The sequence below is a fragment of the Muscardinus avellanarius genome, assembly GCF_963383645.1.
Source record: "Muscardinus avellanarius genome assembly, chromosome: 3".
NCBI classification, from domain to species: Eukaryota; Metazoa; Chordata; class Mammalia; order Rodentia; family Gliridae; genus Muscardinus; species Muscardinus avellanarius.
Genome location: NC_137788.1, coordinates 39,141,082 through 39,344,201, shown reverse-complemented (window position 1 = coordinate 39,344,201; position 203,120 = coordinate 39,141,082). Strand labels below are relative to the sequence as shown.

The 203,120-nt window shown below is 42.0% G+C and overlaps 1 protein-coding gene and 1 pseudogene across 4 annotated transcripts; one reads left to right on the top strand and one right to left on the bottom strand.

The window, feature by feature from the left end:
* Positions 1 to 6,497: 6,497 nt before the first annotated feature.
* Positions 6,498 to 187,758, bottom strand: MAST2 (microtubule associated serine/threonine kinase 2; the record flags this gene model as incomplete). 3 transcript variants are annotated; one of them, XM_080690730.1, is made up of 30 exons in its annotated part: positions 6,498 to 8,017; positions 8,300 to 8,493; positions 8,817 to 8,953; positions 10,490 to 10,612; positions 10,820 to 11,046; positions 12,078 to 12,272; positions 12,353 to 12,636; positions 12,848 to 13,002; positions 13,312 to 13,421; positions 13,594 to 13,716; positions 13,923 to 14,024; positions 14,563 to 14,728; positions 15,454 to 15,586; positions 18,412 to 18,550; positions 19,179 to 19,387; positions 19,830 to 19,915; positions 20,164 to 20,225; positions 21,463 to 21,595; positions 26,989 to 27,090; positions 36,055 to 36,264; positions 38,545 to 38,620; positions 40,170 to 40,324; positions 45,917 to 45,995; positions 48,452 to 48,472; positions 51,735 to 51,806; positions 63,381 to 63,476; positions 114,583 to 114,614; positions 161,626 to 161,768; positions 166,961 to 167,114; positions 187,597 to 187,758. In XM_080690730.1, the coding sequence occupies 30 exons, from the start codon at positions 187,756 to 187,758 to the stop codon at positions 6,498 to 6,500; spliced, it is 5,400 nt and encodes a 1,799-aa protein (XP_080546856.1). The 3 variants fall into 3 exon arrangements, with proteins under 3 accessions (XP_080546856.1, XP_080546857.1, XP_080546858.1); XM_080690731.1 differs by having other exon boundaries at positions 166,961 to 167,108; XM_080690732.1 differs by lacking the exon at positions 48,452 to 48,472 and having other exon boundaries at positions 166,961 to 167,108.
* On the top strand, positions 167,146 to 170,960 carry LOC308261005 (large ribosomal subunit protein eL27-like; annotated as a pseudogene). The gene is made up of 3 exons: positions 167,146 to 167,149; positions 170,285 to 170,648; positions 170,895 to 170,960. The product of its transcript is annotated as a large ribosomal subunit protein eL27-like (transcript).
* Positions 187,759 to 203,120: the final 15,362 nt, after the last annotated feature.

Below are 203,120 nucleotides of genomic sequence, written 5' to 3'. Positions count from 1 at the left end.
AAAAGAAAATCTTTTCTGATACAAAAATTATAGTGTGTTTGAATGTTTTAAATAAACCAAAATAGGACAGAAGACACAACTGTAGTGTTGAACAGTATGCCTGTAGCTTGCTGGGAAGACGTGGAGGTTGTGCAGGGAGAGCAGACACCATCTCACCATCTCCACTTGGGCTGGTTTGTGGAGAAGGGCTGCTGTTTTTCAGCCCTACATTCTTCCCCTTTACTCATTCTTGAACTCATTGTTTTGTGGGATCCAAGACCCAGGGATCATATGAGAATTTGGAAGGTATTTTTTCTGACCAGTTGCCATATGATTTACTTGATCATGAGCCAGAAGAAAGAGTGCAGGGACTAGTCTGCTAACTCTGGGCTGGTGTGTGGAGGGGCAGTATTACTCCATGGCTTGGCATTCAGATGAGTCTAGCTGTATCCTGCCCTGTGACCTGGGCTCCAAGATTCATTCTTTCTCTTAGCATATCAGCTGCAGTCTCACTGAGGTAGGGGCTAAGGAGACAGTCCAAGACCAGAGGGTTCATTATTCTCCTGGCTAGATAAGTCACAAACAGAGATAGCTTGGAGCTGCCTAGACACCAGTACAAGACCCATTTTTTTTCCAGCTGGAGCTTTCATCACATTAGTGCTGTGTCCACCTGGCCATGAATGCCAAACTGCCATGGTTCAGGCATGGATAGGCTGCCTATATCCTTTATCACTAACTTGGCCAAGGGTAAAGACTTCTTTACACCTCTATTCCTCCAAGATTTGATGGGACCTACCATATACTTTAGACCTCATAGGCTTTGAGGAATCTTTGAGAACCAATTTGGTATCTTCCACGGGTTTCCTCTTCTGGCTGCAAGGAACCAGCCCCATGCATTCTCTGAAGCCATTCCTGGTTTCTAGGATGATCTCTGCTGCCAGTTAAGATCCCAGAGTAGGCGTCTCTGAGGTTTCAATTACATCAGAAACCGGAGGGTCTAGAAGAGGACCTGCCTGGGCCCCTGCTGCCAACTGTTCAGCTTTACTATAGCTCCAGCCACTTGAGACAAACAACCTTGTTTCCTTATAAATTCCAGCATGTGACTTTGGTGCCCTGTTGTTACTTGTGAAAAACCTATTCTGTTGTCTTTGATGTAGTAAAAAAAAATCATGTAGTTTACATAAAAATATCTGATTCACAAGGAAGCCAACTGTATGTCTTGTGTTGGAACAATTCATAATGTAGTTCCTAGACCGCTTTTGCAAATTGTTCTTGTCACCAGATGTGTTCAGACATTGCTGTGCAGTTGTGGGGGAGGGCGGGGGGAAGGTGAAGGGAGACACTTTGTTTTTTACCTTCCCCAAGAGGGGATAGTCTGGCCAACTTGCTCCAGTAATGCAATAAAGACATTGCAATAAAGCACTGTTCTGTCTTTATGCTGGGGGGGGGGAGGAGGGAGGGAGAAGGTGGGGAAAGTGAGCACTGGGCTGGGGCGGGAAGGGGGCAAGAGCACTAGGTGACAGGAAGATCACGGTTTGTGCTCAGCCTCAGCTACTTAGGCCCTCTGCAACTCAAAGAATAAAAAATAGGCCTGGGGGTGTAGCTCAGAGATAGAATGTCCCTGGGTTTGATCCCCAGTACAGAAAAAAAAAAAAAAAAGCACTAGGATATTGAGGTCATTGAAACTCCTAAACTTTTCTAATCACCAAAAGAGAAGTCCTAAGCCTGAACTGGGGCTACAAGACACTCACTCTCCCTAAAGAGGAATTTGACATTAATGGGCATGATGTTGAGTCCTGTTCACCCAGAACAGGACGTGAACAAGACTCCGAAGGCTCAGATACTGAGGAAAGTGAATTTAATAGCCATTCTCTCCCCTACCCCACCTAATAAGCTGTTTATTGGTTCTCACCAGGTTGGCAAATGTGTATGTGGGTGTATTTTGCAGCATGGGGGATTGAACCCAGGGGCATTCTACCTCTGAACCACATCCCCAGCCCTATTTTATTATTTTGAAATAGTGTCTCACTAAACTGGGGAGGGCCTAAGTAGCTGAGGCTGGCTGTGAACCTACAATCCTGTCTCAGCCTCCCAAGTACAGGGATTACAAGTGTGTGCCACCACCCCCAGCCATCAGGTATTTCTGACCAGAAATAAAGTGTTTCTACATTCGATTCCCTTGTCATTCTCCTTCAAGGCACTTTGTTGAGGTTTTTATGTGTTGGAAACATAATCAGCAAATGTGACAATCTCTTTACATGGTATTTGTAGCTCTCAACTATGTCTCTTGGGCCTCACTGACACATGTACTCAATCCCAAGATCAGAGTGGGCAGGGGAACTGTTTAAACGACTGCCTGAATCCTTCCTCCCCACTCTAGCTACACCATACCTTTGAGGCTACTGCTATGTGGATGATCTCCCCTGTCCTAAATTTTTCACTTCTATACATGAGATGCTCAAAATTCCCATCTCCTACTCAGTCTTCTAAACTCTGCCTGTTATCTGGACATTGAGTGTTTGCCTCACGTGGCCCTTCAAACCATTTTACTGGAGAAAACACATGGTTGACTATGAATTCCCTTGCCTTCCCAGCACCAAACCTTGAAACCTTTCTGTATCCACATAACTCCTGGTCTTCCCACTTTTAATAACAACTAAAGCCTGGGGATTACAGGCCTGTGCAACCAGGCCTGGTTCCCAGGCTCAATGACCAATTCTTTTAAGATTGTTTCCCTATTGGCATTTCAACATGTTTGGTTATCTCTCCTACTTCCCCAACCCCTGCTCAGTTTCCATAACCTTTTCCATTTCCTGCCCTCTCCAAAGCCATTACTTGAAATCTACTCATTTTGATGTCTGTAGTAACCATCACTATTATTTTGCGTTGTCCACACTACAACTCATGAACAGTGTTTTCCTGTAACATCTCTATTCCGTTTAAGTCTTGTATTCCTCCAACCTCCTTGTTTATGCCTTTTTACCTGAGGTTTTTTTTTTTTTCTTTTTTTTTTTTTTTGCGGTACTGGCAATAGAACCCAGGGGCATTCTACTTCCGAGCTACATCTCCAGCCCTATTTTTTTTTTATTATTTTGAAACAGGTCTCACTGAGTTGCAAAAGGTTTCACTAAGTAGTAGTTGAGGCTGTCCGCAAATCGTGATCCTCCTGTCTCAGCCTCCCAACCGCTGGAATTATAAGTGTGTGCCACCATGCTCGGTTTACCTGAGTTTCATCTACATCCATGAATCCAATTAGCATTTCTAGGCCAGTTACATCTCTTTCTGCTGCCCAGACATAATCAGGACACTGAAATGTAGCACTGAATGCAGTGCCCCCACCTGACCCTGGTTCTCTTCCATTGTTTCATATTTCAGTGAATGGAAATTTAGTTCATATAACTATATAATCATCTGATTATATCAGATTAATAATTCATCTGGCCAGAAATGTAGTCATTAAGCCCGGTGTGGTGGCACATGCCACTAATTCCAGTACTTGGGAGGCTAAGTCAGGAGGATTGTAGGCTCAAATCCTGCCTAGGCAACCTAGTGAGATTTTTAGCACCTGAGACCCCGATTCAAAACAAAACATAAAAGCTGGGCGATAATTGTAATCCCAGCATTAGGGAGGCTGACACAGGAGGATTGGGATTTGTGCACAGCCTCAGCTACTTAGGCCCTTTGTAATAAGACCTTGTTTCAAAATAGAATAAAAAATAGGACTAGGGGTATAGCTCGAAGGTTGAATGCCCCTGGGTTCCATCCCCAGTACCCAAAAATAAATAAAATAAAGATGATCAGAGGTTGAAAGCCCTGGCTTCAATCACCAGTACCAAAAAGAATGTAGTCAATATCTTTAATAGCCTTCTGAGGCTAGATAAACCCTCACCAACCCTTATTTATTTTGCCTTGTAAATCTCAATCAAAGCATAACTTCTATGCTGGGCCTGGTGGCACACATTTGTAATCCTAGTACTTAGGAGGCTGAGACAAGAGGACTGCAGATTCAAGGACAGCCCTAGCAAGTAGTGAGACTCTTATCAACCTAGTGAGACCATTTCAAATAAAAATAAAATAGGCCTGGGGATGTAGCTCTAAGATAGAATGCCCCTGGACTTAATTCCCAGTACCAACCAAACAAAAAAGTCTTTAACTTTATTCCTTTACTACCAAGTCTAATACTAGACCTCCTTTTTCTCACTCATGCCCCCACAGTCTGTTTTCATTATAGCAACCAAAGTTATTTTTTCAAAATATAACCTGAACCTGCAAAAAATATTATAAATAACTTACAGCAGGGCATGGTTGCACACGCTTGTAATACCAATACTTGAGAGGCTGAGACAGGAGGATCACAGGTACAAGGACAGCCTCAGCAAGTAGTGAGACTCTCATCAATCTAGCAGACCCTATTTTAAAATAAAAAATAGTGCTGGGGGTATGACTCAAGAGGCACAATGTTTCTGGGTTCAATCCCCAGCACCCAAAATAAAAGTAACTTCCAGCTGTTTCAAGGGTGAATCACTGTGTGTATGTGCATGTGTGTGTGTGTGTAGGGGGGGTACTAGGGATTGAGCCCAGGGGCATTCTACCTCTGAGCTACACTCCCGGCCCTATTTTTTATTTTGAAACAAGGCCTCACTAAATTGCTGAGGCTGGCTGTGAACTTGGGGTCCTCCCGACTCAGCCTTCCAAGTACTAGGATTAGAGATGTGTACCACCATACCTGGATTCATTTCTCTTTTCATTGGCTCCATGCTTTCAACTAATCCCAACAATTTTAATCTCTTCCCTGACGGTTTCCAAATTTTTGTGTTAAGCTTCCCACAATTTTCTTTCCTCAGATTAGGGTTTTCCTTCTTTTGTAGCACTGGAGATGGACCAGAGGCATTCTACCTCTAAGCTATACCTGGGCCTAAGTTATGACACACTGTCCTTGAGCCTGCAGTTCTCCTGTCTTGTCTCTCAAGTACTGGGATGACAGACCGATTCTCCTCACTATTGCTATCCTAGTTCAGACCACTGTAATGGCTCACTGCATCTTTCTCTCTGGAATGTACACGTCTGCTCTATGCTGTGGCCAGAGATTACCCTAAAACATAAACCCAGTATCATTTCCCTTAAAGTTGCCTTTCAGAGTCCCCAGCTCTACTTGGGGTAGCTCAGCAGTGTCTCTCAAGGGTTCCCTGTGTACTTGCTCCCTCCCCCACACCCCTAGGAATGGCTATTCCCACAGAGCTCCAGGATCAGCTGCTTCCTCCTGTCCCTTTCTCTTCTTGTGGTACTGGGCTTCCCGCTAGATTCTAACCTTATACATGGTTACTCGCCCACCACAGCCATCTTCCTGCAATCTTCTGGGCAACAACCTTCAGCCAGTCTTCCAGATGCTCAGTGTCTACTGCCAATGAATAAGGCAGCTGAAATGTTACCACAGGCGGGCTCTGACATCATAGGCAGGGCACGCCCTCTGGTGGCCACCACCTTCCCTGTGTAGGACAAAGAGTTGCAGGGTGCAAGAGGAACCCAGCCAGTGGCTCAGGTGTTTTCCTGATTCCAGGCCTCCTGACCCTCTTTCAGATCTAGTGGTGGACTGTGGGGTGGTCAGTACACCTGTGCAAGACAGTTCTGCAAGTCTGGTGTCACCATGGAGGCACTCTTCTGGTCTGGGGACTCTGCCAGGCTGTGCCCCATGCCCTGTGATGCCACCTCCTGCACTTTGTTCCCATATATTTCCCCTCCCCATCCCTTTGCAGAATTCTGCACTACTCACCAAGTGTGGCTCTGCTGATTGCAAAACAGCAACATGCACGTCCAGTGCTTGGGACCAAATGACAAGAGTCCAGGAAGAGTTCACTGGCTAAACATTACTTTCTAGATGTCCTACAAAAAGCTCAAATGAAATACATCTAAGGTGAACACCCCCCTTCCTCATGTCTTTTCCTCTCCTCACTTACTGGCTAAGCAGCACTGTTACATGAATGCAAATGCTAGAGCGGAAACACCCAGCTTCTAATACTAGCTCAGTCTAAGGTGCACTACTGCACGTGGGAGAGCCCGGGTTTCCTTACCTGTAAAGTAGGAATATTACTGCATAGCCATCTTTACTTCTCTCTCACACACACAAATTCCAAACTCCTGGAGGACCATTCGATCCAAGCCTCACTCAACTTGCCACACTCAGTTCCACTCTGAAGCAATTTAGGCTCCTTGGACGAGCAGGTACACTGCACATGCTATGCTTCATTCTTTCCTAACCAACTCCCACACCCAGAAAGCTACTTCCTACCACCAGTTCTCCATGTTTGAACTCAGATGTCTCATGGTCCCTGGGAAGTGAAGCTGGATCAAGTGTCCCTCCCTTGAGGGTGGAAACTTTGTCACCACTGTATTCCCAACAGTAGCAGCAGCACAGGACCGTAAGTTTGATGTGTAATGACTGAAGAAAAGAAGCAAGCAAAGACAAGAGACTTTCCAGGAGCGTGTATTACACTGGTCTGAGTGCAAGTGGAAAACAATTGCTATGTTTGCTTTAAAATCTCCTCTGATGCCACTGCCAAGTCCTGATGATTTGGCTGGCTCCCCATCTCTTGGCCCCTCCAAAGCAGGCTGGGCCCGGGCTTCTGGGTGAGAGGGCAGCCTCTGCACGGAGCCTTCTGCCTCTTGTCACCGGAGGTATCAGGCACTTTGGTGATGCTCAGAGCTGGTTCCTCTTTCTCTTCTGCAGATTCAGACTCCCAAGGCCAGCTCTGGCTGGGAACCTCACAGGGTGGATAGGCCAGCCCAGGGGCAATGGGTGGCTGTGACTTCCCCTCCTGACTAGGAGACAGGTTCTTGGGGTGGGCTGGTGCTGTGGCTTCCAAGTCATGGGGGTTGGCTAGCCCACTTGCCGCTGTTGCCTTTTTGTTCGGGGTTGCCCTGTCTGAGTCTTCAGTAAGGAATGTCCAGGACCATGTGCCTGGCTTCCCAGAGGTGGGGGTGGCAGTGGAGTAAGTGGTGGGGACAAGTCCTGAAGAGCTGGGGCAAAGTGCTGTCAGTGTCTGTGTGTGGAGGTGCTGGCCCTTGCAGCAACCTCCTGGGGGGAGGGGATCTGTGGGGCCAGACTTACCTAGACTAGGGGCTGCTGAGGAAGTGCCAGGAGCCTCCTCAAAGGCTTGCAGACTCCTGAGTCTCCTCTGGGGGACACTAGCACCTTTTATTCTGGGAGGCCCTAATATGACCCCTGTCAACATGCCTGGGACGCCTGAACTCTGGTTCCTTGGGTCCCCAGGCAAGACTGTGTCCTCTTCCCTACCCTCTCCTCTGGTGGGTGGGTTCTGGCCCACTTCTGGGCTGGGTGCCACACTGGGCTCCTGTCCACCCTGGCTGTTCTCAGACTCCTCATCGGTGTCATCCTCTGAGGAGTCGACCTCACGGATGGCTTCTTGTTTCTGTAGTGACTCTCGTCGTTCAGCACGGTCCTGCCGGAGGGTGCCTAGGGCCCGTGAAGGAGTAGGCTGCAGCACCCCCTTCCCTGGCAGTGCCCCTTTCCCAGAGAGCACAGCCCTGGTCCCCATCACCTCCAGAGGGTTGGCCTCCCTGGCCGGCAGCTCCTTCTTCAGCTCACAGTGGGGCAGGTCAAGCCCGTGCTTATGAGGAGGAGTGCGCTTCTTGTCAGAAGCGGCCAGTGCGGCAGCCAATTTCTCAGCTGACTGTACCCTCTTAAGCAGTGGTGAGCGGGGTGGCTCTGCACTCTTGGGCCGTGAGAGTTGCCTGCCCAGGGGAGGTGACAGGTGAAGTTTGGTGGACAAAGCCTGGGCTCCATGGGCAGACAGGGGTGATGGGGAACGCTGTGGAGACGCTGTGGGTGGTGGTGGAGAAGGGGTGTGGGCCAGCGGCGACAGTGGGATGCTGCCTGCGGACTTGCGCCGTGGAGAGCGGTACTGGCGTTGGAGCTTGGGTGCTAGACCGTGGAGGGAGCTGGGCCGTGTGTGCCCAGAGCCGGCCGGGGAACTGGGCACGCTGGAGCTGGGGGAGCTGCTCTGTGATGAATTCCCTCCCACTTTGTTCGAACAGAGACACAAACAGACAAAGGTAGAGCAGTGTTAGCTGTGAGCAGTGACTAAGGGTCAAGGTAGGGCTTCCCCTGGAATGTGTTGGGATTCGCAATGTCCCCCACTGGTGACACAGTGCCCAGGATACAGAAACACAGCCTCCCTCTTCACATCAATTCCTCCCAATCCAAATGGATCTTTCAGTGACAGGCTGAAAGAGAAGAGGGGCAGGAAAGCAGAGGGCCCCTTCCCTACTTCCCAAGGGGTCACCTGCAGGGAGCCCTTTGTACCTGAGTGCGCAGTATCAGGGGTCACCCGGTATCCCTGAGTGGGAGATCTTGGAGAAAGGCTGTGGCTGTGTGTGGGAGAACCTGGCCCACTCTCCCCTGATGACAAGGAGCGGTTAAGGGATGAGAGGCTACGGCTGGTGTGCAGCAGGGAGGCCTGCTTGGTGATCTTCCGGAACAGGGAGCTTTTTTTTTTGCTGTAGGAGTAAGAGTCCAAGGCTGAGCTGGTACTCAGGGCTCAGCACACTCTTGGCCTGGGCCAAGGCACCAGCACATGCCAGCATCCAGGTGCTCAGGGCAGACCTCTGAGGCTGGCTTATCTTTTTTCTTTTTTTTTTGGGTGGTACTGGGGATGGAACCCTTCTGCCTCTGGGCTACACTCCCAGACCTATTTTATATTTTATTTGAAAACAGGGTCTCTTAAGCTAGCACAGCTGGCTTCGAACCTGCACGATCCTTCTGTCTCTGCCTCCCAAGTGCGGGGATTACAAGAGTGAGCCACCACACCCGGCTAGCTTACCTTTCTTGTCCATCCTTGCCCCGGTTCCGCTTGCTTCTTCGGGCCATCTTGGCCTTATAGCTGCCTTTCCGAGCTGGCCCCACTTTAATAGATGTGTTCTCCAGGGGAGTTGTTGAAATAGCCACCTTGTTTCCACTCTATGGGGCAGAGTAAATAGAAACTCTGAGTTAAAGCAATGGCTGTCATTTTTTTTTGGTACTGGGGACTGAATCCAGGGGTATTCTACCTTTGAGTTATACCCACCCCCTGGCCTTTAAACTGTGAAACAGGGTCTAAGTTGCTTAGGCTGGTCTCCAACATTCAACCCTCCCATCTCAGCCTCCCAAATACTAGGATTATAGACATGTGTGCCACCACACCCTCTTTTTGTGTATGTATGTGGTACAGGGGATTGAACCCAGAGGCATTCTACTTCCAAAGTATACCCTTAGCACTTTAGATTCTGAAACAGGGTCTCACTCTAAGGTTTTGTTTGTTTGGTTTTTGTGGTACTGGGGATTGAACCCAGGGGCATTCTACCTTCGAGCTATACCCTTAGTACTTTTAATTCTGAAACAGGTCTCACTAAGTTTTTTGTTGTTGTTTTGTGGTACTGGGGATTAAACCAGGGGCATTCTACCTCCGAACTACATACTCAGACCAATTTTATTTCTTATTTGGAAACAGGGTCCCACTAGGTTGCTGAGAGCCTCACTAAATTGTTGAGGCTATCCAACCTGTGATCCTCCAGTCTCAGCTTCCCAAGTACTAGGATTATAAGTGTGAACCATCATGCCTGGGTCCTTACTAAGTTTTTCTTTTTTTTTTTTGGCACTGGGGTTCCTGGTAACCCTTCTACCTCCGGGCTACACTTCCAGACCTATTTTATAATTTTTTATTTGGAAACAGGGTCTCTTAAGCCAGAGCAGCTGGCTTCGAACCTGCGTGATCCTCCTGTCTCTGCCTCCCAAGCATAGGTATTACAAGCGTGCGCCATCATGCCCAGCCCTTACTAAGTTTTTGAAGATGGTCTTTTCTTTTTTTGGTGGCACTGAGGATTGAACCTAGAGGCATTCTACTTCTCAGCTACACTCCCAGCCCCACTTTACTTTTATTTGGAAACAGTGTTTTGCTAGGTTGACGAGTCTTATTACTTGCTGAGGCTATCCTTGAACCTATGATCCTCCTGTCTCAGTTTCCTGAGTACTGGGATTACAAGCATGTGGCACCATGCCTGGCTTGAGGCTGGTCTTGAATCTGTGGTCCTCCTGTCTCAGCTGCCCGAAAAGTACTGGGATTTCAGGTGTGTGCCACCATCTTTAGCTATGGTCATTCTCTTGGCTCCTGCCCCTACACCTCGGCATGGCTGTAAGCAGAGCTCTGGCTTTTGCTCCTGCACCAATATGTCTGAATAAGACCCTTCTTCCTCCTCACAGATGAGGAAATGGCTTCCCCTGGTGGTGTCTCTGAGTGGCTTGGGATAGGAAGACAAGAGAAAAGGCTCCCCAGGCCTCACTGTGGTTCAGAAGGATCCCTGGGCTTGGTCAGTGAGGGTGCAGCCTTTTGGAGCTGACCCTCTGCTGTGCCACACCCAAGTCCCTGCACCTGTCCTCAGCACCAGATGCCTGTGTGCCAGCCCTCTCCTGCCTCCCCAGCCAGCCAGGACCACAGGAGGCAGCACTCTTTGCACTTACCCTCAGGATCAGCTCCACAACCTCTGTGTGCACCAGCCCGTGCACGGGTTCCCCGTTGACATGGGTGATGAGATCACCCTGACGAAGCCCTGCCTCGCTGGCTGGACCTCCATCCTCCACGTGCTGTCCCAAGAAGAGAACAGTCTTTAATCTGGAGCTTGAGCATGAAGTATGGGGTCTGGGCCTGCTCATTAAGCAATGACCCCTTCACCACCACCCTCTCACCCTTGTGGGCAGTGTGGCAGAGACTGAAGGAAAGACAAATAGGCTCCATGAGGGGAGAGTGGAAGATCAGTGAATTTGAAGACAAGCTTAGATGGCCAGACATACCCACACCATGTGGTGAACAGTGTAGACATCTGAGTCACCCATGTAGACACGAATGGCCCGTAAGGTGAAGCCATACTTCTTGCCAGCGCGGTGGATGATGATGGGAGGCCTTGAGCTGCCAAGGGCTGGCAAGAAGTCCCTGCTTGGAGAAGAGTCCCTGGATGATGGGTTGGACGACTGGGAGTGCGGGGACATGGGGCTGGCCAATGGAGAGCAGGTGTGGTGTTCTGCAGAAGAAGTCATGACTTAGCGGCTCAGAGCCCTTGGCCTGGCCATGTTCCCAGCTTGCCCCTGTCCAGCCTACTAATTCCAGCCCAGCTCTGTCATAGACAAGAAGAGTCCAGGAGACTCTTCTCTGTTACCCCTGACCCACACAGCACTCTCGTCTGCTCAGCGCTGCCCAGGCCACAGGTCTTGGTAATGAGGAATGGTAGTTAGCATTTATGTATACATCAGGGACTGAATAAACTCTTCAAACTTTTTTTTTTTGTGTGTGTGTGTGTGTGTGTGGTAACTGGAGATTAAACATATGGACATTCTACCTCCAAGCTACACCCTAAGCCTTTTAAAGGGGCATTCTACCTCTGAGCTACACCTCCAGCTCTATTTTTTATTCTTTATTTTGAAACAGGGTCTGAGTTGCAAAGGGTCTCACTAAGTAGCTGATGCTGTCCTCAAACCTCGATTCTCCTATCTCAGCCTCCCAAATGCTGGGATTACAAGCATGCAACACCACACTCAGCTCACCCCCAGCCTTTTTTTGTTTTGTTTTGTTTTTAAAAAAGGTCTTATTAGGTTGCTGAGAGTCTCACAAAGTTATTGAGGCTGGTCTCAAACCTATAATCCTCCTGTCTCAGCTTCCCAAGTACTGGGATTATAGGCATGTACTACAATGCCTGGCCTCTAAATACATATTTAAACATCACAATTATCCTTTGAACTAGTCACTAGTACTAGTAATATTCAAATTTTTTGATGAAGAACTTGAGGCTTAAAAAAGTTAAATGACTTGTTGAAGGTCAAGAGCCTTTAGTGATGAGACAGGATTTGAATGTTAGGTTTCTGCCTTAAAGCCTATCTACCCTTGGAGAACACACAGAATTAATGAACACCTGCATAGGCAGCAAGTTTCTTAACAAGAGGACACACAGTCTCCCAGATATCTGCTCCTCCACAGGTGTGCACACATACATACCTGCCTCACATGGAGCTCTGACACTGGCCTATAGGCTTTACCAACTAACTCCCCAGGCCTCACCTGTAGGAATGAGGAGGGAAAGGGCTGTAGCTGAGGCAGACTTGATCACTTTGTTGACAGGGCGAGTGGTGCGCTTCTCTATAGAGTCCCCAGAGAGAAGCCGGTGGCGGGCTCTGCGCACAGCCAGGTCACTGATGGCCTTGGCTGCGGTTCCCTCAGCCAGCTGTGGGGTCCCGTGGCCTTGGGTCTCCATGCCTGTGGGCCCAATGAATAATGAGGCCCATAGTGCAGCTGAGCCTCCCTCCCTTCCTGCAACATGTCCCGCCAAGCCACACCTGGACTGGCAGCACTGCTCTGGCCAAGGGGCTCCTCGTCCAGCTTCAGCCGCCGCTCCACTGAACGTTCAAGGACCGGCCCAGATGCCCCCTCTCTGGATGGGGGTGTCAGGAGCCATATGCCCTCCTGCTGCTGCCTCCTGGGGGTACTGCTGGCCTCCTCATGCCCCTCAGGGAAGCGAGGCACATCCAGGAGGCCTGAGCAACGGCGTCGCACCGTCATGGGAGGGCTTGAGTCACTCTCAGTGTGAGAGGACTCAGACACTGACAGCCGCTTCCGTAATCTATGAGATAGGAGGCCTGAAATGAGGTGACCCAGTGGTTTTCCTCCTCCCACTGAGGCACCCTCAAGGTACACAAGAGCTGCAATCATAGAATTTTTCTCCCCAGACATTCCTCCAGGATTGCCCCTGAGAATGCCAGCCAAACCACAAGCACAGTCTGTGACAACTGAGTAGTGGCTGTGCCGCCCACCCTGGAGCCCTCAGTGCTCACATCTCGGGGGAGCCGATCACCCAGCCCCGGTCTCGGCCCTTAAACCCTGCCAGGCTATCAGAGCGGTCTTCCTTCTCTTCGCTCAGGCTGCGCTTGGTTGGGGGTGGTGTCCGGCGTTCCTCTAGCAGTGAGAGCCGCTCCATGCTACTGTACACCTATGGGCACAGGGGACACTTGGATAGCCACCTCGTATGGGACAAATGATATCCCTGAAACCTAGGAACTGGAATGAATTGTTTTCCCAAGTTGAATATTTGGGGGAAACAGTTACTCTGTTGGGCTGACAGGCCTCACCCAAGCATTTCTGATGTCTAGGGTTGGAACAATTCTAGAAGTACCCGCTCTATGCAGCCCAACTCTTTGCTCTTCTTTTTCTGAAGTGGTCCTATCACTAACTCTCTGAGGCGAGTCCCTTGACCAGGCCTTTTCTCCCAACCCTTGAGCCCAGGCCTCCTCAGTCGCACCTTGCTGAACCGTGGAGAGCAGGAGGAGAACTGGCGGATCTCCAGGCAGCCATCCTCGCTCACTTCCTCCTCATCCTCCGAGTCCACATGGTGGTATCGCTCTGAGCGAGCTGGACCAGATACACAGAACAGTCCCCCTTCAGATCCCTGCTAGTAGTGTCCTTGCAAACCTACCAGAGCTCAGCAGGCTCTGAGAAGTTGCTCCCAGTGCCACACATGCATAAGCATGTCTGAACCAACAGGTAGGACCCATGCTCCACCTCATTCCACCAGGGGCCTTACTGTCAAAGTAGCTGGTATCATCCTCTGACTCCAGCTGAGGAATAAATTCAGCCTTCTGGCGAAGAAGTCCTGTCCAGTCTAGACCCGTGAAGAATGGGTGTTGCTTTACCTCATAGGCGCTACCTGTGAAGAGGGAGGGAAAGGAAAAGGGGTGGGTAAGCTACATGGAGTCCAGGCCAAACCTCAAGAAGGTAGGCCTGGAAGCCTCAGCTCAAGCACCTTCCTTCTCTGCCTGCAGAGAGCAGGGCAGAGTTTCAGGATCCAAGGGACTGTCCATACCTGAAACCCCCTTTGTAAAGTGTAAGAAGAGAAAGCAGGGCCTGACTCACCTGTGCCCAGTCTCTCCAGAGGGTTCTGGCGGAGCAGTTTGGAGGTGAGGTCCTGGGCATCTGGCGGCAGTGCATCATCACCTTCAGGCCACACAATCTCATCTGATGTTATTAAGGGTGAGGAGAAAGAATAAATTGGGTGTGTGTGTGTGGGGGGGAGAGGCAGAGGGTCTCAGGATATTTAAGAAAGGGAAAAATAAAAGGCCCTACCCAAAAACCCCTAAAGTCTTGTCTGGGACCCCAAGTCCTTAAGTTCTATGTTTTTCCTATCCTAGGGAAATCTCATACTCTCTGGATCATGGCTTGCATTTTGATTCTGAGTGGGCATTATAAAGTTCTAGCTCATCTTGCTTCATATGTTAAACACACTCAGAATGCCCTCTGACAGGACAGGCACATACACAATACAGAACACCATGTACACGCAGGAGCTCCCTGAACACAAACAGCATAACTCCTGGGGGACAAGGTACACATGTGCATATGCATGCACAAATACACTTGCACACCCCTAAGCTGCAAGCATATGAAACACACACTAGAATTCAGATGACCTCAAGAGTCTCACAGTGTGTACAACATAAATCTCATTTGTGGATCTGGATTTGTACTCCAACTGGGCCAGGGTAATGGTACCTACCACTGATCACTTGCCCAAAGAGCTCCTCCGGAGTATCTCCAAAGAAAGGGACACAACCCACCAGGAACTCATACAGGATTATGCCCATGGCCCACCAGTCCACTGGTTTCCCATAGCCCTGGCGCAGAATCACTTCAGGTGCTATGTACTCCGGCGTCCCGCACACCTGAGGAAAGAGAAGCCAGGCTGGCTCAGCATCCTGAGACAGCTCAGTGGCTAAATGGCTGGAGACATTCCTACCACTAGCACCTAAGAGTTTCTGAATAAGGACTTAGTTTACCTTAGTTAATAAACAGGTTTGACAGGAGCCCCAGGGAACCAGAGTTGGAACTCTTGGTGGGGTGAGTTTAAGTATTTCCTAATTAATCACAATGTCTAATTCTAGCCTGGAACTATCGCTTCTTGAGCTTACAATACCCCCTCCTTTTGGCATTTGGTCCCAAATTGGCTCTTGTCCCCCAGCGCAAAGAAGATAACTTACCAGTCACATCACTACTACAGAGACTTGTGAACATTATAACCTGAAATGTCAAACCAGGGAACATCCAGATGCTTCTCTAGGAAACTGGGCTGCAGCCCAATGGATATCTAGAGCTCTGTTCCAAGAACAAGAAGCCAAGGACAGCCTTGCCCTTGACTCAGGCTATAGGTTCACATGGAACTCTGCACTAACAGTTACATGATCTACTTTCTCCTGAGGGGAAAGATGATTTTGGATTTATATTCATATTATTTCTATGGGCTATCCTGTTTTCCAAATGTGCAATTTATGTCAATGCCTCCCTGAAACCAAAGGTAAAAAAGACAGGAGCTTTCAGTCCTGCAGACTGAAAGCTGCAGACCTTGTTCTGAAGTCTGGAATTCAACCCCAGGGTACCTATCCTTCCGTACCTGCTTGTCCAGGAACTCACGGGCATCTTTTTCAATGTGGCCCTCATACAAGTTGGTTGTCAGACTCATGAGACCAATTTTAGAAAGTCCAAAGTCAGTGAGTTTGATGTGCCCCATGGATGTAATCAGGAGGCTAGGAGACAACAAAAACAAAATCATGCAGTTATTTCATGGTTTTCCATGAGTATTAATTTCAGTACTTGCCAAGTTTTCTTTCTCAGGCCTCTATGGGGTTCTGTGGAACATAAGCAAGGAAATAGACAGCTGTGAAAAAACTGGCTTTGCAAGTACTGTCTTTGCACAAGAGCCTGCCCTGCCTTCCACCCCTCCCCCACAGGCCATGTCTATTTGTTGCCCCACCGGTGATCAAGTATCAGTCAGTGGAGAAAAAGACTTTCTTCCACAGGGCTGAGTTCAACTTGTCCTAAGGTGTTGCTCTGGCCATTTCTAGCTCCCTTTCCTCACTTGGGTGTCTCACAATTATCTGTTTCTGGGAGAGAGGGAAGGGGCACAAAATCTTGTTCCATGTCTATGGCCATCTTGGAAGGTTGGTTGGGAAAAACTAGAAATCAGATCCCTTTACATTTTTTTTTTTTTTTTGTGGTATTAAACACTGGGGCAGTCTACCTCCAAGCTATACTCCAAACCTTTTTATATTTTTGTTGAAACAGTCTCACTAGGTTGCTGAAAATCTTACTAAGTTGCTGAGGCTGGCCTTGAACCTTTGATCCTCCTGCCTCAGTCTCCCAAGTACTGGGATTACAAGTGTGGGCCACTATACCTGGCTCCCTTTACATCTGCTTGAGCTATTTCATTTTGTGCCAGAGGCTTCACTCTGCCACCTGGTTGATCCAATGACTCCCAAATCACTCTTTCTGGCCCTGACTTCTTGCGCTCCACACCCACTCAATTCAGACATCACAGCCTATCCAAAATAAAGGTGTGATTCCCAACTGGTTCTTCTTAGTGAAAAACAATAACTTCTGAAATCTACTGGGTTCTGTGATAAATGCTTTAAAAATATTCTTGGAACCAGGTGTGGTGGTGCACACTTAATAATCCCAGTACTTGGAAGGCTGTTATAGGATCGATGGTTCATGGCCAGCTTCAGCTACTTAGTGAGGCCCTCTGCAACTTAGTGAGACCTTGTTTCAAAATAAAGAATAAAAAATAGAGCTGGGGTGTAGCTTGGTGGTAGAATGCCCCTGGGTTCAATCTTTAGTACCATAAATAAATAAATAAATAAATAAATAAATAAATAAATATATTGGGTTGGGGTTGTAGCTCAATGTCAGAACACTTGTCTAGCATGCATGAGGCCCTGGGTTCAGTCTCTGGAGAATGAGTGCATACACACACACACACACACATACACACACATATGCACATAAGAATTAAATATTAAAAATAATAATTTGAGCTGGGCATGGTGGCACATGCTTGTAATCACCGGGCTTGGGAGGCTGAGACAGGAGGATCACACAGGTTCGAAGCCAGCCTCAGCTACTTATTAGTGAGGCTCTCAGCAACTTAGTGAGACCCTGTTTCCAAATAAAATATAAAAATAGGTCTGGGAGTATAGCTCAGAGGTAGAATGTCCCTGCGTTCAGTCCCCAGTACCACCAAAAAAAATAAAATAATAATAATTTGCCCCCTGAACAGTTTTCCAAAGTAACGAGCAAGCACTGGGTGTGGTGGCACATGCTTGTAATCCTAGTACTTGGGAGGCTGAGACAGGAGGGTCGCAGGCCAGCCTCAGCTACTTACTGAGGCCCTCTGCAACTTAGTGAGACCCTGTTTCAAAATAAAGAATAAAAAGTAGGGCTGGGGGCATAGCTCAGAGGTAGAATGTCCCTGTGTTCAGTCCCCAGTACTGTAAAAATAAAGTAATGAACACAGCAAAGGTAGGTTCATTATTTTCATTTAGAGAGGAGAAAATTTAATTAACAGATAAACTCAAGCATGAGGATCTATCTGAACTCAAGTTTGTCTAATGTCAAAGCTACTTTCTACTGTAGAGGCTTATCACCCTGTACAGTCCCAATCTAGCAAACTCTCAGGTATCTCAGCCTCCTGCTCCCTTGCTTCCCTTTCGACCCCGACCTCACCTGTTCCTTCCCACTGACCTACACTATCCCCTTCTCTCCCCACCCCTTCTGGTCTGGTACAGACATTGTTGTCTGTGGCCTGGTTTCTTGAAGTGGTCTCACTGTCTCTTTTCACTAGCCAATTGATTTTTCTAAACCTAAACCAAAATCTGAACCTGTCAGTCTATTATACTTTTGGTTAACAGGCCCTTCAAAGACTCTCTATGTGCTCCTTAAAAGGAAACCCAAACTTAGTTTATGCTGTGGCCTTTCCTCTCTAGCCTTCTTTTTCATTCCTCTCTGACTACCACCTAAGCTACAGCCATACATGATTTGTAGTTCCCTGATGGGTCATATTCTCTCGGACCTGTGTTATTTTTCCACATCCTGCCCTGCTGCTTTAGAAAACTCCTCTTACCTTTTTCCACATGACTAATGCACCCCCAAAAGGTAGTCTACACACACATATTATCTGTTTCCTGAACCAGAATTAAGTTCCACACTCCAGAAACTATATTTAAAACCCAGAATATAATGCTGGGCATATAGCAAGTGTCAGTAAATATCAGGACATCAGCCATCTATGAGATGTGCTGATTCTTTTTTGTTGTTGTTGTTTTTTTAATGCTTAGTGTCTTGAGGGGACCTCATCAGTGACTCTTTCATGTCACTGAAACCTTATGATGCTCCTGCCATCTCTAGTGGCAATGGTCTTTGCATATGGAGTGGTCATGAAACCTAGAAGGACATATACATGAGCCCTGTTTCCTAACAGCCATTCTAGGATAGATTCAAGTGTGCTGGGTTTTCCTCCATTTATCTAGAGACTCAATAAGGGGACCTTGAATCACGGACCCAGACTAGGGCATACTTGTCAGGCTTCAGGTCACGGTGCACGATGCCATAGTTGTGTAAATACTCCAGGGCCAGCACGGTTTCCGCAAAGTATAGACGCGCCATGTCCACAGGCAGGGCCCCAATATTCTTCAGCAGAGTGGCACAGTCTCCCCCTGTAAGAAGCCCAGACTATCATGAGGGATAGATCCAATTCCCAGCTCTAGTCAGCAATCAGGTTTGCAGCCCTGGCAGTTCCAAAGAAGATAGCCACATGAGTATCTGGCGCTGGAGACTATGATTCTAGCCTCTCTGCTGTTGGCAAGGGTGGGAGACAGAGTATGGAGGGGAGTGGGAAGTAAAGTGAACCTGTGGATGGCTGTCAGGCCCATTGTTTGGGCCAGGGAGGGAAGGCACCCAGGCCTCTGTATGATGGCTCACAGGGACAAGACACTAACTTTCCTTTCTTTCTAGATGTGACCCTCCCAGCACCCTCCTCAGGCTCTAAGGCTCTGCCACCTCTTTGCTCCTGTCTGATGCCAGCAGCAGAGCTGTGCAGACTTTGAGGAGTGGGCTCTATAGTAGCCGAGCTGCTGTCTCTCGCTGCACCCGACATGGGCAGCCTCATATGAGGCAGGGAGCTTTCTGCGCATGGTAGCCACATGGTCTCAGATTTAGCAGAAATCAGTACCAAAGAGGGGGGGCATGAAAGCTGGCTCTGAACTACTCCTACACAAAGCTGCTGGTCTGTTTAGGGCTAATTCTCAGGCTGCTCTCCACACCAGGCTACCTTTCCCCCAGTACCTTCAACATACTCCATCACCATGCACAAGTGGCGCTTGGTTTCAAAAGAGCAGAACATGCTGACCACAAAGGGGTTCTCAGCGAAAGTCAGTATGTCACGCTCCACAAAGGCCTGCTGGATCTGGTTCCGTAGGATCAGGTTCTGCTTGTTGATCTTCTTCATGGCAAAGCGCTGCCTGGTGGATTTGTGCCGCACCAAGAATACAGCCCTGGGAAACACAACCCAGCCCAGCCCCAAGGCTCTTATCCCCAGCTGTGTGTTCCACCACCCAAACCACCTCCTCACAACTTACAGATGCACAGAAAAAGAGAGCAGGGCTATACATATTAATGAAAGGGTTCTGGGCCTCTGGCCCATACGACTTAAATTTCCTGAAAGAATTATTCCTAAGGACATAGCTCAATGCTTCTTCCTTCAGGGAAAGAAGGAATCCTACCAAGAAGAGTGAGAATCTTATCTGAGAAAGGAACACTGCTCAGATGTCAGAGAAAACTGAACTCTTGTCTCTCCAGGAGGCTTCAGGGAAGGACGGAGAGAGTCCACCCTGAGACATCCACTGCCTACAAAATTGGGAATCATATACTTCCAAAAGGAAGAGACCAAGGGCTGACTCAGCTCCAGTCCTGGCCACACCCTGACCCTGACTTTACCCATAAGCGCCATTGCTAATTAGCTTAATGGTCTCAAAGTCCTCTTCAGAGGGTGTCTTCTTAGATGGCAGAGATGCTCCATGACCCTGGAAGATAAGGGGATAAAAAGGAGGCATCTCAGAGTTTGTATGCTGGGGATGCTGCACCAGAACCAGCTCAACTCTCAGCCCTGCTATAGCTTTCTGTCCATTTTTCCCATGGAGAAGCATGATTTCTCAGTGTTTACAGCCACCAAGCCCCATCCCTCCTTCAGATGTTCTCTTAAAGATAATTCATAGCCTTTTGCTTTGTGGGCTTAGGCTCCAGGATGGGGACAGGACCTCAGGGTCTTTACCTCGACAGAATCATCTGTCTCTGGAGTGTCAGGACTGTCATAGCTGCTTAACTGAGCCATTTCTAGAAACACATCAAAGACATAAAAGAGTGAGTAGCAATGTCAGGAATTGTAGCATTACTCTCAGGTCAAAACAGGTACATGAGGGGTAGGCATTAATGCTTTCTGTATCAACCTGGGATACAGATCCAGTTCTGTGTCTCTATCCTCAGTGCAGCCACAGATTTTGGGATCAGGAAACAAGTGAACTGCTTTGGTACCACTATTTCTAGAAGCTCAGTGTCATTCGTAAGGCCTAGTACATTCTATAAAAGCATCTCTCAAAAGAGACATTTTCTGGAAAACAGGGCCTAGGCCTGGGTTACCAGTTCCCATTCTACAGGTCAACAATGCTTTGTTGATAGGGCTGAGAAACAGAAGAAAGAGAAGCAGGACAGCTACAGACCAGGGCATGGAAGCCCATGGCTCATGCAGAGGCTGTGTGAAGCTCAGAGAGTGGCGATATCCTGTCACGACTGAATTGGGCCTGCCTCAAACAAAAGGACTTGAAGGCCAGAAGGAGAAGCAAGTATGTAGAGAACACAGAATTTTTTTTTTTTTTTTTTTTTTTGGGGTGTGTGTGTGTGTACTGGGCATTAAACCCAGGGGCATTCTACCTCCAAGCGACACCCCCCCCAGCTCTATTTTTTATTCTTTATTTTATTTTAAATCTTTTTTTTTGGGGGGGGGGTGGTACTGGGGGTGGAACCCAGAGGCTTTCTACTTCAGGCTATCCTCCCAGACCTATTTTATATTTTATTTGGAAACAGGGTCTCACTAAGTTGCTGAGGGCCTCACTAAGTAGCTGAGGCTGGCTTCGAACCTGTGTGATCCTCCTGTCTCAGCCTCCCAAGCGCGGAGATTACAAGCATGAGCTACCAAGCCTGGCTATTCTTTATTTTAAAACAGGGTCTCACTGAGTTGCAAAGGACCTAAGTAGCTGAGGCTGTCCGCAAACCATGATTCTCTGGTTTCAGCCTCCCAAATGCTGGGATTTCAAGCGTGCACCACACCTGGCAGACACAGCCATTTTTGAAAATGCAACTATGTCCCTTTATTGGTGGACTCATTAGATCTGAGGCTCTAAATCCAACCCAGCTGGACCCAAGGCAATCCAGGCTAGGACACAGCAGACAGATGTGAACAGCAATTTCAAAAAGGTTGTCTTATTACAGAGATCACAGGGGCCTCCTATAGTCCTGGCCCTCTGATGCCATGTCATGTCCACATTCAGACTACATCACCAGGCAGCACGCTTACCCTCTATGGGATCCCGTGTGAGGCCCAACTGGCTAATGATGTAGCGGGGGATGTCACATTTAATTCCATGTCCTTCTTTGGCGTGACCCTCAGCTGCTTCTAATAGGTGGTAGAACTCTTCAGGGTCAAACTCCTGAACCAAAGGAGAGAGGTAGTGATTGTTGAGAGATACAAGTGAGTGCTGCTGGTCTCTTTGGTTTATAGCATATAGCTGAGAAGGATCAGTAAGAGGCATTTTCTTTGTGATAACAGCCCTTGGTCCCCAGATATCCATAAACATTATTCAGCGATCACGGAAATGGGGACAAAGCTTTATTTTATAAATTACTCCAGTTACATGATAAGCATATGCGGCTGTTTTCACATCAGTAAGCACAAGATCTTCTGGTTTCTAGGGAGTGCAGCCTGTTCACTAGGTCCCAGCCTCCCATTGGTCAGATGACATTGTCAGGTATGCACAGGCACACACTCAACTGCAGCTCACAAGAGATGTGGTCACAGCCCTAGTGGTACATGCATACCTTCAAATATTTACAGAGAACATTCTGTGTGCAAGGGGCTGTGCTACCCCATCTCACTAACTGATTTAGAGGCTTCTGTTTTCCTGGCTCATCCTGCCCTCTCCTCTAATTCACCATTTATGTTGAGACCAAGGTAATCTTCCTTATGAAAAAATCTGATGGAATACTTATAAAAAATAAGTAAGAACCATACACTGGTACATGCAACATGTATATATCTCAAGAAACATGCTAAGGATATATATCCACATGGCAGAACACAGTTTCATTACACAAACTTTGAAAAGGCAAATAGATCCATAGAGAAAGACAGCATATAAGTGGTGTCTGAGAGTTGGGTGTGGTGGCGCACGCTTGTAATCCCAGTATTCGGGAGACTGAGACCGGAGGATTGCGGTTCATGGATAGCCTCAGCTACTTAGTGAGGCCCTCTGCAAATCAGTGACACCTGGTTTCAAAATAAAGAATAAAAAATAGAAGCTGGGTGTGGTGGTGCACGCTTGTAATTGCCACGCGTGGGAGGCTGAGACAGGAGGATCGCACAGGTTCGAAGCCAGCCTCAGCTGAGTGAGACTCTCAGAGAGCAACTTAGTGAGACCCTGCTTCCAAATAAAAAACTATAATACAGGTCTGAGAGTATAGCTCAGAAGTAGAAAGCCTCTGGGTTCCACCCGCAGTACCACACACACACACACAAAAAGAATAAAAAATAGGGCAGGGGGTGTAGCTTGGAGATCGAATGCCTCTGGGTTCCTCCCCCAGACCTGTAAAGAAAAAAAAAGTGTGCCTGAGAGCAGAGGGGTGAAGGGAATGACCACAAAGGGGTATGATGGAACTTTTTTTTTTTTTGGTGGTACTGGGAATGGAACCCTTCTGCCTCCAGGCTACACTCCCAGACCTATTTTATATTTTTATTTTGGAAACAGGGTCTCTTAAGCCAGCAAGACTGGGTTTGAACCTGCACGATCCTCCTGTCTCAGTCTCCCGAGCGCAGGGATTTTACAAGTGTGCGCCACCACGCCCAGCATGATGGAATTTTTTGAGGAGACAGAAATGGTCTCCAGCTCAATCATGCTGTGTGTTTGTTAAAATTCAATAAACTATGTACTTGAGCTGGGTGTGGTGGCACACGCTTGTAATCCCAGTAATTTGGAGGCTGAGACAGGAGGATCGCGCAGGTTTGAAGCCAGCCTCAGCTACTTAGTGAGGCTCTCAGCAACTTAGTAAGACCCTGTTTCCAAATAAAATACAAAATAGGTCTGGGAGTATAGCCTGGAGGTAGAAAGCCTCTGAGTTCCACCCCCAGCACCACAAAAACAACAACAACAACAAAAAAAAACTATGTACTCCAAAGGGATATATTTGATTCTATATAAGTTATGCCTTAATAAAGTTAAGAAAAAAGAAAAATTTGACAATGTCACATTCTTTTTTTTTTAATGTTTTTTTTTTAATTTTTATTTTATTGGTGCACTGTATTCATACATCATAGTGGGATACAAACTTTTGTAGTCATACATGCACACATCGCCCAGTCAGCCCCCACCAGATCCCCACCCCATTCTCTCCCCATCCCTCCCTCCCATGCTTGGCTTAGTGGTTGACATCTAGTATTATAGCAATTTATCCAAAATTAAAAATGATAATCTCACATAACAGTTTCATTTGTCTGATACCAAGCTTTTGATGACTTAAAGATAACATTTCAATATTTCTTTTTGCTTTCTTTCTTACCAGAGAATATTTTTTTCTTTTTTTTAGGTGAAACCATCATATATTTATTTTTCAGAAAAAAATCTATCCTGATATGGAATATGGACTCTAGATACCCAAAACAATCTCGAAGCAAAAACAAAGCTAGAAGATGTATATTTTCTGATTTCAAACCATATAAAGCTACAATAATTGAAACAGTGTAGTACTGTTCTAAAGGCAGATATATAGACCATTGGAGTTAAATACAAGCCTAGAGCTAACTTCTTCCCTATATTGTCAACTTATTTTTGACAAGGTTTCCACGAACATTTGGTGGTGGAAATAATAATCTTTTAACTAAATATTGTTGAAAAATAATAATTACATGGAAAAGAATAAAATTGGACCCTTACCTAATCCCACATACAAGTATTAACTCAAACTAGATAAAAGACCTAAATATAAATCTTAAGACTATAAACTTTTAGGAGAAAATCTGGGTCATAAAACCTCACAACATTGAAATTGGCAGTGATTTCTTGGATATGATTTCAATGGCACAGGCAACAGAAGAATATACAAACTCCCTAAAAAATAAAAGAAAATATTGTATATCCAAAGACAATGTAAACAGAGTTAAAAGTTACTAATAGAATTGGATAAAATATTTCCAAATGCTATATCTGAAGGTATATTAGTATTCCAACTATAAATCCTAAAAATTAACAACAATAAAAGCAAACAATACAATTTAGAGATAGGTAAAAGACTAACATAAATAATGAATCTCCACAGATAACCAATCTTAGTTGTCTGTTGGATGGAAACTCTTGTTTCTCTGGTTCTGGTGAGTGTTACCTATTTCTTCTTTGTAGTTAATCTCTTTGAGTATTTTCTCTAGCGCTGGTTTTGAAGACATAAATTCCTTCAGTTTCTGTTTGTCATGGAAGCTTCTTATTTCTCCATCTAATTTGATACAAAGTTTTGCTGGATAGGAAATTTTTGGCTGGAAGTTGTTTTCTTTCAGAGTTTGGAATATGTTACTCCAAGCCCTTCTGGCTCTCATGACTTGGTTTGGGAAGTCTGGAGTGATTCTAATTGGTTTGCCTCTGAATGTCACTTGGCCCTTTGTTTTTGTTGCCTTTAAGATTCTCTGCTTGGCTTCCACATTGGTAATTTTGACAATTATATGGCGTGGGGATCCTCTTCTCGGATCCTGTCTAAAGGGAGTTCTATAAGTTTCCTGGATCTGTGTATCAACCTCTTGCTCTATATTTGGAAAATTTTCTGCTATTACTTCCTTGAAGAGATTGTTGATCCCTTTGGTATCACTTTCTTTTCCCTCCTCTATTCCAATTATTCTTAGGTTAGCTCTCTTAAGATGGGCCCATATTTCTTCAATGTCAGATTCCTGCTGTTGGATATCTTTTTCTAGATTAGAAACTATGCATTCATTTTTGGATTGCTCATCTTCTAAGAGCGAGATTCTGTTCTCCATGTGGTCTAATCGGTTGTTTGTGCTTTGAATTGAGGCCTTTACTTCATTAATTGCATCCTTTATCTCTTTTTGGCTCTCTCTGAGTTCTTTTCGAAGCACCTCTATTATTTCTACAGTTATTTTCCTGATTTGATCTTCTAGAAATCTCTGATTTTCTGTTTTATCAGGTTCTGATGCTGTGGGGTTGTGCACATTCATTACTTCAGTGTTATTCCTCTTTCCCATGATTTCGGAGGTTTGTGCCTTCTCTGGGTTCTTCCCTTGGGTCACTATGGCTTCACTTAAGGTGCTCTGGATCTCGAGTCTGTATTATCTCAGACCCTACTACTCCTTTACTGGGTTGTATCACAGAGTCTCCGACCCAGGGAGTCGATAGAGGCTGCTTTAAACTATGGGGGGGTGCCAGGTTGCACGCTCTCCTATGGTGTGATATCTCTGCCACCACCACTCCCTCACTGGGTCAAGTCCCAGGAGGCACAATACTGGGATTTCTCCTCTGTGGCCCGCAATTTGACTCACTGTTCTTGAGTACGTAGATGTAGCTGTACTGGACTCGGTGAATTCACTGCTGCTGCCGCCGCCGGTGGCAATATGGCGCCGCTGCCACGCCCTCGGCCGTGAGGCTGGCGTATTTTTTCTTCTCTGGTTTTGATTTCCACTCTGAATCCCTGCAGCGTGTGCTGAGCTCAGCCACTGGGAGCTTTAAATGCTGTCTGCGCTGAAAGATCCCGCCTGGCTGTTCCGCATCGGCTCACCTCGGCTTGCTGTAGCCGTCCGCTGAGTTCGCCGCTGCCGCCGGCAGTATGGTGCTGCTGCCGCGTCCTCGGGCGCGTGTCTCCTCTGTGGCCCTGAGCTTTGTTCTCAGTCCGCTTTCTCTCTGGAGCCTGGTGGTTTTTTTGTTTTTCTGGTGATGGTGTTTTCTGGCTATGAAAGGCGCTCTTTTTGTGGTAATGGAGATTGGTTGTTAGCGGGACTCTTAAGCCCCGCTTTTCTCGGTCGCCATCTTCCCGGAAGTCCCACAATGTCACATTCTAACCTAAACTTTCCTGGTGGCTTCAATTGTTCCTAAGGTTAATGCAGACACTCCTGAGCTGAGAACGCCAACACATTCTGTGATCTTGCACAGCTGACCTGCCACTTCACCCCTTGCCCCTCCTTTAAATATATCCTGTGCTCCATCAAAAGTCTTACCCCATACCTCTTTCCTGGCAACTTACATTCATCTTTTCAGGTCCCAAGTCAAGCCTTACTCACAATCCCCAGGTAGCTTTCACTGCACAATATAAGGAAGCCCAAAGAACTTCCTTCACCAGGTACTGCTGCAGCTGGTACTAAGTTGTGATATCTTATAACATTAGAACTATTTATATATCCACATGTCCTATAATTTCTAAAATCACTAAAGAGGAGGCATCTTGAGATCAAGGACTCTGTTCAATTCATATCTGTAACTCCAGTGACTATAATGAAGTAGGGACTCAGCAAAGTGTAGCAAAGTGATTATACAAAGGACTCCACATGGGCAAATTAAGTTGGCCAATGTCCTTGGCTCCCAAGGCCCTGCTGTTCTAGTGCAGGCTCAGGGTGGGGGCAGGTCAGTTTAATACTTATCCCTGGTACACCTCTCAGGACCAATCATTTTTCCTCATAGGAACTTATTTAGTTCCCCCAGTGCTTTCAAAGAATATGTAAATAAAGACTTCAGTAACAGAGATGGTAGGGGGGGCTACCACAGTTTTTCTGTGGGCAGGATACTTCCTCAAGAGACCCCAAGCCTCATCTCCCCACCAACCTTTACCAGAGTCTACTCACCAGGCATTCCAGGAGGCGAGCTGGGCGAGCAATGACAATCATCAGCTTTTTTACCAGCTGTATCACAAAAGCCACCTCAGAGCTATCTGAGCGCTCATGAGCCTATGGAGAAGACAGAAGTCAAGTAACTATTGACCCAGAGTGGCTGGGCTAAGAAGGACCACACTGGGCAGAACTGACTATAGGGAGAAATAATCAGCAGTATAGAGAGCTCTGCAAAGAACTAAGAGAAAGCTAGTTGGTTTTGAGAGGGAACAAGGTGCTCATCAGGAAGCACTGAGCTTTTAGAATATTAACTGGCACTGAGGAATGTCACAAAAACACAGCTTTACCTCCATACCCCAGGTCAAAGGGTGACTCTTAATAGAGCCCTCACTGATGTCCACTTTGTACCTCAGACTGACTGTAAGAAATAGAAAGACCTCAAAGCTGGGGAGTGATAAGACTGAAGTATTTCAGAAAGATCAATGGCTACAGTGTAGAGACATACTAAAGAGGACAAGCCTACAAGTAGGGAAATCCACCAGCGAGAAAGTGTAGTAACGCCAATGAGAAAGGTGTAAGTCATGCCGGGCGTGGTGGCGCACGCCAGTAATCCTAGCATTCAGGAGCCTGAGACAGGAGGATCACGGTTTGTGGACAGCCTCAGCTACTACTTAGTGAGGAACTCTGCAACTCAGTGAGACCCTGTGTCAAAATAAAGAATAAAAAATAGGGCTGGGGGAGCTGGGAGTGGTGGCGCACACTTGTAATCCCTGCATTTGGGAGGCTAACACAGGAGGACCACAGTTCGTGGACAGCTTCAACTACTTAGTGAGGCCCTTTGCAACTTAGTGAGACCCTGTTTCCAAAATAAAGAATTAAAAATAGGGCTGGGGTGTAGCTCGGAGGCAGAATGCCCCTGGGTTCCATATCCAGTACCACAAAATAAGTAAGTAAATAAATAAATAAATAAATAAAAATAGGGCTGGGGGTTTGGCTCAGAGGCAGAATGCCCCTGGGGTTCCATCCCCATTACTGCAAAAAAAAAAAAAAAAAGAAAAAAAAAAGGTGTAAGTTAAGGGAGCAAGAATGGAGATAGGCCTGGTCGTGGTGCTGCACGCTTGTAATTCTCGTGCTTGGGAGGCCGAGACAAGAGGATCGCGCAGATTCGAAGTCAGCCTCAGCTGGCTTAAGAGACCCTGTTTCCAAATAAAAAATATAAAATAGGTCTGGAAGTATAGCCTGGAGGTAGAAGGCCCCTGGGTTCCATCCCCAGTACCACCAAAAAAAAAAAAAAAAAAAAAGAGAGAGGTAAGTGCAAGGCCTTGAAGGGTGGCAGAAGCAGGAAGAGAAGGTAACTCCAACTTCACTTTTAGGAAAATTTCATTTGATCTGCAAATGAGATGAAACAGCAAGCAGTTTAGATAAAGACAAAGAACATATTACATTTGGTTTTAGAGAAAGAACAGCTAGGCAGAAAAGACAAATGAGTTTGGGATGTGTGTAGTCTGAGGTCTCTATATGGATACTCACTTGGGCATCTGCCAGGCCCAAGAGTCGCTCCCCCACCTTCTTTTTTTTTTTTCCTGAGAACTGCTCAGGCTACTAGGAGCCACATTTATAACATGTGGCTATACATTCCCTCCTACCGCCAGTGGCTGACCAGTGTGGAATGCTTTCCTAGGAATTTAAACAAAGACAAGCCGGGTGTGGTAGCGGATGCTTGCAATCCCTGCACTTGGGAGGCAGAGACAGGAGGATCACACAAGTTCAAAGCCAGCCTCAGTTACTTAGTGAGGCTCTCAGCAACTTAGTGAGACCCTGTTTCCAAAAAAAGTTTAAAATAGGTCTGGGAGTATAGCCTGGAGCTAGAAAATCCCCTGGGTTCCATCTCCAGTACCACCAAAAAAACAAAAAGCAACAACAACAAAAAAAACAAACAAACAGATAAATGTGCTGAATGTGGAGGCATGCGCCTATAATCTCAGTACTTGGGAGGCTGAGACAGGAGGAATGCAGGTTTGCAGTCAACCTCAGCAACTCTGAGGCTTTCAGTAACTTAGCGAGACTGTTTCCAAAAAATAAAAATAAAATAGGGCTGGAGGTATAGTCCGGAGGTAGAAGGCCAGTGGGTTCAATCCCCAGTACTGCCAAAAAGTAAAAGAAAGAAAAATGGACTAAAAGATAATTGTTCATCAGTGTAGGAGAACTTCCCGGGTGAAAAAAAGAGGGCCATATCTTCTCTAGAATATACAGAAACAAAGAACAGATACCAGAGCTGAGGAAAGGAGAAGGAGCACTTCCAAGCTGTCAATTTCTGGTTTCTAGTGTTCGTTCCTTCTGAAGGCTTAGTGCATTTTTATTTTCAGTTCTCCAAGACCCACTCTCTTCATTCTTATCATTATTTTCCTTTACTGCTATAACTTGTCTGAGTCAGATTTCTATTACTTACAACCAAAGACTGAACCATATGGAGACGTCAAAGTGGAAAAATCTGGCAAGTGACAGTAGGAGTCTTTGGCTTGTGTATGAAAACTGAGAACCTGGGAGCAGGTGAGGCTCATCAGCATAGTGTGGAGAGAGGGAAAAAAAAGAGATCAGACACTCTAAATGGTGTCCTGTGAAACATTGGCATTTAAGAGGCGAACAGAGAACTTGTGAAGAGGTAACAAGACTGAAGAGAGCAATGAATTGACAATAAAAGTTCTAGAAGAGGTTTTCATTGTGTCCTGTAGATGAGGACTGAAAGAGGCCACAGGATTTGGCAACTGACCAATTAGTTAGTTCCTTGACTGCTTTTGTCTGAATAGTTTTAGTGGAATTTAAGGGAAGCTAAATGGCAGAAGACTGAGTAATGAACAGGTTATAAGGAAAGAAAAATAGCATGTGAAGACTTAAAAAACATATATATAGAATTCTGCTTGTTTGTTTTTGGTGGTACTGAGGATTGAACTCAGGGGCATTCTACTTCCGAGCTACATCCCCAGCCCAATTTTTTATTCTTTATTTTGAAACAGGGCCTAAGTAGATGAGGCTAACCTCAAAACTGTGATCCACTTGTTTCAGCCATCCAAGTACTGGGATTACAAGTGCACTCCACCACACTCAGCTAAATGTAGGTTTTTTATTTTATTTATTTATTTATTTATTTATTTATTTATTTATTTATTTTTTGTGGTACTGGGGATGGAACCCAGGGACATTCTATGTAGGTTTGAAATGAAAAAAGAGGCTGGGAAGTTGAGGAAATCCTGTTCATTCTTATAATAAGACTTAGGCAAAATATCAACTCTGTGAAGTCTCACATAAGTCTCCATGCCCTAACACACATGGACGCGCGCACGCACACACACACATGCACACACACACACACGAAGAGCAAGTGGTGACTGCTTCCTTCTCTGCTCTGCTGCCTACTCACAGCACTTGGACTATCATGTTGTCTTATCTGTCTCTACAGCTACAATGGAGGGCGTCACGGGGACAGAGGCCCTCTCTATACTATCTCCTCTATTTTCTTCTCTCACATGCTAAGCCTAGCACAGGGCCTGTTATATTGCAGAAGAAAAAGTCAGAAGTAGTCAGTTAGCTGGTCATGGTGGCACACACCTGTAATCCCAGTACCTGGGAGGGGGGGCCGGGATGTATGTAGCTCAGTGGCAAAATGCCTGCTTTGTAGGTGCAGCATGCTGGGTTTGATTACCAGTTCCAAAAGACCATAAAAAAAAAAAAAAAAAAAAAACAACCCTAAGTACCTGCGAGGATGAGACAGGAGGATCACAGGTTTAAGGACAGCCAGTAGTCAGACTCTCATCAACATAGTGAGATCCTGTCTCAAAATACAAAACAAAACAAAAAAACCAGAGCTTGGGGGGGGGGCGGTATAGGTTGTAGCTTGGAGACAGAATGCTCCTGAGTTCCCCCCAAAAAAAAAAAAAAAAAAAAGTGGTCAGTGGGTCAGTAAATATTTGCTGACTATGTGTTTGAATTTGATGTTGCTCGACTCTGGAATAAGACAAAACTAAGTTTGGGTTCTTAGATCTGCTTCTTTTTTTGTTTGTTTGTTTTGTTTTTTGCGGGTCTGGGGATGGAACCCAGGGGCATTTGACCTCCGAGCTACACCCCCTGCCCTATTTTTTATTCTTTATTTTGAAACTGGGTCTCACCGAGTTGCAGAGGGCCTAAGTAGCTGAGGCTGTCCACGAACCACGATCCTCTGGTCTCAGCCTCCCGAATGCTGGGATTACAAGCGTGCACCACCACACATGGCTTAGATCTGCTTCTTAAGAAATGAGTTACCTGGGTACCTTAGGCCTTATAAACCTCGGTTTTTTCACCTGTAAATTTAGGGCATAATAACAGTACTTTCCTTATAGGATTGTTATAAGGATTATGAGATAATACAGTGTCTACCATGTATTAAGTGCTTCATAAATGTTAGTCACTTTTATATTTATTTATTTATTTATTCATTTATTTATTCATTCATTTATTTATTTATGGTGGTACTGGGGTTCCTGGAAGCCCTTCTACCTCCAAGCTACACTCTCAGACCTATTTTATATTTTTATTTGGAAACAGGGTCTCTCCCTCCCTCTCTCTCTCTCTCTCTCTCTCTCTCTCTCTCTCTCTCTCTCTCTTTGGTGTTACTGGGGTTTCTGGAAACCCTTCTACCTCCAGGCTACACTCCCAGGCCTATTTTATACTTTTTACTTGCAAACAGGGTCTCAAGCCAGCGAGGCTGGCTTTGAACCTATGCGATCCTCCTGTCTCCGCCTCCCAAGAGCAGGGATTATAAGCGTGTGCCACCACACCCAGTGCATAAATTTCTTTTAATTTTTTTATTTTTATGTGGATCATATTGAAAATGGCATATATTCAAGACTGTGCATGGTGCCCTCTCCCCTTCCACTTCCCCTCCCCCCAACAATGAGTATCCAGTTTGACCGTACTACATTCATACTTTTACACATATTTGAATGTAGCTCCTCCATTAATCAACTTCAGCCTTCTTCCTCTCCTACCTGTCCATTCTAGCTTTGCTGAAGTTTCTCCTCCATTATCTGGAGTCCCTCTGGTATTCCTAATACTCCCTAGTTTGGGCATATTCTCTTTCAGTGCTTGGCTGATCTCACTTAAAATAATGTTCTCCAGGTCTTTCCATCTTCTTGCGAATATCATTTGCAAGTCATTTTTATTATTTTAAAAATATAGCTAGATTGGCATAGTGGCACACGCCTGTAATCCCAGTACTTGGAAGGGTGAGAGAGGAAGACTGCAGGTTTGACGTCATACTCAGCATTTTAGCAAGACTCTCAGCAATTTGGTGAGACCCTGTTTCAAAAAAAAAAAAAATAGCTTAGTGAAAGGATGTTCCTGGTTCAATCCTCAGTAGCAAAACAAACAAACAAACAAACAAACAAACAAAAAACCCCAAAAAACCTAGCTGGGTGCAAAGTCGGGAGTGGTGGTGCATGCTTGTAATCCCAACATTTGGGAGGCTGAGACAGGAGGATAGCGGTTTGCAGACAGCCTCAGCTACTTAGTGAGGTCTTTGCAACTCTGTGAGACCCTGTTTCAAAAATAAAGAATAAAAAATAGGGCTGGGAGTAGTATAGCTCGGAGGTGGAGTAGAATGCCCCTGGGTTCCATACCCAGTACGGCAAGGGGAAAAAAAAAAAGCTAGCTGGGTGCAATCACACATGCCTATAGTTCTAGTAATTGAGACAGAAGGATCAAAGGTTTTAGGCCAGCCTCAGCAAATCAGTAAGACACTGTTTTAAAATAAAGGTTGGATGTGGTTTGAAGCCAGCCTCAGCTACTTAGTGAACCCCTTGCAACTTAGTGAGACCCTGTTTCAAAATAAAGAATAAAAAATTGAACTGGGGGTGCAGCTCAGAGGTGAAATGCCCCTGGGTTCAATCTCCAGTACTGCAAAAAAAAAAAAAAAAAAAAAAAAAAAAAAAAAAAAAAAAAAAAAAAACCAAAAAAAAAAAAAAAAAAACAACAACAACAAAAAAAACCCACCCAGAAAAAATGGTTGCGGGTATAGCTCAGTACCCCTAGGTCCTTTTTTTTTGGTGGTACTGAAGGTACTGGGCTATACTCCCAGACCTATTTTCTATTTTATTTGGAAACCAGGGTCTCACTAAGTTGCTTAGAGCCTCACTAAGTAGCTAAGGCTGACTTTGAACCTGTGTGATGCTCCTGTCTCAGCCTCCTAAGTGCTGGGATTACAAGCATGCGCTACCACACCTGGCAGTACCCCTGGGTTCTATCCAACAGTACAGAAGGAAAAATAAAAAAATAAAAAATAAGTAAGACTGATCATGTCATTGTTCAATTCCACATCATTGAATGATGTCTGCCTTCATGATGAAAATCTAAGCATATCACAAGGCCCTTCATCCTCTGGCTCCCTGTCAATTTTTAAAAATTTACCAACTTTCCCCTGCAAGTATAATTCAACTCTACGTATGACAAACTACCTCATCTGCAAGTTCTGGAATGTGCCAAGTTCCTTTATACCTCTGAGAGGTTGTTTATACCTCTTCCCAGGCTTAGTGAACTGCTACCTAAATAAATGGAAGTGCCTGGCATAGTGGCACACACTTGTAATCCTAGTGCTTGGGAGGCTGAGACAGGAGGATCACACAGGTTCAAAGCCAGCCTCAGCTACTTAGTGACACTCTAAATAAATGGAAGTTAATCCATACCAAGCATTCCTGCAGTGTCTAACACATAACCAAGATAAATGTTATTTTTACTGTAAGTATGTAATGGTGGGTCTACAACTTTAGTCAACAGCAAATTCCCTGAGATGGCACTGAATTTTCCCCAGTGCATTCCAAGAGCCTAGCAAATCAGGGAGCAGAGGAACAAACTGGCCTCACATTCAGTGTTCTTCATACTGCACCAACAATGTCTTCTCTCAGGGGCAGTCAAGAGATAAATGACTGAGGTCTTTTGGGCAAGACTCTGTTTTTAGCATTTTAGAACAATCCTGGATAAAGAAGAAACTCTGTAACTGGGTGTAGTGGCACACGGCTGCAGTTTAGCTACTCATGAGGTTAAGGTGGGAGTATCACTTGAGCCCATGAATTTGAGATCAGCTGGGTGACACAGCAAGATCTTCTCTTGGGGTGGAAGGGGACTGGAGAGAAGGACATTTAGTAGTCATTCAGCAATCCCCTGATTTCCTAAATGTTTCTGGAGCATCCTATTCACTGCTGGAAAACTGGTAAATAATAATTCTTGAACAGAAAGAAAAACTGCTTTTCATGGGAATTTGGCTTTTTAAATTCATACAATGTTTGAATTTAAGTATTACTTTTGAAATCAGAGAAACACATTTTTATGGAAGGAAGTGCTTTTTCACCTATTTAATAAAAAATAAATAAATACATAAATACTTTCCTACTGCCCACTGAGCTAGGTATGTCTTTAAGGGTGCAGAGAACAACCTGCTTCCTGTTTTTTTTCCCCTTTCTTGTGGTATTGGGGATTGAACAGAGGGCCTTTCTATCTCCCAGCCCTTTTTTTTTTTTTTTTTCTTTTTAAATTTTGAAACAGTCTCACTAAGTTACCATGTACTGGCCTTAAAATCTGTGATCCTTGCCAGGCATGGTGGTGCACGCTTGTAATCCCCGCACTTGGGAGGCTCAGATAGGAGGATCATGCAGGTTCGAAGCCAGCCTCAGCTGGCTTGAAAGACCCTGTCTCCAAATAAAATATAAAATAGGTCTGGGCATGTAGCCCAGAGGTAGAAATCCCCTGGGTTTCATCCACAGTACCACAAAAAAACCCCAAAAAACTGTGATTCTCCCATCTCAGCCTCTTATGTATTGGGATTACAGGCATGCACTATGCACTATAATGCCTGACTTCAGTGTGGAGTTCTTGACTAAATTATACGCCAGTGATGTGAAGAGCCCTGGAAAAACAGTCATCTCCTCTCCTCCCAAACTATACTGATGGCATACCATGGGGCAACTATGATATGAGTGGAAGGCATCTGACCAGCAAAGAAAGCACTGGAGCATGAAGCAGTGGTTAAGAACTCAGTGTTCACTTTGGTCTTGGCCATCTCTGGAATACTTTTCCCTTTAGCTTCTCAGGGTTGTTGTTGTTGCTGGGGAGGACCCAGTCTCTAAACATAGAAATCCCTAAAAGAGAACTACTCCCATGTCAATGGAATGCTCACAAATAGATAAACCCACAAAGAAAGGCTTGGCCTTGCTTCCTATGTTGGACTGTTGGAAAGCTCTGCTTAAACCCATTTTTTTTTTTTCTCCTGGTCCTGGGGATGAAATCCAGGGGCCTGCTACCTCTGGGCTACACTCCCAGACCTATATTATTTGGAAACAGGGTCTCATTAAGTTGCTGAGAGCCTCACTAAGTAGCTGAAGCTGTCTTTGAACCTCTGCAATCCTCCTGTCTCAGCTTCCCAAGTACTGAGATTACAACCGTGCACCACCATGCCCGGCTCTAAATAAATTATTTCTAAGAGAGAGCTTGCCACATCTACTGGGGTCACTTTTTGTGTAACATATCTCTTATTCAAATACTTATGAGTATTAAAATGCTAGAGTCTCAGGCAGAGTAATACACGGATTTGGATTTAGAAAAAAATAGATTCAAGTTGGGCATGGTGGTGCACACCTGGAATCCCAGAACTTCAGAGGCTGAAACAGAAAATCACAGGTTTGTGGCCAGCCTCAGCAACTTAGTGAGACCCTCTACTACTTAGACCTTTACAACTTAGACCTTGTTTCAAAATGCATGCATGCGCACGCGCACGCGCGCGCGCACACACACACACACACACACACATATGAAAAGAGAAAAGAAAAAAGAATAGACTCACAGAACCAAGTTTCACTGATGCCATGTCAGCTTCTCACTGTGATACAGGGGGCTGGGGAAAATTTAAGTCCATCAGCACCACACTTGGTTCCTGCAAACTGTTATGGAGACCTGGTGGTGTGCAGAAGACTGAGAAGATTGAGGACCCACTAATTCTTGATCTCAGCCTGAGACTACGATGTTGAGGTTTTGCCATAGCCCCAGTACCAAGATACTCACATCTTGTAGAAGTTTCTCCAAATTCTCCTGAAGCTCATAGAAGTAGTGTGATGTAATGAGGCCATTCCGAGATTTATCCAGGCAGTCTCGAGCCATCTCTATCACCTGATGATGAATAAAGCTCAGGGCTCCATCTGCCAAGGGCAACACGCTGTCTGGAGTGTTGAAGGAAATGAACTCTGCTAGTCGCTCTTCCATCTGTGCGGTGGCCTAGAAATAAAAGCAAGAAAAGTGATGTTTCTCTTCCAGGCCTGGCTCAATTAGAGCTAAGCCTAAAGGACTAGGAAGAGCCAAGGATGGTGCTACATCTCAGAAACATGGAAAGATCACTTGCACTTGTCACAACGCCCCAGAACTGTGTCCACAGTCTCCCAAGTACTGGGATTACAAGTGTGCACCACTATACCTGGCTACTAGGTGGTGATTTCTGATTTCAAGTGTATGTTTAGACAAATGGACACATATGTATACATACACACATAAATAAATTCTGTGTGTGTGTATAAAGGTAAAGAGCATGCCAGAGAGTACAAGAAAGAGAATAGAAGCGAGGTAGAGGAGAAGAAAGGGAAGAAATCAGCATATTTTCTCTGGCAACAGTTCATCTTACATGAAGGACTGGAGACATGCCTATGGACACCAACATACAGTGCTAAAATGACAACACAAAACATGATTCATAAGGAGGAATTAACATGTTAAATACATGTATTAACACTATATATGCTGGGACTTCATTGTAAAGTACAATAAAACCATTTCTAAGCTGTGTGTTTTGCCCCTTCTCTCTTAATCTATAGTGCCCACCCCAAGGCCAGAAAGCACAGACCACAGATTAAACAGAGAAATAATAGTTATCACTTACTGACTGCTTTTTATGTCCTGAGCACTTTTAAGAGAGCTTAATGTTCATTAGTACTCACAAACTCCCTATGAAATAGATACTCTTATAATGAAGTCTAGGAAATAATCTATCCAGGGCCAGACAGCTATTAAACGGTAGGAGTAGGTTTGAACTCAGGCAGTCTGCTTCCACTGTATTTGCCAAGAAGGAAAAGCATGGCCAAGTGTGATGGTCTACACATGTAATCCCAGTACTCAGGAAGCTGAGACAGGAGGATTGCAGGTTCAAAGCCAGCCTCAGCAACTTAGTGAGACCCTGTTTACAAATTTAAAACATAAATAAAATAGGGCTAGGGGCATAGCTCAGAAATAGAATGTCCCTGGTTTCAATCCCCAGTGCATGCCACATACACACACACACACACTTACACACACACACACACACACACACACACACACACACACACACACAGAGGAGGGGGGTGAATAAGGTCTTTAAATTATCTCCCACAGCCATCACATGTATATAGGAGACTACACCTGGTTGTAGAGGTAGGACATCCCAGAAGAGCAGGAACCATACATTCTACTCCCCCAGATAGAGACAAACAGATTCAGGGAGGGCTGGATAAAGGATGGAGAATTAGGCTTGGAAACCTCAGTCTCCCCAGAGCTGGCTGTGCTCTGCAGAATCAGGGCCAAGTTAGAAAGCACAGCATATGATGTTCAAACACAAAAACAAATGGAAGGCAAGGCTCTAATTCAACAGACAAGGTTCCTGGATTTCACTAATAAGAATGAAAGCTATTTCTCAACCATCTCAGGATAGCAACCTACCTTTCTTCCTAACATTCTTCTGTTTGAAAATGTGAATACCAAGCCAGGCAGGGTGGCACATGCTTGTAATCACAGCGCTTGGGAGGCTGAGACAGGAGGATCGCATAGGTTCGAAGCCAGCCTCAGTTACTTAGTGAGGCTCTCAGCAACTTAGTGAGACCCTGTTTCCAAATAAAGTATAAAATGGGTCTGGGAGTATAGCCTGGAGGTACAAAAGCCCCTGGGTTCCACTCCCAGTACCACCAAAAAAAAAAAAAAAAAAAAAAAAGTGAATACCATTGTTGGTAAGCAACTCTGAATACTCTGTCTCCTATTCCATTGCTCCACCTGGCCTTTTTTCTGCCAGTCCAGCATCCTTCTGGCTGCATACTCTCTGGGGTCTAGTCAAAATGTTGCTTACGAATATCTGTACCACATGAAGTTGCTGCAGAAGGCAGATCATGTCATGGGGGGACCTTGACTCTTCCTGATGTGCATGGTGAGAAGTCAAGCTTCCAGTTCTTTTCTTCCTCTTTAAAACATGGTAGGATACCTTTTTGACATTTCTCTCTAGCCACCTATTCTTCCAGGGTTTGAAGAAACAGGCTCTGAAAGTATAGCTCCCAAACTCATAGTCCCTGCTGCCTCTTGCTTCTCACACAGTCTGGAAGCCTGGTGCCTGCATCTTCTTCCTCCTCTGGTACCTTTCTGTTCTTCTTGGTTATCTCTGGAGACAGCACTTCACTTTCTCACCTCACAGTATTCTTTCTGGGCCAGCTTGAGGCAGCCATCCATGGTGTATTACCTGTCTCCATTTAAATGGACCCTTACCTTGGGGAACCTTTCTTTGTACACATGATTCATCATTATTATTTCACTGTCGAAGGAAACTGGAGACCGTCCAGGACTGAATAAGAAAGAAAAAAACTGTGTTACTTTTCACTTAAAAAAATGATGCCATCAAGCCAGGCATGGTGGTGCATGCCTGTAATCCAAATACTTGGGAGGCCGAACAGGAGGATTGCAGGATCAAGGACAGCCTCAACAAGTAATGAGCCTCTCATCAACCTATTTATTTTAAATTAAAAATAATATAGGGCTAGGGGTGTAGTTCTGAGGTAGAATGCCCTTGGGTTCCATCTACAGTATCATTAAAAAAAAAAAAAAAAAAAAGTACCATCTTGTGCTAGGACCACCCTGCTCTAAGAAACTTGGCTACTTAAAGACTTCTGCCAGGGCCTGAAAAGACTGAGATAGAGTCTACCCCCAAGCTTATAGGTGGCTTCTCCACAGTAAGACCTCCCTAGAAAAAACTTTTAATTTGTACCTCTGGCCAGAGGGGTTTGATACAATCTAGCATGCTCTAAGAATCAAATAAAATCAACCAACTTCCCAAGCAATCAAAGGAAGACTATGCACCTATTTCCTTTTCCAAACAATCTGCAGACAATGGAGATAACTTGGGCTCTGACCTGGGGGTGAACAAAGCAATCCTGGTTTAATGTCCTAGTAAATAATCTCACTGGGTTGGGTTCAAAGCTTTCCCTCTCTGCTTTTCTCCCTGGAGTTGGCCCTGTTCTCTCTGCTAAACTGATGTACATGGCCAAGTATTTAAGAGGAATATGGTAGGACTTCCTGGGTGTTGATGTGGTCCATTTAATCTCAACTGGTCTAAAAGGTGCTCTGCACTCTGTGTAAGTTGCTGAGACTACCAAGATCTAGGTTTCTTCCGGGAAAGAAGAAGAGGCACTGGCATTCTAAATTGCATGGAATTCCCTTTTTTTAATTTTGAGACAGGGTCTCACTAAATTGCCAAGGCTGGTTTTGAACTTGTGATCTTCCTGCCTCAACCTCTCTAGTATCTGAGATTACAGGCACTTGCCACTCTGACTGGCTATGGATGAGCATCTAGTTCTGCTTTTTAATTGGGCTCCTTTCCCAAGTTAGCCACCTCTGTGGCTTTTCTAGCTGATCTACCTCATGCACCCTGGGTCATGATTCTATTACCAGATAACTATCAGAATTTATGATGCTTTTACTCTTTTACTGAATGCAGTCTGAAGGGGAAAAGGGAGAGATCACTTGACAGCATCTTCAGATAGTTCTTGAGGTAATGGGCTGGACTGAACCTGAAGCCAAAAAGGGACTGAACATCATCATTGGACTTGACTCACTGAAGTTGGCCAATATACTCTGCCAGGAGTTGAGAAACCATTGTCTATAGATCAAACTTGGCCTGCTACTGCTAACACATATTCTAAATAAAGCTTCTATGTTAGCTTGTGGCTGCTTTCATACTTTAACAGCAGGGTGAAGTAGGTGTGACAGAGATGTATGGCCTGTAAAGCCTAAAATATTTACAATCTTGACTCTTTACAGGTATTTGTTCTGACCAGTGTTATGCAAACAACCAAAGGTCCACAGGCATTGAGATAGTAGGTAAGAGCACTCCTTACCTGAGGCTGCGTGAGCGGGGTCGCATGGCTGGGGACTGTCGTCCCTCTTCATCAGGCACACTCTCTGTGCTGAAATGCTTCGTCAGAAAGTGGAGCTCATCAGGTGTAGGTTGGAAAGGCAACTGATGAAGCTTTTCTTGTGAGGAACACGATGACTAAAGAAAAAAATATTAAAAACACTATTAAAGACGTGTAGCTGGGCATAGTGGTGCACAATTGTAATCCCAGCATTTGGGAGGCTAAGACAGGAGGATAGCGGTTCGAGGACAGCTTCAGCTACTTAGTGAGGTTCTTCACAACTCAGTGAGACTCTGCTTCAAAAATAAATAAAGAGCTGGGCATGGTGGTGCACGCTTGTAATCCCAGCATTTGAGAGACTGTGACTGGAGGATCGTGGTTCATGGACAGCCTCAGCTACTTAGTGAGGCCCTCTGCAACTCAGTGAACATCCTTCTTTCCTGGCTCCCTGTAGCCTGGACTTGACATGACTCTGGTCACCATGAGGCCTTCAGAGTCCTCAGTGCTGATGAAGCTAAGAAATTAAGAGTTCTTTGGAAGCAATGCTAGAGCTGAACCCAGACCTTCAAAAGGTGTGAGGTCTCCCTAACACTCAGAAAGAGCTTCAGTGGCAAAAAGTAGATTATTTTGCATGGACTTTTTTTTGGCTTTCAGTGAAACCTCTGGCTAGTTGGAATGGTAAGTGATGAACAAATCATGCTTCCCAGCTCAGAAAATGTTCCAGGTATGCCCAACTGCAAGTGACAGTCCCACAAAAAGAAAATTATTTTTAAATCTAAACCTGATCAGGTATGGTGGCACATGCTTGTAATTCCAGTACTTGGGAAGCTGAAACAGAAGATTGCAGGTTTGAGGATAGCTTGAGCAAGTAGTGAGACTCTCATCAACCTAGTGAGACCATTTCCAATAAGAAATAAAATTGGGCTTTAAGGTAGAATGCCTCTGGGTTCAATCTCCAGTGCCACAAAAAAAAAAAAAAAAAATCTGGAACTGAAGACTAGACTTGATTTAAAGAGTCATAATTTGTGTGTGTGTGTGTGTGTGTGTGTGGGGGGGGGGGGGGTACCGGGATGGAACCCAGGGGCATTTTACCTCTGAGTTATATCCTCAGCCCTATTTTTTATTCTTTATTTTGAAACAAGGTTTCACTAAGTAGCTAAAACCGGCCACAAACCTGTAATCCTCCTGTCTCAGCCTCCCAAGTACTGGGATTACAAGCATGTTCAACAGTCATGAATTCTAAACATGGCTTAATGACTGGAAATTCCTGACAAAGAGCCTACCAATCACAATATACCATTTCAGGGAGTAAGCCAGTGGCACTGCAGGAAGCCCACAGAGGTAGATGATGCCATGGCAACCCACAGGACTCCAGGATCAGTGAGCTCCCATTTCACCTGATTAGACTGGCTAAGAGAGCAGGCAAGCCTAACACCACTGGTCCAATTTCTACTAACCAACTGATCAAGGGTCTAAGATTTAAATAAATATCTAAATCTACTTAGAATTAAAGCTGCAGCACCATGCAGAGGGAACTCTGCTGCTACAAGGTCAACACCAAGTAAAAAGCTAGCACTTTTTTGACCTAATAGAGCATGATTCTCTGGTAGAATGTTATAGTATATGAAGTTTTAAACAGGCAGTAAAAGGTATCCACATTTTTATAAATAATTTGGATCAAGGCTAAATAAAGAATCTCCATGCAACTAATATAAAGCCACTGGGACAATGTAAATTGTATTCCAACAGTCAGGCGTGATGGCACACACCTATAATCCCAGTACTTGGAACGACGAGACAGAAGGATCAGAGGTTTAAGGCCAGTCTCAGTAACTTGGTAAGACTCTCAGCAATCTAGCAAGACTCTGTTTCAAACAAAAAACTTTCAAAAAGGGCTAGGGGTAGTCAGGCGTGGTGGCGCATGCTTGTAATCCCAGGACTTGGGAGGCTGAGACAAGAGGATCACAGGTTTGCAGCCAGCCTCAGCTACTTAGGAAGGCCCTCTGCAATTTAGTGAGATCCTGTTTGAAAAATAAAAAGACTAGCCAGGCATAATCCCCGCGCTTGGAAGGTGGAGACAGGAGGATCGTGTAGGTTTGAAGCCAGCCTTGCTGGCTTAAAAGGACCCTGTTTCCAAATAAAAAATATAAAAACAGGTCTGGGAGTGTAGCCCAGAGGAAGGGTTTTCAGGAACCCCAGTACCACCAAAACAAACAAACAAACAAACAAAGTGTGGTGGCGCAGGGTTGTAATCCCAGCATTTGGGAGGCTGAGACTGGAGGGTCATGGTTCCCGGACAGCCTCAGCTACTTAGTGAGGCCCTCCGCAACTCAGTGAAACCCTGTTTCAAAATAATAAAAAATTAGGCATGGGGTGTAGCTCGGAGGTCAAATGCCTCTGGATTTTATCCCCAGACCTGCAAATAAATAAATAAATAAATAATAAAATAAAAAGACTAAGCCAGGTGTGGTGGTACACGCTTATAATCTCAGCATTAGGAAGGCTGAGACCAGAGGATTGCGGTATACAGACAGCCTCAGCTACTTAGTGAGGCCCTCCACACCTTGATGAGACCTTGTTTTAAAATAAAGAATAAAAAACAGGGCAGGGGGTGCAGCTTGGAGGTCGAATGTCCCTGGGTTCTATCCCCAGACCCACCAACAAAAAAAAAAAAAAAAAAAACAGACTGAAAATTAGAGCTGGGGGTATAGCTTGGAGGTACAGTGTCCCTGGGTTCCATCCCTGGTACCACAAAAAATAATAAAGAATACAAAATAGGGCTGGGGATGTAACTTGGAAGCAGAATGCCTGTGGGTTCAATCTCTAGTACTGGGGGGGGGTGCTTGGGGTATAGCTCAGAGGTAGAATGCTCCTGGGGGGGTTCAGTACTAGTATCACAAAATAAACAATTAAAATAGATAAAGGCATAGCTCAGAGGTAGAACACTCCTGGGTTTAAATCCCAGCAAAAACATACATACATACATACATACATACATACATACATACATACATATATACAATATCCCAATAAAATGGAGCAATGGGTTGAGTCTATTAAATTTACTGAAGACACATATGACTCTTGTCCTCGGTTTTTTTTTTTCCCCTTTGGTGGTGGTACTGGGGTTCCTGGAAACCCTTCTACTTCCGGGCTACACTCCCAGACCTACTCTTTATATTTTTATTTGGAAACAGGGTCTCTTAAGCCAGCACGGCTGGCTTCGAACCTGCGCGATCCTCCTGTCTCTGTCTCCCAAGTGCAGGGATTACGCGTCTGCCACCACGCCCGGCTATCCTCGGTTTTAAAATTTTCACTTTGAATAAAGAATTGTAAAAAAAAAAAAAAAAGGAGTATTTATTTATTTACTTATTTATTTATTTATTTTGGTGGTGCTGGGGTTCCTGGAAACCCTTCTACCTCCGGGCTACAATCCCAGACACCTATTTTTTAGATTTTTATTTGGAAACAGGGTCTCTTAAACCAGCGAGGCTGGCTTTGAACCTGCGCGATCCTCCTGTCTCCACCTCCCAAGTGGGGTGGGGGCGGGGGGGGATTATAAGCATGCACCACCACACCCGGCTGAAAAGGGAATATTTATTAGGAAAAGATCTTAAGCTTAACTGTCAAAAACCAGTAAAAACCTTTGGATTAATTTAATAATAATAGCAGCCAGGGATGCTGGTGCACTCTTATAATCCCAGTACTTGGGAAGCTGAGACAGGAAGATCGCAGGATCACAGGTTTGAAGCCAGCCTCAGCAACTTAGTGAGGCTCTCAGCAACTAAGTGAGACCCTGTTTCCAAATAAAATATATTAAAAAAAATAGATTTGGGGGTGTAGCCTAGATGTAGAAGGCCCCTGGGTTCCATCTCCAGTACCACAAACAACAACAACAACAAAAAGAAGAACTGTGGGTGTAACTTGGATGATGCCTCTGGGTTCAATCTCTAGACACACACACACACACACACACACACACACACACACACACACACACACACACACACACACACACACACCTAGCCAAGTGTGGTGGCACACACATATAGTCCCAGGATTCGGGATGCTGAGACAGGAGGATTGAAGGTTCAAGGACAGCATTACAAGTAAGCAACTCTAATCAATCTTAGCAATACCCTGATTCAAAACAAAACAATAAAAAGGGCTGGGGTAGGTTGAAGTTAAAATGCTCCTGGATTCAATCCCCAGTACCACAAATAAAAAGAATTATCTACATCAAGGGAACTAAATAATATTCCTTTTCCCTGCCTGTCATGAGATTCATGACTATAGATACACAGAGCAGAGAAGACCTGAAGAATAGTGGAAGAAATGGGAATAGGGTCATCAAGTCTATGGCCTCCAAATCCTAAAACACTATTTGACTCTTTTTCTTGTACTGGTAGTTGAACCCAGAGGCATTCTACCTCCAAGCTACACCCCAGCCCTTTTCATTTTTTATTTTGAAACAGAGTCTCACTACCTTACTAAGGGTCTCACTAAGTTGCTGAAGCTGAGGTTGGCCTCAAATCTGCGATCCTCCTGTCTCACTCTCCCAAGTACTAGGATTACAGGTGTGCACTGCACCTGGCTATTACTTCACTCTTTACAGAGTAAAGTTTGGCAACTCAGTCATTCTGGCTTTAATTGAATGTTACTCAAAAAAGAGGATTCATTGTAGTGTTAGTTGTGCATGGTAACAATGAGCATGGCTGTTGTGTTTTAGGATACAATTTTTCAAAAAGAAATATAAATTGTAGCCGGGCGTAGTGGCGCATGCTTGTAATCCCCGCGCTTGAAAGGCGGAGACAGGAGGATCGCGCAGGTTCGAAGCCAGCCGCGCGCTGGCTTAGGAGACCCTGTTTCCAAAATGAAAATGTAAAAATAAATAGGTCTGGGAGTGTAGCCCTGTAGCCCCGAGGTAGAAGGGCTTCCAGGAACCCCAGTACCACCAAAAAAAAAAAAAAAGAAAGAAATATAAATTGTAAAGCTGGGTGTGGTGGCACGCTTGTAATCCCAGCATTCAGGAGGCTGAGACCGGAGGATCGTGGTTCACGGACAGCCTCAGCTACTTAGTGAGGCCCTCCGTTAACTTAGTGAGACTCTTTTTCAAAATAAAGAATTAAAAATACAGCAGGGAGTGTAGCTTGGAGGTCGAATGTCCCAGGCCCAGTCTTTTGTTGATACACATCATACTTGGATATCAAATAATACTCTCTCTTCCCTCCATTTTTGAATGGAAATGGTGAAGGAGTAGGAGGAAAGTCTGCCAAGGCTTTAGAATATATGGGAGGGGGGGTCCTGCTCTTGATTATAGTTCTAGAGAATGGTTGGGTGCCAATGGGAACCATGCATAGAACCTTCCATGCCCCAACCTCACTGGCAAAGCAGAAGTCATCCTCAATCCCTCCTATGGTTCCACCAGAAAAAAACAGACTACTTAGTGAGGCTCTTTGCAACTCAGTGAGACTCTGTTTCAAAATAAAGAATAAAAATAGGGCTGGGGGTGTAGCTCAGAGGCAGAATGCCCCTGGGTCCCATCCCCAGTACCACAAAAAAAAAAAAAAAAAAAAAAAAAAGTCACCAGCCTTCGGCCCCACTCAGCCCTATCTCCAAACAACCTGTTTGAATTTGACATTGGAGGAATAGTTAAGACACATTTTGTAGCACTGAATGGAGATTAACAATCTGTAGGGGTCAGGATGGCTACAGATTTAATTACTCACTGAGACAGTGGAGCTAGGAGTGTTGGTCCCATAGCCTGAAGAAGGCAAAGAGGCCAAAGACCAGCGCCGTCCATCAGTCCTATGTAAGAAAAAGAATATTAGGCAGTTCCCACAGGTTCCCACTCTGAGCCCAGGACATGTCTCTGTCAGCATTTGGGGGCAGTCGATTAACAGGTGGGCTCCTCCTTGATTCAAAATAGTATTGTTCAGTCAAACACATGCTCTCATATCTCTCCTACATGGGCCTATTATCTTTTTATCCACTGTAGAAGTAGACACTTGAGGCTATAAAAGAGTCCACGGTTTTGAATAAAAGCATCTCATATATTAATGTGGATTTAGAAAAAATATTTTCATACTTTCAACTTACTTTCAAAGAAGCAATGACAGAGGACTCTAGCTAAAGGAATCATCACAAAGACAGAACTTCTACTGAAATGTAGCTCTACTCCCCACCCCCTGCCCTCCTTGAGATAAGGTTTCCCTATGTTGCCCAGGATGGCCTTGAACTCCTAGACCCAAGTAATCCTCCTGCCTCAGCCTCTAGAGTAGCTGGGACTACAGACATATACCACTTGCTTGGCTTTATTTCCATTGTTGAAGAATCCATGTGAAGGGCTCTTCGGTCTTTCCAGGTCACTGGGTTGGCAGTCAGGAAGAAGTATGTCACCATCTGGGTCTGAACTGAACATCAGTTGATGACAAATACTTATAGGCTGCTTAGGATCCATTAGGACCAATGAAATCAGTCTTTGAGAATATTTGCCAGAGAATGACTATAATGGAGGTGGCATATCTTTGGCTGTATATGACTCTTTTGGGGAGGATTCAAAAGTATGCCCTAAGCTGGACATGGTGGTACATGCCTGTAATCCTAGTACTTGGGTGGCTGAGACAGGAGGATCACAGGTTCGGGGCCAGCCTCAGAAACTTTATAAGATTCTCAAAAAGTTAGTGAGAATCTGTTTCAAAATGAAAAAATAATAAAGGCTGAGGGTGTAGTTCAGAGGTAGAATGCCCCCTGGGTTTAATCTCTAGTACCAAACCGAAAAAGAAATATAACAACAACAAAAACAGACAAAAAATAGTTACATGCTTTACTGCAGCAGAGAAAGATTAAGCAGGTATCTGATTTGAAGCTTTTATAATATGGATATGTGATTCTTTGTCTGGACTGTGGGATATGGCATAAAGTATTCTTTTCTGTAGAGCTTGGGGCGTATAGCTTACTGAGGTTGGAGAAATATTTTTTTGCCGCTCTTTTCAGAATCTTAGAACTTTAGCAATGGAGAATCGTTAGAAGTTCTTATTACAATTTACATAGAAAATTTTAAGACTCAGAATTTAGACAACTTGCTCAAGGCTTTGTAGTTATGGCAGAGATTAGGGGAAAGGAGGAAGATGAAGAGAGAAATAAATCTTGGTAAGGCTTCTCCTTTTGAAACACTCTTCCTTACCTTCACCAATACAGAGCAGCTTTTCTACTAGGCTCTGTAAGGGAAGAGCCCAAGATTCCATACCACATGCACATGACTCAAACTTCATGCCACTTAGGCAGCCAGCACATGTAAATTAGAACTCTGCTGGAACCTCATCTCTAATGTAAAGAAATATCCAGGAGGGTGCTAAAACATGATGTTCTCTCTGACCTCTTTACTGGGACCTGGCTCTACAGAAGAGTCATTCAATTCTAGAAAAACAGCCCAGGAAGATGAGACAAGTGTAACACAGAGATAGATTTCATAAGCCCTTGTTTTTCTAGCCTTGTTATACTTGTTCAAATGTGATTTTCAATTCTTTAGATAAAAGTAGCTAAATCCATAGCAACCACTTTAATGCATGCATCCACAGATTCTGGTGCATGGGTACACACCTGTAATACCAGTACTTGATATGCTGATAGAAAGATAGCAAATTCCAGGCCTGCCTCAGAAACTTAGCAAGGTCTTGTTTCAAAAAAAGTTAGAAGGGCCAGGCATGGAGGCACATGCTTGCAATCCCAGTACTGAGACAGGAGGATCACAGGTTCAAGGACAGCCTCAACAATTTAGTGAGGCCCTCAGCACTTAGTGAGACCCTGTTTCTAGACCAAAATTAAAATAAGACTGAGAGTGTAGCTCAGAGGTAGAATGCCTCTGGGTTCCAGCCCCTGTACATTCCTACCTCCAAAAAGAAAAAAAAAAGAAAAAAAAAAAAAAACCATCAAAGGAAATCTCTATTTTCCCTGCCTGGCTTCCTCACTGGCAGATTGAGGTAAGTTGTAAGAATGTGGTGACTTGTCCCTAGGCTCAGGAGCTTGGGACAATTTAGCAGTTCCTGGCTCCATGCATATGAGCTCGAAGCCTTGGTTCCAGCAGGTAGCAGGGAAATCCTGTAAAGGCCTCATTGCTAGATATGAAAGGACCAATGTTCATACCCACAGTCAGAGAAGAATCATCATAACCAGTTCTCTTACCAAGCACAAAATCGCAAGCCATACTGTTTGGCCATGCATAGCAGCAGCCCAGCCCCTATCCCCATCATACCCATGATTACCTGTCTGTTCTGTGGCCATGGCTGCAGTGAAAAGACATACATTATAGTGAGAACCAAAGGGAACAGAGAGAGTGACCTGTTTGACCCCTGGTATTTAGTCTAGCTTGGAAGATGCAAATCTTTTCTTTATGGATGAATAGTAGCTGAAGTGAAGTTGTAAGACTGATGGACTGATCCTTAGCATCTCATTAAATCTGTCTTGTATATAATATTCCAAACCAATATGAACCTGCAGGGCTCTAGACTGACCTCTGTAACCAGACACCAATAATATCTGATATCACCTTTGGCAGGGATGAGGCATTCCTCCCCACCCAATCAATAACTAGCAATTTTTCCTACTGTGTTCCATAAGAGGACAGCACAGGGTTCTATGTTCCATGTATATGATTCAATCATACCTCCCAGCACAGACCTATCTGAGTGTCAGTGGTAATACCAAGCCCCAGAGCCTCCTGGTTGTTCCTAATCCAGAAGCCTAAATGAAGATGATATAAGGGCATCAATGGAACCTGTTATTCCCTCTACCTGGGATAGTCTGTACACCTGTGTCCTCACACAGGCGAGATATGAATGACAAAAAGCTCCAAGGGAACAGCATTTTTTTTTTTTTTTGGGTGGTACTGGGGTTCCTGGAAGCCCTTCTACCTCCAGGCTACACTCCCAGACCTATTTTTACATTTTTATTTGGAAACAGGGTCTCCTAAGCCAGCGCGCACCGCTGGCTTCGAACCTGCGCGATCCTCCTGTCTCTGCCTCCCAAGCGCGGGGATTACAAGCATGCGCCACTACACCCGGTGGAACAGCATTTCTTACAAAGAAAACAAGTACATAGACTCTGTCTAGTAAGACTATACATTTCAAGAAAGTAGGGACAATACCTATTTTTGTAACCCCATATAACTAAGCATGGTTGTATAGTGCCCGGCCCAAGGTCAGTTCTAAGTAAATATTTATGAAAAGAATAAAAATAACCCAATGCCACCTATGTGGATCTGGTCACAGGTTCCACTGTCCCAGTTTATATTTAATCTGTGGCTACAATTCACACATAGTTCAGGGAGGAGATCTGAGAGAAGTCTTTTTAGATGGTGTGGAAAAACAAATACAGCAGGCTGTTATACTATAAGCGACCCTACTTAAATCCTTGGTTAACAAACTAGAAGTTACTTAGGGCAGGAGAGATGAGTCCACAGAACAAACCTGGATGAGATTTCTTTTGAATAAGGTAACTGGGTCAGGAGGGGAACTAAGTCAGCCATCAAACTTCTCCCCACCTGTTCACATTCTTTTCAGCTACACAAATCCTGGAAATGTGGGGGACATACTTATTATAGGGTGTCATTTAAATAGTGAATAAATGCTGTTTCTAGTAGTCTGTTGTTGTTTTTTTGATTATTTCTTTTTTTGATTTTTTCTTTTGTGGTACTGGATATTGAACCCAGGGTGTTCTACCTCTGAACTACACCCCCAGCCCAGCTGGTTATGCCCTTTTAAAAATAGTCTAGCTGGGCCGGGCGTGGTGGCGCACACTTGTAATCCCCGTGCTTGGGAGACTGAGACAGGAGGATCGCACAGGTTCGAAGCCAGCCTCAGCTACTCAGTTAGGCTTCCAGCAACTTAGTAAGACTCTGTTTCCAAATAAAATATATTTAAAAAAAAAAAAGGTCTGGGAGTATAGCCCGGAGGTAGAAAGCCTCTGGGTTCCACCCCCAGTACCACCAAAAAAAAAAAAAAAAAAAAAAAATAGTCTAGCTGGGCATGGTGGTACATGCTTGTAATCCCCGTACTTAGGAGGCCATGTTTGAAGCCAGCCTCAGTAACTTAGAGAGAATCTATTAAAAAAAAACATAGAGGATTGGGTTGTGGTTCAAAAGTAGAATGCCAAGCCGGGCATGGTGGCACATGCTTGTAATCTCAGCATTCTGGAGGCTGAGACCTAAGGAACGCAGTTAGTAGACAGTAAGGCCCTCTGCAACTCAGTGAGACCTGGTTTCAAAATAAAGAATAAAAAATAGGGCAGGGGGTATAGCTCGGAGGTGGAATGCCCCTGAGTTCCATCCCCAGACCCGCAATAAAAAAAAAAAAAAAAAAAAAGTAGAATGCCAGGCCTGGGCGTGGTGGTGCACGCTTGTAATCACAGCATTCGGGAGGCTGAGACTGGAGGATCACAGTTCGCGGACAGCCTCAGCTACTTAGTGAGGCTCTCTGCAACTTAGTGAGACCCTGTTTCAAAATAAAGAATAAAAAATAGGGCAGGGGACTTAGCTCAGAGGTCAAATGCCTCTGGGGTTCCATCCCTAGACCCGCAAAAAAAAAAAAAAAAAAAAAGTAGAATGCCCCTGGAAGAAAGAAAAAGAGAAAGAAAAAGAGAGGGGGGGGGGAGGTGAAGCGGAGAGAGGAAGGAAGAGAGGGAGAAAGAGAAAGGTCTAAATACTAAAACTGCTCTTATCTCAGGTGTATTAGTCTCCTCATCCATTAACTATTTTAAATCAGGAGCCATAATTTTTCTGGAAGTCTTATTACTAAAAACTGACTGACTCTAAGAAAAAAATTGAAACTAATTTTTTTTTTAACTGAACTCTATCAACAAAGAATCTTACAAAAGAATCTTCTTGAACTGGAACCATGTGTATGTGTGGAGCCTTGACGTACAGTTTGGATGGATTCTGTCAGCTTGGACTTCTCCAGGGGCCAGGTGGTGCTGTCAGGATGGCCACCATGGGCCAAAGTCAGGTTTATATCACATTCAGAGAAGAAAGAATTGGGAGGAGGAGAATAAACATAGCTCTGTATGTGCCATGGGAGGTTACTGGATGACCATGTAGTCTTTCAATGTCCACACACTGGCCTGCTGCTCAAAAGCTCAGAGAGATATATCAGGGTTTTCCAGTCAATTGGAACTAGCTGGGTTAAACAATATGAATACATTTTGGGGTCCTCCAGGAAGAATAGCCAATTTTCTCATCAATCACCCTAGGATAGCTATCAATGGGGGTAAGTGCTTAGGAACAGGGACTTGTGCTTAGGATTATAAAAATAAATCCACTTCTTAGATCTACTCTCCAATTCCAATATAAGTACATAAACCTCTTAGGAAAGCAAAACTCAAACAAAATGATTATGATCTGGAAGAGGAACACAGGAAAGGAGTTTTGATGGCTGGTAGCTCATGGTAACCCACTTGAAAGTGCACTGACTTAAAGAAGAACTCTGATGTTCAACTAACATTCATGCAAGTACTGCATGTATTAGTCACAAAAAAGGTTTTCTAGCAACTTACCTACGGGCAGGAACAAAGGAAAAGTGAGCAGGTGCATTTGGAGAGAAATTCCGGGGGCTGTCCAAAGGACTGCTACCTGTAGATGGAGAAAAGAAACCCTCTGTGAGGTTTCCTTCTGAAGGATGACATGACCTTCAGGAAAGAAATCTTTTAGCACTGGCAATTAGCCTACATGGTTATTTTCTCAAGCTACCACCAGTTTATAATTCTCTCTGTAAAAATTTGGCAGTCCAGAGGTTTTCTCCTTTGTTTCCATGGTGCATATAGCAAACCATATCTTTCAGACATCCATTTTATTTATTTTTTATCCTTTTTTAAATTTTTTTATTGGTACACTATATTCATACATCATAATGGGATAAAAATAATACTTTTGTAGAAATACATGCACACATCACCCAGTTAGCCCCTACCCGATCCCCACCCCGTTCTCTCCCCATCCCTCCTTCCCATGCTTAGCTTAGTGGTTGACATCTAGTATTATAGCAATTTATCCAATATTAACATTGATAATCTCACATAACAGTTTCATTTGTCTGATACCAAGCTTTTGATGACTTAAAGATAACATTTCAATATTTCTTTTTGCTTTCTTTCTTACCAGAGAATATTTCTTCCTTTTTCTTTTTTAAGGTGAAACTATCATATATGTATTTATTTATTTTTCACAAAAAAATCTATCCTAATATGGAATATGGACTCTAGATACCCAAAACGATCTTGAAAAAGAACAATGCTAGAAGATGTATATTTTCTGATTTCAAACCATATAAAGCTACAATAATTGAAACAGTGTAGTACTGTTATAAAGGCAGATATAGAAACCATTGGTGTTAAATAAAAGCCTAGAGATAAATTCTTCCATATATTGTCAAGTTATTTTTGACAAGGTTTCCATGAACATTCGGTGAAGGAAATAATAATCTTTTAACTTAATATTGTTGAAAAATAATAATTACATGGAAAAGAATAAAATTGGACCCTTACCTACCACCATATACAAATATTAACTCAAAATAGATAAAAGACCTAAATATAAATCTTAATACTATAAACTTTTAGAAGAAAATCTGGGTCATAAAACCTCACAACATTGAAATTGGCAGTGATTTCTTGGATATGATTTCAATGGCACAGGCAACAGAAGGGTAAACAAACTCCCTAAAAAATAAAAAAAATATTGTATATCCAAAGACACTGTAAACAGAGTTAAAAGTTACTGATAAAATGGGAAAATATTTCCAAATGCTATATCTGAAGGTATATTAATATTTCAACTAGAAATCCTAAAAATTAGTAACAATAAAAGCAAACAATACAATTTAGAGATAGGTAAAAGACTAACATAAATAACGAATCTCTACAGATAACCAATTTTAGTTGTCTGTTGGATGGAAAATCTTGTTTCTCTGGTTCTGGTGTGTGTTACCTATTTCTTCTTTGTAGTTAATCTCTTTGAGTATTTTCTCTAGCGCTGGTTTTGAAGACATAAATTCCTTCAGTTTCTGTTTGTCGTGGAAGCTTCTTATTTCCCATCTAATTTGATAGAAAGTTTTGCTGGGTAGAAATTTTTTGGCTGGAAGTTGTTTTCTTTCAGAGTTTGGAATATGTTACTCCAAGCCTTTCTGGCTTTCATGACTTGGTTTGGGAAGTCTGGAGTGATTCTAATTGGTTTGACTCTGAATGTCACTTGGCCCTTTGTTTTTGTTGCCTTTAAGATTCTCTGCTTGGCTTCCACATTGGTCATTTTGACAATTATGTGGCGTGGGGATCCTCTTCTCCAATCCTGTCTAAAGGGAGTTCTATAAGTTTCCTGGACCTGTGTATTGACCTCTTGCTCTACGTTTGGAAAATTTTCTGCTATTATTTCTTTGAAGATATTACTTATCCCTTTGGTTTTACCTTCTTTTCCCTCCTCTATTCCAATTATTCTTGGGTTAGCTCTCTTAAAATGGGCCCATATTTCTTCAATGTCAGATTCCTGCTGTCGGATTTTTTTTTCTAAATTAGAAACTATGCGTTCATTTTTTGAATGATCTTCTTCTAAGATCAAGATTCTATTCTCCATGTGGTCTAGTCGGTTGTTTGTACTTTGAATTGAGGCCTTTACTTCATTAATTGCATCCTTTATCTCTTTTTGACTCTCTCTGAATTCTTTTCGAAACACCTCTATTATTTCTACAGTTATTTTTCTGATTTGATCTTCTAGAAATCTCTGAATTTCTGTTTTATCAGGTTCTGATGTTGTGGGGTTGTGGGCATTCATTGCTTCATTGTTATTTCTCTTTCCCATGATTTTGGAAGTTTGTGCCTTCTCTGGGTTCTTCCTTTGGGTCACTACGACTTCACTTAAGGTACTCTGGATCTCGAGTCTGTGGTATCTCAGTCCCCACTACTCCTGTACTGGGTTGTATCACAGAGTCTCAGACCCAGGGAGTCAATCGAAGCTGCTTTAGACCATGGGGGGTGCCAGGTTGGACGTTCTCCTATAGTGTGATATCTCTGCCACCGCCACTCCCCCACTGGGTCAAATCTCTGGTAGTACAGTACTGGGATTTCTCCTCCAGGGCCCGCAATTTGACTCACCGTTGTTGAGTACGCAGATGGAGCTGTGGTGGACTCGGTGAATTCGCTGCCGCTGCCGCTGGTGGCAATATGGCACCGCTGCCATGCCCTCAGCCGCAAAGCTGGAGTATTTCTTTTCTGTTTTTGAACTCCGCTCTGAGTCCCTGCAGGGTGTGCTGAGCCCAGTTCCTGGGAGCTTTAGATGCTCCCTGCACCGAGAAATCTGCTGAATTCCTCCCGGCTGCTCCGCAGTGGCTCACCTCGGCTCACTGTCCGCTGCTCCTCTCTGGAGCCTGGTGGGCTATTGAATGCGTTGGTCTGGTGCCGTCCGGTGAAATTGCCGCTGCCGCCGGCAGTAAGGCACTGCTGCCACGTCCTTGGCCGTGAGGCCGGCGTGTCTCCTCTGTGGCTCTGGGCTCCGTTCTGAGTTCCCCTCCTCTCTGGGGCCTGGTGCTGCAAGAAAAGATGGCGCCCGCGCTCTTCCACGCTGCGGCTCCGGCTGCAGCACTGCGGTATTATTTCTTTCTGGTGCCTCATTTTTCCAGGCCTCTTTTTCTCTGTCCCTTGTAATTACATTTTTTGTTTCTCTGCTGATGTTTTCTGGCTATGAAAGGCGCTGATTTTGTGGTAATAGAGATTCGTTGTTAGCGGGGCTCGTAAGCCCCGCTTTCCTCCATCGCCATCTTCCCGGAAGTCCGCTATATTCTCTCAGACATCCATTTTAGATTGAAAAGCAACTTAACATTTCCTCTCCTCTTAGAGTCACTCAAGGCTCTAATCTCTTGTTAAATTAACCCAACCTTCCAAAAGCTTAAAGAGCTCATCTAGTGAAGATGTTACAACCAAATGCTCAAATATTTTTCCGAGAGAAACAGGACTCCTAGTTCAGACTTGCACATCTACTTCTGCATAGTGCATCCAAGAGGCTAAACCAGAAGCATATGTACTTTAAAGAATCAGAAGCTGTCCGGCATGGTGGCACACACTTGTAATCCCCGTGTTTGGGAGGCGGAGACAGGAAGATCGTGCTGGTTCAAAGCCAGCCTCGCTGGATTAAGAGACCCTGTTTCCAAATAAAAAATATATAAATATAGGTCTGGGAATGTAACCCTGAGGTAGAAGGGTTTCCAGGAACCCCAGTACCGCCAAAAAGAAAAAAGAAAAAAAATCAGAAGCTGGGCACTTGCAATTCCAGCATTACTTGGGAGGCAGAGAAAGGAGGATTCCAGGTATAAGGCCAGCATGATGAGGCTGGCCGTGAACCTGCGATCCTCCTGTCTCAGCCTCCCAAGTACTGGGATTACAAATGTGTGCCACCACACTGGGGTCCAAGAGGGACTTTAGATAATGAAGGAGATGCCCCAGTAGAACAAGGGAGGTAATCTAGGGGAGAATGGGGAAAAGTAAGAATAAAGGAAACACTTCCATGAACATTATGTACATATGTGAGAATATCAATGCCAATCTCAGTATCAAGTCTGGGGAAGGTGGGGAGCGGGAAGGGAGCTGGGAGGAGAATTCATCTACTGCTATCACTATGCACTAATTTTTTTTTTTTTCGGTACTGGGGATGGAACCCAGGGGCATTCCACCTCTGAGCTATACCCCCAGCCCAATTTTTTATTCTTTATTTTGAAACAGGGTCTCACTGAGTTGCAACAGGCCTCATTAAGTAGCTGAGGCTGTCTGCAAATGCGGATCCTCCAGTCTCAGCCTCCCAAATGCTGGGATTACAAGCATGTGCCACCAGGCTTGGCTTATTTACTACATTATAACATTGAGACTTTAAGACTACAATGTACCAATAAAAGTATAAAAAATAAAATAGGGCAGGGGATGTAGCTCAGAGGTAGGATACCCCTGGGTTCAATTCTCAGTACCAGAAAAAGAAATGAAATTAATAAACAGCATAAAAGATAAAAATGTTGAGCAAATACCAATAGACTGACTCTGCCTTCCTCAGAAGCTAAAATGCCCTCATAAGAAGAAAAAATTCTCTTAAAAAATTTTTTTTGCGGTATTGGGTATGGAACCCAGGGGCAAACTGCAATCCTCCAGTCTCAGCCTCCCAAATGCTGGGATTACAAGTATGTGCCACCACGCCCAGCCTTTTTTTTTTTTTTTTTTTTTTGGTGGTACTAGAAGTGGAACCCAGAGGCATTCTACCTCTGGGCTATACTCACAGACCTATTTTATATTTTATTCGGAAACAGGGTCTCACCAAGTTGCTGAGTGAGAGCCTCACTAAGTAGCTGAGGCTGGCTTTGAACCTGTGTGATCCTCCTGTCTCAGCCTCCCAAGCACAGGGGCAGGAATTACTAGTGTGCACCACCACGCGTGGCACACCCAGCCTTTTTATTCTTTATTTTGAAACAGGGTCTCACTAAATTGTGGAGGGCCTCACTAAATAGTTGAGGCTGTCCGCAAACCGCAATGCTCTGGTCTCAGCCTCCTGAATACTGGGATTACAAGCATGCACCACCACGCCTGGCTTATTCTTAAAAATTTGTATAGTATATTCAAAATCAGCAACCCCATGCCTACATATAAATCCTAGCAGCTGGGCATGGTGGCACATACTTGTAAACCAGCATTTGGGAGGCAGAGACTGGAGGATCGCAGTTCGTGGACAGTCTCAGCTACTTAGTGAGGCCCTTTGCAACTCAGTGAGACCTTGTTTCAAAAAAATAAAAATACTCAAAAGTAGGACTGGGAGTGTAACTCAGAGGTAGAATGCCTCTGGGTTCCATCCCCAGTATTGCAAAAAAAAAATTTAAAAATTTAAAAAAATCCTAGAAAAGGTCTTTGTGTACACACACACACACACACACACACACACACACACACACGGAATACAAGAAAGGATATCTGTTATAGCATTGGCTATAAAAGTGAAAAGCTGAAAACAACCTAAATATCTGCATTCATTATCAATTTAATGTAGCTCAGTTCTAAATTCATCCTTCAATACCTACCTTAAAAAGAGAGAATTCCTGTCGGGCGTGGTGGCGCACGCTTGTAATCCCCGCGCGAGGATCGCGCAGGTTCAAAGCCAGCCGCGCGCGCTGGCTTAGGAGACCCTGTTTCCAAATGAAAATGTAAAAATAGGTCTGGGAGTGTAGCCCGGAGGTAGAAGGGCTTCCAGGAACCCCAGTACCACAAAAAAAAAAAAAAAAAGAGAATTCCTTTAAGCATTTATCTATTATAGTGAGCACACTTAAATCTTTCTCAGTAGAGGGTGCTAGAAGAGCACTGCAGAAGAGGCAGCTCTAGGGACTAATTCCACAACTGTACCATCTTCAGTATGTGGGAATGAGGACATGTAATAGTGCTCTGCTCCAATCACATGCCAACAATCTTGCAGCCCTGCCCAACCTGGCGATCACCTTTCCACAACCCTATCTGCGAGGACACTGTGTGCTCCAGGCTTGCCCACACAAGTGCCCCAACTACCACTGATTGCTTGCTACACCTCCAGTACCCCAGGGTTTGTTTCTACATTCTTCCTTTGGGTACAGTGTGCTCCAGGTCTCTCTCTCACAACAGTTGCCCACCTTTTCTGCAGGCTTAACCACTGGCTATGACTTGTCTGTGTTCCAGATGGCTTCCTCCTGATTGCCTCAGGGCTAGGGACCAGCTCTGGCCCTGGAAAACCAGGGAACATTTTCCCATCAATGGGCAGCAACTGCATAGTCTCCTCTATGTATGGCATATAAGAGGTCTGAATCCAGCCTAGAGACTCCACCTCCCAAGTGTGCTCTTCCCTGAGTACTCTCTTTCAGTTCTATGGCTTTGCTTGCTTGAATCACTTTATGGTTTATGTCTCCCAATGAGACCCAGATGAACATCAATGAAAAATGAGTATGTAAATTGTGGTAGAATGCCAGGCCTGGTAGCGCACACTTGTAATCCCCACGCCCCGCGCTTGGGAGGCGGAGACAGGAGGATAGTGCAAGTTCGAAGCCAGCTTTGCTGGCTTAAGAGACCCTGTTTCCAAAATAAAAATATAAAATACGTCTGGGAGTATATCCCAGAGAAGGGTTTCCAGGAATCCTAGTACCACCAATTAAAAAAAAAAAAAAATGTGGTAGAATTTTTAAATGAAATATTTTCCAGATAATAAAAATAAACTAATTCCAGTTTCTAGTCTGGTTTGGTATTTAAAGAGTTTTGGTATTGCCATTCTGTCCTAACAAGTAAAAAACTGAAGAGAAAAAAGAAAGCTCTTCTTAGATCTGTCAGCAAAGTGAGATTACAAGAAAAACCACTGTTCTCCAAACTCAAGAGACAAGAGAGATAGATACAGATAATCAGAATTTCCTGGATCAAAAACTTAGAGGCAGAAACTCCCACTGAAATGATTGTCAGGCTGAAAAAGGAGGATCACAGTTTGCAAACAGCCTCAGATACTTAGTGAGGCCCTTTGCAACTCAGTGAGAACCTGTTTCAAAATAAAGAATAAAGGGTGTGGTGGCACATACCTATAATCCTAGTACTTTGGGAGACTAAGACAGGAGGATCACAGGTTCATGGCTAGTTTGAGCAACTTAGTAAGCCTCTCAGCAACCTAGTGAGACCCTGTTTCAAAACAAAACAAAACAAAAAGCTGGAGGAGTAGCTTGGAGGTAGAATGCCCCTGGGCTCAATCCCCACTGCACAAAAAATGAAATAAAAATAAAGTTTCTAAAGTGTCAAAAAAAAAAAAAAGAATAAAAAAATGGGGCTGGGGATATAGCTAGGAGGCAGAATTGCCCTGGGTTCCATCCCCAATACTGGGGGGAAAAAAAAAAAAAAAAAAGAAGGAAAGAAAGAAAGGAAGGAAGGAAGGAAGGAAGGAAGGAAGGAAGGAAGGAAGGAAGGAAACACAACTTCAAACATTGTCTAAACAACAGCTTGTATACCACTAATAGCAAACGCTAATATAAACTGCTGAGTGATAATGATAAGCTGTTGTGAACTCATCGGTTTTAACAAATTTACCATTCTGGTAGGGAATATTGATAATGGGGAGTCTATGCATGAGTGGGGCAGGAGACATATAGTATGTTTCTATACCTTCTTTAAAAAAAATTTTTTTTTAAATACTGGGAATTGAACCCAGGGGAGCTCTTACTCCAAGCTACATTCCTAGCACTTTTTAGTTATTATTTATTTATTTATTTATTTATTTATTTATTCATTCATTCATTCATTCATTCATTTTTGAAGTGCTGGGGATGAAACCCAGGGACATTTCAACTCTGAGTTACACCCCAGCCTTCTTTTTTTTAAATAATTCTTTGTGTGTGTGTGTGTGGTACTGGGGTTCCTGGAAGCCCTTCTACCTCCGGGCTACACTCCCAGACCTATTTTATACTTTTTTATTTAGAAACAGGGTCTCTTAAGCCAGCACGGCTGGCTTCGAACCTGCGCGATCCTCCTGTCTCCACCTCCCAAGCATGGGGATTACAAGCGTGCGTCACCACACCTGGCTTTACTCTTTATTTCAAAACAGGGTCTCACTGAGCTGCAAAGGGCCTCACTAAGTAGTAGCTGAGGCTGTCCTCAAACTGTGATCCTCCTATTTCAGCCTCCCAAATGCTGGGATTACAAGTGTGCATCACCACGCCCGTCTATTATTTTTTATTTTGAAATGGAGTCTTGCTAAGTTGGAGTCTGCCCTCTAATCATAGAATTTGGAAGGTTGAGACAGAAAAGTTAAAGACCTGAACAACCATGGTCGGCCCTTCTTCAGTTTATCTGTGAACATAAAAATACTCTAAAAGACAAAGCTTATTAAAAAATAAATAAAAACTAGGGACTTTGGGGATTACTCAGTGGTAGAACACTTTACTTACAAGTGCCATGTCCTGGGTTTGAGCATCAGCACTACAAAACTGTTACAATAAAGCAAACAAACAAAAAAAAAAAACTAGAAATTTTCCATTTTCAGAAGGGCTAAGGAAAGCTGGGCATGGTGGCTCACGCTTATAATCCCAGCATTTGGGAGTCTGAGACCAGAGGACTGTGGTTCACAAACAGCCTCAGCTATTTAGTAAGGCCCTTTGGAACTCAGTGAGACCCTGTTTCAAAATAAAGAATTAAAAATAGGGCTTGGGTGTAGCTCAGATGTAGAATTCCCTGGGTTCCACCTCCAGTACCCAGTACCACCACCAAAAAAAAAAAAAAAAAAAAAAAAAAAACTGAAATGAGCTACATGGAATAAATAAACCTACTTTCAAATTAACAGCCTCATAGTATTCAGTAGATTCAAGACTTAAAGTGAAGTTAGGCCAGGAGTGATTGGCACACTTGTAAAACCAGTATTTGGAAGACTGATAGGAAGATCACAGGTTTGAGGCCAGTCTCAGCAATTAAGTAGGCCCTCAGCAACTAAGTGAGACCCTGTATCAAAATAAAAAATAAGATATGGATAAGGTATAGCTTAGAGGTAGATTGCCCTTGGGTTCAATCCCCAGTACCACACACAAAGTTAAAAAGAGTCTCACTAAATTGCTAAGGCTGGCCTTGAACCTGCAATCCTTGTGTCTCAGTCTCCTAGTACGGGTATTACAAGCATGAGCCACCATATCTGGCTCAGTGCTACTTTTCTCAACAGCTGTTTTAAATATAGTCTATGGCCACAGATTAGGCTTTTATGTCAATTCTTTCCCTTGAATTTTCTGCAGTGATTTGTTGTAAGGTGACAATGATGAAAGATGATTTATGAATGATGAATGACATTTATGAAGTACTAAGCATATTATACATATTAACTCAAAAGAGTTGCAGTCCATAGACCCCAGCAGGCTGAAAAGGCCAGGTGGTGTTCTCAATCAAAGTCACTTGAGTAAGAAAGATTCAGTCCTAGACTCTGACTGCCAGGAAACTAAATAAAGAGATAATCATCTAAGAGAGGAACAGCCAGTAGTAATTACTGCCCAGTACTCACATTACAGTGGTGAAACTCTGTGCAAAGTCTAAACAAGCTAAATTTATTTCTATATGATCAAAAGATCAGGTCAGATGTATGCTGAGTTTTTACAAAGTGGGAGGGCAGGAATTATTTGACTCAGTCCAGAACCCAGTCAATTTTTTGGCAAAAAGCACTTAAGCACAACAAAAGCTTTGCTTTAAAGATCAGATTTAGAGCCACACTTGGTAGTTCACACCTGTAATCCTAGTATTTGGGGAGCTAAAATAGGATTGCAGGTTTGAGGACAGTCTCAGCAAGTAGTGAAACTCTTATCAACCTAAGTGAGACCCTGTTTCCAAATCAGAAATTTAAAAAAAACAACAAATCTGGCTGGGAAGGTATAATGCCTCTGGATTTAATACCCAGTACACTAAATAAAATAAAATTAAAAAAAATCTTACCAATAAAAAATTTAAAAAAATATATGGGCATGGTGGCGCACGCTTGTAATCCCCGCGCTTGGGAGGTAGAGACAGGAGGATCGCGCTGGTTCGGAGCCAGCCTCGCTGGCTTAAGAGACCCTGTTTCCACATAAAAAAGTTAAAAAATAGGTCTGGAAGTGTAGCCCGTGTGAGTGTATCCCGGAGGTAGAAGGGCTTCCAGGAACCCCAGTACTACTACTACTACTACTACTAATAATAATAATAATAATATAATTAAAAAACTAAAAATAAAAATAATTGTCAGATTTGTTTTCAATTCCCTGGAAACCCCATGCTCTTGGTGCTAACTTCTAATATGACCATAGTATTTGATATAAGACCCTTCTCCCAATGACAAAGTTCCATTTCAGAATCCCTAGACTCTCAGAGCCCTGATAGCTAATCTATATGCATCCTCAGTCTCCCTTCAGAGATTCAGGAAACTGTGAGCAAGAAGACAAACCCAGCTGGGCATGGAATTGCATATCTATAATCCCAGCTACTCAGGAGGCTGAGGTAGAGGGTCACAAGTTTGAATCTTACCTGGGCAACTAAGTGAGACCCTGTCTCAACATAAAAACTAAAAAGGTTGCCGGGCGTGGTGGTGCACGCTTGTAATCCCCGCGCTTGGGAGTCTGAGACAGGAGGATCGCACAGGTTCGAAGCCAGCCTCAGCTACTTAGTGAGGCTTTCAGCAACTTAGTGAGACCTGGTTTCCAAAAAATATATAAAAAAAGGTCTGGGAGTATAGCCCAGAAGTAGAAAGCCTCTGGATTCCACCCCAGTTCCCCCCCCCCCCACCAAAAGGAATAAAAACTAAAAGGGCTGGGGTGTACACACACACACACACACACACACACACACACACACACACACACACACACACCACCCCCAGGCCCAAGAGTAAAAGATGTATCTTATTTGGCTTGATGCCAACCCATTTCACTGCTTTGATATTCCCCTTTCACTGCCCAAAGATAGACAAGGTCAAGGCTTAGGACAATATCACCCATGAGTTATTATACCTAGAGGCAATCTCTGAACAGCTTCCTATGGTTTCAAGGTCCATCTCCATTAATCCTAGTTTTAGGACTTCTGCTGTAAACAGTATAGCAAAGAACAGGGTAACAGTATCGTAGTCCCTTCAGCAAAGCCAGGCCTGGTTCCCATAGGATGTAAGAATATAGATCTAGACCAAAATACACAATAAATACAAATGAGGTCTCTGCCTAAGCACTGTAATATGTACCTGAATCAATGTAAACCCCAAAATTTTTATGTATTTCTCAGTGAGAGGCATGTAAATTGGTCTTTATACTGTCTGAAGAAGCCCATCTTCCAGAAAAATGGGAGGATTGAGACAGGGATTGCAAGTTTAAGGCCAGAGTGTGCTAACTTACAGAGACCCTGTTTCAAAATAAAACAAGGCTTGGCGTATACCTCATAGGTAAAATGTTCCTTGGTTCATTTGCCAGTAACACACACACACACACACACACACACACACACACACACACACACACACACACAGAGTCAAAAGCAGACTGAACACATTCTCCTACAGAAGAAAAGTAGGCCCTGTCTGTCTCAAGTCAGGCAAGTGATGTGACAGTGCGCATACTGAGTCTGCACAAAGTGACAAGTGAATAGATAAAGTTCTGGCATCTGTGGATTCTCACTTACTCTTTCTTAACCTGTAAGCACTCACCTGTGTGGCCGTGGAGTGGGGAGTGTGGCCGTGGCAGCGTTGGTGATGTGCTAGAGGTCACAATCAGGCTCTTGCGGTTGCTCGTCCTACAACTGAAATGAGAACAAAGTGTCAGTTATTTGTCATGGGGCAGCATCTCAAGAGCCTCAGAAGGACGGGATAAAACCATCCTTGGGCTGAGCAGCACAGCACTTTAAATCAGACTGGTAAGCAGTCATTGTTTGTACCAGTTAGATTAATTAACTCAGGGTTCCACCTTGAAATTATTTTTGTTCCTGCCTTGACTTTGGTCTTATATTGCCATAGCACTTTCTCAACATTTAGGCTTACAAATTTCATTTAGAAAATAAACACAAAACAAGATAAAACATGACTTCCGGGAAGATGGCGACAGAGAAAAGCAGGGCTTACAAGCCCTGCTAACAACCAATCTCTATTACTATAAAATCAGCACCTTTCATAGCCAGAAAACACCATCAGCAGAGAAACAAAAAATGTAATTACAAGGGACAGAGAAAAAGAGGGCTGGAAAAACGAGACACCAGAAAGAAACCAGACCACAGTGCTGCAGCTGGAGCCGCGGCATGGAGAGGAGTGGCGCACCATCTTCCCTTGCAGCACCAGGCCCTAGAGAGGAGGGGGACTCAGAACAGAGCTCAGAGCCACAGAGGAGACACGCTGGCCTCACGCCCGAGGACGCGGCAGCAGCGCCTTACTGCCGGCAGAGTGGCAAATTTACCGGACAGCACCAGACCAATGCACTCAACAGCCCACCAGGCTCCAGAGAGGAGCGGCAGACAGCGAGCTGAGGTGAGCCACTACATAACAGCCAGGCGGAATTCGGCAGATTTTTCGGCGCAGGGAGCATCTAAAGCTCCCAGGGGCTGGGCTCAGCACACCATGCAGGGACGCAGAGCGAAGCTCAAAACCAGAGAAGAAATACACCAGCCTCACAGCTGAGGGCGTGGCAGCAGCGCCATATTGTCACTGGCGGCGGCAGCAGTGAATTCACCGAGTCCACTACAGATCCATCAGCGCACTCAACAACAGTGAGTCAAATTGTGGCCCTAGAGGAGAAATCCCAGTACTGCACTCCCAGGGACTTGACCCAGTGGGGGAGTGGCGGTGGCAGAAATATCACACCATAGGACAACACCCAACCTGGCACCCCCCATGGTCTAAAGCAGCCTCGGTTAACTCCCTGGGTCTGAGACTCTGCGATACAACCCAGTACAGGAGTAGTGGGGACTGAGATACCACAGACTCGAGATCCAGAGCACCTTAAGTGAAGTCGTAGTGACCCAAGGGAAGAACCCAGAGAAGGCACAAACTTCCGAAATCATGAAAAAGAGGAATAACAATGGAGCAATGAATACCCACAACCCCACAACATCAGAACCTGATAAAACAGAAATTCAGAGATTTCTAGAAGATCAAATCAGGAAAATAACTGTAGAAATAATAGAGGTGTTTCGAAAAGAATTCAGAGAGAGCCAAAGAGAGATAAAGGATGCAATTAATGAAGTAAAGACCTCAATTCAAAGTACAAACAACTGATTAGACTACATGGAGAATAGAATCTTGCTCTTAGAAGATGATCATTCAGCCGGGTATGGTGGCGCACGCTTGTAATCCCCGCGCTTGGGAGGCAGAGACAGGAGGATCGCACAGGTTCGAAGCCAGCCGCGCACGCTGGCTTAGGAGACCCTGTTTCCAAATAAAAATGTAAAAATAGGTCTGGGAGTGTAGCCCAGAGGTAGAAGGGCTTCCAGGAACCCCAGTACCACCAAAAAAAAAAAAAAAAAAGAAAATGATCATTCAAAAAATGAACGCATAGTTTCTAAAAATTTAGAAAAAAAATCTGACAGCAGGAATCTGACATTGAAGAAATATGGGCCCATTTTAAGAGCGCTAACCTAAGAATAATTGGAATAGAGGAGGGAAAAGAAGGTGAAACCAAAGGGATCAACAATCTCTTCAAGGAAGTAATAGCAGAAATTTTTCCAAACATACAGCAAGAGGTCGATACACAGGTCCAGGAAACTTATAGAACTCCCTTTAGACAGGATTGGAGAAGAGGATCCCCACACCACATAATTGTCAAAATGACCAATGTGGAAGCCAGGCAGAGAATCTTAAAGGCAACAAAAACAAAGAACCAAGTGACTATTCAGAGGCAAACCAATTAGAATCACTCCAGACTTCCCAAACCAAGTCATGAGAGCCAGAAAGGCTTGGAGTAACATATTCCAAACTCTGAAAGAAAACAACTTCCAGCCAACAATTTTCTACCCAGCAAAACTTTCTATCAAATTAGATGGTGAAATAAGAAGCTTCCACGACAAACAGAAACTGAAAGAATTTATGTCTTCAAAACCAGCGCTACAGAAAATACTCAAAGAGATTAACTACAAAGAAGAAATAGGTAACACACACCAGAACCAGAGAAACAAGATTTTCTATAAGATTGGTTATCTGTGGAGATTCATTATTTATGTTAGTCTTTTACCTATCTCTAAATGGTATTGTTTGCTTTTATTGTTACTAATTTTTAGGATTTCTAGTTGGAATATTAATATACCTTCAGATATAGCATTTGGAAATATTTTATCCCATTCTATTAATAACTGTTAACTCTGTTTACATTGTCTTTGGATATACAATATTTTTTTCTATTTTTTAGGGAGTTTGTATACTCTTCTGTTGCCTGTGCCATTGAAATCATATCCAAGAAATCACTGCCAATTTCAATGTTGTGAGGTTTTATGACCCAGATTTTCTTCTAAAAGTTTTATAGTCTTAAGATTTATATTTAGGTCTTTTACCTATTTTGAGTTAATATTTGTATATGGTGTTAGGTAAGGGTCCAATTTTATTCTTTTTCATGTAATTATTATTTTTCAACAATATTTAATTAAAAGATTATTATTTCCTTCACCAAATGTTCATGGAAACCTTGTCAAAAATAACTTGACAATATATGGAAGAATGTATCTCTAGGCTTTTAACTCCAATGGTTTATATATCTGCCTTTATAACAGTACTACACTGTTTCAATTATTGTAGCTTTATATGGTTTGAAATCAGAAAATATATATCTTCTAGCTTTGTTCTTTTTCAAGATCGTTTTGGGTACCTAGAGTCCATATTCCATATTAGGAAAGATTTTTTTCTGAAAAATAAATAAATGTATGATAGTTTCACCTAAAAAAGAGAAAAGAAAAAAAATATTCTCTGGTAAGAAAGAAAGCAAAAAGAAATATTGAAATGTTATCTTTAAGTCATCAAAAGCTTGGTATCAGACAAATGAAACTGTTATGTGAGATTATCATTGTTAATTTTGGATAAATTGCTGTAATACTAGTTGTTAACCACTAAGCCAAGCATGGGAAGGAGGGATGGGGAGGGAACGGGGTGGGATCGGGTAGGGGCTAACTGGGCAATATGTGCTCTATGTCTACAAAAGTATTTTTTTATCCCATTATGATGTATGAATACAGTGCACTAATAAAAAAAATTATTTAAAAATAAAAAAATTAAATTAAATTAAATTTAAAAAAAGATAAAACATTCCCTTATCTAGCTGGGGCTGTAGCTCAGTGGTAGAGTACTTTATGCTAGGGATTTAATCCCTAGCATTAAAAAGAGCCAAATCAGCCTATCTTTTAAAGATATCAGACAAGTTTTCCATTTATAATTCATCCAAATAAATACTTGCTAAAGACTGCCTATGCACTAGGCACTGTTCCAGGTGCCAGGGAAGCCATAGGGAATAAGAGAAAGTTTGTCCTCATAACTAGAGTGAACAGTGCCATGTGGAAAGAAAAAACAAAGAAAAGTGAGAAAAAGAGAATAGGAGAGGGAAAAATGGGGAGGCCAACACAGGAGGATCCCAGTTCACAGCCAGTCTCAACTACTTAGTGAGGTCCTTTGCAGCTCAGTGAAACCCTGTTTCAAAATAAAGAATAAAATATAGGGCTGGAGGTATAGCTCAGAATTAGAATACCCCTGGATTCCAACCCCAGTAGAAAAAAAAATTATTTTTTAATTTTTTTAAAGGGCTAGGGGTGTAGCTTGAAGGTAGAATGCCCTTAGGTTTAATCTTCAGTACCTCATCCCAAAAGAGAGAGAGACACAATAAACACAAACACACAAACACTTTCCCAGATACACGAAAATTGTAGTAATTCATAACTAGACCACCACAAGAAAGGCTTTAGAATACCAGATGGAAATCTCCTTGGATACAATGGGGAAAAAAGCACTAGAAATGGTAAATTATGTGGTTAAACAGAAATCTCTTCGGGTCTTTGTTTTGGTGTTTGTGTTACTAGGGATTGAATTTAGGGCCTTGCTCATTGCTCAGCCTCCCCCCCCCCCCCAGTACCATGTTCAGTTTAAAAAGATTTTAAAAATGAAAACAAAACTCTGAAATTCCAGATACCAACACAAGATTGTAGGTTTGAGACCAGCCTGGGCAATTTAGGGAGACTTTGCCTCAAAATAAACTGGCTTCGCAGCTAGCCTCAGCTCCTTAGTGAGGTCCTATGCAATTTGGTGAGATCCTGTTTCAAAATAAAGAAAAAAAAAATAAGGCAGGGGGGTGTAACTTGGAGGTAGAATGCCTCCAAACAAACAAACAAATAAATATCTCTCACTTATTTTTTGATACTGGAGATGGAACCCAGGGGCATTCTACCTGAGCCACACCCCTAGCTCTTATTTATTTTTATTTGAAAACAGGGTTTCTTGCTGGACATGGTGGCACACGCTTGTAATCCCAGTATTTGGGAGGCTGAGACAGGAGGATTGTAGTTCAAGGCCAGCTTCAGCTTCTTAGTGAGGCCCTCTACAACTTAATGAGATCTTATTTAAAACTAAAAAATAGCCAGGCTTGGTGGCGCACGCTTGTAATCCCCGCGCTTGGGAGGCAGAGACAGGAGGATCGCGCAGGTTCGAAGCCAGCTGCGCGCACTGGCTTAGGAGACCCTGTTTCCAAATAAAAAATGTAAAAATAGGTCTGGGAGTGTAGCCCGGAGGTAGAAGGGCTTCCAGGAACCCCAGTACCACCAAAAAATAAAAAATAGGGCTGGGGTTACAGCCTGGAGGTAGAATGCCCCTAGGTTCAATTCCCAGTTCTACCCAAAAAACAAAATTGACTTATCTGTAGTAAGTTAAAAATCTGTTATAAACTAAAGCAGCTACTTAAAGAAAAATGGAGTGTATTTAAGCCAACAAAGGAAATTAAGTGGAATAATTAAAAAACAGTCCAAAAGAAACCAGAAGAAATGAAGAATAAGTACCGGTGGGCTAAAGAGAAAGCAAAAAGCAAGCCGGGCGTGGTGGCACATGCTTGTAATCCCCGCACTTGGGAGGCAGAGACAGGAGGATCACGCAGGTTCGAAGCCAGCCGCACGTGCTGGCTTAAGGAGACCCTGTTTCCAAATAAAAAAATGTAAAAATAGGTCTGGGAGTGTAGCCCGGAGGTAGAAGGGCTTCCCGGAACCCCAGTACAACCAAAAAAAAAAAAAAAAAAAAAAGCAAGATAATAGATTATAAACCCTATTAAATAGAAATATTCTAAATGTAGTCAATTAAGACAAAGATTGTCAGATTGGAAAAAAGGACACAACAAATGCTGTTTATTATATCAAATGTCTACTGACAGGTGAATAATAAACAAATCACAGTATAAAAACCATTCTATACAATATAATACTACTCTGCAAAAGCAAGGAATGAATGATCAATTCACATAAAAGAGTGAATCTCAAAAACAGTTATGCTGGAATCAAGAAGCCATATGGAAAAGAGTAAATATCATATGATTTCATTCATATAAAATTCTAAAAAATGCTAACTTATTTGCAGTGACAGACTGTAGATTAGTAGTTGCCCAGAGGTAGGAATGGATTATAGTCTGAAGAAACATTTTAAAGGCATAGATCTGTTCATTATCACAGTCATATGGTTACTGACTGTGATACTTATTTCAATGACATATACATATATCAACAGTCAATAAATTATATATTTTAAACATCTGCAGTCTACTAGAGTTTGTCATATCTTATAAAGGTGCAAACAAGATTTTTTCTTTTTTCTTTTTCTTTTTGCAGTATTGGAAATTGAACCCAGAGGCGTTCTACCTCCAAGCTACAGCCCAGCCCTATTTTTTTATTCTTTATTTTTGAAACAGAATCTCACTAAATTGTAGGGGGTCTCACATGTAGTTGAGGCTGGGCACAAACCTGTGATCTTCCTATGTCAGCCTCCCAAGTACTGAAATTACAAGCTTGTGCCACCACTCCTCAATGCAAACGAGTTTTTTATTATTTTTTGAGGGGTTCTGGAGGAAATGGTTTGGGTTTGTTTGTTTGTTTTCTGGTACTGGAGAATAGGGAATTAAACCCAGGGTTCAAGCTGAGCGTGGTGGTGCACGCTTGTAATCCCAGTGCTTGGGAGGCTGAGACAGGAGGATTGTATAGGTTCAAAGCCAGCCTCAGCTACTTAGTGAGGCTCTCAGTAACTTAGTGAGACCCTGTTTCCAAATAAAGTATAAAAATAGGTCTGGGAGTATAGCCCGGAGATAGAAAGCCTCTGGGTTCCACCCCCAGTACCACATAAATAAATAAATAAATAAATAAATAAATAAATAAACTCAGGGTTCAATTCTACCTCTGATGGGGTGTGTCTATATAGCGCCTAAGGAGATTCGGCCTGAGCGGCCTACGGCCTAAGGCAAAACTTTAAGTAAAGTGATTCAGCAAAAAAGGGGCAAAGATGGCGCCTGGAGGAAGCTAGGAAGGCATGGTTTCCCCATTCATTATGGGTGGGGAGACTGAGTGGTTTTTCCCTCTCTACCTTTAAAGGAGCTTCCTGCATACATGAATGGCTCATGTACTGGCCTGGGATTGGCTGTAAACTACGTGCTAGTGATCTTTATCCCAGATAGGCTAGGCTATTTCTCATGGAAATTCCCCTCGTGGCTTGGTGCTATATAAAGAACTGCTTGGAGAGAAATAAATGAGATCTCGCTTGACTTGACTCCCGGCTCATGGGTTTGTGTTCGAGTCGTGGGTACTCATCATCTCGTCAATCCCCGTCAGCTGTCGGGCTGGATTCCCGACATACCTCCAAGCTACACCTCCAGCCCTATTTCATATTCTTTATTTTTGAAACAGGGTCTCAATAAGTTGCACAGGGCCTTAAGTAGCTGAGGCTGGTCACAAACCTGTGACCTGTGATCCTCCTGTCTCAGCCTCCTAAGTACTGGGATTACAAGAGTATGTCACTACACCCAGCTCATGCAAACAATTTTGTTGTGGTTGTTGTTTCTGCGGTACCAGGGATTGAACTCAGGGCCTTCTACCTCCCAGCTACACCCTCAGCCCTATTTTTTATTCTTTATTTTAAAACAAGGTCTCAAGCCAGGCATGGTGACACACGCTTCTAATCCTAGCATTTGGGAGGCTGAGACAGGAGGATTGCAGTTTGAGGACAGCTTCAGCTACTACTTAGGCCCTTTGCAACTAACTCAGTGAGACCCTATTTCCAAATAAAGAATAAAAAATAGGGCTGGGGTGTAGCTTGGACGTAGAATGTCCCTGGGTTCCATTCCCAGTACCTAACAACAACAAAAAAAAGAGCCAGGTGTGGTGGCGCATGCTTGTAATCCCCGAGCTTGGAAGGTGGAGATAGGAGGATTGCGCAGATTCAAAGCTAGCCTCGCTGGCTTAAAAGACCGTTTCCAAATAAAAATATACAAAAATAGGTCTGGGAGTGTAGCCTGGAAGTAGACGGGTTTCCAGGAGCCCCAGTACCACCAGAAAAGAAGGAAAGGAAAGGAAAGGAAAGGAAAGGAAAGGAAAGGAAAGGAAAGGAAAGGAAAGGAAAGGAAAGAAGGTCTCACTAAGTTATGGAGGACCTTTCTGAGTACCTGAGGAAGGCCGGGAACCTTTGATCTTCCTGTCTCACCCTCTCAAGTACTAGGATTACAAGTGTATGCCACCATGCCCAGCTACAAACAAGTTTTTAATGTAAGTATTGTGTCGCTCTTCAACTCAGAATCCTCCTATTCCACTAAGAGTAAAACATAGCTCTTACAATGGTCTACTAGGTGTTACCACATGGTCTGGATCTCTGCACCACCCTTCTCCCTCTGCCTTTCTCTTCAGGCACACTAGCTTTGCTTTCTTAGAAGAAGCCAAAATTTTCACTGCCTCAGAAACTTTACAACGGACCCTTTCTTTGCCAATAATACCACCCCATAGCCTCACAGTTTGCTCCCTCACCTTCTTCAGATCTTTATTTAACAATGATTTCAGTGAATTTCCACCTGATGGTTTCTTTTTTTTTTTCTTTTTTTGAGAAGGAAGGGGATGTTGGGGATTGAACTCAGGGGCCTTAGAGCTACATCCCAAGCCTTCTATATTTAGAAACAGGGTCTTATTAAATTGCTGAGGTCCCTGCTAAGTTGCTGAGGCTGACTTTGAATCTGTGACCTCCTGTCCTAGCTTAAATACTAGGATTATAGACATGTGCCACCACACCAAGCTTCTCCCTATCATTCTATTTAAAATTCCAACCCCCTCCTAAACTATTTTCCCTCTTGATATGCTTTTCTTCACAGTAATTTCCATCACCTAACATATTTTACACATTCATTTTGTTTTCTCTCTTTACACTAGAATCAAAACTACAAGGGTAAGAAGTTTTATCCAATTTTTTTAAACTTCTGTTTTCTTCAATGACACTGCTTGGCACATGGTAGGCTCCTAATAAATATTTATTACAAGGATTAAAACAGTGAGAATACATCTGCTCCTGACACATGTAAGTTATATCAAATTATTATATCTAAATTCACTGTTATGAGACTAAAAATCCCTTGAAACTTTAAGGAAAGATAATTGATTCTAGCTTCATGTGCTATGATCTTATTTAATAATTTAAATAAAATGCAAAACAATAAAGATCCTATTTCCAGTCCACATAACTTTTTACAAAGGTACACATAATCTCACTTGGCAAATTTCTAACAGCTGCCTGGGGAAGAAGGGAGGGAAAAAAAAAAGCTCTGATACAGATGCCATGACTCAGCCAAGATCCAAAATGGGGAGCTGGCTAATTTTTCCATTTCAACCGGCTCTGGCCATTTCTGTAGGATCCTGAGGATGATGGTTAAGCCTTAATTATATCATCCCAGTAAGATCAAAGTACTGGATGTCTGCAGAGTCAGGCACACTCACTCAGCTGATAGCTGTAGCCTAGAAGCCTCTGAGCTGATGCTCTGTAGCCAGCTTACAAAGATCTGATCACTGAGGCCTGGCATTCTGCCTTTTTCCATGCCTCCTCATACCCACCTCCGTGGATAGTGAGAACAAAGGCTAAGGCACAAGATGTAATCTCTGCAACACTGCTCAAGTGCTGTAATAGAGGCTGACTATGCTAAAAGCACTGACTCTCCACTTGGACCTGCAGATGTCCGATGAGTAACTAATAAAAGCTTGGTAGCTCTGCTTTCATATTACACCTCTCTCATTTTGCTACCATAACCTATTAATAACCAAGTTTTAAGTTCTGAGAATACAACAATTTTTTCAAAATTATCATAAAGGGTATATCTAATATTTGGTTTACATTTTTTTAAGTGTTCTACATTTGGGATGAATGAACAAAATGGGTAAAATTGTAGGACAGATTCTGATCAACTCTGCACATAGACATACATGTTAATCATTTAAGGAGTGTTGATCTAAAAGCTAGTAATATAGCAGGCATGGTGGCGCACACTTGTAATCCCAGTACTTAGGAGGCTCAGACAGAAGGACTACAGGTTTGAGGACAGCATCAACAAGTAGTGAGACTCATCAGCCCAGTGAGACCCTGTTTCCAAATAAGAAATAAAAATCAGGCTGGGGGTGTAGCTCAAAGGTAGAATGCCTCTAGGTTCAATTCCCAGCACCATATACATACAAAAAGCTAGTAATACAAGTAGATTAGTCTTAAATAAATCCCTTCAATGCTAAAGGCACCAAAATAAGAGTCTTTAAGATGTTTCCAAGATTTACAGAAACATCATAATCAAGACTGTCAACTGCTAGCATTGACAACATCTTGCTCCAGACGACCAAAGTGGTACTTAGAAATCTCCAGTCACTGCTCTCAAACTGAAGTAGGACCCAGTCATTTTCCAAACTAACATCATCTTATTCCTCTAACTGTTCTCTGACTCCCTCTCCTCTTTACCTTAACTAGAGTTCCAGGAACAGCAAGCCTTATAGGCAGTCATCTTTCCAGGTGTCATCAAGACCCTGCAGAACCAGACCTGAGATACTATCAACCAGATCAGTTTGGCCTAGACTACTTGACTATGGATGCGTCTTGCTCCTTACTCAACCCTTCCCTTTTAGTTCCTAACCTATGTAATCCCACAACTATTGTTAGCACCTCCCAAAGACAGACTTTCATTTACTAGCCTGCTGTTTTTCTTTCTGGTATGGCCACACTGAGAATAAATTCCTTTCCCATGTGTATGAGATATCTCCTGTTTGATCAACTGGGGCAGGTGGCCCAACCTGATCTGTTGGGACCCCCAGAGTTGGGTCTCTGCCTTAAGACTACATTAATACTGTGGTCATATTTGGAAAGTAGCGTATTCCCAATCTTCAAAATCCCCTCCTTCTAGTAATTAACAAGGCACTTAAAAATCTGACCACTGGCCAGGTGTGGTGGTACATGCCTAAAATCCCAGTACTTGGGAAGCTGAAACAGGAGGATTGTAGGTTCTAAGCCAAACTGCATCTTAGTACGACTCTCAGAAACCTAGTGAGACCCTGTTTCCAAATAAATAAAAAATTGGGCTGGGAGTGTAACTTGGAGGTAGAATGCCTCTGGGTTCAACAGCCAGTACCACACACGATTAAAAAAAAAAACTAACCCCTGCAAGAGCTGCCATAAATTTATTTAGGAGTTCTAGTGGCTCCTAGGAACTTTAACATTTCTTCACTGTCAATTTTCTTTTATAATTTAGATTAAGATAAGGAAAAGGCCACTTCTCTATCTCATTAAGTGTAAACAAGATAAGGAAGAATCATTTAAGGGCAAGTACTTCTAGATGTTATTTCAGAGTAGTAACCAAGATGGTGCCCCTGTTAAGACCTAGGCCAGTGTGGGAGAAAATACTTGTGTTCTTGCCAATAAAGGGAGGTATTATTACTTACCTACTATATTATTATTGATCTATTATTTATCCCTTACCTAGATTACTTCAATATCCTTCCAACAAATTGTTCTGGCTTAACCTAGTCCCTACCACTAGTCTATTCTTCACACAAGCAGCCACAGTGATCCTTTTAAATCATAAACCTTAAAAATTCTCCCCTCTACTCAAAACCTTTCAAACGTTGCTAATTACATACTGACACAGCTAGTTACTAAGACCACTATCTTAATTGTTCCCTTCTATCTGGTCCTTCTCCCAGTTATACAATAAAAAAAAAATCTCAACTCCTTCAAGACTTTACTTGAATAGAACCTTCCTATTTTCCCTATATAATACTGAGACCTCCTCCCTTAACCTTTTTTTTCTCTTTTTCACAGTAGACTTATCACCTTCTAACATGCTATAAAAATTAATGAAATTATTATGATTAATGTCTGTTGCGTTATTGAAGTTTTAATTAGCATTCTTGTCTAAGGTTAATCAGCATTGTGCCCCCCCCCTTCTGAACAAAATAAAAATATCTTAGACGGCTTTTACTCTACCTACCAATGCCTTTCAATTTACATGTCAGTGTGGTCTAGTATTTCAGATTTATCTAGTTATTATTTCTCTTTTTTTTCTCATGGTATTGGGGTTCCTGGAAACCCTTCTACCTCTGGGCTATACTCCCAGACCTATATTTTTAGGATATTTTTTTATTTGGAAGCAGGGTCTCTTAACCCAGCGAGGCTGGCTGTGAACCTGCGTGATCCTCCTGTCTCCGCCTCCCAAGCGTGGGGATTACAAGTGTGCACCACCACGCCCGGTTTATCATCATCATCATCATCATCATCATCATCATCATTTTCTATAATTGCTTGCTTATTTACTCAGATATTTTTCAATTTCTTTGAAATTTTCTCTTGACTCTTCTCTATATATATCCCACAGTAATTTCAGGAAGGATCTGCTTTTAGTTTTTGTTTGAAAATCTCTTAATTTTGCACACTCACTTCCAATGCTAATTTAGTAGATGTGGAATACTGCAGTGTACTACTTGGAGTAAATTTCTTCTTCAATATTTAAAAATAATATTCTACTGTCTTATGCTGTTGCTGCTGAGGAGCCTGCTCTTAGCATGACTACTGTTCTTTTAATTTTCCTGTTTCTCTCTGGTTCCTTTTTTTGTAAAACATACCTTTTATTTTTTTAGATATAATACACAAAATATAAAATTTACTCTTAGCCAGGTGTGATGACACATGCTTGTAATCTCAGTAGTTGAAAGGCTGAGACAGGAGAATCACAGTCTCACAGCCAGCCTCAGCTACTCCACAACTTCAAAATAAAGAATAAAAAAAAAGGACTAAGATTGGGGGTATACTTCAGAGGTAGAATGCCCCTGGGTTCAATCCCTAATATCACAACAAAAACAAAATAAAACTTACTTTTTAAAAATTCATGGTTTTGCCGGGCATGGTGGCGCAAGCTTGTAATCCCCGTGCTTGGGAGGTGGAGACAGGAGGATCGCGCAGGTTCAAAGCCAGCCGCACTGGCTTACGAGACCCTGTTTCCAAATAAAAATATAAAAATAGGTCTGGGAGTGTAGCCCAGAGGTAGAAGGGCTTCCAGGAACCCCAGCACCATCAAAAAAAAAAAAAAAAAAAAGTCATGGTTTTTAGTATATCCACAAGGCTATCCAACCATCACTACGATCTAATTCTAGGACATCTTGTTATGTTGATAGATTACATATAAACAGGAATGGGAGGAAAAAGCAACCGTAAAAGAGCTCCTAGTTAAAGTAAAAAATTGGATGCCCTCCCTAATAATGCAGAAGCTAGGGAGATATAGGGTAATAGGAGGAACTCTAGAGGAGGAAGGAAAAACCATAGGTGAGCAAATAAGGCAACCTAACTGAGGGAGATGGGAGAGGGGAAGAGGGAAATTCTGTAATGTACATGATGCATGGAACTGGAGAGCATCATGTTTAGCAAAATAAGCCAGACTCAGAAAGTAAATGGTCGAATTTTCTCTCTTATGCGAAAGCTAGAGAGAAAAAAAGATCTCATGAAAATATAAGGGAGACAGACTAGCAGGATAGAAGATGAGGATCTGGGGGAGTAAGAAAGGGAGGTAGTAGGGAATTAAACTGATCAAATTATGTATGTGCATGTGCAAATATGTCAAAATGAATTCCACTAAGATGTGTAATTATGTACCAATTATACACATGCACATATTCACTGAGAACAGTAAATCCAAATATTAGCAATGGCATTTACTATCTATAACTTGACTTTTACATTACATTCTCCACCTAAAAGAATTCTGTTCCACAGAGAAATGGCTAATTAAGAGCTAGACAGGTCCAAAGTGCAAAATAAGGTGGACATGAATATCTTATGGCGCTGAAAGGAAGTTCTCAAAGAATAATGAAGAATCAAAAAGACAAAAAACTGGCACAAGAAATCACCTTGACTTAACATAGTACAACAGGAGAATCAAAATATATAATAAAGCTGGGTGTGGTGTCACACAATTGTAATCCCAGTACTTGGGAGGCTGAGACAGGAGGACTGCAGGTTCTTGGCCAGCCTCAGCTACTTAGTGAGGCCCTTTGCAACTTAGTGAGACCCTGTTTCAAAATAGAGAATAAAAATAGGGCTGAGGGTTTAGCTCAGAGGTAGAATGCCCCTGGGTTCAATCCCCAGTGCTACAAATAATAATAATAAAAATTTTTAGAATAATTAAAATTAAAAACATATGAGGGATATGATACTTCCATAATTTCAAGAATCTTCTCATAAATGATTTAACAATTATAAAAGGAAAAAGGAATTTCATAGTGAAAACCTGGCAGACAACATCTTAAATCAAGTAATCAGGATAACTTGACAGCAGTGAGACAAAATGAGCCATCTGATAGGATCAAATCATGACAAAATATATCACCTGATTGGATACAATAAAAACGCAACATCCCGCCAGGCATGGTGGCGCACCCTTGTAATCCCAGCATTCAGGAGGCTGAGACCTGAGGATCACGGTTCACAAGTAGCCTCAGCTACTTAGTGAGGCCCTCCATAACTTAGTAAGACCCTGTTTCAAAATAAAGAATAAAAAAGAGGGCAGGGGTCGTAGCTCAGGGGTCGAATGCCCTTGGGTTCCACCCCCAGACTTGCAAAACAAACAAACAAACAATACAACATCCCTTTTGTGATATTCCTGCCCAAAATATATAACCTGAATCTAAGAAAATATCAGACAAAACTGAGGAATACTCTATTAAGTACTTGGTTTATAATTTTCAAAAGTGCCAGTTGTTAAAATTGAAAAAAACTTAGCCAGGTATGGTAGTTCACACTTGTAATCCCAGCATTTGGGAGGCTGAGACAGGAGGATCCAGGTTCACAGACAGCCTCTGCTACCTAGTGAGGCCCTTTGCAACTCAATGAGAACCTGTTTCAAAATAAAGAATAAAAAATAGGGATGGGAGTGTAGCTCGGAGGCAAAATGACCCTGGATTCAATCCCCAGTACAAAAAAAAAAAAAAAATTGAAAGAAAAAAATTGAAAAAACTTTACAAAGTTGCTCCAAACAGGAGGATGAGGAGAAATAACAAAATTTTAACATATGGGGCACTGGGTTATAGCTCAGCAGTAGAGGACCGCACTAAGTTGCTGGAGCTGGCTGGAAACCTGCATTACTCCTATCTCAGCCTGCCAAATACCGGGATTATAAGCATGTACCAAAATGCCTGATATTTTTTCTTTCATAGAAAAATATTTTTTGGTTTATTTCAGGAATATTATATCTACACTCCTAGCCCTATTTTTTGAAACAGGATTTCATAAGTTGCTGAGGCGGACTTAAACCTGCCATCCTCCTATCTCAGCCTCCCAAGTACTGGAATTAAAGAGTGTGCTACTGCACCAGGCTGGTGAGAACAATTAATATCCTGTCTTAGCTATATTGAAATATATAGTACATGAACTATAATAACTATGCTGTCAGTAAGACATCCAGACCTTATCCTTCCTATTGACGAGTTAAAATTGAGCCTATTGACTAATGTCTCTTCTTTTCCCATGGACCACCCTTCCCCAACTTCTGAACTACCACTCCATTTTCTAAGAATTAAGACTTTTTATTTTTATTGATTGATTTATTTTGCGGGTCTGGGGATGAAACCCAGGGGCATTCGACCTCCGAGCTAAACCCCCTGCCCTATTTTTTTATTCTTTATTTTGAAACTGGGTCTCACTAAGTTACAGAGAGCCTCACTAAGTAGCTGAGGCTGTCCACAAACTGCAATCCTCTGGACTCAGCCTCCCAAATGCTAAGATTACAAGTGTGTGCCACCACACCCAGCTGAGAATTAGACTTTTCAGATTCTACATATAAGTGAGATAGTAGGTATCTGTCCCTGTGTCTGACTTACTTCACTAAATATAATGTCCTCTAAACTCATCCATGTTGTTTGCAAATGGCAGCATTTGAATTTCCTCGTATTTTTTGATGTCTGAATAACATCCATTCTGTATGTATACCACTTTTTTTTTTTTTTTGGCCTTACTGGGGATGGAACCCAGAGGCATTCTACCTCCACACTACATTCCCAGCCCTACTTTTTTATTATTTGTTTGAAAACAGGGTTCCATTAAGTTGCACAGGGCCTTACACTAAGTAGCTGAGGCTGGCCAAGAACCTGCAATCCTCCTGTCTCAGCCTCCCAAGTACTGGGATTATAAGAGTGTGCCACCATGGCTAGCTTCGATGCCACAATTTATTTTATTTTATTTATTTTTATTGGTGCATTGTAATCATATATAACATTGGAATACTAGACTTGAGAGGATATAGAAGCACATATCATCCAATTAGCCCAATCCAGCCCCCATCCCATTCCCTCCCCCTCCCTCCATCCCATGCTTGTTGGTGATTAACTTTGATACATTTGTTTATGTACCTCCTGCATTTTAAAGAGGCTCCATCTTCCCCTATTCCATACCCTCTGATTGGTCACCTTAATTGCTTCACTATAGGGCCATTTCTATAACCCGACCTCTTCCTGTTGCCCCTTTCCTCCTAGTTATTGCTGATTAGGGGAAGCATCTGGTTTTTATTTTCTGCGATATTTCTCTGTGCATGCTGCGTTGCAAGTACCGATCTCACTCTTTTTTTTTTTTTTGGTGTGTGGTGGTGGTACTGGGGTTCCTGGAAGCCCTTCTACCTCTGGGCTACACTCCCAGACCTATTTTATTATTTTTATTTGGAAACAGGGTCTCTTAATCCAGCAAGGCTTGCTCCGAACCAGCGCGATCCTCCTGTCTCCGCCTCCCATGCGCGGGGATTACAAGCATGCGCCACCACAACCGGCTCCGATCCCACTCTTGACGGCCCCAGTAGTGGCCTGGCTACCCGGTGAACTGATCCAGACCTCGCTGGCTCAAGCAGTGGCCTTGCCTCATGGAGGCCCTGATTCTGGGCTTGCTGGCCCCTACACTGGCCTAACCCCTCGGCTGGCTCCGATCCTGGCCTCCGTAGTCCCAGCACCGGCCTAGCCTCAAGACAGGCTCCGTCCCAGCCTCCCTGACCCTGGCACCAGCCTAACCCCTTGACAGACTCCTCTTCTGGCCTCAGAGGCCCCAGCACCGGCCTTGCCTCACGGCAGGTTCCGATCCCGGCCTCGCTGGCCCCGGCACCAGCCTAACCCCTCGGCAGGCTCCGATCCCGGCCTCAGAGGCCTCAGTAACGGCCTTGCCTCATGGAAGGCTCCGATGTCGGCTGCTGGCCCCAGCACCAGCCTAACCGCTTGGCAGGTTCCAATCACGGCCTTGGAGGCCCCAGCTCCGGCCTTGCCTCACAGCAGGCTTCGATCCCAGCCTCTCTGGTCCTGGCACAGGCCTAACCCCTCGGCAGGCTCCGATCCCGGCCTTGGAGGCCCCAGCACCGGCCTTGCCTCACGGCAGGCTCCGATCCTGGCCCCGCTGGCCTCAGCACTGGCCTAACCCCTCTATTGCCACAATTTTGTAATCCATTCATCAGCTGATGGTTGCTTTTATGTCTTAGTTGTTGAGACTAATACTGCAAAGAGCACTGGAGTGTAGACATCTCTTCAAAATACTGATTTCAATTTGTGTGGGTATACACGCAGCAGTGGATATGGATCTCAGAGCCCCAAAAGTCTACAGCAAGTAGCCCTAGGATACTACTAAACACATTTTCTCCAAGGTTTTCCTCAGCTAAGGACGGAGTTAACTACTTAAGTGGCAAGTATCAAAGGCCTCACACATTCATACTTCTAGGCTTCACTGCTCTTGGCAAATGACCTTCACTACAAAACAAAAAGCAGCAGGTGTGAAAAGCTGACAAAGGAGCAGGTGACACTCTTAAGTGAAAAGCTCAGGAAAGAGTAGATGAGTTGACTCAAGTGTAAGGGTATAGCCAGTGCGGTGGCACCTGCCTGGAATCCCAGTATTGAAAGGCTGAGGCAGGAGGATTGCAAATTCAAGACCAGCCTTAGCAACTTAGCAAGAGTCTCAGCAACCTAATGAGACAGTGTTTCCAAACAAAAAAATTTTAAAAAGGGCTGAAAGTACAGCCCAGAAGTAGAAAGTAGAATTCCCGAGCTCAATCCCCAGTTAGAAAGAAAGAAAGAAAGAAAGAAAGAAAGAAAGAAAGAAAGAGCAAGCAAGCAAGCAAGCTAGGCGTGGTGGCACACACTTGTTATCCCAGCATTTGGGAGGCTGAGACAGGAGAATTGAGGTTCAAAAACAGGCTCAGCTACTAATTAGTGAGGCCCTTTGCAACTCAGTGAGATGCTGTTTCAAAATAAAGAATAAAAAATAGGGCTGGGGGTGTGGCTTGAGGGTAGAATGCCCCTGGGTTCCATCCCCAATACTGAAGGAAAAAAAAAAAAAAGAGTAAAGGTATGTAGATGCACCTCAGGGTAGACAAATAAGTAACAAGGAAAAGATTTCTTTTGTGCAAGTATTGTAACAAATAAAATCGAAATAAGGCCGGGTGTGGTGGCGCAGGCTTGTAATCCCTGCGTTTGGGAGGTGGAGACAGGAGGGTCGCACAGATTCAAAGTCAGCTGTGCTGGCTTAGGAGACCCTGTTCCCAAAAAATAAAATAGGTCTGGGAGTGTAGCCCAGAGGGCTTCCAGGAACCCCAGTACCACCAAAAAAAAAAAAAAAAAAAAAAAAAAACAAATAAAATAGCATCTTCTGCAAACTCCTAGTATCTCCTAGGATCTAGATGATAATTATCAGTGGTCAATATTGGCATTACCTGACTCCTGACAGATATACATTACCGACTATTATGTATTCTTATTTTACATACAAACACACACACACCAGAATCAGTAAACTCTGATTTATAGAAAATAAGGGGTCATAAGAACATGCTACATAACCCCTCAGGGATGCAATCAGCAAAATCCAGAATGTGAGAAAGTCTATAAGGACAAACTCAGTTTCTATAACAAACTAATTATAAAGAAGAGGATAAGCTGGGTGTGGTGATACCACATGCTTATAATCCCTATACTTGGGAGGCTGAGACAGGAGAATCACAAGTTTGAGGATGGCCTCAGCAAGTAGTGAGATTCTCATCAATCTAGCAAGACCCTGTTACAAAATAAAATAATAATAATATAGGGCTGGGAGTGTAGTTCAGAGGTAGAATGCCCCTAGGTTCAATCCTCAGTACAAAGAGAGAGAAAGTGAGAGAAACCTTAATTTAAAGGAGACCTAAAATAGTCACCAGGCATCCCAATTTGTCTGTGACAATCTAGGTTTATCTTGTTGCCCCAGCATAGTTATTAAGAGAGATCACTTTCCTTATCAAAAGTTTTCTAGATTAAATAAATTTGTATATTTACCCTACTTAAGAGACATAGTAACCTGATATGCGTTGGCATAATTCACTACTGATTCCCAAAAACAATTATAAAAAACATTTGAATACTAAATGGATATTTGACAATATTGATTAAATGACTGTTTTAGGTATGCTAATGTATTGTGATTTTGTTTATAAAGAGACCCTATCTTTAGAGGTACAAACTTAAATATGAATGAAATAACATGAAATATGCTTCAGATGAAAGGAAGAGGGGAGAGGGGGAGGGAAGAAGAATGAGAGAAAGGAAAAGGTGGAGATGTAGACAAAGTAATACTATGAGTTGATAACAGACACTGGAGAAGTAATATCATTCTCTCTTCTTTTGACTGTTTTTGAGATTTCTCCATATTACAACCTTTCATTCACTAAACAAAATTTCCCTGCTTTCAGCAACAGATATACCCTAGAAAGCTTCAGTTTCCTGTTGTCAAGCCAAAAGTAAGTATTTGGCATCTTGCTGAAAAGAATTAAATGTTTATTCAGAGTCAGGTGAAGCAAGTTCAAGTCAGGTGAAAATTCTCGGTATTACAAGTTTCCTGAGGGTAAATAAGTGTGTGTGTGTGTGGGGGGGGTGTCCTTCCTTTAATAAGAGAATTGCTTCTCCTGGAGATACACTGAAGTTGCTCCTTCCCTGACAGAGGATAAACAAAATTGTTTTGATGGACTTATGAACTGTCACATAATGGCCCTTTTAAAGAATGTAATACAGAAGGTTTCTAATTTTCATATATGTTCTAGTAACAGACCCAATGGGCCAGTTATCAGTAGCAACAATTAGAAAGCTAATGAGAGGATAGGAGGGTGTCCAGATTCCAGGGCCTTTTCTCTGCCAGAGAGAGGTTTTGCATGGCAAAAAAATAATATGGTAAAGCTATCCATGGGAAAGTCAGAATATGAGAAAATTAATGGAAGCAAAACAAAGTGTCACATCGGCAACATATGAGTTTTCTGACAATGACAGGAAAAAGTCTGAATTTGACATGTATTAACTCATTAAATTTATTGTAGTATTATTACCCCCATTTTAATGAGGTAGAACACTGAGGTAGAAAGAAGGGAAGTCAATTTGCCTATGACTGGTAAGTGGCAGGGCTAGAATAAGAATAAATTCTGGAGATGTTCCTCTTTTGGAATTACTAGCTAAATCTAGAATCCTTCCAATACAAAGATCGCTCTCATAAAAAAATTTCTTGCTGCAAATCCACTTTAGGACTGATAAAATCTAGGACAATTCAACACTGATTCAAAACCTAAATCATTCTATGTTCCAGAAAGTTACTAACACCACAATTTCTATATCCAGAAGACCTAAAGCTTGGCCAATGACTAATCAGACACAATCATGTCCTCCTCCTATTCAGGAACATCAGTTACACCATAGATTCTTAATGCTTTTTCAAACAGGGTTGTGCTAAAAATGCAATACTAACTTGGATGTTAAATAACAGCTTGAAATCATATTTTTAAAAAATTTTTGTGTGTGCTGGAGATGGAACCCAGAAGCTTTCTACCTTTGGGCTATCCTCCCAGGCCTATTTTGTATTTTATTTGGAAACGGTCTCACTAAGTTGCTGAGAACCTCACTAAGTAGCTGAGGCTGGCTTTGAACCTGCACAATCCTCCTGTCTTAGCCTCCCAAGTACTGGAATTACATGAAATCATATTTTTAAAAATCTGTAAATTGGCTGGGCATGGTGATGAATGCCTATAATCCTACTACTTAGGAGGTTGAGACAGGAGGATTGCAGGTTCATAGCTAGCATTAGCAATTTAGCAAGACACTCAGCAACTTAGCAAGACCCTACTTCAAAATAAAAATAAAAAGGGCTAGGGGTATAACTCAGAGATAGAATCCTTTGGTACAATTCCCAGTATCACCCCCCTCCAAACCTACAAACTGACTAAAAGTTAGAGATTATTTAATTCAATTCAAATAACAATCACATTTATTATGTCTTTTAAGGTTGATCATACCAATCCAATACACTTAAGAGAGAGAAAGCATCAAGGCTGATCTATAATAGAACCATGCTTTCTAATTAAAGCACAAACAGAAACATAGCATAGAGCTAGCGCAGTGTATGTGCCTACAATTCCAGCCCTCAGGAGGCTGGGACAAGAAGATCACTTGAGACTGGGAGTTTAGGGCCAGCGTGAACATAAGATCCAGTCCCTAATGAAAAAAGAAAAAAGAAACGTAGTATAGAGCGGCATCATTTCAAAACCATGTTTTGATTGCCCTTCAATTACAGACAGCAATCTGTAAGGTCCTAATACCTTTCCTAAAATGCTTTCAGTAAAGTAGTTGAGATTTTAGGCAGAGCTAGTTTCCACTATACTGTGAATCAAAGGGATACTGGTTTTAGCTCTTTGGGAAAAGACCAAAAGCCTCCAGTAGTATCAGTTTTCCAGGCTGCCATAGAGTGTATCACAGTCTGGGCAGCTTAAACAATGGAAATTTGTTTCCTTACAGTTTGGGAGGATAGAATCCTAGAGCAAAGTATTGGCAGAGTTGGTTCCTTCTGAGGCCTCGCTCCTTAGTTTGTCTTCTCCTGTATTTTCATAGGCCTTTCTTCTATGTGTATCTATGTCCTATCCCTTCTTCTTGTATACAAGTCATATGGATTAGGGTCCACCCAAAGATCTCATTTAACCTCAATTATCTCTTTAAAGACCCTATTTCCAAATATAGTTACATTCTGAGGTACCAGATTAAGACCTTCAATCTATGAATGGGGGAGGGGCTTGCAGTCTATAACAATGGTTACACCCTAGAAGTATGACATCCCAATATGGCCACAGGGAGGGGCAGTGTGTTCCTTCTCAGGTCTATTTTCAAAAAGAGGTCAAGGTCACTGTCAGTAACTCTCTACTTTTAGTTCTTCAATTATTCACACTTTACCAGAACCATTTCCTCTTCTTTCCACTTTACTCACATGTTTGCTTAATAACAATAAAGTTCAATAGGCACATGCTTACAGTAAGAATTTTGTAGAATGGAAGTCCATTAGTGTGTACGCTAAGCAGTGCCTGACCTAGATTCTGAATGTGAATACGGACAACAACATTAAGTTGGTGGATAATAGCAAAGAGCAGGAATAAAAGATAACAATTGAAATGCCTTAAGCCTAGGAGAAGAGCAGAGGTTTTGTTTTTGTTTTTGGTACTAGGGGTGGAACCCAGGGGCTTTTCTACCTCTGGGCTATACTCCGAGACCTATTTTTTTATACTTTACTTGGAAACAGGATCTCACTAAGTAGCTGAGGCTGGCTTTGAACCTGTGTGTTCCTCCTCTCTCAGCCTCCCAAGCAATTGGATTACAAGCGATGGCCACCACACCCAGCTCAGAGCAGAGGTTTGGGGGTTTTTTAGGTTTTTTTTTTTTTTTGTAATTTTTTGTAGAGCAGAGGTTTTTTTAAAGTAGGCAATAAGCCAGGCATGGTGGTACAGGCTTGTAATCCCTGCGCTTGGGAGGCGGAGACAGAAGGATCACACAAGTTCGAAGCCAGCCTCTCTGGCTTAAGAGACCCTGTTTCCAAATAAAATATAAAACAGGCCTGGGAGTACAGCCCGGAGGTAGAAGAGTTCCATCCCCAGTACCACCAAAAGAAATAAAAAATAAAAGTAGGCAATAAAGGTGATGGCCATGAAGTGCCCTTGGACTGTGAAAACACCAATTCTCACCCCCAAGATAGGGGGATTTATTAAAGAACATTATAACTATGTCATCTTGTGAAAAAGACTGGGGCCGCAAAATTTACTTCAGTTCAGAACATGTCCTATTATATCCAGTAAGTATCTTACACAGAGAATAGTACAGATGTTAAACATATAATCACTGAAGACAGACTGCCTGAGTTTTAATCCCAGTTCTGCCATTTACCAGCTGTATTATCTTCAGCAATTTATTTAACCTCTCTGCATCCAGCTTTTCCATCTACAAAGTAAGCATAATAACAAAACCTACCTCATAGAATCAGTGTATAAAAGGATCAACTACAAATTTAGAACAGTGGCAGGGAGTTATTAAGTATCCAGCTTTTTTTTTTTTTTTTTCAGTACTGGGGATGGAACCCAGGGGTATTCTACCTCCAAACTATACCCTCAGTACTATTTATTATTCTTTTATTTGAAACAGGGTCGTACTATGTAGCAGAGGCTGTCCGCCAACCATAATTCTTCTGTTCAGCATTTATTAACTTTAATAAGATGAACTGTGTTATCCACCTCATCAGAGTATTTTGAGGATTAATCAACACACATAAACCATTTAGGAAAATGTTCAGTACACAATAAATGCTCAGTAAATGTTACCTATTTTTATTTTTTAGTTATTTCATTTCTCAATTTTTCTTTTCTAAACAAGATAAAATAAAAAGAATATATTCTGTTTCTACTAGGTTCATCTAATATGTGAATCACTCAACTACTAACCTCTAATAACATAATAGAGCTCAAAATATTAGGAAGATTGGATTACTATTCCCTAGCACAATACTTGAATACAGGCACAATATTTGAATAAAAAAAAAAAATCAGCTGTGCCTGGAGGCATACACTTGTAAGTTTTGGTACTCAGGAGGCTCGAACTCTTGATCCCAACAATTTGATGCTAGACTGAGCAAAATAGTAGGAACTCTTCTAAAAACCAAAAGAAAACAAAACCCCATAAATCAGATAAAATATGTGAAGCAATAGATGTTAGAGAAAGAAGAAACATACAAAGTAAGCCTCGAGCCGGGCGTGGTGGCGCACGCTTGTAATCCCTGCGCTTGGGAGGCAGAGACAGGAGGATCGCGCAGGTTCGAAGCCAGCCATGTGCGCTGGCTTAGGAGACCGTTTCCAAATAAAAAATGTAAAAATAGGTCTGGGAGTGTAGCCCGGAGGTAGAAGGGCTTCCAGGAACCCCAGTACCACCAACAAACCAAAAACAAAACAACAACAACAAAAAAAAAACAAAGTAAGCCTCAAGATTGTACCAGTATACTACTTGCAGAATGTGTCTAAGAATCAATTCAAGAAAGAAGTAGACAAGCTGGGTGTGATGGTACACACCTGTAGTCCCAGTGCTTGGTAGGCTGAGGCAGGAGGATCAAAGGCAGTTCAAGGTCAACTTCAGCAGTTTAGCAAGACTCTGTTTCAAAATTTTAAAATAATTTAAAAAGGGCTAAGGGTATAGCTCAGAGATAGAACAGCCCTGTGTTCAATCCCCAGTACCAAAGAGAGAGACATATAGACAGCCAAAAAGAGTTCAGCAGTCACCTGGAGATGAGGGGACAGAAATGAGAATTTGGAAAGGTTAATGTGGCTACAATTTACAAGGCAGAATACCAGAGATCAGAGAGCTCCAGAAAACCATGGAGATTTGCAGGGGGTTCCTCTCGAGTTTGTTGTTGTTTTGGTAATGGGGATTAAGCCAAAAAGCATTCTACCTCCAAGTTATACCCTCAGCCCCCGTGAATGCAGTGAATGCAGTCCACCCCCCCGACACACACACACACAAATTATGCAGTCAAGTTTCCCACATTTGGAAAATCATGGAGGTCAGCATATCTGCAGTGCAATGGATAAGCCTTGCCCTGGGAAAACCACCTTTGTGATCATGGTGTCTCCCTTGCCAGGTAAATATCGATTTTTTAATTTCTTATTTGGAAAGGGGGCCTCACTGAATTGCAGAGGGCCTTGCTAAGTTGCCACGGCTAGCTTTGAATCTGTGATGCTCCTGTCTCAGCCTCCTGAGTACTGGGATTACAAGCATGCACCATCACACTCAACTTCTCCTGAGTTTTTAGTTGAGTTGGTACTCAACTAAAACTAGAACCTGTGAAAGAGAAAACTATCTAAGAAAAGAAGTAGGTAGTATACTCTCCAGAGCTTATATAAGAACAAAACAGTTCATGTTCAACCTGAGGCGAAAACTCATAATACACAGGCATTAAGTAAAGTACTCAGAAAGTATTGCCCAGTAGAAAGGGAAACTTGGTCCCAAATGCTGCTCTGATTCTACCTAAAAAACCTAAAAAGTAATCCTCACTATTTCCAAATATCTGCATCCCAGAATCTCAAGACTATTTCATGGACTACAAAAGTATTCTGCACACAACCTAAAGTCATCTTGTCATATCACTGAGTACTGCATAAGATAGATACAAAAGAAGGATTAAATGAAATACTAAACAGTGACCAAACATGAATAAGTCTAGGAAAAACAAACAAACACAAAGTTTAACAAGTTTTATACCCAACACTGTAAGACATTGGTCTAGATTGTATGTTCTAAAACCACATTTGTCGAGAGATACTACTATTTCAAACCACGTAACAAGATTGGGCACACCTTATTTTGTGGATGCGAATCTACTTACATCTTTCTCAGCCTTGTACCAAAGGTTAGTACTTCTGGAAGGAGTGCCTTAAGGGAAGAGTCAGCCCTCTGACATTGTTCTGTGTTAGTCTAACACTGTCCAGAGTTGTCTGCATATTTTGAACTCCTATATAAAATTATGTCACTTAAATCTAATTAATACATTGTACTTCTACTCCTTAGTTTCTCTGGTTACTTTTTTCTCTAACAAAAAGCTTGACAAACACTTACTGATCAATCACATGTTCCTATTTATTTTTTTTCAATTAGCTTCCAAGGTACCTTCTTGGTTCTTTCTGAATAGGTACTCCTTTTCAGTCTCTCCTTTGCTAGTTCATCATCATCGCCCTAAATTTTAAAAGTCAGACTCCCCCAAGAACCAGTTCTTGACATTTTTTCCCACTCTAACAACAGTTACTTACTGGATAAACTTTAAAAAAAAAATCTAGTGATTTATATCACATATATGCTCTCAATCTCTCATTTTGTATCTATAACCCAGACCCTATATATCTCTCACTGAATACATAATTGGCTGCATCTTATAATTTTCCAGTCTCAGTTTATGTTAACTCAAATTTTCTGTTCATCGCAAAATCTTTAATCATCTTTATCTATCTGTCTTCCAAACTCTGCATCTAATCCATCAACAAATCCTTATCAAGTCTATCTTCAAAATGAATCCCCAAATCTAATCATGTCTTATCACAGGTTCAAGCAATCACTGTCTCTTAACTTGGAATTAAGTAGCCTTTTGTTTTTTGATCAGCTTTAACTCCCTCCATGGCTACTTATATCACTCATTATATAAACAAATATGAGTATTTAAACTCTATTTCATCTAGCTCTCCCCTACACCTCAGACCTGATTTTCCACTACTCACCACCTAATTTACTCCACATCAGCTTCACTGGACTCTGTGCTCCACAAATTACATACAAAGCAAATTCCTGGATCAGGTACCTACTGTGGCCTCAGCTGAGTACAGTTTCTCCAGATGCCTCATTCTGGCTCTATGACGTCCTTTCAGTCTTTCTTATATGCCAACATACCACCAAAGACCTCCTGGGCCATCTTACAGAAAATGTCAATTCCTGGCTCTCACATTCTCTACTCCTCTTATCCTATTTTTCTCTAGTACTTCTGGCCATCTGTTTTGACAGATATACAGATATATATATGTATGTATGTGTATGTATATGTGTGTGTGTGTGTGTGTGTGTGTGTATGTGTGTGCGTGTGTGTGTCTGGGGATGGAACCCAGGGGCATTCAACCTCCAAGCTACATCCCCTGCCCTATTTTTTCTTTATTTTGGAACCGGGTCTCGCTGAGTTGCAGAGAGCCTAAGTAACTAAGGCTGTCTGTGAAGCACGATCCTCCAGGTCTCAGCCTCTCAAATGCTGGGATTACAAGCATGCACCACCACGCCCAGCTCTGTTAATATATTTATATATCAACTTGTCTTTCTCCCTCCACTAGAACCTAAGTCCAGAGGCCAAGGTCACATTGTCACTTTGTAGTCACTGCTTTATCTCCATGCCTAAAGCAGCACCTAGCATATATTATGGTCTTAAACAATGTTGACTACAAGAAAAGGAAGGTAGAAAGAAATAGGAGGATGGCTATTTTCATCAACCTGAACAAATAATTTAGCCTGTTTGGGACTCAAATTTTCCTGTTGTATAAAACATGGGGATTGGGCTTTTAAACCTCTAAGAATCTCTAGGAGTCTGTCATACTGCTCTAGTCACAGGTCACAGTTCTTGAGGCAGTCTTGTAGTCAAGATGGGTATATAACTATCTTAGTATATTAATCTACTTCCTTCTCCTGAAACTTTGAATATAGCAGAGACCTGTGAATTCTCTTCATTTTTCTCTGCAGCATGCCTTGACTCTTACTCAGTTTCTTCCCATTATTATGGAGTAAGGCATGAGGCCACATTCACATCACAGCAAGTTTCCTTACCTCCACTGCAGTGGGCGGCTGGAACAGGGACTGCCAGGACTGCTGTGAGCTTGTGGGCTCAGGAAAAAGGCAAGAGGAGAAGTAGCCAGAACACAATCAGCACTAAACGGGACTTTAATGAGGGAGAAAGCTGGAGCTGATGAGGGTGAGAACATGTGCTGGTTTACGTCGATTCCTCGGCAAAGAGCAGAGATTCTAGCAAGGTACCATAGTAGGAAAAAACAGGTTCAGTGATAAATTTCTCAACAAAAAAGAAACACACTCAAAGTGGGTTAGTTCAGGCAAAAGGCTCAGGAAAAGTAAGTGGTCAAAAATCATTCTCAAATATTCTACTTCAATATCAATGCTGGCAAAGAATGATAATAAAATTAAAAGTTAATCCATAGAAGTAAAATCAGTTTATGGTTTGGCTGGTCAAAGTATTTAGAACTGGCTTTTAGGAAAACCAAAAACTATAAATTTGTAGTTTATATATTAGTAAGCAGCAGGTAATATTTCATGCTCAATGGACTAAAACTTTCTTTTGGGGGTAGAGGATAATAGGGATTGGTTACACCCCCAGCCCTATTTATTTATTTTTTTGTGGTATTGGGGTTCTGAGAAACCCTTCTACCTCCGGGCTACACTCCCAGACCTATTTTATACTTTTTTTTTTTTTAAACAGGGTCTCTTAAGCCAGCGTATGGCTGGCTTCAAACCTGCACAATCCTCCTGTCTCTGCCTCCCAAGCATGGGGATTACAAGTGTGTGCCACCACACCCGGCTTTTATTTTTTATTTTGAAACAGGGTTCCACCCTCAGTACCATTAAATAAATAAATAAATAAATAAATAAATAAATAAATAAATAGGGCTGGGGGTGAAACTTGGAGGTAGAATGCCTGTGCGTTTTGTCTCCAGTACCACAAAAATAAATAAATAAATAAATAAATAAATAAATAAGCAAGCTTTGTATAAAAATGGAAAGGTGACTCTTATAAACTACTTACTAGCACCTCAAGGAATATTTTCCAAATCCAGTGACTAAAACAGATACAAAGATGCCCAATACCAGTACACCAAATCTAAAGAGTATTGACTGTTGACCACTTCCATTTTTTCCTTTTTTTTTTTTTTTTTTTGGTGGTATTGGGGGTGGAACCCAGAGGCTTGCTACCTCCAGGCTATACTCCCAGACCTATTTTGTATTTTATTTGGAAACAGGGTTTCACTAAGTAGCTGAGGCTGGCTTCAAACCTATGCGATCCTCCTGTATCGGCCTCCCAAGCCCAGGGATTATAAGTGTGCGCCACCATGCCCAACAGACTACTTACATTTTCTTAAATTAAAAATTCCATTTAAAAATTCCATTTTGCTAAGAAATCACTTTAAGTGACATTTTAATGAAATCTCTTCAACATTTTTAGTTTAATCATGGGAATAAAAAGCTTTTTATTTTTCGGTACTGGGGATGGAACCCAGGGGCATTCTACCTCCGAGCTACACCCCCTGCACTATTTTTTATTCTTTATTTTGACCAGGTCTTACTAAGTTGCAGAGGGCCTCACTAAGTAGCTGAGGCTGTCTGCAAACCACGATCCTCTGGTCTCAGCCTCACAAATGCTGGGATTACAACCACCCAGCTAATAAAAAGCTTTTTATTTTTCATTTTATATTATTATTATTATTATTATTATTATTATTATTATTATTATTATTATTTGGTGGTACTGAGGGTGGGACCCAGAGTCTTATCTACCTCTGGGCTATATGCCCAGACCTATTTTATACTTTATTTGGAAACAGGGTCTCACTAAGTTGCTGAAAACCTCACTAAGTAGCTGAGGCTGGCTTCAAACCTGTGCGATCCTCCTGCCTCAGCCTCCCAAGCATGAGGATTACAAGCGTTCACCACCATGCCCAGCATAAAAAGCTTTTTAAAAGTCAAAGCCAGACTTTGCTGGCACACACCTGTAACCCTAGTACTCAGAGGCTGAGACAGGAAGATCACAGATTCAAAGCCAGTCTCAGTACTTAGCCAATCCTAAGAAACCTATCAACACCCTATTTCAAAATTTAAAAATAAAATGAAATAGGAAAAACCTTGGGCTTCATCCCCAGTACCACACACAAGCACACGCGTGCGCACACACACACGCGCACACACACACACACACACACACACACACACAGACAAATGTCAACACTCTAATTATATGTTTTAAGTAAATACTGTTTTCCAGGTTCTGAAAGAATTAGTAACTCAATTAATTGGCATCAAAAGACACTGGAAGGTGTCAAACCAAACAAAGCCACTGAAGAGGTTTAAGTAAGCCATACTGTCTGGGGGTAAGCACCAGCATTCAGAAAGAAAATCTGAAGTGTGCTCTAGCCTCTACCCTGTAAGTGGAACAAAGGCAGCTCAAGATAGCTATCAAGATGAAACGGATTCTAGGACTCTTCTTTCCCTGGTTCTCTAACTTACTAATCAGTTCCTTCAGGCCTTCATTAAATGAGCTTGAGCAGCCCTTAGAAAATCCATACTGCAGTAGAAGCTTTCTCTTATTCTTCAGCATTAAAATCCTCACCTGATAAATTACGTTTCTATATTAGTCATTAAAGAAATCAAAATCAAGGTGCACCCTGAAGGACCCCAGCTTGAATTTACAAGGGCAGATCTGAGGTTCTGAGTTGACAGGCCAGGGGCAGAAATACAAAACCCTCTCCAGTCAAAATATATTTTTCCTTTCCATCTGTTTCTCACATTCATATATATTTCTTCATATATTCATAAATATTCTTATATATTTGCAGCTTGAACCTTAAATTTAAATATACATTTGTTTCAATACAAGGAAAAAACTACCTTCATTGTTATTCTAGTTCCCCAAGCACCTAGGAACCCGTAACATTACATCCAACTTATTTCTAGAAGTGGAAACTCCACAAGCCCCTAGCGGGACTAATGTTTTGACCTTGAATTACTGAAGCCAGCTCAGCCCTCTTCCTGGCAGACATTTCCAAGGCAGAGTCTTCATCCAAGCAAATAAACTTGTGTTAGTTGGTATTAGTTCTTTTCTTGACATCCTCTGGCTTCGAGACCCCAGCCTCCTTACTGAATCCGCAGGCATGGTGCTCCCAGTCTCTCTCTCCGTCGCTTCATCATTCTCCTGGCTACTCAGGCTCTGCCCTCTCCCACTGTAGTCTTAGCGGGAAGTTGTCTCACACAAGGGTTATGACAGCCAAAAGAAACTTACAATGGCTCCCCAAGTTTTGGGGAAAATTAAAGTACTTTTCACCAAAAACATGATATTCAGAACCCACCCCTCCCAAGACCTAAGAGCCCAGGAGGCAGCAGTGGGACAGAGTGAGTTACAGATCCCAAAAGAAATCAGCTGTCCTCTGATCTGCCTGACATCATTCACACTCAGCCTGTAGCAAATCAGAGCCCCAGAGAGTACCTTGTTCCTTTGCCAATAACAAGCACCAAATTCCCTCCCCCACAAATCAGTTGCAGTCTCCAACTCTGAGCCTTGGCAACGGTGAAAGCTCTGGCAGAAACTGAACATACCAACTTGAACACTCACACTGTGTCAGAAATACTATTAGCTCAGGAGTCACAGGCCAGGCCACAACAGCTGCTGCAATGGGCAGGGGTTGAAGAAAGCAAATTATAGATCCCAAGTTGGTAAACTAATGAGCTAAGAATAAGTGGGCATTTCTGCTACATTATCCACTCTCAAACCCAGGCCTGGTGAAGGATGACAGGGTCTAATGTTAGGGCTCAAAGCATAGTTGTTATTTAAATTCTGAATCTGAGTTGGGCATGGTGATACAGGCTTGTATTCCCAGTACTTGAGAGGACAGGAGGATCACAGATTCAAAGCCTGCCTCTGTAACTTAGCAAGGCTCTCAGTAACCTAGTGAGATACTGTTTCCAAATAAAACCATGTGTGTAGCTTGGAGGTAGAAAGTCTCTGGGTTCAGTTCCCAGTAAAAACAAAACAACAAAAAAATCTGAATATGACTTTTTGTATATATGTGTGTGTAGCACTGGGAATTAAACCCAAGAGCATTCTACCTCTAAGCTACACCCCTAGTGCAATTTTATTTTTTATTTGGAAACGGGGTCTTGCTAAATTCCTCACTAAGTAGCTGTGGCTGACAGTGACCTTGCAATCCTCCTGTCTCAGGCTCCTAGAATACTGGGATTACAAGCATAAGCCACCAAGCCCAGATCTGAATCTAATTTTTTTTTTTTTTTTTTTTGCGGGTCTGGGGGTGGAACCCAGGGGCATGTGACCTCTGGGCTACACCCCCTGCCCTATTTTTTATTCTTTATTTTGAAACCGGGTCTCACTGAGTTGCAGAGGGCCTCACTAAGTAGCTGAGGCTGTCCGCGAACCGCGATCCTCCAGGTCTCAGCCTCCCGAATGCTGGGATTACAAGCGTGCGCCACCACGCCCGGCTTGAATCTGACTAATTTAAGTAATCCATACTCCTTCAAAGTTTGGCACCATTTTTTAAATTCAATTTTTATTATTCTCTAACCATTTAAATAACCTTGTGGCAAGAAAAAGTCATAAGACGAGTTTTAAAAAAATAAACACAGAACTATTTTAATTTCATCCAGTAACCACTAATGAAATTATTTAAATGGCAGATTTTACATAAGACTTTAAGATGCAGAAGAACTTTATTGATGCAAGATACTTAACTTGCATATACTATTGTTTCTCATCTGTAAAATGAAGGTAACTTAAGGGAGCTAATATGAATTGTGGTGAGATTTAACGTATGCAAAAAAACATGCCTAGAACAGAGAAAATGCTATAAAAGCATTAGCTATTATTCTATGTCATGTCCTGCAGGCACAATCTCCCATTCTAAAGAAGGATACAGGCCATAACAAATAGGAAACTTTAGAGAAAAACAGACTAGCCTGGAAAAACCTAAGTAATCAAAGTAAACTGTGAGCTAAACCTGACAGCTAAGGGCGTCAGAAGGTAAACAGCAGTCTTGCTCCCCACTGCACAGTAGCAGCCTACTCTAGTAGGCTCTTCTCATTCATCTAGATAGCAAAGTTTGTTAAACTATTTTCTAGGGTAACATTCATAGGATTGATTCATACTCCAACCAGTACTTTTTCAACTATAGATCACAGTGCTTTAGTAAGTCATGAAATCAATTTAGTAAGTTAGATCAACATTGTTTAAAGGGAAAATAGAAATAAAAAAAATCACAGTGCTTCACATACAGTAAGAGTAAATAAACACAGAACTATTTTAATTTCATCTAGTAACCACTTACTGGATGAAATTAACCACAGTAAGAGTAAATAATGTTATATAAATTTTATGTTTCTTTAAACTATTACTGAAATGAACGAACACCTGTAAAAAGTGTGATGGGTTGCAATGTAAAATCTATTTATTATTAAAAGTAAAAATCTAAAATGTTTGAAAGCCACTGTTCCATTTTGTTTCTTCCAGAACTGAGTATTGAACCTGGGGCTTTGTGCATTCTAGGCAAGCACTCTACCATTGAGCTATAGCTCCAGCCCTTTATAAAGTTTTTTTTGTTTTTGTTTTTGTTTTTTTTGTTTTTGTTTTGGTGGTACTGGGGTTCCTGGAAGCCCTTCTACCTCCGGCTACACTCCCAGACCTATTTTTATACTTTTTTTAATGTGGAAACAGGGTCTCTTAAGCCAGCGCAGCTGGCTTCGAACCTGTGTGATCCTCCTGTCTCTGCCTCAAGCGCAGGGATTACAAGTGTGCGCCACCACGCCCGGCCCTTTTTCAAGTTTTGAGACAGGGTCTTGCTAAATTGCCCGGGCTGACCTCAAAGTTGTGATCTGTCTGCCTCAACCTCCCCAGGAGCTGAGATTGCAGGTGCATACCACCACATGAGGTTTGTTGCTCTGTTTTATCACCCAAGTGAATTGACCACACCAGTAGTAGCTACAGGCACTCACTTTCCCTCTCATGCATTAGTTTAATTTCTCAGCCCTCAGAGTTCCTGGTTCAGAATTCCCTGTTCTCCATGAATCCTAAAGTGAAATGAAACTCTCTCACAGATCTCTAGCACCTCTCAAATACTACTTTTGAAAGTCTCATGGTGATATGGGAGTCAGTCACTAAAGCCCCAGCCTGAGTCTATCACACTCTTAGCTGAGGTCTGCAGTTAGGGCTAGGCTCTTAAGTTTCTACACAATAGTCTCTAATTCTCTAATACTCCAAACCAGTCTACTTATTAACATAACAATAACCAATACTTATTAGGTGCTTACTATTTACTAGATTCCACCTCCCCAACCCCACCCTCAAAGCTAGGGATTGAACCCAGGGGCTGATGCATAATGAACATACACTCTACCACTGAGTGACACCCCTAACCACTAGGTTCTTTTTTAAGTACTTCAGAGTACTTGTAACAGCCCCACGATGTACAGGTAATTATCATTCCCATTATTTGGGGAAAATGTACACCAAAACACAAAGAGGCTAAGACCACCCCACTAGTACCTAGGAAAGCAGCCTCTTCACTGTTTGTGCCTGGTCATCCTACAGGTGAACTTGACTAGACCAAAGTACAAAGTATTCCCATTTTTAGCCAAGTTGTGGAACTGAAGCAGACTTCTCTGGAATCATTGTGAAGAACCACTGGGCTATACTTTCAGAAGAAGATTCTGGCAATAGCAAATAGATTTCTCTTTAGCCTGTTCTGTAATAATGAGTTGTGGAGCAAGAGAGAACATGGAGTTCCTTAAATGTTAGAAAATATTGTTTGAATTTTTTGGAGAGTCATATCTTTATCTAACCAAAGAAAGTACTATTCCATGACTTAACACATCCCCCATAGAGAAAGTACTTTTTGTAAACTTATTGGCATTAGAATCCAATTTTGCCAATAATCCTATAGCTCTGCCAGCACTAGGATGGCCCAGCATTTCCCTGGGACTAGTGACAGGCTCAGTGCTTTGCAGTATAGGAAATAAAACATCCACCTTTTCTTATTCATTCATACAACTTTTCACAGACTGTATTATTAATTTTAGAGCCAGGGAAGGAAGGCCTCTGCCACACATCACTGACTTTAGAGATCCTATGAAATAACACAAACACTAAAAGTAAGCGTGTTAAAAAGAAATAGAGTTGTCTCTATTTTGAGATCTGGCATACTATACTGACAAAATTCACTCATGTAACTTACAGTTCAGACCACAGGAAAACACCTCTCCATGTTTTTCTTATTATAGCCGTTAAAAAAAAAAAAGTCAACTATGTCATAATGCCATCTACAGGCTGTGAAACTAAAAACTTGAGAGAACTCTGCTTGAGAGTTAGAAATTTGAACAAAACAGGGTTTTAGAAGATAAATTAACCTGTCAAAAAAATCATTCCTCTCAGATAAAATGAATACAAAAGATCTATTACTAAGAAAATGATTGTCTCCTAGTAGAATCAAAGATCCATTTATGCTGGGCGTGGTGGTGCACATTTGTAATCCCTGTGCTTGGGAGGCGGAGACAGGAGGATCCCGCAGGTTTGAAGCCAGCCGCGCTGGCTTAAGAGACCCTGTTTCCAAATAGAAAAGTATAAAAAAGTATAAAATAGGTCTGGGAGTGTAGCCCAGATGTAGAAGGGTTTCCAGGAACCACAGTACCACCAAAAAAAAAAAAAAAAAAAATCCCATTTACCTGATTTCTCTCTCTCTCTTTTTTGTGTGTGTGCAGTACTGGGGATAGAACCCAAGGGGGCATTCTACCCCCTGAGCTATACCCAGCCGTATATACATATACATATATACATACATACATACACACACACACACACACACACACACACACACACACATATATATAATTTTTTTTTTTTTTTGCGGGTCTGGGGATGAAACCCAGGGGCATTCCACCTCCGAGCTACACCCCCTGCCCTGTTTTTTATTCTTTATTTTAAAACAGGTCTCACTGAGTTGCAGAGGGCCTCACTAAGTAGCTGAGGCTGTCTACAAACTGCGATCCTCCTGTCTCAGCCTTCCAAATGCTGGGATTACAAACATCCACCACTGTGCCTGACTTTCTTTCTTCTTCCTTTCTTTTTTTTTTTTTTTTTGTGGTGGGACTGGGGATGAAACCCAGGGGCATTCTGCCTCCGGGCTATACCCTCAGATCTTTTTTTTTTTTTTTTTTTTTTTTTGGACAGGCTCTCACTAAGTGGCTGAAAGCCTCACTAGATTACTGAGGCTGGCTTCAAACCTGTGATACTCCTGTCTCAGTGTCCCACCTACTGGGATTACAAGTGGGTGCCACCATACCCGGCTCAATTTACCTGATTTCTTTCTGATTGAAATCATGTTCCAAGTACAATGGCCCATGCCTACAATCCCAGTATTTAGGAGGCTGAGACAGGAGGAATGCAAGTTTGAGGCCAACCTCAACAACAAATTCATATTCTAAAAGTACTGTACACATAATTTAGGTCAGTATTCAAAACAGTTGAACACAGCAGTGGAGGAATATTTTGCAGAATTAAGAAATTCATATTACTAGTAAATCTACTTATGTGCAGGTCTAAACATAACATAAAGCCGGGCGTGGTGGCGCATGCTTGTAATCCCCCGCTTAGAAGGCGGAGACAGGAAGATCGCACTGGCACTGGTTCGAAGCCAGCCTCTGGCTTAAGAGACCCTGTTTCCAAATAAAAAATATAAAATAGGTCTGTGAGTATAGCCTGGTGGTAGAAGGGTTTCAAGGAACCCCAGTACCATACACACACAAAAAAACTAACATAATGTAAATCAAAAAACCAATAATTACGCTGATAAATGGTTAAACAGTTAATGCTAGAATTATAATTTACTTTTATAAAAAATAGAGAATTTGCCAGGTGTGGTGGTGCATGCTTGTAATCCCTATGCTTGGAAGGCTGAGACAGGAGGATCACACAGGTCTGAAGCCAGCCTCAGCTACTTAGTGAGGCTCTCAGCAATTTAGTGAGGCCCTGCTTCCAAATAAAATATAAAATAGGTATGGGAGTATAACCCAGAGGTAGAAAACCCCTGGGTTCCACCCCCAGTACCACCAAAAAAAAAAAAAAAAAAAAAAGGAGAATTTAAGTTATTTAAACCAGGTGTGGTGGCACAGTCTTGTAATCTCGGAGTTGGGGAGGCTTGAGACAGGAGGATTGCGCAGATTCAAAGCCAGCCTCACTGGCTTAAGAGACCCTATTTCCAAATAAAAGTATAAAATAGGTCTGGGAGTGTAGCCTGGAGGTAGAAGGGTTTCCAGGAACCCCAGTATCACCAAATTTAAAAAAAAGGAAGGAAGGAAGGAAGGAAGGAAGGAAGGAAAGAAAGAAAGAAAGAAAGAAAGATTAAACAGGGTGTAATGCCACATGCTTAAATCCCGATACTTGGGATGCTAAGACAGGAGGATCACAGGTTCAAGGCCAGCCTCAGCAAATTATGAGACCCTGAGCAACTTAGTGAGACCCTGTTTCAACATAGGAATAAAATACGGGGGTATGCTTGGAGGTAGAAAGCCTCTGGGTTCAATAGCCAGTACTACAAAATAAATTAATTAATGAATAAATAATATTTAAATTTTTTAGTCAAAATAATTACTCATTTCCAGATACTACAAAAATGACATTGCAATAAAATGTAAGGAAATTAAAAGCAAGAAAATAGAAAAGGTAGTTTGCATGATGTATGGTCACGTAACAAACTTTGCCACAATAACACCTATTTGTTATCTAACAGTTTCTGTGCCAGGAATTCAAGCACAGCTTCCCTGGGTCCTTATTTAGGAGACCACAAGGCTGTAATCAAAGTGTCACCTGGAGAGGTAGTGCACACTTGTAATTCTAGTTCTTGAGAGGCTGAGACAGGAGGATCACAGGTTCACAGACAGCTAAACAATTTAGTGAGGTCCTCTGCAACTTAGTGAGATCCTGTTTCAAAAATAAAAAATAAAATAGGGCTGGAGGCATAGCTCAGAGGTAGAATGCCCCTGGTTTCAATCCCCAGTACCACAAATTTAAAAAGCATCACCTGGGCTACTTTCTCATTAAAAGACTTGGTTCAGGAATAATCCACTTCAAAGTTCATTCAAGTTTTTGGCAGAATTAACTTCCTGTGGATATATGACAGAGGGCTTAAGCTTTTTGCTGGCTATCATCTGGAAGTCATCCTCAGTTCCTAGAAGTTCCTTTTCACCTGGGCTGCTTACTTCATCAAACCAGTCTCTATGGTGAGTCTACTAGATGGAGAAAATCTTACATACTGTATGAAGTACAGTTACATGAGTAACAGCCCATCCCCTAACAGTGCTGTGCCAAATTTTAGGAAACAACAGATTTGTGCCTTCAGTATGAATTTCAGTTGTGTAAAAATTTTCTTTAATAATGACCTTACTGTGTGTGTGTGTGTGTGTGTGTGTGTGTGTGTGTGTGTGTGTGTGATACTGGGGTTCCTGGAAGCCCTTCTACCTCCGGGCTACACTCCCAGACCTATTTTATATTTTTGAAACAGGGTCTCTTACACCAGCGCGGCTGGCTGCGAACCTGCGAACCTGCGTGATCCTCCTGTCTCCACCTCCCAAGCACAGGGATTACAAGAGTGCGCCACCACGCCCAGCTTCCTTACTTTTTTGTATGGTACTAGGGTTTGAATCCAGGAGCATTCTACCTCCAAGCTATACCTCCAGTCCTATTTTATCAGTACTAAATGACCCCCAGTTATATAAGTCTCTGTCATCTACAGAGAGATTCTGTTTTATGTTGATTCTTGTCTGAAGGTTCTGCAATCAACCAGAATCTAGAGCCTGTGTTTTAATAAAGAAGGATCATCTTAGAGATCCAACAACATTCTACCTCGTCGTCCCCCCCCCCCCGCCACACACACACACACACACACACACCTTTTTTTGTGGTACTGAGGATTGAACAAAAGGATCCAGGACTGTAGCCATCCTGACATGTCAAACCACTGACATGTCAAAGAACAGACTCTTGGGCACAGGCTTCTGCTGGCATCACTTAAACAACTGGACAACTTCCAGACCATTCCAGTGGAGTCAGAATTTCCAGAACTCTTTTTAGTTGAGAAGTAGGTTGCTACTAACTGAAGATCCAACAAAATAAGATTTAATATATAAGACTGAAATAATTAAGGAGAGATAACTATAATTATTTGTTTGAAATATTGTCTTATCTCCTAGGTATTTAAGGGATCCCATCCTCTTTCTTCTACTTATAATCTTTAAGAAGTTAGGAGACTTCGCTCTTTTCAAATAAAACACTAATATAACTGATTCACACTGATTCTCCTATAAGGTCTTATTGAATTTCCATACTTTTCAAGGCAATGTAGTTATTTGAATAGATTTAAAAGGAATCCATTCTTTTCACCAGAATATAACTTTTAAAAATGGTTATGCAGCTGGGCATGGTGGTGCATTCATGTAATCCCTGAGCTTGGGAGGCAGACACAGGAGGATCACGCATTCTGCCTCCAAGCTACACCCCTATTTTTTACTTTGTTTTGTGTGTGTGTGTGTTTGTGTGTGTGTGTGTGTGTGTGTGTGTGTGTGTGTGTTTTACTGGAGACGGAAGCTAGGGGCATTCTACCTGCAAGCTAAACACCTATATTTTATCCCTTTGTGTGTGTGTGGTACTGGGGATGGAACCTAGGGACATTCTACCTGCAAGTTACACCCCTATATTTATTTATTCATTCATTCATTCATTCATTCATTCATTCATTCATTTTGCAGTACTGGGGGTGGAACCAAGAAGCATATACCTCCAAGCTACACCCTCAGCCCTATTTTATATTCTTTATTTTGAAACAGGGTCTCACTGAGTTGCAAAGGGCCTAAGTACCTGAGGCTGTCCACAAACCACAATCCTTCTGTCTCAGTCTCCAAAATGCTGGGATTACAAGTGTGTGCCACCACGCCCAGCTTATTCTTTATTTTGAAACTGGGTCTCATTGAGTTGCAAAGGGCCTCACTAAGTAGTTGAGGCTGGCTGCTAACTGAGATCCTCCTGTCTTTCAGCCTCCCAAATGCTGGGATTACAAGTGTGCGCCACCATGCCCGGCTCTCAAATTTGTATTTTGTTTTGTTTTGTTTTTTGTTTTGTTTTGGTGGTACTGGGATTCCTGGAAGCCCTTCTACCTCCGGGCTACACTCCCAGACCTACTTTTTATATTTTTATTTGGAAACAGGGTCTCTGAAGCCAGTGCGGCTGGCTTCGAACCTGTGCGATCCTCCTGTCTCCACCTCCCAAGCGCGGGGATTACAAGGATGCGCCACCACACCCGGCTCAAATTTGTATTTTAAAAAGTTTTCTCAGCCTGGCATGGTGGCATATGCTTGTAATTCCAGTAGGTGGGAGACTGAAACAGGAGGATCATAGGTTTGTGGCCACCCTCAGCTGCTTAGTGACACCCTCCAAAACCTAGTGGGACCCTGTTTCAAAATAAAGAATAAAAAATAGGTCTGGGGGTATATCTTGGAGGTAGAATGCCTCTGGGTTCAACCCCCAGTAACACACATACATAATAAAAGCTCTCTCTAGCTACTGTGCGATGCATGGCTAGATGGATGAGGAAAAAAATGATCCCTTAGGAGGTTAGGGAAATAGAAAAGGAAGAGATTACAGTGGCTTAAACTATAGTTAAAAAGAAGTAGAGGAAATTAAGAGATGTTCAAGAAATATCACTAAAAAGAAGACTTCTAGCTGGGGGTGTACACCTGTAATCCCAGTACTTGGGAAACTGACACAAGTATTACAGGTTCAAGGACAACATCAAACCCTAGGTGAGACCATTTTCAAACAAAAAATAAAAAGGAATGAGGGTATAGCTATGAGGTGGGATGCCCCTGGGCTCCACCCCCAGTACCAAAAAAAAAAAGTGTGAGGGAAAGCAAGGCAATAGGACCGCTAAATATTCCACCTTCAGGAAGTAGTACTGATTAGTAAACTATAAAAGTTTCTGAGAACGACAATGACTTCAGTTACATACATGTTAAAGGAAATTAAGATGTCTCTGATATCCAGGCAGATTATAGTAAACTGACAGATCTGAGATCTAGAGATAAAAATGTGAGATTAATGGTTGGCACATGCCTGCGATCCCAGTACTTGGAAGGCTAAGACAAAAGGAACGCAGGTTTGATGACTGCCTTAGCAGTGTAATAAGGCTCTCAGCAAGCTAGTAAGACCCTCTTTCAAAAAAATCAAAAACTAGCCAGGCGTGGTGGTGCATGCTGGTAATCCCCACGCTTGGGAGGTGGAGACAGGAGATCATGCTGGTTCGGAGTCAGCCATGTTGGCTTAAGAGACACTGTTTCCAAATGAAAAAATATAAAATAGGTCTGGGAGTGTAGCCCAGAGGTAGAAGGGCTTCCAGGAACCCCAGTACCACCAAAAATAATAATAATAATAAATAAAAAAGGCGGGGAATATAATTTCAGGGTAGAATGTCTCTGGTTCAATTTCCAGTACCAAAAATAAAATAAAATAAAATAAAGCTGAAGTGTAGCTCAGAAATAGAATGTCCCTGAATTCCATCTCCAGTACCGCAATAAATAAGCAAACTCTTTCTTTCTCTCTCCCACTACTCCCCTCCCTCTCTCTACATATATATATGTAATGATGTAATATATGTGTGTGTGTGTGTGTGTGTGTGTGTGTGTGTGTGTGTGTATCAATCATAATGATAGCTACTCTCCACATAAACAGTAACAAAAATAAGCTCTCAAAAACTTTTAGGTTCTAAACCAGTCATGTGGCATATGCTTGTAATCCCAGTACTTGGGAAGCTGAGACAGGAAGATCACAGGTTCGAGGCCAGCCTCAGCATCTTAGTGAGGCTCAGAACAACTTAGTGAGACCCTGTTTCCAAATAATATATAAAATAGGTCTGGAGGTATAGCTCGGAGGTAGAAGACCACTGAGCTCCATCCCCAGTACCACAAAAAACAAAACAAAAAATTTTTTTTCAGGTTCTACATCCATGGACTTTCAGCTCAATAATAAGCATGTTTATTTTCTATCAAAAGAATTCTCATAAGCTAGGCATGATGGCGCACACCTGTAATTCTAGTACTTGGGAGGCTGATACTGGAGGATCATGGGTTTACAGGCAGCCTCAGCTATTTAGTGAGGCCCTCCGCAACTCAGTAAGACCCTGTTTCAAAATAAAGAATAAAAAACAGGGCTAGGGGTATAGCTCAGAGATTAAATTCTCCTGGGATCAATTCCCAGTTCTGGGGGAAGGGGGGAGAAGGAAGAAGAAGAAGAAGAAAGAAATCAGTGGTGACTACTGTAACATCCCTGCCAACCCCTGTCTTCCAGACAGGCAGAGAACCTACATGATATTATTCCTATAGAAGACCAATAGTAAAAAGAAATGCTCTTCATGATGATGCACACCTACAATCCCAGTATTTGGAAGGCTGAGACAGGAGGATCACAGGTTTGAGGCCAGCTTCAGCAATGTACCAAGACTTGCAGTGACCTAGAGAGACCCTGTTTCAAAACAAAAATTAAAATTAAATGAGCTAGGGGTGTAATTTGAAGGCAGATGCCCCTGGGTTCAATTCCCAGCACCACAAAAACAAAAACAAAAAAGGCTCTTAAATATAACATAAAGCTACCACCCTGCCTTCATAGTCCTTAAAGGTACCCAAAACTACCAGATTTTCAAAGTCATACAGAAAAACTAAAGCCCCATGCCCGCTACTATTGAGGTCCCCCCCCACAAAAGGTTTATTATGTTTATGTAGCAGGTAGCATCTCTTTTCAATATATTCTCCAAAAGCAATGATCCAGGCATCAAGTTATATCAGAGTGGAGATGTACACATAATGCATTAGTTCCATAGGGTAAATTCTGATATATAGCATCTCTGAACCCTAGGAATTCTTCCCTGGCCACTGCCTATCATTGCAAATACCAGAGATCTACTTCCATCCAGCATCTAGTGTCCAGATCCACTGACTAAACGAGTAAATCAACAGTGCAAGAGGATAACTATCACCAAGGGCTCTAAAGAATAAAGGTCACCAACATCAATACACACACCACAATGGATGCTAGAATTACCTCTTCATTTCCTACAGTCCATTCTTTACCTCTACTGCCTACAGACAGCCTCTAAGGAATAATGTAAAACATTTCATGAAATCAGAGAGCAGTTACCTTAATATAAAATGTACATTAGAAAAGCTAAACTTTCTGGGTAACTAGTGACAAATACTATTTACAAGGAGCTCCCAAGTGTAGGGACTTAGGTATTAGTGCTGACATTCACAAACAAAAGAAATAATCTTATTTGAAAAGAATTACCAAAAGAGGTCTTCTCCACAGAATTGGGTAAGGGAAGCCATTCAGAGCCATTTCAATTTTGAAAAATCAAAATATAATACTCTTCTGGTTCAATAAACAAATACAAATAACTTTAACATTTCAAATTCTTTCATAGAAATGTATAGTTTGAACAAAGTTATCAATCCCTTGAGGTCTGATATACTAAACTAGATGTGTGTGTGTGTGTGTGTGTGTGTGTGTGTGTGTGTGTGTGTGTGATACTGGGGGTGGAACCCAGAGGCTTTCTACCTCCGGGCTATGCTCCTAGACCTATTTTATATTTTATTTGGAAACAGGGTCTCACTAAGTTGCTTGAGAGCCTCACTCAGTAGCTGAGGCTGGCTTCAAACCTGTGCAATCCTCCTGTCTCAGCCTCCCAAGCACGGGGATTACAAGCGTGCGCCACCATGCCCGGCTTAGACTAGATTTTTTAATGCTTTATAAAAACCCCAGATGGGTTTAAATATAAAATAGCTTTCTAAGGCCGGGCGCAGTGGTGCATGCTTGTAATCCCAGCATTTGGGAGGCTGAGATAGAGGAGGATCATGGTTCGCGGACAGCCTCAGCTACTTAGTGAGGCCCCTTGTAACTCAGTGAGACTCGGTTTCAAAATAAAGAATAAAAAATAGGGCTGGAGGTGTAGCTCAGAGGTAGAATGCCCCTGGGTTCCATCCCCAGTGCCACAAAAAAAATAAATAAATAAAATAAAATAGCTTTCTAAAATTACGAATGATTTAATTTCAGAAAGCTAAGTCTAAAATAAATGCTGTGAGCCAGGCTAAAAGAACTATCACAACCAACCTGCCCCAATAATGCCCTTATTATAACAACAGGAATAGATGATGATTTCATTCTTTACATTGGAATTTAATAACTCTCCTCTCTAATGTGGTCGAACCATATTATATACACATGAGAATGATTATGTATCTCACCCTATACATAATAGACATAGTAACATGTAGTTATACATATAACTCCAGACTCCTATTCTCTGCCCAAATGTCATCTTAATGAAAAAAATTCCTGTGCAAATTTAAATTTTAAATATTTACACAAAACACAAACCTTCCTATTTCTTATTTGACTTCATTTTTCTTCCCACCATCATATGGCATGCCACATGTGTTTTCATTGATTATATACACTCAAAATGGAAACTCCATGAGTAAATGGCCTTTGTCTGCTTTGCTCACAGTATATTCAATTCTTTGAATAGTGCCCTTTGAATAATTGGAAACTCTTAATATGATGAGTGCATGGATAGATAGATGCATGTGAACAAATGAAAAAGTGAATGGAAACAAAAAGACAACAGTATAGAAACTTGTTTTAACACCCCCCCCCAAAAAAATCTAGCAAACATGAAGAAAATAAGTGACTCTCAGGCTCAAGCTCTTCATTTCTATGCTATACTTCAACTTATGGATTTGGAAACATTAAAGAAACTACTTCTTGGTTAGAAGACTCAATTTTCTAAAATACTAAGATATCACTTATGTCTATAAATCCATCTTATAATTCCCTTCCATTTGAAAGTAACTACCATATTACATGAAAAGGCTTTATTAACTGAGTCTCCAAAATTACTGGTCTTCATTTATTTTATATCATTCATGTTCAAAATTATGGTAAATTAATAAGCTAAAGCTGACACTCTCAAAAGAACTTGCAGTAATCTCCAAATTTCTCTGTGCCCATAAAGCATAAGCACAAGAGAACATGCCAAAATAAATGGACCTTTAAAGGTGGAATGGGAACAGAATCTGCTTGTAGGAGCCACTGTAGGAGAAAGGAAAACAGGAACACAAATAAAACACTCCTCTCCTTCTGAGAACAATTAGAGAAACCTTTAAACTTTCCAGACGGGGCTAAAAAACAAGAAGTAATGGATCGATGGTAGGTCACTCATTTTACTGACATCAGTTTCTCTACACTTACTACAAACTTAGGTATCAATTTAAGTTGTTCACATACATGTCTTGTGGTTCTTACCATTCTAGCTTCTATACTGGGAATTCTTAGCATTTCATGTGTCCTACTACATCCTCCTTAGACTTGTCCAGCTCTATGTGAAAGACGTCCACATAGTTTTGTTTATATGGGGGAAGATGATCATGCATAGAGATCAAGTACTTAAGTTTCTCAATTTATGTAAGGCGATTCAAGTTTAGAAATAACACTTCTTGCCGGGCATGGTGGCGCACGCTTGTAATCCCAGCACTTGGGAAGCTGAGACAGGAGGATCACACAGGCTCAAAGCCAGCCTCAACTACTTAGTGAGGCTCTCAACAACTTAGTGAGACCCTGTTTCCAAATAAAATATAAAAAAGGTCTGGGAGTATACCCCAAAGGTAGAAAGGCCCTGGGTTCCATTCCCAGTACCACAAAGAAGAGAAATAAGAAATAACACTTTTTATTAAAAGCCACACATAGCTGGGCATGGTGGCACTTTTAAACCCAGAATTCAGGAGGCTGAGACAGGAGGATTGCACAGGTTAGAAGCCAGCCTTAGCTACTGAGTGAGGCTCTCAGCAACTGAGTGAGACTGTTTCCAAATAAAGTATAAAATAGGTCTAAGAGTATAGTCTAGAGGTAGAAAGCTCCAGGGTTCCATACCCAGTACCAAAAAAAAAAAAAGTCACACATAACTTCTTAATAGTAAAACCTAGATTAACATCAGCAATGGTTTGAATTATGGTTTCTCCCCTCTAAAACTCATGTTAAAATTTGATTTCCAATTCCAAGGTGACATTTATTGAGGTGGTGAGGCTTTTAAGAAGCAAATAGGTTAAGAGGGATTAATGTCATTCTTGCAGAACTGGATTTGTTTCCTTGACAGCAGGTTGTCATAAGGTAAAGCCACCTCTCCTGTTCTGCCTCTTCTGCATGTGTCCCTTTTCCCTGCTGCTGCTGCTTTTTTTTTTTTTTTTTTGAACTGGAAAGTTAACCTAGAGGCATTCTACCTCCAAGCTACACCCCCAGCCCAATTTTATTTACCTGAAAACAGTGTCTCACTAGGTTTCTGAGAACCTTTGCTAAGTTCCAAGGCTGTCTCAGCCTCACAAGTACTGGAATTATGCCACCACACCCAGCTTTCTCTGCCTCTTTACATCACGAGTTGAAGCAGCACAAAGTCCTGAGCAGCAGCCAAGTAGATGCCAACACTATGTTTCTTTGGCTTCTCAACCTCTAGAACCATGAACCATAAACCTCTATTCTTTTTTTGTGTGGGGGGGTCTGGGGATAGAATCCAGGGGCATTTGACTTCCAAGCTACATCTCCTGCCCTATTTTTTATTCTTTATTTTGAAACAGGATCTCACTAAGTTGTGGAGGGTCCCACTAAGTAGCGGAGGCTGTCCAATAACTGCAATCCTCTGGTCTCAGCCTCCCCAATGCTGGGATTACAAGCGTGTGCCACCATGCCCAGCTAACCTCTATTCTTTATAAACTACCTAGTCTCAGATATTCTGTTGTAACAACATAAAATACACTAAAATAGCCAGGCATGGTGGCACACGCTTGTAATCCCCGAGCTTGGGAGGCGGAGACAGAAGGATAGCGCAGGTTCAAAGCCAGCTGCGCTGGCTTAAGAGACCCTGTTTCCAAAAATAAAAAATAGGTTTGGGAGTGTAGCCTGGAAGTAGAAGGGCTTCTGGGAACCCCAGTACCACACAAAAAAACAAACAAACAAAAACCACTAAAATGGTATCCAGGTTTCCTCCCTTTCCATGAAAAAAAAAAATCCTCTCAAATATTAGTTTTTTTTTAAAAAAGTCTTATATCAAAGAATTGATTAATTTGACTTATTTAATAGTAAGCTCCTCAAAAGAGAAGAATGTGAGCTGGGCGTGGTGGCACACACTTATAATCCCAGCATCTGGGGGCTGAAACAAGAGGATGACCATTTGTGGACAGCCTCAGCTACATAGTGAGATTCTGTTTCAAAATAAAGAATTAAACCCGGGCGTGGCGGCGCATGCTTGTAATCCCCGTGCTTGGGAGGCGGAGACAGGAGGATTGCACTGGTTCGAAGCCAGCCTAGCTGGCTTAAGAGACCCTGTTTCCAAATAAAAAATATAAAATGGGTCTGGGAGTGTAGCCCGGAGGTAGAAGGGCTTCCAGGAACCCCAGTACCACCAAAAAATAAAGAATTAAAAATATATATAAGTCTGGGGTGTAGTTTGTAGGTGGTATGTCCCTGGGTTCAATCCCCATTTTCGAGAAGAAAAAAGAAGGCGGGAGGGAGAGAGAGACAGAAAGAGAAGAATGAAATTTTTAAAAGAAAGAGAACAATTGAAATTTTTAAAAGAAAGAGAATTTTTAACCTCAGAACTTAAATTGGTTCCTAGCACATAGTGGGTATTAGTGGTTTTTTTTTTTTTTTGAATACCCAAATGTTTAAAATGTGAGTTATGTTATCAAAAAGAAGGCCTATTTCTGATCCTTCTTAATTAGACATTTTAAGGTAGTTATAATAGGCCTAACATTTTAAATACCAAAAAAATTTTTCTAGTTTAACCACTTCCTCCTAGGTATAGAACACCACTCTGCTAAGAGTCCTCATAGTGTCCTTGCCTGGCCCAGCTTATAGATACTAGTAAAGCTAGATTTGAAATCCACTGTCCCAATGACTTACAGAAAAAAAATGTGGCCCTTAAATAACAGAATTTATCCAAATTTAATCCAATACACTTATGAGACTTCTAAAAATAATCTTAAAATGAAAGTAGCTGTGTAGACATGATGGCACATGCTTGTGGTACCAGTATTTGGAGGCTAAGACAGTAGGATCCCAAGTTCAAGGACAGCCTTAATAATGTAGTGAGACTCAATGACTTAACCAGACCCTGTTTCAAAACAAAAATTAAAAGGGCAAGGGGTACAGCTTGAAGGTAACATGCTCTTGGGTTCAATCACTGGTAATAAACACACACATAGTGAATAAAAGTATAAGTAGCAAGGAACTATAACATAATATTAAGTGATCTTTCCCTTTTTTTTTTTTTTTTTTTTTTTTTGGCGGGTTTGGGGATGGAACCCAGGGGCATTCGACCTCTGAGCTACACCCTCTGCCCTATTTTTTATTCTTTATTTTGAAACCGGGTCTCACTGAGTTGCAGAAGGCCTCACTAAGTAGCTGAGGCTGTCCACGAACCGCAATCCTCTGGTCTCAGCCTCCTGAATGCTGGGATTACAAGCGTGCGCCACCACGCCCGGCAGTGATCTTTCCTTTTAATAAAAAGGGAAAGCTGAGGTCATGACTCTCATTTCATATATAAGGAAACAGATTTGAGATGAAATAATTAGTTTAGATTTATAAGGCTTGTTAAGTGGTGTAGCCAAGACTGAATGAACCCTAAAAGTTTTCTGGCTCATAACTAGAGTCTCTCTATATCAAACTACAATGAGCTTCCATAAACTAGCCAAAAAGGCTTTACAAAAATCTCAGATAACAATCTAATCATTACAGTATTTCCACAAAACAAAATCCTAAAATGATAGTAACAGAATTACTATGTGTTTTCATACATTTAAAATATGCATATAATATATAAAGTATGCTTAATAAATAAATATAAATATTGTGGTGTCCTCCTCCTTAATTATATCTCAAATGTTTTCTTAAGGCAAAGTTTCAAAGAATGCTTTATCAGAGCTATTTTCCTTAGTACTTCCCAAATTTAGTTTTTAGTAAATTATGGAGGGTATGAGTGTGAAATAGGTGTCTAAAATACCAGTTCTAGGGTCCCAATATGGAACACTTAATTCACTGAGTTCACAATTTGAGTTTCTGTGGTGCTGAGGACCTCATGCTAACCACTGAGCAATATCCCTAGCCCTACATTCTATTTTTGTAGGGAGAAATTATTGAGGATCGAACCCAGGGATGTACTGCCACTGAGCTACAACCTCAACCCTATTTTATTTATGTATTTATTTATTTATTTTGTGGTACTGGGGGTTGAACCCAGGACATTCTACCTCTGAGCTACACTCCCAGCCCTATTTTTTTATTCTTCATTTTGAAACAGGGTCTCACTAAGTTATAGAGTAACTCACTAAGTGGCTGAGGCTGGCTGCAAACCTGCAATCCTCCTGTCTCAGCCTTTCAAGTACTGGGATTACAAGCATGTGGCACCACACCTGGCCTGTTTTTACTTTTAAAAAATATTTATTTAGCCGGGCGTGGTGGCGCACGCTTGTAATCCCTGCGCTTGGGAGGCTGAGACAGGAGGATCACACAGGTTCGAAGTCAGCCTCAGCTACTTAGTGAGGCTCTAAGCAACTTAGTGAGACCCTGTTTCAAAATAAAATATAAAATGGGTCTGGGAGTATAGCCCGGAGGTAGAAAGCCTCTGGGTTCCACCCCCAGTACCGAAAAAAAAAAAAATTATTTATTTATTTTTGCGGTGCTATGGGTGGAACCCAGGGGCATTCTACCTCCAAGCTAAACCCCCAGCCCTATTTTTTATTCTTTATTATTTATTTATTTATTGAGGTAGTGGGGATGGAACCCAGGGGCATTCTACCTCTGAGCTACACCCCCTGCCCTATTTTTTATTCTTTATTTTAAAACAGGGTCTCACTGAGTTGCAAAGGGCCTCACTAAGTAGCTGAGGCTGCCTGCGAATCGCAATCCTCAGGTATAAGCCTCCCAAATGCTGGGATTACAAGCATGTGCCCAGCTTATTTTTTATTTTGAGAAGGGTCTCAACAAATTGGTGAGGGCCTTGATAAGTTGCTGAGGCTAAACTCAAACTTGTGATCCTCCTGTCTCAGCTTTCCAAGTACTGGAGAATTAGCCAAATTGTATAATACAGCCCCCCAAGATAATTTTTTTTCCTGTAGGACTGAAGGTGGAACCCAAGAGTATTCTACCTCGGAGCTATACCCCCAGCCCTATTTCTTTATTCTTTATTTTTACTGCGGGTCTGGGGATAGAACCCAGGGGCATTTGACCTCTGAGCTATACCCCCTGCCCTGTTTTTTATTTTTTATTTTGAAACAGGATCTCACTGAGTAGCTGAGGCTGTCCAAAAACTGCAATCCTTGGGTCTCAGCCTTCCAAATGCTGGGATTACAAGCATGTGCCACCACACCCAGCTCATTATTCTTTATTTTTAAATAGGGTCTAACTAAATTGCAGAGGGCCTCACTAAGTAGCTGAGGCTGTCCACAAACCATGATCTTTGTCTCAGCCTCCCAAGCATGGGCCACCACGCTCAGCTTACCAACAAAATTCTTTTTTTTTATTCTTTATTTATTTATTTATTTATTTATTTATTTAGTGGTGGTACTGGGGTTCCTGGAAACCCTTCTCCCTCCAGACTACACTCCCAGACCTACTTTTTATATTTTTATTTGGAAACAGGGTCTCTTACAAAATTCTTAAAAAAAAAAAATCCAGACCAAGAAAATATAAGAAATTAAAACCCAGGAACAAAGAATATTTACTGATTTCCCCTAACCTTGAAACCAGAATAAAATAAACAGCCCCAACTTATTAAAAAAAAAAAAACTGGTCTCCCTCTAGTACCAATTATTATGGGACATTACAAAGACTTTCAATCTTTTGATCTTCTTAGCTTAAGTCTACTAAAATTCAGTAAATCTCAAAACACAAGAATAAGATTGTGTTAAGTGGGCCTTTCTTTCCTTCTTTCTGTCTGTCTGTCTGTCTGTCTGTCTGTCTTTCTGTCTTTCTGTCTTTCTTCCTTTCTGCAGTACTGGGGATTGAACCCAGGGGGGCCTTCTACTTCCAACCTACATTCTCAGCCCTATTTTTTTAATATTTATTTTTATACAGGGTCTCATTAAGTTGCAGAGGACCTTACTAATTAAGCTGAGGCTGGACATGACCCTGCAATCCTCCTGTCTCAGCCTCCCAACTACTGGACACTACAACTGAACACTACCACACCCAGCTTGTGATGGATATTTAAGTGACAGCTTTCTAAAAATGCTAGGGAAAAATTGGAGTGGGGAGGAATAGGGAAGAGAGGAAACACTAAATACCCTAAATAGTGGGAAAATGGTGGAAGAAACCAGCTGCCCACTGACTTCCCAGACCCAAAGAAGAGTCTAGAGAACAATATTTTTGGCTTTTTTTTTTTTTGTATGGTATTGGGAATGGAACCCAAAGACATCTACCACAGAGCTAAACCCCCAGCCCTATTTTTTATTCTTTATTTTGAAACAAAGTCTAAGTAGCTGCGGTTATCCGCGAACCACAATTCTCCTGTCTTAGCCTCCCAAATACTGGGATTACAAGCCATGTGCCACCACACCTGGCTTAGAGAACCACATTCTTGAAAGGGATTTCTCCAAGGGATACTAAAAATCATCATCATAATCATAATAGTAATGATCATCTACTTACAAACTGCCTCTTCTTGGAAGACTCAACTCCTTCTGAAAAACAAAACATACAGAAGTTAGGTAGAAATAAAGACCCAGCTGAGTCCTGTAGGTTTGCCTAAATGTCCTAGGAGACTTACAGCATTATCTTAATAAAAGTAATGACTACATATTTCTAAATAATAACCACTTCCTTTGTCTCTAAAATTTTAATGAAATAAATAACCGTTGGGACTGTCTTTATTTCCTAAAAGGAATGACTCATGGAACACTTGCAATATTTTTCCCATTAGGTAGAACCATCTCCTCAGTGTAGAGAGATTCCAGGTGCTTTGGAATGAACTGCTGATGAGTTATAAAAGAGTCATATCGTTAGTAGCAAATATATGAAAGAAAACAGATGGGATGGGCGGGTAATGAGAAAATATTTTAGACAAATAAATATTTAGACAAGTATAGAAAATACATAACAAAAAGATGATAACCACTTCTTGAGCAGGAACCCTTAGAGTAACAGTAGGCCCATGACTTGCTTTCCCATTGAGCAGCCTTGGCTCCCAGCAACCCATCTTTGTGATTGCCTTGATCTGTTCTTTACTTCCCATGGGTCTTTGCCTTCCACTACGTTTGTGCTCATGATTGTTGGCCATATATATATATATATATTTTTTTTTTTCTTTTTTTGGTGGTACTGGGGTTCCTGGAAGCCCTTCTACCTCCGGGCTACGCTGCCAGACCTATTTTATTTATTTGGAAACAGGGTCTCCTAAGCCAGTACGCACGGCTGGCTTCGAACCTGCTTGATCCTCCTGTCCCCGCCTCCCAAGCGCAGGGATTACAAGCGTGCACCACCACGCCCGGCTGGTATTATATTTAATGAGTTGTTTTTGTTTGTTTTTTTTTTTCCGGTGTGTGTGTGTGTTTGTGTGTGTGTGTGTGTGTGTGTGTGTGTGTGTGTGTGCATGTGCACGCATACATTTTTTTGGCTGGGGTATTCTGCCTCTGAGCCACACCCCCAGCCCTATTTTATTTTTAATTTGGAAACAAGGTCTCACTATGTTGCTGAGGCTGGCTTCAAATCTGTGATCCTCTTGTCTTAGCCTTCCAAGTACTGAGATTACAAGCATGCACTACCATGCCCAGCTTTTCATGTTTTAAAGTTATACATACATGATTTCACATTATATGTATTCATCTGTTGACATCCGTGACAGTCAATACTATAGAAATTGGTATATTCATTCATGTAGTTCATTCATGAACTTCATTTTAGTTCATTAATCTTTAGCAATAGTTAATCTATAAATATATCAATATTTATCCACTTCAAGAAATGGATATTTATTCTTACAATGTGTTTTCTCATCCACAATGCTCCTATGACATTCTTATATTTATTCTCTCTCTCTCTATATATATATATATATATATATATATATATATGCATATATGTATACCTATACCATTTCTTAGAAGTATACAATTAAGAGGTAGAATAAATCAGAAAGTATCAGTATTCCAGATTGCTCCCAAAACCATTGCTTACCCTCCTCCTCCAATACTTTATAAGTGTTTTCTTTCCCAAACTTGTCTCTTTAATCTCACTTATAATAGCTACCTACTCAATATCTCAAGGCCAACATATCCCAAAAGGAATTGTTCTTTCCATTAAAACTGATTCCACAGCCGGGAGTAGTGATGCACATTTCTAATCCCAGTACTTGGGAAGCTGAGACAGGAGGATCTCAGGTTTACAGACAACCTCAGCTACTTAGGTCCTCCACAACTTAGTGAGATCCTAAGAATAAAAAATAGAGCTGTGAAAAAAATGAAATAAAATAGGGCTGAGGGTATAACTCAGAGGGAGAATGTCCCTGGGTTCCATCCCCAGTGACCCCCCCAAAAAAAAACCTGACTCCACCCCCACAGCCTTTTCCCAACTCAGTTAAGAACTCATGACAACTGGAGTCTTCTGGTTTTTTTTCTTTATAACCCCACATCCTATTCATAAGTAATGCTACAAGTTTAAAACGCATCTAGCCAGGCATGGTGGCACATGCCTGTAACCCCAGTACTCAGGAGGCATAGACAGGAAGATCTCATGTTGGAGGCCAGTCTCAGCAATTCACTAAGACATTCAGGAACTTGGTGAAATTTAAAAAAAAAAAAAATTAAAAGGCTGGGTCTCAGAAGTAGAAGGCCCCTGAGTTCAATCCCCAGTACATAATAATAATAACACCAACAACAAAAATCTGATCCATACATTTCTCATTATCTCCACAAACGTTTCCAATCTCTATAATAAAAACCTTAGATGCAATCATGTTTCAGAAACTAGGATTTTAAGGGGATTTTATTAAAATTAATAGTGTATGTGCACATGTGACACCTGCAACAAGGACTGGGAAAGCAAAATTATTTAGCTAATTAATTTTAATTTACTAAAATTAAAATCAATTAGCTAATTAATTAAATTTGGCAGCAACCAGGCGTGGTGGCACAGGCTTGTAATCCCAGAATTCGGGAGGCTGAGACCGGAAAATCGCATTTCATGGAAAGCCTCAGCTACTTACTGAGGCCTTTTGCAAATTAAAGAATAGGCCGGGCTTGGTGGCTCACACTTGTAATCCCCATGCTTGGGAGGTGGAACAAGAGAATTGTGCAGTTTTGAAACCAGCCTTGCTGGCTTAAGAGACCCTGTTTCCAAATAAAAATATAAAAAATAGGTGTCTGGGAGGGTAGCCTGGAGGTAGAATGTTTTCCAGGAACCCTAGTACCACCAAAAAATTAAAGATAAAGAATAAAAGAAATAGGTCAGGGGGGTGTAGCTCGGAGGTTGAATTGGGTTCCATTCCCAACCTGGGAGAAAAAAAAAAAGGCAGAAAAATTATGACAGTCACAGTATATGTGATATATCTCTTAAATACAGTTCAATTTTGCTAACAGAATAGTTCAAGTTAAGTAAGTTTTACTGCTAAAGGAGTTATGAAAAAAAACTGTTGGCTTTTGGTATTACAATTCAAACTACATGTTCTCTTTCCTGCTATCTAATAGTCTAATTGATATCTCAATAATCTAACTGAACCCAGAAATAAACCCACAAATACAGTCAAATAAGTTTTAACAAAGGCATCATGAACACACATTTGGGTAAGGAGATTATTAAACATAAAGACAAGGTGTCAGGGAAACTATGTCCATAGTGGAAGAATAAGACTAGATTCCTATCTCTCAACATGTACAAAATTCAAATTAAAAAAAAAAGGATCACATCAAACTAAACAGGTTTTTGTACAGAAAAAGAAATAATCAACAGAAAAAAGGAGATATCTGCAGAATGGAAGAGAATATTTGAAAGTTATACATCTGATAAGAGGGTTAATATTCAGAATAGGAGGAACTCAGCAAAAGGCCAAAAAGTCTGATTTAAAATATGAAAGGGCTAAGCATAGTGGAACACATCTGTAATCCCAGTATTTGGGAGCCTGAGATAGGAGGATTACAGGGTCAAGGATAGCCTCAGCAAGTAGTGAGATTAAAATCAACCAAGTGAGACCCTGTTTATAAACAAGAAATAAAATAGGGCTGGAGTACAGCTTAATGCCTCTGGGAAAGGCAGGGAGGCAGGCAGACAGGCAGACAAATGGCCAAGAAGTATATGATCACTAATTATCAGGGAGATGTAAATTAAAACCACGATATGAAATGTCATCTCATTCCAGTTAAAATTACTTGTGGAAAAAGACAAAAGATTAACAATTACTAGCAAGAATATGGAAAAAGAGATACTCTTATACACTGTTGGTGGGAATAGGTACAAGCCACTGTGGAAAACAGTATTAAGGTTCCTTAACAACTTAAAAATAACTGAGCATGGTGGTACACACCTATAATTCCAGTATGTGAGAGGCCAAGCCAGGAGGCTCACAGGTTCATGGCCAGCCTCAGCAACTTAATGAAGCCCTCAGCAATTTAGCAAGACCCTGTTTCAAAGTAAATAAAAACTAGAGCTGGAGGTAGAAAAATAGCCAAGATATAAAATCAATCTCTGTCCACTGAATAAAGAAATGCAGTATTCTTTTTCCATCACACATTTCTCCTCCCTCCTCCAAAAAATTTGGTATGAGCCGGGGTGGTAGCACACGCTTGTAATCCCAGCATTTGGGAGGCTGAGACAGGAGGATCGTGGTTCATGGACAGCCTCAGCTACTTAGTGAGGCCCTCGGCAACTTAGTGAAACCCTGTTTCAAAATAAAGAATAAAAAACAGGGCAGGGAGTGTAGCTCAGAAGATGAATGCCCTTGGGTTCCATCCCCTGACCCCCCCCCACACACACACACAAATTGGTATGCATGAGCATGTAATTACTTGGTTACAGGGCAGATATATGTTACTTTTTTTATGGTACTAGGGATGGAACCCAGGGGCATCCTACCTCTGAGCTATACCTTTAGCCCTATTTTTTATCCTTTATTTTGAAATAGGGTCTCACTGAGTTGCAAAGGGCCTCACTAAGTAGCTGAGACTATCTGCAAAACCAGGATCCTCCTGTTCCAGCCTCCAGAATGCTGGGATTACAAATGTGCATCACCACACTGGGTTTATATGTTACTTTTTATAAGAAGCTATACAAGGTCTTTTTCTAAAATGATTATACCATGTTACACTTACATTAATAATGCATGAAAGTTTCAATTGTTCTACATTCTAGCTTAGCTTGTAGGTAGAATGCCCCTGGGTTCCATCCCCAGTGCTGGGGGTGCGGGGGTGGGGGGAATACAATGTAGGGCTAGCGGTGGAGCTCGGTGGTAGAGTGCCCCTGGGTTCCATCCCCAGTACTGAAAAGGAGGAGGAGGGGGGGGGGACACTTAAAAAAAAACCCAAACTAAAAGAGGAGGGGTATGGCGGATGGAGCTCAGAGGTATAATGCCTCTGAGGTTCAATCTCCAGTATTAAAAAAAAAAATCAGTACTCATTAAGCTTTTCTAAACTTCATTTTCTTATCTGCATACCTAAAATAAAATACATACTCTATCTTACAAGTTATTCTGAGGCTAGAATATGAGAATACATTTAAAAGTTTATGGTTAGCCGGGCGTGGTGGCGCACACTTGTAATCCCCGCGCTTGAGAGACGGAGACAGGAGAATCGCACAGGTTCGAAGCCAGCCTCACTGGCTTAAGTGTAGCCCAGACAGAGAAGAGTTTCCAGGAACCCCAGTATCACCAAAAAAAAAAAAAAAAGTTTATGGTTAGACAATTTGGAGTACTAAGAAACTTTCTTAAAATCTGATCTACCAGCAACAAAGATTTAAATGCTAATAGATGAAATGCAATTCTCTAAAAACTAAAAACTAATAAAGCCCACCCCAATATCTGATATATTATTTCAACACTCTCTAAAATTCTAGATCACACAAATTGATGCATTTAGATACTTTCTACTGAAGATAGTTCCCAAGAACTTAAAATATTGTTTGATTGATTAAACAAATGATCTTGAACTATATTCTGAAGGTACAAAGAAAACTGTATATACTAAATGCTAGAAAATAAATACTCATCCCCTTTCACTTGTCCATAAAGCAAACTTCTAAAGGTATTACATAACAAATTAAAGGGTGCCATTCCCATGGATCCACAAGGAATCATTGCCTATATGAATTACTCATTATTCACAATGACTAAGCCCATAAAATATTTCTAAAGAAAAAACAAAGCCCAAGTATCCAAAGGCAGTATCCACTACCCCCACAAGTAAATATGCAAGCCAAAGTCACAAAGTCACAAGACTAGTATTTGTCCTTTATGTCTACAGTCATCCGTACAAGCATGACTGTAAGTTAAAGCTTTCTCTGCCTGAGGCAGCTCCTTCCCTCAGCCTCCCCTGAAGTTTCTAGTGAATTTTCACTCGTGTGTGTGTGTGTGTGTGTGTGTGTGTGTGTGTGTGTGTGTTCCCCAGTAATTCCAATCTTCCACTGACCAAAAAGGTAACTAAAAAGCTTCAAGAAACATATCTCAATCTTCTACTCTATCAGAAGTAGACAGAGGATTGGGTTTTAGAAACAAGCAACTTCTCAACTAACATTTATAATCAAGGAGGGAAAAAAGGTCTTCTTTACCACTACAAGACTATATGTCTCTTTATATAACTTATAATCACACCTATACAGTATGACTAACATAAATGTTTGGCTGAGAGGGAATGGAACAACATTTTAGGACCTATTCAGAATCCACTGCTGATAATGTAGGACCAAAGTGGGGCCATGACAGGTTTTATCCATACAGCAAACACGCTAGGCCTAAGTTACAGCTTTCTAGGAATACAACTAATAGTTAAGTGTCAGTTTTGGCACCTGGGTCAGGATGAAAAACTCCCAACCAACCCCAGGAAGCACAAACCAAATGGGAGGCACCAAGTATCTTGTCCGTTGCTTGTGATAACAGCAGTAAAAATTCCTTTTGGTCTAAAGATAATTCCTTTGTAAATCACAGCCCGAGTGACTGAAATATATAAAACTGCCTTGGAACAAAGACTCGGGGTCCTTGTCAAGACTCTACTGCGTTGGAGGGACTTGGGCCCTAGCTCGAGCTAGTTCCCCTATTAACCCCTTCTTGTTGTTTGCATTATTGTGCGTGGTGGTGGTCTCTGTCACCCTAGGGTCCCAGACTTTGAGTATAACAATAACACCATTATCCAAAGGACAAAAAAATAACAGATTTAGTTTAAAATCAATTTTGCTTTTATTTGATCATTTAAAGATAATTTAAAGATCAATTTTAATTTATTCTAGAATTAGGCAACACCTCATTCTATAAATTAGAATGGGGGTGTTCTACTGAGCTGAGCAGAGCAGTCTGGCTTTCTGGCAGAAAAGGACAGAAGAAAATAAAACCTGGGAATCAAAAGTATGTTAGTAGGCCGGGCATGGTGGCGCACGCTTGTAATCCCACCATTTGAGAGCCTGAGACCTGGAGGATCACGGTTCGTGGACAGCCTCAGCTACTTAGTGAGGCCCTCTGCAACTCAGTGAGACCCGGTTTCAAAATAAAGAATAAAAAATAGGGCAGGGATGTAGCTCGGAGGTAGAATGCTCCTGGGTTCCATCCCCAGACCCGCAAAAAAAAAAAAAAAAAAAAGTATGTTAGTTACTAGAGTTAAAACAGAGGAAACTTTTACTACGCTGGCAGATAAACTGGGTCGCCTCTGATTGGCTGCTAGGAATATCCTGATGAGTACAAACTGCAATTTTTTATTTTATCAAACTTCTTACAGAAAAGAACAAGGAAATATAGAACAACAGAAGCAAATAGGTTGCATTTTTATCTGTATGTCATTCTTTCATTTTCTAATTTTTTACAGAACTGGGGCTTGAATCCAGGGGCATTCTATCTCTAAGCTACACTCCCAATCCTAATTTATTTTATTTATTTTTTTGTGTAGCAGTACTAGGGATGGAACTCAGGGCCATTCTACCTCCAAGCTATACCCCAGCCCTATTTTTTATTCATTACTTTGAAACAGGGTCTCACTGAGTTGCAAAGGGCCTCACTATAAGTAGTACCTGAGAAGCTGGGCGTGGTCTCAAACCTGCAATTCTCCTGTCTCACTGCTGGGATTACAGGAATGTGCCACCATGCCCAGCTGCCCATCATTATTATTAATTCTTCCTGCCTTTATTTATTTTTGAGGTACTCCTTTTTTACGGAAACAGGGTCTCCTTAGGTTGCTGAGAATCTCAAGTTGCCTGACCCTTGAACCTGTGATCCTCCTATCTCAGCCTCCCAAGTACTAGAATTACAAGTATATGCCACCACACCCAGCTCTTTTAAATACTTTATAAATATTTCCTCAAAATTCCTCCAAGAAATCAAGTGACAAATCTCATAAAAAGAAAAAAACACTGTAGTAACAGGAGAAATTAATATAAGAAATTGATGTTTATGTTGTTGACTTTTAAAGTCCAAGCCACACTGAACTACTGCTAAAGATTGGGTGGATATTCCCTATGGGCTTTTAATGTTTTCAACACCATTAATAAGAACTACAAATCATCATAATAATTAAATTGCATAATGTTTGATTTATTTTTTGTTTAAAATTGCCAATCCTGCCGGGCATGGTGGCACACGCTTGTAATCCCAGTATTCAGGAGGCTGAGACAGGAGGATCTCAGCTACTTAGTGAGGCCCTCTGCAACTTAGTGAGACCCTGTTGCAAAATAAAGAATAAAATACTAGGACAGGTAGTGTAATTTGGAGGTCAAATCCCCTGGGTTCCATCCCCAGACCCACAAAAGAAAAAATAAATAAATAAAAATAAATAAATTTGCTAACCCTATGCATTTTTTCTCTAAGCACATCAAAGAAACCAAAATAATGTTAACTCTTTTTTTAAAAAAAGGCTTTACAAATGTCAAATTAAAAAAAAAAAAGAAATAGCTATAATTCATGACTAGACCTTCACAGTCTGGTTCATTTGCTCAGTGGAATCTTCACTGTCAAATATCAAAAACATTCAGAGGAGGACCAAATAGAAGCTGACTTGTTCTTTTCAAATAAGATTAAGGTAGGATGATCTAATTTATAAGGCATGTGTTCTTTTAGTGCTAAAGATATTCCTTAAAATACACTTGAAAGTTATTAGCCTATTTCTCCTCATTATTATATCTTACTTACCTCATGTGCCAAATTATCTAAGACTTAAGGAAAAGGGATAAATAGTGTGTACACAAGTGTTTGTGTATGCACGCGCACACACACACAGTGACAATTTAGAAAAGTTCTTAAAACTCTATATAGAGTCAAACAAATGCCACATATACATGACTCAATGAGGGCGTAGGCACAGGGACAGTGGTCAGGAATAGAATGTTTACTGTAAACAGTCTATCAGCAATAATTTTGAGTGCCCAAAATTAGGCTTGTATCTCAGATAGGTCAAATTTAATTGATCCACTCACTTAATACAATGAAATGGAGTCCAGATGGAAATTTTCTATAAAAGTAGCAAGTTTTTACACAATTTTCTAATTATAACTACACAGAATAAAAAAGAACTTGGTGGCACTTCACCCTGCCTCCTGCCTCAAAATAAATAAAATTGCAATAATCTGTTAGTACATTTTTCAAAAGACACTAAAAGGAAAGAGATAAGTAAAAACGTTTTCTTTTACTCACCTGTAACCCTCTCCTTCGTAGAATACTGGAATCATCCATAACAGATACTAGACAAAAAAGCCAATCCAGAGACTTGACAACTACTAGTGCCTACCTACTGCTGGGTAGAGGCAAACAGTCCATTCAGTACACCAGGCTGTGCTCACTAACCCACCACTCCACTAACCCAGGCCAGCACCAACACACAATCACAGTCTCACATCAAAAAAGCACGTCCTTCTTCACAGGAGATAGAGAAATACCATCAGAATCACCGCCAAAATTGGGGAAAGACTTTGTATTTGTTTTTCTTTTCCATTCATACTTCTTTGGCTGGAATTATTTGGAGTAATAAGAAAAGAAAAAAATCTCAAAAAAAAACTATAATCTTTGATATCCTGGCTTCATTGCTTATTAAAATAAAGTGCTGGCAAACAAAACAAGACTGTCTCCACCTACAGTTGGTAAGCTTATAAAATCCATGTCACGTTTTCCTTTCCAAAACAAAACCACTCCATATATCTTTTAAGAGATAACAATTCTTCAGAAATACAAAGAAAAATATATTATTCTGATGCCTGTTTTTAGGCTCAAACTGATATAAAACCAGTTATTGTTTTGACTAAGTCGGCAAAATTCCTTTCATCCTTTGTATAGACAAAGCAAATGTCAGATTCTTTCGATACTGTCACAGACTCTTTTGTTTCTTTATCGCTAGATACGCTAGTCTTCACTTCTTGGGCAGTCCCAAAAGCCTCTTTCTTCAGGAGCTTGGATCATTGCTAAGGTCGATTTTGCTGCTCTTTTATGTCCTTGGAGGGGGCTAGTACACGTGTTGTGAGTTCTGAGCATGTACGAATTCATTCATCTATTCATCGCTGAAAGTGCTGTCACAGGAAACGCTCCCCACTCCACCAGATTTCTAAAAGGGCCCAGCATGAAAAAGCCTAGTTTCCTTCAAGCTTTCATCATCTCAAAACTGTTCCTTTGGTCATTGACTGCCATTTTCAAAGCAGGGCTTCGCCAAATTTAAAGCTATTTGTCTCTTAATTCATGACTTCAAATATATACTTTTTTACATTTCAAGAGAAAAAGGTTAGCTCTCATTAAATGATTTAGTCACTTAAACAGATAAGCAACGTATAAACGTTCAACTTTGTCACAATCCTAGTAAACACCAGGAAAGATGAGATAAGTTAGAGATTTTTCTAACAAATCATAAGAAAAATTGTCATTGAAGACAGTACAATATTGTTAGGAATCAGGTTAAATATATTAACTTTCAATTCATAATTATTGTCCTTCAAACTACAGGACATGCTGCAAAACTTATTTAATCTGCACCTGATTCTAGTAATATTAATCCAAAATTTCTATTTGACAGAGGTATATATAAAAACCCTGAATCAGTCTGCTATATTCCCTAACAGGTAAGTTCAGCAATAACTACAGGACAGATTCAGTGTGCACCCAACAAGAAAAAAACTGTCCTTTCTATAATTTTGACAATTGCAAGCAATGGCCCGTGACTTGAAGGAAGATCTTATCTATAAGATCTGTCTTTGGTCTTCTTACAACTGTCTATAGACACAAAGGCCAGTCACATTGCTGAAAACATCACAGAAAGCAAAATCCATCTCGCTTTCACTCAGCAGATATTTTCTTATCTTTAGCCCAAACAATGTGGTCTTCCATTGTGAGAGCTAATAAAATTCATATCTTCATGGACTCCTTCTTCCATCTGAACCTTTAAACAACTAATGGTGGATTGTTTCTATGGAGAAAACAAACATTAAGACCTGAAGAGACAGCTGACTTGCATAGAGTATGCTATATAACATATTGGTTACTGCAAATTCATAGGCTTTTAAAGCCACAGAACTTCTCTGCCAACTAAAACATAGATTAGCAGAGAGGAAGCAGGAGTGATCTCTAATTTATTCAACTCTATAATCGAAAGAAATATTTAAAGCGCATTTTCATAAGCTATTCAGACCACAGATTTTTTTTTTTTTTTTTTTTTTGGCGGGTCTGGGATGGAACCTAGGGGCATTTGACCTCCGAGTTACACTCCCTGCCCTATTTTTTATTCTTTATTTTGAAACCGGGTCTCACTGTGTTGCAAAGGGCCTCACTAAATAGCTGAGACTGTTTGCGAACCGCGATCCTCCTCCGGTCTCAGCCTCCCAAATGCTGGGATTACAAGCGTGCGTCACCATGCCCGGCTCAGGCAACAGATTTAAAAACAAAACTATTCATTCACTAGTTCAGGAATCAGCCAGGCATAGTGTTACATGTCTATACAAATACTGGTACTTGGGAAACTGAGACTGGAAGATCACAGGTTCAAGGCCAGCCTCAGCAACTTAGTGTGTTTCAAAATAAAACTAAAAAAAATCAGGCTGGGGGTGTGGCTCAGAGGCAGAATGCCCTTAGGTTCAATCCCCAGTAATACACAAAGAAAAAAAAATTCAGAAATCATGCCGGGCCTGGTGGCACATGCTTGTAATCCCAGCACTTGGGAGGCAGAGACAGAAGGATCAACACAGGTTCGAAGCCAGCCGTGTGCACTGGCTTAGGAGACCCTGTTTCCAAATAAAAATGTAAAAAATAGGTCTGGGAGTGTAGCTCAGAGGTAGAAGGGCTTCCAGGAACCCCAGTACCACCAAAAAAAAAAAAAAAAGAAAAAGAAAATTCAGAAATCATTCATCATGCAACCCTTGAGATGGGGATGGGGCAAAGACAACCAAGGTCAACATTATATATAAACTAATAATTCTATCCTAGAAGACCTCTAACCCAATGGGGAAATCAAATACAAACAATGTAATAATGATACAGTGAAAGAGGCTCTGCATCAGAAGTATGACAAAGTACTTCAGGAGTATTAAAAACAGCTCACTCCAATACACTAGGAAGCTGCAGAAAGGCTTCCAGGGAAGTGTCACTGAAATTAATGTTAGGAGATTATTATCAGCCCTTGGCCAAGACATGCTCTCTTTCCTAAAGTGTGCACAGCTTAAAATTTTACAACCAGTAAAAATGGTGACACAATCTTGTAATCGCAGTACTTGGGAGGCCGAAAGAGAAGGATTGCAGGTTTAAAGCCAGCTCAGGAATATAGTGAGACTATCAGCAACTTAGCTGCATTTTTATTTTACAATAAAATACATTTTATTTTACAATAAAATACATTTACAATAAAATACATTTTTATTGTAAAATAAAAATGTGTGGGGGTATAGCTGAGAGATAGAATGCCCCTGAATGCAATCCCCAATACAAAAAAAAAAAAGTTTTCTAATTCAGTTCTCCTAATCTAAAAACTAAGGAGAAAGCCTTTCTTCTCTTGACATATAAACAAACAGATTTTATTTCCACAACCTTGCTGTAATTTAGCCATACAATCAGAAAGAACAATGCACTGTTTCCTAAACACATCTTTCCCCACCTCAAATCCTATGTTGTTAAGAAGGAATACAACCATCTGCACTGTAAAGTTTCTGGAAAGAGATTTTTAAACAACAAATATTGAGCTGGGCATGGTGGCGCATGCATATAATCTCAGCATTTGGGAGGATGAGACAGGAGAATTGCACAGGTTCGAAGCCAGCCTTAGCTACTTAGTGACAACCCGGTTTCAAAATAAAGAATAAAAAAGTTAGACTGGGGGTATAGCTTGGAGGTATGCCCCTGGGTTCTATTCCTATTACAAAAAAAAAAAAAAAAAAAAAAAACCCTGCAACAAGTATCAGTTCTTCCCCACCTTTTTCAGTATCTCTGACACAGTAGTGTGCACTCTGCCCAAAATTTCCTGCCACAACCTAGATTATTTATTTTTTCTTAAAATTCATATAAATGTAATTCTCTGTGTTAAACTTGTGTAATGTGAAAGGGCCAACCACTCTTTTCCCTGCTTCCAAAAACAGAAGCATTCCCAGTAATTAGCTAAATTTTTTTTTTTTTTTTTTTTTTTTTTTTGGTGGTACTGGGGTTCCTGGAAGCCCTTCCACCTCCGGGATACACTCCCACGGGCCACACTCCCAGACCTATTTTATATTTTTTATTTGGAAACAGGGTCTCTTAAGCCAGTGCGGCTGGCTCCGAACCAGCGCGATCCTCCTGTCTCCGCCTCCCAAGCGCGGGGATTACAAGCGTGCGCCACCACGCCTGGCATAATTAGCTAAATTTAAGATTACTCCAAGCCGGGAGTGGTGGCACATGATTATAATCCCAACATTTGGGAGGCTGAATGAGACAAAAGAATCGAAGTTCGCCAACAGCCTCAGCTACTTAGTGAGGCCCCTTGTTTCAAAATAAAAAATAGGGCTAGGGATGTAGCTCGGAAGTAGAATGCCCCTGGGTTCCTTCCCCAGTACTGAAAGGGGGGGAAAAAAGATTACTCCTCAAATTATTGTCCCTGGGGTCTGTGAGCTAACAAGCATTGCTGTCGTAATTTGCCTAGCTGAAAGGATGGCAGCCCCACATGAAATAATGGCAGCCTCACGTGGAATTTAAAAACCTTCTGGCCTTGCAGCACCAGGCTCCAGAGAGGAGGGGGACTCAGAACCGAGCTCAGAGACACAGAGGAGATACGTCGGCCTCACGGCCGAGGACACAGCAGCAACACCTTACTGCCGGCAGCAGTGGCGATTTCACCGGACGGGACCAGACCAATGCACTCAACAGCCCACCAGGCTCCTGAGAGGAGCGGAGGACAGCGAGCCAAGGTGAGCCGCTGCGGGACAGCCAGGCGGAATTCGGCAGATTTTTCAGCGAAGGGAGCATCTAAAGCTCCCAGTGGCTGGGCTCAGCACACCCTGCAGGGACCCAAAGCAGAGCTCAAAGCCAGAGAAGGAATACACCAGCCTCACGGCCAAGGGCGTGGCAGCAGCGCCATATTGCCACCAGCGGCAGCAGCAGCGAATTCACCGAGTCCACCACAGCTCCATCTGCGTAATCAACAACGGTGAGTCAAATTGCAGCCCCTAGAGGATAAATCCCAGTACTGCACTCCCAGGGACTTGACCCAGTGGGGGAGTGACAGTGGCAGAGATATAACACCATAGGAGAACACTCAACCTGGCACCCCCCCATGGTCTAAAGCAGCCTCGATTGACTCCCTGGGTCTGAGACTCTGCGATACAACCCAGTAAAAGAGTAGTGGTGACTGAGATACCACAGACTCGAGATCCAGAGTACCTTAAGTGAAGTCTTAGTGACCCAAGGGAAGAACCCAGAGAAGGCACAAACTTCCGAAATCGTGGGAAAGAGGAATAACAATGGAGCAATGAATGCCCACAACCCCACAACATCAGAACCTGATAAAACAGAAATTCAGAGATTTCTAGAAGATCAAATCAGGAAAATAACTGTAGAAATAATAGAGGTGTTTCGAAAAGAATTCAGAGAGAGCCAAAAAGAGATAAAGGATGCAATTAATGAAGTAAAGGCCTCAATTCAAAGTACAAACAACCGATTAGACCACATGGAAAATAGAATCTCGCTCTTAGAAGATGATCACTCCAAAAATGAACGCATAGTTTCTAATTTAGAAAAAAAAATCCGACAGCAGGAATCTGACATTGAAGAAATATGGGCCCATTTTAAGAGAGCTAACCCAAGAATAATTGGAATAGAGGAGGGAAAAGAAGGTGAAACCAAAGGGATCAACAATCTCTTCAAGGAAGTAATAGCAGAAAATTTTCCAAACATACAGCAAGAGGTCAATACACAGGTCCAGAAAACTTATAGAACTCCCTTTAGACAGGATTGGAGAAGAGGATCCCCACGCCACATAATTGTCAAAATGACCAATGTGGAAGCCAGGCAGAGAATCTTAAAGGCAACAAAAACAAAGAACCAAGTGACATTCAGAGGCAAACCAATTAGAATCACTCCAGACTTCCCAAACCAAGTCATGAAAGCCAGAAAGGCTTGGAGTAACATATTCCAAACTCTGAAAGAAAACAACTTCCAGCCAAAAATTTCCTACCCAGCAAAACTTTCTATCAAATTAGATGGTGAAATAAGAAGCTTCTACGACAAACAGAAACTGAAGGAATTTGTCTTCAAAACCAGCGCTAGAGAAAATACTCAAAGAGATTAACTACAAAGAAGAAATAGGTAACACACACCAGAACCAGAGAAACAAGATTTTCCATCCAACAGACAACTAAGATTGGTTATCTGTGGAGGTTTATTATTTATGTTAGTCTTTTACATATCTCCAGATTGTATTGTTTGCTTTTATTGTTGCTAATTTTTAAAATTTCTAGTTGAAATATTAATATACCTTCAGATATAGCATTTGGAAATATTTTATCCCATTCTATCAGTAACTTTTAACTCTATTTACATTGTCTTTGGATATACAATATGTTTTTTTTAGGGAGTTTGTTTACCCTTCTGTTGCCTGTGCCATTGAAATCATATCCAAGAAATCACTGCCAATTTCAATGTTGTGAGGTTTTATGACCCAGATTTTCTTCTAAAAGTTTATAGTCAAGATTTATATTTAGGTCTTTTACCTATTTTGAGTTAATATTTGTATATGGTGGTAGGTAAGGGTCCAATTTTATTCTTTTTCATGTAATTATTATTTTTCAATAATATTTAGTTAAAAGATTATTATTTCCTCCACCAAAAGTTCGTGGAAACCTTGTCAAAAATAACTTGACAATATATGGAAGAATTTATCTCTAGGCTTTTATTTAACTCCAATGGTCTATACATCTGCCTTTATAACAGTACTGCACTGTTACAATTATTGTAGCTTTATATGGTTTGAAATCAGAAAATATACATCTTCTAGCTTTGTTCTTTTTCGAGATCGTTTTGGGTATATTGAGTCCATATTCCATATTAGGACAGAATTTTTCTGAAAAATAAATAAGTAAATGTATGATAGTTTCACCTAAAAAAAAAGAAAAAGAAAAAAATATTCTCTGGTAAGAAAGAAAGCAAAAAGAAATACTGAAATGTTATCTTTATGTCATCAAAAGCTTGATATCAGACAAATGAAACTGTTATGTGAGATTACCATTGTTAATTTTGGATAAATTGCTATAATACTAGATGTCAACCACTATGCCAAGCATGCGAAGGGGGGTTGGGGAGGGAACGGGATGGGGATCGGGTAGGGGCTAACTGGGCGATGTTTGCATGTATGTCTACAAAAGTTTTTTTTTTTTTAATCCCAATATGATGTATGAATACAGTGCACCAATAAAAAAAAATGTTAAAAAAATAAATAAATAAAATAAAATAAAAACCTTCTGGCCTTTACTTTGGTCTACGCTTATTGTACAACATAAATTGCACATTCTCCTAAAAATGTTATTTAATATTAAAATAGCAATTGTAATTACTGAGTAAACTGTAGGCGGCTAAAGAAAAACTGAGGTGGGAGAAAAAGTGTTATAAAGGGGCCAAGAAGTGGGCAGTGTGGCACATTAGATGGATGTGATAGCATCCATCTATAATCCCAGTACTTGAAAGGTTGAAACTGGAGGATCATAGTTACCAGAGCAGATTCAGCAACATATCCAGACTCTCAATAACCCAGAAAGACTCTGTTTCAAAGTAAAAAATGAAAGAGATTGGGGAAGTAGTTGAGAGGTAGAACACCCCTGGGTTCAGTCCCCAGTATCACACAAATACAGCCAGATGTAAGTGGTATATGCTTGTAATCTCAGTACTTAGGAGGTAAGACGAATCACAGGTTTGCAGCCAGCCTCAAAAATTTAATGAGTCTCTTCACAACTTAGTAAGATCCTGTTTCAAAAATAAAAAATAAAAGCCAGGCATGGTGGCGCACGTTTATAATCCCTGCGCTTGGAAGGCTGAGACAGGAGGATCACACAGGTTCGAAGCCAGCCTCAGCTACTTAGTGAGGCTCTCAGCAACTTAGTGAGACCCTGTTTCCAAATAAAATATAAAATAGGTCTGGGAGTATAGCCTGGAGGTAGAAAGCCTCTGGGTTCCACCCCCAGTACCACTAAAAAATAAATAAAAAATAAAATAGGGCTGCGGGAATAGCTCAGAGGTAGAATAAATGTCCCTTTGTTCAATCCCTAGTATCACAAAAATATGCACATACAAACATACATACAAACAATAGGGTTGTACATACTTGAGATCAGCTCATAGTAATTTAGTGAGTACTTTACCTTGTATGAAATTTAAAAATTAAGGCTGGAGGTATAGCTCAGAGGTAAGCCCCCCCCAACTGAATTCTCAGCATGTGCATATGTATACACACCCATTCATATTCATCATATTTGTTAGGATAAGCAGCCCCGTCATGCCAAAGATGGCGCCTCTCCGGCTTCTCTTCTGGATTGTGCTGGTTACCTCATAGCTTGCCAAAGGGGCCAGGGGATGCCCAACAACCAGTCCCCTGATAACGCACTCACTGGGGTATGAACCATCCAATCAGTAAACACCCCGTACTTTGTGCGATCTTCCCCTGTGAGCAGAAGCCCTCTCCTTTCAGAAAATCCCCAGCTGCCTGATATAAAAGGGAGCTGGGCTGTCTTAATAAAGCTCTTTTTTTTTTTTTTTTTTTGGTGGTTCTGAGGTTCCTGGAAGCCCTTCTACCTCCGGGCTATACTCCCAGACCTATTTTTACATTTTTATTTGGAAACAGGGTCTCCTAAGCCAGCACGGTTGGCTTCGATCCTGCGCAATCCTCCTGTCTCTGCCTCCCAAGCGCGGGGATAACAAGCATACGCCACCACGCCCGGCCTTAATAAAGCTTTTGCTTGCTTGCTTGCTTGCTTGCTTGCTTGCTTATCTCTGATGGCTGGTCTTGGGTCTTTCCTGCCCCGACCCCATTCATCAGTCCCGAAGACCCCCCTTCATTGGTGCCGAAACACGGGAGGGAGACCCCTCTATCTAGAGGACTCCCTCCTCCTGGCTCTCCCCCAGCCAGCCGGCCTCATCCTTCTTTTTGGGCGTTTGCTCTCTGCACCCACCACCAATGGCCATCCTGACCATCTCTGTCACTCCACCAGCTGGGTAAGTCCCCCTTAGGCTATCTGCCTGAGTCTGGCTATAGCAGGGTATCTGACCGTGATCGTCCGGCTCTGCCCTGACGCCAGGCTTGTGGGGGAGACTGCACCCCACCACGGCCTTCAAGGCTACGGTGGACTCCCATAATAGTCTACTGCTTTATTTAATTACGAGATAACGGGAAGGAAGAACAGGCCCTGCTATTCTTTCCACTCTCATCCCTTCCTCCTCCTAACACTCCCCATTCTGATAACATTCTGATACCTTTGGTCAGTCCGACTGATAAAGTCCGACTACCGACCTTCCGAAAATGCTAGCGCTAGGTGTCCCATGACCTCCGGCTCCGGCCCAGGCAGACTTTTCTCGGGTGACGACCTGAGGACGTCTTCAGCCTATCTGACCCTATTGGGTTCCGGGAGTAATCGGCTATCTGGGGACGCCCATTTTGGTCCTTTATTCCATTATCGGTCTGGGACTTTCTGTTCTCTCTCACTCACACCTCCTCAAACACTGGAACTCTCCGTTCTCTATCTCTCTCTTATTCTTACCTAATCCTCTCTCTTTTAACCTCTCCCTCCATCTTTCATAACCTTTCACCGTGGGAGCCTCTTCTTCCATCCCGGATACTGCCCCTTTAAGGTGTCTACTTAATCATGCCTTGGCATTTTCATTGCCCATACCCCATACCGTCCTCAAGCATCAGCAAAAGTAGAGCGTTCTAATCACATTCTTAAAGAAATTCTCACAAAGCTGTCTCTGGAAACACATTTACACTGGATAAAATTACTTCCCCTGGCTCTTTTATGCGTTTGAGCCCTACCAAAAAAACCCTCTCTTTTATCTCCCTTTGAGATTATGTTCGGCTGCCCCTTATCCCCCCCAGGAATTTCTCCTCATTTCAATGTCTTTCCTCCACAAATAGCCTTTCTGTTCTTATCCCATCTCAGAACAGAACTCTGGAAATATCAAGACTGGCTACTCCCTGACTCCAAGCAGGCACCCACCATCTCCTCCTTAACCATAGGACAACAGGTCTATTTCAACCCCCCAGAGACAAACCTATCTTACAACCAAAATGGGATGGCCCGGCTCAGGTTATCCTATGTACTCCTACTGCTGCAAAACTTAAATAATAACCAATATACTACTTGGATTCATATTTCTAGGCTCAAACTGGCTCCAGAATATATCTGACCACCGGATTCAGCAGCTTAACAAAAAACCCAGACGCCTAAAGATAATAGACCAACTTATACGTCCACTATCTCTCCCCATAATCCTCTAAAACTCCAAATATCTCGACTTTGCTTGGATTATCCCATACCTGAAAATGAATAACTACCTTTTTGTATTCACTAGTTTCATATGCTTTTCCATAACCTTTTCCTCCCCTTTTGTCTGGAGATTCAAGGTTCAGCAAACCTACACAGATGACAATACAATGGTCACTGAACTAGCTGCAACGGCTGATTGCCCCCTGATGGAATGTTCTCATAGTATACAACTAGTCTTCCCTCCTACCATTAAGCTATTCCATCAAGCTATCTGCCCTTATCTTTGTTTTCTTTTTGACCAAACTGAAAGTTTTTGCAACCCAAATTGGGATCATGTATATGGCAGATGCCCATACTGGTCATACAAAATCCACGATGCCTATCTAGGACAACTAGGATCAGGAAATTTTAAATTCAATTCCCAAACTAAAACCTACCTCTATACTATTCCTGACCCTTGGGATCCAAGATGGGCTTCTGGAGTTACAGCCAAGGTTAACTGTAACGGATCTGCCTCTACCCTTTGCAGTTCACTTTTTTTCTTCTGTGTATATCCAGTGGCACCCAAATACCACAAGTTTCCACGGATATCCAACACTCAGCTCAGGTAGTACTTAACTCTCTCCAAAAAGTCTCTAACTCCGCCTGTCTTCCTCTGCATATGTGTGGATTCAGTTAATTACCAAAACTCTATCGGTTCCAAATCTCATCTCTCCCACCTTGAGTCCCTCAAACTGTTTCCTTGAGCATCGCTTGCCCGGACCTTATGAGCTGCAGTTCCTATAAACGCCTCTCAGTATGCCTTCGCCTCTCAAACTAATTCATTTCATATTCTCTAAAATATTCCCTTATGGGAACCCAAAGAAGACAATATCACCCAGCCAAATAAGAGTTTACATTTTTGTGACATTACCTTCCTCCTGAGATCCCACTTGTCAGTACATTATCACTCTTGCCAGTCCCGGTTATACCCAACCAGGCCATTTCTTCTGGTGCAATGGGACTCTCAGCAATGTCATATATCCCAACTACACCACTCCCTGTTTTTTGGTTACGGTGGTCTCACACCTGACTCTCTACAGCTATACTGAAATACAATATCTGATTACCCCACCCAAGCTTACAAAAAGGACTGCTTTTCTCTATATTCTGATGGAGTATCCTTAACCTCCTCCCTCATAGGAACCGGACTAGCGGGAGGGACTCTAGGCTATGCCTTATGGGCCACTGATGATTTAGGCAATAAACTTGAAAGTGCCCTCACATCAACTGCCGAATCATTCTCAGCATTACGGAAACAGGTTACGTCCCTTGCCCAAGTAACGTTTCAAAACCATAGGGCCCTTGATCTCTTGACAGCTGAAAAGGGTGGAACCTGTGTTTTCTTACAGGAAGAGTGTTACTATTATGTTAATAAATCAGGCATAGTAGAGAAAAATATATTCAGACTTAAAAAGGATCTCAAAAAACATCCCTTTCCACATGGTTTCAGTCCCCGATACTTATTTAGATATGGCCCATCCTGGGCCCACTTTTTATTATATTTGTTGCCTGCATGTTCTTACCCTGCATAACTAAGCTCATACAAAACCAAGTAAATAAAATATCTAATCAGACTTTTAACCAGCTTCTCCTTAGAAACTACCAGCTTCGAAACTCGGAAGATACCGATTCCCAGGGACAACTGACAGCATACAGAGACGGATCCCTTCGCGATGGAGACTTATGATACAAGCCCTCCTATACCTCCTATCCACCATCCTGATGACTGGCTGATGTCCTTGTGGGATCTGCATCTTCAGGGAACTTTCATTGACTTCCACCCTGACGAAATTCATTTGTCAACTTTTGCCCCGACGAAATTTACTTTTTTCTTTTTTTTTTTTTGGTGGTACTGGGGTTCCTGGAAGCCCTTCTACCTCCGGGCTACACTCCCAGACCTATTTTTACATTTTTTATTTGGAAACAGGGTCTCCTAAGCCAGCGCGCGCGGCTGGCTTCGAACCTGTGCGATCCTCCTGTCTCTGCCTCCCAAGCGCGGGGATTACAAGCGTGCGCCACCACGCCCGGCGAAATTTACTTTTTATGGCCTGGACTTAGGATCTACTTTCCCTACTCCTACCAACCCCTTCCCATCGCTGCCCCCTTTCAGCAGGAAGTAGTCAGAATGATCCAATGCCCCCTGCCCCTAAAAAACCAAAAAGGGGGGAATGTTAGGATAAGTAGCCCAGTCATGCCAAAGATGGCACCTCTCCGGCTTCTCTTCTGGATTGTGCTGGTTACCTCATAGCTTGCCAAAGGGGCCACGGGATGCCCAACAACCAGTTCCCTGGTAACACATTCACTGGGGTATGAACCATCCAATCAGTAAACGCCCCGTACTTTGTGCGATCTTCTGCTGTGAGCAGAAGCCCTCCTTTCAGAAAATCCCCAGCTGCCTGAGATAAAAGGGAGCTGGGCTGTCTTAATAAAGCGCTTGCTTGCTTGCTTGCTTATCTCTGACGGCTGGCCTTGGGTCTTTTCTGCCCCTACCCCCCTTCAACATTCATATTCATTCTCTCTTTCTCTCTCTCTCTCTCTCTCTCTCTCCATCTCCTTCTCCCCCCCTCCACCAAGAAAAGAGTGGTCAGGAAAGGCTGAACAATAACTAATAAGGCATGGTAGCCCATCATTGAGAATGCCTTTGAACTTACCAACTTGGAAGTCACCAGTGCCCTAAGAACAGTTTCAGGAGTGAATGGGTGGTAGGAGCCTAAGTCCACAGGCAGAATAAGTAGAAAGGAAATAGAGTGAATCTAAGAGCCGCCCATGGTGGTGCACACTTATAATCCCAGTACTTGGGAGGCTGAGACAGAAGGATTACAGGCTTGAAATCAGCCTCAGCAATTTAGCAAGGTTCTCAGGAACTTAGTGAGACCTTTTTTCCAAATAAAATAAAATAGGGCTGGGGAGCCAGGCATGGTGGCGCACACTTGTAATCCCAGCATTCGGGAGGCTGAGACCGGAGGATCGTGGTTCGGGGACAGCCTCAGCTACTTAGTGAGGCCCTCTGCAACTCAATGAGACCCAGTTTCAAAATAAAGAATTAAAAAATAGGGCAGGAGGTGTAACTCTGAGGTCAAATGCCCCTGGGTTCCATCCCCAGACCTGCAAAAAGAAAAAATAAGGCTGGGGCTATAGACCAGAGGTAGACTGCCCCTTAGTTCAATCCCCAGTACTGCAAAAAAAAAAAAAAAAAAAAAAAAAAAAAAAAAGAAATAAAAGAGAGGAAGAAAGGAAGAAAGAAAGGGATAGACTCAGAGCATGAACAAAGATAGGAGGAAGAATATTTCTTCCATAATAACAAAAGGAAAAACAGGTAAAGTTACAAAATATTTGTAACTTTAGTGGTAAAGAAGCTTCTAAATCACAGCTACTGCTGTCTGCGAAATAAGAAAATCTGCAGAGAGTAAGGATATTGGAGATTGGGAAAGCAAAGAAAAGTGAAAATAATTTAGAGATCAAGAAAATATGTAAAGGAAGAAGGACTGGTAAACAGTAATAGAGACTGAAATTATTAGTCATAATTTCATAGGGCCACCAATCTTCAGTAGACTACGAGAGCATAAAGGCAAAAGTTTTACCAGACAGATGTGCCAGATGGATTAACAAAAAATGGAGAAAAGATTTATGACATTAACTAAAGACTGAGAGTTAAGAGACTATGGAATCTAAGCTTAAAAGAATGTAAAGAAAAGAATAGGAGGAAAATAGAAGGATCTAACAAAGGGTCTGATAAGCCTGAACACTGGCATATTTTAAGTTTAATTAAAAAACTGAAAGTGTCAGGTTGTAGTGAGGTAGCTATCTAGAGTTATGTTTTTTGTTGTTGTTGTTGTTTGGTGGTATTGGAGTTCCTGGAAACCCTTCCATCTCTGGGTTACACTCCCAGACCTATTTTTACATTTTTATTTTGAAACAGGGTCTCTTAAGCCAGCAAGGTTGGCTTCGAACAAGCACGATCTGCCTGTCTCCGCCTCCCAAGCGGGGGATTACAAGCATGCACCACCACGCCCGGCGAGTTACGGTTTTAAATAAAAAAACGTTTCAGAAGTATTATTACCATCAGGCGTGGTGGTGTACACTTATAATCCAAGCATCTGGGAGGCTGAGACAAAAAGATCACAGTTCACCGAAAGCCTCAGCTACTTAGTAAGGCCCTTTGCAACTCAGTGAAGCTCTGTTTCAAAATATAGAATAAAAAATAGGACTGGGGGTGTCACTCAGAGGTAGAATGCTCCTGAGTTCCATCCCCAATAACTGGAAAGAAAAAAAAAGTACTGTTACCACAACCATGCCAAAGTGCTTACCTAGACCCCGGCTGGCAGGATTCAGCTACCTGCCTGCACATAAAATAAGCAAACAATGAAAAAAGGTTTGATCAATATGGAGAGAAACAGCTTCTTTGCCAGTCTCACAGAATCAGTTTCAATTAATAAAAACAAAAGGCAGGAAATGTATATATGTAGATTTAGCTAGCCTATGCTAAACACAGAAACATACCAGTGGTACCCAGTCAAATCAGGTGGTGGTGGTTCTCACAATGGAGGAGTTCAGGAAGTCTCTGTTTTAGTATGACAAGGCACAGAACTTAAATGAACTAGAAACTATCATGAGGTCCATCAACTATGCCATGATATTGGGAAGGTCCATGTGATTACTGAAAATAAAGATAATGATGACAAGAGGTGGGAGGAGTAGCAAGATTTATGCTTGAAGATATAATCTAATGTAAAATAGGTAATTAGGAGGTTAGTAGACACAGCGGCCATAAAGAGACAAGGTTTTAGACATAAGTACTGGTTTAAAAAAACCTATGTGTCAGACATTGAACCTTGCTTCAAATAAATTTTATTTAGTAATAGATGTACTAACATATTGGAAGTCTTTTATTTTATTTTTATGATACCAGGGATGAAACCCAGAAGCCTTCTACCTCTGGGCTATACCCCTAGACCTATTTATTTTTTATTTGAAAACAGGGTCTCACTAGGTTACTAAGAAGCTGGCTTTGAACCTTGATCCTCCTGTCTTGGCCTCCCAATTACTGGGATTACCACCACACTCAGTAGAAATTCCCTATTCTAAAACTAGATAAGACCTAAGAAGAAGTTTTGATCTTCTCAAAAACAAAAGAGTAGAAACTGGACTCATGTTTTTGCTAAAACATGAAGCTTTAAATACAACAGATGGAACAGGGTTAACCATTCAAGAAAGGAAGGGTAAAGGAGCATTTTAATCAACTTCTCTACTATATGTTAACTTAGTACTGAAAGGACTATTTGCAATAACTAGATTAAAAAGTAAAACTGCATAAATAAATATACATATTCTCAGAATAGTTTACATTTATGCATTTGCTCACAATATATACTGTCCTTCCACAAGACATCAGAAAGTGAACAAAATATAACTAAACTTATGTGGAAAGCTATAAGGATTTCATGAGGTAAGCACAATGAGGAAGTTAACTTATGTTACAAAATCTAAGTCCTGAGGCAGTCTCAGGTAGACTTTTCCCAGAACTATTATAAGGTAGGGGTGACTGCGCACTAGCACAAAGCATAGAACCATGATCCTACTCGATCTACAACAGGTTCTTTTTTTTTTTGGCGGTACTGGGGGTGGAACCCAGGGGCATTCCACCTCCAAGCTACACCCCCCAGCCCTATTTTTTATTCTTTATTTTGAAACAAGGTCTCACTGAGTTGCAAAGAGCCTCGCCTCACTAAGTAGCTGAGGCTGGCTTCAAACAATCCTCTGGTCTCAGCCTCCTGAATGCTGGGATTACAAATTTACACCACCACACCCAGCTTACAACAGGTTCTGAACAAAGATTCATTTCAGTTTGTTGCTGAAATGGACACTCAATCAATCAAGTAAAATTTCTTCCCAATAGAAAGGCCATTTTATTTTTTATATTTTGCTACTGAGGATAGAACCCAGGGACATTCTACCTTCAAGCTATAACCTCAGCCCTACTTTATTTTTATTTTGAAACAAGGTGTTGCTAATTAAAAATGCTATCCCTGAACCTGCAATCCTGCTGTCTCAGCCTCCCAAATACTAGGATTACATGTGTTGACAGCATGCCCAACATGAAAGGCCATTTTATACAGAACAAATATTTTCCTGAGGAGGAAAAAAAAAGCAATGATTTTTCTGATAACCCCCAGGAACATGCATGTAATCCCAGTATTTGGGAGGTTGAGACAGGAGTACAGCAAGTTTGCAGCCAGCCTTAACTACTTAGTGAGGCCCTCTGCAACTTAGACCCTGTTTCAAAATAAAAAACAGGGCTAGAGGTATAGCTCAAAGGTAGAATACCCCTGGGTTCAATCCTAAATGCCAAAAAAAAAAAAAAAAAAAAAAACTATCCACAGGAACTATACAAGCTTATGGTTAAGATTCCTCACATAACCTCACTGGAAATCGCTATATTTTAACAGTGATCCCACTTTTATCATTTACTCCACAAATTAAGTATCCTCAACATACCAAGTGCTATTTTGGTTTCTGGAGATATAACAGCTAGTTTTAAAAAAATCCCCACTATAATAATAATAATAATAATAATAATAATAATAATAATAATAATAATAGAAAAGAAAAAATAGAAAAGATATTTGCATACTGTGAAAGTATTGGAAAATTGTTTTGGTATTACTTTCCAAAAGGTAAAAAGCAGTCAGAGCCTTTGTGCTTCCTCTCCTATGTGACCTAGCCTGGGTATAGGAAAAGTAAACTCCATGTGCTGCTTCAAAGCACCCATAGTTGATGAACAACCAATACTGCCCAATACAATAGAGACAGAAGCCAGGGAGATTACTGACCACTGCACTTAGTAAGCACACTGTTCGACAGCAAAGACACTAAGAAGTTACTGGCCCATTGCTTTGGTAATGCTGATAAGAAGATACCAATACAAAATCTAAAGGCTAGGGATGGAGAAGGCGTCAGAGTTCCATTTTGGGGCTCTCCAGCATGCATGCCAACATGCTGCTTTTTCCTTCTCTTCTCTTTTCTCTATTTCCTACTGAAAATCTTTGCAATAAAGATTTATTAAAGCTGCACCAAGCTGCCTATTAGTTTTTAATTTGTCTATTCAACAAATTTTAGTTGAATAAGGGAAGAGTCCACAGCACCATTTACAACCTTAACAAATAAGCTTAAATTCTTACATTTTTACTTTACTATCTCCCTACAAATGCACTTATGCACTTTACATTATTCTGAACATACCTATGCATCTGAAATACTTTTTTGTTTGGAGTTTTGTGCTCCTTTTGAAAATTAAGCCATTAATTCTGTTTGCCAGGAGCAAATTCAGTCCTTTAGTTCAGGTAATTCACTTCAAGTGGGGCTAAAATTTAAGAGAGGTCAAATGGAATAAAAGAAAGTAAAATGAAAGTATAAAAATTTCTACTTATTTGTGTGTGTGTGTGTGGTACTGGGGTTCCTGGAAGCCCTTTTACCTCTGGGTTACACTCCCAGACCTATTTTATTTTTGGAAACAGGGTCTCTTAAACCAGCTTGGCTGGCTTCGAACCTGTGTGATCCTCCTGTCTCTGCCTCCCAAGCACAGGGATTACAAGATTATGCCACCACGCCTGGCTAAAATTTCTGCCATTTTTTTTTAAATATAGGCAAAGGTTACAGGCAATCACAAGGTGAAAAATGTAGATCACTTTTCATTACAATGTAAATTTTATAGCACCAAATCAGAAAGATGCCCAATACCATTAAAAAAGCAGAAAATTACTTCTGTAATCCCTTTTTACTCTCCTTTTACAATAGGTTTTGTTTTCACCATGGTTTGTTTGTTTTGCTTTGCTTTTTGTAGTACTGAGGACTGAACCCAGAGGCATTCTACCTCTAACCTACACTTTTTTTTTTTTTTTTTTTTGCATGTACTGAGGGTGGAACCCAGGGGCACATTCTACACCTAGCCCAATTTTTTAGTCTTTATTTTGAAATAGGGTCTCACTGAGTTGCAAAGAGCCTCACTAAGTAGCTGAGGCTGTCAGCAAACCCGGAACCCCAAGTCTCCACTTCCCAAATGCTGGGATTACAGGCATGCACCACCACACCCAGCTCCAGATCTATTTTTTCTTTTGAAACAGAATCTTACTAAATTGCAGAAAGCCTTGCTATTGCTGAGGCTGGCCCCAAACATGTGATCTTCCTGTCAGTATCCCAATTCCTGGGATTAAAGGTATTGCTACCATTTCTGGCTTCCCTTTTTTTTTTTTTTTTTTAAGATAAAACTAACCAGGCTTGGTGGCGCATGCTTATAATCCCAGTATTTGGGAGGCTGAGACTGGAGGATCACATGTTCAAAGCCAGCCTTAGCTACTTAGTGAGGCTCTCCAAACTTAGTGGGACCCTGCTTCAAAAATAAATAATAAAAATGGGGATTGGGCGTGGTGGCGTACACTTGTAGGCCCAGCATTCAGGAGGCGAAGACCGGAGGATCGCTGTTCATGGACAGCCACAGCTACTTAGTGAGGCCCTTCCCAACTCAGTAAGACCCTGTTTCAAAAATAAAAAGATGGGCAAGGATGAACCTGCCATGCGGGGCTGCCACACATTGAGTTCCAGCCTGCTGGGCAGCCACAGCTCCACGGCTGCCTCAGGTGAGCCCAGAGACAGGCAGCAGGGGCCCCCGCCACGCCTGGTGGCCTCTAACACCCCGCGTCACTCTCTTCCAGACCCCAGCTTCCCAAACCTGGGTTAACCCAGAGCTGACATCCCCCTGAGTCCGGCTCCCTCAAGGCAGGGGCCGCCCCCGTGCCTCAGTGGCCCTCATCGCTGCCCAGCACACCCTTGGTCATCAGTGAGGAAGCCAGCAAGGAAGACGTCATCTTCTGATGAGCTGCAGCTCCAGGTGTCTGAGGGCTCCCACAGAGGAGACTTTGCCCACCCAGTTGCCCCCTGTCCGGCACACCCACGGCCCAGGGGGGGCAGCCTGTCAGTGGAGTGGCCTGGCCACTCTTTCTGTAGGATTAATGATGATGCCTGATATCCTGAACCTCTTGTTTTTATACATAATACAAAAGAAAGGTTGATTTGTTTGGGTTTTTTTTTTTTTTTTTTGCAGTACTGGGGATGGAACCCAGGGGCATTCTACCTCCAAGGTACACCTCCAGCCCTATTTTTGATTCTTTATTATGAAATAGGGTCTCACTGAGTTGCAAAGGGCTTCACTTAAGTATTGCTGTCCAGAGAACCACAATTCTCCCATCTCAGCATCCCAAATGCTAGGATTACAAGCCTGCGCCACCACACCTGGCTCAAAAGAAAATTTTAAATTGAAGATTATGTCCAAGCTAAAAAATAAAAATAAAAAGACTAAAGAAAAAAAAAACTACTAGTCTCTAGTGCCACAAAAAATATATATCTTCTACACTGTTCTATGCAAATTCTTCCCAAATACTGAAGAGGGAATACTTCCAGCACATTTAAAAGGTCAGCATTACCCTGATCCAAAACTAGACAAAAGGCATAACAAAAAATTTACAGACCAATATCCCTTATGAACATATACAATTGTTTTAGCAAATAAAACTCAACAAAACTTTTTTTTAAATGTTAAATTATTTTGTGACCAAGTAGAATTTATGTGAGAAATGCAAGACTGGCTTAACATTTTACCCCTGGGTTCAATCCCCAACACCAAAAACAAACAAAAACTAGGTAAATTAGGTAAAAAAAGAAACCTCAACTTCATAAAGGGCACTGTTAGGATAAGCAGCCCGGTCATGCCAAAGATGGTGCCTCTCCGGCTTCTCTTCCGGACTGTGCTGGCTACCTCATAGCCAGCCAAAGGGGCCACAGGATGCCCAACAACCAATCCCCTGATAACACACTCACTGGGATATGAACCATCCAATCAGTAAATGCCCTGTACTTTGTGAGATCTTCCGCTGTGAGCAGAAGCCCCCTCCTCCCAGCTGCCTGATATAAAAGGGAGCTGGGCTGTCTTAATAAAGCTTTTGCTTGCTTGCTTGCTTGCTTGCTTGCTTGCTTGCTTGCTTGCTTATCTCTGGCCTTGGGTCTTTCCTGTGCTGACCCTTCAGGCATCTACAAAAAAAAAAAACCTAGAGTAAACATCATACTTAATGAAGAAATGTTTCCCCCTTTAAGATCATAAACAATGAGAGGGAAATGAAGGAACTTGGGAGGCTTGAGACAGGAGGGCTACAGGTTCAAAGCCAGCCTCAGCTACTTAGTGAAACTCTGTTTCAAAATTAGGAGTAAAAAACAGGGCAGGGTGTAGTGATGCACACTTATAAACACAGCATTCAGGAGATGGAGACTGAGGGATCAGGGTTCGCAGACAGCCTCAGCTACTTAGCAAGACCCTTTGCAACTCAGTGACACCCTATTTCAAAATAAAAATATTAAAAATAGGACTGGGGGTGTAGCTCGGATGTGCAATGCCCTTGGGTTCCATACACAGTACTGCCAAAAATAAAAAATAAAAATAGGGCTGGAGTGTAGCTCGGAGGGTGAATACCCTGGGTTCAACCCCTAGTTCCGCAAAAAAAATAAATAAAAAAGAAAAGAAAAGAAAGAAAGATCATATACAACGCAAGAATGCCCACTCTCATCAATTCATTCAACACTGCTCTGGAGCCCCTCGTCACTGCAATAAAACAAAAGAAAGAAATGGAATTTTCGTGTAAACTGAAAAGAAAAAATTCAACACTGTATTTTCAGCTGGGCATGGTGGAGCACACTTATAATCCCAGCATTCAGGAGGCTGAGACAGGAGGATCATGGTTCACGCCCAGCCTCAGCTACTTAGTGAGGCCCTTTGCAACTCACTAAGACCCTGTTTCAAAATAAATAATAAAGCCGGGCCTGGTGGCACATGCTTGTAATCCCAGCACTTGGGAGGCTGAAACAGGAGGATCATCCAGGTTCAAAGCCAGCCTCAGCAACTTAGTGAGGCTCTCTGCAACTTAGTGACACCCTGTTTCCAAAAAAAATAGAAAATAGGTCTGGGAGTATAGCCCAAAGGTAGAAAGCCTCTGGGTTCCATCCCCAGCAACACAAAAAATAAAATAAAATAAAATAAAATAAATAAAATAAAATGAATAAAAAAGCCGGGTGTGGTGGCACATGCTTTTGTTATCCCAGCATTTGGGAGGCTGAGACAGAAGGATTGTGCAGGTTTGAACCCAGCCTCAGCTACTTAGTGAGGCCCTCTGCAACTTAGTAAGACCCTGTTTCAAAATAAGAACACAAAATACGGCAGAAGGTGTAGCTCGGAGGTCAAATGCCCTTGGGTTTCATCCTCAGACCCACAAAAATAAAGAGAAAAAACAGAAAACTGTCTTTACTTACCAATGACATGCTTATCTACATAAAAAAATCTAATGAAATCAACAAAAAAAAAAAGCTACTAGAAGTAATAAAGTTAACTGGGCTGCAAAACATTATAATACAGAGAAATCAAATGCATTTTTTTTTTTTTTTTTTTTTTTGGTGGTACTGGGGTTCCTGGAAGCCCTTGTACCTCCGGGCTACACTCCCAGACCTATTTTTACATTTTTATTTGGAAACAGGGTCTCCTAAACCAGCGCGCGGGGCTGGCTTCGAACCTGCGCGATCCTCCTGTTTCTGCCTCCCAAGCGCGGGGATTACAAGCGTGCGCCACCACGCCCGGCATCAAATGCATTTTTGTTTGGGTTTTTTTTGCAGGTCTGGGGATGGAACCCAGGGGCATTTGACCTCTGAGCTATACCCACTGCCCTATTTTTTATTCTTTATTTTGAAACCGGGTCTCAATGAGTTGCAGAGGGCCTCACTAAGTAGCTGAGGCTGTCCACAAACCGAGATCCTTCAGGTCTCAGCTACTTAGTAAGGCTCTCTGCAACTTAGTGACACCCTGTTTCCAAATAAAATATAAAATAGGTCTGGGAGTATAGCCCAGAGGCAGAAAAGCCCTTGGGTTTCACCCTCAGTACCAAAAAAAAAAAAAAAAAAAAAAAAAAGCAACGAAGCAGAGTGTGGTGGCGCACTTATTAATCCCAGTACTTGGGAGGCTGACACAGGAGGATCACAGGTTCAAAGTCAGCATCAGTAATCCCAGAATTTGGGAGGCTAAGACCGGAGGATCGCAGTTCACGGCCAACCTCAGCTACTTAGTGAGGCCCCTTGCAACTCAGAGAGACCCAGTTTCAAAATAAAGAATAAAAAACAGGGCTAGGGGTGTAACTCGGAAGTGAAATGCCCCTGGGTTGTCCCCCCACCCCCCAGTACCGAGAAGAAGAAAAAAAAAAGCCATCATCAGCAACTTACCAAGGTTTTCAGCAAACTAGTCAGACCCTGTTTCTGAATAAGAAATAAAATAGGGTTGGGGATGTAGCTTGGCGGTAGAATGCCCCTGGGTTCAATCCTCAGTATCACAAAAATAATAAAAATATCAACGTAAGACACTCCACAAATTGACTACACTGCTTATAAGAGCAAAGCTTCACCGGGTGTGGTGGCACACGCTTGTAATCCCCGCGCTTGGGAGGTGGAGACAGGAGGACCGCGCAGGTTCAAAGCCAGTGCTGGCTTAAGAGACCCTGTTTCCAAATAAAAATATAAAAATGGGTCTGGGAGTGTAGCCCGGAGGTAGAAGGATTTCCAGGAACCCCAGTACCACCAAAAGAAAAAAGAAAAAAGGAAAAAAAAAAGAGCAAAGCCGATTCGTATTGAATGACACAGTAATAGGATAGTTATTGAAGCAGTTTCCCCCCTCCTGTACAACATCTTTTGCTTACCACTATTACATTACCTCCCTTCCTCCTGAATGCCTGCATTTTGCTAAAGCACAAACACCATCTCTTATTCTTTTGGGTGCATTCAAAGACTGTCTTATTTTTAAGTTCTTCCATGCTCTCCCTCAAGTGAACACATCCACATTCATACCTCTAATTACCATTTCATACTGAGCTCAAAACACAATGATTTACTGGCCAACCATTTGTACAGCATATAAGATACTAAAAACTTAGAGCTCTTTTTACACTCTCTAGATCTACTCTCACTCCCGTGTTCTTGTTTTATGGTCAAAAGAACCACTCTGAGATCTATCAAGTTTTGTGATTAATAAGCTTAACCTTAGAGGTTTTTAAGCAGAATATTATTATATGTTTAGTTTGAGAAAATAATCTAAAATACATTTCATAAATAAACTAAGAAAAAAGACAGGCCAGGCGTGATGGCACATGCTTGTAATCCCAGCATTCGGGAGGCTGAAACAGGAGGATCGCGGTTCACAGCCAGCCTCAGCTACAGTGAGACCCTTTTTCAAAATAAAGAATAAAAAATAGGGCTGGGGGTGTCGCCTGGAGGTAGAATGTCCCTGCGTCCCATCTCCAGTACCACAAAAAAATAAACAAAGAAAGAAAGAAAGAAAAATAAAGAATAAAAAAATGGAGCTGGGGGTATAGCTTGGAGGTAGAATACTGGGTTCCATCCCCAGTACTAAAAAAAAAAAAAAAGGATAATATTAGAGTAAATAAAATGGATAAAGAGCGATACAAGGAAAGCAAAAATGTACACAGAGTAAAGATCCCAGGCAAAGACATTTCATTCATTCAAAACTTACTCTGAGAAATTAACATACACTGATCTCCAAGACCCCTTCTTATTTATCCTATCTGCACTGTACCCTTTAACTCTGGCTATCATCTCTATATAAAAGATTCTTTCTACCTGGTGTGGTGGCACATGCCTGTGATCTAGCCATTCGGGATGGAGGCAGGAGTGTCACCAAGTTTGAGGCCAGCACGGCCAACTTAGCAAAATAAAAATAAAAATAAAAAAAAGGACAAGGAGGTTAAGTCAATTGAGTGTCCATGGTTTGATCCTTGGTACTAGGGCTGGGGGGTTGGAAGGGAGAGTCCCTTCACCCAATCTCCAACAGTAGGTAGTCATTCTCTACCACTTTGCTAATCCTAATTAGCTCTTCACTACCTAAAAATTGAGTCCTAAGTCCTCCACTTAACTTTCTACCTCCTTTACTAGTTAACTCAATGTCTCCAACATAAAGAATAAAAAATCAGGCTGGGGGTGTAACTTGGAGGAAGAATCATCTGGGTTCAATCCCCAGCACCACAAAACCAAAAAATAAACAATTAAATGGATTAATACTTCTATTAAAAGGGCTTGCATGAAGAGAAGGCCACCCCATATGCCAGTGCCTTGACCTGAGACTTCCCTGCCTCAGAATTATGAAAAGTAAAACTTCTACTTTTTATAAATTACCTGGTATCTGGTATTCTGTTATTCTGTTATTGTAACACAAAGTAGACTAAGACATCAATTAGACAACAAATTTACTTTTGATATTCTTTAGAAAATATAGAGGCCCCTACTTTTACACTGATATTCTTTAAATTCTTACAAATCATCACAAATGATAAAAATGTTTAACAGTTCAAGAAAATACACAGATCCAAATTTACTCAGGCAAAATAATAGTCTGGTTCTTTCATCTTCTGAGAAAGAATGCTCAGGCTCAATGGTAGTGCACTTGCCTGACACAACACCTGGAGGGAAAGAAAGAAAGGATGCTTTTCTGGGAGGTAGGGGGGATACTGGGGCTATTATCCAGGAGACTTCTATCTCCAAGTTATACACCCACTTCTGTTTTATTAAAACAATAATAATATGTCCCTTGCCAAGTTGCTGAGGGTCTTACTAAATTGTTGAAACTGCCCTTGAACTTGCTATATTACTGCCTCAGCCTCACAAGTACTAGGATTACAGGTGTGTACCACCACACCCAACTAGAAGGATGCTTTTGAGAGTAAGTTAGACTATTATTAATATGCTGTTCAAATCTTAGGAAATCGCCCAAATTTGTTATAAAACATTATTGTTATACCTTGGGAGGACACTAGGTGGCATTATAAACAAATTCCTATTAACAAAAAGAAAAACCAAGAGTGGAAAGAACAATTTTCAAGTTACTAATTCTAAAGCTCATACTTTATTTAAACTCCTAAATTGGATTATTCCTGATACTATTCATCCTTTCACATGTAAACAGTCATGCCCCCCCCATATTCTTTTACTTTTTCTACCCTCCCTTATATGGTGTCCTGGACCACAGCTCTCAGATAGTATCTACAGCCCTCAACAGATCTCTTTTACTCTGAACATCTACTTCTAACTGTTAAAATAATATTTAACAAGGATATATCCAGAAGCCAAAAAAAATGAAGATGGGCCCCCTAGTTCATGTCATATACAAAAACTGACTCAAAGTGCAAGAATAAAATAAACAGAAGAACAAAAAACATAAAACTCAAAAGCTGGGCGTGGTGGCGCACGCTCGTAATTCCAGAGCTTGGGAAGCTGAGACAAGAGGATCACACAGGTTCAAAGTAAGCCTCAGCTATTTAGTGAGACTCTTAGCAACTTAGTGAGACCCTGTTTCCAAATAAAGTATAAAATAGATCTGGGAGTATAGCCTGGAGGTAGAAAAGCCCCTCAGTTACAACTCCAGGACCACCAAAACAAAAAACAAAAAACTCAAAGAAGAAAATGTGGATTAATCCTTAGGTTTAGATTTGGAAATGGATTCTTAAATCCATCACCAAATGCATAAGCAACACAAAAATTAGATAAATTAAACTTTATAAAAACTAAAATTAGCCAAGTGTGGTGGTGCACATTTGTAATCCCAGCATTCGGGAGGCTAAGAATGGAGAATTGTGGTTTGCGGATAACCTCAGCTACTTAGTGAGGCCCTCTGCAACTTAGTGAGACCCTGTTTCAAAATAAAGAATAACAAAATAGTGCAGGGGGTATAGCTCAAAGGTTGAATGGCCCTGGGTTTCATCCTCAGACCCACACACAAAAAAAAAAAACTGAAATTGAGCTGGGTATATTTGGTGCGTGCTTGTAATCCCATAACTTGCAAGGCTGAGACAGGAAGATCACAGATTCGCAGCCAGCTTCAGCAATTTAGTAAGACCTTGTTTCAAGTTAAAAGAATAAAATCGGACTAGGGGTGTGGCTCAGAGGTAAAATGCCCAAGTTCCATGTCCTGTATCAAAAAAATTAAAATTAAAATTGTATGCAAAGTGGGCGTGGTGACACATGCTTATAATCCCAGTATTTGGGAGGCTGAGACAGGAGGACTGCAGTTCGCGGCCAGCCTCAAGCTACTTAGTAAGGTCCTCTGGAACACAGTGAGACCCTGTTTCAAAATAAAGATTAAAAAATAGGACTGAGGGTGTAGCTTGGTGGTAGAATGCCCCTGGGCTCAATTCCCAGCACCACCAAAAAAAAAAAAATTATATGCATCAAAGAACATTATTTAAAAAGTAAAAAGACAAGCCGGGCTTGGTGGCGCACACTACACTTGAAATCCCAGCATTTGGAAGGCTGAGACCAGAGGATTGCGGTTCGCGGACAGCCTCGGCTACTTAGTGAGGCCCTCTGCAACTTAGTGAAACTCTGTTTCAAAATAAAAAATAAAAATAGGGCAGGGAGTGTAGCTCGGAGGTCAAATGCCCGTGAGTTCCATCCCCAGACCCGCAAAAAAATAAAATAAAATAAAATAAAATAAAAAGACAACATGCAGAATGGAAAAAAAAATTTGTAAATCATACATCTGATAAAGGCCTAGTATCCAGAATATACAAAGAACTCTTAAAACTCAACAACAAAAACACAACACAATTCTTAAAAGGGGGCAAAGGATTTGAATATACATTCTTTTTTTTCTTGCGGGTTTGGAGATGGAACCCAGGGACATACAATCTCTGAGCTACAGCCCCTGCCCTATTTTTTAATTCTTTATTTTGAAACCAGGTCTCACTGAGTTGCAGAGGGCCTCACTAAGTAGCTGAGGTTGTCTGAAAACCTCAATCCTCAGGTCTTAGCCTCCCAAATGCTGGGATTACAAACATGCGCCACCATGTCCAGCTAGAATATACATTCTTCAAAAGAGAGACATAAATTGCCAAAAAACATATTTAAAAGAAGATCAAGGGGGGGAGGGTACAGTGGTGCACACCTGTAATCTCAGTACCTGGGTGGCTGAGGCGGGATTGCAGGTTTGGGGCCAGCCTCAGCAACTTAGCAAGATCCTGTTTCAAAATAAAAATAAGGCCATGGGAGGCTGAAACAGGAGGAACACAAGTTCAGAGTCAGCCTAAGCTACTTAGATCTTCTGCAATTTAGTGGGACCTTGTTTCCTTTTTTGGGGTATGTGTGTGTGTGGTCTGGGGACTGAATCCAGGGCCATTCTTCTTTTTTTTGTTTGTTTGTTTGTTTGTTTGCAAGTCTGGGCCATTCAACCTCCAAGCTACATTCCCTGCCCTAATTTTTTTTTTTTTATTCCTTATTTTGAAACTGGGCCTCACTTAGTTGCAGAGGGCCTAAGTAGCTGAGGCTGTCCGCAAACTGCGATCCTCAGGTCTCAGCCTCCTGAATGCTGTAAATATAAGTGTGCGACACCACGCCTGGCTTAAATTCAGGGGCACTCTACCTCTGAGCTACAACCCAGGCCAATTTTTTATTCTTTACTTTGAAACACGGTCTCACTAAGTTTCTGAGGACCTCACTAAGTAGCTGAGGCTGGCCTAGACCCCAGTTCCTCCTGTCTCAGCCTACCAAGTACTGGGATTACAAGTATGCACCACCACACAAGGCTGAGACCCTGTTTCAAAATAAGGAATAAAAAAATAGGGTTGGGGTATAGGTCAGAGGTAGAATGCCCCTGGATTCAATCCCCAGTAACACAATAAATTAATTAATTAATTTAAACAAAATAAGGCTGGGATATATAGTCAGAGATAAAATGTCCCTGTATTCACACTCCAGTACCACACATACATACATACACACATGCACCCATGCAAATACACACACACATATTTAATAATAAAGCCACAACTAGACAAGACTTTTACTACCCACTCGGATGGTTATAATAAATAAAAAAAAAAGAGCCGGGCGTGGTGGCACACACTTGTGGTGGCACACTTGTAATCCCAGCATTTGGGAGGCTGAGACTGGAGGATCGTGGTTCGCGGACAACCTCAGCTACTTAGTGAGGCCCTCTGCAACTCAGTGAGACCCGGTTTCAAAAATAAAGAATAAAAAATAGGGCAGGGAGTAAAGAATAAAAAATAGAGCAGGGAGTATAGCTTGGAGGTCAAATGCCCCTGGGTTCCATCTCCAGACCCACCAAAAAAAAAAAAAAGAAATGAATTACTGACAAAGATGTAATGAAATTGGAACTCTCCTATTTAGTTGGTGGGAATGTAAGATGTATAGCAAAGCAAAAGTTTGCTGGTTTTCAAACATTTAAACACAGGACTTCCGGGAAGATGGCAACGGAGCAAAACGGGGCTTACGAGCCCCGCTAACAACCAATCTCTATTACCACAGAATCGGCGCCTTTCATAGCCAGAAAACACCATCAGCAGAGAAACAAAAGATGTGATTTTAAGGGACAGAGAAAAGAGGGCTGGAAAAACGAGACACCAGAAGCCAGACCACAGTGCTGCAGCCGGAGCCACGGCGTGAAGCGGCAGGCACCATTTTGCCTTGCAGCACCAGGCTCCAGAGAGGAAGGGAACTCATAACGAAGCCCAGAAATCAGAGAGGAGATACGCCGGCCTCACGCCCAAGAACGTGGCAGCAGCACCTTACTGCTGGCGGCAGCAGCGAGTTCACCGGACGGCACCAGACCAACGCACTCAACAGCCCACCAAACTCCAGAGAGGAGCGGAGGACAGCGAGCCGAGGTGAGCCGCTGCGGAACAGCCGGGTGGGATTCGGCAGCTTTCTCGGCGCAGGGAACAGCTTAAAGCTCCCAGGGGCTGGGCTCAGCGCACCCTGCAGGGACTCAGAATGGAGTTCAAAAACAGAGAAGAAATACGCCAGCCTCACGGCCGAGGGCGTGGCAGCAGCGCCATATTGCTACCGGCGGCAGCAGCAGCAAATTCACCGAGTCCACGACAGCTCCATCTGCACACTCAACAGTGAGTCAAATTGCGGCCCCTAGAGGAGAAATCCCAGTACTGTACTCCCAGGGACTTGACCCAGTGGGGGAGTGGTGGTGGCAGAGATATTACACCATAGGAGAATGCCCAACCTGGCACCCCCCATGGTCTAAAGCAGCCTCGACTGACTCCCTGGGTCTGAGACTCTGCGATACAACCCAGAAAAGGAGTAGTGGTGACTGAGATACCACAGACTCGAGATCCGGAGCACCTTAAGTGAAGTCTTAGTGACCCAAGGGAAGAACCCAGAGAAGGCACAAACTTCCGAAATCATGGGAAAGAGGAATAACAATGGAGCAATGAATGCCCACAACCCCACAATATCAGAACCTGATAAAACAGAAATTCAGAGATTTCTAGAAGATCAAATCAGGAAAATAACTGTAGAAATAATAGAGGTGTTTCGAAAAGAATTCAGAGAGAGCCAAAAAGAGATAAAGGATGCAATTAATGAAGTAAAGACCTCAATTCAAAGTACAAACAACTGATTAGACCACATGGAAAATAGAATCTCGCTCCTAGAAGATGATCATTCAAAAAATGAACGCATGGTTTCTAATTTAGAAAAAAAAAATCCGACAGCAGGAATCTGACATTGAAGAAATATGGGCCCATTTTAAGAGAGCTAACCTAAGATTAATTGGAAGAGAGGAGAGAAAAGAAGGTGAAACCAAAGGGATTAACAATCTTTACAAGGAAATAATAGCAGAAAATTTTCCAAACATAGAGCAAGAGGTTGATACACAGGTCCAGGAAACTTATAGAAACCCCGTTAGAGAGGATCAGAGAAGAGGATCCCCACGCCACATAATTGTCAAAATGACCAATGTGGAAGCCAAGCAGAGAATCTTAAAGGAAACAAAAACAAAGGGCCAAGTGACATTCAGAGGCAAACCAATTAGAATCACTCCAGATTTCCCAAACCAAGTCATGAGAGCCAGAAGGCCTTGGAGTAACATATTCCAAACTCTGAAAGAAAACAACTTCCAGCCAAAAATTTCCTACCCAGCAAAACTTTCTATCAAATTAGATGGGGAAATAAGAAGCTTCCACGACAAACAGAAACTGAAGGAATTTATGTCTTCAAAACCAGCGCTACAGAAAATACTCAAGAGATTAACTACAAAGAAGAAATAGGTAACACACACCAGAACCAGAGAAACAAGATTTTTTTTTTTTTTTTTTTTTTTTTTTTGGTGGTACTGGGGTTCCTGGAAGCCCTCCTTCCTCCGGGCTACACTCCCAGACCTATTTTATATATATTTTTTTAATTTTATTTTATTGGTGCACTGTATTCATACATCATAGTGGGATACAAACTTTTGTAGACATACATGCACACATCGCCCAGTCAGCCCCCACCCGATCCCCACCCCATTCTCTCCCCATCCCTCCTTCCCATGCTTGGCTTAGTGGTTGACATCTAGTATTATAGCAATTTATCCAAAATTAAAAATGATAATCTCACATAACAGTTTCATTTGTCTGATACCAAGCGTTTGATGATTTAAAGATAGCATTTCAATATTTCTTTTTGCTTTTTTTTTTACTAGAGCATATTTTTTTCTGTTTTTTTAGGTGAAACTATCATATATTTATATATTTATTTTTCAGAAAAAAATCTATCCTAATATGGAATATGAATTCTAGATACCCAAAATGATCTTGAAAAAGAACAAAGCTAGCAGATATATATTTTCTGATTTCAAACCATATAAAGCTACAATAATTGAAAAAGTGTAATACTGTTCTAAAGGCAGATATATAGACCATTGGAGTTAAATACAAGCCTAGAGCTAAATTCTTCCCTATATTGTCAAGTTATTTTTGACAAGGTTTCCACGAACATTTGGTGGTGGAAATAATAATCTTTTAACTAAATATTGTTGAAAAATAATAATTACATGGAAAAGAATAAAATTGGACCTTTACATAATCCCATATACAAGTATTAACTCAAACTAGATAAAAGACCTAAATATAAATCTTAAGACTATAAACTTTTAGGAGAAAATCTGGGTCATAAAACCTCACAACATTGAAATTGGCAGTGATTTCTTGGATATGATTTCAATGGCACAGGCAACAGAAGAATATACAAACTCCCTAAAAAATAAAAGAAAATATTGTATATCCAAAGACATGTAAACAGAGTTAAAAGTTACTAATAGAATTGGATAAAATATTTCCAAATGCTATATCTGAAGGTATATTAATATTCCAACTAGAAATCCTAAAAATTAACAACAATAAAGGCAAACAATACAACTTAGAGATAGGTAAAAGACTAACATAAATAATGAATCTCCACAGATAACCAATCTTAGTTGTCTGTTGGATGGAAACTCTTGTTTCTCTGGTTCTGGTGAGTGTTACCTATTTCTTCTTTGTAGTTAATCTCTTTGAGTATTTTCTCTAGCGCTGGTTTTGAAGACATAAATTCCTTCAGTTTCTGTTTGTCATGGAAGCTTCTTATTTCTCCATCTAATTTGATACAAAGTTTTGCTGGATAGGAAATTTTTGGCTGGAAGTTGTTTTCTTTCAGAGTTTGGAATATGTTACTCCAAGCCCTTCTGGCTCTCATGACTTGGTTTGGGAAGTCTGGAGTGATTCTAATTGGTTTGCCTCTGAATGTCAGTTGGCCCTTTGTTTTTGTTTCCTTTAAGATTCTCTGCTTGGCTTCCACATTGGTCATTTTGACAATTATATGGCGTGGGAATCCTCTTCTCCGATCCTGTCTAAAGGGAGTTCTATAAGTTTCCTGGATCTGTGTATCAACCTCTTGCTCTATATTTGGAAAATTTTCTGCTATTACTTCCTTGAAGAGATTGTTGATCCCTTTGGTATCACTTTCTTTTCCCTCCTCTATTCCAATTATTCTTAGGTTAGCTCTCTTAAGATGGGCCCATATTTCTTCAATGTCAGATTCCTGCTGTTGGATATTTTTTTCTAGATTAGAAACTATGCATTCATTTTTGTTTTTTTTTTTTTTTTGGTGGTACTGGGGTTCCTGGAAGCCCTTCTATCTCCGGGCTACACTCCCAGACCTATTTTTACATTTTTATTTGGAAACAGGGTCTCGTAAGCCAGCGCGCGTGGCTAGCTTCGAACCTGCGCGATCCTCCTGTCTCTGCCTCCCAAGCGCGGGGATTACAAGCGTGCGCCACCACGCCCGGCATTTTTGGATTGCTCATCTTCTAAGAGCGAGATTCTGTTCCCCATGTGGTCTAATCGGTTGTTTGTGCTTTGAATTGAGGCCTTTACTTCATTAATTGCATCCTTTATCTCTTTTTGGCTCTCTCTGAGTTCTTTTCGAAGCACCTCTATTATTTCTACAGTTATTTTCCTGATTTGATCTTCTAGAAATCTCTGATTTTCTGTTTTATCAGGTTCTGATGTTGTGGGGTTGTGCACATTCATTACTCCAGTGTTATTCCTCTTTCCCATGATTTCGGAGGTTTGTGCCTTCTCTGGGTTCTTCCCTTGGGTCACTATGGCTTCACTTAAGGTGCTCTGGATCTCGAGTCTGTATTATCTCAGACCCCACTACTCCTTTACTGGGTTGTATCACAGAGTCTCCGACCCAGGGAGTCGATAGAGGCTGCTTTAAACTATGGGGGGTGCCAGGTTGCACGTTCTCCTATGGTGTGATATCTCTGCCACCACCACTCCCTCACTGGGTCAAGTCCCAGGAGGCCCAATACTGCGATTTCTCCTCTGTGGCCCGCAATTTGACTCACTGTTCTTGAGTACGCAGATGTAGCTGTACTGGACTCGGTGAATTCACTGCTGCTGCCGCCGCCGGTGGCAATATGGCGCCTCTGCCACGCCCTCGGCCGTGAGGCTGGCGTATTTTTTCTTCTCTGGTTTTGATTTCCACTCTGAATCCCTGCAGCGTGTGCTGAGCTCAGCCACTGGGAGCTTTAAATGCTGTCTGCGCCGAAAGATCCTGCCTGGCTGTTCCGCAGCGGCTCACCTGGCTTTCTGTAGCCGTCCGTTGAGTTCGCCGCTGCCGCCGGCAGTATGGCGCTGCTGCCGCGTCCTCGGGCGCGTGTGTCTCCTCTGTGGCCCTGCGCTCTGTTCTCAGTCCGCTTTCTCTCTGGAGCCTGGTGGTTTTTTTTGTTTTTCTGGTGATGGTGTTTTCTGGCTATGAAAGGCGCTCTTTTTGTGGTAATGGAGATTGGTTGTTAGCGGGACTCTTAAGCCCTGCTTTTCTCGGTCGCCATCTTCCCGGAAGTCCGAAACAAGATTTTTCATCCAACAGACAACTAAGATTGGTTATCTGTAGAGATTCATTATTTATGTTAGTCTTTTACCTATCTCTAAATTGTATTGTTTGCTTTTATTGTTGCTATTTTTAGGATTTCTAGCTGGAATATTAATATACCTTCAGATATAGCATTTGGAAATATTTTATCCCATTCTATCAGTAACTTTTAACTCTGTTTACATTGTCTTTGGATATACAATTTTTTTTTATTTTTTAGGGAGTTTGTATACTCTTCTGTTGCCTGTGCCATTGAAATCATATCCAAGAACTCACTGCCAATTTCAATGTTGTGAGGTTTTATGACCCAGATTTTCTTCTAAAAGTTTATAGTATTAAGATTTATATTTAGGTCTTTTATCTATTTTGAGTTAATATTTGTATATGTGTTAGGTAAGGGTCCAATTTTATTCTTTTTCATGTAATTGTTATTTTTCAATAATATTTAGTTAAAAGATTATTATTTCCTTCACCAAATGTTCGTGGAAACCTTGTCAAAAATAACTTGACAATATATGGAAGAATGTATCTCTAGGCTTTTATTTAACTCCAATAGTTTATATATCTGCCTTTAGAACAGTACTACACTGTTTCAATTATTGTAGCTTTATATGGTTTGAAATCAGAAAATATACATCTTCTAGCTTTGTTCTTCTTCGAGATTGTTTTGGGTATCTAGAGTCCATATTCCATATCAGGATAGATTTTTTCTGAAAATTAAATAAATAAATGTATGATAGCTTCACCTAAAAAAAAAAAAAAAGAAAGAAAAGATAAAAATATTCTCTGGTAAGAAAGAAAGCAAAAAGAAATATTGAACTGTTATCTTTTAGTCATCAAAAGCTTGGTATCAGACAAATTAAACTGTTTTGTGAGATTATCATCGTTAATATTGGATAAATTGCTATAAAACTAGATGTCAACCACTAAGTCAAGCATGGGAAGGAGAGATGGGGAGGGAACGGGGTGGGGATCAGGTAGGGGCTAACTGAGTGATGTGTGCATGTATGTCTACAAAAGTATTTTCTTTGTACCATTCCATTATGATGTATGAATACATTGCACCAATAAAAAATAAAAATTTAAATTAAAAAAAAAAATTTAAACACAGACCGGGTGTGGTGGCACACGCTTGCAATCCCAGAATTTTGGAGGCTGAGACGCAAGGAATGTGGTTCACGGAAGATCTCAGCTACTTACTTAGTGAGGCCCTTTGCAACTCAGTGAGACCCTGTTTCAAAATAAAGGATAAAAAATAGGGCCAGGGATGTAGCTCTGAGGTAGAATGCCCCTGGGTTCAATCCCCAGTACTGCAAAAAAATATATAGTAAAATAAAAATATGTTACCAAAAAGGCATATCATATGCAATATAAGAAATAGGGAAACAAAGTATATTTCAATATGAGATAGTCAAAGCAGACAAAGAACATCAATAATAACTAGCAAGTGTGTCACCAAACATAAATATCCAATTGGAAAGCTGGGGTCAGTTTAGTGAAAAGGAAGGAACTAGCCTGAGATGGAAAGAAAGAAATATCTCAGGAAAGAAAAGCATCTGAGAATATAAAAGGCAGGTCCCTGAGAGAAAATAAGTTTCCCCTTGCTATCCAAGAGGACTTGATTTCTGAAATCTCTCCACCATGTACCAAAATCTGAGGAATTCCTTTTTTTAATCCCTTATATAAAATGGCATAGTATTTGCACATACCCAAGGACATTCTTCAGTATACCTTAAATCATCTCTAGATTATTTATAATACCTACTACAATGTAAATGCTACGTAAATACCTGTTACACTATATTATTTAGGGAATATTAAAAAAAAAGCCTGTACATGTTCAGCATAAATTAAGTCACCAAAAGCCTAACTACCTAGTACATGAACAAGATGCAAGGCAAACAAATGTTCAAATAGCAAATGCTAGAGACACTAAAGATCTAAAAATGTCAGAAACCTACATATAAATTACATCATAGGCTATACAAAAAAAAAAAAAGTCAGGCATGGTGGTACACAAATATAATCCCAGTACTTAAGAGGCTGAAACAAGAGGATTATAGTTCAAAGCCAGCCTCAGCAATTTAGTTTAGACTGTTTCCAAATAAAAAGTAAAAACATGCCGGGCGTGGTGGCGCACGCTTGTAATCCCCGCGCTTGGGAGGCAGAGACAGGAGGATCGCGCAGGTTCGAAGCTAGCCCCGCGCGCTGGCTTAGGAGACCCTGTTTCCAAATAAAAATGCAAAAATAGGTCTGGGAGTGTAGCCCGGAGGTAGAAGGGCTTCCAGGAACCCCAGTACCACCAAAAAAAAAAAAAAAAAAAAAAGTAAAAACAAGACTGAGGGTATACCCCAAAGGCCCCTGGGTTCTATACCAAGATGCATGTGCCAAGCATCTTGGTGCATGCATGTAATCCCAGTACTTGGAAGACTGAAACAAGATTACAAGTTCGAAGCCAGTACATCAATAATTTAGTGAAACTCTTTCAAAATAAAAAGGTATGAGAGTGTAGCTCAGAGACAGAATATACCTGGGTTCAATCCCAAGTACCACAAACGCATAAACTACTACTACTACTAATGATATTATTATTATTAACACAGCCAGCATTCTGAAATACAGTCAGCACTCTGCATCTGAGAGTTCTGTATCGACAAACTTAGGACACCAGAGATCAAAAATAGTAAGAGAAGCCAGGTGTGGTGGCACACACTTGTAATCCCAGTACTCGGGAAGCTGAGACAGGAGGATCACGCAGATTGGAAGCCAGCCTCAGCTACTTAGTGAGGCTCTCAGCAACTTAGTAAGACCCTGTTTCCAAATAAAATATAAAATAGGTTTGGGAGTATAGCCCAGAAGTAGAAAGCCCCAGGGTTCCATCCCCACTACCACCAAAAAAAAAAAAAAAAAAAAAGAGTAAGAACACACACCTTGTGATCCCAGTACTTCGGCGGGTGAGAGCCAAGAATCATAGGTTTAAGGACAGTCTTAGTGACCTAGCTAGACTCTCAGCAACCAGCAAGACCATTTCAAAATAAAATATAGCCAAGCATGGTGGTGTATACTTTTAATCCCAGCATTTGGGAGACTGAGACATGAGGACCACGGTTCGCAGGCAGCCTCAGCTACTTAATGAGGCCCTCTGCAACTCAGTGAGACCCTGTTTCAAAACAAAGAACAAAAATAGGGCTGGGGCGGGGGGTATAGCTCAGAGGTAGAATGCCCCAGGATTCCATCCCCCACTACCGCAAAAAATAAAATAAAATATAGAATAGGACTGGGAAGTAGGGGCTGTGGCTTAGAGGTACACTTGGGTTAAAACCTCAGTACCAAAAAAAAAAAACAAAATAGGAAAAGAAAAAGAAATCTGCATTGGTTTAAACACATAAAAAATTGTTTTTGTCATTATTCCTTATAATCTCAGCATTTGAGAGACTGAGACAGGAGTATCATGGTTCGTAGACAGCCTCAGCTACTTTATTTTTTTTTTTTTAATAAATTTTTTTTTGTGGTATTGGCGATGGAACCAGGGGCATTCTACCTTCAAGCTACAGCCCCAGCCCTATTTTTCATTCTTTATTTTGAGACAGGGTCTCACTGAGTTGCAAGGGGCCTCACTAAGTAGCTGAGGATGGCCACGAACTGCGATCCTCCAGTCTCAGCTTCCCAAATGCCAGGATTACAAGCGTGCACCACCACGCCCAGCTAGCCTCAGCCACTTTAAATAAAAAATAAAATAGGTCTGGGGGTATAGCTAAGAAGTAGAATGCCTCTGGGTTCAATCCCCAATACCACAAAAATAAAATAAAATAAAATAGGGTGAGTAGTGTGTAGCACAGAGGTGGAACATCCCTGGATTCAATCCCTAGTACTACACATATACCCAAAAAAATATATATACATTCAATTAAATTCCAATTTAGCTGGGTGTGGTGGTGCACACTTGTAATCCCAGCATTCGGGAGGCTGAGACCGGAGGATCGTGGTTCGCGAACGGCCTCAGCTACTTAGTCAGGCCCTCTGCAACTTAGTGAGACCCTGTTTCAAAATAAAGAATAAAATACAGGGCAGGGGGTGTAGCTCAAGATCAAATGCCCCTGGGTTCCATCCCCAAGCCTGCAAAAAAAAAGAAAAAATTCCAATCTTATTCTATATTTCACTATGGGAAATCACCTAAATCCTTAAAAAAAAAAAAAAAAAAAAAAAAAAGGAAATAACACATGTGGTCATGACAACTGAGGATCAAGGATTTGTTCCAAAAGTAAACAACTAAACACTTACCAAGCCAGCAGTAAGAGAAGGTGCAGACTGTCCAAGGGACTGGTTTCTCATACGAACCAGGTTAGATGCTTCTCCTGAAGACTGCCAAGTTGCTTGTCCCACACTACTGTGTACACTGCTGGACAAAGGGAGCAGCTGCTTACCTTCAAACACAAGGGTCAGAAAACACACATGTAATTCTTGACTGATAATGAATGACAAAACACTACTGCAATGATGTCAAGTGGATAAAATCTTATTGATATAAACTGAGGTTCTTCTTTATCCTTTTTTTCTTTTTCTTTCTTTTTTTTTTTTTTTTTTTTTTTTTTTGTGTGTGTGTGTGTGTCAGCCCAGGGCCTTCTATCTCCAGGCTATACCCCCAGACCTATTTTATTTTTACTTTGAAACAGGGTCTCACTAGATTGATGAGGATCTCACTACTTACTGAGGCTGTCCTCAAACCTGAGATCCTCCTGTCTCAGCCTCCCAAGTACAGGGATTACAAGCATCTTCCATCACACCTCGCTTTCTTTATCCCTTTTTTTTTTTTTTTTTTTTTTTGGTGGTACTGGGATTCCTGAAAGCCCTACTACCTCCGGGCTACACTCCCAGACCTATTTTGTACACTTTTTTATTTGGAAACAGGGTCTCTTAAGCCAGCGCGGCTGGCTTTGAACCTGCGCGATCCTCCTATCTCCACCTCCCAAGCGCAGGGATTACAAGCATGCGCCACCATGCCCGGCTTCTTTATCCATTTTATAATCTGTAATTCTTTTTTTTTAATAGCCAAGAGATTTATTCAGGCAGGGGGGTTGAAAGGAGAAGCAGTCAGAGAGAGGGGTGGGGAAAGGAGAGGAGAGGAGAGGAGAGGAGAGGGCGCGAGCTTATAATCTTTTTTTTTTTTTTTTTTTTTTGTAATTCTTAGCTCCAAACATCTTGGTGGTGCTGAGAACTGCAAGTAGAATGCTGAAATGAATTGACTATTTTCAGTTCTCTGTAATATTCACAACATACCAATCTCCCTGACAACCAACCAAATAGCAATCTAGGAGTTAAGTTTTCTGATCCTGCCCAGCCTATTTGGTTTCTTGCAACTCAGTACATCATGAGTGGTGTGGACAAATTCTCCTAAACAGGTCTTGCCCTAAGGATTCAAAAGGCAAATAATCTGTACTGCTCTTACCAAATTCTATGAACTCAGTCTAGGTTTACTGACTGCCTTAAAATTATTGAAAGATACATCAAAGTTGCTTATAAGCTTGGCATGTTGGTACAGGCCTGTACTTCCAGTACTTGGGAGGCTGAAGCAGGAATATTACAGGTTCAAGATCAGCCTCTGCAACTTAGCAAGATTCTCAGAAACCTAGAGAGACTACTTCAAAACAAAAAATAAAGCTAGCCATTGTGGTGCATACTTGTAATCCCAACATTTGGGAGGGTGAGACATGAGGATCACGGTTCGTGGACAACCTCAACTACTTAGTGAGGTACTTTGCAACTCAGTGAGACCCTATTTCAAAATGAAGAATAAAAATAGGGTTGGGAGTATAGCTCAGAGGTAGAATACTCCTGGGTTCCATCCCCAGTACCGTAAAAATAAAATAAAAAATAAAAAGACCTAGGGGTATAACTTGGAGGAAGAATACCCCTGGGTTCTACACACACACACACACACACACACACACACACACACTTATAAAGTCTAAATGTTTAGAATCAGTAACTCCTGATGAGACACAAGTCCCACTTCTCATCTTTCTTCACAACATTCTTTACAGAGCTACTAGTGATATAACTAAAATAATGTGGTCCTATCATTTCCTTTCTTAAAACTTCTAAGCCAGGTACAGTGGGGCACACTTGTAATCCCAGAATTCAGGAGGCAGAGACCAGAGGATTGGGGTTCGCAGATAGCCTCAGCTACTTAGCAAGGCCCTTCACAACTGGGTGAGACTAAAAAATTTTAAAAATTTAAAAAATTAGGGCTGGAGATGAAGCTTGAGGTACAATGCCCCTGGGTTCTATCCCTGGTACCTCAAAAAAAACAAAAACAAAAACAAAAACAAACCACCTTCTGATGGCTACCCATTGTTTAAAAGAATTAAGCCAAACTGGGCGTGGTGGCGCACACTTTTAATCCCAGAGTTTGGGAGGCTAAGACAGGAGGATCACACAGGTTAGAAGCCAGCCTCAGCTGGCTCTCAGCTATGAGGCTCTCAGCAACTTAGTGAGATCCTGTTTCCAAATAAAATATAAAATAAGATGGGGGCATAGCCCGGAGGTACGGGCCCTGGGTTCCGTCCCCAGGACCAAAAAAAAAAAAAAAAAAAGTAAATAAAAAATAAAAAAATAAAAAAATTAAGTCAAACATTCTAAAAAGACCTGCCATAAATACAGATTATCTTCCTGCCCTCATTTCCTCCCATTCGTTTTTTTTTGTTTTGTTTTGTTTTGTTTTGTTTTTGGTGGTACTGGGGTTCCTGGAAGCCTTTCTACCTCCGGGCTTCACTCCCAGACCTATTTTTACATTTTTATTTGGAAACAGGGTCTCCTAAGCCAACGCACGTGGCCTGCTTCAAACCTGCCGTGATCCTCCTGTCTCTGCCTCCCAAGTGCGGGGATTACAAGCGTGCGCCACCACGCCCGGCTTCCTCCTTTCATTCTTTTTTATCTCCACTCACTCACTAAATTTTACTAGTATGCCTTTCACTTTCAATTGGCTTCATCTTTTTTATTTTTTATTTTTATTATTTTTTTTATTATGGGAATTGAACCTAAGAGCATTCTACACACTGTCCTACACACTGCCCCTCAGTCCTTTTTTTTTATTTTTGTCTTGAAACAGGGTATCAATAGGTTGCTTACAGTCTTGCTAAATTGCTGAGGCTGGTCTTGAACCTAGATCCTCCTTTCTCAGCCTCCCAAGTACTAAAATTTCACACATATGCCACCATGCCTGGTTAATTGGCTTTGCCTTAATCACCTAATTCACTTAAAAATTCTTCCTGTGCCTGGCAAAAATCAGTTATTTGTTTTCTTTTTTTTTTTTACTGTAAATGAAATATAATACATCTCATTTAAACAGCAATTTAACAAAATTAAAGAAAACTGAGATGTAAAAAAAGTAAAGATTAAGAAAAATTTTACTTCAGCTGGGCAAAGTGGCTCACACTTGTAATCCCAGCATTTGGGAGGCTGAGACCAGAGGATTGTGGTTCACAGACAGCCTCAGCTACTTAGTGAGTTTCAAAATAAAGAATAAAAAATAGCACGGGGGTGTAGCTCAGAGGCCAAATACCCCTGGGTTTCATCTCCAGACCCACACAAAAGAAAAAAAAAAGGAAAGATTTCACTTCAACATGATGCATGTTTCTGTGTTCAATTTTTTTTTTTTAATTTTTAAAATTTTTTTTTATTTTTTGGTGGTAATAGGGTTCCTGGAAACCCTTCTACCTCCGGGTTACACTCCCAGACCTATTTTTATATTTTTTATTTGGAAACAGGGTCTCTTAAGCCAGCGAGGCTGGCTCTGAACCTGCGCGATCCTCCTGCCTCCGACTCCCAAGCACAGGGATTACAAGCGTGCGCCACCACACCCGGCTTCAATTTTTTATAACTAGCCCATTTTACTGTGGAAAGGGTACTGGGGATTAAAGCGAGGAGCATTCTACCTCTAAGCAACACCCCTACACCCTATTTTATTTTTTACTTTGAAACAGGGTCTCACTAAGTTGCTGAGGGCCTAAATTGCTGAGGCTGGCCTCAAACCTGAAATCCTGTCTCAGCCTCCCAACTACTGAGATTACAGGAATTAAGCACCATGCCCAGTTTTACTTTTTAATCAGAAAAACGCAATATATAGCCAGGTATAGTGGCGCACACTTATAATCCCAGTACTTGGGAGGCTGAAAAAGGAGGATTGAAGGTTCACAGCCAGCCTCAGCTATTTAGTTCGGCCCTCTGCAGCTTAGTGAGAAGCTGTTTCAAAATAAAAAATAAAAAATGATAAGGTATAGCTTGGAGAAAGAAATGTCCCTGGACTCAATCCCCAATATCGCAAAAAAGAAAAAAAAATACATTTTTTTTTTCTGTACTGGGGATGGAACCCAGGGGCACTGTACCTCCGAGCTATACCTCCAGTCCTAATTTTTGTTTTACATTTGCTTTTTTTTAAACAGGGTCTCACAGAGTCGTGAAGGGCCTCACTAAGTAGCTCAGGCTGTCCACGAACCACAATATTTTAACTGAGATGTTTCAAACTTCCTCTTAAATGTACATTTACTGAGAAGCTTTTCATAAAACTCTTCACAAAAATCATAATAGGGCAGCCAGGCATGGTGGCACATGCTTGTAATCCCAGCATTCGGGAGGCTGAGACCAGAGGATAGCAGTTCACAGACAGCCTCAGCTACTTAGTGAGGACCTCTGCAACTCAGTGAGACCCAATTTCAAAAATAAAGAATAAATAGAAGCCGGGCGTGGTGGCACACGCTTGTAATCCCAGCATTTGGGAGGCTGAGACTGGAGGATCGCGGTTCGCAGACAGCCTCAGCTACTAAGTGAGGCCCTCTGCAACTCAGTGAAACCTGGTTTAAAAAAAAATAAAAATAAAAAATAGGGCAGGGTCTGTAGCTTGGAGGTTGAATGCCCCTGGGTTCCATCCCCAGACTCACAAAAAAAAAAAAAAAAAAAAAAATCGTAATAGGGGTGTGTCTCAGTGGTAGATAACTTCTCTAATGTGCACAAGGTCCTGGGACTAATCCCCAGTACCAAAAAAATTTATGAGAATGATTCTCTACTCAAAACTCTAAACAACTTTAAGCACAGCCTACTTATTTGCCTCTTTCCTTCATTCAGCAAATGTTGTACAGTCCTCCGCACTACCTGTCTTCATCTTATCCATTTCTAAAGGGAAGCTACAGTATTGACTTATCCTACCTACACACACAAACACTAGTATCATATTTCTCTTCAAAATAAGAACCACTAGGGAAAGATATACAAGTTTAGATAAAAACTCATTTGAGCATACCAATAAGGAATTAAAGCATACCAAGTACTGACAAGAATTTAAGAAAAACAACAAAAACTAGAAAAAATATGAACAAGCAAAACAATTAGCTTTTTAGTACATTGAAAAAAGAGAAAATCTTCTAAAAATTCTAATCACTGTCCTTACAATAACTCAAGAGGCTACTGCATAAAACATTTTCACGCTGTGCATGGTGGCACATGTTTGTAATCCCCATACTTGTGCCAGGGATATACTGAGGGCCTCATGCATGGCTAAGCATGCTCTCTACCACTGAGTGACACCTCCAGCTCCCACATTTAATCAAGATCAGATATTTACCTGATAGGGAACTGGCCAGGCTTCCTCTCCGCAATTTACAGTCATCCTGACTAAGTTGTCGTTGGAGTTTAGCTTTTCCAGTAGATGAAAATATGTCAGGATTACTGAGCTTCCTGAAGAGCAAGGGACTAAGTCCAGTTACCACATCCTTCAAAGAAAAAAGAATAAAGAATTAGTTTTAGTACATGGGTGTGTGTGTGTGTGTGTGTGTGTGTGTGTGTGTGTGTGTGTTTTATTTGTTTTTACTAGGGATTAATCCCAGGGCCACTCTGCCATTGAACTATACTACCAGCCCTTTTATACTGTGTGTTTCTGCTTTTTTTTTTTTTTTTTTTTTTTTGCAATATTAGGGATTGAATTGAACCCAGGGGCATTCTATCTCTAAGCTATACCCCTGATCCTATTTTTTACTTTTTTTTTTTTTTTTTTTTTGTGTGTGTGTGTGTGTGTATGGTGCTGGGTATTGAACCCAGGAGTGTGTGTGTGTGTGTGTGTGTGTGTGTGTGTGTGGTGCTGGGTATTGAACCCAGGGGCATTCTACCTCTGAGCTACACCCCCAGCCCAATTTTGTATTCTTTATTTTGACACAGGGTCTCACTAAGTTGCAGAGGGCCTCAGTAAATAGCTGAGGCTGGCCATAAACCCAGATCCTCTTGTCTTAGCCTCCCAAGTACTGGGATTACAAGTATGCACCACCACTCTCAGCTCTAATCCTATTTTTTATTCTTTGTGTTGAAACAGGGTCTCACTAAGCTGCAGATGGCCTCACTTAAGCAGCTGAGGCTGACCGTGAACCTGCAATCCCCCTGTCTTATCCTCCCAAATACTGGGATTACAAATGTGTGCCACCACTCCCAACCTGCCTTTTTTTTAAGTGTGAGTTTTGTTTGTTTTTGTGGCACTGGGGATTGAACCCAGAGGCATTCTACCTCTGAGCTACATCTCCCCAGCCTGATTTTATTTCTTATTTGGAAACAGAGTCTCACTAAAATGTGAAGTGCCTAAGTTTCCAAGGCTGGCTTTAAACCTGCTATCCTAGCCAGGTGTGGTGGCGCACTCATGTAATCCCAGCATTTAAGAGGCTGAGACCAGATGATTGTGGTTTGCAGCTAGCCTCAACTACTTAGTGAGGCCCTCCGCAACTTAGTGAGACCCTGTTTCAAAACAAAAAAAGAATAAAAAATAGGGTAGGGAGTGTAGCTTGGAGGTCAAATGCTCCTGGGTTCCATCCCCAGATCTGCAAAAAAAAAAAAAAAAAAAAAAACCACCTGCTATCTTCCTGTCTCAGCTTCCCAAGTACTGGGATTACAAAAGTATGCACCACCATGCCCAACTGCCCTTTTTTATTTTGAAACATTCTCACTAAATTGTCCAGGCTGGCCTTAAATATGCTATCCTCCTGTCTTGGCCTCCTAAATACTAGGATTAGAGGCATGTACCACCATGCCCTGCCATTAGTACTCCTTCTAAAATATAAGATTTTTTTTTTTTTTTTTTTTTTTGGTGCTGGGGATGAAAACCAGGGGCTACACTCCCAGACCTACTTTATATTTTATTTGGAAACAGGGTCTCACTAAGTTGCTGAGAGCCTAAGTAGCTGAGACTGGCTTCACACCTACATAATCCTCCTTTCTCAGCCTCCCAAGTACTAGAATTATAAGCATGTGCCACTATGCCTGGCAAACCTAAGAATTTTAAATGAAACATCTCTAAAATATTCAGTATAGTTAAAAAGTGCCAGTATTTTATATTTGCCACTCAACAACTAAAACCATAAGCATATTTCTTAGTAAAAGGTTGGTGTGCAATGGATATACACAAGATATCATAAGACATTTTAATGTACTACAGATATTCATAATGACAACAATTCTAGTTATATTTATTTACTTTTCTCCTTTTATTCACACTCTTCCTATATCCAATAAAAAAAAAAAAAAGGTTTTCTTAGTTTATGTTGTTGTTGCTGCTGCTGCTCTTGTTATCTCACTATGTTGCCCAGACTGGCCTTGAACTCTTGGGCTCAAGTAATCCTCCTGCCTTAGTCTCAGATGTAGTTGGGAAGCAGGGTGTGTCGGTGCAATACTTGTAATCCCAACATTCAGGAGGCTGAGACAGGAGGATCACGGTTCGAGGACACCCTAGCTACTTAGTGAGACCCTTTGCAACTCAGTGAGATCCTGTTTCAAAATAAAGAATAAAAACAGGGTTGGGGGTATAGCACAGAGGTAGAATGCCCCTGGGTTCCATCCCCAGTACCACAAAAAAATAAAAATATTAAAAATAAAAAATCATTAAATAATAGATTTCTTTATCTATCATACAAAATTAGAAATACCAACCTTCCTTCTCCCCTCCCCTCCCCTCCCCTCCCCTTCTCTCCCTCCCTCCCCCCCCCCTCTCTCTCTCTCTCTCTCTCTCTCTCTCTCTCTCTCTGCCCCACCATCAAATCATGCACCATACTGGGATATAAATAAAAGGCTCTCACCAAAGTAAAGCAGATAATCTTAGTTCTCCAGAACTCTGAACTAAAGAAACCTTTCTTTATAAAATATTCAGTTTGGGGATTTTGTTATAGCAAAAGAAGATGAACTGTTATAGAAGCTATAACAGACACACATAAATAGCATATCAAACTAATCTAGATATTCAGGGACAAAATTAAGAAACAGAAGAAGCCAGACTAGACAACTTAGCGAGACTCTCAGAAACCTAGTGAGAACCTGCTTCCAAATAAGAAAAAAAAATTGAACTGAGGGTAAAGCTTGGAGGTAGAATGCCTCTTGGGTTCAATTCCCAGTACCACATACACAAGAAGAAAGACGATGAGGAGGGGGGAGAAGAAGAAAGAAAAGGAGGAGGAGAAAAAGAAATAATAATAACAACAACAACAACTGACAGCTATGTCACCCAGCATTTGAAAAGCAAGACTCAGGGCTGAGGCATGCTCTAGGAGGCCTTCAGGTTCAATCCCAAGGAAAGAAGGAAGACTCAAGTCACCGGCACCATGGAAATATGAAAAGTCACAAAGAGAAAAATAGGGAGAGGGATGCCCACTCTTCTGAGAAAAAAGATTAAAAAAGAAGAAAATTTTCCTAGGGTCATATACTGTGATTAATTGGTTCACAAACATAGGAAAGTACTAATATTGGGTGGTAGTGACCATCCAGATATAACTTACAAACACAAAAGAATAAAAAAGGATATAGGGGGAAGTTCAAGCACTGTTTCATTAAAGCAACTGATCTGCTCGGACAACTGTAGTCAACGTGACCAGTGAGAGGGATAAATTAGAAAGAGTAGTGTAGCCATTTTTGCTATCAGTCAGGTTGGTAGCCATTGATACGGGCAAGTTCATGAAACCCAGGAAGGTGGTACTGGTCCTGGCCAGACACTACTCTGGACCCAAAGCCATCATTGTGAAGAACATTGATGATGGCACATCGACGGCCCCTACAGCCACACACTGGTGGCTGGAATTGACCCCTATCCCCTCAAAGTGACAGCTGCCATGGGCGAGAAGAAACTCGCCAAAAGATCAAAGATCAAGTCTTCTGTGAAAATTTTTAACTACAATCATCTAATGCCCACAACGTACTCTGTGAATATCCCCTTGGACAAAACTGTCCTCAACAAGGATGTCTTCAAAGACCATGCTCTTAAACGGAAGGCCCGGCTGGAGGCCAAGGTTAAGGGGTTTTTTGTTGTTGTTGTTTTGTTTGTTTTTTGTGGTACTGAAGGTGGAACCCAGGGACTTTTCTACCTCCAGGCTATACTCTCACACCTATTTTATACTTTATTTGTAAACAGGGTCTCACTAAGTTGCTGAGAGCCTCACTAAGTAGCTGAGGCTGGCTTTGAACCTGTGTGATCCTCCTGTCTCAGCCTCCCAAGCACTGGGATTACAAGTGTGTGCCACCACGCCCGGCCCAAGGTTAAGTTTGAAGAGAGATACAAGACAGGTAAGAACAAATGGTTCTTCCAAAATCTTCGGTTTTAGGTGCTTTTTGTTTCCATCATTAAAAATATAAATTTTAGTTGGGCGTGGTGGTGCATGCTTGTAATCCCAGTACTTGGGAGGCTGATACAGAAGGATCTCAGGTTTGTGGACAGCCTCAGATACTCAGCGAGGCCCTTCGCAACTCAGTGAGACCCTGTTTCAAAAATAAAAAAGGACTAAAAAATAGGGCTTGGGGTGTAACTTGGAGTACAATGCCCATAGGTTCCATCTCCAGTACCCCTGAAAAATAATAATAATAATAAATAATAAATAAGCCTGGCATGGTGGCGCACGCCTGTAATCCCAAGCTTTTGGGAGGCTGAGACAGGAGGACTGCACAGGTTCAAAGTCAGCCTCAGCTACTTAGGCCCTTTGCAACTCAGTGAGACCCTGTTTCAAAATAAAGAATAAAAAATAGGGCTGGGGGTGTCGCTCAGAGATAGAATGCCCCTGGGTTCCATCTCCAGTACCACAAAAATAAATAAATAATAAACAAATAAACACACACACACACACACACACACACACACACACACACACACATATGAATGAAGCCGGGCATGGTGGACACGCTTGTAATTCCAGCATTTAGGAGGCTGAGACAGGAGAATCTCAGATCGCAGATAATTAGTGAGACCCTCCGCAACCTAGTGATACCCTGTTTCCAAATAAAGAATAATGAATAGGGCAGAGAATATAGCTCAGAGGTCAAATGCCCCTGGGTTCTATCGCCAGACCCACAGAAAAAACAAAATTAAATTTAAAGAGAACAAAGCAATAATGACAAGTAGAATGTAAGCCTAAAATATTTATTATCTGATTTTTTTTTTAAGTACTAAGGATTGAACCCAGGGGCATCTACCTCCAAGTTACACACTCAGTCCTTGAAAAAAATAATAACTTAAAGGCTTTAAAAAAAATTACAACTTACTTCTTTTTTCAGTGTGTTACTAGGAATTGAACTCAGGGGCATTCTACCTCTGAGCTACACCCCCAGCCCTATTTGAGCTACATCCCCAGCCCTATTTTTTATTCTTTATTTTGAAACAAGGTCTCACTAAGTTGCAGAGGGCCTCACTAAGTAGCTGAGACTGGTCACGAACCTGCCCCCCTCCTATCTGAGCCTCCCAAGTACTAGGATTACTGGCTTATGTCACATGCTCAACTATAACCAACTATTTCTAAACTACTTGCCTTTGAAAATATTCCTGAGGTCTAAACAGAAGGCCTAACAGTACTATAATATCCTTGATTTACTAAAATGCAAAGAAACTATGTCATGGACTAATTTCTACCAAGTTAAGGGTTAAAGGATATATGCATCTGCTTCTCAGCTTCTCCTTAGGGAGTACTGCTATGTTAAAGTTGGCATGGCTGAGATATTATACAATTTTAAAATGTGGGTCCCCTGGGCTAAATTTGTTCTTAATTACATTGTAGCCAGATGTGATGATGCACCAATATAATACCAGTGCTTGGGAAGCTGAGAAAATAGGATCACAGGTTTGTGGCCAGCCTCAGCTCAGCTACTTATGCCTTCCATAACTTTTGTGAAACCCTGTTTCAAAATAAAAAATAGAGCTGAGGGTGTAGCTCAGAGGTAGACTGCCCCCTGGATTCAATCCCCAGTAAAACACACACACACACACACACACACACACACACACACACACACATTCATTCTAAAAAAAAAATACATTCTAAAACTTAGGGAGACTATGCTTTCTCTAAGCAAGGTATTTAACTAATAAACTCCTATATTTTGCCAAAAGGAAAAATACACAAATTAAAGCCTTGTTTGAGCTCCACAAAAAAACAAATCAAAGGTCAAGAAATCTTTTTCTGTTATATTTCCTTCTAAAGCCAGATAAGAACAGTAAAAAGTATGGACTTTATATTCCTACATGCTGTGTTATCTCTTGAAAAGATGATAAAAGTAATAATATCATAATATTATCTCCATTATACATATGGGTAATTAAGTCTTAGGTAACTTTTAAGTAATTTATCTCACCAGAGTTGGAATTTGAAATCACAATTTGACTCTTAATTTCATTCACTGTATACTCAGCCAGTGTGTGTGTGTGTGTGTGTGTGTGTGTGCGCGCGCGCGCGCGCGCACATGCATGCATATGTTTTGTGTTTTACCCGGGATTGAACCCAGGGACATTCTACCTCCACCTTCAAGTTATACTCCCAGTACTTTTTTGGGGGGAGGTAGAACAGGGTCTCACTAGGTTGAGGGGAGTCTTACTACTTACTGAGGCTTTCCTCAAACCCACAATTCTCCTGTCTCAGCCTCCCAAGTACTGAGATTACAGGCATGCACAACCATGCCCAGCTCAGCCAAGAGATATTTTTAGCCAGGTATGGTGGCATACACTTGCAACCCCAATACTTGGGATGCTGAGACAGGAGGATTGCAGGTTCACAGCTTTTTATTAAGGGCTGGGAATATAGCTCAGTGACAGGGCACTTGCTTAGTATGCAACAAGGTACTGCAAGCAATCCCCAGAACTGAGGAAAAAAAAAGGGGGGGATATTTATTTAATGCCCAAGAAGCTAATTATGAAGTGAGGAAAACAGACCCAAACACCTACCCTCAGGAAGCATGTATTCCAACGTGAAAGACAATAACAAATATGTGGAAATAGCATGAATAGAGACAGGAATACAAAGAAAAGAATGAACAAGAGAGTTACTTTAGAAAGGCCAGTCAAGAAAGGCCTCTTTGAGAAGATAATACCTGAACCTGGACCTCAATGAAATGAGAAACCCAGCTATATATATACATCTAAAAAAGAATAACTCAAGAAAAGAAAACTACCATGGGAAAGAAGCAGGCTGGGAAGTGAACATCAAGAGTTCAGTTTGGGGACATGTTCAAGTTTAAGACATCTATGACCTACTCAAATGGAAATGTTACACAGACAACTAAAAACAGGAGTCTAGAGCTTAGAAGATCAAGACCAGAGAAAGAAATGAGGGAATCATCAGCACACAGACAGAATGTAAACCAAGAAAATCTTAAGAGCTCACATAAGGAAAGAGAATACAAGTTGAAGCAGATTAAATTGAACTCTCTGAAGCAACAGAGCATAATCCCAGACACTAAACAAAGAAATGAACAACAACATCACAAATGCCATGTTAAAGGAGATGGAGGGCTTGTCTGCCTTTTTCACTTCAGAGAGGAGAGAGGAAGGGGTGGGGAAGGAGGGAGAGAAACAAAAAAGAATAAAGAAACTTACTGAATCAAGTGAATGAGGGAATTATAAGCTTAATGAAGATATTTTAGAATGGGAAATATCACACCACATTTGTAAGTTGACAAGAATCATCGAAATTAATGATGCAGAATACGAAGAGATATATGAAGAGAATTACAAGATAAAGACTTTTCTGGACTGACTTCCCATTTTTGCAGTTCTAGGGATGGAACCCAGGGTTTCTTGCATGCTATAGGCAAGCCCTCTATCACTGAGCTACATCCCTAACCTGCTTCTTTTAATTTTAATCGACACATACCTATGCAAATTTATGAGGTACAATGTAATGTTTATACACACACACAATGTGTAATGACCAAAAAAATTAACATATCACCTCAAACATATTTCTTTGTGGCAAAACATTCAAAATATTTTGAAAAGCTGGGCATGGTGGTGCACGCTTGTAAACCCAGTATTTGGGAGGCTGAGACAGGAGGATCCAGGTTCACAGCCTGCCTCAGCTACTTAGTGACGCCCTTTGCAACTCAATGAGAACCTGTTTCAAAATAATAAATTAAAAAAATAGGGCTGGGGGTATACTCGGAGGTAGAATGTCCCTGGGTTCCATCCCCAGTACTGCAAAAAACAAAAAAATGTTTTGAAATATGCAATACATTATTAACTAGTCATTCTCTAGCACAGCAGAACAACAGAACTTATTCCTCTTAACTGCAACTTTGTACACAATAACCAGCCTCTCCCTGTCCCTCCTTTTCTCCACCTTCCCCAGCCTCTGGTAACCACTATTGTATTTTCTACCTCTATGACATCATTTAGATCTTACATATGAGACCACTTGGTATGTGTCTTTCTGTCTGGTTTATTTCACTTAACACAATGCCCTCCAGGTTCATCCATGATGTTGCCAATGAAAGACTTTCATCTTTTTATGGCTCAATAATATCCTATTGTCTGTGTGCATATGTATGTTTGAATCATATGTATACATATACATACATATATAATCACATTTTTTTTGGGGGGGTGGTACTGAGGTTCCTGGAAGCCCTTCTGCTTCGGGCTACACTCCCAGACCTATTTTATTTTTGGAAACAGGGTCTCTTAAGCCAGCACAGCTGGCTTCGAACCTGCGAGATCCTCCTGTCTCCACCTCCCAAGCTCGGGGATTACAAGCATGCGCCAACATGCTGGCCTCTCACCTGTACTTTGTATCTTTACTCTGTTATATCCTTTGTTAGGCAAAAGATTTTAGTGTGATGCAATCTCACTTATCTGTTTTTGCTTTGGGAGTCTTATATAAAAAACTTGCCCAATCTAATATCATGAAGCATTTACCCAACATTCTTCACAGCACTTTCAAGTTTTCTACCGCTGAGCAACACCCCCAGCCCTTTTTATTCTTTTATTTTGAAACAGGGTCTCACTGACTTATAAAGGGCCTAAGTAGCTGAGGCTGTCTGGGAAGCACTATCCTGTCTCAGCTTCCCAAACACTGGGATTACAAGCATGGTGTGCATCACCATGTCCAGCTCCTTATAGCTGAATTTTGACAAAAATGTGAAGCACACTCACTGGGGAAAAGAAGGTCTCTAATAAATAATGTAGGAAAATTTTATATCCACATGCAGAAGCATGAAACTAGACCGTTCCCTATTTCTCACCATATGCAAAATCAACAGAAAATGAATTAAAAAGCCAGGCTTGGTGGTACACAATTGTATTCCTGCATTTGGGAAGCTGAGACAGGGCAATTGTGGTTTGCAGACAGCCTCAGCTACTTAGTCAGGCCCTTTGCAACTCAATGAGACCCCATTTCGATATAAAGAATAAAATAGGATTGGGGGTATAGCTCAGAGGTAGAATGCCCCCTGGGTTCCATCTCCAGTAGAGCAAAAAATTAAAAATTAAAAATAATAACAAACGGGGTTGTGGGTATAGTCCAGACGTAGAATCCTTCTGGATTCAATCCCTAGTACAGAAGAGAGAGAGAGAGAAAGAAAGAAAGAAAGAAAGAAAGAAAGAAAGAAAGAAAGAAAGAAAGAAAGAGTGAGTTAGTTCACAGTGTCAGACATAATGGCACGGGCTCATGATCCCAGCATTTGAAGGCAGAGACCAGAGGATCACTGTTGGCGGACAGCCTCAGCTTCTTAGTGAGGCCCTCCCTCTGCAACTCAGTGAGACCCTGTTTCAAAATAAAAAATAAAATACAGCTAGGGGTGTAGCTCGGAGGTAGAATGCCTCTGGGTTCAATCCCCAGTGCCACAAAGAAAGAAAAAGGAAAAGAAAAACTTCACAAATAGTTTCTGTGGTATTTGAGTTTCGCTTTTTTTTTTTTTTTTTTTTTCCTGTGAATTGAACACAGGGGCACTCTAATGCTGAGCTACATCCAAAGCCCGAGATTTTTTTTTTTTTTTTTTTTTTTTTTTTTTTTTTGCAGTACCAGGAATTGAACCCAGGGGCATTCTACCTCTGAGCTACACCCCCATCCCTATTTTTTATTCTTTATTTTGAAACAGGGTCTCACTGAGTTGCAGAGTACTTCACTAAATAGCTGAGACTGTCCGCCAATCACAATCCTCCAGTCTCTGCCTCTGAATGCTGGGATCAAAGCTTGCCACCACGCCTGGCCCTAGCCCAAGATCTTTTTTTTTTCAAAACAGGATCTCAATAAATTGCTGAAGCTGGCCTTGAATTTTTTTTTTTTTTTTTTTTTTTTTTTTTGCAGTACTGAGGATGGACCCCAGGGGCATTCTACCTCCGAGCTATACCCCCAGCCCAACTTTTTTATTCTTTATTTTGAAACAGGGCCTCACTGAGTTCACAAAAGGCCTAAGTAGCTGAGGCTGTCCGTGAACTGCAATCCTCCTGTCTCAGCCTCCTGAATGCTGGGATTATAAGCGTGAGCCACCACAGTTGGCCTTAAACTTCTGATCATCCTGTCTCAGCTTCCCAAATTCTGAGATTACAGTGGAATTTTAATAGCCACAAGCAGAAAAGAACTTTTCACACAGATAAATAAGTATATGAAAATGCCTAACAATAAACAAATTATTTACTGAATGCACACTTCATCCCAGTTAAAACACTAGAGGTTTGGAGAAACGAATGAATGACAGTCTCTAACAAGCTCATTTTCTTTCAGTGTTGAAACACTGAAAGCCAATTAGGATTTTCAATGAGTAAATATATTACATTTCTAAAGAATATTCAGGCAAATAACTATCTTTCAAGTACTAAGCAGACAACAGTAAATCAAAGAGTCTGGGCCTCAAATAATTTAGTAAAGAGATACAACAATTTCAGTAAATCATGCTATGATGAAGAAAAGTAGAGGTCCCTAAGGAATTAAGAGAAATGGCATCTAACTCTGACTTTTCTGAAGAAAAGCAAGAAGTATTAGAGCTGATATACACCTATAATTCTAGCTACATGGGAGGCTGGGCTGAAATATCACAAGTTTCAAGCCAAGCAGGGCACAGTAGCCCATGCCTGTAATCCCGGTACTTGGGAGGATAAGACAAATATCACAGGTTCAAGGCAGTATGTGTAATAACTTAGTGAGATTCTATTTCAAAATAAAAAAGGTGTATAGCTCAGAAGTAGAACATCTCGGGATCCAATTCTCAGTACCACATAAACAAAACTTCCAGTAAAACCTGGGTAACTCAGCAAGACCCTCTCTCAAAATAAACTTAAAAAAAAAAAGGGCTGAAGCTAGGCATGGTGGTACATGCTTATAATTCCAGTACTCAGGAGGCTGAGACAGGAGGATCTCACAGGTTCGAAGCCAGCCTCAGCTACTTAGTGTGGCTCTCAGGAACTTCATGAAACCCTGTTTCCAAATAAAGTATATAAAAGGTCTGGAAGTATAGCCTGGAGGTAGAAAAGCCCCTGGGTTCCACCCCCCAGTACCACAAAAACAAAACAAAACAAAAATAAGGCTGGATGCCAGGCATAGTAAGTAGTGCACCCCTGTAATCACAATATTTGGGTGGCTGAGATAGGAGAACTGCAGGTTTGAGGCCAGCCTCAGAAACTCAGTGAGATTCTGTTTACAAATAAAAAATAAAAAGGGCTGGGGGTGTAGCTTGGAGGTAGAACACCTCTGAGCTCAATACCCCATAGAAGGAAAAAACAAGAGCTAGAGATATAACTCAGTGGTGGAAGTGAGTAGCCTGTGTAAGACCCTGGGTTCAATACTACGTATCATATATGTCAAAAGAGCCAGCGGTAAGGCGGGTGTGGTGGTGCACGCTTGTAATCCCAGCATTTGGGAGGCTGAGACAGGATTATCTGGGTTCACGAATAGCCTCAGCTACTTAGTGAGGCTCTTTGCAACTCAATGAGACCTTCTTTCAAAATAAAGAATAAAATACAGGGTTAGGGGTATAACTCAGAGGTAGAATGCGCCTAGGTTCCATCTCCAGTACCACACACAAAAAACAAAAGAGCCAGCAGTAGATTTTGAATGTTTCACCACAAAAAAAAAAAAAAAAAAAAAAAAAAAGTTTGAAGCTGGGCGTGGTGGCACACGCTTAAAATCCCAGCATTTGGGAGGCTGAGACAGAAATATCACAGTTCACAACAGCCTCAGCTACTTAGGCCCTTTACGACTCAGTGAGACTCCGTTTCAAAATAAAGAATAAAAAATAGGGCTGGCAGTGTAGCTTGGAGGTAGAATACCCCTGGGTTCCAAGCCCAGTACCACAAAAAAAAAAAAAATGTTTGAGGTGATAAACATGTTAATTACCTTGGTTTGATTATTATGCAATGTAAATATGTATCAAAAAATTTCATGGTCAGGTGTGGTGGCGCAGGCTTGTAATCCCAGCATTTGGGAGGCTGAGACAGGAGGATCGTGTTTGCGGACACCTCAGCTATTTAGTGAGGCCCTTTGCAACTCAGTGAGACCCAGTTTCAAAATAAAGAATAAAAAATAGGGCAGGGGGTGTAGCTCAGAGGTCAAATGCCCCTGGGTTCCATCCCCAGACCCGCAAAAAAAAAAAAAAAAAAAAAAAAAAAAAAAGACATGACTAAAAATGTTTACAATAGAAAAGTGAGCCAGGCATGGTGGTGCACACTTGTAATCCCAGTATTTGGGAGGCTTAGCAGAAGGATCACAGGTTCAAGACCAGCCTAAGAAATCTAGAGACTCCCTGTTTCAAAACAAAAAATAAAGCCGGGCGTGGTGGCACATGCTTATAATCCTAGCATGAGGGCAGAGGGTATAGCTTGGAGGTTGAATGCCCCTGGGTTCCATCTCCAGACCCTCAAAAAAAAAAAAAAAAAAAAAAAAGGAATACAAATGCAAAGCCAGGTGTGGTGGCGCACACTTGTAATCGCAGCATTCAGGAGGCAGACAGCCTCAGCTACTTAGAGAGGTCCTTTGAAACTCAGTGAGACCCTGTTTCAAAATAAAGAATAGCTGAGCATGGTGTCTCATGCTGGTAATCCCAGCATCCAGGAGGCTGAGACCAGAGGATCGTGGTTTGCCGACAACCTCAGGTACTTAGTGAGGCCCTCCACAACTTAGTGAGACCCTGTTTCAAAATAAAGAATAAGGCCGGATGTGGTAGCACATGCTTGTAATCCCTGCGCTTGGGAGGTGGAGACAGGAGAATCGCGAAGGTTCGAAGCCAGCCTCGCTGGCTTATGAGACCCTGTTTCCAAATAAAAATATAAAATAGGCCGGGTGTGGTGGCGCACGCTTGTAATCCCCGCGATTGGGAGGCAGAGACAGGAGGATCGCGCAGGTTCGAAGCCAGCCGCGCAAGCTGGCTTAGGAGACCCTGTTTCCAAATAAAAAAATGTAAAAATAGGTCTAGGAGTGTAGCCCGGAGGTAGAAGGGCTTCCAGGAACCCCAGTACCACCAAAAAAAAAAAAATATATATATATATATATATAATAGGTCTGGGAGTGTAGCCTGGAGGTAGAAGGGTTCCATCCCCAGTACCACGAAAGAAAGAAAGAAAGAAAGAAAGAAAGAAAGAAAGAAAGAAAGAAAGAAAGAAAGAAAGAAAGAAAGAAAGTTAAGGCAGGGGTATAGCTCAGATATATCTGAGTTCCATCCCCAGACCCGCAAAAAAAAAAAAAATACAAATGCAGGCTGGGCATAGTGGCACACCCATTTGGAAGGTGGAAACCGGAGAACCACAGTCCACGTTTCGCTGACAGCCTCAACTACTTAGTGAGCCCTTTGCAACTCAGTGAGGCCTTATTTCAAAAAATAAAAATAATAGCTGGGCATGGTGATGCACGTTTGTAATCCCAGCATTTGGGAGGCTGAGACAGGAGGACCCGGGTTCACAAACAGCCTCAGCTACTTAGTGATGCCCTTTGCAACTCAGTGAGATCCTGTCTCAAAATAAAGAATATAAAAATAGGGCTAGGGGTTCTGCTTGGAGGTAGAATGCCCCTGAGTTCCATCCCCAGTACTGAAAAATAAATTAATTAATTAATTAAATAAAAATAAAAATACTAAAAATAGAACTGGGGGTGTAGCTAAGAGGTACAATGCCCCTGGGTTCCATCCCCAGTACCACAAAAAAAAAAAAAAAAAAATACAAATGTTAGCTGGGTGTGGTAGTACATGCTTGTAATCCCAGCATTTGGGAGGCAGACAGAGGATAGTGGTTGGTTTGCAGACAGCTTCAGCTACTTAGCAAGGCAACTTGATGAGACCTTGTTTCAAAAAAATAAAAAATAAAAAAACTAAAAACAATAGGGCTGGGGGTGTACCTTGGAGGTACAATGACCCTGGGTTCCATCCCTGGTAACACACACACACACACACAAAAAAAAAAGCTGATTTTGTGGCGGAATTTTTTTTTTTTTTTCTGGTGGTACTGGGGTTCCTGGAAGCCCTTCTACCTCCGGGCTACACTCCCAGACCTATTTTTACATTTTTATTTGGAAACAGGGTCTCCTAAACCAGCGCGCGCGGCTGGCTACGAACCTGTGCAATCCTCCTGTCTCTGCCTCCCAAGCATGGGGATTACAAGCGTGCGCCACTACTCCTGGCCTGTGGTAGAAATATTTTTAAAAATGGAAATGTAAGCTGGGTGTGGTGGCATACGCTTGTAATCCCTACGCGTGGGAGGCTGAGACAGGATGATCGCACAGGTTCGAAGCCAGCCTCAGCTACTTACAGTGAAGCTCTCAGCAACTTAGTGAGACCCTGTTTCCAAATAAAATATAAAATAGGTCTGGGAGTGTAGCCAGGAGGTAGAAAGCCTCTGGGTTCCACCCTCAGTACCACCAAAAAATAATAATAATAAAATAAAATAAAAATGGAAATGTAGGGCCAGGCGTGGTGACGCACGCTTGTAATCCCTCCCCACGCTTGGGAGGCTGAGACAGGAGGATCGTGCAGGTTCGAAGCCAGCCTCAGCTACTTAGTGAGGCTCTCAGCAACTTAGTGAGACCCCGTTTCCAAATAAAATATAAAATAGGATAGGTTTGGGAGTATAGCCCGGAGGTAGAAAGCCTCTGGGTTCCACCCCGAGTACCACCAAAAAAAAAAAAAAAATGGAAATGTAGAACTAAGAAAAGAGGTTAAGCCGGAAGATTCAAATGACAAGAAGGTTCTGTAACACAATGCTATGAACAGAGAACTACAGATCTTTGTTCCACATCCTAAACACTTCCACAAACACACAGAGCATGCTAGAACAGAGTAAAATGAAGAAACAAGCTGAGAGCAGAGGACATATCCTCAAGGAACATTTTAGGAAACAGGAAGACTAAAGAGACCAAGACACACAAGAAAACAGTCAGAGAAGCAGTAGAAGAATGAGTTTTATGACAAAAGAGAAGAAAATGTCAACAATGAAAAACAGTTCATACAGATCAGAAAGGATGAGAACTAGGAAAAGACTATCAAATTTAGTCATATAAAGGTCCCCAGGACTTCTACAGATTTCTCTGTTCAACTCTTTCACATGATGCTTTTTATAAGCAGCCATGCACTATATTTTAATCTGAAAAACAAATTTTAATATCCATTACAGCAGAATGGATATTAAAGAAATATCTATTCTTTAATATCAGATATACAGAAAATTATATAGCAACTAAAAAGAACACTGAGCCAGATGTGGTAGCACACACTTGTAATCCTAGTACTTGGGAGACTAAGACAAGAGAATCACAGGTTCAAGGCCAGCCTCAACAAACGAGCGAGGCTCTCAGTGACTTAGTGAGACATTTTTTTCAAAATGAAAAATAAAATAGGACTGGTAGTATAGCTCAGAGGTAGAATGCCCCTTGGTTCAACCCCCTACCCTACCACAAAAAAAAAAAAAAAAAGAACAGAGGCAGGTATGGAAGTGCACACCTATAATCCAAGTATTTGGGAGACTGAGATAGGATCACAGGTTCAAAGCCAGCCTCAGCAACTTAGTAAGACTCTGTTTCAAATAAAAAATAAAATCAAAGCTGGGCATGGTGGAACACACTTGTAATCCCAGTACTTGGAAGGCTGAGACAGGAAGATTCAGGTTCACAGCCAGCCTCAACTACACTACTTGGTAAAGCCTTCCGAAAATTAGTGAGATCCTGTTTCAAAATAATGTGCTCAAAGGTAGAATACCCCTGGATTCAATTCTCAGTACCACAAAAAAAATAAACAAAATAAAATCAGCTGGGCATGGTGGTGGACACTTGTAATCCCAGAACTTGGGAGGCTGAGACAGGAGATCACAGATAAGCGGCCAGCCTCAACAGCTTTATGAGACCCTGTTTCCAAAAACAAAAACCAAAAAACCAAATCAATATGGAGGTGTAGCTCAGAGGTAAAATGCCCCTGGGTTCAATCCCCAGTACCAAAAAAAAAAAAAAAAAAAGATATTCCTGTAAGTATCAACATGTATCAGATCACAGACAATCTAAATAAAAGAATTTAGTAGCAAAAGAGTATAAACTATATTTCCATTCATATAAAATATTAGTGTAAAACTAATCTACAATGATAAAGGTTATGAGAATGATTACCACTGGAGGAGGACAGTAACTGGGGAAAAAATACAAGAAAGTAATCCGGGATACTGAAAATGTTCTCCACCTAGATCTGAGTAATGTTCATATGGGTGTATTTTTTTTTTCTGTAAAAACTTAAAACTTATGAACTGAGCAGGACGTGGTGGCGCACACTTGTAATCCCAGCATTTGGGAGACTGAGACCAGAGGATCACAGTTCACGGACAGCCTCAGCTATTTAGTAAAAAATAGGGCAGGGGTTGTAGCTCGGAGGTCAAATGCCCCTGGGTTCCATCCCCAAACCTGGGAGAAAAAAAAATAGAATAAAAAATAGGACTGGGAGTATAGCTCAGAGGTAGAATACCCCTGGGTTCCATACCCAGTGCCACAAAAAAAAAAAAAAAAAAAATTAAGAACTGAAAGAACCTTCAATTGTGCACTCTTAAGTCAAACCTCAATAAAAAGTAAACAAAAAAAAAAAAAACCCAAGTTACTGACACCTTGAAGGCATCAGTTTGGAAAGTGTAAATATACAAGACAAACCATAATATTAGGAATTTATATAGAGTAAGGCCATTGAGACGGTGAAACTCGTTTTTCAAGAAACAAGTGCTGAAGCAAAGAAGAGATAAAGAAGCTTGGTAGGTTGCACAATTCAGGGAAATTATGCTGTTTTGTTTCTGAGATATAAGACAAAGAGAGAACAAACATTACAAGGGTCTTTAGGAGACAAGAAGGGATGAAATAAAAGGAAAAATAAAGCTAAGGATGAGTGAACACAAACTTTTTTTTTTTTTTTTTTTGAGGAGGTATTAGAGATTGAATCCAGGGGCACTTTTTTGAGACAGGGTCTCACTAAGTTGCCTAGGCTGATCTTGAACTTGTGGCCCCTCATGGCCTCAGCCTCCCAAGTAGCAGGGACCATAAAATACCCCCCCCCCTTTGGTACTGAAGATTGAACTCAGAGACATTCTACCTCTAACCTATACGCCAAGCCCTTTTATTTTTTTTTTATTTTTTTTTTGAAACAGGATCTCGCCAAGTTGCTGAGGGTCTCACTGAGTTCCTGAGGCTGGCCTTGAATTTACAGATGTTACTCTTCCATCCTCCCAAAAACTGGGATTACAGGCATGCACCACCACACCTGGATCAGAAAATGCTCACTGAAAAAGCATGCACAAAGATAAACTACATCAGGTAAACTGAGTCAGGAATGGATCTATAGTTGAAGACATTTTTAGTTTCGAGTAGGGACTGAAGAGAATGTAAAAAACAAAAATGTGAGCTCAGCATGGTGGCACACACTTATAATCCCAGTACTTGGGAGGCTGAGCAAGGAGGATTGCAGGTTCTTGGCCAGCCTTAGCTACTTAGTGAGGTCCTCTGCAACTTCATGAGATCCTGTTTCAAAGTAGAGAATAAAAAAATTGTCAGGTGTGGTGGTACATGCTTGTAATCCCAGTACTTGGCAGGCTGAGACAGGAGAATCACAGGTTCACAGCCAGCCTCAGCTACTTATGAGGCCCTCCACAATTTACTGAGACCCTGTTTCAAAAATATAGCCAGGCATGGTGGCACACATCTGTAATCCCAGCATTTGGGAGGCTGAGACAGAAGGATTGTGATTAATGGACAGCCTCAGCTACTTAGTGAGACCCTTTACAACTTAGTGAGACCCTGTTTCAAAATAAAGAATAAAAAGCCGGGCGTGGTGGCACACGCGCTTGGGAGGCTGAGACAGGAGGATCGCACAGGTTTGAAGCCAGCCTCAGCTACTTAGTAAGGCTCTCGGCAACTTAGTGAGACCCTGTTTCCAAATAAAATATAATAGGTCTGGGAGTATAACCTGGAGGTAGAAAGCCTCTGGGTTCCACCCCCAGTACCACCAAAAAATTAAATTTAAAATTAAAAAAATAAAGAATAAAAAATAGGGATGGCGATTTAGCTTGGAAGTAGAATGCCCCTGGGTTCCATCCCCAGTACTGCGAAAAAGAAAGAAAGAATAAAAAATAGGGCTAGCGTATACCTCGGAGGTAGAATGCCTGTAGGTTCAATCCGAGTACTGCAAAAAAAAAAAAAAAAAAAAATAGTACTAGAGGTAGAATGCCCCTGGGTTTAAACCTCAAACGGAAGGAGGGGTAGGGAGGCAAGGATGTGTGGGAGAAGAGAGGATAATGCCAAGCAGCCTGGAAGCAATCGCAGAGAGCCAACAATGTAATCTACTCAGGTATGAATAAAGAATAAAAGGTGGAAAAATGAAAGTTAAAAAAAAAAATCCAAGGGCTAGCAGATATATCACTGAAACTATATAAGGTCTAATGTGCATCACTGAAACTATGTAATAATGACGTATAATGAAGATATTTATTTAACTAAGGGCTTTCTCCTTAAAAAGAAAGAGGCAGAGACCTACCAGAATTCTTGAAGACTGAGCATGGTGGCTCACACTTGTAATCCCAGCATTCAGGAGACGAAGACTGGAAGATTGCTGTTTGGCGACAGCCTCAGGTACTTAGTGAGGCCCTTCATAACTCAGTGAGACCCTGTTTCAAAACTAAAAATAAGAGCCAGGCATGGTGGCACATGCTTGTAATCCCAGTGCTTGGGAGACTGAGACAGGAGGATCGCACAGGTTCAAAGCCAGCCTCAGCTACTTAGTGAGGCTCTCAAGCAACTTAGTGAAACCCTGTTTCCAAATAAAGTATAAATAGGTCTAGGAGTATATACTCATATATATGAGTATGGTCAAGAGGTAGAACACCTCCTAGGTACTACCCCTAGTACCACAAAATAAAAAATAAAAAATAGGGTTTGGGGGGTGTGGCTCAGAGGTAGAATGCCCCTGGGTTCCATCCACCATACTGCAAAAATTAAAAAAAAAAAAAATTCTTGAAAGGTTCAAAGATAGCCTAGCATGGTTGCGCACACCCTAATTCCAGTACTTGGAAGGCTGGGACAGGAAAATCGCAGGTTAAAAGCCTCAGCAACTTAGTGAGGCTCTCAGAAATTTAGTGAGACCCTGTTTCCAAATAAATAATAAAATAGTGCTTGACAGTGTAGCTCAGAAGTAGAATGCCCCTGGGTTCAATCAGGAACACACACACACACACACACACACACACACACACACACACACTAATTCAAGGATGAAGTCACTAAAGGCCATGCAAATGGAAAGATGTCACTAGAGTTCATTACGGCAGAACATTTTTCTACAAATCTAATAGGATCAAGAATCATGTATTCCTTCTAATGAATCTCATAAAGGTATTAGTAGCTGCTTACACTACCTGATAAAACTGACCTTTATCCGCTATTCATAAAGACACCTACTGTCTAGTAAATTAGTAAATATATTCTATCCATTCAGAACACCCAGGAATGTTTTTACATTGCTTTCTACCTGTGTTTCCCATTTAGGTATTTTCAGTGGTAAGAACCTAGAGCTATGAATTCTCCATTTACAACAGTGGGCTTGAGACTGCACACACGCACTCAAAAAAAAAAAAAAAAGTACTTTCTCATACCCGGTCAATGATGGTGCACATCTGTAATACCAGTACTTGGGAGGCTGACACTCAGGAATGTAGCTCAGAGATAGAATGCCCTTGGGTTCAATCCCCAGTACCAAAAATTAATATAAAATAGGGCTGGGTAAGCCCGGTCGTGGAGCACATTTGCAATCCCAGTACTTGGGAGGCTGAGACAGGAAGAATAGCAGGTTCACAGCCTGCTATCCTCACTTTGTGAGGCCAGCTACAACACAGTGAAACCTGGCTTCAAAATAAAGAATAAAAAATAGGGCTGGGGTGTAACTCGGAGGTAGGATGTCCCTGGGTTCAATCTAAATTGAATCTAGTTAATTGAATCTTGAAATAGCTCAGAGTTAGAGCATCCTTGGGTTCAATCCCCAGTCCCAAAAAAAGAAAGAACGAAAGAATAAGAAAAGGCGTTTCATGAAGTAGATGGTTACTAAGGAGAATGTTAACACAATGATTCTGTACACCACACTAGTACCCCAGTATAAAGACCATCCTATCAGAGAATGCGTAGGGTGAGGACAATTTCTAAGAAATAGCGTTAAGTCTATCAAATTGACACTGACTCTTCTGGGCGACTGCCCCTCTGGATAACTCCTCAGTCCTCCTCCAGTAAACCTACTCTGTAGCTTATCCACGCAGCCCACATTCCAGCGCCCCATCTCGCCAACCAGAACCCAAACCATCCAGAACTACGAACGCCCCTGGGGCCGTGTCTCCATCCCCTGCTCCCCGTTTCCAATTCAGCTGTCTCGAACCCTCCACTCTCCATTCTCCCGCCTCTCTAGGCCTCCCACCCCCTCCTCGAAAACGACTCGGCGCCCGCTCCCTCCGGCGCCCCCGGCGCCCCCGCCGCCCGCGGCCCGCGCCCCGGCCCCGCCGCCTACCTGCTCCGCGCCGTCGGGCCCCGCGGGCCCGGGCCGCTCCTCCAGCCGCTGCCTCCCGGGCGGCGCTCGCCGGCGCGGCGGCAGGCTCTGCGGCGGAGCCCCGTCCTCCCGGCGGGCGGGCGGCGGCGGCTGCGCTCGGTCGCGGCCGCGGCTCCGCTTCATATCTGCGGCTGGGCCCCGCGGGCGTCAGCGCCGCGACTGTGCCGGCCTCGCCCGGCCCCGGGCCGCAGCTCTGCGGCCGTAACCTCCGCCCGCGGCCACCATGGCCCGGCGGCCGCCGAAGCCGCGACCCCGGCCCGCGGCGCCTCCGCGCTGGCTGTGGGCGCGAGCGCCGCGACCTCCTCGGCGCCCCTCACGGAGACGGCAGCATCCCCGCCGCCGCCGCCGCGTCTCCTCGACCCGGCACGCGCTCGGCCGGCCACCCGCCGCCGCCGCCCGCGGCCCGCCCGCCAGCCCGCCGCCGCCCGCCCTCGCGCGCGCTCCCGGAGCCTCCCGCGCACGCGCCGGCGAACGGTCGCCAGAGGCCGGCCAGGCGCGCGCGGGCGGGGCGGGGCGGGGCGGGGCGGGCGGCGCGCCCCTGCGGCTGCGGGCGCTCGGCGAGTCTTCATTCATCCATTCATGAAACTGTAGGCCGGGCTAAGCGCCTACTGGGGATCCTAAAATGAGTTCCAACGGAAGAGGGCGAGGGGCCCAGAGCCGGAAGGAGACCAAATATGCCATTAATGAGTAGAGCGCTCATACATGCCTCTTTATTCAGTGCCTGCCAGCCCTCCCCCGATTCTCACATTGCTCTTGGGAGGCCAGTCTGCTTATTCTCATGTTACAGATAAGGAGGCTGGAGTGAAGGAAAACGTACCGGTCAACCAGCAAATCAGAGATTAAACTAGACAGAAATCAAATTCGGACTCTTGTGTCCTTTTAACAGTTTCCTGCTCCCTCCGAAGTGTAGAAAGTCCTGTAAACGAGGAAAAAGTGATGGATTCCTGGGAGTAAAGGGACAAAAAGGCTTTGGAAAAGGTCCCCAGGACTCCCCGCTGACAGTGAAGTCATCATGTAGCCCAGTCCAGCTGCTGCGGCCTGGGCAGCCTGACCTGACGCCTCCAGTGACTCATCTCTGCAACATGTGGCGGCAGCTCGGCCCTGCCTGGCCAACTGGCTTCAGCTGGTAGCCGCAACACTGTATTTTTTACTCTCCGACCCAACCAGAGTTCATTCTCAGAAACCTTTCCTGAAGGCTTCATTCATTTGTCCTGGGCCTCCTTCCTGAACAGTTTCTGAAGAGTTGATAATAATCAGCATGGTAGAGTGCCTACTTTATACCAGACACTGTGCATTCAATTCACACATACACAAACAAGAGATAAATTGTATTTTTAATCCATTCTGAGGATTGAATCCAGAGGCATTCTACCTGCAAACTACCCTACACCTCCAGCCCTTTTTTTTTTAGAGGTGGGTGTACTGGGGATTGAACCCAGAGGCATTCTACCTCTTTGCTACACTCCCAGCTCTTTTTATTTTTTGTATTGAATCAGGGTCTCCATACGATGCTGAAGGTCTCACTAAGTTGCTGAAGCTGGTCTTGAACTTATGATACTCCTGTCTCTGCCTCCCATGTACTGGAATTACAGGCATTTGCCACCACAGCCAGCTTATTATTTTCATTTTACAGTTAAGTAAGCAGGCGTAAGTGTCACATAATGTGCTCAACACCACACAACCAACAAATGCAGAGCAAGCAGCCCAACCAAGGTCTGTCAGATGGCAGAGCCCATACATATAACCACTGTGCCCCACAGCCTCATTCCAGCCTGCTCCTGCATTCCCAGTTCTTCACCACCCACCCAGCTGCCTTGAGCAGAAATGTGAAAGTCATCCTCAACTCCTTCCTCCTCCCTCCCTTTCATTCAATTAATGAACAAGGCTTGTTACATCTGTAACCTCACTATCGCTCCAATCTGCCTCTTCTTTCCAACCCATTGGCACCACCTCAAGTCAATTCTTACCCTCCCTCACCTGCTTCCCTGGGAAAGCCTCCCAACTAGTTCACCTGTTGCCAGACTCATTCTCTTCATACCCATCTGTCAAAAAAGAAAGCAACTCATAAGGATCTTCATATAACATATATTCCCTTGCTGTATTCTTGTGCTTTTATTGGTATATTATAGTCCCACATCATAATGTAAATCATGTTAACAATAACATACATGGAGCCGGGTGTGGTGGCGCACGCTTGTAATCCCTGCGCTTGGAAGGCTGAGACAGGAGGATTACACAAGTTCAAAGCCAGCCTCAGCTACTTAGTGAGGCTCTCAGCAACTTAGTGAGACCCTGTTTCCAAATAAAAAATATAAAACAGGTCTGAGAGTATAGCCCGGAGGTAGAAAGCCTCTGGGTTCCACCCCCAGTACCACCAAAAAAAATAAATAAATAAATAACATACATGCACATGGCACTTATCCCCCCACTTCCCCATTTCCCTCCCTCCCAATAGAGTACCCAGATTGACACTGGTGTATATTCACATGTATACACATAGTCTATGGTAGTTTTTCCATTAATGAACCTCAGTCTTCCTCTTCCCCTACCCTCCCTTATATCTCCTCCCTGGCTCCACTAAGGTTTCTCTTCTATTATCTGTAGTCCCTCTTGTATCCCAATTACTCCCTATCCTGCACATATTAAAGAAAACATAGGACCCTTCACTATCTGTGATTGACTATTCTTGCTTAACATAATGTTCTCCAGGTTCTTCCGTTTTCTTGCAAATGACGTAATTTTGTTCTTTTTTTATTGCTGAGTAGACTTCTATTGTGTGTACTTCCCAGAGTTTTATAATCCATTCACCTGTTAAGAGACACCTAGGTTGGCTCCATAATTTGGCTACTGTGAATTGTATTGATTCCCTTGCTTTATTTATTTATTTATTTATTTATTTATTTATTTATTGCAGGTCTAGAGATGGAACCCAGGGGCATTCAACCTCCGAGCTACACCTCCTGCCCTATTTTTTATTCTTAATTTTAAAACAGGGTCTCACTAAGTTGCAGAGGGCCTCACTAAGTAGCTGAGGCTGTCCGCGAACCACAATCCTCTGGTCTCAGCCTCCCGGATGCTAGGATTACAATCGTGTGCCACCACACCCAGCTTTGACCCCCCCCCCTTAAAACAGTTAAATGAATCTCAAAAGGAAGTGTAGCTGGGGGCAATGGCACAAACCTGTAACCCCATACTTAAGAGTCTGAGATAAGAAGATTTCAGTTTTGAGGCTAGCATGTGGTAATTTAGCAAGACTTTGTTTCAAAACAAAAAGGGTTATCAGGGCATGGTGGTTTACACCAGTAATCCCAGTACTTGGGAGGCTGAAACAAGAAGATCATAGGTTCAAGGCTAACCTCAGCAATTTAGTAAGGTTCTCAGCAACTTAGCAAGACCCCTGTTTTCAAATTTCTTTTGTTGTTGTTGTTGTTGTTGTTGTTGTTGTTGTTGTTGTTGTTGTTGTACTGGGAGTGGAATCCAGAGGCTTTCTACTTCTGGGCTATACTCCCAGACCCATTTTATATTTTATTTGGAAACAGGGTCTCACTAAAGTGCTGATCCTCCTATCTCAGCCTCCCAAGTACTGGGATTACAAGCGTGTATGCCACCACGCCCGGCTTTGTTTTCAAATTTCAAAAAAATTTTTAAAAGCCCTTGAGTTTAAGCCCCAGCACCACAGATACACACACACACACATACACACACACACACACTCTTAATAAAAATGGCTGAGGGTGTAACTCAGAGGTAGAATGCCCCTGGGGCTAAATCCCCAGTACCCTTCCCCAAAAAAGGGTGAAATATAAACATACTATGGTTGGCAATGCCATCCAAAATCTGGTTTCTGCCTACCTTTCTCCTATTAATCTATGCTGTGACAATTACTAGCTAAACATGCTGGGTCTGCCATATTCTTCGTTACAAGCAACAGAAACACATTCTTTTTTTTTTTTTTTTTTTTCAGGTCTGGGGATGGAACCCAGTGGCATTCTACCTCCAAGCTACACCCCCTGCCCTATTTTTTATTCTTTGTTTTGAAACAGGGTCTCACTAAGTTGCAAAGAGCCTCACTAAGTAGCTGAGGCTGTCTGCAAACCATGATCCTCCTGTCTCAGCCTCCCAAAGGCTGGGATTACAAGCATGTGCCACCACGCCCGGCCAGAAACACACTCTTATCATCCTAAACCTAAGGTGGGGGAGAGCTATTTAGAAGGGACCCCAGAAACTCAGCGTGGTGGTGCATGCTTGTAATCCCTTCACTAGGGAGGCTAAAACAGAAGGGTCTCAGATCTGAGCCACAGCAAGTAGTGCAACTCATCAACCTAGCGAGATCCTCCTCAAAATAAAAAATAAAATAAAATTGGGCTCAGGGTATAGCTTAGAGGTAGAATGCCCTATACCCCTGATTCAAACCCCAGTACCAAACAAAACAAAAAACAAACAAAAAAAAAAGATTGGCAAAATAGGAAATAAGGAGCCTCCACACTGCACATCAGTAACAATCTTAGGATGCTACTGTCACTACTATTAGACAATGTTCTATGCTGTTGCTAAGCAACCCTCTAGAAGAACTCTAACCTTTTCTTTTCTTTTTTTTTTTTTTTTGGAAGCCCTTCTACCTCCGGGCTACACTCCCAGACCTATTTTTACATTTTTATTTGGAAACAGAGTCTCCTAAGCCAGCACACGCAGCTGGCTTCGAACCTGCGCAATCCTCCTGTCTCTGTCTCCCAAGCGCGGGGATTACAAGCGTGCGCCACCACGTCCAGCTAGAACTCTAACCTTTTCTTCATAATTGCATGATCATGAGCTGAGGATGGAAGTACATGTCTGTAATCCCAGTCCTTGGGAAGCTGAGACAGGAGGATCTAAGGTTCAAGGTTAACAAAAAATAAAATAGGGCTGGAATGTAGCTCAGAGGTAGAATGCCCCTGGGTTAAATATCCAGCACCACAAAAGGAATAATAATTATATATTTTTTTTCTGCAGTACTGGGGATGGAACCCAGGGTCATTCTACCTTCAAGCTACACCCCAAGCCCTAGTTTGTTTTGTTTTGTTTTGGTTTGGTTTGGTTTTGTTGTTGTTGTTTTTTGAAACAAGGTCTCACTAAGTTGCAGAGGGCCTCACTAAGTAGCTGAGCCTGGCCTTAAACTTGTGATCCTCCTGTCTCAGCCACTCAAATACTAGGATTACAAGCATGTGCCATCATGCTTGTAATAATTATTATTATATGATCATTCCAGATTGAGTCTCTGCTAGGAGAATCCACTAACTCAGTCTTGATCATTTGAAAACCAGAACCCCATTCTACCTTTTCATCTTCTACAGCTGGGACTTGGAAAGTCAGTGTGACAGGCAGACTCTGGGGTAGCCCTCATAAGTTATCCCCTCCCCATATATATATATATATATATATATATATATATATATATATATATATATATTTTTTTTTTTTTTTTTTTTTTTTATGGAACCCTTCTACCTCCAGGCTACACTCCCAGACCTATTTTATATTTTACTTGGAAACAGGGTCTCTTAAGCCAGCAAGGCTGGCTTCAAACCTGTGTGATCCTCTTGTCTCCGCCTCCCGAATGGGATCCTCTTGTCTGCCTCCCGAATCCTGGGATTACAAGCATGTGCCACCACACCCAGCACCCCTCCCTAGTATTTACACCCTTGAGTATAGATGACACCTGTGATTGTTTCTACTGGATAAAATATAGCAAAGGAGCCAGCTGTAGTGGCACATACCTGTAATCCCTGTACTTAGGGAGGCTGAGACAAGGAGAATCACAGGTTCAAGGACAGCCTGAACAAGTAGTAAGACTCTCATCAACCCAGCAAGACCCTGTTTCCAAATTAGAAATAAAATCAGGCTGAAGGTATTACTCAAAGGTAAAATGTCCTGTGTTCAATCCCCAGTACCACACACACACCCACACACACACACACACACACACACACACACACACACACAAAAGCAAAGGTCGCAGGGTAGCCTGGCATGGTGGCGCATGCTTGTAATTTCAGCATTTGGGAAGCTGAGAGAGAAGGATCACGGTTCGTGGACAGCCTCAGCTACTTAGTGTAAGGCCCTTTGCAACTCAGTGAGATCCTGTTTCAAAATAAAGAATAAACCGGGCATGGTGGCGCACGCTTGTAATCCCAGTATTCGGGAGGCTGAGACAGGAGGATCCCGGTTCACGGACAACCTCAGCTATTTAGTGAGGCCCTTTGCAGCTCAGTGAGACCCGGTATCAAAATAAAAAATAAAAAATAGGGCAGGGACTGTAGCTCGGAGGTCAAATGCCCCCTGGGTTCCATCCCCAGACCCGCAAATAAATAAATAAATAAATAATAGGGTTAGGGGTATAGCTCAGAGGTAAAATGCCCCTAGGTTCCATCCCCAGTACCACCAAAAAAAAAAAAAAAGAAAAAAGAAAATGTTTGAGGTGATGAATATGTTAATTATCTTGGTTTGATTATTATGCAGTGTAAACATGTATAAAAAAAACTTTATGGTACCCAAGACCAAATCTCAGCAGTTCAGTGAGACTCTCAGCAACCTATCAAGACCCTGTTTCAAAATAAAAAATAAGCCGGGCGTGGTGGCGCACGCATGTAATCCCTGCGCTTGGGAGGCGGAGACAGGAGGATCACGGAGGTTTGAAGCCAGCAGCGCGCGCTGGCTAAAGAGACCGTGTTTCCAAAAAAAAAAAAAGAAAGAAAGAAAGAAAGAAAGAAATAGGTCTAGGAGTGTAGCCCGGATATAGAAGGGCTTCCAGGAACCCAGTACCACCAAAAATAAATAAATAAATAAATAAATAAATAAATAAATAAATAAAGTAAAATGCCTCTGAGATCAGTCCCCAGTACCAACAACAACAATGAAAAATAGCCTGGCACATGCTTGTAATCCCAGTATATAGGAGACTAAGATAGAAGGATTGCAGATTCAAAGCCAGCCTTGACAAATAGTGAGACCCAATTTCAAAATAAAAATAAAATTGGGCTAGGGGTGCAGCTTGGAGGTAGAATGTCCCTGGGTTCAATTCCTAGTGCCACACACATTTTTTTTTAAACTGGGGTGGAACCCAGAGGCTTTCTACCTCCGGGCTATACTCCCAGACCTATTTTATACTTTATTTGGAAATAGGGTCTCACTAAGTAGCTGAGGCTGGCTTCGAACCTGTGCGATCCTCCTGTCTCAGCCTCCCAAGCGCGGGAATTACAAGCGTGCGCCACCATGCCTGGCTGGTGCCACACACATTTTAAAAAATTACTTCTGGAGAGGGGAGTACTGGGTACTGGGGATTGAACTCAGAGGCATTCTACCCCCAAATTATATCCCCAACCTGATTTCATTTCTTATTTGGAAACAGAGTCTTACTAAGTCTTACTAAGAGAGGGCCTCACTAAGTTGCCAAAGCTGGCTTCAAACCAGCAATTCCACTGTCTCAGCCTCTCAGGTTATGGGATTACAAGTCTGTGCCACCACGCCTGGCTTAAAATTGCTATTATATAGTAGGAAACTAACAGGAGCTGGACATGGTGCAGAGCTATAGACCCAGCTACTCGAAGGCTAAGGCAGGAGGATTGGTTGAGTCCAAGAATTTGAGACCAGCCTGGACAACACTGAGATCTCAGCTTCAAACAAAACTAACACAAGCCAGATATTCATTTTATGAGCTTCCCATCAGCCAGAGATGGTTAGGTAATATGACCCTGCCCAAATGCACTTCTACCCCTGTCTTCCCTAGCTCAATAAATGACAAGTCAACTTTTTCAGTTGCCCAGGCCAAGACTTAAGTCACCCTTGAGACAGGAGGATCACAGTTTGCAGTCAGCCTCAGGCACTTAGTGAGAACTATGTAGGACTTAGTAGTGGAACAAATATAAAGTATGCGAGAAAGAGAGGACTCAAGGGTGACTTGAGCTAGAAGACTTTAGAATAATTTAAGTTTCTTGCTTGGGCAACTGAAATGGGAATGGAGCAGAAAGAAAGTTTGAAGGAGATTATTGTTTTGTTTTGTTTCATTTTTGCTGTACTGGGGATGGAACCTAGGGGCATTCTACCTCTGAGCTACACACCCTGCCCTATTTTTAACTCTTTATTTACTTGTTTATTTATTTATTTATTTATTTATTTATTGCAGGTCTGGGGATGGAACCCAGAGGCATTTGACCTCCGAGCTACACCCCCTGCCCTATTTTTTATTCTTTTATTTTGAAACAGGGTCTCACTGTTGCGAAGGGCCTCACTAAGTAGCTGAGGCTGTCCACGAACCGCGATTATCCGGTCTCAGCCTCCCAAATTTTGGGATTACAAGCGTGCGCCACCACACCCGCTTTAAATCTTCTTCTTCTTTTTTTTTTTTTTTTTTTTTTTTTTTTGGTGGTACTGGGGTTCCTGGAAGCCCTTCTACCTGCATCTACCTGCAGGCTACACTCCCAGACCTATTTTATATTTTTATTTGGAAACAGGGTCTCTGAAGCCAGCAAGGCTGGCGTCGAACCTGCGCGATCCTCCTGTCTCCACCTCCCAAGCGCGGGGATTACAAGCGTGGGAACAGGGTCTCACTAAATTGCGGAGAGCTTCACTAAGTAGCTAAGGCTCTCTGTGAACTGCAATCCTCCTGTCTCAGCCTCCCGAATTTTGGGATTACAAGTATGCGCCACCACGCCTGGCTTGAAAGAGATTATTGTTGATTCTGTTTTAGATATATTTGCTTTTAGGTGCCATTGAGACACTCAAATGAGTGTCCAGTAAGCTATAGTTAGATTGGTGTCAAGCTCAGAACTTAGGGCCACCAAGCCAGGCATGGTGATACGCACTTGTAATCCCAGCATTTGGGAGGCTGAGACAGGCGGATCATGGTTCACAGATAGCCTCAGCTACTTAATGAGCCCTTTTGTGACTCAATGAGACCCTGTTTCAAAAAATAAAGAATAGCTGGGCATGGTAGCACACACTTATAATCCCAGCATTCGGAAGGCTGAGACAGGAGGTTCACGGTTCACGGCCAGCCTCAGCTACTTAGTAAGACCCTCTACAACCCAGTGAGACCCTGTTTCAAAATGAAGAATAAAAAATAGGGCTGGGGGTGTAGCTTGGAGGTAGAATGCCCCTGGGTTCCATCCCCAGTACCACACACACACACACAGAAAAAAAGAACTGAAGGCCACCAGCAATTAGATGTATACCTAATACAAATTGTTGCATAACCTTAGAGTATAAATATAATCACATCACTTTATTCTAGTCATTCAAACCCCTTATGCCATATTATTAGGAATTCTAGTATCTCCTCCTTAATTATCCAACAACTCCAAGGTGCCTTTATTTATTTTTTTTATTTTATTTATTTATTTATTTATTTCCGGGTCTGAGGATGGAACCCAGGGGCATTCGGCCTCCGAGCTACACCCCCCCCTTCCCTATTTTTTATTCTTTATTTTGAAACCGGGTCTCACTGAGTTGTAGAGCGCCTCACTAAGTAGCTGAGGCTGTCTGCGAACTGCAATCCTCAGGTCTCAGCTTCCCGAATGCTGGTTTTACAAGCGTGCACCACCACACCTGGCTTCCAAGTTTCCTTTACATTCTAAAAGGCTGGAGATGCCAGGCATAGTGGCACACGCTTGTTATCTTAGTACTTGGGAGGCTGAGATAGGAAGGATGGCAGGTTCAGGAACAGCCTCAGCAAGTAGTGGGACTCAACCTAGCAAGACCCGGTTTCAAAATAAAAATAAAAAGCCAGGCGTCTATCTCAGTATTTGAGAGACTGAGACAGAAGGATCACAGGTTCACCGCCAGCCTCCGCTACTTAGTGAGGCCCACTGAAACTTAGTGAAACCTTTTCAAAATAAAGACTAAGCTGGTGTGGTGATGCACACTTTTAATCCCAGCATTTGGGAGGTTGAGACAGGAGGATCACATTCGCCAATGGCCTCAGCTACTTAATGAGACCCTATTTCAAAATAAAGAATAAAAAATAGGGCTGAGGGGGTAGCTCAGAGGTAAAATGTCCTTGGATTCAGTCCTCAATACCACACACACACACACACACACACACACACACACACACACAAAGAATTAAAAAATAAGGCTGGGGGTACACTTGGAGGTAGAATGCCCCTGGGTCCCATCCCTAGTACCACAAAAATAAAGAAAGAAAGAATAAAAAATATGGCTGGAGGTATAGAATTCCCCGAGGTTCAATCCCCAACACCACTAAATAAATACATACATACATACATACATACATACATACATACATAAATATATACATACATAAATAAAGGACTGGGAAGCCAAGCATGGTGGTGCCTGCTTGTAATTTTAGTACTTGGGCGGCTGAGACAGGAGGATCACAGGTTCAAGGAAAGCCTCAGCAAGTAGTGAGACACTCAGCAACCTAGCAAGACCCTGTTTCCAAATAAATAAAATCTGTATCAAATAAAAAAATTGGCCAGGCATGAGGGTGCATGCTTGTAATCCCAGCATTTGGGAGGCTGAGACAGAAAGATGGCGGTTTGTGGCCAGCCTCAGCTATTTAGTGAGGTTCTCGGCAACTCAGAGACCCTGTTTCAAAATAAAGAATGAAAAAATAGGTCTGGGGGTGTAGCTCAGAGGTAGAATTCCCCCGGGGTTCCATCCCCAGTACCAAAAAAAAAAAAAAAATAGGGCCAAGCATGGTGGTACACACTTGTAATTCCAATATTTGGGAGACTGAAAAAGAAGAATCAGAGGTTCTAAGTCAATCCCAGCAATTTTGTGAACCCCTTCACAACTTAGTGAGACCCTGTTTCCAAATAAAAATAAAATAGGTATGGGGGTGTAGTCTGGAGGTAGAAGGCCCCTGGGTCTTCTGCCCCCCCCCCAAACCACAACAAAATAAAATGTAACAGAGCTGGATGTGGTGGCATATGTTTGTAATCCCAGTACTTAGGAGGTTAAGACTAGGGGATTGAGGTTCCAGGACAGCCTCAGAAAGTAGTGAGTGAGACTCTTAAAATTGGCATGGTGGCACACGCTTGTAGTCCCAGTACTTGGGAGGCTGAGACAGGAGGATCACTGGTTTACGGCTAGCTTCAGCTACTTAGTGAGGCTCCTCCACAACTTATAAGACCCTGTTTCAAAATAAAGAATAATGAAATAGGGCTAGGGGTGTAGCTCAGAGATAGAATGTCCCTGGTTTCAATTTCCATTTTCACACACACACACACTAAAAGTAATGAGACTCTCATCAACCTAGCAAGACCCTGTTTCCAAATAAGAAATAAAATCGAACTGTGGGTGTAGCTTGAAGGTAGAATACCTCTGGGTTCAATTCCCAGTACCACAATAAATAAATAAAATGAAATAAAAAATAAAATGCTGGATATTACAATTGTCTCTTTGTTATACAATAAATCACCTCAAAATTTGTGGCTTAAAACAAAAAATACTTTTTTCTTTCTTTGGTACTAGGGATTGAACCCAGAGGCATTTTACCCCCAAGATATATGCCCAGCCAGATTTTATTTCTTATTTGGAAACAGGGTCTCACTAAGTTGCAGAGGGCCTCACTAAGTTGCTGAGGCTGGCTTTGAAACTGCAATCTTCCTATAATCCCAAGTACTGGAATTACAAGCATGTACCACCATGCCTGACTCTTTTTTTGTTTGTTTGTTTTAGTGGTCCTGGGGGGTGAATCCTGGGGTGTTGTGCCCCTAAACACACCTCCAGCTCTATTTTATTTTTTATTTTGAAACCAGATCTTGCTAAATTGCTGAGGCTAACCTCAAACCTGCGACCTTCCTTTCTCAACCCCAAGAGTACTGGGACTACAGGCATGTGCCACCAAGTATGGTAGAAACACATTTATTTAGCTAGTAATTCTATGTGTCAATTACATAGCTCTCATTCTTAGGCTCGCTTATGCATCTTCAGGCAGCTGAGGGCTGGCTGGCTGGTACTAGACAACCTGAAGTGACCCCTCTCTCACATCTGCAATTGGCAGACTACTGGTCAAAGCGATAGAAGTGACTGAGCCCTGCATGCCACGTCATCCATCCAGCATGCTTGGACTGGTTCACACATTTGCAGTGGCAAGGCTCCCAAGAGCAAAGGGACAGCAAGCCTCAAGGTGAGGGCATTTTCCAAGTCTCTGTTGGTGCTACAGTGGCTACTGTATCATTGCCAAAGCAAGTCAGAAGTAACAAGTGCCAGGTACACACCTGTAATCCCAGTACTTGGGAGGCTGAGACAGGATGATCGCAGGTTTGAGGTCAGCCTCAGCAAGTAGTGAGACTCTCATCAACCTAATGAGACCCTGTTTCCAAATAAATAAAATAGGTCTGAGGATGTAGCTCAAACATAAAATGCCTCTAGGTTCAATATCCAGTACACCCTCCCCCCCCCCACACACACACATACACACACACAAAAGTAAGTGTGGGAAGGGACTAAAGTTACATGACAAAGGGGAATGGATTTATGGATTTAGGGAAGGGAAGAATTTGTCACTCTGAAATTTACTCAGGAAAATGAATCAAACATCCAATAGCCAAGTCAGGCTAGAATTAGTCCATTAGCACCATTTCTTTCTAGGACCGTATTATGGACTGATATTAGCCTGCTCTTTTGTCTCCATGATCAATCAAAATACCTGATAAGAACAACTTAGAGGAGGAAAGATTTATTTGATTCATTGTTTCAGAGGTTTGTTCAACAGCAGGTGAAGTCAAAGGAAGAAGCATTACAGTGACCAGACATGAGGAAAGAAAGTTGCTCAGCTCACTACAATTGGGAAGCAAAGAGAGAGTAAGGCTGGAGGGAAAGAGCCAGGGACAGATATTTATTTATTTATTTATTTATTTATTTATTTATTTATTTTTGTGGTACTGGGGATGGAACCCAGAGGCTCGTCTACCTCCGGGCTATACTCCCAGACCTATTTTATATTTTATTTTGAAATAGGGTCTCATTAGGTTGCTGAGAGCCTCACTAAGTAGCTGAGGCTGCCTTTGAACCTGTGTGATCCTACTGTCTTAGCCTCCCAAGCGCAGGGATTACAAGCATGCGCCACCATGCCCGGCTCCAGGTACAGATTTAAAACTCAAGGTCATGCCCTCAGTGACCTTTTTCTACCAGCCATTCCCCACCTCTGAACCTTGCTGCAATGGGAACAAGCTCTAAAACATAGCTTTGCTGGATGTGGTGGCACACACTTGTAATCCCAGTACTTGGGAGGCTGAGATAGGAGGATCACAGATTCAAAGCCAGGCTCCGCAACTTAGCGAGGCTCTCAGCAACCTAGTGAGAGCCTGTTTCCAAATAAAAACTAAAATCAGACTGGGGGTGTAGCTTGGAAGTAGAATGTCTCTGGGTTTAATCCCTGGCACAAAACAAAACAAAATAAAAACAATACTTTATTAGGAAATAGACTATATGTTAGACAATTTTGTCAAACTACAGGATAATGTAAGTGTTCTGGTTACATTTAAGGTAGACTAGTAGACTAGGATAAGGTACATACGAAATATTAAGCGCATTAAATGTGTGTGTGTGTGTGTGTGTGTGTGTGTGTGTGTGTGTACTAATAAGGACTGAACCCAGCAGAGTTCTACCTCTGGGCTACACTGCAAGCCCTATTTTATTCTTATTTTGAAACAGAGTCTCACCAAGTTGTTGAGGCTAGCCTTAAACCTATAATCTTCCTGTCTCAGTGTCCCAAGTACTACAGGCATGCACCACCACTTCCTGCTTTTTTTTTTTTTTATTACTGGGGATGGAACCCAGGGGCATATTACCTCTGAGCTACACCCCCAGTCCTACTTTTTTTTATTCTTTTTTTTATTTTGAAACAGGATCACTGAGTTGCAAAGGGCCTCACTAAGTAGCTGAGGCTGTCCACTAACCGTGATCCTCCTGTCTCAGCGTCCCAAATGCTAGGATTACAAACGTGCACCACCATGCCTGGCCTGCTTCCTTTTTTGAAACAGGATCTCTCCAAATTGCTGACACCCTGCAAAATTGCTGAAGCTGTCCTTTAACCTGCAATCCTCCTGTCTCTAAGTACTGGAATTACATGCATGGACCACCACATCCAACTTTAAATGCATTTTATTTTATTTTATTTTATTTTATTTTATTTTACTTTTGCGGTACTAGGGATGGAACCCAGGGGCATTCTGCCTCTGAGCTGCACCTCCAGCCCTATTTTTTATTCTTTATTTTGAAACAGGGTCTCACTGAGTTGCAGAGGGCCTCACTAAGTAGTAGCTGAGGCTTTCCACGAACCCAGATCCTCCTGTCTCGGCCTCCCAAATGCTGGGATTACAAACATGTGTCACCATGCCCGGCTTTTAAATGCATTTTAAATGTACGATATTTTCCAATTATGATGGGTTTATCAGGAGGCAACCTCATCAGAAGTTGAGGAGCAACCAGGCTTGGTGGTGCATGCCTATAATTTCAGTGCTTGAAAGTCTAAAACAGGAGGATCACGGGTTTGAGGAAAGCCTCAGCAAGTAGTAAGACTCTCATCAACCTATTCAGTCCCTGTTTCAAATTAAAAATAAAGGGTATAGGATATATCTTGGAGGTACAATGCTCTTCAGTTCAATCTCCAGTGCCAAAAAAAAAAAAAAAGGTAAGGAGCATCTGTATTTGAAGAACGAAGATAAATGAGGACTCCTAATCCTATAGCATTAGTGTTCTCATAAACAGACACTTCCAGAGGCCTCATTTCTTTCCTGAGGGGAACACAGGAAAGAAGGCTAGTGAAGACATAGTGAGAAGACAGCCAGCAGGCCAGAAAGAAAGTCTCTCCTCTCTCTCTCTCTCTCTCTCTCTCTCTCTCTCTCTCTCTCTCTCTCTCTCTCTCACACACACACACACACACACACACACACACACACACACACACACACACAAAATTGACAGCTTGGCATGGTAGTGCACATCTGTAATCTCAATATTTGGGAGCTAAAACAGGAGGATCATAGGTTCAAGGACAGCCTCAGCAACTTAGTGAGACCTTGTTTCTAAATTAAAAATAAAATAGGGCTGAGGTGTAACTGAGACATAGAATGCCCTTGTGTTTCAGTCCCCAGTGACGATACACACATACACACATCCTCTCTCTCTCTCTCTCTCTCTCTCTCTCTCTCTCTCTCTCTCACATACACACACACACACACACACACACACACACACACACACACACCTTGCTCTTGAACTCTTTTGTATGTGTGTGTGTGTATGGTACTGGGGATTAAACCCAGGGGCATTCTACCTCTGAGCTACATCCTAGACCTTTTTAAATTTTTATTATTTGGAAACAGGATCTCACTAAATTGCTAAGGCTGTCTTTTAATCTGTGGTCCTCCCAAGTACTGGGATTACAAACTTGTGCCACCAAACCCAGTTTATTCTTGAACTTCTTAGCTCCAAAACTGTGAGAAAAATTTCTGTTGCTTAAGCTCTTCATTTGATGG